The following is a 263,502-nucleotide window of genomic DNA, read 5'->3' as shown; positions in this document are numbered from 1 at the left end:
TTATTCTGGTACACTTAACACGACCTTAGTTGGAATTACTAATAATATTTGACTAAGTCGTATCCACAACAGTTAAGTTAAAGTAGCTTAAAAAATATATGTTGGTTTTACTCGCTTAAATTAAATTCAGTGTACTTAAAAAATATTTCTGGATTCAAACAAATTTATTTCGTGCAACCACTTGTCATAAAAAAAATTGAGTAAATTGAACAAAACATTTTTTTCAGTGCAGGGCTAACTCAGAGAGACATAACCATTCAACTGATATTCACATCTATGGACAATTTACTTAACCCTAAAAACTGTTTGTCTTTGGACTGTGGGAGCAAGCCAAACTACCTGGAGACAGCCCACATTAGAAAGGCCCCAGCCTCGATTTGAACCCAAGACCGTCTTGCTGTGAGGCAATAATGCTAATCACCAGATACACCAGATGCATGGGGCAGATATTTATGAGATGTAATGTGAGCCAAACAGCCAAACATCTCAAAATATTCAACTTTTGTCTTGTCAGTCCACAGAATATTTCCCCAAAAGTCCTAGGGATCATCGTTTTCTGCCAATTTTAAGACAAGTCTGTGTTTTTTATGGCCAGCAGTGGTTTTCACCTTGGAACTCTCCCATGGATGCCATTTTTGCCCAGTCTCTTTACTGTCGTTGAATCATGAACACTGACGTAAACTGAGGCATTAAGGTCTCAGACATTGTTCTGGGTTCTTTTATGACCTCCTGGATGAGTCAACAATGTGCTCTTAGAGCGATTTTGGTAGACTGGCCACTCCTTTCCATTTGTGGATAATGGTTTCTACAAATTGTCATTTATCACAGTTAATTAATGATTTAACAAATTAATGAGTGATGTCTTTATTTAAAAACTCCAATTTGTATTTATTTCTAATATTTGTTTGATGATCTGAAGCATTTAAATGTGACAGGTATAGGTAACTTTGTGAAAGTACTTTATCACAGTACTGTAAAGCACAAATACCATTCTAGTTTCAAACTGCTCAAAGTGGTTATCATAAAGTCTCTTTGCACCATTGTGGATAGACTGACTGATCAATGTAATGTGCACACAACTGCAGTCAGTGGGTGTTGGCTTCATACTCTGAAAACTTGTAATTTGTTGCTGAGAAGAGCTGTGACTCAAAGACTGTGAGCACTCAGCCAGACTGGTCATATTAGAGCATATGTTTCCATCCCTTTTGCATTGTCCAGAGATGTTAGTCCAACTGCATACGTTTGTTTTCTGGAAAGTGGTTCAAGGTCTGAGACAATTACATTTTCTTCCCTATGGAAAAGTTATTCTTTTTTTTGTTGTTGTTGTTTTGAGCCTTGCCAATTTTAGGACACTGGCAAGCAACCAGGAAATATAAAAATATCAAAGAAACTTCACTTTTGGACATCTAACACAGTGAAAGTCCCGTTCTGCTAAAATGTATCTAAACACCAGCAACATATAAAACATATTTCAGCTCCATATTAAGGATTAAATGATTCACGCAGGTGTTCGATTAAGCTTCAGTGCCACATTCAGGTACGCACAACTGCACATTTCTTTCAGCGTTAACTTGAAGCTGTCCATGCATTAAATCACTTCTTACTTCATTCTTGACCTGCAGCTTTAATGTGCATTAATAAAGCGCAGCTGGGTGTGTCTGAAGTTGCTTTTCTGGTGTTGTGACTTCTTCGTCTGGGGTTGTCAAATCATTATTAAACAAAGAAAGCCGCTTTACAGGCTTTATTAGGCCATAGCTCGTTGAAGTCATGTTTTACACTGTGTAAGTCAAACATATGAATTTATAACAAGACAAAACTAGAAAAAATTTTTATCAGTGTTACCGTGTAAATCTTACAGGATCTTGTGACAAAATTAACTCCTAAAGGTTTTTAAAATTTAATAAAGTAAGATAAAATGAGGCACTGCAGACTAATGAACTGCAGTATAAAAAATACAAGCTTTCAGTACGGCTGTGTTTATTAAGATAAAGATTTTCTTAATGACCATTATTTTATAACTCCAGATTTCAACCCAGTCACGAGGAGGCCACAAGCCAGTGTGCTCAAATAAATGAAGAGTGATGAGTAAGGAAGGGCAGCTGGCATAAAATCTTGGCCAAGTATGGGCCGGGGTTAACAACGACTACCTTTGATGGTGCTGGCCAGGAGGATGCTGGTGGAGAGTACTGAGCTCCTGTTTAATTAAGACAAAGGAAGAGGAACGGGAGCGCATGTTAGGAGGCAGTGGTAGTGAAGGAAAGATAGGAGTGTGGAGATGAGAGTAAGGACTTTAAATGTAAGGTCTATGCCTGGTAAAGAGCTGCCAGGAAGAAAGGAAAGTGGAATACCGCAAAGAATAGTCATGTACGTGTTGAAGGAGGACATCCAAAGGGCTGGTATGATCATGCTCTAAGTGTTTACCTAGGTCAAGATCCCAGAGGACCTATATACCAAATTCTAGGCAACTTATTTTTAAAACCACAGATGGCGCCCTCTTATGGCTATTAGAATGAATGCAGACTTAAGAAGTGTCTGCGTTCATTTCACTTTTAATAACTGGAAGCTATGTCTATCTTTTACATACAGCCTATGGTGTCATTAAGTACCAGATAGTCAAAGCACAATGATCTGTTCTGGTAGCACGTGATGACGCAGTGTGTTACTTTTTTGTTAACTTGTATGGATGTGTGGTTTTATTTTTATTTGATTTTATGGACCACCCATTATGAGTCTCATCTCTTGTAAATCTGCTTAAAAGTTCCAAACAGTCATATCAAAAAAGGGTAAGTGTATAAAAGATAAGTGGAGAGCTGAAAATATTTTTTTATTCCATTTGTAGATTATTTGTACATCATAATTGTTCCAATAAAAAGGGAAAAAAGATGGGCTGAAAAAAACCTATGTGATATATAAAAAAAACACCCAGCACGCCCCTGCGGGCGGTTTATCCTTCAAGCTCGGGTCCTCTACCAGAGGCCTGGGAGCTTGAGGGTCCTGCGCAGTATCTTAGCTGTTCCCAGGACTGCGCTCTTCTGGACAGAGATCTCCGATGTTGTTCCTGGGATCTGCTGGAGCCACTCGCCTAGCTTGGGAGTCACCGCACCTAGTGCTCCGATTACCACGGGGACCACCGTTACCTTCACCCTCCACATCCTCTCGAGCTCTTCTCTGAGCCCTTGGTATTTCTCCAGCTTCTCGTGTTCCTTCTTCCTGATATTGCTGTCATTCGGAACCGCTACATCGATCACTACGGCCATCTTCTTCTGTTTGTCTACCACCACTATGTCCGGTTGGTTAGCCACCACCATTTTGTCCGTCTGTATCTGGAAGTCCCACAGGATCTTAGCTCGGTCATTCTCCACCACCCTTGGGGGCATCTCCCATTTTGACCTCGGGACTTCCAGGTTATACTCGGCACAGATGTTCCTGTACACTATGCCGGCCACTTGGTTATGGCGTTGCATGTATGCCTTGCCTGCTAGCATCTTGCACCCTGCTGTTATGTGCTGGATTGTCTCTGGGGCATCTTTACACAGCCTGCACCTGGGGTCTTGCCTGGTGTGATAGACCCCAGCCTCTATGGATCTTGTGCTCAGAGCTTGTTCTTGTGCTGCCATGATTAGTGCCTCTGTGCTGTCTTTCAGTCCAGCTTTGTCCAGCCACTGGTAGGATTTCTGGATATCAGCCACCTCCTCTATCTGCCGGTGGTACATACCGTGCAGGGGCCTGTCCTTCCATGATGGTTCCTCGTCTCCCTCCTCTTTCTTGGGTTTCTGCTGCCTGAGGTATTCACTGAGCACTCGGTCAGTTGGGGCCATCTTCCTAATGTATTCTTGGATGTTCGTTGTCTCATCCTGGACTGTGGTGCTGACACTCACCAGTCCCCGGCCCCCTTCCTTCCGCTTAGCGTACAGCCTCAGGGTGCTGGATTTGGGGTGAAACCCTCCATGCATGGTAAGGAGCTTTCTTGTCTTTATGTCAGTGGCTTCTATCTCCTCCTTTGGCCAGCCTATTACCCCAGCAGGGTACCTGATCACGGGCAGGGCGTACGTGTTGATGGCCCGGATCTTGTTCTTACCATTCAGCTGACTCCTCAGGACTTGCCTGACCCTCTGCAGGTACTTGGTGGTTGCAGCTTTTCTAGCGGCCTCTTCATGGTTCCCATTCGCCTGTGGGATCCCCAAGTACTTGTAACTGTCCTCTATGTCTGCAATGTTGCCTTCTGGTAGTTCAATCCCCTCAGTTCTGACTACCTTCCCTCTCTTTGTTACCATCCGACTACACTTCTCCAGTCCGAACGACATTCCAATGTCATTGCTGTATAGCCTGGTAGTGTGGATCAGTGAATCGATGTCTCGTTCACTCTTGGCATACAGCTTGATGTCATCCATGTACAGGTGGCTGACAACTGCTCCGTTCTGTAGTCGGTATCCGTAGCCAGTCTTGTTAATGATCTCACTGAGGGGGTTCAGGCCTATGCAGAACAGCAGTGGGGACAGAGCATCTCCTTGGTAGATCCCGCACTTGATGGTGACTTGTGCTATGGGCTTGGAGTTGGCCTCTAGTGTTGTACGCCACATCCCCATTGAGTTCCTGATGAAGGCTCTTAGGGTCCCATTGATCTTGTACAATTCTAGGCATTCCAGTATCCAGCTGTGGGGCATTGAGTCATAGGCCTTCTTGTAATCAATCCAGGCAGTGCACAGGTTGGTCAGTCTGGTCTTGCAGTCTCGGCTGATTGTTCTGTCTACCAGTAGCTGGTGTTTTGCGCCTCTGGTATTCTTGCCAATTCCTTTCTGTGTCCCGCTCATGTATTGACCCATGTGCCTGTTCATCTTAGCCGATATGATGCCTGACAGGAGCTTCCATGTAGTACTGAGGCAGGTTATTGGTCGGTAGTTGGAGGGGACCGGTCCCTTCTTGGGGTCCTTGGGGATCAGGACCGTCCGGCCTTCAGTTAGCCATTCCGGGTGTCTCTCGTTAACTAGCAGCTGGTTCATTTGTGCTGCCAGACGCTCGTGGAGTGCAGTCAGCTTCTTCAGCCAGTAGGCGTGAACCATGTCGGGCCCTGGTGCTGTCCAACTCTTCATACTGGAGACCCTTTCTTGGATATCTGCCACTGTGATGGTTACTGGACCCTGTTCAGGGAGGTCGCTGTGGTCAGCCCTCAGATCCTCTAGCCACTGAGCATTGCCGTTATGGGTTGCATCCTTCTCCCATATGCTCTTCCAGTATTGCTCCGTCTCCAGCCTTGGTGGTGCTGTTCTCTTATTGTTCCCTTGCCACTGAGAGTACACCTTTGCTGGTTCTGTGGAGAACAGCTGGTTTATTCTCCTGCCTTCTATCTCTCTGGTGTACCTCCTCAAGCGGCTGGCCAAGGCTGTGAGTCTTTGCTTGGCAGTTTCCAAGGCCTCAGGTATGGACAGCTTGCTGTATTTCTTAGGCACCTTATTTGTCGCACCTTTCTGCAACTCCGTTAGTTGGCTAACCTCCCTCCGTGCTACTTTGATCTTGCCCTCTAGCCTCCTTCTCCATGGAGGGTACTGCCCCTTGTCGCTGTTCAACTTGTAGCCAAGCATCTCACTGATCACTGCTGCCGTATTGTAGATCAGCTTGTTAGTGTCGGTAATCGTGGTTGTAGGTATTGTCCGTAGTGCTGCATTAACATCATCTAGCAGACCTTCTGAGGGAACTTCACGTAATCTTGGTAACCGGCTACGCGGGATCCAGGTTTCAAGCTTGGCCATGATCCTATTTTTCAGGTCAGTTCCTCTCGCACTCAACGATCCTTCTCCTATCGCACTTGGGGCTATGTACCCAATCTCGGGTGGGGGTGATGATATCTCCCCCCTGACCTGGCGTCCTGACTCCTCCTTGCCGTAGCATTTGTGTTGTACCTCGTCAATCTCTAGCTGTGAGAGCAGTCCCTTCTTTCGAATGTTGGAACACTGAGCTACTAGTTGTTTCGCCGTCATTGTGGATGTTGGGTATCGAAGAATCCATAGGTCCCTCATCCTATTCATGTAGCCCCTTCCGCCGGGGTTACTTGCATAGTAGCATTCCAACAATGCCCTGTTTTCGTCTCTTGCCCACCGATGCCTTCTTGTTCCAGTAGCCCACTTTTTGTCAGGGTGCCCTGGTTCCTCAACACCTGACGCGGACCTTGTTGATCCGGGCGACGTCCGAGCCGGCATGCCTTCATATTTATCTGTCTCGCTCATGTCTGCGGTAGGCTTGCTTAGCATAGGGGGTCTAGCCTTAGGACCCTTACTGGATACAGACGCCCCAGGCAGGAATCGAACTTGCGATCCTCTGTTCCAAAGGCGTGTAGTCTAACCACTATATATATATATATATATATATATATATATATAAATAATTATTTCAATTTAATAGGGCAACTTATATCCAACATTGTTTTTAAACAAAGCCGAGCTCTTCTCTCACAGATTTCCCAGTGCTCCCAGGGCTGTGAGTAAATCAGAGCAGCAATCAGGCAATGTGTTTTGACTGATATTAGGTTAATCAAAGCACACAGATGTGCGTTATGCAAAGCGTTTCTGCTAATTTACTTAATTGTTTGCTGAGGAATAAAGCCAGGAGAGGAAACACTTTATGTGATTAATTTGTAATTTCCAGTATGTGTCAGGACTACATGGGTGTTAATTCACAGTTTTGAGAAAGCACCATCTTTCATCACCTCCACGGAAGCCTGTGTGCCATATAAACTGAGTCTTAACATGTCAGCTAAAAGGAAATTTGTAACATCAAGTCACACCCAAAAGAAGTATAATATGTTCTCAATGTGTAAGCTATGCCTTTATATTAACTCCCAGCACACGCTAAAACTTGAACATGGTATTTACTTGTGCTGACTACTCATTCATTTTGTCTTGCCTGCCACTTTGGACAAGACTGAATTCAACCAGCACCATCAGCAAAATTTTACACGATTTGTAGTTTGGTTAAAGCACAGATATAGGCAGCAACTATTAAAGTGTTCATCAGCCTAAACTGTGCATTTCCTTAAGCATGGTAGCTAGTTTTAATCAAACTAAACTAAAATAGTGACCATTGTTGACTATGCCTGCTAAATACTAAATATTTTAGCATTGTTAGCATTCCATATGTTTGCAAATGGGATGAGTGAAGATACATGGCTTTAAATTTGACTGAAAATTCATAGTGCAGAATCCTGTGGGAACCAAGGGACTTTCTGTGCTGTGCATATTTTGTGCAACATTTTTGGGCTAAGACTCCTTGTTGACACAGTATTAGCAAAGATACTGCTGTAATGATTCTCTCACACTTGTACTGACTATGCTAATGTAGTGATAGGCTGCTCTCACACTCTAAAAGTTAGCCACTATCTTGACTACATACTTGAGGAGGTGTGAACACCAACCAATTTACAGCCAGTCAGAAGAAAATAGCAGGTTTAGCAACCCGTACCAGCTAGTTAGCTAAAAGAGGGAGACTTTTCAGTGATGTGTGGTGGTGCTGTTTGATGTTTATGCATGTTTGTTTTTTCATGCAGAAATAGGTTTGAAAAGTAAATGTTCACAAATGTGACAACTAGCACAACAATCAGGATCAACTTCTAGAACTACTGCTTAGTTCCCAGCAGCCAGGAGTACAGCTTTTGTCCTACTGTAACAGAGACCAATTTAGGTTAAAAAGGTTAAATCAGAGGAAGTTTAACTTACAAAAACATGCAGATATAAACCTCTGAAGTGCTGAGGAGGTTCACTGGGTGTTACGGTCAATGTAAAACTCCTTTACAGTTGGTTATACTACTTCTGGCAAGAGCTTTAGGCTTTTAAGATGCGGTTGAGATGTTGCGAAAACAATGAGGTCAAGTAGAGGACCCTGAGATTATATTTAAATCATTTCTCTGTCTCTCTCACACTCTCTCTGCCATTACATCTCAGAAGCTGAATAATTTCCACGTTTATAACAGCCCCATAAATCTATCACAGAGTGAAGTGAAAGTAAGCTACTGAAGAAACTGTGCAACAATAGGCATATTTATAGTGCCTTTTTTCTCTCTGCTCTGTTGGGAAGGGACTCACTGCATCACGCTTCTGATTAAAAGCATTAAGTCAATTCAGTTCAGTTTAATTCAATTCAATATAGTACCAATTTAGTACAGCTGCCTCAAAGTGCTTCAACACAACAGCTCTGCAGGATAATTTTTTATTCTTTAGAGCTTCTGAATGTGAAAACAACTTGTATTTTAAAGATGAAGCTGACACTGATGTATGTGTCGCTTACCGTCTGTTGAACCTAGAGGCATCTCAGTCAAAAGTTTTTTGTTGTAAACATTTAATAAAAACAATGTTTGCATATTTTCAGCTTGTGGGATGGCAATGTGAATATATCTGTTTATATCTGGCCGACACAAAGCAACTATACAAGTTAAACATACTAGATAAGAGTCCGTTTTTACTGTGGAGGGTTAAGCCTAGGAAAAAGCCACTAATAACTTAACCTAACTTACTATTGCTGTTAGGGAACTTGACCATTTGCTTTTAGGTGCCTAAACCTAACCCACAAATGAAAGCAAAAGTGAAAAAACAAGTAAAAAAAACAGATTACGTTAAAATTAATAAAAACGAGTGGACTCTGAAGTAAGACCCAAGAGGGGGCTTTAGTTGCCCAAACAATTCTTTATATGTTCTGATGGTTTGCTATATTCTAAACTTCAAAAAGTGAAAATAACTTCTAACATTCTGTTCATGATGGTGACTCGTTCCTATTATCTTTAAGAGAGTCCATGAATCATCATTGGTTACGTCCAGCAGGAACATCTTTGCCAGGTTCCTCACCTCCGAAAACTCTATTTTCATGGCTCTAAATTTAACTACAGCTACGGCAGGAAACGCACATTAGTGTTTTATAACAGAGTTTGAAATGTCTGAACTCTGACCAACTAAAACTTCTAAATGCTGCAGATGGAAGTGCCTCTTCCACATAATGAAGCACCATATTTGGAGAAACACATCCATGTGCCTAACACCAGGTGCTAAAACATTTTTACTGAATTATTATTTATTTGATGCACAAGAGGGAAAATTAGGCACACCATGCTAGGGGGGTCGGGGGGGGGGGGGGTACATCCTTTTCAAGGATCACTGCCAAGGCACTCAGACCAAACAAAGCCACAGTAATTATTGCATATTTGAGTGTATCAAACATTGTTCCCTTAAACAGCATGGTAGATTTCTTTAAATCACATTTTCGTGATTTCGTCTTCATCATCCTTCTTCTTCCAGCAGAAAACACTAAGTATCACGTCTGTATGGATTATTGTAGGGTCTACCCTGCAACATAAAGCGCCTTGAGGCAACTGTTGTTGTCATGTGGCACTGTATAAATAAAACTGAATTGAAGTGTTGAAATAAACTGTTGAAGTAAAACTAAAACTAGACCAGAAAAACGGATGGCATGGGGATGAAGTGGTTAGCATACTGCAAGAAGGATCTGGTTTCGAACCCCAAAGGAAGCCCTTGTGTGCCATTTGCATTTTCTGTGTGTGTGTGTGTGTGTGTGTGTGTGTGTGTGTGTGTGTGTGTGTGTGTGTGTGTGTGTGTGTGTGTGTGTGTGTGTGTGTTTGTTTCTTCTGGGCAATCCGGTTTCATCTCACAGTTCAAAATCATGTATGTTAGGCTAAAAGTGTCTTCTAAATTGGCTAAAGACTAAAGAACTGTATGAATGTAAATGTGACTTCTAATCTAAAGCACCTTGAATGATCAGTAAGACTAAACAACTATTTTATATGCATTTTAAGTCCAATCCAGTGCAAGGAGTCAAACTAAAATTAAACTTATTTGAAAACAAAAAAATTAAAAATCTATTTTTTTTTTACATTTTTTTTTTTTTTTGGGGGGGGGGGGGGGGGGGTATTTATGTTTTTTTTTTTTATTTAATCTGTCACCCTATCTGCAGTTTCAGCACATTTGACTTTGAGATAAGAAACAGTCACAATACTAAGACTGACGAGTTTTATATATTATCACAATCGTAACTCTGCTGTTTCTGTGGCATTTGCACTCAGGCTGTTTGACTAACACATTCTGTGCATGCCATTTATTATTTTAACTAGGGGAAATTTGGTGACAGCAATCTCCCCCTCTGCAGACATGTGCTTTGCTCCAGTTAGGACTCCACTGTAATGGAAGACTTTGGTTGACTACAAGAAGAGAGTATTTCTTGTTGTGACAGCCTTTCTTTGTATATACTTCAGACCTATTCAGCACATCTATGAGCTTTTTTTCCTCCTCTGTAGTGTGAGACCATTTATTGGGCTTTGAAGAGTGTATTCAGCCCTTCTTGTGGCGACTACGCTCATTTCTTATAGACTGAAAAGGAGCACTGAATGCGGTGGGAGAGTGTTCAAGTGTTTATACCCACACATCCTCCCCTGGGCGTTCTTACAGTCGAAGCAGCAGCTAAATCTATTTCAAAAGCTTATGTAAGGCAAATCGTGGCCACAGAGCCAAGTCCCATCAAACCTGTGGGGGTGCCCAGTGGATGAATAACATTTGAGAGAGGAGATGGTGAATATGTTTGACCTTTTGCGAGGCACACACAGAGGGCCTGCCTTCTGAGCTCTCTGGGGCATTAACCTTATCTTAGAGTCGTATAATAGCCTATTGACTGCTGCACATTATCTATCCTGTGGCTCAAAGTTCAATTTGTTGCTAATGTAGTTTTTTTTTTCTCTGGGAGAACTTTTTGGTACAGCCTGACACTACATGGATTAAAGGTACACGTCCAAAAGCACTCGTAATTTGTTTCAATTTTAAGAAATACCTCTGTATAAAAGTTGGGTAACTGTTGTAATTATTTAAACAATGCAATAGACTTTCAAAGAGCTTTCTCTGAATTTAAATGATGAATTAATAAAAAAGTACATTCTAAGATTTTAGTGCTGTCCTCCAACAACCAACTGAATCCTGATTTAAAAAGAAAATAGGACAAAAAACAGAGAAGTGTATGGCAAAAGTAAACACAGAACTTTAACACTGACACTGGAAGCCCATGCACATGTAATGTTACACTGATGACTGACTTGAGGCTCGCAGTAGTGAGTTATTTTAGCTGTGTGTGCTTCAGTCTAATCTGAGTCATGTTCTCTTGACATTTAATTGGATGTTAGTCTTGTCACGTTATATTATCTGTAACATTAGAAAATACCTGTTATGCATAACCTTTGGATTCATCATTAATTGTGTTTTTATAGAATGTAAATCCCAGAGCTGGGTTGTGCCAGCTGAGTTTCCCTTGAGGATAAAGAACTGTTTCACTTTATAAGCGCTCTATAATTGCCTCATCTTGCCCAAAACCCCTAATCTGTCAGACACGCCACATACTGTAAATACAATGTCTCCCATTATTGGATCAAATATCCAGGTTTGCAGTTCAAATTTAGGAAAATAAAGAGTTCGTCCTACATCCCATTTATTAGAGCATATTTTTCTCATGTTTTGCTTTCCATACAGAAAGTTTTTCAATCCCAAATGAAAAAGTAAGAAAAATACATGAAATATTGAAACTTGAATTCCTTAAATCCAGAACATGCTGTAATATATTTTTAATTCCTTATGCACAAAGCAAAAAATCAAGAAAAATTGAATTTAATAAAGAAAACCTTAAATGTAAAAAAGCATAAACCTAGAGGATGAGACGATGACCAATTTTACATTGACATAATCCATGAGGCGTTTTTATCCCATTAAAGACGTCATACTACTGCATTGCTAATGATCAATAACGCTTTGACATTATTGCCAGAGCTGACTAGTCATCTCATGCATCTGAAGTTGAATCTTAATTGACTGCTTTGTGTTTGCAGAGGAGTCCTCCGGAGACCGAATCTCCAGCTGAGACCCACCAAACCCAGCACTAGTTTCTGTGTGTAAACAGAGGCCTATTAAAATGATGACCTATTATATTTAGTATTTCCAAATTAGATGCATCACCTTTGGCAATTTAACAACTGGTAGCAATTTAAGCATGAGTAAAATATTGGAAGGACAGGTAATACATATAAATATGTATTATATGTATACATACAGGACCAATAAACACGCTCTCTTCTAGAAAAATGGTATTCAGCATTCCCCTGGTTATAAAGCTTCGATGTTTTGAACACTGTGCATTTTTTGTTTGGACTAATTTTGTGCTGGATTACAAATCAATCAGGGAACATAACCATTCCATTCCCTACAATTCAATATCATATGATGAAATAATAAACAACACTCAAAAAATATTCACATTATTTTTTAATTACCTTATTGAATCCTAGTTAAGCAAAAATCTTACCCTCTAAAGGCAAGTGAAAAAACAACTCTGTATGGATTCTTTAAATACTGAATATTGAATGCAGGAGTACTCATAGCATAAATGTTAGCCCAGCTTCAGTCAGTGTTCCTCAAAGGAACACTTTACAGTAAGCAAATCCCTTAAGGAATTAAGAGATTTTGAACCACTTGAATGAACATGAGCCTCATATTAACTTTTTTAACTGCAAAACCGATTTTGGTTCATTTATTGCATAGTTGTTGATTTTCTCCAAAGAAACGCCAAAAAAGCACAAAACTGGAGGAGAAATATACAGTGGGTCAAAAAAGTATTTAGTCAGCCACCGATTGTGCAAGTTCCCCCACCTAAAATGATGACAGAGGTCAGTAAGTTGCACCAGAGGTACACTTCAACTGTGAGAGACAGAATGTGAAAAAAAAATATCCATGAATCCACATGGTAGGATTTGTAAAGAATTTATTCGTAAATTAGGGTGGAAAATAAGTATTTGGTCACCTCAAACAAGGAAAATCTCTGGCTCTCACAGACCTGTAACGTCTTCTGTAAGAAGCTTTTCTGTCCCCCACTCGTTACCTGTATGAATGGCACCTGTTTGAACCCATCATCTGTATAAAAGACACCTGTCCACAGCCTCAAACAGTCAGACTCCAAACTCCGCCATGGCCAAGACCAAAGAGCTTTCGAAGGACACCAGGAAAAGTATTGTAGACCTGCACCAGACTGGGAAGAGTGAATCTACAATAGGCAAGCAGCTTGGTGTGAAAAAATCAACTGTGGGAGCAATCATCAGAAAATGGAAGACATACAAGACCACTGATAATCTCCCTCGATCTGGGGCTCCATGCAAGATCTCATCCCGTGGGGTCAAAATGATCATGAGAACGGTGAGCAAAGATCCCAGAACCACACGGGGGGACCTGGTGAATGACCTGCAGAGAGCTGGGACCAAAGTAACAAAGGTCACTATCAGTAACACACTACAACGGCAGGGAATCAAATCCCGCAGTGCCAGACGTGTTCCGCTGCTGAAGCCAGTGCATGTCCAGGCCCGTCTGAAGTTTGCCAGAGAGCACATGGATGATACAGCAGAGGATTGGGAGAATGTCATGTGGTCAGATGAAACCAAAGTAGAACTTTTTGGTATAAACTCAACTCGTCGTGTTTGGAGGAAGAAGAATACTGAGTTGCATCCCAAGAACACCATACCTACTGTGAAGCATGGGGGTGGAAACATCATGCTATGGGGCTGTTTTTCTGCCAAGGGGACAGGACGACTGATCCGTGTTAAGGACAGAATGAATGGGGCCATGTATCGTGAGATTTTGAGCCAAAACCTCCTTCCATCAGTGAGAACTTTGAAGATGAAACGAGGCTGGGTCTTCCAACATGACAATGATCCAAAACACACCGCCCGGGCAACAAAGGAGTGGCTCTGTAAGAAGCATTTGAAAGTCCTGGAGTGGCCTAGCCAGTCTCCAGACCTCAACCCCATAGAAAATCTGTGGCGGGAGTTGAAAGTCCGTGTTGCTCGGCGACAGCCCCAAAACATCACTGCTCTCGAGAAGATCTGCATGGAGGAATGGGCCAAAATACCAGCTACTGTGTGTGCAAACCTGGTAAAGACCTATAGTAAACGTTTGACCTCTGTTATTGCCAACAAAGGTTATGTTACAAAGTATTGAGTTGTATTTTTGTTATTGACCAAATACTTATTTTCCACCCTGATTTACGAATAAATTCTTTACAAATCCTACCATGTGAATTCATGGATTTTTTTTTCACATTCTGTCTCTCACAGTTGAAGTGTACCTCTGGTGCAAATTACTGACCTCTGTCATCATTTTAGGTGGGGGAACTTGCACAATCGGTGGCTGACTAAATACTTTTTTGCCCCACTGTGTGTGTGTGTGTGTATGTATATATATATATATATATATATATATATATATATATATATATATATATATACAGAGAGAGAGAGGCCAATAATGCCACATTCATTACAAAATCTCCATATTCTTTTTTTTTTTCCATTGTGCTCGAGCTACAACCAGCTGTTTTCCGTTCCTATGCTGGGAGAATAAAAATAGCATTGTACAGCTTTTGAGGTGTAAATGTTGCACACTTGGATTAAAATGAATTGAAACCAGTGTGGCTTTGTGAATTCGCCTTTACTGCATCTGCAAATATATACATTGACATAGCACAACGTTACACACTTTTGCAGTCTCACACAACTCTTATAGGCGCACTGCCTTATGGGTAGTCTTTAAACTCAAATCACTAATATTTCTTACAGTGCAACAATGAAATAAACATAAACAAAAGATAGTGTGATCCACCAGTCTATATCTGCTTGGTTATAGCTCGGTACAGGTATAAATCCACAAAAGCGCCACGAGGTTTCCGCACAAACTAATGAATTAGATCTAGCTGCTAATCGTTAGCATCACGGCTAATTCACATCGCTACCAATAACTTATATACTAATGACACATAGTGGGGATCAACAGCCAACTTTCCCACATTCTCTGCAACCCCGTGGACTCATCTGTAGATACATTTTAAGTTATTTACCATCTTGTATCTGCTTACCTGCAAATATATACATTGACATAGCACAACGTTACACACTTTTGCAGTCTCACACAACTCTTATAGGCGCACTGCCTTATGGGTAGTGGCTGGGCTTATTTACTCCCGCTAGACCTGCTCATTTTAGGGGATACTCCCTCTTGTGGTGTAACGGAGGAATAACTACCCTTCTTGCACTATGTCATTTTTGGAGACTGGGGCACACATTATTTTACCACAATCAAAGAAAATACATATTTGAACAATCAGACCATTTAACTAACTATAATATTGTAACTAAAGATTATGGGGGGTGCCCTGTTTTGTCCACAATGTCTTTCTTGTCCTTACACTCTTACACCCCTCAAAAAGTTAATGGCGTCCCGACATTCTATCAATATCAGTCCTTATGTGGCAACTATACATTGCTTGTAGGAGGCTACATCCCTTTAGGAGTCAGAGTTCAGCATTACTGCTGGCCACAGTGAAACACATGACATGTATCTCCCCTTCATGTCATATGCCGCCGCAGGTGTTATTGTGCACGATAACAGTCCACTGCTTTTCCGTCCATATCACGGGTATCTGCATCTTTACTGAGTAAGGTGCTCTCACCTTTACCTGGACATAACCTCACTACATAACATAGGGTGCCATTCTCATAACGGGTCATTACACTAAAAGACCGAGAACCAGGAGCTTCCTTTCAATGTGTTGAGCATATCCTGTATGCGGGGTATGGGATGGCGGTCAGGGATTGACTTCATATTTAGCTCCCTGTAGTCACAGCACAAGCGGAGGCTGCCATCTTTTTTCCGCACACATACGATGGGGCTGGAGTAGGAGGATTTTGATTTTTTATCCACCCTCTATTCAGCAAGTCTTCCAGATATTCTTTTACTTCTTTATGAAGTGGCTTAGGCACTGATGTATATGTTCGGCGAACAGGTGTGGGGTCGCTGAGGCCAGTGGCGGGATGAGACACCATTCTTCCCAAACACTGACACTTCTTCATTTGAAGTTGTTAATGATAGCTATGCAGAAAAGCTGTCTCACAGATTGCTTCTAAATATCCCACAGGTGTTAAATAACTGTGACAACCCTAGTAAATTATATAAATATTGCAGCGAAGGTGTGGTCCCTGCTCAGCTGCAGGGGAGGAGTGGCGCATTGAGCTCAAGGAGGCGTGCCATGAGGCAGGTGAGGCCACAGGTGGTGGCGATTGGACTGATGACAGTCTCTGTTTCTTTTCATAGTGAAGGGAGAGACGAGCGGAGGAGAAGGAAGCTGAGACCTGGGCTGAGAGGAGACTGTCTTTGTGTGTGCAACTGACAAAAAAGTGGAAACCATTGAGCACAACCATTGTGTGTTGGGTCTTTGTACAAATATAATATGTGAATAACATGAATAGATAAGATAAGATAAGATAAGATAGAACTTTATTAATCCCTCGGGTGGGTTCCTCTGGGAAATTCGACTTCCAAAAAAAGCACAGCAACGACCAAAGTTACAGTTACAGAACTGTTATATATATATATACACACACACACATATATAAATACAGAGACAAATATAAATAAAATATACAAAGGGGATAAATAGAATAAATAGGAATAAAAAATAAAAATACAAGTGAATTGCACATTTCAAGTATTGAGTCTATTGCACTGTTGACTATTTACAAAAAGTATTGCACAAGGTATTGTACAGTGAGGTGAAGAGGCACTACAGCTTAGTTGTTCCCCCTCCTTTGTCCTCCTGTTTCCCCTCCCTCTCCCCTCCAGAGAGGAGTTAAACAGTCTGATGGCGTGTGGGACAAAGGAGTTTTTAAGTCTGTTAGTTCTTGTCTTGGGGAGAAGCAACCTGTCACTGAACAGACTCTTCTGGTTGTTTATGGCCGTGTGCAGAGGATGCCCAGCATTGTCCATAATGTCCATCAGTTTCTTTAATGTCCTTTTCTCTGCCACTGTCACCAGAGTGTCCAGCTTCATGCCGACCACAGAGCTAGCCCTCCTGATCAGTTTCTCCAGCCTGGATGAGTCCCTCTTTGCTGTGCTGCTCCCCCAGCACACCACAGCATAGAAAAGTACTCCAGCAACCACTGACTGGTAAAACATCCTCAGGAGCTTCCTGCAGATGTTAAAAGACCTCAGAATATGTGAATGATATTAATCACCATGGATGGGACTATTGTCTTTGTAGAAGACACAACTTCATTCATAATAGAAATGTTTAGATACAGGTGATACCAGCACCAAATATCTTTGTATTGGCTTTTAGTGACCCGCTTTCTGTAAGAGGACAATGGACCCAATTCAAATGAGATAAAAAAAAGTGCCAAGAATCTGTGCAGCTGAAAAGTTGTTGTTTTTTTCAACAATTCCAACCATTACCACTTCTGTACCTACGCTATGCAGAACCTTTACTCCAACAACAAAGCTGGGAAAGATCTGTGCACTAAAATAGAAAAGATGCTTCCAGGCCAATAATAAAACATGTCATTTTCAACAGTTTTTATGTTTTACAGACATAAAGCTTATGTTGAAATACATTGTTTACCAACACAGAAAACAGGCTAACGCCAGACACCTGATGCATCATCCTTTTCTTTCATCTTTTCTGAGAAGACCTAGGGACCTCAAGTTTCTTCTCACTGATAGACTGCAGTCCTTACTTAGTTTTAGGAGAAATTGGAGCTGATATGAGTTTCCAGATGCTGTATGTACAATATGATAGAAAGCCAATGGGCAAGCTAAGAAGTGTTACTTGTAGGTGTGCGGACTTCTGTTGTGTGACAGGCCTCCTTTTTCCTCTTGCAAGAATCAAAGTCCAGCAGAACGGCAGTCATGTTACCATCTATATGGCACCACCAAGTGAGACCACAATACTTACAGCGAGTGTTTCACAGACAAAGGAAGTGCTACACAATGCACAATAGAACACACACACACACACACACACACACACACACACACACACACACACACACACACATATGTAAATACTGTACTCACCAAACCTTACATATTATTATATTAACTTCCAATACACCCAATAATGTTATATCACCGAACAACAAATCGTTTTAGCTTACAGCTAACAAGCATGAAACATAACAGTTAGCATTAGCAGCATGAACTAGCCACATAGAGAACATGTCAATACGCATTGCACTTCTACATCCACTAAATGCTTGAATGGCATAAAAGACTCCACTAAGCTAATTTCAGCCAACAGTAAATGTTTGGACACACTATTGTGTCTTACGATCAGCATCAGTTCACTACAATGATGATAAGAAAGTAAAATTCATGTATCTGCTATCTTTTTCATTTAATCTATCCTTGGATTTGTTTTTCTGTAACATGACTGAATCTTTAAATGGCTTCTTTTTAGACTCCATCAACGTCCCTCATAACTTAGGGATATGCCTCACTGTTTTCATGTTATCTCTTTACTGGTACAAGGGACAAACTCATTAAACTCATTACATAAAAAAATAAGCTTCAAAGACTGTATACAATTTAGCCCTGTGTGGGGGGAAGTTCCAAGAAATGCCTTTGACAGATTAAAAGAGAAATGTTTGAAGAAAACAACAACTGGAGAACTTAATAGGTAAAAAATCCCCAAACTTGCCTCACACTGCGAATGCATTCACAGTTAGGTAGCTTGAAACCAAATTCCAGATTTCTTTTGATAACCTCTTTTTTGTTGGTCTTTATGACCAAAGGGGGTCACTTGTCAGAAAAACTTACACTGCTATATCTATTTTTTATACTGTATAATGTTCTACTATAATGTAAGCAAATTCCCGACACAGTCTTCAAACCCTAAAGATCCACTAGCATTTTCAGAGTACTGCATTTTGTCTGACCAGCAGCAGCAGATTAAAATAATCTGACAGTAAGTTAGATCAGTGCTACAGGTCACATAGTACTTTCCCACATTTAATGAACTTAAATTTCTGATTTTATATTAAAAATTATGGCAGTAAATCTTTTATTCAATAAATAACTGATTAATTGCTGAGCTTTTCTGTAGTACTGGAAAACACTACTAGAAGCACAACAATTCTCCTTTACCCACTTAAACACACTGACAGTGAGAAAACTGTAGATTAAGTTTGACTATCAAGACATCAAGAGCAGCTTATTATTATTATTATAATTAATATTAATAATATTATTATGTTGCTCAAGGACATTCACATGTAGAGGAGAGGAAGAAAAATCGGTTCTAATTTCCTATCAAAACCCATGAAAGGCTAAAGAATGAGTATTATAAATGATCAATAATGCTAAAAAGTTCTATATTTTATCTTATTTTTATCACATAATTTTGCTTCAAGATTTTTTTTTCTTTTTCAGAACTTAGTAATGTTTTGCTCCTTCTTTGTTCATCTGAGCTGAAGATGCATTAAGGAGTCGTTCATCCAAGCAATGTATATCGATGATTCATCTTAACCTATTTTGCTGTACATTGCAACCACAAGCATGAAAAAGCAAATTCTTCAGTAGAACAGAAGTGATGGGAGGATGCCAAAGTGATTCAGTCAAATAAGTCACACCATAAATAATTCCCTCTACATAGCCCTATTTCCATTCAGTCATTTTCCTAGATGTTTCATCTTATATAATCATTTGTCGCTTGAAAGCGACAAATGCTTTCCATCTTTTGTGCTAATCTATCAATGCACTCAAGAATAAATTAATCTTCAGCAATCTCAACTCTAAGATCAGGTGCACCTTTGAATTGTCTTTTGCTGCTTTTTTCCAGAGGCATAATGAATGAGGCACTGTAATTGCACTTAACATGCTCTCACTCTGAGGGACAATGTGGGGCCCAAAGCTGCCCATGTTTGACCCTATCCCAAGATCCACAACACAAAAACCAAACCTGGAGCCCAGAACCCATAAAGTATGTCAAGTCTTTAAACAAATAAATGTTTCTTTTATTTATTTATTTGACCTGTGGATTCTCAGGAAACTGTTAGCAGTTAAACTCATCTCTGTGCTTTCGTCCTCTGTGGAATCTCTGTGGTTTGGAGGTCCTGTTCATTACTATTATTTTACTCATTGCTGGTAACTTTAGTTATATTGTTTCAATTGCTAAATATCCATCCATCCATCTTCATCCGCTTTATCCGGGGCCGGGTCGCGGGGGCAGCAGCCTAAGCAAAGAGGCCCAGACCTCCCTCTCCCCAACCACCTCCTCCAGCTTATCCGGGGGAATACCAAGGCGTTCCCAGGCCAGCCGAGAGATATAATCTCTCCAGCGTGTCCTGGGTCTGCCCTGGGGCCTCCTCCCGGTGGGACATGCCTGGAACACCTCACCCAGGAGGCGCCCAGGGGGCATCCTTGTCAGATGCCCGAACCACCTCAGCTGGCTCCTTTCGATGTGGAGCAGCAGCTGCTCTACTCTGAGCCCCTCCCGGATGGCCGAACTTCTCACCCTATCTCTAAGGGAGAGGCCAGCCACCCTTCGGAGGAAGCTCATTTCTGCCGCTTGTATCCGCGATCTCGTTCTTTCGGTCACTACCCACAGCTCGTGGCCATAGGTGAGGGTAGGGACGTAGATCGACCGGTAAATTGAGAGCTTCGCTTTTACACTCAGCTCCCTCTTCACCACGACGGACCGGTGCAGTGTCCGCATTACTGCAGCTGCAGCCCCAATCCGTCTGTCGATCTCCGGCTCCCTTCTCCCATCACTCGAGAACAAGACCCCGAGATACTTGAACTCCTCCACTTGGGGCAGGAACTCATCCCCGACCCGGAGTGGGCACTCCACCCTTTTCCGGCTGAGAACCATGGCCTCAGATTTGGAGGTGCTGATCTTCATTCCCGCTGCTTCACACTCGGCTGCGAACCGTTCCAGTGCGAGCTGGAGGCCCCCACCCGATGAAGCCAACAGAACCACATCATCCGCGAAAATCAGAGATGAGATTCTGAGGCCACCAAAGCAAAAGCCTAGAAATCCTGTCCATAAAAATTATGAACAGATCCGGAGACAAAGGGCAGCCCTGGCGGAGCCCATCACCCACCGGGAACGAGTCCGACTTATTGCCGGCAATGCGAACCAAGCTCTTGCAACGGTTATATAGGGATCGAATGGCCCGTAGCAATGGGCCAGACACCCCATATTCCCGCAACACCTCCCACAGGACACCCCGAGGGACACGGTCGAATGCCTTCTCCAAGTCCACAAAACACATGTAGACTGGTTGGGCAAACTCCCATGCACCCTCAAGTATCCTGGAGAGGATAAAGAGCTGGTCCAGTGTTCCGCGACCAGGACGAAAACCGCATTGTTCCTCCTGTATCAGAGGTTCGACTAGCGGACGAACTCTCCTTTCCAGCACCCTGGCATAGACTTTCCCAGGGAGGCTGAGGAGTGTGATCCCCCTGTAGTTGGAACACACCCTCCGGTCCCCCTTCTTAAAGATGGGGACCACCACCCCGGTCTGCCAGTCCACAGGTACTGCCCCTGATCTCCACGCAACATTGCTGAGGCGTGTCAACCAGGACAGCCCTACAACGTCCAGAGCCTTCAGGAACTCGGGGCGGACCTCATCAACACCAGGGGCTCTGCCACCAAGGAGTTGTTTAACTGCCTCAGTGACCTTGCCGGGTCATTCCCCTCATCCCCAGACTCTGCTTCCTCCTCGGAAGACATGTCAGTGGGATTAAGGAGGTCCTCGAAGTATTCCTTCCACCGCCTGACAATTTTCTCAGTCGACATCAGCAGCGCTCCGCCAGCACTATACACAGTGCAGGTAGAGCACCGCTTTCCCCTCCTGAGACGTCTGACGGTTTGCCAGAATCTCTTCGAGGCAGTCCGAAAGTCTTTTTCCATGGCCTCTCCGAACTCCTCCCACACCCGAGTTTTTGCTTCAGCCACTGCCCAAGCCGCATTCCGCTTGGCCTGTCGATACCTGTCGGCTGCCTCCGGAGTCCCACAGGCTAACCAAGCCCGATAGGACTCCTTCTTCAGCCTGGTGGCTCCGTTCACCTCTGGTGTCCACCATTTGGTTTGGGGATTACCGAGGCAGGCATCAACCACCTTGCGGCCGCAGCTCAATGCAGCAGCTTCGGCAATGGAGACGCTGAACATGGTCCATTCGGACTCAATGTCCCCAGTCTCCCTCGGAATGCTGTTGAAGCTCTGCCGGAGGTGTGCGTTGAAGATCTCGCGGACTGGGGCCTCTGCTAGACGTTCCCAGCACACCCTCACTATGCGTTTAGGTGCACCAGGTCTGTCCAGCGTCCTCCCCCTCCACCTGATCCAACTCACCACCAGGTGGTGATCAGTTGACAGCTCAGCCCCTCTCTTTACCCAAGTGTCCAGAACATATGGTCGCAGGTCTGCTGATACGATTACAAAATCGATCATCGACCTATGGCCTAGAGTGTCCTGGTGCCACGTGCACTTATGGACACTCTTATGTTCGAACAGGCTGTTCGTTATGGCCAAACTGTGATTAGCACAGAAGTCCAATAACAAAGCACCGCTCGGGTTCAGATCAGGGAGGCCGTTCCTCCCAATCACGCCCCTCCAGGTCTCGCTGTCGTTACCCACGTGAGCATTGAAGTCTCCCAGCAGGACAACAGAGTCTCCAGGTGGAGCACCCTCCAGCACCCAAACCTTCCGACTGATTCACCTGCATTTTTGCCTGTTGATCTGTAAATATCCCCAAGTCTAACCCGAGGCTATCAGGACAGAGTGGTTTCTGAAAATTTCAGGAGAATAAAAAAAGTCCTAATTTGCATGCATATACTGTTTTTTTCTTAAAAATATTTTTTAATTGAACATTTATGGTTACATTTAATCAGTGTTAAAATACATTTCATCATAGATTTCTGTCTGCACTTTCTTGTATATCTTGTTAATTCAAATAATTCTCCAAAATTCCAAAAATATATATACTATTAATATAAATATTATAATATTTTATTATATTATTGATACAAATCCTATTGGAGTTTCATCAGGAAGGGCATCCTCCATAAAAATCTGCCAGATCAAACATGCAATGCTACCCGCTGTGGCAAACGCTTGTGAATAAGGGAGCAGCCAAAAGTAGCTTCTTCTATACAGTGATTCTTTTTATCAAGTAAAATAAAGCTAGTGATGTCTGCGTTCAAATGGGAACCTGACAGAACAAAGCTTCTAAGTGTGTAAAATGTCTGACTCTAACTGGTGGCTTCACACCAGGCGAGGCTTTCACACATTTAATGAGCTAACAGGATGAGGTTTGTATAGGAGAATTGGCTTTTTCTCCTCAGATTAATGGAAAAATCACTCTATCAATAGACCTCATTTTCATCTCGATAAGATGAGCCCTGAGGCTCCGTCTGAATCATACATTTCAAGAAAGAAACTTTAAAAGAATACAGATTCTGAGGGGGTAATGAGTAAGTTTGTTCTAGCACAATCAGCCTGTGGCCCATGACAGAAAATGGTGAGATCGGTTTAATCATGTGTCTTTGTCGTAAGGGGGAAAAAAGGAATTTTCTGGAATTTACGAGGACAGAAGGGTCATCATTACGGCCGGGGTTTAAGCACAAAATATGTTCACTGAAATGCATCACAAAGTCTGTGTGTTTTCATCAAGTCCAAGGGTAAAAGCACTGTGGTACAGCACATTTATGATAAATAAGTGTCAGCATGACATAACCACAAATGCAGCTAGTTTGTCCTCAGACAGCCAGTCAAATCCACGGCATTGGCTGTGTAGCTCGTGGGCGATTTTGTTGCACAATCAGGAGCCATGAGGCACTCAAGTCTCAGATATGCACTCACAGGAACTCCCCTGTCAATCGTACAGCAAGGCCACAGAGCCCATGAAAAGACAAAGGCAAATAAATATCATGAATTACGCATGGATATTGATGCTGTGGCAGTATGGTAACATATGACCTCCAACACAGTATACAGGGGCTTGCATTACCTTTTCTATATGTACACCTTATCATTACCAGATCACCTGACAATCTATGTAGTTTTCCCATGATTCATTGAGCTAACTATAAAAGATATAAGCTGTTAGGTTTTGTAAAAGCTGAAAGTTGCTGATTAAAGGGACTTTAATATTAAACTGCAATTAAAATGTTTTAAAAACTTGTGCTCGTTCTCTGAATCTCATGTCTTCTTTGTTTTATCTTCCCTGCGGCATCTTAAAATGTTTTATTAAATAAGCTGTTCCTTTTCCTTATGAGCTCAGTGTAATTAGATCAATTTTCAGTCACGTCAGGTCAACTAATAGCTGAAGTCATGAGCTTTAATGCCTAAAGTATTAACGTGGAAAAACACACAGCTAATTGTTTTCCTGGTTTTAATTTTTCCATTAATAAATGTAATTAGGATTAGGATCATTAAGATAGAAATTGTCCAGAAAACCTAATTCAACTTCACATGAGAGCTTTATCATGTGTCTCAGATGAGTCACATGGATTTGTATCATAACAGTGATGCAAGTGTATCACCTTCAAAATCTTTACACATTCTCTGGACATGCTGTTCGGCCCACGGCAGCAAGCAGTGTAGAACCAGAAGTGATTAAATGGTAAATATTTACAACCCAATTTAAGCATTTCTATCCATATCACAAAATATTGTTTATGTGAATTATTTGGGTTATGTAAGGATGTGAAAATCTGATATATATCACATATCATCAAGTCTGTGAAGGTTCTCAGTCATCCAGGTCATCGCAGTCTAAGGAGCTTGGAAAGAAAAGCATCTGGACTTCTTTAGGTTGCTTGAAGACGTTCTTCAGTTCTAGGGTCAAATGGTGGAGAGTCCCAGATTTACACCTTGGCTCATGTGATTAGGTAGAGGATCATCAGGGGCTCCTTTTGTCCCTCTTTGGGAGGATACTCCCACAGGGTGTAAATCTGGGACTCCAAAGGGCGTATTTAGACCAGCGTTAACAGTACATCTGTGGGTATACAGATGCCTGACAGGGTAAAGGATAAAACATCATTAGGTTTGTATGTGAGGTTTTCAGGCTACATGGTAAAGTCCAAAGTTCTCCAAGTCCAAAATAATAAAATGTGGTCAACTGAGATTTTCCTGTCACTGTTTAAATCATATTTCTAATTTCAAGGGAAAATCTCTGAAGTGTCCTTGAGCAAAGCAGGCCAAGGTTCCTGCTATATGTAACTACAGTATGACCTTTGACCTAACTCCATCATGAAGCTGTATTGTATTTTACGGAAAATGCTTCTGATTTGTTTTCAGAAGAAACGCGGTCGATCTAAAAGGTAATATGGAAAGTTCATCAGTGTTGAAGTACAAGCTGCCGTGCTGTTCAATACCACCTCTATCTTGTATACAGCTACCATGCCATTACTGCCACTCTTTGTTTCTCCAAGAGTCGAGTATGAAGTGGATTCATCTTTCCTTTCATATCTTGGTTCCACAGACTGAGTGCCCCATCATAACGCCAGTGCTCTGCCATCTTCCATCACCACTGATGAAAAAGGTACTCAGTACCACCTGTATGGTTTGTTTTCTTTATTTCTGAAATAAATAAGGTTTAGCTTTGTGTGCCTAAAAAAAGCTTACAGCCTGACTGGATATTCATCCCTAAAGTGATCATATGCTTCCATCTAGTGGACTAGAGCAGAAATCCCTTATTTTTACATCTCTACTCCTGTTGCCCATAAGCAGGCTCGACCTCAGCTACAGTTTGCTTTTAGCACAGTGGATGACTAAGTTTTTAATTCTAGTGACAAAATAAAAATTGAAATTGTAAACTATAGTTAATACTCACGATTTTACAGAGTTCTAAAACGTAGTTTTTTTCAATTTTTACACTTTACTTTCAGATGGTCTGTCTAAATGAACAGTCATTTTAGTGGATTTAGAAGCAGTCACATCTTCCTGCAGATGCTGTGTGTGACCCTGTTTGAGCTGCGATGAATGTGATGTCTTAAGTCTCTGTTTCAAAGTTTTAATTTGAGATGCTTCTGCACTTCATTCTGTATTCGCCGGATATGTCTGCGTTGTGTCTCTCAGTGTGTTGCTCTGTAGCCTTTGCTACCTGGATTTGCCAGGACACCTAAAAACTCTACAGTCTAATAATAATAAACGTAGAATTGCTGTTAATCCTTTGATAGACTCTACAGAATCTGTCCTTTGTCATATTGCAGGCCTTTCATCACATTTTTAGTACAAGCTTATATGTGATCATTATCTTATATATCCTCATTATCTGAGCAAACCTGAGATAACTTTCTTATGTATGACTCATAAATTAGATTCTAGCTTCATTCAAGTATTTCTTCCCTCCCTCAGCTTGTGTGCCTGAGCTCTCATGTATATTTATGACACATATGAACTACCTCGAAGTGTAAACCAAACACACTTATGTCAGATATATGAGCCACTTTAACACTCCTGAGATGCAAGGCTGCAGTTTGGTTTGGCCACTACACAGCAGGAGTCGTCTTCCCCCCGTCAGCTTTCATGTGGTGAGGGCATCCATCTCTGTGGAGGCAGCCTCATGAATACTATCTCGATGGCCCAATTTCCATGGCTGCAAAAACTGAGGTTTTCATATCGTGAATAGCTTTTGATTACATTGTTCTTCTACGTATTTCTAACTAAGTGGATGTGACACCCTTGAAAGACTGCACACAGTAAAGCTCTTGTCACTGAGTTATGAGCTAGTGGATTAGAAATTTTAAAGGTTTCTGTAAATGTGCAAAAAAAATCTATGATGTTAATGGGAAGGATGAAGAGTAAGTCATCAGCAGTAGGCAAACTCAATATACCAACATACCTCCTCCTTCTTGCTGGGAGTCTGAGTATGACAGCGCCACTAAAGCCCATGCTTAGGGGTCAAAAACTGCAGTTGTGCTAATGGTTGGTTGTGTCTAATGTTTTGGCTCCAATAACACTAGATTTTCCAAACTTTGGACACAAAGTATATCTACCTATTATCCCAATGGCTCAAAAAGCCAATCAATTTCCATGGATTCATTTTAAAATGCCCAGCTTAACAGTATTGGACACATGTTTCAGCCTGGTACAAAAAATGTTTTTGACCTCTTGGATGGTTTCTCCCTTTGTAGCATTTGACGCTGGGTGACTGGTAACTGTAGGCGTTTACTGTTTGCGAGGCATCACCTCCACTATCTCCAGTCTCTTAACTGGACCTCTCAGCTGTTTTTGTCGTGTTGGGCCCTTTTAGAGTACTTCTAATGGGATTTTCTGGCAAATAATGTGGCCTGCTGTGTAATACAGACAATCCAGTAGGTTTGTTTGTGTTATTTTAGTCTGTCAGCACTCACTAGCAGAAATGTTTATGTATTGCACTCATATAGTTTAAGAATGCAGTTTGCTAACCAGACCTACTAGCCTTGGCCAGTTGCAGAAATCCAGAACCAGAATGCTTCTCTTCATTGGCTCTCTGTTGAATCCAGAATCAAATGTAAAATCCTCCTCCTCACATACATGATCTTGAACAAACAGGCCTCATCTTTACTGACTTGTACTTCCTAGAATCTGTAAAAGAGAATGGGAGGCCCCTCTTCTGTGGAACAGCTGCCAGTTTGGATTCAGGAGACAAAAACCCTCTATGCTTTTAAGAATAGGCTTAAAACTTTCCTTTTTGATAAAGACTAGATCAGGTGACCCTGGAGCCCCCCTTAGTTCTGCTGCAATAGGTCTGGTTGCTGGTGGTTTCTCCTGATGCACTGAGTGCGACTTCTTCTTCTTTCACATTTTTTCTCTGTGAGTTTCTGCACCTCTCTGCATTTAATCATCAGTTATTATTAAGCTCTTGCTCTCTTCCACAGCATGTCTCTGTTCTGTCAGCCCCCTCTCACCCCGACCAGTCACAGCAGATGGCCGGCCCTTCCTGATCCTGGTTCTGCCAGAGATTTCTTCCTGTTAAAAGGGAGTTTTATATTCCAATAGTCACCAAGTGCTTGCTCATAGGGGATTATTTGATTGTTGGAGTTTTCTCTATATTATTGTAGGGTCTTTACCTTACAATGTAAAGCACCTTGGGGTGACTGTTGTTTTGATTTGGCACTAAGCGCCAAATTGCCGAATTGAAATTAACTGCATTAAAATCTACCAAGAGGTGATGTCATGATGCTTACAGCCATCTTTAATTTGGATGAAGGGCCCAAGCACGCCAACAGTTTATAACATCTGAATATTGTGAGTCTTTTAGTCCTTTGAATACTATAAATGAAGGAAAGGGACTTAGCTCCTGGATGGCAGTTTGGTACCCGTTTCCTTAAAGCAGATTTGCCTCATTTGTCCAGCAGACATTCTGGCATTAGATATCATACACTGACATGAAAAAACAGAACAATGAAAAATCAGCAGTTAATAATAGATCGCAAAAATGTCTCCCAGGCAGTGCTGAGTTACCAGAGGGCTTACATTCTACTTATTAAAGAAAGCTGCTGCTTTGCCTAGAGGGGCCCAGAGGACCTTTTGTTAGTTTTGTCTCTATCTTTATTTGACAGATTAGTCTTCAAGACACCCAAGGAACGATATTAACAACGCTTGAGATCCAGCAGATTTTGAATAATTTTTCCTATGTGAATCTTCATCCACATTGTGCAACTCTGGGGCTTAAATGAATGAAAACAAGTGTGATAGAGATTATCCTGTACATGGGGGAAGAGGGTTTATTTGGCGATAGCAAGACAATGATTCAAAGTGAAGAATCTGCACTACAGTTCAGGCTACCTGCACACATAGACTCATTAAGATAACTTTTAAATGTGAGGGTGCAAACCTAAGTTCTTACCTTAAGGATGATAATTTTTCTCTACTTACTTTTAGGTTAAAAGTCATATTTCTATGTATCAGTCTACCAGCAGTTTCTGTCCATGACACAAAAGAAAGTGAGTTTTCAAACTTTGTTAATCAAAAAAGGTTCATCAGTTCTGCCTTTAACTGTAAAACTATTCATACCAAGGTAATTCTAACACTAAAACTTTCAGTTTCCGTTTTTGAGGAGAAAGAAGAAGACAGAGAGTTATTAGGAAAGAAAGTGTCGCACTGAGATAAACTGCTCTGTCAATTAGGATTGATGACAAAATCCCACTTCAGGAGTGCAGACTCAGCTGAGTACACACTGACTATAAATCTACTTCCACTGCAATGGTAGGACCGGGCTGCATCTCTAGGAAGCTAAATGAGGACAGCAGAAGAGCTAAACCTTAAGAGGGATTTCTTTGTCCACTAGTGAAAGGAGAGGAGCAGTCAGGGAAACGATTCAGCCAATTTTTGTGACATTCTTTGTGCCATGTGTGTCAGCAAACACTGGCCAGGTCAACTATCCACAAGTACACAGAATAAAGGCGGTTAAAGCTTATTGCTGCTGACTCTCTGGCGCAGTGGTACACTTTGGACAAGTCACCAGCCCTTTAAAAGGCTTGATACAAGGACACACACTTGACACCCACTCCTACAGCAAATTTAAAATCACCAGTCACCTAAGATGCATGTCAGTAGGTGGTGCAAGAAAGCTGCAGCATTTGGAGAGTACCTAAACAGGCACAGGGGGAACATGCAAATACAATGCTTCAAGGTCCCATCTGATGAGGAGCGTTGAACACCAGTGCAAAGTTACAATTTATGTAAAAATTGTATATATTTTTTAAAAATATAACTGATGTAATGTATGTAGGCCTTCTAGCCACAGCTAATTGACAGACTTCGTCCCTGTTTTGACTTTTAAGACACAATATGTCAATATAAAGAGGAGATCAAATGATAATAATAATATAATAATTTATTTAGAGAAACATTTAAGTAAAATTATTAAGAACACTAGAAGACCTATTTCAGTGATCACAGATTTATTTTAGCCATAATTTTGCTTTTTCATTAAAAAATTTCAGGGCCAATCACACCTTTAAAATTAATGTTAAAAGGGCAAATTGTATAAGAGCATTTATTTAAAAAATATTATTAGCTTCATTTTGCAATAATTCTATTGTATTGCCTTTTTCAAGCTTTTTTGTATGTTGACATTGCAGGTTTTATATCTGATTTGGTTGCCTGGCATAAAAAATCACATTATGAAAGATGTGACAAAATCACAGCATGTAAATATAACTGGAAGCTTTAACAGGTAGACAAGATTGTATTAGAACGGTTAAAAAACAGTTCAAATTAATCTTGATGGGTTTTGGAAATTTTCTTAATCTGTATTTCACATTTTACTTCATCACCCAATATTACTCCCAAATATTTAACTTTATTGATTTGCTGAGTTTCTTTCTGATAAGTAATTATTGAAGAACTATCACATCATTTCCTCCCCTTTGAAAAACTGTGCCACGCTAGAGGCTCAGGATTCAAACAAATCTGTTGGAAATGTGAATTAAGGAACGAAAATAACACAGACTTGAGAGTTGAGTGAATTATAAAATGACAACACCTATTCTTCTGGGCTGCATTTGACCTCCCAGCTTTGTATATCTCGGGTGAGCTGAGTTTCCTCAGGGAGCAGTGGGGTTATGTCTTTTAGCATTCCCAATATATTTAATCATTATCATTATCGAGCCTGGAACCATGAAAAGACTCATTACTTCTTATTACTACCTTTACTAAAATGATGTTACACTGATGACAGCTTAATAATACTCCAGCAAAACTTAGGCTAACGTGAGGAAGAAATAATGAGTGACAGAATCCACTCATGTGAGTCAAACCTCGTGTGCTGCAGGGAGATTACATCAGAGATTAGGTAACTGGCATTTGGATTTTTCATTGGTTATGGTGGACTCCATTTACCAAGGGACCCGGCCTGCAGCTTTCCCACAGCACCACCACTGGCACATGTCCTTTATTTATAAGGGTACAGCTAAAACGTGAATATTTACACTTCATATAAATACATTCAAATGGCTTCCATAGGAACAAACACTTACAAACTCTCTCTCACACACAAATACATACACGTTCCACTTTGACATCTTTGGTAACTGGACACCTGCTTTCTCCTGCTCTGACTGACAGCCAGCAGTAGAAAGTCCAGATCCAGTCCCAACTCTTCCTAAATGGATTTGTGAGGCATCCTGCCGCAGGCCTCCTAATAGCCTCTTGTAAGCCACCTCAGGCCTGCTGTGGACCACTTCCTCCCTGCGCTGAGAATAAGGGACCTCCTGAAAGGCATTTTTGGCCATGCACCCGGATTCCTCTGGGTCATTAAGCTCTTGCAGAGTTGGAGGGGCTTTGACAACAACAGGACATGTGTCAAAAAAAAGAGATAAAGTAAGAGCATTTGTAACACAGCAACACCGCTAAATGATGATGTTTTTGAATTTTTGGAATTGTATTGAATTGATCATATTTTCTCAGCTCCATGAACTGAAGAATGAAGCATTCTGAGCTCAGCTTAGGCAAAAGAAGTATGCCTGCTTTTAAACTCACAAGAGGTTTTATAAAGGAAGGTGTTGCAAAGGAACACAAAAAAGAAAAAGGCCCACCTTGTTCCCTATTATTGACACAAAAAAACACGTAAAAAGAGCCTCAGGTGTTAAAACAGCTTGCCCTGAATAAACATAATATGAAAATGAGTATTACCTGACTGTTAAGCCTAGACACCAACATGGCTTTTGAAACACAATCACCCTCACTTTCATATGGGTGAACATCACCCAGTGTACGTACTGGGGTTAAATGGATTTTAGTGATTTACACAAAAAGATTTTACCAAGGTAAATTCAAGTCATTTTAGTTGCATTGTTTGAGTAATACACTCTGCTTGCATTAAACATGACCACTAGATGGCTTTAAAAGCGAGCAGTACTTCACGAAGTGTACATAGTTTGTTTGCATGTGCCGGAAGTCTTAATGGCATTGGATATTTGACTGGTTTTGATAGATATTTTGCAGAAATACAAAACTTTGAATTAATACTGCAAATTACACACAACATATGTTCATAAGTAACTAAAAGCAGGAAACCGCATTTGAATGCTACAGGCTGCAGTGGAACAAATCGTAATGTTCTCCAAATGCTCTCTTTCTTTTGTTGCACTTACTGCTGTGCTAAGTAGCCAAATCATGAGTCACATGGCTAAATATTAAAATTCAAACTGCACTGAATGTGCAAGGAAGGCCTGGTGCTGTTTCAGTGTATCATTTGTTTTAAACTGTTATATGTTTTATTGTGCAAATCAAAGAAAGCTAAATGTCTACCAGCTAACATAAGTTCATAATTTATGAAATGTGTCTTTGTCAGTCTGACATGAAAATCTTTTATTAAATGACCTCTAAAGAAATGTAGTCTTATATTACATGTAGCGAGGAAGACGGCAAAGGTGAACTGGTCCATCCTTCCAGAGCAGAGGAAGAAGTAAAACATCACTGCTGAGTGATTAGAAAAACAACAGTGGGCAAGACACATGTTCCACAGCAGAGGAACATGTGTGACCGCCAGTGCCATTTTTCAGCCGCCTGCCACCACAGCGTTTGATCTGCCTCTTTTTCTTCGTACCAATGGCCATGTGCGTATGTATGCACACACACATGCGCACACACTGGGGCTTGTACTCCCCCACGTAAGGTTGTGCGGGAAGAAGGGAGGCAGAGGAGGGAAGCTTTTATATTAATGGCTGCGGTTAACCTGGAAGGGTCAAACCCATTGGAGCTGTTGATGGATCTAGACTGCAGGAGCTCTCTTTCTCTCTCTCTCTCTCGCCTACGCACAAAAACACAAACACAGTGTGGACCTGACTGCATGATCAGTCTCCAGGCACATTGTGATGACCATGGAGAGAGATAAAAGATGGCGTGGAGGCCAGGACAGCATGGACATAGTGATGGTTGGAGGGGGGAAAAGAAGATGAATATATATAAAAGAGCAGATCAGAGTGCTGGTTACAGGCATTTTTATCAGAGGCAGACTAGAAAGAAATTATGAGTTTTTAAATTAGGGTTTAAAATAATAATAATTTAAAAAAACTGGAACGAGATAGATTTTCAATTTTTAATTACTCCTTGAGTACAGTATATCACCGAGGGTTATGGCAAGTGGAATCTCATTAAACCATTTGTACGGTGAGAATGTCACACTGCTCACTTTACTTTTCATAGACAGCAGTTTCTATTCTCTTTGCTACAAGATCTCACCACTTAACAACACCACTGGAACAAAGCTTTTGCCTTGGGCAATTTCTAATAGAATCAATGATTTGTAGTGAAGAAAGTTTAGTAAGAAACGTCACTACACTCTAAAAACTATTGTTTAAGCTCAACAAAAAAAATTAACGCAACAGTTTCCATTACTCTTTTTGAGTTATGATAACTTATGTTGAAATTAGATTGAACCAACAAACTATATTGAGTTACGGGAATTAAATTATCCTCCATAATCAAAGGTGATTTTAATTACCATTTACGTAATATTTGGTAGCTTAAAAACATATTTTTAAGTTGTTTACTCATAAAAATTATGTTCCTCCAATTACTTTTTCCACATTATTTGAAATGATTTTTAAGTGTTATGTAATTAATTACAGCAATTACAAAAACAATTTTTTAAAGTTCATTATTTAAAATATTAAGTTGCTGATTTTCATCATTATTGTCATCATTTTAGCTTTCTCTTATTTTTTTTATTGTAATAGCTTTTAAGAAAGGAATTCATTCAACATTTTTTTTATCAAATAACTTTTTTATTTTTTAACAGTAGGCATTTCAACACTTTGTATTTAAAAAGTGAAAATAAACCAGAAATTTAGATTTATACCATCACAGCCAAGTTATAGAATATGCCTTTATGTATTTAACACCACAGAAACAAATGTGTTCAATTGGTAAAAAATCTACTTAGAAAACATTTTGTTACAGTAATACTTCCATGCAAGTGTTCAGTAAATGTTAACTTTCAATGCCTACTAAACTTTACAAGATCTTGCATCTTTCTATTACACAATGCAGCAAACACCTTTAAGATCAATGTTACACATACAGGATTCAAAACAGTTAACAATTTTTGAAACAGAGTCAACATCTTTAACATAATGATGGTTCCATCAAGGTCAAGGAACAGCTTCTGAACAACTTCAAAAGTATATTTCAGATCCTTGCATTAGCTTAGATTGAGAGCATATATTATGCCCATGAGCAAAACACAGCACCTTGGGAAATTCTGGCCCTCCATGATTTTTGTTTCCTCCACCACAATGGTTGCAGTCTTATGGTTAGATCCAGGGGTGTACCGGTTACTGATGATGGCAGTTTTCATCACCTGCCTTAAGTTCTTCGGTGTCCTTGTAAAGCAAATTTTAAAAAATAGGTTAGTGAATTATAGATTAGACTTTTATACTTACTGAATCTTAATGAATTCAGATGATCAATGGAACACACACACACACACACACACACACACACACACACACACACACACACACACACACTGTTGAATTACTTGCACCAAACTCCATGAAAAGGTCCTCTTCCTTCTCTCCAAGGAATGTGATAAGGCAGCAGATGGCTACTTCTCTGCGTGTTTCAATTGTATTGTACTATTTAAGAAAAAATAAAGTATGCGTATAAACTACATGGGTGACTGCCAACAAAGTGCATTTTAAAGCTACCCAAAGTCTAAATAGTTGTCCTACCTCAAGAAGCATGTCCTTGATCTGCCTGATTCTCACTCCTTTAGCTCCTCCCCTTGATAAAATGACATCCATCAGTTTTGGGGTGCAATGGTCAAGTGTAGCCATTCAAGGCTTACAGTGGTTATTCTCTTGAACTCCTCCTTTATCTGTAGACCACACAAACAGAAGAATTAAACCTTGCAGACTATACTGCATTAATGAATGCTGTATTACATTATTTAAAGAGGATAGACATGATCTAAGGCTACCCCAAGTTTTGAGGGAACCAAAACAATCGTGGTGAAGACAAGGGAGACTTCCCCACCATAACCGTGGTGTAATCTCTAATGTTTTAGCAACCCTGTTTCTGCAGAGGTTTCGAATTTACACATTGTTCACTTCCAGCCCATTTTGTAAAAAATTAGATTAGATTAGATTAGATTAGATTAGATTAGATTAGATAGAACTTTATTAATCCCTCGGGTGGGTTCCTCTGGGAAATTCGATATTTTTTTTTTATTTATTTATTTATTTTTGTGTCCCAACTTAACAAAGCACTAATGACCCTAGATTATCACACTATACTAACTGCTTACATAAAGTCTTGATGTTAAGTAGATTCACATAGCCTATGCCAGAATAATGCTATTGGAATGACATTAACAATATTTCACACAACCTGATTTTTCAAAAAGAAACAAAGATAGCTGCAGCTCTTAAGATCAAGAACAATACTTACTTTAAGCTGTATCACAATAGTAACCAAAATCATTTACAATGTAATATTACATATAGGTCATGCAAATTTTATAAAGACATAAAATAGGTGAGCCGGGGGGGAAAAAGAAGCCTCTAGGTCATCCTCTGACAAAACTATTTCCTTATCTGTATGAGCATCACATCATACACAAATCCACTACAGGTGACTAGCACAAATGCTTTGCTTTGGTAGAACTGTTATTTGTAAATGAAATGTTACTTACCTTGAAATGTCTTTTACAAAAGCTTGCACCATGCAACCCAACATGTGTGAATTTGCCCGGGCTAGTTAAGTCGGTAGGGGAGGGAATTTGAAATCAGAAGTTACAGTGGAAAAAGAATAAGTTATCTATTCAATTTCTTTAAGTAATTACAACTTGAATTTTATTTTAAACCCACTAACATTGGGATTTAATTTCAAATTACATATAAAATTAATTTAATGTAATTACCAACATTATTATTTCAACACAACCCAAAAAAATAAAGTTTGCAACTTAGAAGGTCTATCTTAATCAATAAATTAGAATTTTTATGTTGCAGCCATGGATTTAATCAAGTGGTGGTAAAAGGCCTGATGAATTACTTTTTAGAGTGTAGAAACACTACTAGAAAAAGTAGATGTATCTGTAAATACATAGTTCATGGTTATAGTCTACAGATAAGCACCACAAAGCAAAGACAGATTGTCGGTGATGGGATCACACAAGTGGCAATGTAATCAACACGGGGATGTTTTGATTCACAAGTACGAGGTCGTTACTACATAATTACACCAGTCATCATGAGTCACAGACCTTGAATGGGTGCATGAGGCGTGTATCAGAAGCTGCTCTGAGTGCTCGGGTAGAGTAGAGAAGCGCTATATAAGAATCAGTCCATTTAACATTTTCCGAGCTTGACTATGGGGGCGGTGTTCTTTGGGTTATACTCAGTGTTTCACTTTTTCCAAATACAGCAGATCGAATTAATGCCATTAAGCTTGGTTTCAGTTTCATCAGACCACAGCACTTTCTCTCAAGCCTTCTTTAAATGTTCACTGGCAAACTTAAGATGGGCCTGTATCTGTGCCTTCTTAAGCAGGGAGACCTTGCAAGCGCTGCAGGATTTCAATCCAATATGGCATAGTGTGTTACCAATGGTGTTCTTGGTTACTGTGGTTCCACCAGCCTTTAGATCATTAGCAAGATTTTCTCAACTAGTTTTGGGGGATCCACCACCTATCTCATGCTTATCCTCACCTCATGAGTGTGATTTTTGGAGTTCTAGACCTTCCATTTCCATATAATCATATCAACAACTGTCACTTTCTCACCAAGCTTCTTGGTGATGGTCTTGTAGCCATATTGTGCAGGTCTACACTTGTTCCTGACATCTGTTGTCCTCGGAGGTAGAGAGGATGGGATCAAAGAAACAGACTGTGTGACAGATGTGCTTTATACGCATAACGAGTTGAGATCACAAGTATCTGTAATTGATTGACTGACTTATTACTGACTCCTTGTAATTTTAGTGACTTGCAAATCAATTTATAACGTTCATGTAATGTCCTTTTTCTTGATTTTTGATTCATATTCTCTGAGCAAACTAACAAATAAAGCAGAGGTTCAAATAATTTCCCCCACTGGATGGATGGATGGATGGATGGATGGATGGATGGATGGATGGATGGATGGATGGATGGATGGATGGATGGATGGATGGATGGATGACTAACTTTTGAACATTTGACACAATATTATCATTAAGAATTACAACAATCAAACATTAAGTACTTAATAGAAGATATGATTTGGTGACAACAGCCATGATCCACTCAAAAATTGAAAGTGTATGTGCAACATTAAACTGCAGTTTTATTACAAATATCTTATCACAATACACGCAGTTGTGAAAAAGTGAAGACATACGTAAATTATTTGTTCACTATAAGAAGAGTCTCACTGCAACTTTTGGGAGTGTATGCAGCGCTCGTTCCATGAACACTTCAGCATCAAAGCTTGTGTGTTATAACGTGCGCCGATAAGGCACTTGGTGTTCTCAGAATGGCAGCAAGCAGGAAGTACCTCAAAAAAACAAACCTATTTCCAAACCGAGGCATCTGACACAAGTTACGGTCCTAATTGAATCAAGCCCGCTGTTCCTATAGACAGGGTTTCCCTGAAAACACAATTCACCGCTGGCTGGGATTTCAGAGCAAAACAAAGCGATGATGTCAGTAAAAAAAACAGCAGAGAAAGAACATGACATGCTCCTAATTACATGACAGCATGATAGACTACAAGACTTTATTTTTTTTACATACTGTGGTGTTGGTGAATAAATAGATTAACTGCATTTAATGAGCCGACTTGGACTCCACAGGAAAGGTCTGATTTTGGATAAGGTTCCAGATATATTTTCTTGTTGTAAACAAATCCCATGTAAGTACCACATTTTAAATCCAACAATTAATGTATGCTAGTACTCTTACATAAGAGTCATATATCTAATTCGTATATCCCTTATTCATATCTTGTTCCATTACTATAACCATAGAAACTGTAGTTTATCTTGAACCAAATCCCTTCGTCCTACTGCGTGAATACTAAAGCATTGTGTCACTCCACAGCTGAAAATAGGTCCCTTCTCAAGCGCTGTTAACTTCTCTTTGAGTGACTTTTCTAGTGTCCATCTGTTTGACAAATCGCTAACATTTGTGACCATTTTTTAAAAATTACATGTTCAGTAGAAACTGAGCCACAAACAGGCCAGAGAAGTAAGATAAAAAGTATTCAAAGACAATGGATACAGTTTGTTACATACAGCTTGTTTGGTATTTTTCATTATCTTTATATCTCTCAGATAATATTTAAAACTTGCTTAAACTGCAGCGGCTAATGCCAAAATGATTCACTTTACAATCAATTTGTAAAGTGAAAGAATGCTGACAATTTGTTGTGCCATTTATCCAGCATTTTTTTTTTACTTTCTACCAACCACAGTAGGTTTTTTTTAAATCTTTGTTAAATGAAATGCTGAACTTATTAATATAATTCAATATTTCACAAAATTTCACAGACAAAATAACCAAGTCATCAAAAAATATTCAACGGAGAAAATAGGTATTTGTTGCAGCTCTTTGGCATAAACATGATTCCGTGTGAAACAAAGAAATTCCTTGTAAAAGAACATAGTCATATCCTACGGCCAAAAAATGAATGAAGACGTTGATTTTTATCCAAATAGAGGTATTTAGTTAAACAAATCATTTTAAAAATCATGTATTCCAAACAAATACTTGACTTTGATGAACTGAGGTATGCATGACTTTAATTGTCTAATCTATTTTTCCCATAATAAACCAGTTGTGCAACTATGGAACAGCATAATTAAAAACAACTTAATTTCCAAATGTAATTATTTAAAATGTCTAAATCATTTCTTAAGCAATCTCTCAAAGTGGAGTAAAGAGTGAATTTGCTAGAAATAGTCAGCTGCAGATTAATATAGATGTGGGTGTTCTGTGAGATACAGACTAAAGAAACATTTGCAGCACTAATATTAATAATGATGGAAACCATCACCCAGTAAAACTGTTTGACACTCTCATGTTTTTAATATTTCTTAACTTATATTAAAACTCTGCTGCACAAAAGAAGAAATAATAAAAGATCTTGGATGTAAAGGTTCTTCCATGGTTTGTCGACACCTGCCGTACATCTCAGTGTAATCTTTTTTTTAAAAATGCAGCCATACCAGAATCAAGTAAAATCCATTTATTATGATTCCATCAAATAAATTTATAGCACAAACATGATTAAAAAACAACAACACCTGCCTCTTTTGATACAGAACAAAGGCAGAAAACAGAGATTACAGCTTTGCTGCAAAGCACACAGACACGTTAATACGCCAAGTAGGTTTTTCCTCTGCTCTGCTCATCTTCAGTCCTGAGACAGGGAGAAATATGAAAGGTAAAAGAAAGCTATTCACAGTGCTTGGAAATACTGAAGTGGTTTTGGACCCCTCTCTCTGGATCCAAGTGTGCACAAAGTGGTACTAAATCCCACGGTAGCCTTTGGTTTTTGTTATTGTCTCTGTCGAGAGGAAATGGTGATAGGAAAAGAAAAACAACAACGACAAAGCTTATACACATCACAGCTTTCATCTCCACCGATCACAAAGGTTCATTAAATGTCTCTTCTCACCAGAGTGACAATATTTGCTGGGACCATTACCTTGATATGAATGTATTGGTTCCATTTGATGACAACTTTCAATTAGTTCAAACAGGCTTCAGCCAGAAACACAGCTGATTGTCATACACTTTCATTCCTAGTTCAATTTTATGGTCCGAGCTTGAGTGTATTATTTTTTGAATAAGCACAGAACCATAAGTAGTAGGAGAGTGAACTCGAGTCCACCGAGCAAAGAAAGGCTTGTTAGAGCTTCACTGTGAGTGACATAGAGCTTTTTTTTCAGAACAGTTCACTTTTTTGTGTAAAAAGTGATAATTGAAAAAGATAATAAATTCCCACACAGTATCCGGGCTTTCTGGGAACCCTGATCACATGGCCCACGAGATGTTGGCTGTGTGCTCCTTGGCCTTCATGCGCAGCACGGCGATGCTGGATGACCGCCTCTCAAACTCAGGTTTGGTGTCAAAAGCTGGGTTACTTGCCGGCGTGAGAAGCGAGTCTGCGCTGAAGAAGTTATTGAGAGACACGTGGCCAAATTGGTTCTGCTGATTTGGGAAGCCCATGTAGCCATGGTCAGCAGCAGTGGCGGCCGAACGAGGGGAGTGGGAGTAAGAAGTGACACAAGGAGGGGAACCTCGGGGCAGCATGCAAGAGGAGACCACAGAGCTGCCAGGAGCTGGGCTCGGCCACAGATTGTTGGTGATCTGTTGGGTGAAGAGGCTGTTAGATACTACAGGGAATGGCTTCAATTCATCCCAGCATACAGTACAAATTAGTTTATATGGATTAATAACTGGGCTTGTAAAGACACTGTACGCTGACCTGTTATCTGTAACTTACCATTTGAAAAAATTTAAGAGAATTGTAAATACAGGGTTACAGACATGATCTTGTAAAGTAAACTATGATGTATCCTGGGTACAATTATTGCCTTTCGAACTGTCTATATGGAACATAAAATACAGAGAATACAGTGTATGTAGTTAACAAGCATCTAGTTTACAGAAGTATTTTTCACTAAAAAATGTTGTTGTTGTTGTTGTTTTTAAAATGTCCTCTGTTATTTATATATATGTTATCTCATGCAACTGGAAAGTTGCAAGTGATTTTAAACTTTTACTGTAGCACTAAAGTTTTCTAACAATTACCTAAAAAAAGAGAGGAGAATAGCAATGAATATTACATAGTTTTGACACTGACAGCGCTATAATACAAAGTTTGAGTGATGCCCAACTGAGCCCAGGTAAGAATAAAAATTCACAGTGAGTGCTTGGGCATCCCACATGTTGTATGCTTGAAAGGTCAACTTCAGAAAATATCCGGACCTGATTATCCAAAGCGTGTAAAAACTACTTACAGGAATCTTAAATGGTTGCATATTAATAATACAATAAATGTAAATGTGGACAAAAATATTTTTATACAAAGCGTGAAAACTTAAAATTATTGTTTAAAGGGTTGTGTTTGTAATGCATCTTTCCATGAAATTTTAAGTGAACATTTTTCAGTGAACTGCTGATATGATTACGTTTGATGGTGATGTGTATGATTATCAGTCGTAGTGACTCCGGAGTAGTTTAAAATGTCCTAAATTCACTCTAAAAGGTCATGTGGCCAAAATTTAGTCAGGGAGTAGTAGGATAACACAAGAGATACACTCATGTGATAAGCTACAGCAAACACTACATGACCGATTTTTAATAAACTTCACCTTACAGAAGGATGACTGTCTAACTTATAAGCTCAGAGTCTACTGACTGCTTGATCACATCCAAACAATTTGATCCTGACACAGTGCGAAATTTCCAATAAACTGAGAGGACAGGCCAATGTAACTAAGGAGCATGCAAATTTCCTCGGTCAAAAAACAGTGACTGAAATATGTCTGCCTCTTCAAAAGACTCTGCAAATTGCACATCAACAGTAACCAAACTGGTAGAGCTCATTTTGCTGAAGCATGGCTTTCTGAAAATCAAATGACAAAATGCCAAATACGTTTTGACTGACTAAGGTTGTTTTGGGAGTCAGATGAACATCCTTAAGTTAAACTAGCATAAGAATCGACTGGTGCCCTTTTGACCACATGCATCATTGTTAAGCATGACTTCAACTTTTGCACAGAAATCAACGACAACCGAAAACCTCGCTGACAGAAAAAAAAAAAAAGAAAGTTCTCTAAAAGCCACAGCAATGCAACTCATGTCCAGTGTGTTTCAGCAGACCGAAACAGCCAGTGCCAACAGGGTTACAAGTAGGTTTGTCCGTTCATTGATAGTAATGGGGATCAGCTGTATGAACAGGCATGGCTCATATCCAGGAGAATCTATCAGAAACATATGTGAGGAAAAAATGTGAGACAGTCCAACAGAATTCTAACCTGGTGTTCGGCCAGGGTATAGCAGAGCTGTGACTCTGCCTTTTACTACATTTTATTATTTTTGCCTCTTGGAATCAAACACGTCAGCTGTTTTGTTTTTGTTTTTCTCAAACTCAGAGTGTAAATGCGAATCTCTCTACAGAGCTGCTGTGTGCATATTTACATCTCTGAAAACCTAAAAGTCTCCACAACACTTGAAGGCCAGATGTCCGTTTTTAATGTAACACCTAACAAAAGGAGAAAAAGACACAAAAAACACTGACATTCTGCATCTCTTCTCTTCTCACCTCCTCTCATCTTGTAACTGACCTTTGTCCAAACAGCAAGACAAATGCTCAGCCAACATGCAATCTGATATAAGCTCATTCATTCAGACATGACGCCTCACAGCGACTCTAATCAGTGTTCAGGCTCCTATCTGAAGATGGGTTTCATAATTAGTGATTTATCGAGCAATCGTGGCCGAAGCACTAATTTAAGTTTGAAGTGACCTACATAACTGAGATGCTTAGAAAGGAGTGAGAGTAAAGAGTTCATATTCTTTATAAAGCACAGTACTGCCTCCAGCCCATGCAGCTGACAAAGAAACTCATTTTCTTTTGACGCTGAGAATAAAGTCCATGAATGCTTAAAATGAATAAAATAAAATAAAATTCTCAATACTTGCCTGTGTGTAGCTGTCTGTCCTCGGTAGCACGGATAAATCGTAGGCGGCTGCAAAGTGACTTTTGGCTTGCTGGATTTGCCCGTAGCGCTCTCTTTTCCTCCACTTTGCCCTTCTGTTTTGAAACCACACCTTTTAAGTAAAAGAAAAAAGACAGAAATATAAAATATGTTTACATTTATTAATATTATTTTTCCCAAAGGCTCAGAAAGACAGAAAAGTAGCCAATCTATTTAAAAAAAAACAAAAAAAACCAAAAAACGGGACAACAGAAAATAACAAAGTTGCAACATTCAAACAAAAAATTAAAAGAAACATGAAAATGTATTTCAACTATCAAAACCTTTATGCTTATATATTCACGTATACATAGGCTGTATGGGTTTGGATATTAACGCCCGCTGCCGTACTAGGCTACGCCTTTCAGCGCTTAAAGGCTCCTGTTCTCATTATGTTTAAGCAAAAACGAGTCGGTCCGTAAACTCTACCTGCACTCTAGCCTCTGTTAATTCTGTCCTCATTGCCAGCTGTTCCCTCACATAAACATCTGGATAGTGTGTCTTCTGAAACACTTTCTCCAACTCCTCGAGCTGCGCGCTGGTGAAGGTCGTCCGGTGTCTCCTCTTCTTGCTGCTGGACACGTTACTGTCGCACTTGTCTCCCATGTCATCCAAATCGGTTTTCTCCGAGCCGGTGGTCACCGGAGACGCCCGCAGAGTGCAACAACCGTCCATGGGCCTCCCGAGGTCAGAGTGCAAGGTGTCTTCATCTGTTTTTGGCACACTGTAACTGGCTACAATACAAATAAGTGATAAGTTAACAACAACAGTCTCAATTTGCTAGTCACTGCACCAAAATATGTAACCTACTAGCCTGTATTGGAGATTAAATTAAATTATTTTACATATCAGATAATGTTAAAAAAAATAGATTCGATTTAAAAAATTAAAATAAAAATCCAAAAGAAATTGTAATTAATAAGTAGGAGAATAAAACTAAACGTCATTGAAAAGATCGACTTCGGGGAATGTAAGCTTCCCCCCCCCTCTCTCTCTCTCTCTCTCTCTCGCTTAACTCGTTTAACTCGCGCACACATTTGCGGGATAACTTTGACTTTGCAAAAATGAGCGTACTCACGGGTTTGATCCCCGCAGGGAGAGGAGCGGTGCTCGCCGCTCTGCAGCCCGAAGGCCTGCACACATTTTGGGGGAGACTTGGTGAAGTACTGCGCGCTGTCCAGGCTCTCCATGACTTGATCCATGTAGTAATCGCTGGCCTTCATCGCTTGGCTTTTCAAGGCAAACTTATCCTCCATGTATTCCATCATTTTCACCGAAAACCGCTCGCTCTAATCAAATGTCACTAAAAAAAAAAAGAAAAAAGAGAAACTAATCGCTTCGCGCACCGACGAGTAGAGACGACTTGTAAAGCAATAATTCGCCGATGAAGATAATTTGCTCTGTCTTGAAGGCACAACGTCTTTATAGCCCCAAAGAGAACGAGATCCTTAAAGAGCACCCCCTCTCTGAATATGAAAAAGCGCCCTCCTCCCACTCCTCCTACGCCCTGAATCCAAACCAAACAGCAGTTTAAAGTGATTGGAGACCCACAACGAATTCGAGGAAACAATCAAAAGTGACTTTAATTTACAGCATGTTTAGACGTCCAAAATGAGGCAATAATTTTTCTACAGCTAAACCTTTCAGCTGAAAATGGGATTTAATTCGTGTCTTTGGAAATGTTGTAAGAACTCTGCTCGTGATTTATTTATTTGGAGGGATATTTTAACCTGTAGGCAGCAGAAGGAAGTCAACAGTCAGATGTTCTCAAAATGAGGAGATTTCATTGGCGTGAACATATAAATAAGTTTGTTATATTTTGCAGTAAGTCATTTAAGTTCGGAGGATTGATTTATTACCATTTTAAAGAAAAGATCATTTCTGAAACTTCAAACTAGTAAAAACGATATAAAGCAGATTTGACATTTGCGAATCTGTCATGTGACGAAGTAAAATAATCAATCATATTTAATTATTAAAACAGGAAGGTGGAAAATGCGTTCGTCCTTGTCGGGTAAATTGTTATTATTATTATTATTATTATTTTTTAATCTGCTTATTTCAAATCCTTCTGAAAACCCAATGCAAGATTTCTCTTCTTTTTTTCATTTATTTGCACCCAAAAACAGATCTTTATTAACACCGTGGCACATTCCAGACTTTCTCTTTTACGTGATCAAAATATGGATTTTAAGAAGTGGTTTTATTATTATTATTATTCTAACACGATAATAATGTAAATGTCATATCTGGTGGCTTTAGAGTAAGTTTTATTTTTATAGCTAAACTTTAAATTACATTTCGAGCTGCGCGGAGGATCTTGTGCACTTCATTGCTTTGTAATAAGAATCTAATATTACGGCTGCAAACCTGCATGAAGCTGCTGCTTGATGCTTGCAAAACTAACTGAAAACTTTTTAAAAGCATAAGACGAGAAATTCTTTTCAGTTGGACTAAAAGCCTAAAACTATGCACTCTAATTAGAGTAGGATGCCACTGTTGTCTGCTGGGTGAAAAGAGGATTTTATGAACTTTAGCAATAAACTTAAAAAGTTCCATTACTGGAATATTGATCATTCCTGTTTTTCTTAATTGAAACATCCGGGAAAGTTTAGTTTCATTAAGCCCTCACACACACACACACACACACACACACACACACACACACACACACACACACACAGGACCCAGCTGCGAGTTTTTCACCAAAAAAAAAAAAGAACAGGAAGAGTTGTTCTTCTGTATTTTCTTATTGTAAGAATTATATTACCGCTAACCAAAGCCCATCTTCCACCTCCACATCTCCACCCTGAGCTACACCACCTGCGATGCACACCATGCATAGCTTTGGTTCGCTCGAGGGTCAGTGGCAGTTACCTGGGGCTGCATGGTGCCACAGGAGAAAAAATAAAAATAAATAGGTGTGCTCCTAAGTAGCAGGGGGTGTCTTAGCCTTCCTACGATGACCTTGCACACTGGCTCATGCTGTGGAGAAAATGTTAAAAGTTCACTGTGGTTTGGTGGGCTTTCTGCTGGAAATTCCAGCCACAATAGCTCCTGCATGGTTCTGCAAAAGTGGAGAAGCTGGTCATGAGTTGATCAGTCAGGCTAATTCTATAAGTACTGCTGCCAATGTCATGTGAGCAACCTTGAAAGACCTACAACTTGACTTTAAAAAAAGACAATTCTAAAATATATGATTGAATTGAACTAATTCTCAACCTTTTGAGCCTTAATGTGACTGAACATGATCAAACACACAAAAAAGCTGAAACTGAACAGGCCAAAATCTGCCACTTCAGAAGGCATAAACATGACATCATGATGCCCAAAGCTACCCTTGGGTATAATTCAATTTAACGAAATGTCTTCAAACTTTGGCTGCATGAAACACACACAGAAAAAGACCAAAGTTTATTTTCCCCAAAAGCACAAACTGTGAGCTTATTGATGCCACTCGAGTCTGCAGAACATTTGGCTGAATTTCAGAAAGTGAAAGCAGTGCATCAGCGTCACGAAAGTTTGTTTTCATTTTGTTTTCCATTTGCTTTTCCATAGTCAGGCATTCCTGAGCACTAACAAGCTTCAAGTCTCAGTGATTTCACTAAGTCTTCTGAGTTCATGTTAACATGTTGCACAGGCCCCCTATACGACTGAAACCACTGCAAACCGTCCAGTTAAGTAATCGAATGCTATGGTACAGTACAAGGGTAAAGGAAATGTTAAATACATTGTTTATAATAGTGTATGCTTTTTTATATATCAGGGAAATTATAAATGGGAAATTCATTCTTCTTCGTCTTGTCATTGTGAAGGGGTTTTTTTTGTAGACTATAAATTTCGCATATGATTAATCAATTGATACATTAATAAATTAATATATTTTTCCTAATACTTGAAACATATCTAAAAGGTTTAGGCTTAACAAAAAAAATAATCAGTGAACAGCAAAACAGTCTCTATGACCTCTGTGTCATGGGAGATGCTAAAAGACATCAAGTACTTATAAAAGCACAAAACACCACATAAACCATTATTATTGTAGTAAACTGCTGAAACCAGCAGCAAAGGAAAAGGCAGTTTAGGCATTATCAAACCAAATTTAACAAACAAAATCATATCACATCAATTATTATTACAATACAAAAATTGTGTTTCCTATTTACTTCTTCATAAAACACATCTTATATTTCGAGTCATCATAAAAAAACAGACATAAAAAGTGTGTCTAAACGTTCATTTAATGATACATTTGATAATGAAAACATTTCCATTTTCCTTTTTAGAGGGCAGCTTGCACAATATGTTCTTACTCTGACAGAGTTACTAATAAAGTAGAAATAAATAGAATCCAACTCCTCTGTCATTTTTATCAATAAGGGTTTTACATTCTAAAGCATTTTTAAGTAGCGCAATATATCTCTGCAAAATTAAGGTCCCTTTTAAAGAATGTACATACAATTCAAACTCTTTAAGATTTAATATTGACTAAAAAAAATGTAATCACTTCAGAATATATATTATTTTCTTGCAACACAGAAATTTGATGTCAAGGTCACGCCACACCCTTATCCTGCATTACCTCACCACAGCTTTCTTTATTTGCATTAGTTGGACCACCAAAAACCTCCTACAATTTAAAGGCCTGTGTGTTTCTCATGTTTTAACTATTTTAACATCACAGTGAATTATTCTGCAAGTACACCAGTGTTCTTGAGAAATCTTTCCAGATAGCCACTGCTTTCTTTAAATTGAAACCACTGGCCAAAGTTAACATTTCACGTGTCTGTTAATTCATTTTCAAATATTCAGAAATGCATAGGAACCTAAAAGCTGCCAGGAATTGGTTATAACTCCACAGCGTACTTCAAAAATGTTCAGCAAAAATGTGCAAAATTTGCAAATTGTAGTGAAAACATGGAAATGTGGTTTTATGGACTTCAATGCATTTAAAGAGAGCACTTGGAGAGATCTGGATGCAGAGTCCCATTGACATGGCAGACGAGGCTGAGAGGGACATTCTTGGTCTTATCTAAATGTGCAGTGGAGCTCTCATTTTACAAGGCAATGGGTTTTGGATCTCTTAGGTTACATATAATTTACCCATAATCCAAACGTAAACAAATGAAATGAAAAGTGGTAGATTACAGCTTAACAACATCCCTTCAGAATAGGAAGCTGCAGAAAACAGCTCTAATAGCAAATCTGAACTTGTGTCAAGTAATACTAGTGACAAGACATAGGCACAGATAGGCCACGCACACCTGTCTGTAAAGCATATGCAGTATGCAGTACTGGTATGATCACAGTCTACAAAAAAGCAACTAGAAGAATCAGTCTCCCCGCTGCAGGAGAACAGTGCTCTCCAGTTTCACAACAGCCCCCAAGTGGGCAGGACCACCACATCTCTGGCATGCGCCACTCTCCAAGACAAAAATCCCCATCAGATCGTGTACAGTCAAAACACAGCCTCAAGCCATGCTTAAGTGAAAGACAGAAGGAAAATAAACAGGCCGACATGCATTTCCTTCCAGGGAGCCACTCTGCAACTCTGACTATTTGTTTTGACATTCATTAACTTATCATTTTCAGCAAGGAACCTTCAAGCCTGATGTTCACTGCCTTCAGTAGGGCTTGTGTTTGTGGACGGACGCCTTGGCTCTCCAAATTCAAATACACAGAAAAGGCCATTACGATCCACAGCAGAAGATAAAGAAAACAGTGTTGCAAATCTAACACCAACGTTTATGCTGAGAACATAAATGCAGTCATTTCACGTGCACTTTTGGTTAGCAAGTGTTAAACGCAAATACAGGGCAGTCAAACTAAAATTCTGCACTTTCATAAAGTCTGCTCTGAGAAAGCAACAGAAAATTGGAAAAGGGTAAGACTGATCTCATAGCTACAATCTGTATTTAAAATCTGCATGGAGGCAAAATGACAGCATCCTAAGAAACAGGCATTAAAAGTCCTGGTTCTTATTTCCTGCCATCATTTGCATATGAAGCATGTCATCCACTCAACATTTGTGACTTTGTTCCATGTGTTTTGGTGCTAGTTGGATGCAGTGAGGTTTGGGCAATGATACTTGAGAACACAGCATTTGATACTTGAATGAACATAATAGAACCGCCTGCAGATATTTGGGCTGGTCTGAGTCCTGTTGGCCTTAATTAATTTACAGAAAAGGGAGTCTTGAGTTTTCATCTGCTTTTCCATCTTAGTGCAGGCAATAAAACAGCATTAAAAATCAAGCTGACCGGCAAAGGAAAATCACATCGAATTTTAATAGCTAAAAATTTTCTAAAGTATCCACGTGAGCTCTTCCAACGCATATTTTAATAATCTTTTGACGCGAAATGCATCGAAGTACATATAAGAAAGCTGCAACTGCATCTATTAGAGGCTGCAGAGCAAGGGCAGGAAAAGTGGTGACCTCTGGAAGGAGGCTTTGTGTTTTTACTTGCGCACTCTGTCCCTTTTCTTGCCTCCTCCCCAGCCACCGCTCAGCTGAACCGGGTTGTCACGGAAGGAGATACGCTCCTTTTTTGACGGGGCAGACGTGACTCGCGCGGGAGATGGGACTTCTTTTCCTGGAGACAAAATGGAAGAAGACGGCATCAGTATTTAACATTCAAAACAAGCAGAGTGAATTTACTTTGCTGACTCATACTATATGTGTTTTTAAACAACAGTTGACACCGAGAACTCATTTTGTACTTCTGTGTCTGCTCACATATTTTATAGAATTTATTAACATGGGTTATTATTAATTTCATAACATAGTTTTCTAGAGGGAAGGCTATCTTTGCAACACACAACGTCATGTTAGTTTGCCAGGGTCACATTATAGAAATTGTTAAGTAGGGGAGAGCGGGGTAAGTTGTCACACGGGTAAGTTCTCACACTGTTCATAACTCCAACACTAGAGGCTCTATCTCAAAAATGAAATAGCCACTTTGTGTGACTTCTTCTTCTATAGTCAACCTCCTGTTCACATGTGGTCAAGACTGCTCTAATCTGAGGTGAGCACATCTTTTTTATTTTTTTGACCTAAAAGGAAAAATAAATCACTTTAAATTTTCTTCAGTACAACTTTGTTAGGTATAGATGTTACAAATTATTATTTTACACAAAATAGAGGAGACATTAACGTGTCTTTTGATACTTCAGCTGATGTGCTATGTTGAGCTAACCCTGACATTTAGCCAAAATTAGCATAAATGTCAGTTTGGGGCAAGTTGTCTCATTAACTTTGGGGCAAGTCGTCACATGTGACAACTTGCCCCAGTACAAATAAATGCTCCAAAAAATTGTGATATTGTAATTCATTTGTATTTGTAATAACTTGGTAGTCCACTGTCAGTAATTGCAGTGCTGGCAATTACTGACAGTGGACTACCAACTCCAGAGGACATCCAGCCATATCCAAAAGCTGGCCGCCGAAAACCATCCGGCAAAGGAAGAAAACGACGCAAATCAGCAATTCTAACCGACACACCAGTGAAGCAGCAACTAGAAAAAGAAAAGAATAAGGCTGAATCTAGCAAAAAGCTGTTTCAAAAGAGAGGGACGCAAGGGGGGAAAACATCTGGACCTATGAAGAACAACGCAGCTAAAAGAAGAAAAATAATTCAAGAGTCATCATCAGATGATGAAGAGTGCTTCTGCCTTGTCTGTGTGGAGCCATTTTCAAACAGTCGTCCAAAAGAGACCTGGGTAAAATGCAACAAATGGGCCCATGATGCTTGCACCTCAGGCCAGGCAATTTATGTGTGCCAGAATTGTGACTCTGAAGTTGAGTCTGATTAATCAGAAATAGGGCATCTGTTTTGTTCAGAGGATAAACATGTTAAGTAAAGCAAGTTATTTGCAGCATTCCATTCATGGATGATGGATTTATGTGCAAGCCAGAGAACATTTGAGTTTAAAGTTCAAACTAAAGTTTTCTTTCTACTTAATGTTTTGATTAAAATGTGTATTGGATTGAAATAATTGTTTTTTTCCAAATTCTCTTGGCATAATTGTTCAAATTTCCAGTTTTGGTTTGAATTTAACAATTAAAATCAATAATCACAATTAAGTATTTGTGTTCTTATTTTAAGATAATCTAGTGTGACAACTTACCTGCCGATGGGGCAAATTGTCACAAGTGCACATTCTCCATTCAACAGTCTACAACTCCGTAATGAGATAAGATATGAAAATGTAATGAATACATCATATGTGCCCGAGACTTCCTTCTTTCATTTGGTGAAACATTTATTACGTTGTGATGTATGGTGCTCAGTAAAAGTTAGTCAGTGTGAAAAGTGTGACAACTTACCCCGCCCTACTTAAAAATGCATGGCATAAAAGTAAATATAAAAGCTTTAACTAATGATGCAGTGTTAAGTAGGTTAAAATATGAGGATTTGTAATATGTACTTAATATACATGTTTTGAAAATTGAGCGTCAATTTTGTGTGACTCAAAATACTCGAAATGGTGCTGCATTAAATCTCACACTAAAGACTTAAGTGTGAGCAGGCGGGTTGTTCGGTGCCTCTCGGGAGCAGTGTGTGTGCTGTATCACAGGCCGTTCCACTTTCACCTGGGGATCAGTACAAAGCTTTTCAAACATACAGAACAAAGGCAGCGCTTCTACAGGGTATGATGCATTCCACGTGTAGAGCGCAAACCCACAGTCAGCACGGCTGCCTCACACAGGGAGTCCAACAGCATGAAGCGCTCTTTAGGTGGGAGGGCTGGGATGCATCGCACGTTCTATGCTAGCCCCAAATATCCGCACAGCTGGCAAACTGTATAGAATAACCATCCGCTCACAAGTCACACATAATCACACATCTCTAAGTTTTGATTTTGTTCAAGTCTGTTGGCCTAACACTGCGATTTTCCTTTCCTCGTGGTCTCTCTTAATACACAGTGTTTTGGTGTTTATTTCCAGGTCAGCTTTGGTGGCTCAGTATATTAAGGAACTTTGTGCAGTAATGCGTTTGAAATCAGAAGCATTACTGCACTAAAAGTTCAGTGTAATAAACACTGAACTTTTGCTGCATGTTTTCCTAATAGCACTGCTGTTATTAACAGTACAGAGTTTTATTTTTGTTTAAACTGCTCATTTTAACAAACCACTGTGACCAAACAAATTGTTTTCAGTCATCTTACTCCTATTAGGGTTGCAAGAGGAGCTTAACTTAAGTAGTTTCCTCTGCACACGTAATGAAAATATTGTGTGAGCCGAGAAATGCATTTTATGGTACTGTCCCGGCAAGAGGTGAGTATCGCATTGCAACAGGTTATAGACTATTTATGTAGTCTTTACTGCTATACCAAACTAAGTGAACCCTCTAACTTTAAACCCCCACCTTGATGATGTATGCCCCTTTACAGGCGAAGGCGATTGTTAGTCACACTTTTTTGCAGGATCACGTAGGCTCAGTATGAAGATTTACATCAAAGAAGCTGCGTTCCCTGATTTTACTCCATAAGGAATTTCCAAGCCATGACTTTTTGATGACCACTGGGACCATTAGATACCCTTTCCAAGTTTATAAAATATCTAATTGGCTTTTCAAGAAATATTCTTTCCTTACACATACATCCATATTTCAATTTGTCCTTCACAATTTTGATAATGGATGTTTTGATCAGTGCGGACAAAGAGGCTTTCTTTCTCCCGGCCACACTCCCCGTAGAGTCTGCCTGCCTAACAGGGAAATGCTCGTTCCTGCTGCTGCACCTCGTGGATATCATTTTGAAATCATCATCGGAATCCAATTTGGCTTCGTTAACATGGACAGGGCTCTCCTTCACTCAGATTCCTGGGCTTGTTTAATGTGGTCATCTGCTTGTCAGCCTGTCAGTAGCATCTTTGTCACTCAAACTCCTGAGCCCCACTACTCCTGACAGAAGGGCCAGTCATTCTTCACTGAAAGGACTGATTTTTTTTCTCTCCCTCGCTGCCTGTTTCCTGTCAGAGGAAAATTTCACGACACTCTGTCCCCAGCCCGACCTTGTGGCTCCCCTCCCCTCCCGCAGCAGACGACCAGCGGACTCGGTCTAGGCTGAATAAGCAGCGGTCTTTATCCCTGGCTCTGCGCACTCAGATCTGTGTGGCCCAGTAGTCATAGGTGCAACTATGCAAACCTAAAGAGATCACATGTAATAAACACACAGTTATGTGCACCCCTGCCAAAAGATTTTGAAGAGTTTGAATTTGAGCCTGTGCTTTTCTCTCTGTGACTGCTAACAGGAGAATATAGAGATATATGTGACAGTGAGCTCATATGTTTATTGGTCCTTTTCTTAATTGTTATTTTTAAGTCAGAACTTGGTTTCAAGTTAAGGGCAACTTTCTAGAATTGTAATAATTAACACATTTGCATAAAAATACATTTTGCATACATAATGAGTTTTAAATATATATACATCTCTAAATTTGCTATAAATTATATGTGTTAAAAATTATATGTGTTAAAAAAAAAAAAAACTAAGGGAAACACTTCTGTAAGGAGAGTTGGGTTTTTTACTTCACATACATACAGATATTTTTTACACTCTGCTGAAAGACCAGTTCATTATTCCCAGTATCACTGTGATGTTGTGGAGAAAAGCAGTTTACAAGTTTACAAGACTCACTTGCATGACTGGAGGAGGTTCTACGGGTATAACTGTTCACTTTGCAACCCTGGCCAACCAAATTGCTGTTCGTCCACAGTCCACTGGTGTGATTTAGACAATCTGCATATGCTGGGTTAGCCTGCATGCACCACACACAGAAACAGACACACACACACACACAAATGAGGCCCAAAATGAAACATCTCACGCAAGTAGTCGAACATTCTGAAAATCAACAACCCAGCAGCTCTGCAGTCAGAGGATATATCTAAGAAACTGGAGGAAAGGGGCGGCCCCTCTTGCCAGTAAACATAAGTCACACTGCTCCATAATGGCACGAGGAGACCTGTGGTTTGTGACTTCAAAGACTTCACAACCATCAGCATCGTTCTCAGGTCTAAACAAACTGCTCCAATGTGACACTGGGATTTCAACAAGTGAAATTAAGAAATCGCGCCCACTTGATCCAATTGAAAGTGTCACTACAGAGCTAAACCTCAGACTCCCCCCGCCCCTTCCTCCTTTAAATCAAAGTTGATGAGACAGACTCCAAGGAAGAGGACCTACGGTGTGGGATGTGACTCTGACTGGTAAATGTAAATACTACATAGCTTTACATGCATGCAACTGCGCCACAAAAAAGATTCAAATCAAGGGGGGGAAACAGCATGGCTGGGGGGACCGATACTCACTACGAGCTGCACTCTGCCTCCGTTCAGAATGGATGAGTTTATGTCCGGTAAGAAATGATCACTGAGGACAAAACACAAAATGCTTAGATGATTAGTGTTCTGCATGCTTCACACCAATTCAGTGATTAACTCTCTATTGCAGGCTCCATTTCCAAGCAAAAAACTCATATTAAATTTTTAAAAAAGAAACAAATTATATGGATTATGTCTGTTTTTTTTAAATAGGGCAGGGATAGCACAGGCCTACACACTGACTTGTTTCTGTCATCTCCCTGATTCAGCAGAATCAGAATACTTTATTGATCCCTGGGGGAAATTATTTAATAAGTTAATCAATTAAGTTAATATGTCATTCTCAGTGCACTGGAATATTTTATTTTAGAATGATACAGCGCAGGTCTTAAGGTGAATCGATACAGATAGATGCATAAACACCACCTTCATCACCTTATGATCTACATTAAATAGCTCACCTGTCTGAATGCCCATGAGTGGCCTGGGTATGGAGCCACTGCTGAGTTTGATCTTGTTTAACTTGCTCTGTCCTCTCTGCCTGCTGATGGCCCGTCTTAGCCCCACCAGCTGCACTCAACAGAAGAAATGAAATAAAGGGTCACAGGCTGTTATTTTTTCAGTTTGTTGGTTAGGTAACATTTTTGACAACAGTGGCAATAAAGAAATAACTGCCTCATCACCGTGTGCTGTGGAGAAGATAGCATGAGTCTAAATGAAAGAACAAGGCTTGTGTTAACAGATGCTTACAAATGTTCAAGCTGAACAAATAAACAACTGCAGGGCCTGTTCTGTGGCAAAGTTTGACACGTTTTACTGCCATTACAGCGTGCCAGCTTTCCCTCAACGGGACAGATTAGTGGTCAAAGTCATGTTAGGGCAGAAGGTGGTGTAATAATTCATGTAGCACTGCTGAAAGTTGCAACAGGAAAGGCCTCATTTTGTTCCAACAATGGCAGTGACTTGTTTTTTTTTTTGTAAAATTGAATCCAAGCAATGTTTCAAAAGTTTGTGAAAGTGAAAAATCCAAGAGGCCGGTGATTTACGGGTTATGCTGAAATCCCATAATAAGGTCGTAATTCAAAATAAACATTTAGGTTGTACTGACAGTAATGCTGCCTTAGATGGGTGTAAACTGATAATTTATTTTGACAGGCCAGTGCTGGAACTAATGACGCATTTATTTAAGCCATTCACTTGCTTTTGCTGAGCTGTAAAAAGAAGAAAAGAGCTTTACAGTTTTCATGGGTTAATTGAGAAGCCACACTAAAAACGTCAAGTGATAGATGCCTCCCCTGGGCCAGCAAAGGGCAGGATATGGCTACTTGCACTTCCCGAAGTTGAGAGAGAAAGAGGGAGAGATGGTGCATGAGAAGTCCAGATATCAGTTTTCAAACACCAGCCTGCTCGCGTAGAGTAAATACAGTGATTACAAAGGGTAGGTAAACACATGCACAGAAATCTGTACACACTGATGCAAGATAAGAACCACGAAAAAAAATCATTTAGTTTGATGTACTTGAGCAGCATGGAGAGATTTCTTCTCTCCATTTCCCCCTCAGAACCCCCTACTAGAGCTTCCTCCTGACCTCCTTCAACCTCCTCAATCCCCCTTGAGTACTCCTCCAGGACATCATGAGGGGGGCCTGTAAAAGTCATGCCTGTTAAGGGGGGCTTTTAACCACATTAGGGGATCTCGTCAATATCAGAGCGCCGGGGAGGAGGAGTAGCATTCAGGTTTTGGCCTGCAGCAAAGCAGAGATGAAGGAGAGATGATGTTGTCACTAAGTAGTCTCCTCTCCTCGAACCTCACTAAAGGAACAAAAAACACTGAGTCCTGCAAAGAGTCAGTACCAGTACCAATAACAAGTAGAAAAAAAAACAAAAAACTCCTAAACAAATGATAGTGACCTTAAAGGACAGTTGTGTCAAGAGTAAAACTGTGCACGTGCACAAATATAGCAAGTTTAACAACCAAGTCACTTTATAACAGACATATTTTAAAGTCAGAGGATTCTTGATTTGTCCTTCAGGCATAAACCATAGATAAAAGATGCCCATAGTTTGTGGATGACTTGGCAATCTTGGTTTTTTGAAGCCAACTAAAGACACTGTAGTGATTTATCAATCAAGCGGGAGGCCCACACTGAAGAATACGTTGCATTATATTCCTTTTATAAAAATGGACATCAAGTTGTACTCAGTCAGACTCAAACTAGCATTTGAGACCATATGCTCATTAAGAAACCCTTCACTGAGGTCATGAATCAAGTAAGTAGTAGATTTTTTAGAAATCTTTTATCGATTTTTTATAAATTCTGGAGCAGCCAGAAGAGTCCCTCTCCTTTTGGCAATGAGAAAAAAAAATGCATGTTTAAAGCCGTTTTAGGTCGAAAACCTGAATCTTCATCTTTTCTACACATGCTGTGTCACAAAACAAATCTAAATGTAAAAGTGTGAGATGGAATAACAGTGCACATCTGTGGATTAGAACATCTATCCACCAGAGATGTAAAGCTTTTCTAACCCCTAAAACTTGGTTTCATGCATTAGGCGACTTGACTCTAAATGATTCTACAAACATGTCACTGAAGTTAATCTGAATCACAATAAGGTCTGTAAAATGAAGTTGTCTCTTGCAAACATATTGGCTGGTTTTGGTCTGCTAAAACATGAAACAGACCACAGTAGGATGGAGCAATTCATACACGCTAATCATCTTTTGATCTAAAAGCATTCTAAGATCCATTTGTTAACTTTGTAAAAACACTGGAACACTGACAGGAAAATGTTTGTGACGATACTTGAAGAGAACCAGTTCAAATTGCATATTATCCAAACACATTAGAAATTAAAAATGTAAATGTTTAGTTCCCACATTTTCAGGCACTGCTCCTGAAAGGACTTCTAACTTGACAGATTAATGTGTTTCTCGATTACTGGAGACTTGTAAGGGACCTTCTGTAAGTAACATGAATTTAAATTAATAAGACGGCTAAAGTGCATACGTTTTCTGTTTTGTGCAGATGGCTAATGTTGGAAAATGTAGGAAAAAAATGAAAAAGAAATATAGAAAAGTATTTTATAATCCTTTTTTTTTAGGCATTTGCTAAGTGAAATGTGTGACATTTTAGCAACTCGGTGGTTTTAGTTAGATGTCTGACTCTGTGAATGACTGATGGCCCAATGCACATTGGCTCAGCTCGTTTCTGAAGTGTGCCAATGCGCCTCAGTCATGTAGTATGAGGAGAGAGGCTCCACTGCACGAGATAAATAGAAGCTTAGAGATTACGGGGCTGAAATTGGATGCATATGAATGGTGGGGAACAGCCTAAGCTATTTTGACTGATCAATGATAAACAAAATGATTGTGTTTCAGTTTGACTTTGTTGATGACATCAAGTGTGAAATCAAGTTAAATGCTCAGGAGGTAGGGGAACCAGGCTGAAACAAAAATATATATCATTGTGTCCCTGAGACACGAGGACGGATGTTTGGTGGGGTTGGATCTCAGTTTGGATGGAAGAGGATGATTAGAACTCTGTGTGTATATGTATGGATATGTATGTGTGTGTGTGTGTGTGTGTGTGTGTGTGTGTGTGTGTGTGTGTGTGTGTGTGTGTGTGTGTGTGTGTGTGTGTGTGTGTATCTGTGCGTGCATCTGGAGGGGTTGAGTGGTAATTAAGAGTAGAAATTAGGAGAATTCCTTAGAGGCACACCACACTGTCAACATCTGCAGCACCCCAGACACATGCAAAAGATGCAAATAATAAGGAAAAGGTATATTTATATTCTCTTTTAAACTTTTAGAAGAAAATTTGTTGTGGCTCTGCACTATTCTCTCCCTCTCTGTCTCCGTGTCTGGGTATGTAAACTGATACCCATTTCAAGTGGGTTACTCATGTCCAGCACATCCACACAAAGAGCCCGGATAAAATAAACACGCAGCGTCAGATATCTTGGAAAGAATCTGTCATGGGTTTGAGGCTAATCACCTCCAGAAGGAGCTTGACTCGAGGCCTGAAACGTTAGCCCCTGTCGGGGAGCGCTGGCTGGGCCAGTCTGGGGCTGGGCTGGCCAGGCCCCGGGCACTGGTGATGAATCCGGAGGAGGGGGTGTCTTACACAGGTCAGGACCAGGGGGGCGAGGATGTAGTCAAACCTGGACCCTTTTACAGAGACCCAGCTTCACAGCACCACAAGTTAATAACTGACACAGCACCTCACTCGCCAGCCTTATAGCAATGCTGTAAAAAGACAGTAGGAATCGTTTCCCCTAGACTGAAGCTGGATAGAGTTACACATTTCTGTCAGATCAGAAAACTGACTGAGGATACAGAATATAAACTGGAAAGAAAGAGAATGCCCTAACCAGAGATCCTTCCATTACTTTATCAGTTGTATTAGCTCAAAAGCATCAGTCCCGTTTGATAAACTGTCAATAAGAGGGTGGGGAGGAGCGATGAAGCTATGGGAAAAAACAGAGCTGGAAATATTGTTGTAATTTAATATGTTATCGGGATACAGCTATTCCTCGATTGCCAGTTAGCTGACAGTTTATCCACAGCAGTATTATGCTCACACATAATTCCAGTGTCAGCAATCACAATGTTGGAAAGTTGACATAATACACCTGCAATTCAAATAAACAATAGATAACATAATGATGCTGTCACGCAGCTGAGATAGCTCCAGCTCCCCCCATGACCCTGAGCTGGATAAGAGGAAGAAAATGGATGGATGATGCTGTCATAGTCAAGCTCCATTTTTCATGCATTTTATAAATTGTCAATGGAAAATAATTATTGGAAAAGAATGTTGTGCCACCTACTCCAAAAGGGAACATTTGTTAGTCCGTCACTGTCCTGATGAAAATGCCTTGTAATGCTGGCAAAACAGTGTCTGCTGACAGAAGAACTTCAGAATTAATGAAAATAAGAGAACTCATTCACATATAAATCGCCACATTTTTACGCTAAAAAGATCATGGTTGTTCTATTTTTTAAGACTGCAACATAAAATGACAGGCAAATCTGCTCTTCGTCTTCACAGCTAATTCTTTAGTATGTTAGTCTTATAACTGATCGCTTCACTTTCTGCTGGCAAATGCTGCTGTTCCAGCATCCCTCTGACTGCTGGATGACCGTGAGACTATTACTCCATGGATGTGAGGCCTTGACCCTGGTACGTGGTGGTGGGGTCCAAAAGAAAGACGGAGACAGTCCCTCATGATAAAAACAGACTCCCCCCCCCCCCCCCCCCCCCCCCCCCAACTCTCCCTTATGCTCTCCCTCCAGCGCTTCCCTTCCTTTTAAGTCTGTCTGTGTGTGTCACAATGCCAAATCCTCTCTGCACCTCAGGGCAGGGCACCAGGCCACAGCAGAATATGGATGAAGGTGGAGGGAGGCTTTTGACTTTTCTCAACCAATCACACTATCCCACATATAATCAATCCATAGCCTTTTTTTGACACTGTATTTCCATAACACTGAAAACTCTTTGGAAAAAAGTTGTGCCATACAGTCCTGTGAAAAGTACACCCTGACCGTCATGACAGTACAATTAGAAAAAGGTTGGAAAAATATGGCTTTGAGGGGTTGCCAAAAGAAAGCTTCTTCTCTTTTAAAAGAATGTGGACATTTGAGCCATCCAGAAGACATCTTTCACCTTTAGACTGATGAGACCAAAGCGGAGATGTTGGGTCATAAAGCGCAGTGGCCCAACAGGCAAAAACCAAACACAACATATCAGCACAAAAACCTCTCACCAACTGTTAAGCACGGCGGTGGACGGGTGGTGATTTGGGCTTGTTTTGTAGTTGCAGGACCTTTGAAAATTGCAATCACTGAGTTGATCATGAGTGTCTCTATATATCACAGTATTTTAGAGACAAATGTGAGGCCATCTACCCCTTCTGCTTTGCAATAGTCCAGTCTAAGACCAGACCAGACTTAAATAGTTTAAATTTAAATTAAAAATTCTTAAAAATAATCCAAGCATTTGAAATACTACTGGGTTAGAAAATATGCATAGATCTCTTTTCTTACCTTTTGCATAATTTCTGTTGTATCGTGCTGTTGTGTTTTGTGCCTCCGCTGGACCAAGCTGGTAATTACAATTTCTGAACAAGTCAAGTCGGACGGAGGGATCTAACACAGCAAGAAAGAGAAGGTCAAAGCAGGACACACCAGGCTTTAAACCAGAAGCAGAAAACCAGGATCAAACAGTCAGAAAATATTAGTGCATATGTAATACAGCGCTGTGGTTCAGCTGAGGCAGATGCCATTAGGAGTTAAAGCCGACAAAGACCTGTGTGTCGATGGAGCAAGATGACAAGAGCACCACTAATGCAATCATGCATTTGAAAGTCTGATCAAAGACCAACCTCCCATTACATGACCATGACATGATACCCATGGCAGAACTACTGTTTCTTGGAACAGAGCAGAGGTGAGGTCACCTTTCACTACAGTTACACTAAACCACTACAATGAAATGGAATGAAAGTCGCCACAAGACGACTTGTCATGAGCTTTCTTGGCAATAGTTATTTCCTTTGCAGGCTCGTAAATAAGTCCAATGAGAGGTGACAGCCCTGGCTTCTGCTGTCTGTTATGGCTCATTAACATACATGCGGCGGAAAGGTTCACTGCTACTAAAGCACGGCTGAAGAATGAGAATGAAGAGAGATCTTTCTCCTTTTTAGACAACAGATTTATGTCTTAACAGGAGTTATCTCCATTTTGTGAACTATATAAAGACAGAAACATCAGCTGAGGTGTAGAAGGATTAATGAATGAAGGAAGCATTGCATATGAGGTGACTGAAGAAGGAAACCACAACAGTGTTTAATCTCCAATCACAGCATTCAAATTCTATGGGGAATTTTCTAAAAACATACAAAAATAGTTTTTTTAAACCTGAACTACTGCATAAAAAGCACACATGCAAACACAAAGGGTCCAAATCTCAAATTTCCACCTATCCCACTTTAAACACACTAACCCCTTTGCTTCTTTTGCAGTTGTCTCTTTGACTTCATCTTCCGAGCTCTCCTCAGCAGCAGAAGTGCTGTGTGGCTGTCAGTAAAGCCCCTGCAGATGGCAAGGAAAGAAAAGACAAATAGAAAGTGCCGTTCTGCCATTTACTAACAACACACAGTTGCAGCAAGCAGTGAGGAGGAGATGATGATTTACCATTCTTCTAGAATCTTTTCTGATCTTTCAGAGAGACCACTAAGCGCTGAGGTGGAAGTAGGAGATGTGTTTCTGGAATCATAAAGAAATTATTGTCCTTAAAAACATAACTTGAGATGCAGAAATTCACAACAGGACTACACATATTTAAATCTTTCGGGATTGAATTATGGCTGATCTTTAAGTCAAGGTTGTCCTGTATTTTTTCCTGCATGGCTGCTAATATTATTGTGCTCAGTGGACGTGCAATAAAGATGTGCAAAATGGAAACCCATTTCATTTAAGGAAAAAGGGAGCTAAACTGGGCGAGTAGGGCTAGTGGTGATTGAAGATTGTGTTTGTGTGTCCAAACACAATCTTTATTGGGGCCAAAAACACATTTTCAGTGCACTCTGATGGTGGCATGCTCCACAGCTGTGGTCTTTAGTAGCAACTGTTCTCTCAGATGCCTTGGGATCTTACAGTAAAAACATGCATTAAACATTTGATTGTTTAAAAGTCTCAGTCCTCTAAAAGTTCATTTAAAAAAGGAAAAGCACACTCCTGCTCCAGCTCTTGAACTGAAGCTTGATCAAACTCTTAAACTGAAAACTGTTGTCTGGTCTGTAGCAAAAGATGCACCTGTCATCCACATAACTGTAACCAACATAACAAGCATGCTGGAAGTGGAGCAGTGCTGCCTTGTTTTCCTTTCCATTTCATTTTTTTCCTCAATGGAAGCCATTGAATTTTATGATTTGTATGCCACCAAGTAAAAAAGTAAACGAAAACAAATATTACCACTTTATAGATTACCAGTGACATCAGCTGAACATCATAGAGAGGAGAACTGAACAGTCATTCAGTGAACCTGCTTATTTGAGTGTTTTGCTAGCTGAATATGTGGATACATTTTGTGGATCACAACCATAACAAAAATATAAATGTGATTTAGTGTGTGTGTCATCCTCCTTTATATCCAGAAAGTGAAATTTCAACATCTGTATCATCATTTTTTCTATGCTATACTAAAATCTTATGACATTAAAATCTTGCATTATTAGGACCAGTTTGATTATTGTTCCTTGCATTTTTAATATCAGATTTATATTTTGCTATCCATGAAACACTTAAACACATACTTCAGGTTGTCTGTATTTTGTTCCAAGAGCAAACGCCATATCATGAGCTTCATATGTGAAAAAGTAAACCCAGTTAAAATCTCTAACTTCTAAGATACATCCGACTCTTTAATGTGCTTAGCAAAGATTGTATTTTTCTACTTGGAGTTGCATTAACGAAAAATATTAATGTCACAAATCAACACTGTTTGCTATATGTCCTATTATGAAAATTATTTATCTTCTTTTTCCCTATATAACTTTGTACAATAATTATGAAAATCTATATAAAGCTTAAAATAAACAGCTTTTTCAAATGCTGTGGCTGTGGGTTGTTGTACCTGTTAGAACCGTCCACATGTTCCCCAGCCATCCAGGCGTGCTTTGGTAGGGGGAGTATGTCCTGGGAGGGATCAAGACAGGGCCCAGGAGGCTGAAATACATATATCAATTAATGACAGGCCTAAGTTACTTTTCTTTTTTTTTTGTTACCTTGAAATGTTACCAAAACACACTTGTTGTAATTTTCCTAATGAATTACCAGAATACACATAAAACATCTGGGATACCAGTGTGTGTTTTTATTTCTGTTATTCTGCATCACAGACATTAAATCGGAGCGGCTTTGCTTTTTCAGTTTCTAAATGTTTCATTATTATACTGTTCATCAAACTCAAAGCTGGTTGGAGATAAAACCACGCTGAACAAAGGCAGGATTTTAGCTTTAGACTGTGACACTTGGAGTTTATGCAAAATTGATTTGGTTGCAGTTTTTTAAAAAATTGAATGTGTTTTTCAGGCTGGAAAAACTAATGTAGCTTTCTCCTGTATTTATGAACTTGAGCACACTCAAAAATCCTAGGAAAAAAATAGACATAGATTACTAGTGGAAAACTTCAACTGACATCTGTGTACTTAAAGGACCTGTAACAAAGGTAAAATTGTGCATGCTTTCATTATAGTTACAAAAATCTGAGCAGTCTGTTGTGGCATACTAATTAATTTTTCATGGAATAACACTACAGTTATCTGTAACTCTTGGGGGAAGTGATTACATTCTACACTATTATATCCAGTGACACTTAACTCAGGGGCCTATTTTTGTTGTAGGTATGTGGCTGACCGAGTGAACGGTTCACAATCATGGAATTCTCATATTTAAGTCAAAGTAACAGCTTAATTACTCTCCAGATTCTATTTTCTCTTGGTTAAAGTGCTAAATTGTTCATCCCCTGCCTTTGATCTGTGCCTCAGTGTCAACATATTGAGGCTGACCACGCTAGCAGCTGCACCACATCAGCTTGCTTAAACTGGCTACCATGATGTACAGCGCTGAGCACGCTCCAAAGAAAAGATCCAACAAGAGGTAAATGAAGAAAAAAAACAGGACGACAGTCCAGCCAGCATGAAAAATGACATCTGCTGGTGCTGTGCAACTTTCAGCCCTCCAGGAAATAATCCTGTTTTTCCAAGTGAATAAATTTAGAGATCAATAAGGGAGGGTGAGACAATTCCTGGAGGGGAGGTAGACAAGCAAGAAAATAACTCCAACACTGACATAACACAAGATGGTTAATCCCAAAATTCACAATTTGCATAGCAGGTTTCAAAGTATTAGAGAATATCATGTCAGGACTACCAGGTTTTAAGAATATCAAACTTTACCTTCGTAGATAATTGCTGCTCTGACACAAGTTGGTGTCTGGTAGACGAGTCCTGAGAAAGCATCAGTGTGCAGTGTTCCTCCAAAGCTGCCTTTATGAAAATGAAAAATACTTGAATTTCTGGACGGCAATGACAAACAAACCACAAATAAAGTGTCTTTGGAGTGAAGTATACAGTACTATATTTATGTGTTACATTTATGTGTTAGCCTCTGTGCAGGTTTTTTGGTCTGATGGGGTGCGAGATGGGGAACAACTGCCGAATCGTGAAAGTGAAGAACATACAGGCTTGTGCAGATACCTCATCAAAGACAAATTCATCTATGTCCACCTCCTCAAAGGTGTCATCCTCTCCAACACTGGGGCATGTCACAGCAGCAAGAGCAGATGTGAGCCTCCTCCTCAGAGAGTAGCCCCTCCAGAATGCCTGGAGGTACCCAGAAAAAGAAATGGTAGTTGCTCAATGAATCATGGAGCAAACGTAAATATTGCATGTTATCCCATTAGGAAGATAAAACATGTTAACCCCTCTTTTAATTGCTGAGTGTTCTGCTGTCTGAACTCTGTGTGACTCCAGGCTGCTCTGAGACAAATAGAGCTCCAGTGCGCCTCTAAATCCTGCAATTCCCAATGGGCAGAGGGGGGGGGCACACTTCACTTCAAGTTGAGCCGCACAGGAATTTTAGAACTCTTACTACCGCACGTCTTTGGAATCTGATTAATCACTCTATACCCCCCTGACATGCACAAAACACACACTTACACTTACACAGTGCTGTAGTGCACGGTACACGGCAACTCCCAGCCTCTACCTAGCCCTCAAGGAGTCATCAAACACTTTGTGTGTTGAAAAGGGATTTGAGAGGGGTGATGAGTAGCATGTTTTTCAGAAGAGCAGCTTACACCTCTGTGCAGAGGATTAGCCGAATAAGCCTCAAGAACGTATGAGGCCTGAAGTTCAGTTTTTAAGGATGAAAATTGGCATTTTCAGATATCCACAAAGAGGAAGTGACTTCAGGCACACTTTCTACATGCAGAAGTAAGATCCTTAATTACACAATAAAAGGTTAATGTGAGCAGTTTCTTCTCAACGCATAATCTTAAGCTATGACAAACTCTGATGGGGTTTTTTCCTACTCTTTTTTATCAAATTTTTATAAACTCACTAATTAATGAACCCAAAATAGAACAAATCAACTATTTGCTATCTGTGATATTCAGCAGTTTCTGCTATCCTCTAGGAGCAACAGCCGATCTTTCAGGGATTTTAGTGTAGCCAGGCTACGTTCAAAGCAAATGCAAAGCATCAAGCAATGCATCTGGGCTACACACATAAATCTCAGGCCACAAGAAGGAACCTAAAAGCTTTTGCTACCAAAAATCCTCTGCCTTTGAATTCTGCAACTGCGAAATGAAAATAGACGTCATAGCCACAGTGGCCCAGTGGATAGATGGATATAAATCTCAACAACAATACCCTCAAGGTGCTTAATACTGTAAGCTAAAAATCCTAAAATAATAAAGAGAAAATTGCGAACAATAAGACAACCGCCTATGAGCAAGCATTTGGCGACAGTGGGAAAAAAAACTTTAACAGGAAGAAACCTCCAGCAGAACCAAGCGCATGGAGGGGCAGCCATCTGCTGTCACAAGTTGTGGGTGTGGGGAGGAACACAGGACAAAGGACGCAGAGAGAGACAGAGTTTAACAATAACTAATGATTAAATGCAGAGAGGTGTGTAAACACATAGTGAGTGAAAAAAGGTGAATGAAAAAGAAAGTGCACCTTGGGAAGCCCCCAGCAGCCTAGGCCTATTGCAGCATAAAAATGGAGGATTTAGTACTACAACATTTCCAATTCAAAAAAGAAAGATTTAAGCCTAATTTTCAAAGTAGCGAGGGTGTCTATCTCCTACTTCCAAATGGTAGCTGGTTCCACAGAAGGCGGGCCTGGACGCTGAAGGCTCTGCCTCCTGTTTTACTTTAAAACATCCTAGGTAAGCAAGCCAGCAGTCTCAGAGCAAAGTGCTCTGTTGGGGTGATATGGTGCTATGAGGTCTATTACAAGTAAACAGTTTGACTGACTGAATTCATATGAACTCGCCTGGATAACCGTTCTAAGTTGTTACCCAGAAATCTTCAGAGGGAAATTGTTCTAGGACGCTACAAATGCTACAAGCTACAAATGTTTTACCTGGATGACAGTTGCCGCACAGTGTTTGCCAGCAGTGCTCCTATTAATATAGAAAAGTCTTGACTCTGGCTTTCCTCCATCTCCTCCTCTTTCTCCTCCTTTCTCTGTGATGGGGGGAGCATTAATGTTCCCACATATCTGCTTGTATTTCCTCCAACATTGCTGAATCACAACTGCTGCTGTGCTGCTCAAAAAAGAACACACACACACACAGGCATTTAAATACACACAAAGTGAGGGATATATTGCACATGATATCATAGCACCTTCATCTTTCAAAACATGAATTTATATGTGAGCAGACATCTGGAGAGCAGTACTCTGGAGAGTTTAAGCCTGTCTAAAGCCACCCTTCAAATCAAAGATGTATTGTCCTCCCGAAGATAGCACAGTGTTAATGATAAAGCTGCGTGTTAAAATGAATAAAATCTTCAACGTCTTCTGGTGTAAATCAAGTAGAGGAGGCTCCAATGATGACAAATGCTTTGCAGCAGAAACTAATAAAAGGCTGAGCTCTGTTAAAAGAATTACATAAAAACAGAGTGTTTGCTTTAAGTCGGCAGCATCCAGTTGTATACCACGAATGAATTTGGAGGTTTTCATCGCATGCATTTTTATCAGCTGATCTTTCATCGAATACAAAGGTTTTATTAGAGTGAATATACAAACATACACACGAGTGACTCAGATAAAAGCAGAGAGTGAATTACTTTTTGAGGTTTAAGTCTTGATGGCTGGAGACAGATGCTTTTTCATCACTGAAGAAGGTCGCTGGACCCTGTTTTGGGCCAAATGTGTCATAGTGACTCTCTGTAGCTGGAGTCTCATCAAAATTCCAATAGCTGCATCTCATGATGTCTCTATTTGGAAAGACTGGTGGTAATTTGTTAGTGGACTCTATATCTCGGCAATCCATAAGCTCTTCACCAATGACACTATCCAGTGTTTTCTCAGGCGCTGTTTGACTTGCAGCCCAGTGTTCATCAGACACAGTGGTCTCACCATATTCATGGGCAAATCTCTGGTCCTCAGCCAGCTTCAGAGTCATACTGAAGTGCCGGCAGAAGCTTTGCACATCATTAAAGGGAAATGCAAGTCTGCTGTAAACAAACACATACAAAAATATTTCACGTTACATTATTAACTGGCAATACAGACCAGTTTTGACAACAGGGCAATAGTCCTAATCAATGCAAATACCTGACCTGACCTGACCTACATAACTGATTTTATTTTTGCACATATATTTTTATCGCTGCCCATTTCATTTCTGCATTTCAAGTACACCTTACTCTGCATATATCTTATTTATCATGATTACTGTTCGCCTTTCTTTTAGTACCGATGAAGGAAGGAACCCCAGTTTCATTGTACAACACAAAGTATGACTGTGCAATGGCAATAAAGTGAATGACATTAAAGTTAATCTTAGTCCACATGGTTCCCAATCAAATTTATTTAATAGGTTTACTGTAAGCAGTAATTGTAGCATATTGTTCTGAGCTCAGGAGAAGCAGTTATCCACTTTTAGGGTTGTCTGTGAAGGTTCTCAGTCATCCAGGTCATCGTAGTCAAAGGAGCTTGCAAAGAAAAGCTTCTCATCCGAGAAGCTTCTTCAGAAGCAGAACTGAAGAAGCTTCTCGGATGAGAGGTGAAACATCTTCAAGTAACTTAAAGAAGTCCAGACGCTTTTCTTTGCAAGCTCCTTTGACCACTTTTAGGGTTGTTTAATGCAAGAATGAGATTCTTTAAATATGTCTTCTCTATGTCCTGTGAGGTGAACTCCGTGGAGAGGATTGCTCTGATACTGTAAAAGCAGATAAGCTATAACTTTGACTTTTATGCAGGTCAGATTTAATTATACTGGTGATAAGAAGAAAATTGTTCTGTTTCCAGAATAGATTCACATACATTCTAATCACAATGAGGATTATACTACTAGTCTATAACCAAAACTCTCAAAGAAAGATTTATTTAACCCTTGTATGGTGTTCGGGTCTGTGAGACCCGTGTTCAGTTTTTTTCAAAAGAAAAATTAAACAATCAATTATTTTTTCACGTGTAAATGTGTTGTGTCTTTCCACTCACTCCACTTGATTATAACTGATTTATTTATAACATTTTATATAAAAGAAAAACGAGAAGCACATTAATTCATAAATGTGATCTAACAAAGGTAAAGGGAAAAAATTAACCATGTTTGCTGTTCATATGTCTTGCAATTGGGATGAAGTAAACATCTGTTGAGTAATTTAACATAAAATTGTTTGATAGTGTAATTTGGAAAGCCAAAACTCTAGCGGGTCCACCAGACCCATGAACACTGGCTGAGTAACAAAAATACGAACACCACACAAGGGTTAAAAACACACAGTGATTGGTGGTGTTAGAAAATTAAATCATTCAAAAAGGATCAAAGCCATTCCATTTTGAGTTAAATATCACATATATATCCATTTTTAGCTCTTATTCTTGGCCAGCCTGTGATAGGTGTGGTCAGTGTGTCCTTATATTTATGTGAGGGTAGGGGTGGTGAGGGGGCGAGAGAGAAAGAGCTGTCTGCCTGCTCTGTGTGTGCCCTAATACCATATAATGTCTCTTTCATTGAGGGGATAAACTGACAACAAAGCTACCTCAATGGAAACTTAATTAATCTATTAGCTATGCTCCGCTCCTTGTCTTAAACCCCGAGGGGCCAGAGACGCTCGGCCAGTCTGGAAGGCCAGTAGCCACAAGTAGTGCAACTCCTTCTCTACAAAGACCTCGCTCTTCACTCTCAGTGGGATAAGAAAGAGAAGAGTCAGAAGGTCTTAAAGGATTGTGACACCAGTGACCCTCCCTCCCTCTACCTGCTGGTTCACTCCAGGGTCACCATAACACGGGTAAAAGAAAGCTTCAGTATACAATGTTCATGACAGGAAAATGAAAAGTTATTCACTGATTAATACTCGCCTGTGAACATATCCAACCATGTATGTAGATGCTAAAAGCTCTCAGTGGTTATTTGTCTTCTGACTTGCAATACAGGAAATTTAGAGATATTTGGTGTTGCTTTATCACATGGGTGTCCCCAGGAGGCCACTCAACAAAAAACTGAGGTCGAGAGCTGTAAGAAATTCCTGAGCCAGCAGCAAACCCTATACTAGTTATATTATAGAGGCGTTTACTGTCCTTTTGAAAATTCAATTTGTGTCTGTCGCAACTGTCAGACAACTATGAACAGAACATAGAAGACCTCACAGCTCCAGAAATGATATGTATACTTAACACAACAAAAGTCTTGTGTAACTGTTTCACTTCTGTGTTCACCTTTTCTACATTGTGGGTGAAAAATGTGGTTTTGTGATAACAATAAAATTGATAAAAACAGAGAGAAAATCCCAACAATCAGACGACCCCTAAGAGCAAGCACTAGGCAACAGTGGGGATGAAAACCTCCGGCAGGGCCAACTATCTCACATGACTGGCTGGGGTGAGTGGTGGGAGAAAGGATAAAAGATATAATGCTAAAATGTTGATGAAAACAAACACAAAAAAACATATAGGTTGCTGTAGTTGCTTCTGCTGTTCACACTACCCTTTGCAAGATGCTCAGGGCACATTTAGCTAATGCTAAAATGAGGCTTCAGCAATCTGAAATGGACTAATACTGGTGTATTCTTCAAAGCTTTGGCTTTTTGCCTTAGCAGTTTTTCTTTACCATACTGTGTGATGGTACCACAAACAGAAGGCACAATGAGTGGAAAGTACTCATTTCATTTGTTTAACTCAGACTGCTCACACACTAGCTTTAGCAAAACTCTATAACCCATCTTTTTCCACATAACATAGAAACATAATTTTTGATTCACTTCTTTTACATTACAACCACATAAGGAGCAATTCAAACCTAAAAAATACTGAGTGCCATAGAACGCAGTGGAAAAAGTGGGGAGATTGCGGTAGTAGATGGGTTTATTGGTCTTTTTCCCACCACATCCACAAAATGTTTTGATTTAATGGCATACAGGACTGGATTGTAAGGCATGCTCATTTATGGGTGAAACAGAGGCACTTTGGTAGAATCCCTACACCTTGTAAAAGAGAGTAATAGCCCTAATACGCCACAGTACCTCACCTTACAGTCACCAGTTGACTGGCGTGTGGCACTCTTCTCAACTCCCCTAAAAACTCAGTCTGACACAAGGTCAGGCCAGGGGTTAAATGGCTGTGTTGGCTCTTGCAAAGCCCCCAAAATGGCTCATTGTCCAGAGGCCAGAAGGGTAGAGGGCACTCAGTGAGGGGCGAAGCAAGGGGAGGGCCACGCTAACCTCCCCCAAGCCATAGGAGTCCTCGATGTGACCCATACAAGAAGCCGCCACCGCGTTTCATCTTTTGTACTGTGTAATTTGAAAAGGTCAGGAAGATAAGCAGAAAGTTGACCACTGTTTTAAGTGCTGGTGGTCCTCCTTGTATAGGAGTGTCAATATGTGCAGAGGCCAGTGACATTGAAGGACTTGTGAAAATAGATGGACGTTGTCTTTAGGCTCACTACGCCCTATGTATCAGACATAACAAGAGGATAGCTAACATTCCTCGCTGCTTGATGGCGGTATCTCTGACAGGTTCAGCAGCACATGACAAAAAAAGTGTAATATGACCTCTGGTGCATTGGTTTTGGGTTATTTTTGTTGTTTTGCCCTGTTCTTTATTATTCCCTTTTACTATTTGATTCTTCTTTTCTTTTCAACCTGTTCTCGGTTTGACCTCATGCCTTCATCCTATCTCTTTATATCTTAAGTACTCTCAGTCAAACATAACTTGATTTTTATGCATACAGTAGAAGAGACGAGAATTCTGCAGTACAGTATTCGTTTTCTATTACCATAACCAATTTTTTTTTTATTATTTGAAGCTGAACATTTCGCACCTCTTCCCCATGATCTGCTTTCAAGCTTCTTCAGAAATCTGCAGCTTACCTGCAATATTTTAGTTTACAAATACAGATCATATAAGATGAGTGTGAGTATGAAATCTGACAATATGGAAATTGTGTAAACTGAGTTCACAATAAGCACTTGTATCTGCAGATTGTTTTCTCTTCCACAATGTGGATAACTTTAGAAAGTGTAACTTCTGGGGTCAAACACACATCCAACCACTGGCAAAACCTGCAGCTATCCACACTAAACACATAGCACACTGCAAGCACATCCACACAGGCAGCCTGTCTCTTACCTGTGCTCCCTGCTGTGATGCTGCTGTAAATTCTGAGTCTGCTGAAGCTGAGCCTGGCAGAAAGTTAGGAAGCAGTCTGAGGCCGAGCTGACCTGCTGAACAGCTGGAGGCAAGAAAAAGGAATCTGTCTCCTGGCTATCAATGACTCTAAGGCCAGGCACTGATTTCTGTAGTGTGGATCTGAAAAGGAAAGTAAAATCAGCAAAACCTGAGCTGTGCAGAAGTGATTTTACTAATATTTTTAAATGCATCATTTATACCATTTTAACTGCAACTGGTATTATGTATATCTGTATTTTTGTATGAACTCATTACCTCTGCATTAAAGGCAAACAGCTTGGTGATTTTTTAAAGTTTATAATAAACAACACTATTAACAGGTAACAAAGACAATGAGGGCAACTTGAATGGAACTCAGGTTGAGGTTGCACAGAGGTGTCAGGGCTATGAAACAGGACACTTATTTTACTCAACAGATTTTGTAGATCACAAAATAGTTTTGCCAAATAGACGTAGTTTAATTTGAGTTCTATGTTTGTTTCCAGTTATTTACTTACTAATACGACTCATAACTGTCAAATTACAATCACTGCCTGACTAAGAAAATAATATTCACAGCCAACAGAAAGCTTCTCTAAAGCTGGCAGAACCATTCTCTGTTTAGACCGTAGTGTTTTGAGGAAACCGTTTAACTTTCCTCTCACAGTATATGTTGTTTTGTACACAGTACATTTTGTTCTCTGAACTAATTAAAGGACCATATGTACAGTGATTTAGTCATCCCCTGGTATTATTGGTTGTCTGAGTCTACAATCTGAACCTGTTTGAACTCATTACTATCAATCTAGTGCCATTTTCTAAAAGTGTAGTTACACAGCCACTTTGGATAGAAATCCTTTCCAAAGTGCATATGTTAGGTAGTGTGAGCATTCAGCTGGAGGAGCGCCCTGAATGGCTGTGATACAGGGGGAGAGGTAACCACTGCCCGAGGCTAAGGATGTGCAAGCAGAGGAATCTCAAATATCTGCCAGAGAAACAGACTAAGAGCATCTACTAGTGGAGCACTGGCCAAATGTGGTCTCTGTGCAGTGGGAAAATGTGGAGCTGGAAACTCTACAGGGCACTAGGGAACAGCAACAATAAAATTTGCAAAAATAAAAGCCTTTGGGCTGCGAAGTCAGTTTTTAAAACATTAAGAACTGGGTTTTCTAAAACCGATTCCCAGAGTACTGTATGCTCTTAAATCTGTCCCACGACTTCACCAGAGAGAACAAAACATGTGTTGAGGTCATTTACTGCTTCAGATGCATTCATAAATGGTTTATATGAAAATGTCTTTCTTTATAATGTGAAGTACTTTACATGTACTTATATATTCAAAATAGGTTTTCCTTACCAGAGTGAGAGAGAGAGAGAGATAGATAGATAGATAGATAGATAGATAGATAGATAGATAGATAGATAGATAGATAGATAGATAGATAGATAGATAGATAGATAGATAGATAGATAGATAGATAGATAGATAGATAGATAGATAGATAGATAGATAGATAGATAGATAGATAGATAGATAGATAGATAGATGAAGAAGAAGAATGAAGCTCCAAACCCAAATTAGACAAAATTGGATAAATAGCAGCAACTTATTACCTTTTTAATATAAGGACTTCATTATTCACAGCTATATCTACAGTACACTGAAGATACTCAAACTTCAACTTGAGTCTTACTAAACTGTTATAAATTTTATCCTCCTTTTCTTTTAAAACACTTTTTTGGATCCTTCATCCTGATTCTCCAGTTCCTATAAGCATAACTCCGTATTTCATTTAGTGAAGACTTCCTCCAAAACATAGGCTCTTTAAGCGGCTCTGATTAATCAGGGCCAGTATTTTCTTCATCTATTTCTCCTGGATCAGGGGTACCTACAGGGATTGTAATTCTTAGCGCTTGCCTTTTGGAGCTTTTATTTAGCCAGTGTTATCACTGGCTGAGGATGAAAGGGCAAGGGCATGAGTGTGGAAATATTGAGGGTTAATTCTACTGTTGGCACTGGGGGTTAAGTAAAGTTCAGTGAAAAATTAAGGTAATGTTTCAGTTATGGCTTAAGGAAGAAAGTGTTCACAAGTAACTCATAGTTTTACACCTATTCCAGCAAAGAATCCTCTAAAAACTCAATCTAAAGATAAAAAAAAATAGATTTTATGTTCATATTGTCAGCACAATAAAAATCATTAAAAAAATATGGTACAATGTACCATTTTAAAATGAATATAAATTTTTAAAGGCTCTTTTTCCTGTATTTTTTTAATCACACGTTAAATTTTGCCATTTACCATTTATGGAAACCAACATTGGCAGTGGTACTGGCAAAAATTTAACAGAACATTTGTTTTGTTTTGTTTTTTTATTGATGTTTTTATTGAACCTGCTGGGCAGTAACTCCAACATATGAACAATGATAAAAATCTGACTATTAAATAAGCAAAAAGTTTCCAAAACTAGTATAGTTTTTCATATTTTGGTTATTTTGCTGGGTGTAACTGACTCTGAGGAGCCAAATAACTTTGCAAACCTGTAACAGCTGACATCACCGCTCATGACATCCCAGTAGAACCTCAAAGAATATAAGTGCTCATTGCATATTTTTCATATAAACTCATTGCAACTGCCTTAACACTGGTAAAATATTTAAGCAATGTAAGTGAATGAGCAAATTGACAATGAAAAGATAATTGATTTTTCTGCTGTATCAATATTTTGGAAATTATGACCACTTAGTGTGGCATACACACATACAGATGTTGGTAACCTAATAGGCAATGCAGATCAGAGCGGTAATCCTGGAAGTGGACAGGGAGACCAGTGTTCAGCTGGAATGTTTAGACTACCTGAGCCCACAGACTAAATTTTGGATAGGCAAATACTGACTTTTCAGTGGTATTTTCCTTTGATCACCCATCATATCAAGTTATATTTAAGAGCAAAAGAGGCAGAAACTGGAACTTCTATCCAAATAATTTCCAAAAAGAACAGAAATTTCTAATTACTATATCTTGATTTGAAACTGTGGAGCAGGTGAGGAAAATGTCTCAACGAGAGGCAGCCAGAAAATTCAAGATTCCTGAAACTAGCGCAATGCACTATCACTGCATGATGGGTCGTGAAAGCAGATACATACAGATAACAACATATTTAGTTCTAAAAAAACAGTATATCATGTCATTTTCTTACTCTGTCCAGTGCTTACCCTACCTCCAGCCACTCTCCTGCTGAAGAGGATTCCCTGTGAGGTGGATTTCACGCAGGAACTGACATCCCTCAAGATTTTCACACACATTCTGCAGGTCTGAAAGAGAGCATGACACGTTTTTCAATATATTCTTCAGTTTCAATATAACTCCAACTTACAAACTATATCAACCTACATGAAATAAGCAGAGGTGTGTAGTGAACTTATATCAAAGTTACAAAGTTACAAAATTTTACACAAGGCACCGAAATAAGATCAACAAAATATAAAAGCAATAGTTCAAGTACGGTGAGCTGAAAGAAGAAGAAAAACCACAGGTTTTATACTGGCTTAGGTGGTAAAACAGGTTGACCACTAATCACAGGATTAGCAGCTCTATACTCAGGCTGTCCTGAGCAAAACAATGAAGGCCAAGCTGCTCCTAACAGAGCAGGCGATGCTCTATTAGGAGTAGCGCTTGCATAACAGTGAACAAGAGACGTTTGCTGAACCACTAAGGTAAAACAGCGCTAAACAAGCACAGCCCATTCACCATTTTATAAAGAAAACATGTTACCTGACAGGCAGTTGTATCTAAGATCCAGATTTTCAAGGGACACAAAATTAGACATGGAGGGCAGCTGAGTAATTCTAGGAAAATAAGAGACAAATTACATTAGAAGCTAGACCACATCTCAATGCATCGCTCATGTCACCGTTAAACACAGAAGCATTTTGAATTTATGCGACTGTGTGGCTTTGACTCGTCGTGGTTTTACAGAACCTACTGATTGCAATTTTTTATATCAAGTTACATTTTCAAAAGAAAGAAAAGCCAGAAAAAATTGTGGCACGTGTGTTATTTTCTACTTTGAATATATATCACATAACAAAACTTAGGCGAAGACAGATGGCAAGTAGTATTGGATGAATACTGGATACCCGTTTTGAGCTGCAGAGAGGTGCTGCATTAGAGGAAGCCAGCAGGCAGCGAGGCCGTGAAGGGAGGAGACGCTGTTGTCATCCAGATATAGCTCTCTGAGGAGGACCTGGTTGTTCAGACTCGGGGGCTGATGAAGCAACAGGACAAAGTCGTCAGTTAACACCCATCACACTGTGAGGTTAGACTAACTTCACACCGCTGCTCCTGCTGTAGCAACGAAACGACCTCATCCATCAATGTCAGTTGTTTTAGCCCTGCTATGCCTACTGCTATGAGTGCCTGCCACAAGCGAAGCTCGTCAGGTTCATTTTCACACTGCTTGTGAAGCACTGTGATAAAACTTTCAGGCTTGGCAAACACAAGCATAGTTAATCTGTGACTGAAAGATTACTGAGGATAGAGTGGGCCATTATCACATGTGTGCAATAATATACATTTTTAACAGCACATCTGCTGGACTGGAGAAAATTTGAAATTTGGCCAGGTAAAATTTATTTTCACAGCTGAGAAATGCGAATTAGCAAACAACAGCATGTGTTTGACTGAGGTACTTCTTGGATTAGATCTGATGGATCAGCTTCCTTTTTTTTTAAATTGAAATTAAGCACCTTATTTATATTTGTCATACTTGCCTGGTTTTAATTTTATTTTTTGAAGGTTTGACAATCATTTATCACTAAACGTAACTTCTGGAATAAGGGGAACTGTTTCTCAATTAAAAGGGCACGTAGTAGATAAAAGCAAAAGGATTTTAGGCTTAATTCAAGCCCATCACCTGTCTCAAACACCCACACCACTTTCTCTGCAGCTCTCGCAAAATTGCAACAGTGAACAGTGATATTAGATTTAGTGCTTCCAGTCATCTGCCGTGAGTTTTTACCTCAGTAAGGCCGTTTCCTCTTAGATCCAGTGTGTGAAGCAGAGCACTGTTCTCCAGACCCTCCACGTTGGCCAGGTGGTTGTGAGAGCAATCCAGGTGGAGCAGTGTATATACATCTCTCATCCCTTTGGTGTTGATCAGCTGGTTGTGGTTCACTGACAACCTCTGTAGCCTCCTTACAGACTCCAGACCAGCTAGGAAGCAGACAGAATATATGCAGAAAGCAGAGCATGAGTCTTAAAAGTTGACATGATACAGTCTAAAAAAAAAGTACAGTCTGTACATGGAGTCAAAATTGCAGTTTTCACTGCAGAGTGAATGGTGTGAAGTCCTCAGCAGGAAAGAAGAGAGATGCTGCCCTCTTGTGTTACATTACATTACATTGATTTTTTTGACCAGAAGAGGAAGTTTAGTTAAACCTGGAGGGAAACTTGGAATTCCTGATGTCCATCTATGATAGTCCTTTAGCATGTGAGGTAATAAGTAAAATGTTGCATGAAAGATTTTAGATACTGTTTGTTTGTTTTTTTCCATTTTCACGTTTATTTCTCAGGTTTGATAAGCTCTGAATGTAGTCCTTTAGAATTTCAAATGAAATATATGTAAGAAATGTATTGTAACTGCAGCATGTCTTTTACCAGGATTCTGATGTTAAGAGCCATAACTTTCATTCATTTTGTTAAACATAAAGAAGTCCAAATGCATTTGACATACTCCATAGACTCTTTTTATTTTGAAGTTTCACACTCATACTACTTTCTGTGTTTACATGGAACACGATGGCATCGTGCCTGTTCTCAGGTTAAGTGAATGGTGCTCTTTTTTGAGGATTTTAGACTTACCAGGTGTTCGGATCAGTCACGCGTTATCTCAAGCTGCTACACACACATTGTTAGCAAATAAGTATTTAAAACACAAACACTTTCAGACATTATACTGACGAAAAAATTAATCCGTTTTTCTTTTTGGGGGCTTTTTTCAATAGCTGTCAGTGTTTCATGAGTTCTCACCAATACGGGTGATGGAGTTATGCGAGAGATCAAGAATATCCAAATTCTCAGCACCATTTAAACCATGGATGGAAGTCAGCTTGTTGTGGGCAAGTTGAAGAACTCGTAAGCTGCTCATGTTTTCACAATCCACAAATGAGATGTCATTTTCCTAAAACAAAACAAAAGCAAAGCTGTTGTGACTGAAATGACTGAAACAACATGAAAAAAAATCACAGTAATGACTAGTTTTTTGTTATTTTTGTTATTTTTTAACTATATAATCACCTGTAGGTCAATGTACCAGAGCTCTTGTAAGTGGTTGATACTTTCCAATGATTTCAGTCCACAGCGTCTGAGGGTGAGCCACTGAAGTTGAGTACACTGGGCAAGGGTAAAAAGGCTACAGCCAGGTAAGTCCTCCAAGGTCACACTGGTAACCTGAAAGAGAGCCAAACATATTTCAGCGCTTCTGGATCTCAAATGAAAATAATGGGTTCTATGTGTGAATATTCTTTCCGAACACAACAAACATTTAAGTACAAAACATTTTCATCAGTGTTCCTGGATCACAGCCAAGCACACAGTATGTTACCTCCTGCAGGGATCTCCATCCTGTGGACTGAAGCAGAGTGTGTGGGCACAGAGGGGGCAGACTGCTACCCTCTGCCACCCTCCTTGGCCCTGTCCTACTCCGGACTGATCCTTTCTCCTTCCTCCTGTTCTGGCAGGACAGATTAGACCAAGGGATGCATTCCTTCATCCACAACAGCCTCTTCTGCTCTGTGTGCTCTGGAAGGCCTGCAGGCAAAAAGCAAGAAGAAGTGCCAGGCTTTGCAGGATCTTGCCAGTTACTGGTTTTATACACAGGGATCTGACTGATGTTCTTGTTTAGGTTCTGTTGTTTTGCAGTTTCAGAGCTGACGGGGTCAGCTGTAGATTCACTCTGCAGTGGATCAGCACTTGGGTGTGAGATCCTGCCAGTATTCTGAGATTGCATGCTGCTATTTTCTCTTTCCTTGTCTCGTAGCTCATTCTTACTTATGACTCGTTCTTTCAACTCTTCTTCTACTTTCCTTTCTTCTGCTTGTATGTTTTCCTTCACCTCATTTCCATAATCCTTTGCATCTTCCTTGTTTCCCGTCCCATCCTTCTTTTTTCCTATACTAAGCCCCTCTTGGTGTTTCTGCAACTCTTCTTTCTTCTTTTCTTTATCTTTTTTCCTCTCATGTTCCATTTTTGTGTTCTGGTCTTTATTCTCACAAATCTCTGGCTTGAGTTTTATTACTTCATCTGTGTTTCTGTGTTCTTGTTCTTCATTCTGTTTCATTTCTTCCATTCTCATTGTAATCAGCTCTTCTTTGTTTGTTTTAGTCTTTTCCTCCTTCCTCATCATATCTTGATTTTCCAAACTCTCCTCATCGTTCTTTTTCTTTTCCTCACTTTCCGTGAGTTGCATTTTGTCATCTATTCTTTTATTCTCATCTTTTCCCCTGATGTCTTCATTCAACAGCTTTTTCTTCATCTTGGGCTTTTCTCTTTGCTCTACCTCATTTCTTTCCATTTTATGTTCTGTAGTTTTTCTTACAATTTCCTTTCTTGTCGTCTCTTCCTCACCTCCGTTATCTATTCTCTTTTCTTCCTTAATACTTCTTATTTCTTTATTTTTTGTCTTTTGATCTTCAGTCATCTTCCTTCCAGAAACCTCTGTCACATTGTTTTTGACATCCATTATTCTTGTTTCCTCGTCCTCACTTTTCCTGTTTTTCTTTCTCTCCTTCTGCTTTTGCTTTATCTCCTCCACCTCTTGTATCTCTCTTCTCCTCTCCTCATCCTTGATTTCTTCAATTTTTCTCTCTTCCTCTTTCTTTCTAATCTCTTCTTCTTCCATTTTCTTCTTTACCTCCTCCCTTTCCCACAGCTCCTTTTGCTTCTTTTCTTCTTTATGTCTTAATTTTATCATGTTTTTCTTTTCCTCTTCATCCAATCTTTTCCTCTCTTCCAGTTTCTTCCTTTTCTGTTCTTCTTCACTCTTAATTTTCTCTTCTTCCTCCTTCATTTTCCTTCTGTCTTCCTCTTCCTGCTTCTTTTTCGCTTGCATGTCTTCATTTTTCCTTTTCTCTTCTTCATTTTTCCTTTTCTTCTCTTTGTTTTTCTTTCTCTGCTCTTCCTCAATCATCCTCCTCTCTTGCTCCACTTGTTTTTGTAAGTTACCAATCAGTTCCTAATTAGAGATGATATTTATAGAGTTACAAAAAAACTAGTTGCCTCATTTCTTTAATCTATTCTTTGAAATATATTAAGCAAACTACATGGAATTTACAAACATCACAAAAAGTATTCAATCAAAATGGAAAAAAGCATCTATAAGTACTAAATTTAAGGTGTGTTTTTGAGGACCACTGATTTATAAATCCAGTATGTTCAGTAAATTGATTCTACCAAATGCTGCGCTGATAACAAATACCCAAAAGTATATCAAATGTCTAAAAATACAATGGTGAGCCTGTGCTCTACGTCACACTGCACACAAATTTGAAAAAAATAAAAAAATTAATTACCTGCTGAAGCAGCATCTCCTGCTCAAGTTTTTCCTGGGCTCTTTTCGCCATCAATTCCAGTTCCTTTTCATGCAGCTGGAACCAGAATAAATAAAACACAACAGGGTTAATTAATACAGCCATTTTTGCTGCATTCTGTATTTTCTCTGTGACAGTTTGCCCTCCGTACCCTTGTCTAGGGGTATCAAACATCTAATCCTGAGGCATCTGAATGAATACATTTATTTTCCCCACTCCTTAAGAACACAGTAAAACAACAGGTCCCTTGACTTGAGTGATGAATGCTGTACATACCAGCCTGTACCACACCATACCAGCCCATCATATTATCATAATACAAATGTTTGTCCTGAGAATCAGAACAGAACTGAGGGGGAAAAGGCTTTTAAATATGCTGGCCTGGTTTTCTGGAATAATCTACAGAAGGGACAGAAATTGTCAAAAATGGTTACGATGCAGGAGTTTAAGTTCATTTTAAAGGAGCGAGAGAATAACTCAAGCACCAATCTTGCTCCTGCCACAGTTACTGTAGAAGCACAGGACTGCAATCACAATACACTGCACTAATTACCAAAATGCTGCAGTACTCTACAGCTTACACAATAATAATCTGCAATCTATCCTAATTATTATTTTTTCTGTTCTCAAACTGTTCTCCCATTAGGAGCTCACTCTGCGTGGAGTTCGTTTTTCTCCTCCTCTCACCTCATGTTGTGTATTTTCGTTGTTCTTCTTATCAGTTTCTGACCTGTCTTCCCAATGTGATCTTTGTGTAAACTATGTTTGGTTGGAGGGTTCCTTTGTTACTATGCTCAAATCAGTGTTCCTCCATGTGCCAGTGAAAGCGTGACCACTGCTTTAATGCTGTAAATAGACTGTAGAGTCCAGGCTAGACAAGCTATCTCTTATGTGTTGTGCCATTTCTTAAGCTTGAGGTTGTTTAGTTTACCTACATAATTCATCTCAATCTTCTTGGTCCTTAACTGCGTACACAATATTACTCTGTTTAAGGCAGAGGACACAATCCTCGGGGTGGACAAACATTTGAGAGTTTTGTTTGGAATTTGAAAGCCACAGAGACACAATGTTATGAAAACATGTGTCACTGTTGTTCCGACACTCCAGACACATAAGGAATCACCAGTGGTCTTCACTTTAGATGACACTTTAGCACTGCTTAGTTGTCTTCCCAGCGTAGTCAAATACCCAGCTGGATAACCACATTTACTCAGGCTCTTCTTGATATGATGATCTTCTGCTTCTCTGCCCACTGTGTCTTTGGGGATGGTGTTCTCAGTGTGTCAGTGTCCTAAAGACACACAATTTTTGCTCCAGTGGACAATTACAGTCAAACCTTTCATATCCTCTGTGGTGAGCTTGATCGGTCTGTGGACTAAGTCTGTGTACTTACTAAGTAAGGTATCAGCCATAAACATAAACAATGGCTCTGTGGTGCACCAGGCTATCAGAGGCCTCTTTTCCACTTCCTCCATATCCAAGTAAGGCTGGGTTATGTAATTACCCTTAAGACCAGCTTATTGTTTATTCGTAGCAATTATGGGATAGCTGCTCTACCACCTGGATCCAAAAGTACTATGTCGAGGAGAGAAAAAAAAGTCAGAAGTAACTTACTTTCTCTGCCTCCATTATCTTCCTCAGCTCCTCCTGGAAGTTAATTTCTCTTTTTTGCCTTTCCTCGTTTTTATGCATCTCCTCATCACAGTGTTTCTCTGGTGCTATGTCATGTTTGCTAAAGTCCCGGGCCAAATATTTCTCAGTCTCCCAACATCGATCTGTTCCAGCTCCATCTAAGACAAATACAAAAATGTAAGGCTTCAATAGTTCAGTAAGCAAGAAAGGAAAGCCATGCATATGTAGTTCAAATCAGGCTCAAAGTAAGACATGCCTTGCCTCTCCATTGATTGTTATGCACTAATAACAAATAACAACCAAATTTCCTGCATAAAGAATGATCCAAATCTAATCTTTTTTCTAAATTTACATCAGTGACGTGGCAGTGATTTTGAGTCCATCTACATTATATATGATTTAACTAAAATATACCTCCAGGAAGCTTGATCACCATTAGCTTTATGCTTTCAGTTGCAAATTTAAAAGTCTATTCACAAAACAGGATTATCTACCTTTTCATGTTACTGAAGTCGTGAGTGACAGCAAATTCTATGAAAGTAGTGACGTCTTGTGGCAAACTATGTTACCTTTTACCTTTATTTCGAGTGTATTATGGCTGTATTATGCAACATCAGAACTTCAGTAACCTCAAAGTTGTTCACTTTTCTGGCCATTTCTAAAGTTTTGGCTGTCTCTCTGATAGTTTTTTTTTTTCTTCACTTTTTTCACTCACTTCCACTAACATCTCTTTTGGCCTGATATTATAAATAATTGAAATTACAGTATAAAGCTATAAAAACAAAAATTAAACACATTGAATTGAATTGAATTGAATTGAATTGACTTGAATTGAATTGACTTGAGATATTATATCTCCTTCATTTAAAATTTAAAAAAAATGATCAGGCCTCACATGGCCACTGCTTGTCAATCAATTATCCCATTAAATTTGAACCTGGGGGAAATAAGGGACTGAAGCAAAAAAGAAAGTCTGTGTCAGGATCTGGAGGTTTGACTGGAAAGTTCCACCAGGCACCTGAGTCCCTTGGTCTCCACCCCTGGGCGGAGCCATCATCTCTCCTGCAGTCCTGCACACCTGAGGCTGATTCTGGGTAATCAGGCTGAGGATTTAAGCTCCACTCAGACTCTCCTTTGCTGCCAGTTTGTCAATGACCTCACGTTGGTATTGGTGCTAAGGTTTTGCCCCATGCTCTTGCCACTTGTTTTGTTGCCTACTTTGGTTTCCTGTGCTACAGTTTTCCTGGACCTTCTTTGCCATTGCCTTCAACCTCAGCTCTCCTTGGATTATCTTCGCATTCTGGAAAAATACAAAGAACCTCACCTGCCTGCCCTCCAGCCACCACTCACCACCTCGGCACTCAGGTCAGCCAGCCTTTTTCAGTACTCACCTGGATTCTCTTCGCCTCTCCCTCAAAGCCAAGCTCACCCTGACTATCAGTAAGCATTGTCAGTCATTACCACCTCCGCTAAATACCCTGCGTCTGGCGCCTTCTTAACCTTGTTCTCCTTTCTTCCCAGATGCACCCGCTCCATCCCCGTCGCAACCTGCCAATTCCCCCTTCACCCCCACTGACCCACGGCCGCATCATTAGTAACACTTTGCCACAAATTCACCTGTTGACTTCATAATAAAACACTGTAAAAACGTTTGAGTCCAGTTTAGCTATTGGCCTGTGTACTTCAAGCACATGCTGGTTGTTTGATCTACAATCAATTGTGGTGATGTACAGAAGCAAAACTACAACAATGGTGTCTTTGTCCCAAACAATACACATGTACATGTTATCTACCTTCATTATTAGGCCACATGGACATATTGTGAGTCAAAGGATTTTGTGTCACTATTCGTGTTTGAAGAAGGGACCCATCAGCCTTTTTTTCCTCATTTTCTGTTTCACCACCCACCTGTATCAGTAAAAAGAAATCATTTTTAAAAATTAGGCCACGTGACATATTTTAGATGTAATAAAACAACCAAGATTAGACCGTTAAGACCAATTTACCTGTTCATTCACTTTCACCATATCTTTGCTGACTTCATTTGATAGCCTCATCATATTATCAGTGGAATCTGATGGTGTGAAGTCTGACATGGAATTCAAAGACAGTGCAGACAAAATCCAGAATGGTGAGGAGATAATCTCAGCTTTATCACCGTACACATTAGTTAAATGCTGTAAGTTATTACTTACCTTCAAGTTCCTCAAGGATAAGTTTCTCACAAACTGCCGCTCTAGTTTTTGATGTTTCAAAGTAGCTTAGAAGAGCTGGTGGGAAATTATCTGAAGCCTGCGGTCAGAAAATAGGTTAATTATTATTTCTGCTTTCGCCACAAAAGGAAAATGTTAATATAAGCAAGCAATATTAACAATATTAGCAAGCATTGTGGGGACAAAAGTGAAGCAATAACTCTTACTGATACTAAATCCATTGTCTATTCTGCTTATGGGTCAATCGGTTTCCTTATTGATTTCTGATTAATTTTAAAGTAGGCCAGCAGACGTTCAGGGAGAATGCAAAAGTAGAAAAACAAAGTAAGGAAAAAAGGGTCTGCACTGTATGTGACCCACACATACAAAAGCTCAAAGGTTTTGGGGTCACTGTGTTGCAATTATCATTTTGTTTTCTAAGCAGCATTCATAAATGGCATTACTACACTTAAAGAGATATTAGTCCAATGAACTGGACAATTTGGTACCATTTATTTTTATTTGGAAGAATTTCTTAAATCCCATCCATACTCACTATATGAAAAAGCAATAGTTGGGATGTATAAGTCATAAGGCAGTAAGTGGATTTACGGAGGGTCAGCTTATGTTGTGCATAATTTATCTTCTATCCATTATCCGTTTAGCTTCGCTGTCCTGTTCAGTGTCACTCTAAGCTCATGTGTGGCTCTCAAACGAATCATCCTGATGCTTTTGTGGTAGAGATATAAATTAAGGTGTCTACCCTGACAAATAGCTGTTAATTTCCAGCTCTCCGGGTGATAGAATGTATGCAGAATTGGACAAAAAATAGTAAATGAAGAGAATATTTTGGAGAATAGCGGAAACATACATGCATGTGCTGTATTTTTAGAACGAGGCCCACACCCTTACCTCTTCTTCATGACATGAAACATTTTCCTGTTCTTCTTCAGTTTCGTCAGAGGTGAATGGCTCATCCAGCTCCAGCATGACGATTTACTTATCTGTCAGAGCAGTGAAAATGAAGGCATGATTAGACGGTCTGCTAAGTTTCAGTTGCTGAAACCATTTACTGTAACACGTTTATCCAAAGTACTCATATTTACCGTTAAGTTATACGTAATTATTTAAAATGTCCTACCTGGATACAGCACTAGTGCTATACTCGCTTAGAAGCTTAGAAGAACTTGGCTGAAAGATCCTCTTGCGTCTAGACGAAGTTCTGTCTCTATGGAAACAACGCTGTGAACTACGAAGTCTCGAAAGGGACTTACCGAACAAAACGCAAAAGAAAAACTAATTCATATTTTAAATGGAAAAAGGCGGCTTACATTTTGTTTTTAATTTTTTTAGACTGCATTTGTTGTATTGACGTCAGTATTTTTATCTTCATTTTTCATGTAAACACGATTAGAAAAGGAGTCCTTTTCTAATGGTGTTTACATGAAGAATGAAGAGGGCGCTAATTTAGGCATTTTTATGTGTGGCACATACATTGTGTCCTTAAAAAAGGAAGAAGAAAAAAGAAAATCACGTGTTGCTTGCTATAAAAATGAAATGATTTCAAAATGCCTCAAACGTTGGCTGCAATTTAATAATTCTATTCTTGAATTATTTTGATCCTTGGAAACTTCCTAACGCACGAGACAAAGAAAAAAGAGTAAATAAGCAGGCATTTATTTAATTTTTTACATCATCAGTTTAAATTTCCCGTTGATCAACAGGCGACCAGAACAGAGGAAAAAACTACCACAAGATGGCGATCACAGGCAATGGCTTAGTGCACATCACAAAGGTACACAGCTCTAGAAGAAGCCCCTTATAATGCGTGACAATAACTAGAGAGACAATACACCAAAAGTTTCATCTTTTAATATCAAATTCTATCAAATTACAGAAAAATGATCTGAATAAAAATGCTTTAATTTTCAATACACTTATAGCATAACAATTGTAGATCTGTCTGGTGAAGTCCAACTAGAAAACATTGAAACAATAATTCATATTGTTGCACAGTTATTGAAAAAAGTTGCACAGAAGTTACAGAAGCAAAATTATGAATCTGAGGTCAGCAAAGCTATTTGGCTACTTAGTGTGAAGAAAATGTAGTGTCACTGACTTGTGTGGGCATTCTAACAGCCAGCAGGGGGGGGGGTCAGTGAGCCCGAGACCTTGTAGGTGAATCACACGACCAGAGGGACAAAATCTGTTGGGCTGCTAACAATGCGCACTTTTTCCATGGCATTTCTGATCACAAAGACCAGTTCCTCTCTCCCGTGGTGAGGGCTTTGCACTTGTCCTATAGTCTTCTCTTTGAGGAGATTCCAGTGGCCCACACAGGTTTCCCATACACATTCCTGATAGCTTTCTAAAAGGAACCCAGTCTCCTTCCTGATAACTTTCAAACGAAGAACAGCTTGTCCTTCATCCAAAACTGTTTGGTCAGGAGACACAGTGAGGCCTGTTCTCTATTCTAATACATGAAAACAAAACAGTGGAATGGCGCCAGGTCCTTTAAAAAGCAAAGCTGAATTACACAATAACAATGAAACACGGCCCATCTACAGCCCTACTGTGGCACAAGATCAACACCTTCACCGTTTTGTACTTTGATAAAAAGTCATTATGGGTCATAGCCCAACTTCAGTGCTTAGGCTGACGGGGAGCTACAGGACAGTTTGGTGCTACTGCCGTTGTTGGAGTCAAACTGCCTGTCCCTTATGTTGTATTAGGTCCCCTAAGATTCATTGACCAAGTTCAATTGCTTAAAAAGGCTCCATCAGCAAGCCTTGTCTACTCCAATTAGGGCTAGGCCCTTTGTCAGTGGGCAAGGTGTCCGGCGCTTTTGTCCAAGTGCACGGAACCCAGACAGCAGCCAGACAGGGCCAAGCTGTAGATTTATGCAGCAGATTACACCAGTCAATAGCGGCTCCGGCCCAAACGCAGCAGAGGTTTAGATAGCACCCATGTGTTTACACTGTCAAGGGTTTTCTGTTACTCGTCTGTAGCCATTATCTTGGCAGCCATTGAGCAAATCGAGCCTATCATTTCCATCTGAGGGATTTGACGAAAGAGGGATTGGAGGAAAAAAGTTGCCAGTATCCCAACTAACCTTTAACTTAACTTAGTGCACATCACAAAGGTACAATTTGCAATATCCGTGTGTATTTATTAGTGATTAATGCAATTGATCTGAAGAATTAGACGTCATGCCTGAAAACATACATTTTATCTATTTTGCAGACTTGAACATTCAGGTTACTGCTTCAGTGAGATGATAAAGGAACTCGACCTGATGGTAATATACTATGTGCATGTGATGGGGAAAATGTTAAGCAAGCTAATCCTGCACAAATACCTCTGCAAGCTTAACGCCTTGTGTTGCGTTCTTGCAAGTATCTACTGTCATATCACGTCTTGCTTGTGCAATCATTACCTGCGGTACATTTTCAAAGCTGTTTCTACACAAGAGTGGCTCAGATTTGAGAAGTTCAACCAGGTCATCCCAGCATCCTCCTAACCAAGCTTTTCTTCTTCTCAGTAGACTGACAACACAAGTGAACTAGTTAGACTTCAAGGCAGATTTGGATTCTCTTTCAAAGTTAACATTATGCTGCCATTGTGAGTTTTAGTACATCTAAATCAGCTTCAAATGACTGTGGGATTATTGTTGCAATCATAAGTCCACCTAAGAGGGTTTGGTGAGGGTTAATTTGGGATTAGCTTAGTCCATTACAAGTGACTTAAAGTAATAGTTGTGCTTTTTTCATTTAATACTTAAACAACTCATCTCTCTTGTTTGAACTGTAAATTCCAGGCTTTCCAAAAAACTCCAAACATGTTCCCCGCGTAAGTTTAACATTCACACTTCGAAGAACAGCCTGTATCAATGGTCATGCTGACAGCCATGGAGCAAAATGAAATATAGCTCTTTTGTTAATTCCACAAAAGGGTTGAAAATTCTGTATCTACTGAGAATGTCCCGAGCTAAACTATTCTGTATCAGCCTACAGCATGTAGTGTACAAAAATCCACTGTGTAGAGACAGAATGAACAGTGGCAAACTGTAAAGGACACTAACTGCTATAGTTCTTCCAGAAAATAGTACTTTTCTGCATACAAGAAATTCAGAATAGAGGAAGAGGGCATGAGACAAAAAGCTGTGATTATTGGTCACTTACATCTTGTCCAAACAGAAAACTTGTTACAATTTTGAAATGTACAAAAATATAGAAGCAAAGGCATGAGTGCTTTCATTTTCAGTTATATACACTAAAAGTAACTTGCCTACCTTTTTATCGACTACTAGTCTTCATTTTAATCTTCAAGGTATTCATTTATTAAATAAGTTGTAAACATCTACTGTTTGGATAGTTTTTCAATCCACTTTGGAGAATTTGAGTTTTGTATGTCTTGAGATTAAAAGATCTCTACCTACTATTGGAATCATTTTTTATCCTTTGCACCTATTTGAATTACCAAATGGACTAAATTACAGCACGTCACTGACTTTGATATTACAAAATCGGCAACCACATGTGCCTTGGAGGGATTTTTAAAAAAGAAAAAAAAACATGATGAGAGCACTTGGCTCAGGTCTGATATGTTCTGTAAGTCCCATGACTTGTTCTTGGCCTTGAGCACAGGACAGTTCCAAGGAAAGAGAAAAGAGCTGTTAATCCTCACTTTGAAAGAGCATCAAATCCAGCCAACACGCCTCGTGTATCCGTGTGTGTGTGTCTGTGTTTAGTTGTTTCATGTGTAATTCTTAAATGAGCAGGGTTTTTTCAAATGCAGTTTCATCTGCTATAGGAAGTTAGAGCCAAACCTTAAATTCCTAAGACTTGAATGTGGGGTATAAGGCATGATTTATCTGGGCAGCGTATCACATGAAAAATTTGTCGTTTTTATTTAAGTGAATGCCAGTTTTCCATAATAAAAAAATGTAATTAATTCTGCATCCAGAAACCTACATGACCGACATGATTTTAACTATTTTGTTATTTCCCAGTATAAGCTTTGTTGGAAAGTCGAATGGAAAAAATCATCAAATGTTTATGTTATTAAAAATGAAATGAAGAAAGGCTACAAACAAGCTAGCTGTACAAGCTAAATTATACTATGGCTTTCTTGTATTTTTAAAGAAAGCAATACTGGTAAACACACCACACTTTTTTATGCTCAGTTGCAGTATCCAGATTGTTAGGTATTTTAGTACCATGGGAGCATTTACTGGATATTGTTTTATAGTGACATTATGCAGGAAAACTCTGTCATTCAATAAGGCCCCTTTGTTTTAGTTATTTTTCTCTTTGACCCAAGAATTGATGTGTGAGAATCACAGGCTGGTACAAGGTTGAAATACCACAGAGATCACTCCCTCAGCTACATTAGTTTCTTAATCTTTTAGGAGACGCCTGTTGAGGCCAAATGGTTTGTTTCAGATTTCAAATCAAATCACTTTTTATTGTCACATCACATGTGCAGGCACACTGGCACAGCACATGCGAGTGAAATTCTTGTGTGCGAGCCCCACAAGCAACAGAGATGTGCAAACACAACAACACAAACGAGCAAAATACAAGAATGGCCAACCTGAAACTAATAAATATATGTACAATATATAATAGTGTATGCATTTCTGGATGTGTATACTAAATATTTTCCTACGTGTGTGTGTGTGTAAGAACTAATCTAAGAACTCTTTGTTTTGTGCCTTGAAAATATGTCGCTGAGATAATCACAATTGTAGCTGAACTGATACACTACACAAAGGATGCTTCTTCACCCAAGGGCAGGAAGACGCTGCCTTATCTTGGTCTGTACTGGTTTAAACTGATAAATCTGCTGTCTCATGAATTTTACCCTCTATATAAACTGTTGTACTTGTGAATAAAGTTGAGTCAATTTGGGAAGACAACCTGAAGCAGTCTCTGTTTTCTTGTTCTCCCAAGCTGCTCCCGAGCTCGTACTAACACGCTGAATGGCATGCTTGAATATTACTTGAGAATATATTTGACTGTGTTACAGACTAAGGGACATTCTCTGCTGATAGGTGAAGGGACATTCTCTGCTGATAGGTGAAGGTACATTCTCTGCTGATAGACGTCCACGCCTCGAAGGAAGTCGATCCACGGATTAGGCCCTGGAAACAGTTTCCTTCACAGATGAAATACATAATCATGCTACACGATTCTCAACTAACCACAATTAAGTAACTCCTCGAGTTAAAAGTAACTTTTTGAAAAACTCTGTTATATTTAGAGCATCTTTTCAGTGGAATAAGTTGCCTTATGCAATTAGAGAATTGGCTTCTATTCATAATTTTAAAAATCACTTAAAAGCCTATTTGGGCAGTTTTTAATTTATTTGTAAATATTGTAAGAGGGTAATATCACTTGTAATGGAAATTGTGTATTTTGTTTGAGTGTTTTTTATCATTTTTAATATTTACATGCTTATATTTTCAGAATTGTCAAACCTTATTGTGGATGTAAGAACCAAATTATGTGGATATTTTGCATCCAACTCATTGTGTAACATTTTATTCGGTGGTATTTGATGGTTTGGGCCCCAGGAAGACTAGCAACCACTGCTGTGGAAGCTAATGGGGTTCCTTATAAATAAACAAATAAACAAACATAAAGGCAAAAAAGAGTGGCATATGAACAAGTAGTAACACTAGTGGTACCATTTTTCTACAAGCAGGTTCTATTTTTTGTGTTAAATGTGTTAAACCCATAAACAAAGCAGCTAATCGCAATTGATATCCAGGTGAGGTGCAAAAAGAAAGAACAACAAACTGTTGCTCTGCTATATGTAGCCTGGTGTGAAAAACTTTCCCCACCTGCTCCTTAGTTTTTTTATTTTTTGTCACACTCAAATATTTCAGGTCATCAAACAAATTTGAATATGAGACAAAGGTACTGCAACTAAACCCAAAATGCATTTTCATCTGTTAAGGGAAAAGCTATCTAAACCTACATGGATGGCCCAGTGTGAAAAAGTTAAGTGCCCCCTAAACCTCAAAAAAACGGTTGTGCCAAGAACTGCAATAACTGGCAATGAATATTTCACATCACTGTGGAGAGATTTTGGTCAACTCTTCTTTGCCCACTTGTTTTAATTCAGTTATACTGGAGGGTTTTTGTTTGTTTGTTTGTTTTGAATTAACAGCCTGTTTAAGGTTGTGCCAAAGCATTTCAGTTAGATTTAAGTCTGATCTTTGACTAGGACACTCATTTTGGCTGAACATAGGTGGATTATCTGGTGTCTTTCAGATCATCGTCCTGCTGCAAAATTTTCATTTGGGCAAAAAGACAACAACTGTCCCATATAGCTTTGAGCAACTGGTTGTGTGTTTTTTGCAACTTGACAATGTTCCCATGCCTGACACCAGTGAGCTGCCTCAGCAGACATACCTGGCCAGTAGCACCATGAACGTCTAGTCCTTTCCAGACCTTTATGGTCGTGGTCCTGATGAACTTGAGTCAGCACCTCCTAATTAGTACATGAGGCAGCAAAAGTTGGAGCACCACCTCAGCACCTTTGGGGCAATGAACTTAAACAATTAAACAAACAAACCTAAGCTAAAACACCAGGATTTCATTTTATCACAGAATCGGCCTGCTGGAGGGCATAGTGGTGTTGGTGATGTTCTTGTCAGTATAAAAATTACACTTGTAGCCCAACAAGAATTTTTCAGTCACGGTCCACTTATGTGCCAAAAACTCCAACTTCATTGAACTATAATTTAGCCTCAAACCTCGGCTAGCATAGCCTGTTAGTCTCACTTTACCTCCTCCCTACTGGGAAGGCCCAGGCCGAAATTACTTGCATCCACCTCTAAAATAAAAGGCACACAGAAATCTGTAAAAGGAAAGCACTGGTGCTATTGTGAGCTTAGTTTTTAATGGCTTAAAGCTTTGGTGACACTCTTCAGTCCAGTTCCCAATGACACCATGCTCTGCCCCAAGACTGTGCCACCAGTCTATGCAGAGAGACAGCAAACTTCGCAAAGCCAAGAGAGGACCATATTCCTGAAACTGTTTTAGGAGGCTGCCAGTTAGCTACTACCTTAACATTGCTGGGACCTGTGGAGACACCCTGATAAGAAATGGCATGGCCCAAGTAATGAAACTCTGGCTGGAAACAGGCACATTTGGAAAGCTTTGTCTTCAAGCCCTCCTGCTGAAGCCACAGGGGTTTTCACATTGGATGGATGGATGCCATTCTTACCCAGTCACTTTCTCATAATTGAATCATGATCCTTGAAACAAATGAGGCCTGTAGTCTTTAGATGTTGCCCTGGAATCTTATGTGATCTCCTGGATTAGTTGTCAGTGTGGTCTTGGAGTAATATTGGTAGGCTGATCATTCTTGGGAATGTTCACCACTGTTCCAAGCTTTCTCCATAATGGCAGCTAGCATTGTTCACTGGAGTCCCAAACAGTGTTGGTCAAGTTACTTGAAAAAAGTAATCAGTAACTAATTACTGATTACGTCCCCAAAAAGTAATCCCATTACTTTACTGATTACTTATCTTCAAAAGTAATTAATTACTTAGTTACTTTTTAAAAACACGATTTACAACCTGAAGAGGTGATAAAGTGATAGATCTTTCAGCCCAATTCTACTTTTTCTGCATAATCCATCATACAAAATGTAATCAAATGGAAAAGTCTCTTTTTTAACTTGTTTTATCAGTTTTAATCTTTTAACTTTATGCATCAAGTAAAAATTAAATTATATGCAACATTCTCTGACTTGAATAAATTAGTTTAACATTTTAACCTATTTTCTGCACATTCCAGCACATAAAATAAAATATTTTTTGTGTTTACACTCACTCTTTCAAATAGATGCAAGTAAAACACAGCAGAAAATAAATAAAGTCAAAGACTCAGCGGTCCTGTTGCTCTATTTTCACCTGTAAAGCAGGAGTAGGGTAGGCGGAGGTTTACCCTGGTGCAGGTGTGCCGCAGCGGTCAGTTGAAGAATCCGCGAGTTTCTCTGTGAGTTTCCCATTACGTCGTTGCGCACTCGGTGCTTGTTTGGAAGTTTAGGGGTTTTTTTCGCTGTAAAAAGAAGTTTTCTTCCCACGCACAGCGGACGCTAATGTTTTTGTCACTTTTTATGGAATCAAACTCAAAGTAAGGTCAGTACTTCCACGCTTTAAACGCTGCACGCTCACACTCTCTCCCACAATCGATATATTATCTATTGTTGATCTGCACACAGCTGTTGTCATGAACGTCGCACTCGCTTACGTCACTGTCATGAGACATTCTCGCAAAAAAAATCATGGTTTTAGTAACGCAGTAACGCAGCGTTCCTACAGGAAAGTAACAGTAATCTAATTACCGTTTTTGCGATAGTAATTCCTTACTTTACTTGTTACTTTAAAAGTAATCAGATTACAGTAACACATTACAAGTAATGCATTACTGCCCATCTCTGGTCCCAAAGCCTCAAGCGTTTGAAACCCAGACTGATGACAGATGTCAGTGACTTTGTTTCTCATCTGTTCTTGAGTTTCTTTAGATAATTTCATGATGTGTTGATCTTTTAGCTTGCTTCACTTTGTCAGACTGATCTATTTAAGTGATTTGAAACACTGCAGCAAGAGTCCTGACAGGGACTAGAAAGAGAGAGCATAATTCTCCTATATCGGCTTCTCTTCATTGGCTCCCTATTAAATCCAGAATGAAATTTAAAATCCTGCTCCTCACATGAATAATCAGGCCCCATCTTATCTTAATAACCTTATAGTACCATATCACCCCATTAGAGCACTTCACTCAGCCTGCAGGCTCACTTGTGGTTCCCAGAGTATTTACAAGCAGAATCGAAGGCAGACCCTTCAGCTTTCAGGCCCCTCTGCTGTGGACCAAGCTTCCAGTTTGGATTCAGGAGACAGACGCCCTCTCTACTTTTTAAGTTGAGGCTTAAAACTTTACTTTTGCTAAAGCATATACTGGACTTAGGACTAAATTGATTTCTTGATTAATCAGGACTGGATGTGACTAGTGACATGAAACTCAGCTTTCCTGGTTACTCAATGAAATCAGTGAAATCATAATTTAAAAACTGCATTTTGTATTTACTCAAGTTGTCTTTGTCTAAGATTAGAATTTGTTTGATCATCTAGAAACATGTGAGTGTGACAAATATCCAAAAAAGTAAGAAATCAGGAAGGGGTCAAAAACTTTTTATCCACAATGTATCCAAAACTCTTTAGTCCTTTTTTTCCCCCTGGAAAAACAAAAATGGGACATTTTGAAAACAAATCCATGGAGGGTTTTTTTTTATTATTTTTTAATATCCTCGAGTAACCACCTGGAACACTTTGACTCAAGAAGACACAACATAGTGGAAGCAGATTGTATTTATCATCAGTACCTTATTTTTCGTTTCTATTCTCCAATCATCACAACTTCTCATGACCTTGTGACCTCAATGTTCAGGTGGTGGTAGTGGTGGTGGGGAGGGGGAGGGGGCTTACCAAGGCTGATACAGTGAAGTCTCATCACTGGCTGTTTTCTTTTGTTTTATCAAATTAGGATCGAGCTGCCAATCACAGAACACAGGCTTTTCAAAGCAGCTCGCAGAGAGCACATCAAGTACATGTTCTGTTCCTTCCCAAGGCAAAATCAGATCTTTTTGAGACAACAGCACACATTTAAGGTAGAAATAACTATTCTATGTAACAATAAAAATAAAAATATATATCATAGGACTGGATAATGGGTCTAGAATGCTCTTTATTTTATATTAAATTGAAAGCTAGTCCACTTATGAACTTACTTTATTTCACAGTTTTCATTTAAGAAATCATGCTTTACTTGTTCAGTCCTTTGATTGCTCGTTATTAATTAATTACTCATTTAAAGAAAAATCAGGGAATTAAATAACACTATTCAAAATAAAATACATTTAAACATTGTAAAAGTGACCTCACTGTCTGCAAGATTTGTTTCCTCAAACTAAGAAACCTGGAAATTCATGTCCACCATCAAGTCCCCAGTTCATTTATTTATGCCACCTCTGTGTGATTCCCATTGGCTGACAACCTACGTATCTGTGACACAGTGAAAACCAATCCGCCATAACTTTCCATCAGAGGTCCGGGAGGGGAAAACTCATGACAACCAAATGGCATAATGTTACCAAAGTCAGAGGCAGTTCATGAAGTATTCAGCAGGTAACCAGTGTAAGCTGCCATCTGTGACCAGTTCTGTGTTTACCATCACAAAAACAAAACAGCATCACGGGATGGGGTACACCTCGTACTTAACCACATGTTTTATACCTTGTTACAAACAAACAACCGATATCTGGGACACACATAAAAGAACTGCAAATAAATGCAGAGAATTAATTCAAGTCTTATTTAATTTGGCCAATACATAAAGACAAAAAAGACAAAATGGCTAAGTCCCAGTGCAGTACGAGTTTAATAATTAATTGCAACAAATCATAACTGAACATTTAGTATCTTATGAATGTGGGCTTTCCAACACTTTGGTAAAAGCTCATTTTGCTCTTATATTACTTTCTGACTTGGCTTGTCTTTTCTATTTTTGCCCAAATTTCAATCCTACATTTGAATCCCTGCAGCTCATAATGTCTGCATCCTGCAGCATCGTCTCTGTAATTCTGCTGTTCGAGTCTTCTACATAATAACACCTGCTTTCTCGAGACTGGTACTGACGTCACTGACATTTGTTTTGGGGTTCTTTTTCACAGCTTGAAGGATTTGTCTGTCATCAGCTGCAGCTGTTTTCCATGGGAGACCTGCCCTTTGTGTATTTTGTCCACAAGCGTTTTCTTTCCACTCTGCTGTACTTGTTATATCAGTTTCCTGTGTTGTGGTTCTTAATGATTTTGGTTTTTGCATCTTACAGATTAGCTGTTTTTCTGCCACCATTCACTGTTTATGGTCTTCTCTCGCCTCCATTTTCCTTCTACTGGCTCCAGTCAGCTGTCAGTCAGTGGTTAAATTACTGTAGCACAGGGTCTGATCAGCACAGCTAATTGATTGCAGTGAAACGATAAGAGATAAGTGTGAGGACCATTTTATGTAATTTCACCCTCAATTTCTGATTTCATATCCCAAAACACTTTATTAAAGGTTTACACTTTACTGATATCATTTTGCTAGTCGCTTTTTTTGCAAAGAGAGACAAAGTATTTCCCCCTAAAAATATATTATATCCCTCACTGCATAGTTGTTGTTTTTTTGTTAACCACCCTTACTGTTACTACAAAGAGATCTTTATTGCATTACCACATGAGGATCAGCTCATTTTGCAACATGTGGAGTCACACTCACAGCCACAGACGCAGTGTGACGTGTGACTCCACGCTGAGTTACACTCTTCATCAAGCAGGAGCATGCAGGGCCAGACTGGAATTGTTTAAACACTTTTTATGGGTCAACAAAACATTGAACGTTAGCATGCTTTTAACTCTTAAAAACCTTTACATAACCTTAACTACATTTTATTGTCACTATGGAGGTCCTTTAATTTTGACCAAAAAATATTAATAATAACGCAATGTTCATTAAGGTTTATTATTGGAACTAAAGTTTTTTGTTTGTTTGTTTGTTTGTTTTTGTTTGGGGGTTTTTATCTGTAGCATGTTGCTTCCACTTGCTTCCATAGATCATATTGTGGAGGAGGAACCAATGACCAGATTGGCCAGTGACAAAATAAGTGGTCTCACAGTGACTAGTTACTGGTTGTTGGCCTATGTTCATAACTTCTTAAAGACGCAATGATCTTGAATACAAGGAAATTAAAGGAGAAATGAAAAGGATCTGCAGAAGATACACAGCTATGTGATTATCATGAGTCGTAAAGTTGATGGCTGCTGATCATGGCCAGCCTATAGGTAACCAGACCACAAAACTTCCTCCAAACCATCAACGTGTCTTTTAGACCCCATTCTTACAAGTCTGCTCAAAGATGTCCTGCCATTAATAAATGCTTCAATCTTAATATGATAAACCTGTTTCTAACAATCACTTATTTACCATAGGCATTCAAGCTGGCTGTGGTTAAACCTTTACTTAAAAATTCATCACTAGACCCAGCGGTCTTAGTTAATTATAGGCCAATCTCTAACCTTCCTTTCATATCAAAAATCCTTGAAAGAGTAGTTGTCAAACAGCTAACAGATCATCTGCAGAGGAATGGTTTATTTGAAGAGTTTCAGTCAGGTTTCAGAGTTCATCACAGCACAGAAACAGCTTTAGTGAAGGTTACAAATGATCTTCTTATGGCCTCTGACAGTGGACTCATCTCTGTGCTTATCCTGCTAGACCTCAGTGCAGCGTTCGATACTGTTGAGTATAATATCCTTTTAGAGCAATTAGAGCATACTGTAGGTATTACAGATACTGCACTGCAGTGGGCTGTATCACATCTATCTAATAGACTCCAATTTGTTCATGTAAATGGAGAGTCTTCTTCACACACTGAGGTTAATTATGGAGTTCCACAGGGTTCAGTGCTAGGACCAATTTTGTTTACATTATACATGCTTCCCATATCATTAGAAGACATAGTATACATTTTTACTGCTATGCAGATGACACCAGCTCTATCTGTCCATGAAGCCAGGTAACACACACCAATTAATTAAACTTCAGGAATGTCTTAAAGACATAAAGACCTGGATGGCCGCTAACCTTCTGCTTCTAAATTCAGATAAAACTGAGGTTATTTTACTCTGCTCTGAAAATCTTAGAAATATGGTATCTAACCAGATTCTTACTGTGGATGGCATTACCTTGGCTTCCAGTAACACTGTGAAGAACCTTGGAGTCATTTTTGACCATGATATGTCCTTAAATGCACATATTAAACACATATGTGGGACTGCTTTCTTCCATTTGCACAGTATCTCTAAAATTAGAAATATCCTGTCTCAGAGTGATGCTGAAAAACTAGTTCATGCATTTATTACTTCCAGGCTGGACTACTGTAATTCATTATTATCAGGATGTCCAAAAAACTCACTGAAAAGCCTTCAGCTAATCCAAAATGCTGCAGCAAGAGTGCTGACAGGGACTAGAAAGAGAGAGCAGATTTCTCCTGTTTTGGCTTCCCTTCATTGGCTCCCTGTTAAATCCAGAATTGAATTTAAAATCCTGCTCCTCACATACAAGGTCTTAAATAATCAGGCTCCATCTTATCTTAATGACCTTGTAGTACCATATCACCCTACTAGAGCACTTCGCTCTCGCTCTGCAGGCCTACTTGTTGTTCCTAGAGTATTTAAAAGTAGAATGGGAGGCAGAGCCTTCAGTTTTCAGGCCCCTCTTCTGTGGAACCAGCTTCCAGTTTGGATTCAGGAGACAGACACTATCTCTACTTTCAAGATTAGACTTAAAACTTTCCTTTTTGCTAAAGCATATAGTTGGGGCTGGACCAGGTGATCCTGAATCTCACTTCTCACTGTCGCCAAAGTGCTTGCTCATAGGGGATCATTTGATTGTTGGGTTTTTCTCTGTATGTATTATTGTGGGGTCGACCGTACAATATAAAGCGCCTCGAGGCGATTGTTGTTCTGATTTGGCGCTGTATAAATAAAATTGAATTGAATTGAACTGAATTCAATTTAGAGGTCTTCCTTTTACTCAGCACACAAATCATCATCATTATCTTTGGATCTGTAGACTGAGCAGCCAACTGTTTCCACCCCCTGAAGCTACTTTGCTATTCCATTGAATAATGTTTATACAGTAGTCATCAAGAACCAGTGTAATCCTCTGCTGTTGCTGTCATAAAGTCATAAAGTGAAAAGAAGTGCTTCTTTTCACTTTATGACTTACCTAACTAGAAAAAGCTGAATCAGTGACATTTACCATAACACATAACACCACAAATCCACTGCACCCAATCCCCAGAAGGTTAACCCAGACTTATCAGCTCTGTTAATTAGCCTCAGGTGCTAGTTCTTTGTATTCTGTACTTATGTATTTTTTAATGTAGAAATGTAGATCTACATAACCACTCTGAAAAAATCAACCAGTGGAAAAACTTTTTAAAAGATCAATTTCCTCTAGAAAAAAAATCAAAAACAAAATCTCCCAGTCCTTTAATCACCTTTCTATAATCCTCTGATTTGCAGTAGCCTACATCAGCAGATCAACTGGGGTGACAACTACTGAGTTCTGTGATGATGCACCTGAAATACTGTGGGTGGATTTCACACTAGCCACCAGGGCAACACAGGACATAAACGTGGGTGGTGTTTCCAAGTGCATGATTTTCTTCTCAGAGAATAGAACAACTTTATAGAGAAAAAAGAAAGGGAAAAAAACGAAGGCAACGGTAAACCTATCATCTCCGAGATAACGCCCGAATTTCAGGTTATGCAACCTTAAACCACATATTTCCTCTTAGTCGCTCAAACTTCTCCTACATTCTGACAAGTTAATACTTGGTCTGAAATATTCTGCAGACAGTCAAAGTGAAAATCTTTGAGACCACATTTCAGAAAATGACATTTTATGCCACCTCCGTGTAATAGGAAAATAAATGTGAGTATCCAGATGACTGCCTTTATACCTGTTTTTAGTCGTCATGCTTTTAGGTATGAAGCTCAATTCACTTCATGGACGACATACAGTTTAGTTTGATCTCAAGATTCCAATTTAAATATATAATGAATCTCTGATCCATATTACACCTTGGCATACATTTACTGTAGACCTAACTGGACCCATGACGGCAGGTGTTACTCCCTGTAATATAATATTCATTGTTTTCATTCATTTAGTTTGCTGACATAATGGTATTATCTAAATATATCTTAAATAAAAAGCATGACAAAACAATATTTCTGTCTGATTTCTCTCTCGTCGAGGATGTATGTAAATTTCATCGCACCGCTCTGGGAGGTCGAATGGTGGATGTCGCTCAAAACGACGACCTTGAACCAGAAACCTTGCTATCTGCACGCCATGCCCCCTAAATTCAGTCTGTATTTTTTTTAAATAAATTGCAAAAAATAAAAAAATACATGTACGATCCAAATACATATCCAGTCAGAGAAAATCCGCGTTTATAAACAGAGGCACATTGCTTTTTTGTCCTTAAGCCAGCCCCTTTCTGCCGGATTAGTAGTAGTGGAGTGTACCAAGTGGCAAACGGGGGGAGGAAGAGGGTACAAATATGCTTATTTCAACTAAATAGGAACGGTGTAAGCATGCGTGGCGTGTAATGTGACATAGATATGTGATATAAGCTATATAAAGTTAAATATTAAGTAAATAAAGAGTTGCCTACTGACGGTCACGAGTGAGTTGGAGGCGGAGAAACCCCCCCACCCATTCCGCCCCCCTCCTTTCCTTTCTGAGCGGCGCTCTACTGTGTGAGCCAGACAAGTGAAGCGCAGGAGACCGAAGCGCCGCTCTACACACCGGCTGAGATACAAACTGGTGATAATGTCTTCCCCGTGCATGTGCTCTCACAATTTCATTCCTTGAGACGAGTCATTTCAGAAGATTGCTATTCCGCGAAGGTGAGTACCATCCTCGGCATCTCCAGCAGGGATAAACAGGCTGATGGTAAAGGCAAGGCGTGATACATTGAGAGTATAGGGTGGATTGAGGTACCCTGATGTGGATGACCGATGAATGATGAAACACTCCTCAGCGATGACATGACGGCTGTGAGCGGGAGGGAGGAAATGAATTAACGAGGACAACGCCACATGGCACTAGTGACACCGGTTGGGTTGATAATACATTTTCTTCTATTTTTTAATCTATTGCTTCATCCGCTTTGGTGTGTCATGTTAACCCAACAGGCCGAGCCATGTGCATACAAAAAAAGATACCACAGAATGAGTCATTCTCCTTCTAGACGCACTCATATGTTTAATATTTGTAATAAGTGCTCTGCTATTAAACGATTAATATGAACAGAGGCGAGGCTTGCGCAGCATCGTTGCTCGTTTTTGGACGCCGCGTTGTGCTCACTGCATTATGAAACGATGGCCTTTGCCTCATTCAAACCAGGCTAATCTGGAAGCACTGAAAGAAATCTATTAATCTCTTAATCCTCTGTGTGGTGAAAGGCGGGAGACACGCAGTGCTTCGTGGTCGCAACGCCCCTCGTCGTGCTGGGGATATTTTTTGCGCCTCTGACAGTTTAAATGAAAATGTTCGAGGATGGATTTGAGCTTGATGTGAAGCCTCCCTGAAAGGATGCTCACATTTAGGAGTCAAGGATGCTGCGCACCTTAATCAGCCTTTAGGTGGTCGGCACACCCTTGATTCTCTTCCAGTGCTGCCGGTACTAAGCGTCATTAAATGTTAATGCACCGTGATGAAGCTCTTTTATAGGAGAGAAAAGTGTAATTTGGGAAGCTCATATGCTTTTATATTTGAGGGCTTTCCCCATCAGGTAAAAGGAGGGAATGTTTGGGTTTGTATGCAAATCGCTTTGCCTGTTCAATTATTCAGGGGGCTTGAAACGGGATAGCCTCTGTATCCCAGTGTGTCACTGTCCTAGGCAGCGTGCTCAACCAGCTAAATGCTCCAGGCCCATTTTTTTGGTCCAGAACAAGCACTGAGAATAAAATCCCATTCACTGATTTCGGTGCCCTTTCCAGTCATGTGATATCCATGTGAGGAATAAATCAGCATCCCTCAGATGGAGAAGTAATTCTCTCTACAGTGTAAATTCGAGTAAGATGCTGAGGGATAAGGAGTAAGGTTAAAAAAGTAGTTTATTTCATGTGAAATATATAAATGGAGTCAAACTGAAATCAAATCACCCAAAGGTAAACCAAATAAAGGTTTACCTTTGGGTTTAGTTAGTTTAGTAAGTTCATTTCTGGTCATCTCTTGTCAAAGTTATTTTCGCATTTTAGGAAGGAAATAAGTACCTGAAACTATGTAAAAAATAAAGACAGGTTTTCACTTTCATTGGCTGTTTACCCTTTGCTGTGTTCCTATCTCTCCCCCGCAGATATATGGTGATAATGAGGAAATAAACCTCTACAAACTTTGTCAAAGCCCGCTGGCCGTTGAACCCAGAATACTTTCAAACTTGTGCCGTTGCGCAGAGTTCTTTTCACACGCCGGCTCTGTCCCACCAGCCCTCCAGCCAAGAAGACGTTCCACCCTTTCGCCCTTGTTTGCTTTATCAAATGCCCAAAAACAGCAAGGCCGTCAAGAGAGAGCTTGACGACGATGTCACGGAGTCTGTCAGAGATCTGCTTTCCAACGAGGACGCCTGTGATGATTCCTTCAAGAAGAGCTCGCTGATCGTCAACAACCATGAAGGCGAAGGGAAAGAGTGCGATGTGGAGGAAGGAGGGTCAGATGCCGAGGAGGAGGAACGACCGGCCTGGAACAGCAAGCTCCAGTACATCCTGGCCCAGGTTGGCTTCTCTGTAGGCCTGGGCAACGTCTGGAGATTCCCCTACCTGTGTCAGAAGAATGGGGGGGGTGAGTCTCAGCTAGCATCACACACACATAGTAAGAGCGTATAACTGATGGGTAGCACCATGTTAAGCATGATAACAAAAGGAACAAAGGCCAAGACACAAGGGAACAAAAGGAGTTCCGTGTTTTCCGTGGTAATTAAAAGTGTTCGTAGATCCGGGATGTGATATTCTTGGGTAGAAGCCAAGTCTAGCATCTACATGTGCATGTTTTTACAGAGGATAAAAAATAGTTAAAGAAGATGTGTTTGATTTGGTTGTTTTTTTGTTCATCCTTGCTGAGAAACCAGAAGTATCACCTTCCACTTTTGTTTCTTTGCAGACACTCCGAATGGGCTTTAAATGGCGTCATGACTTCATGAAATTACCATTTTACAGTGAACGTGTTGTACTCTGTGTTTACCATGTGGGTGCAGAGTCCCGTGATGTGTCCATCAAAACTAGACTCGGCTGTGAGCTTCACCGCAGACAGAATGTTAATGCGACTGCCTTGTTGCGTCTGTGATTTCATAGAACATACAAGAGCAAATAACCAAACACAGAACCTCTGACACTGCTTTCAACATACAGGAAATAATTCTAAGAAGAGCGTGACGCTTCGGATTATAGTTTATGATAACCACGTTTCCTACAATGCGGTCTGCTCTACTTGATTGACTCCTCGCAGACAATTGTTGTGTCTCTAGTCTAACGTGTGTATGTGTGTGTGTCCTGATAAGGTGTTGCATGGAGATTATGTAAAGCTACTGAGTGTCTCTGGAAAGCTGATTAACTAAACAGGTTGGCCAGACAGGATAGAAACTCCGTCCAGGTTTATTACTACACTGAAGATCTGAATGATCTATGTAGACTCGGGGCAAACAACATTTCCCCAAACTAGGAAAAGTAATCCTCATCATGATCATAAATGGCTATTAATATATAAGTTAATAAAAAATCATGTGTTAGGCAAATTACATTAGTTATTAATGTGCTATTATGTGAAAAACACCTCATAATTGCTTGCTTGTTAGGGACTATGATAACTTGTGAGTGCATGTAGAGTTAAAGAGTAATGACGTCCACTCTCTGAGTAGAAAGAAAGCGTTTTGCACAGGTCAAACCCAGGACTTTAACCTGGGAGACTGGGGTTTGTGCCCAACACTATACACAACTCCAGGTTTAAAAAAGAGGGGGAAATGTAAGTTTTCTGCAGTTTATTAAAAGGAAAATTTGAATATTAATTCCTCAAGTCGCTCCCACTTCTGAGTCACAGGTAGGTGGTTTAGGGGGAGGTCAGTAGATGCAGAATCTTTGAGAAATGTGTGGTTGATGAAGACGTGTCACTACAGAGGAGTCTGAAATACTCCACTGTAGTGACACGTCTTCAGAAAAAGAGGCCCGGCTCTTTATTGGTATAGAATACCACCTTGAATCATGTTCTTAGAAGTGTGTATATAATTGGCATGAGATAGTGTGCATGTGTGCTCAGGGACGTTCAGAAAAATTACCACCTCTCACAGACTGTCATGCTTTCAGGTCTGTTTTAAACGGCTCTGGTCACCCTGCTGTGTTCCACTGTAATTAGATTAAAATGGGGGCTGAAACCGGTGTGTGTGCGTGCGTGTGTGTGTGTGTTATATTGTTATGTCTGTGAGGGCCTGTGAGTGAGTTTTGAACCCACTTGGGAGCAGAAGCTTTAGTAAAGGAAAGGGTCTTTTGCTCATCTTTCTCTTTTAGCTCTGAACATCAAATTTAGAGGACAACATTTTTTCTTTTATGTTCTGCACCAACCAAATGTGTATTATAAAATAGAACAGCTATCACCATCTTGTTTTTTGAGCCAGAACTAATCATAATTTGATTAGTAGGTGGAGTGCTAACTTAGCAGCTAACGCTAGCAAGTTTGGTTAGCAAGGTACATTCAGAGACTATATTTTTATGTATCTGCTAATTAGTGCTAATAAACAAATTACAGATGAAATTCTATCATTTTGTTTAGAAAGGTAAGGTGCCATTTGATTTCTGTGTCTACAGGCTGTTGGTAGAATTAGCTGAGCAGAAATCCAGAGTTGAATTAGCTTAGGTGACGCTAACTGACCATTAGCAAATGAGATGGTACCTACCTGTCACTAAAAACAGACAGCTAACTCATAAAAGCATAAATATAAGCCTCTATTAAATGTAAACAGGTAAGTTCTAAAAACCCTTTGTATAGCAATTCTGTGTGTCTTTATGACTTTTGCAGTCTGTTTTCATTTCTCACCTTCCCTTTGGAGATCATGTACACAATGTTCCAGGAACACTTTCAAGCCCAGTGTTAGGCTTATATATACAAGCAGGGAAAATGCATGTAGTCAGCTTGTGTTTTGCCTTTTAGCTCTAGTAAATCATAAATCAAGTCAAACAGATTTAGTGGTGGATAGATTGTTAGGTATTTCTAGTAGTGTGTAATAATGCAAGTAATCCATATCTCTTGGTACCGAACAGGAAGTGAATTGCTGCGTGCCTGATAACTGGCTAAACCAGATATTTCATTTCACTTACTGCTGGGACTGAGGAGGACTGTGAAACGTTTTTAAAGAAGGAAAAAACAAAAGCTGCACTCTTGTTGGGCTGTTTGCTTTCTCAAAGTGCCATCAAAGTGTCTGAATATCCCAGGGAGACTGTTGAAGTTCTTAAAAGACAATGGAGACCAGAGGGAGGGTTTTGATGTTGTCAAAGCCCAAAATAAACTGCGTATTCTGTAGCAGAATTAGATATTATATTAATAGAAATTACTAAGTATGTTGTACACACACACATGTGTAAAAAGCATAGAAACACACACATATTAATTTCTCGTGTGTGACCACTCCCATTAAGGGAGGACTCAGGAAAGGATGTGAATGAATGTCCTGCCAGATAAAACAATGAGCTCTGTTGCAAAAGAGATGAAACCAGTTTTTAAAATAATAAACCCATTGCGGTGCGGCGCTGTTGTCAATGACTCACAGCAAGCCTCACACTACGCCGACTCACCAGTGTTTACGTTTGATGTGGCTCAGACTTATGATTGGTACCGTGTCACAGAGGGGGCTTTTCTCTTCTTCTTCGTTGCTTTAGTTGCACCCTGGAAATGATGCAATTGATTTTAATATATATCAGTGGTTGAGGGCAGACAGGAAGTTTCATTTCACGTGCGAAAAAGCGAAACAACCCCACAGGAGCACAGTTCCTTTCCGTTTCCTCTCAGGAAAATAAAACGGCTCATTATTTCCAAAATCTAGCTTTGGGTTCTCTTTTTGTCCTGAAGTTGTTGTGCGCTTGGCAGTCTCGGTGCTCACAGGAGATGCGGCATCCTGTATTTTACCGTACCACACTATTACACCAGTTAATGTTGGTTATTCACCCAGAAACCTTAATTCTAGAGAGAAATGCTATATTTGCCACTGTAATTTAGGTAATTTTAGACTTCAGTATCTTTTCTGGTTTCCATAATGATTTGATTGCACTATTGTACGCTCCATAGGGCCCTGTTAGGTAGAAGCCCATCAAGGCAGCACGTGTGTGTAGTCGTTTGGATCTGATTGTGTGTTTAATTTGCTGTTTAGGTGAATGTGTCACCATCAGGGAGATGTTATGTTGTTGTATAGTTAAAGTTTAGAAAACAGCTGTCTGTTGGTGTGATTTTCTAGCCAGAATGGGGCAAAGGGTAAGATTTTAAAAAGCTGATGTTTAAGTGTTGTCACCACATGTTTGTTAACTGCTTTCAGGAACTCAAATGTTAGTGCCTCACTGTTATGTGATTTGACAGTTTACTCTTCTTTTTGCATCCTTCATTTAACCTGCTCTTCATATTGTTTTGATTGGCAGGAGCATATCTGGTGCCCTATCTCATCCTGCTCATATTGATTGGGATTCCGCTGTTCTTCCTGGAGCTTGCGGTGGGACAGCGAATCCGTAGGGGCAGCATCGGTGTGTGGAACTACATCAGCCCTCGGCTGGGGGGGATTGGCTTTGCCAGCTGTGTGGTGAGTGAGACACAGGGGTCCTGTCTGAACATGGTTAAAACATTGTGTATAAACAGTATGGTGGTATATTAGCATACTGTTGGTTATATTGATTCTCACACTGAGCTGTTAAGTCACTGCAGGTAGGGAAAAATATGGAGTGACAATAATTTGAAGAAAAGGAAAATTGTGGGGTGGGGAGTCTTCACTAATTTAGCCTCTATTTTGTGGCTAAATGTTGTGTTTCACACTGTTTATGATTTCAGTTGTGTGTCTGAAGTTGACTTTGTTCTCTCGCCTGTAGGTGTGCTTCTTTGTGGCTCTCTACTACAATGTCATCATCAGCTGGAGTCTCTTCTACTTCTCCCAGTCCTTCCAGCAACCTCTGCCATGGCACGAGTGCCCCCTCGTGAAGAACAAGACCAGTACATGTAAGACGCAATTTAGTAACGGCAGTATTCGGCAGGCTTCTTAAGGTCTTTGTGCCGCTTGGAAATGATCTTCAGTAAATACGTCCATGATGAGCGCTATGTTTTTTGTCCATAGATGTGGTGCCAGAGTGTGAGAAAAGCTCAGCAACCACCTACTACTGGTACCGCGAGGCCCTGGACATCTCTGACAGCATCTCTGAGAGCGGAGGGCTGAATTGGAAGATGACCGTGTGTCTGCTGGTTGCCTGGTCCATGGTTTGCCTTGCCATGATCAAGGGAATCCAGTCTTCTGGGAAGGTACGCATAATTTAAAACAGTTAATTTAAGATAGGGAGAAAAGATACCAGTAGAAAATAAGAGAGAAGAAGAGACAGATGGAACAAAACAGGAAGAAATCAGCACCTGCTAGGACTCTTGCACTGTGGAAAATGGAGAATAGTAAGCGAAACAAAAGGATTGTGCTTGCAGAATGTTTTGGAAAGTCTTTTCACACACAATTAGCTCTCTTCAACAGGCACTGACCGCAGTAATGTGCCTTGACAAATTTTTCTAATGATACAGCCTGAAATATGATTTTCAGAGCCCATGTGATCTTTTGTAGGATTTCTGGCTTAGCTGACTTTAGCTTAGTGTAACAAAGCTGACAGTAGCGTGACCAGCATCCGGAAGGATTAGCCCCTGGATAAAGGTTGTCATTTGCTTGTTCCTCGCTTTCTTTTAACAGGTGATCGTTATCATTCCACACTTTCACTATCATATGACAAGTATTAGCTGGTGTACTCTTGGGGTCAGAGTCAAGCCTCTGCTAACTGTGCTGTACAAATAGTCCCAAAACGAGCTTTGATGTTGTGCGAGTTATAAACTGGGTGTAGGGTCAAAATTAATACGGTAGATGTGAACGATATTTTTTTTATGTAGTGGAGTAAGGCCTTTTAGTGAAGGCCTATTAAGTTGACTCAACCTCAGACTTTCTTATCACGCTCTGCAGTCTTATTGGGCTTTTGAGCCTCTTTTAGGTCATTGTTTTTGGTTTTACAGCACTTTTATTAAGTGCTGCAATCTCACCTTCATTCACCAACATCTGCAGGCAGCAAAAAGACTTTGGCAAACCCAGCGGCTCATTTAGAGTATTCTGATTACAGTCTTACTGTATCTTATTAGACTATAAGTGATGGGATCTAGCAAGCAATTTTTAATTAAAGATGAGTTCATTTAAAATATAATGAAATCAGATAAAGATAAGGACTACAAACAAACTCAGGTATGAAAATATTGGTAAATTGCTGGTTTGTGTGTGAAACGTTCGTGCTTGCAGTTTGCGCTCACATTTGTGCTTACGCACTGTTAGCAAATGAGAGCCATTGTTCTCAGGTCCCCCCAAGCCTTATCCCAGCGAGTAGCAGCAGTCTACTGCATGCTTGGCTTTGCATTCCCCCCAGCAGAGACGCACAAAACAAGATGGATGCCGTGTCCAGCAGAAGTCCTTTAATCTTGGACCGCTGTCGGCGGTGATTTGCAACGCTGGTCTCTTTTCTGCTGTCTGCCACACCCTGCTGCCTGGCAAGAATTCTCACCTATAAATACAATCAGTGTTTCACTAGTGCTGCGTCATCGGAGGGGATTTATGCATTAGCACAAAACAGTCAGACCCTTATACTGTTATCAATGAAATAAAATAAATTACAGAAAGAAACACATAAATACTCATTTTTGGAGGTAATCAGGGCCACCCAAGCTGTCAGTTAGTTGTACAGTTTGAGCCAGATGGCTGTCCTACAACCACCAGCTGGGTCTGAAAGGCCCTTTTTAGTTGTCCAGCAGAGAGACTGTGCACAAACTTTCCCTCCGAGGAGCCAGCTAAGTGTCTTAGAAGTTTAATCAGCGGCACATGATACAAAAGAATATTAATGCCCTCTCTGCTAATGTTCACACAAAAGACTTGTCCGAGGAATATCCCTGCCACAATCTGCGTCTCTGCCCCATTTGTGTGTGTGTGTGTGTGTGTGTGTGTGTGTGTGTGTGTGTGTGTGTGTGTGTGTGTGTGGGTGGGCATGAAAGGGATCTAAACCTTTGGTTACCATGGTTATACACACTCTTTTGGCTTGACTTGATTGTCAAGAGCGTGGTGAAAAAAAGAGATGATAAAAGATAGACTTGAACTGATAAAATAACAGAACTTTGAAAGCTTTTGTTTTCTTATACTTTTATGGCAACTTATGTGTCACGTTTTAAATGTTAAATGTTAAGATTACTGATAAATCTTGTTTAAAAAAATTACTTTATTACTTTACAGTCAGGCTTTCTTGTAATGACGTCAGAGAAATTTATCAGTTCATGTAGAGAACAGTGAAGTTCCCAGAACTTAACCGTTGCAAGAAGAACCTTCTATCTGTAACAATACATGAGCCTTCAGAGAAAAACACCCCTTTTCAAAGACCATAAGACTGAGGTTACAAAGGAGCAGCCTGCTTGGCTTTGTGACGACCAAGGCTGCATTTCAGTTCAGCAAAGTGCTAAAAAGAGTTACAGCTGAAAAAGACGAGAAACCAACTGAAGAAATGAACTCAGCTTATCACATTGACTTTATGTAAGGGTTCTTCACTTGAGAAACATTTAACTCAATAAATGTATAAATATATTTGATTATATATGTTGCTTTAAATTCTATTTGGGTTCTCCTGAAATTTGAAACGTATCATATCACAAAAAAAAAACTTTGTGTCCGTGCTTTAAAAATGAAGGAAGGTAAACATTTGTGGTCTTTACATATTCTACAGGGACGTCCTGTATATATAATAAATATACTACTCAAAAAATAAATAGAGAGTTAAATAAACAAGAAGTTCATATTTTGTGAAATACATTTTCAATCTTAGTTTTAAATCCATCTCTCAGTACATTATCTTAATCTCTTAGAAAACCCAAACATCTTCTGTGGGTAGTTTTCCATTTCTTTTCACTGGTTTTTTTCAGTGGCAGAACACATTCCACCCCCTACCCCACCCACTCCCACCCCCACCTCCAATATATGCATGACATTATCATCAGTGTCACCATGGTGCAATTGACTGAAGTTGACCAAGCAATCGTGGCACGCACTGTTGCTACAGTCCTGCGTGTCCATGAGAGCACCATCTCTGATCTGATCGTTCATGGTAAAAATGTGAGTCGACAGAGACACCGAGATGAGGTCCTCCAACCTGTACTTTTGCACTTCTCGTGGCAGTGTCTGTCCCTCTGGCAGTTTCAGCCTCCACACTGCCAGAGCACCACAGGCCTTTCTGAATCAAGAGCATATCCAGACTTCCTTGACCAGTGTTTTTGTCCCAATATGTCTCCAACTGAGCATGCGTGGGACGTGCTGGGTCGATGTGTTTATTAGTGAAATCCACAACCAATGACCGTTGCGTAGCGGCAGGCTGATCCAGGAATGGTCAGCAATTCTTCAACAACAGATGCGGTCCGTGTGCAGATGGGCAACAGCTTGCATCTGCAGAGGAGGCTATACCTCGTACTAAATGATTGGCTATAAAATCTATTTAAAACACAAAACTTGCTTCTTGTTTGTTTTTTGTTTTTTTACTATTTTAAAATTAAAGCTTGAGGAGAAATTCATTAAATGCCAGAGACCTTGATTAAAGAGGACCTACCATGCTGTTCCATATTTTTATCTTATATATACACCGCTACAGTCATGAAACGTCATGGTAAAAATGGCCAATATTTTAAATAAGGAGATCGGTTTATCTGTAATTCCCGTGAAACCTTCCAGACTTCTCTGGTGCCCATTTCTGGGAAGTTTCTTCTGTCGTCGGCTGTTTATGATGTCAGGCAGAAGACAGCCAATCAGAAGAAAGTTAGCTGGAAGGCAGGCTGGCTATAAAGGGGAAGGACCTAGATAGTAATGTCTCTGAATCACTGACTGTGCTCATGACTCAATCCCAAACTATCTCCCGGTGTCTGCACCCACACCCTACAGGATCTGTAAACTATCTGGCTCAGGGTTTCATCCCGTTTATAGTCTTTAAGCGCCAACTTGTCTATCCGGTTAATGATATGTAGGTTTGAGGGGGAAGGGGCACTTAAGCCCACCCACAAATTAGTGTGATGTGATGCCACGATCACATAAAATAATAAATGTTCAGACTACATCCCTCAGCTGCAAACTGAAATTCTTCACGAGATGTTTGGTCCCTGCTTTGAATGCTTGAATAAATTCGATTTTAAAGAAAGTACAGCAATAGAAGAAAAACATGTTTTTGCTTATTATCAGCTCTCAGCAGATCTTCACTCTCTTTTCTGAACAGTTTGATGTTCCTGTCAAACGACCACGATCAGCACCGCATAGAAAGTCAGGCAGTGAGATCACGCTGCATTTGTTTACTCATTTTAATTTGTTTGACAGTTTTTCCAAAGATACGTGCCCTGTGTGATGTGGAAAACACTTGCGTTTGCTTGCAGGTGATGTACTTCAGCTCCCTCTTCCCGTACGTTGTGCTGGTTTGCTTCCTGGTTCGGTCGCTCCTCCTGAAGGGCTCCATGGATGGGATCCGTCACATGTTCACACCCAAGGTAAAGATCCTCTCAAGTGTAGGATTACCTTTTTGTTATTATGATGTTTGGACTTGATGATGCTGTATAATTAAAGTATCATATATTTAAAAATACATCATTTCGAGCTAATTTTCCCTTTAATACTACACTTCAGAATGAAAGTATTTTACTTTATACTACAAAATCACCTTTTCACACATCACAAATGTTCTTATTGACAACATTAGCTTCTTCACTAACACAATGGTGTTTAAATATTAAATGCTCCTTATTTGTGTTCCTTGACTTCAGTAGTCGTTTGACTTCTGACAGCAAACAGAAAAAGAAGTAGAAAAGAAGTTTGAAACGCAGTGTTTGGAGCAGTATGTAGTACATTTTTTTCACATGAATATGACAGAAAATAAGGAAAAATATAATAGGTCTCCTTTAATGGATCGTATGATAGAACCATATAATACTGAACAGGACTGTAGAGGATTGTTCGCATCATGAGTACTTTCATACTTTAATCCATTTAGATGATAGTACTGGCTTTATACTTAGACATGAGTTGAATAGTGCTCAGGTCAGAATGCCCTTATTTCTGCTTCTGTTTATTCACTGTTGAAATCGCTGTTGAATTAAACTGTGTCTGAACTCAAAAAGAACTCCGCACTGTGATAGGCTGGCTCCTCAGCAGCAACTGGCCAATGGCATGTCAGGCTGCAGATGAATGTCACCATGGAAACAGGAGTTACTGAGTTTTTACGTAACCATCCAAGTGCAGACACTGGCAGCAGTGCATGTCTGTGTTGCATGTCTTCTCGCCTCGTCGCTGACACTTGCGTTCTGCCACCATCTTTCATGTACCTGATACGTGTGCTCATGAATAAATATGTAAAAGGAATATTATGCAATTAATAAAACAAACACTGTTGGCTGTCAGCGAGAAGCTGTTGCGTTTGAATCGGCTGGCTTTCTGTGCAGAGATTGTGTCGTTATGGTTACATAGGTTCTCTCCAGGTGCAAATAGGGCTGAACGATATATCGCATTTGCGATAATATCGCGACATGATCAAGTGCAATTTTCTAACCGCAAAGGCTGCGATTATACTCTGGACATGTCCAAATTCATGGGCTGCATCCTCCTGAGGCCGCATTTGTAGACCGATTACGTCACAGCGACGTGCCGAAGGCTGTCCAAATTACTACCATATCCCAGAATTCATAGCGCGGCCCAGCCAAACTCCAGTTTCCAGCAATGGCGGCCGCTACTAAGTTTTAAAATTACTCATACTAATCTTTCTGGGTCACAAAATAAACTTTTAACATATTTTCAGGCGAGAAAGTAGTTGTGTAAACATCAAATATCTGCTCGGTTTATCAAGATATCCCATATTTGCAAAAGTGCTTCGACGTTTTCAGAGGCGTCTGCTACCCACCAGCTCGACAGCTAGCCGGGACCTCGAGGGTTACTGATGCGGCCGAGAGCGGCACAACTCCCGGCACATCATTTTCAGATCACCGCGGAGTTTCGCTGCTCGGGTTAAACGTAATATATAAGTCACTTAGACAACCTAAAAATGTTATTGTTGGGTTTTTTTCAGTGTTTTGTTTGTTCGTGAGTAAATCGGTTTGGCTGAGATTAAAGTTATTAGATTAGATAAAATAAAACTTTATTAATCCCCTGGGTGGGTTCCTCCTTGGTTTTCACACAGCTGACTAAACGTCAAACAGAAAACTTATTAAACAGAAGTATGAGACAGTCGAGAATTTACACCAGTGTCTGGTTATATTTTAGATAGCAAGAAGCAGACGGCCGAGTTTATTAAACTCCACTGAGACAGCGGTGACGCTAATCAGAAGGCTAGACCGTCCAATTTCACGCCTTTAAATTTTAAAGGCGTGTTTGTGTGTGTGTTTATACAATTGCTATTATGTTTGCACTTTATGTGTAATGTTACTGACTGCAGAGATCAGTAAGATGTGTGTATTTTTTATTTATTAGTTTTATTTATTTAATATTATTTTTTAATTGAATGACTGTCTAGTAGTTCACAGATGTCGAAAAACTGAGTGTGGTAAAGCCACTGATTTTTTTTATGTATATTTCTGCAATCTGCACATTGTACTGACTTTCATTTTAATGTTTACACCAGGGTTCCTTGTCAGCACTTTATGCTCAGATGTTTGTAAGCTAAAAATAAACTATTGTGTATGTTCAAATATACTGTTGTGATTGAAGAAGTTAAATAAAAATGTCAGTCATCAATTCATGCATCACCTCATGTCATCATAACAGAGGTCTGTCTTCCAGGAAAGAACAGTTTAAAATTAATGTAATATAGTATTGGCCATACTATATGATGTATTGCTTGTCTTTGTTTAATAATACAGAAGACAAAGACCTTAAAAAATAATTGCATATCGCATCGCAATCGCAATATTGGGGCAAAAAATCGCAATTAGATTATTTTCCATAATCGTTCAGCCCTAGGTGCAAAGAGGTGCATGTTTGGTTAATTGGTTATTCCAAATTGGCTGCAGCTGTTGATGTGAATGGTTAGCCCTTCAATAGACCGACAACCTCTCCAAGGATTACCTGGTCTCAGCTGAGATGGTCTCCAGCCTATCAGCAGAGTTGAAAACTTTAAAACATAACTTATGGTAGATGACAGTGATGTGGTGTTTTATGACACTCATCAGTCTGTTCTCCTCCCAGAAAAATTGCCAAAATGACTGAACATTTCTTTCACCAATATATATTATTTCCACAAGAAAGCAGTACAATCAGGTTTTTACAGAAATCACAAATATATGACTAAGAACTACATTAATCTTTCATTTACTTTGACAACATGTCAGCTATCATTGCCAGTTATTGCAAATGCTTGATTGAAGCTTCATCATTTGGTATATTTTGTGACGTTACATTGGGGATGTCATTGCACATCCATTTATATTGTAATAGGTGTTTAGAGCTAAGACTTAATTCAAATCTGTTCGTTTTCAGCTGGAGATCATGCTGGAGGCCAAGGTCTGGCGTGAGGCAGCCACGCAGGTCTTTTTCGCGCTGGGTCTCGGGTTCGGTGGCGTCATTGCCTTCTCCAGCTACAACAAGCGCGACAACAACTGCCACTTTGATGCCGTCTTGGTGTCTTTTATCAATTTCTTCACTTCTGTGCTGGCCACCCTGGTGGTGTTTGCCGTGTTGGGCTTCAAAGCCAATATCATGAACAGCAAATGTGTTGCAATGTGAGTATAAGACTCTTAACACCAACAGCAACGAGTCCATTGGTCCACTTGTTTCAGACAATACTTTTTCATACTTCAGTCTTTGAATGTGGTATTTCTGAAGATTGTTCAAGGATGATTGATGTTTAGCTTTTTGACCACCGTTTAAATCTCTTGAGAATTTAACAATCAGCAACTTTTTTCTTTTTTTTTAGGAACACCAACAAGATTTTAACATTGTTGGGGAGCGGCATCCTTGAGCAAAACCTTATTCCCCACCCCATGAACCTTACTCAGGTTAATCAAGTCAGTGGTGAGGACTACCATAAGATGATAGATCACATCAAAGGGGTTAAGCAGGATAAGTTCGAGTCACTGGGACTGGAAGCCTGCAGCATCGAAGACGAGCTGAATAAGGTACATGGGGATAAAAGTTGTAAATGACTCCGTATTCAAGTCATTCCACGTGGCCGTATGTTATTTTAAAAGTCTATAACATTTTATTGAAGATGTTTATTTTCTTTCTTGTCAAGTGTTACCCACTTTGTGAGTGTTCAGAAAGATGGGTTTATTTGAAATTACATAAGTAAATAATTTAAGCTAACGGCTGCAAACAGAGCAAGTGGTATTCTTCCCAAGCCAACCTCAAACTTGCCTTTACCCACACCTTATCAGGTATAGACTATTAGCAGTTAAACCAAGACAACATCCAAAGACTCGAGAATTGACAAGGCAAGGAGGGTAAGGGTTGCAGAAGACAAAGAGTTAGACGTCTTTTACATATGTGGAATATGTGTAAAGACTGGAAAAAGGGATTGAAATAGGGAATGACCGAAGTACTTCTGGTAAGTATACTTGAACTCCAGAATTCATAAAAGTGGCAACACTTTGGGAAAGTTATCTTGCTGAAAACATTGGTATTATTTTTTTCACCATGGACCTTATACCTACAGTATTCCAAAACCTAATGGAAAAGCCCCCTTAGATTTTTGTTGGACCTCGTGGAAACCAGGATTGTGCTAACTTTTGGATCACCTACTGTAAAAGAAAAGCACATATTTCTGGCAACTCTGGTCAGGTTGGCAGTCTGTTTAGTCTTCATTAAAGACAACAAAAAGAACAAATTCAAAGCAACGAGGCCTCTAAAAGTAGCTAGTGCTACACTAGCTAGCTAGGACTTTGGTGCTGTGTTTTAACCTTTCCTTCTTTTCTCCCTGACAGGCAGTACAAGGCACAGGCTTGGCTTTCATTGCCTTTACAGAGGCCATGACCCACTTCCCAGCCTCACCCTTCTGGTCCGTCATGTTCTTCCTAATGCTGGTTAACCTCGGCCTCGGCAGCATGTTTGGCACCATTGAGGGTATCCTCACCCCGCTGATAGACACATTCAAAGTCCGAAAGGAGTTTCTTACAGGTTAGAAAGATCACATGACCTGTGTTTTATCCTAATGACCATATTTAAATCAGTCCAGCTCTGTAAAAGGAAATGTTTAGACATGCTGTGTATGAAGGATAAATGGAGGCAGTAATTCAGTCTTGCAAAAGTGGATGGAAGACGATTGCAGAAGACCCGTGCAGACTTGTTTTACTCAGACGTACATCTTGTAGGAAGCAGACTGTGGCTGACTATAGCTTTGAGTTACAACTGTCCCAAATAAACCATTGCCATTAAAAACACATTGATTTTATAATGCTTTATGTTTTCTTTCTACGAGAGAAGAGCTGCTATTTAAAGCTAAATGAGTTTGACTTTACCCAAAACCAAGCTACACCCTCAAAAATATAGTTTCAGAGAGATAAGTAATAATGTAAAAACACAAATTCGATTAATAACACATGGTGGCAAAGTGGCTGTCACACTCTCAGTGAAAAGATGTAGGTTGCTGAGCCGGTCTTTTTGAGTCAGATAGCTTAGAATGGATCCCGTTCCACTTATATATACTCCACTCCAAACTCTTCTTGTAAACTGGGGAATGATGACAGTATTGCGTTTAAGCTCCATCACACATGTAATATTTATGGAGTTTTCATTTGAGACCTTTAATGTATGTCAGTATGCACAGTGACGAACTACCTGCGATTTCTCCTGCAGTGGGATGTTGCGTGTTGGCCTTCTCCATCGGTCTCCTCTTTGTTCAGCGCTCAGGGAACTACTTTGTGACCATGTTTGATGACTACTCGGCTACTTTGCCTCTGCTCATAGTGGTCATACTGGAAAACGTGGCGATCGCCTGGTTCTATGGGATCGATAAGTAAGTTCACAATATACATCATCTCCATGTTTCCTTAATATTTACTCACTTACTGCTTATGCAGAAAAAAGCTTTTTAATGGCTCTTTAAGCCATTCATTTATAGTTTTTTTCTTAATGTATTTTTTTCTGCCTAAGGCAAATGGCTGTAACAAAGACTACCTACCTACAGGGCTACAGACTGTACTTGTTCCTTACAAAACTTCCACATTGTCTATTTTTGTGACACTTTTTTGTTTTAAACATAATTGTTTGAATGCAACTTTAATGGCAAAAATAAGAACCACATATATAAAGCCATCCGGTGTATAAAGCGAAAACAGGAAACTATTGTGAATTCTTCATCTGATCTCACCTCCTGCTGCTTTGCTCTGTTTTCAGATTCTTTGAAGACTTGAAGGACATGCTGGGCTTTACGCCGTACCGTTTCTACTATTACATGTGGAAGTACATCACACCCATCCTGCTAATGGTCCTCCTGTGCTCCAGCTTCATTCAGCTGATAATGACGCCGCCCAGCTATAGTGCCTGGATCCAGGAAGAGGTGAGTTAATGTCTCCGGCTGGGCTTCTGAAATCAGGGATCAATGTGGGTGGAAGTTTTCCTAAATAGTAAACCTGGAACGAGTAAAAAGCAAATTCAAGAGTTCAAAGAAATGGCAAGAAAGTAGAAAACGAGCCAGGCTTTTTGGCTGATAAACAGAGGTTTAGATATCCTTTAATCTGAGGAAAATCAACAGGATACATGTCTGCCACATAGACCTTCAAGCACCAGTGCTATTAGCTTGAAACCGCTATAAAGTGGAGCACAGGTCATACTAGACAAAGTGCATCCACAAGTATTATTGCTTTAGTTAGAAAAATAGCCTTCTATTAAAAATTATGTTAATAGAGTATTGATTGTCTAAAAAAGTATATATTCTACCAATCTAGTATCACATTACTTACATTACTTCTTCTGCTAACTTCTTTCACTATAACTCGTTGCTTTTCTTGTGTTTGCCCTCCAGGCCATAGAGAAAACCTTGCGCTTCCCTCCGTGGGGCATTGTGGTCTGCATCTCTCTGGTGGTGATGGCCATCCTGCCCGTGCCCGTGGTCTTTGGCCTACGCTACTTCAACATCATCAGTGAGAACACGAGTGGCCTTTCCACTGTTTCTTACAAGAAAGGCCGCATCATCAAGGAGACCGCCCGGCCAGAGGAAGACGACGACGCTAGCCTTATTCATGGAAAGTCTCCCAGCGAGGCTCCCTCGCCGATGCCTGGCAACAGCATCTACCGCAAGCAGAGCGGCAGCGGCGGCACTGATGTGGACACCGCACCTAATGGCCGTTATGGTATCGGTTACCTGATGGCTGACATGCCAGATATGCCTGAGTCAGACTTATAGACTGACAGTGATAGTATGCCCTTCCGCAGCCATAACGGGGGGCCACTTCTCCCCCCTCAACTCTCTGCGTGCGTTTAGTTAGCTGTATTGTTGCTGTACATTTCTCTTGTACCGTATTTTCTTTGTATATATTGTAACTGCTCTCTTATTTGTTGTCTCTGAACCTTATCTGCCAGTTTCAGAGTTTTGAACTAAGTCTAATTCTGTACTAAAAGAACCTAAAAAAATCTCCATGGGGAAAACGTTAGTCTGAGGCCAGGCTCATCTCATGTCTGTGAAACTGCACTAGTACAACTGTATCCCTTAAAAGAAGGTCTAGGAATAAACACCATCCTTGTCGAATCCTTCACCGATTTGCTTGTGTGCTTCCCAAACTCATCTCCATTTCCCTCCAGTCTTTGCTCCCTTTCTTTTTGGAGAGCCAAAGAGGCCTGCTTGAATACGAATCTCCAAGAGTCAGCCAGTTCAGGTGAGAGATGTAAGAGGTGGTCAGAAAGTACCAAGCTTAGCTGCAGTGTCAATGATGAAGTAATGTCGCGAGATTAGTTTTTCTTGGCACGAGTTTGGGTCGAAAGGATGGCCTTTGAAAGCCACTCCCTTGATTGTCTGCAAGAAAAGTGTGCCTAAGTTATTTATATTTGTTTATAGAATACACGATGGCCGTTGTATATTTAAAGTATTCTGTAAATATAATATAAATATTTTAAATATATTTATCTTGTTAGTTTGGATATCAAAACAGTGTTTTTAAGGTTCAGAAGTACTCTAATTCTTTAACCCATCTTTGTTTTTTTACTCTGTAAATATTTTCTTTTCCATCAAAAAGCTTCAATTTTAATGTCTTTTCCCTCTGATTAAAGCTTAAACATAACCACACACTAGAAATCAGTTTGTTGCTTTTATTCTTGCAGTGCAATTTGAGATTATTCCCAGTATGTACAGTATCCCACTACTCAGAAAAACACATTGTTCAATGTACAACATGCGACTGGAAAATGAGAAAAAAGTGCAAATTAACACCAAATCATTCAAATTTTCTCTACATTTCCTTCTTATAAAAAATACATTTTTCTCATCTTCTGTCTTTTTGTGAACATACTCCGTAAAGCGACACAACAAAGAGCCATCACAGTACATAAAACTGTAGTTACTTGTGTTTGGCACAATCACATTCACTTTAAACAACAGGAAATATAAATTTGAGAAAAGCAGGCAGCATTATGAGATGTTCATTTCCTGTTTACTGATGTGGCGTGATGGAGCTCAATGGTAAACATATAAAATAAATAGTCAAATGTACACTTTGAGGGCTTTTTTTCCTTCCTTTGGCTTTCTAGTTATCTATCAGGAGCAGGTTTAGTACATATGCTCTGAAAACACAAATGAAACCTTTTGTGTCCCTTCTGACAAAGTAATTAAAGGTTCTCTTCATCTGATAAAAAGTGGTGCAAATGTGCATCATCAAGAACATCGAGAAACATTTGTTGAATTAGATTCTTTTGACCAGTTCATTACAAAGTCGTCCCCTTATTAGTGCTCTTCCAGGGTCAGTGTGCTGGAAAGTTTGAATGGCTATTAGAAACTGAGGTAACGCGCCCCTTTCAGCGTGCACTGCCGAGATACTCCTGCAGTGGGAAGTTGATCCCTTTTCAACAAACATTCTGCAAAAAAAAAAAAAAAGGATTAACACAATAATCAAAACAGTTCAAAGAAAGTCTTTGAATCTTTTAAAGTGTTTCGTATTTTTGGATGACCTAAAGCATCATTAGAGATTCCAGTTAAGCCATCTGTACATCTGGTTTTTTCTTGCTTATCCAACTCTGACTGAAGGCTGTCCCAGCTGTGACAGGGCGAGAGGCGGGGCTACACCCCGGACATCTCGACAATCTGTCACAGTCTAACAGATGGACAATCATTTACACCTAGAGCCAATTCAGAAGTTTAACCTAGCATGCATGTCGCTGGGCTGTGTGAGAACACACTCAAACACCACACAGGCAAGTGGATCTGGAGCCTACACCTTGTTGCTATGAGGCCATGGTGCTAACCACCATGCTGTCCCCCGATTCTCCTGTGTGTTTGTGGGTTCTCTCTGGCATCCTCCCATAGTCCTTTTTTAATTGAGATTTTCATAAAAGTAAAAATGAAGCAATGACAGTAGCATAAAAACAAATCCATATATGAGCTGAGAAGCAGGATGTAAAAAAGTGAAAACATACAAAGTCAGTGTGCTCATTGGTGGAGCTGCTCTCTCATTTTGGCTGCGATCTGCTCTCTCTTCTCGCAGTGCTTTCTCAGGTCTTTGACCTCCACCGGGAGCATGCTGTTCCACATCGTAAGCACAGACTCTTCATCTGACAGCCGAGACAAACAAACACTTTGAACAGATGAAGAAAAAAAACCCTGCACAGCAGGATCGCCGCTTTCAAGGTCGTGTGAGAAACAATGAACCGTCGGACTCACCATTTTGATTCTTGTGCTGAGTTTGTCTTCGGCCCAACACCAGCACCACATTCTCCCTGTTAAGTGTTTCTATTAAAAAAAACAGAAAAACAGAAAACTGCAACGTTTTCACACCGACTGACACAAACAAAGAATCAATGAACTTGGTCATCAATTTTTAATTTCTTCTTTAATTCAACTCTTATTTTTTGGGGGGGGCAAAATAATGTTGATGTGATATTTTTACTTTAAGCAATCTTCAATATGAACATGAAACGGCAGTGTGTGCAGGAAACACAATTTCAATCACATGTAATGTTTTGAGAGGTACTTCAACTGCCTAGTGTCCTGTTATCTGTTATCTCACAGTAACCATCAGCAGTAAGAAGATATTGGACCGCAGACGCCCTGCACATGAGCACATATCTGTGCACTGATGAGGGAGCTGTTCCACAAAATATTTTTCCACTTTTAATATACAATTTTAGACAACAACATCGAGCGACATCAGCAAGTATATAAGGTGCATAAATGTATGACGCTTCTGTTCCATTAAATGAATGCTGTGGTTGGCTTTATTATTATTACTGTAACAATACATCCACACCAACCAGGAACTGTGCGGATCTGCTAATCTGCCAGGAGAGTGGCATGAAATTAAAGGTCAAACTAAAAACAAAAAGGACCCACGTATGAGTGCAGATGCCATACAGCGGAGAGAATCACAGTGGGGCTCCATGACCTGCAGAATTTGGTGTTTGGGGAGCTCCAGTAGCAGCAGGTGGCCCCTTCTAGTGCCGATCCAGAGCATGGCGGCGCTTGGCAAGAGCAGGGCCTTCACTGTGGCCAAGGAGGGCGACGCCTCAGAGGGCAGCTCAGCTTCTCTGCCGTGCCCGCCTCTGTCACGTCTGCGGGGAACGGATGGCATTAGCATGCAGCTGCTGTTGTGTGGAAAACTATCTGAATTTTGAAAAACAGACTGACAACAGTCACCTGCAGTTTTCCTGCTCAGTTAATGTTCTTGCTAAGTGCTCGGTAATGTTTGGTGTCTTTTCAAAATCGCACGTTAATTTCAAACCGTGGGCTGCTCTGCATCATCTTTTACCTTTTGTTTCTGATCCCTGTGTTCTCATTCTCACTGTTTATTCAGTCAGTGTCTGCAGCTAATAATGCAAGAGATCTGCCTCTGCTGTTCCCTCTGGTTGGAGGGGGCCTGCTGTATGTCTGTATGCACTACATTCATACTCCAAAGACATGGAGTAGAAAAATACAGTTTTATTTAGTGGAAGTTAACAGTCACTGCGACTTTGTAACTGCAGAAAAATTTCCGTATGTCAGTGTGTGTCACGTGCGAGCGTACCTAATAATCTGAGCACAGTCAATACAGTCCACCATCCTCTCGCTCCTCTTGTCCCAAACCTCAACAGTTGTTGTCCTGGCTTTGCTGAGGTACACGTATTTATCCACAACCATACGATACACACACGCCTCGCTCCCCAGTGACCGCTGCTGGCTGAAGGGCGTACGCGCACACACGAACACACAAAGACACAGAATTTTGCTGTTACGCAATCAGTTGTAAAGAAGTCCAGATGAGACATTCACATGACCATTTCCAAGTGTTTTGTGTCTTTTTAAAAGACAACTCCTGAAACATTTTGATCACACTTCATACTTTCTAATCTTCATAGCACCTTGAAAACGACACTCCATTCATATATTATGTAAATGGAGCTGGAATATATCATATATATGCATTTGTTTACAGAACGAGCTGCCTGACATTCCCACACAGACTTACTGAGAAAAGAGGTTCGGTCTTGTGTCGATGGACTTGCAGACATCATAATCAGTGGTGAAGGAAAGGATCTTGGATCCGCAGCCGGCCCACACAGACCTGCTGTCCAGTGAATGCACCGACTGGCCCAAACACATGACCGGAGTGTTGACGTGGCCCACACTGAGCGTTTTAACCGGTTGGCCGTTCTCCTGCTAAAAAACAAGAATTCCAGCTGATAAATGTGCACAATTAGCATGTATCAGAATATCATCCGTTAAACAATCAAAAAAGGGCTTTTTCTTTATCCTTGAATACTTACCTTGAGCACAGAGTCCTCATAAATGCTAAGAATTCCATCTGCTGTCCCAACCAGCAAATAATTCTTTCTTTGACTAAAAACAAACAAATTTTAAAAAAGAGATCAACAGGGAACATATAGAAGTGGTTATAATACGACCTAAACCGGAACTGCAGCAGTTCACAGTGCACTTTTTCACATGCTTACGTGCGTCGAGGGTGTACGTGGAAGTACAGTGATGTGACGGCGTCGGTGACCCTTTGCAGGTGGTGCCAAGTCGACGTGTCTCGACTGTTGATGACCACTAAAGAGCCAGACTGGGTGCCTGCCACCAGCCAATCGCTGTCCTCGTTTGGGATTTGGACAGTCACGAGGCACAGGACGGGACTGGTGTCGACCTCGAATGAACCAGCCTGTGAATGCAAATTATAATTCCATGATAAGAGAATCATTTTTACAGGGATTATAATGTATGAGATCTCAAAGAAGATGTAAAGAAACAAGACGCTAAATGAATTAAATTGCATCAAACGTGTGAAATCAAAAACTTTCAATTCAGTTTCATTTATATAGCACCAAATCACAGTAACAGTTGCTTCAAGGTGTTTTATATTGTTTTTGTTTCTTTTTTTCGCCTGTCCCGTTTGGTTCTTTTGCCATCAGAATTATTGTCTAAAGGCAAAGAAAGATGCCCAACGGAAAGGTGTTTTATATTGTAAAGCAAACACCCTACACTAATACAGAGAAAACCCCAACAATCAGCTGACCCTCCTTCTGAGCAAGCACTTGATAACAGTGGGAAGGAAAAACTTCTTTTTAACAAGAAGAAACCTCCAGCAGAACAAGGTTCAGGGAGGGGCAGCCCTCTGCCACATTAACATTGTGTATCAGTACCTGTGTAGCGACCGTGTTGGTGTTCAGGTCCACAGCTGTGATGGATCCCTTCTTCTGGGTCCTGCTTCCTCCACCAAGCCAGACCCGGTGGCTGGAAGAATTGCTGTCGGCGGTGCGAGAGCTCAGAATGAAGCACTCGGCACTCAAAACCCCGGGAACCACAAGCTCCCTCATAAGACACAGCATTTCACCTGAATTCAACCTGTCAAACACCTCCACCCATAACACACACACACAGACACACACAGACACACACACAAAAGCCTCTTAATTGTGTATCACTCAAGTAGGACTAAAAATCATAATCGAGTTAAATTTAAATCTGCTGCTTGCACTTCTGCATTTCTGTTACATAGTATCCACTTTAATGCCACTAGGGGGCGGTGGCACCACCACCATCACCTTTCTCAGATAGAAAAGGTGAACAAGCTGGTTACACAGTCTGCGGGTCCTAACCTGAGCAGAAGTGGGTCGATCCTGTGGGCTCTCCCTCAGACATTCCTTTATTAGAACCTGAAAGCTGGGCCAAGGTGAGCAACCGTAGTGTTTTACTGGATCTGTAGAAGAAGTAATGCACACTTCAGTGAATTCTCTTTAACTTGTGAAATATATAAAACAACACATATAATGCAAATCCAATTCAAATATACTAGTATAGAAACTGAGTACTACTTTGCCTTCTTTTAAATTAATGTGGCTTTAATGTCAAGCATTTAGTTACTTGTACGTGGTCATTATTAGTACCATGTCTGAGGTGGCTCTCTTTTTCTTAACATTCACTGTCAGTGATTATAGGTGAACTGTCGCATTCCCACCTGGCAGCTTTCCCTGAACTGCAATTTCATCAAACTCGCTGGGAAACTTCATGCCGTCTAAAATGCGCTCGCCACGGGTCATCAGGTCGTAGAGCAGCAGGCCGAACGAGAACACGTCAGCCTGCTGATTATAAATCACATTACCTCGGGCGACCTCTGGAGCTCGGAAACCTGTAATCAGTTGATAACAGTATAACATCATAAAGCAGTCCAATCAAAGTGGACAAAAAAAAAAAAACAACACAAAGACAAATATGTCTTCAAAATCTGATTTTAAAAATAATTTAATATTCTGATCGCATGATCAATGAAATAATAATTGAAAAAACCCCCCAAAAAACAGGCACTTTGGACTCTGACCTGCTGTCCCCTCAGAGCTTCTTACTCCCATGCTGCAGCAGTACTGAGCGATGCCGTAGTCTGTGATCTTGGCGATGATGTCAGAGTCGGTCTTCAGGTTGAACAGGAGGATGTTGTGAGGCTTCAGATCCCGATAGATGATCATGGCTGAGTGAAGGTACCTGATCACACAGGTTTGACAAAGAAACAGCAGGTAAGTCGATTTCTGTACTTTACACGAGCATTTAAATCTGATTTAGAGATATTTAAAGTTATTATGGTGGTTAAAATCTAAAACACAATCTTAAAATTAGTTGATGATTATGTGAAGAATTTCTTGATGCTGGGTTAAGATAACATGTCAACAGCTCTTCGTTCTACCTGAGCCCATCAGCCACCTGCAGGGCAATCCTGTGCTGGAGCTTTTGGTTGAAGCTAACGTTCTTGTTTTCGAAAAGGGAATCCAGAGAGCTGCGCAGAGCCAGCTCCATCACCAGGACCTGAGGAGTCGAGCCGGCTGCCAGCAGGGTCACCAGGCTGGGGTGACGGAGGCGGCCCAAAACGACTAATTCCTGAAAAACAGGGAGAAATGTGAATCGATGAAGGCAAAATGCATCAAAAGTTTAGCTCTGAAATGGCTGGTGACATTTGTCATTTCTTAAAGATACAAAAGACACAGAGGTCAGGTAGATGTGCAACTCTTCCTGCTGAAACAATGTATGATGTCTAATCACTGCTGAGCCACAAGGACAGTGAAAACACAGGTGTCTTTGACACAGAGATGTTAGGAAGAGGAATGTTGGGACTTTGGTAAGCAAAGTTTCAGTGGTACCTGTCTGAGGAGTCTGTAGATGTAAAGCTCAGAAGCATGCTTGTTGAATATCTTCACAGCTACGTCTTCGTTCTTATAGACGCCTCGATAGACAGTTCCAAAGCCACCGTCCCCTGTTAACAAAACCAATATGAAAGAATTAAGAAACAAAAATGAAACTAAAACAAGAAGGTTCAAAATTAAAAATGGTGCTTTTAACAATCTGCTTTTTCATAAAAAACAGAAATTATCGGGACATTACACAGCCGTACCCAGTCTGTTCTCTAAAGACAGATCTACATCCAGTTCTTCACTGTCAAGTGTTGTTCCTGCAGGCTGGTCACTCAATAACAGATCAGGGGCTGTTTGAAAGACGGGAAGAGTGCAGGGCCGATTTTCTGCGCTCGCTCGCAAGAAATCTACAATCAACAAAGTTATCATTTTAGACTTCTTGAATCCATGACAGTAATACAAAACTGACCTGACTAAGGAAACAATACAAGTGCTGATGTTTTAGTGCACACACCTGTTAAAATGTCTTCCAGGGGAATCTTCCTCCACTCCTGCCCATCCTCTGGGCTGTACAGAGCCCACTTCTTCAGCAGAGCTTCTCCACTGCCGTGCATGTCGGTGTTTAGCAGGCCGGGAAACCATTCCTCCAGCAGGGAGTCAATATGATCCACCACCTGACCCAGCAGCAGCCGGCCTGGGGGAATGCAAATGAGGGCTTACAAAGGAGTGAAAACTGTTAAGACAACAATCGCAGACACCTCCACAACTCATAGTAATAATTATCAGTACTGTAATGCATTTTCAGCCCTGGATGTCATAGTGTTGGTAATGCCGATAATGTGTGTTTTTTTAAGCCATTTTTATGAAGGTTCATTGTAACTAACCCACAAATGGAAGTTTCATTTAACTGTAACACCACCATAGAGTTACACCACCCTGAGCTCGTCCGATCTCGCCTCAGCTCTCTGTGGTCATTGTCTTTTTATTGCTTTCAAACACTGGATATTTCAGGATAATTATCATCCTTAAATACTACAGCACCTTTGCATGATGCGGGCACGGTTATTCTGACACAGCTGGAGGGATTTTCCTCCACCAGACAGTACGCCTCCTGGGACCAGTTCAGGTAAATTCCTCTCCTCCAGTAGATCCGGTTGGGTCGGACCATTTTTTCTGGATAGCACAGAGTGTGAAATGCATTCAGTTAACAATTGGCTTCTTTAAATATTGCACTGAAGAAGTCAACTGATGTACTGGTGTATGTTTAATTTACCCCTTCCACAAAGCAAGTAGGAGGATGTTTCTAGCAGGCGGCTGATCTGCCGAGACCAGTAATCCATGGGGAAGTACGGCATCTCATACAGTCGGACGATCACCTCAGAGTTCTCACAGTGAGGCAGTTCTATGACGGGTCTGTGTTTGGACAAGCTGTGGATTATGGGTTGAGTGGTTAGCGTGTGTGAAGCAGTTATTTGTTGCTTGTATTTCCACAAAGACACAGCCTACCTGCTGGGTACCAGCAGCTGGTCCTCGCCAAACGGAAGAGCAATCTGAAACTTCTCCAGCAGCTTCAAGAACTGTGTCAGGTGACTCTTCGGGAAACACTTCGTCTCAGACAGAAACTTTTCCACGACAGAGCGCTGGACCACTCCTTTAGGATGCTCCCAGTAGCCACAGCTCTTTAAGGTCAGTTTCTGCACAGAGGAAAGATAACACAAGCATCTGTGCATTCAACAATTCTCACACGGCCATCCTCCAAGTTCCAAACCTCTCTCTAACTCCTCATCATCATCATCATTGTCGTCATATTATGATGCTAGAAGGACAAATACAGAAAGTCTTTACCACCTTAAGGTTCAAGATTGAATCCCTTTATTGGGTCATATTTAGATTGTAAAGTTCTAATTAAGCCCATTTTAGTGTAATTTTCAACTGTGGTTTGTCTCTGTTCTTGCTGCTTTAACACAGTAATTTCCAACTTTTGGGATGAATAAACTATTTTCTTTTTCTCAAAAACCTAAAAAAAAACCTAAAAAAAAAAAAACACAAAACCAAATGCATGTGATTCATAACAAGAAGGGCTACCTGTGAGATGACACTGCATAGCCACTGTGGGTCAATAAAGTAAAGCTCCTGAAGCTCAAGTGCAGGATCATCGAAGTGCAATAGAACACCTGCAGTGACAAAGATGCAACAAAACTTGTCAGATGGAGACGCAAAGTGAAAACACACTCAAGCTGGATATCCAAGCTACTCTGCAGGATATCACTGTGTGAGTGTGAAAGTGCTGAGGCAAAGCTGCTATTTTATTTTCAAAACTAAAAATTCAGTTGAAAAGTGCTTGCTTTATTAGCCTAATTCAGACTGACCGACTTCGCTGAGGAAGTGGATGGCATGAGGGAGCTCAGCTTCCTCCAGCTGCAGCTGACTGTCTTGGATGAGCTGCAGGAGCTCATGGTGCCTGAGGACAGGGAACTCTGGAGGAACCCTGGCTCTTTCCTGAAGAATCCGGCGCTCCAGCTCCACGTAGCTGTCTGGCACCAGCTGACCCATCACAGGCTGGTCTTGTATCTATGAGGGGAACAGGATATGAATGCCTTCATTACCTCCCTTGGCACAGAATAAACTGGAGTATGTATATGAAATGAGATGAGATAATGTCATCCCACAGTTCGTAGTCAGACCATCCAGTCATTCGTGAAATCCCTTTAACATAATTGACAAAGTGGTGCAGATCATGTAAATGATAATTAGAAGTGTGTTTTTAATTTCATTGCATAACTTACTGTTGCACAGCTAAACTATGACCATTAATCTGCAGTAATAAGATCTGGTTTTTCTCAACTTGTTGCATTATTTAAAGAAATTATTAGAATATACGCTCTCTAAATGAGGATTATGAGCTTTACTGATTGAACGGAGAGTATTTAAGGTTCTGTACAATTAAGTCCATTCATTTTTTGCAGCCTTTAGGAATATTATTTAATTAGTTAGTTCAAGAGATGAATTGAGGGAATTTTACATTTCATATAGATTGTGGGGGAAATTAGTGTGAATTTGCAGGGCAATCTACTCCCTATGTGCCAGTTCACATACAAAGACCCAAGCAGTGTTTTCAATAATGACAAGTAAGAGCAGCGCAAACTTCCAGTTTAAACACTGGGTACAGCTGCTGACTGTGTGGCTTTCAAGAGACTTGAGAGACTCCAGAGGACTCTCCAGAGGAGAGTTACGCAATTACAAACTGCTCCACCATGGAAACGTGTAAAGAGCTGACCAATGGCTTATTCCAGGAAGCAGGTTTAGCTAACAACTCAGTCACCGTGAACTTCACCTGCTCCCCGGCAGGTTTTCTTCAACAAACTCTGAGTGTCTCTCTAACTGGTTCCCTCCTGCACCTGAACCAGCAGACAAACACCTCTGATTCACTTCCTCATGCTTAAAGTCACAGCTCAAAGACCTGACAAATTAATTCATTTGATGAAGCTTATGTATTGTTTTTGTCTTTTCACACACACAGAAATCCCAGTTAGGCATGAGTTTGCTATGCCTAACCTCTGCACCTTTCCCTGACCTAATGATGATTTCCATCGAGGTCAAAGAGAAGCAGTTAGGAAAGGATGATATGAGATCATCTTTTTGAATTATTCCAAAAAGATGATCTCCTTAGTCTCCTTATGTTTCCTTTTACCTTGAAGCTGGTGACCTCCCGGACAATGGCCTTGCGGAGTCTGGCGATGGCATCTGAGTCCTCACAGACTGAGACCATGTAATAATCCCTGATAATAGGGAAGCCTTGGTGGGTCAGGAGCTCCTGTCTGATTTTGCTCAGGCAGTTCTGCAGCTGTGAGTCCTCACTCACATCTGTATGGGTTCCCACTAGAATGACTGGAGACAGTGGTGCTACTGCCTGAAGAAAATAAACAAATGAATAGAAGATACATTAAAATATCCAGATGAACTGTTAACTTACAGTGGGGCAAAAAAGTATTTAGTCAGCCACCGATTGTGCAAGTTCCCCCACCTAAAATGATGACAGAGGTCAGTAATTTGTACCAGAGGTACACTTCAACTGTGAGAGACAGAATGTGAAAAAAAAAATCCATGAATCCACATGGTAGGATTTGTAAAGAATTTATTCGTAAATCAGGGTGGAAAATAAGTATTTGGTCACCTCAAACATGGAAAATCTCTGGCTCTCACAGACCTGTAACGTCTTCTGTAAGAAGCTTTTCTGTCCCCCACTCGTTACCTGTATGAATGGCACCTGTTTGAACTCATCATCTGTATAAAAGACACCTGTCCACAGCCTCAAACAGTCAGACTCCAAACTCCGCCATGGCCAAGACCAAAGAGCGTTCGAAGGACACCAGGAAAAGTATTGTAGACCTGCACCAGACTGGGAAGAGTGAATCTACAATAGGCAAGCAGCTTGGTGTGAAAAAATCAACTGTGGGAGCAATCATCAGAAAATGGAAGACATACAAGACCACTGATAATCTCCCTTGATCTGGGGCTCCACGCAAGATCTCATCCCGTGGGGTCAAAATGATCATGAGAACGGTGAGCAAAGATCCCAGAACCACACGGGGGGACCTGGTGAATGACCTGCAGAGAGCTGGGACCAAAGTAACAAAGGTCACCATCAGTAACACACTACAACGGCAGGGAATCAAATCCCGCAGTGCCAGACGTGTTCCGCTGCTGAAGCCAGTGCATGTCCAGGCCCGTCTGAAGTTTGCCAGAGAGCACATGGATGATACAGCAGAGGATTGGGAGAATGTCATGTGGTCAGATGAAACCAAAGTAGAACTTTTTGGTATAAACTCAACTCGTCATGTTTGGAGGAAGAAGAATACTGAGTTGCATCCCAAGAACACCATACCTACTGTGAAGCATGGGGGTGGAAACATCATGCTATGGGGCTGTTTTTCTGCCAAGGGGACAGGACGACTGATCCGTGTTAAGGACAGAATGAATGGGGCCATGTATCGTGAGATTTTGAGCCAAAACCTCCTTCCATCAGTGAGAACTTTGAAGATGAAACGAGGCTGGGTCTTCCAACATGACAATGATCCAAAACACACCGCCCGGGCAACAAAGGAGTGGCTCCGTAAGAAGCATTTGAAAGTCCTGGAGTGGCCTAGCCAGTCTCCAGACCTCAACCCCATAGAAAATCTGTGGCGGGAGTTGAAAGTCCGTGTTGCTCGGCGACAGCCCCAAAACATCACTGCTCTCGAGAAGATCTGCATGGAGGAATGGGCCAAAATACCAGCTACTGTGTGTGCAAACCTGGTAAAGACCTATAGTAAACGTTTGACCTCTGTTATTGCCAACAAAGGTTATGTTACAAAGTATTGAGTTGTATTTTTGTTATTGACCAAATACTTATTTTCCACCCTGATTTACGAATAAATTCTTTACAAATCCTACCATGTGGATTCATGGATTTTTTTTTCACATTCTGTCTCTCACAGTTGAAGTGTACCTCTGGTGCAAATTACTGACCTCTGTCATCATTTTAGGTGGGGGAACTTGCACAATCGGTGGCTGACTAAATACTTTTTTGCCCCACTGTAAATGCTGCCCTACTGCAGACTCAGCTCAGATCAGGCCAGGAGAATGATTACAAGTTCACAGACTTTTATTTCTTATGACTAGATTTACTTTGATGTTGAAGAGCCAAGGTTTGAGAGCATCCACTTGACTAGTTCCCTTGCTGATGTTGTAAACTACCAGGTAAAGAGCTCTGGACGTCAGGAAGTGAGGGTGAGAACCACTGAACTCCTCTCCACCTGTGGGGTAAACATACGGGTAGGGCCTCAAAATCACAGCTGGTGTAATAAGATATCCAAATGTCAATTTATCTTTTCAGATTTTACAAGAGGGCCAACCTGAAAAGTCCCAGACATTCAACACCATTTTCTTCTTGTCTCTTTCCCTGACAGTCCAGTCGCGGACGTCAATGCCAAAAGACGTCTGTTTTGAGTTCAGCTGAGAGCGTTTTAGCTTCATCAGCTGCTGGATCAGGCTGGTCTTTCCACTTCCTGCGTTCCCCACCACGATGAGCTTCATCCGATAGTATGGCACCGCCTTCTTCAGCCGCTGCTGAAGGAACCTGACAGGAGAGTATATATGGTTCTTTATACAAGATAACATAAAAAACAAACAAACAAACAAACAAAAAAAGCAGCAGAATGTCAACCCCGCCTGACCTGACTATGTCTTTTGTCTTGCTGCCAATGAGTTTGAGATCCAGCTGCAGCTGAAGGCCATCTAGTGGCAGGTCCCACAGTCTGCTCAGTTTTCCCATTTCATCTGGGAATGAGCGCAGGTTAGTGTTATGACTCACATCCAGGGAAGTCAGGCCTTCCAACAAGCCAATCTGGGGGGGGATCTGAATGCAAACAGCACAACCCTCAAAGACAACCCTTTACAACAATGTGTTGTTTACATTCTAGAAAGTGCTGTATACGCTCTCTTTTACCTCAGTGAGCCTATTGGCACTTAGGTGGAGTTTCTCCAGTCTGGTCCATTTGTGGATAGGTCCACTGAGATCCAGAGTCTGTATGCAGTTCTGACTGAACATCAGCTCTCTGATGATGCTGGACACCCAGGACGCCGGGCCAGGCAGGACAACGATGCTGTTGGTTCTCATATCGACTGACCGTAACCTAACAGGACGGATCGTGCAAGTAGAGAATCAGAATCTTTGAGGCTTTTTACAATTTTATTACTGATAGAACTTTTGAATTAAAATATAAGAACAGAAGGTGAGGATCTGGCTTACACTGGAAGTTCAAGCACAGCCTCGGGGATTGATGCAAAGCTATTGTTTGCAAGTTTTAGTGTCATAACCTTAGCTGGCAGACGGGACAGGGAACCTGGAGAACACAAAATAATGTTTCTACTTTAAAAAGTATGATATAAATACAAATCAATCATTCTTGAATAACTCTAAATTAAAAACGTCTGATGAAACCTGTAGCATGAAGCTCTTTTTTCACTGTATGTTTAGATAGTAAAATACTACCCAGACTGAACTGATGGTGAAAGAATTAGTGTGGAATTTATCAGTCAGTTGGTAATACTCACGGAGTTTGTTCATAGAGACATTAAAGGTTTCCAGTTTGGGGCAGCTGCTCAGGAAATCTGCAGAAATATTCTCCACGCTGTTCTTGCTCACATCAAGCAACTTAATCTCAGGCAGACAAAGAGGTGTGCACAGCTCAGTGATACAGTTTCTGAAAAGAAAAGAAAAAATCGTCTTTACAATTCTGCAAATGACGTTTGTGGATCCACGATAAGATTGTTTGATGTAAAACTATCAATTTCCTTAAAAACCCTACCCTTCCATATAAAGCTCCTCCAGCGTATGCAGGTTGCGGCCCAGCTCGAAAGGGAATGTGGTGATTTTGTTGAATGAAAGGTTGAGCTGCTTCAGTGATGGACAGGTAACAGCAGGGTCAAAGGTCAGCTGAGGGCCAACGCAGTTACGAGAGGCGTTCAGCATGCTCAGCGAGGGCAGAGACAGCAGCTCCTGTGGCAGCGACTGGAGCTGATTCCCCTGCAGGTCTAGTCGAGTCAAATTCTTCAAACTCTGAGTCAAAAAACAGAAAGAAAAAAAAATGTAGCCCATATTTTTATCTTTTAGTTCTTTTTATTAGTGCAGATCGAATGCAGACCTTACCAAGCAGAGTTCAGAGGGAAACTTGAGCAGACAATTATAGCTCAGGTCCAGACGGTGGATATGCCACAGCTGCTGCTGGACAAAGCCATCGTTGAGACAGGACAGGGAGTCCAGCTCATTCCCAGATAAGTCCAGCAGGTGGATCCTCTCTTTCTCTTTCGGCAGAGCAGCAGAGTTCTCGGCAGACCCCAGCACTGACAAGGCGATAACAAGAGCAAAAGCAATAGTTTCATTACTTAGATACCTTTTATCCAATTAAAACCAATACACAAGAGCACCAGATCCACTTCAGGTATGATAGAGAGCTGGAAAAACACACTTGAAAAAAGTAGCTAGGTGTGGACCAGGAGTCATGCCTGTTGACCTGTCACAGCGCCACCATTGCACTCAGTAAGTCTTTTACAGTGTGGACAAACAAAAACACAACAGCGTGTGAAAGACAAACTGCTGCAACACAAAACATAGCAGCAGCACGCTGTGGTTTTATAGTTACAGAAATAATCTTTGGTCAGTGATGACGGGGGCAGTCCCTTCACGACATTTCGTGACTAAGACCATAAGCTCGTGGGACTGTTGCTCTTCAAGTGGTGGGTTAGAACTGATGCTATCGTTATTGCGTGTTACTGTGTTTCTCAGAACAGTGTCGAGTTTAGCAAACGTCCACAGTGTCTGAGGCTACTGTGGTAAAGCGGGCACCTAAGGACAGCGTGTATTAAGTTCAAATTAAACGGCATTCCAGGATATGGAGCCAGTTTTTACAATTCAAAGCTGCCACAGTCTTTAAGAATCTCATTTACAAAAACAAGCATTGTTAAATTTTGAATATTCCTTATTTTACGTGATGTCTTTAAGAAGGAGGTGTACATGCTTCCAGCATCCTTTCAAATGTGGATATCTTAGTGTCACAAACGGAAGTGTTATCCAAAAAAATAAGATGAATTCATGGAATAAGTTGCTGTTGTCCATGTATGATTTTATATCATTAAAAACAGGATCAGTTATCGAAGAAAAGAAGAGGCAAAGAAGAAAAACAAAGGAGAGACAAATATCAAAGATCACAGATCAGATTTTTCAGATACCTTTCTGACTCGAGCTATTCCGTCCATATCTTCTGCGAAGAGGCTCAGTGTGCTCAGTCTCAGTCTGACCACTCTGGACATACGAGCACAAGAAAGCTTCATATCAGAGTTATAGCAGAGACTGTTACAAAAGAAGGGACTGCTTAGGGAAGTAAATCTCAGAGTCCAAGAAAAGACATTTTTAGGATCATACTTTAAAAAGCGATTAAAAAAAACAAAAAAAAAAACGGCGATGACAAGTTAAATTTTAGGGCCAAAGCATAAAATACCAAATGTCTTTTAACAGCTCTTACCTCTGCGCTGGCATGTCTGCGGCGGCCCTGCTTCCTCCTTAAGGATTCCCCCCTCAGCTCCTCTGATGAATTGTTGTACGGCTTTGGAGAAAGAGCGCCAGACAGCGAATCGCTTCCTATAAAAAAAGATACACACAGTAAAACATGAGTGCTTATTCAATACACTTGCAGTATATTTGAACCCTAATCGTTTTTACAGGGTACCAATCGTCATGCGATATGAAATTGTTGCCAACTAGAAGCCGTATTCTCTTGCTGCTGTCACCAAGGAGGTTATGTTTTTGGTCGGGTTTGTGTCTCGTTCTGTCTGCAGACACTGTAGCTCAAAAAAGGTTTCTAAGAAACTGTAATTCTTACAAGTGTGGTGTGCATTTTACTGTATTAGTATTGTATAAATATCCAAAATATAATGTCACATTTGACCTCTGACCTCTCCTTCAAGGTCGATAGATTGATCTGAAGGTTAAAGTAACAATAATGCTATACAGAGCTGTTTCTGTGTGCTGCCCCTGAATCACATGAAAGATTGAAATTGTTTGACTGAACCATATTAGCTTGTTGCATCTTAAACTGTCAGGGAACAAAGCAGCACACTCCATGCATTCATTAAACATGCCCATGTGCTCATAGTGTGAGACACTGGTGATCATTTACAGATGTGCTTTTAATGTGTAGTTCTTAATCGAGTCCATGTGAGACCTCCTTTTGAGGCAAAAGGTCACTGCAAACTGAACGAATGGGTCACTGAGACACCGCCACTTCACTACAAATAGGCCGAGTCTAATCGCAAGTAAAAACATACATGTACAATGAATTACTCTGGCAGTGGAAAATGAAGGATTTCCATGTACAGAATGTTCAGCTGTAGTTCTGAGAAAACAACAACGCTGCTGGAGAACAATGCCACTACAGTGCAACCGATTACTGCTACTTAGAGCAATGTTAGAATTATACAGTCTCTCTGAACAGCATGCAAATCTAATAATCAAGTGTCAGTTACGTGTCTTGTTTGTTGCCCGTGCTGGAAGTAATCTAAAAGAGAAGTACAAGTAGTGCTCCAAGTCCGTTTTAGATAATATTAGGATAATATTTTCTACTCTTGGCTCTGTATAATGTTACTGGAATAGATAACCCAGGCACAAAACTCTGGCTGTGAGCACAGCAGCCCACACACAATGTTGTTGACAACTCTGGTTTATGAGGAGCACTAATCAGACAAAACTAGGTTATGGGCAGTGGGAATGGGAGAAGCTACAGTGTTATATAGCTACAGAGTTCAAGAATATGACGCTGAAATGCCCTCTTTAAGAAAGGCAGGTGAAAATCAGCATCCCTTTACCATCACTCTCCATGTCATCGTTGAAAAACAGGCCGTCTTCCAAAGAGGTAAAGCTGAAGCTGGAGTCGTCGCTCTCATCAGAAATGTAGCCAGAGGTCAAACATGGGTCAGTCACTGACCGAGGGGGACAGCTCACACTTTTGGACCTCTGGAGAAACTGGATGTACTTTGCCAGACTCGTGCCCTTAGCTTGAAGACACAAAGATATTCAAATTAGAGCTGCTAATTGAATCGATTTCCTCTGCAGCTTTTTTCCCATCATCCAATAAAATCCTCATCAGAGTTTCCAAGAACAGAGAGCATCCTTAGTGTGTCAGATATGTTGTTATGGTTCTGTTATGGTTCTGTGCGAGTGCTGCTACTTTTCACTTTATACTTATTCCCTTAGGTAGTAATATTTAAAAAAAAAACACGGCAAATATTTCTCTTGCTGTGGATTATGCACAGCTACATGGAATCACATGACATCTGGATAACCTGCGAGCATATCCAGGCTTTTATGTCGTCAAGATAAGTGATCTTATCATAGTGGAATGAAAAAGCATCAAAACCAGTGTCTCTAAGCAGACAGCGCGGGGGTGGTCTTTGTTGGGATTTGGCTCTATATAAATGATTACATTCAAACTCCTTGTTTTATCTAAAAAACAAACAAACATAAAATTGTGATATAAAATTTAAAAACTCAGCAGTTCTTCCTCACTGTTGTTGTAGCGTAGACTGGAAGTTCTGCTTCTTTCGGCCAGCAGGGGGCTCAGACAGGCAGCATCCAGACGGCCTAGCCTGAAGCCGCCCAGGCACAGGGCATTGTTGTTGAGGTCCAGACCCAGACGGCCAAGTAACTGGATGACTGTGGGCCCGTCACCCCTCTTCACGCTCACGGCCAGAGCCCTGCGGAGGTGCTGCTCGTGGCAGCCTCGGCTTAACAAGAGTTCCACCAGTTCCAGAGGTCCACCTCTCTCACAGACCTGAAAAAGACAGGCCATGATCGAGACTGAACTGATTGTCTTATTACAGATTATTCGAGCATGACTGGGAATTGAAAAACACATGAGTGCTAGTATTATTAGTAATGAAGCTTAAGTATCATCAAACACTGTACCAAAAAATTCTTTAGTAACTCCAGTCTTATCCATGTCTCAACCCCTTACTCTAAGAATGATATCACGAATGCAAGTCACCGAAAAAAGTTTCCTCCATAAGATCAGCTCAGCCTTTTAGAAAGGGCGACGAGCCTGGACATCCAGAAGGAGCTCACAGTGGACTTCCTGCTCCTTTGTGTTAAAATGAGCTAATTGAAAAGGTTCAGGCACACAGACAGGATTCCTCCTGGGCACCTCCCTTTGTAGGTTTTGTAGGAATATCCGACTGAAAGGAGAACCTGATGGTTGCCCCACAGATTGCTGGAGAGATTACAGAGATTACATCCTGTCATGCCTGGGAACACCTAGCGTTCCAACATGGGACAAGCACCGCTAAGGAGAAGGACAGAATATCCTGCTACTGTGACGTCTTTGGAGAAACAGAAGAGGATTAATGGATGGATGGATGGATGGATGGATGGATGGATGGATGGATGGATGGATGGATGGATGGATGGATGGATGGATGGATGGATGGATGGATGGACGTACATAATATGTAGTGCTGAACAAAAAAGTAAAGCTGAGGCCTGTCAGAAAAATCAGGGTACTCCTTATGTACGACGTCGATCATGATTGGGACATACACATGTGGGGTTCATCCTCTGGGGAAAATGAATGTCTCCTCTAGGTTCAAATTCACAGTTATTAATCTTTAAAGCAATGGAAGAGCCACTGTCTATTGAGACAAAATTAAATGGGGACCACTGAGGCTCAGGCAGAGCGGGTCACTACCAATGAGACGGTCTGTGCATCAATCCCTCGGCTCTTATGGTCCATGTGTCGAAGTATCCTTGGACAAAATGCATCCATAGGAGAGTAAGTGTGCATGTGTGAATGTCAGATAAAAGTGCTTAGTCATGGGTAAAAGCACTGTATGCCTGTGTGTGACTGAGTGAACGAGTCAAATCACTCTGAAACCATCGTGACCTCTGACCTGGTAAATGAGAGACTCATTTTTGGTCTTCTTGTTGATGTCAGCTCCCAGCTCAATCAGACACTCAGTCATTGTTGTATCTCCATCCATGCAGGCCTTTTCCAGCATGCTGTAGTGCAGCTCTGAGTCGCACCACATTTTAGACAGAGCCAGGCACACCGACTTCCGCAGCTGATCGCAGACAGACAGAGAGACTAGGAGTCAGAAAGGGCAGCAAGTCTGCTTTCTAGGAAAGCATGTCACAGGAAATATTAAACCAGCAGACAATGGCTTAAACGATTAACGTAATGCGTGGTCATTTGTGTTCACAGAGTAGCCTGTGTTTCAACACAACTGCTTCCTGATATTGGGATAGAGACTATTACCCTTGATCTTGCAACACAGGAAATAATAATCATGAGTAAGGAAGTAATTTTTTTCAAATTACTGGTCAAGTTTAAGTGTCTAAATAAAAAAGGTCAGATATTTGGAATCAATATCTGTATCTGATGATGCCTAGTAGAAAACATTTATGATCAAACTGATCACAAGGATGTGAACATGTGTGTTGAATTTTAAAGAAATTCATTCAGTTGTTGTTGCTGCGGTGGTCTAACTTACTGGGCTGATGCTCTGGTCAGTCTCTTCTCTAAGGCACTGGAAGATGTGCCTGTCAAAGTCTTCTTTCTGCAGTTCAGCAGCTGCTCCTGAACAGGCGTCCAGCATCCTCAATGCCACCTGTAAACACTGCAAACCAGACAGGAGGAGAAAGTTTACGAGGGCAACACTGTCAGTACTGCCTTTAACAAGACACACAGGGTAGAAATTAGCCTCAAAGGGCACAGCATCCTGCCTTTGAAGGCTTGATTTAAGATCAGATCTACAATTCTGTGACTGTATCACTGTATCCAGACGGCTAGCAACCAATTACATCATAGCATGTGTAATGGCTATTAGCTGAGCTGTCATCCAAATGTGAAAAGTAGGGATTTAAATATACATAAAAATTGGTTATTAGCGTTTTTTTTTTAAATTGGTTATGTCTTTAATCGTATAGGATAGGATGAGATAACATTATGAAAAGAAGAACTCCGTAATTTACATTCTGTTCAAATGGGAGCTCTAAGATTTTTTTCTTCAACCCAATAATGTAATTTTTTTATTTTTAATGAAACTACAGGGCGGGTTTATTACGTCATGGCGTTATATCAGAGTAGTAACACTTGGGTCACCTTTAGCAGCATCTCAGAGTCTTCTCTGTACTGAATGAGAGCGGTAACCACAACGGAGGCCAGTACAGGTACGATCATCCTCGAGAGCTTCTTCTTGGACACAACGTAGGTAAGCAGGGTCAGCCCCCAGTAGTGTATCTCTGGAGAGGCAGTAAACACAGATTTAATGAAGTGAACAAAGGGATTAGTTCAGCTATTCCTAAGTGAAAAACTACACCCCGGATCTCCCTGCAAATCATGTTAAGAGAAAGTTTGGCATTTTTTACAGTGACAAATGTGTACCTCGTTCCTGCGGGAACATTTGTAGTGTATGCAGCACTGTGTCTATCGCCCCCTGCTGGCACAGAAGATCCACCGCACCAGAGCAGTCAGCCAGAGCAGACAGCACCTTCAAACCACATGTTTGAATGGCTGAGCTGCTGATGAACTGTACGCACGTGCATGCATAGAAAGGGAAGAGAGACCAAAATGAATTACAGATAATGCTGCATTAAGTGTTTCTCAAGTGTTGCACACATCTGCATCAGCAGAACGTTAGTAACAAATATAAATGTGGTTATGTACTACTGGCATGGATGAAACATTAATTAGAATAAAAGTTAATGGATATATATCATTTTAGCACACCGTGTAATATATAATGACATAAAACAACTTTCATTAATCTGAGCTTTACTCTTATTCTCTTTTGTCCTTTAGAGTACACTGAAATGCTCAACAGCAGACAGGTTCATGATCTGGGACTCAGTCTACTAAGACTAAGAGAAGTTTCTTGGGTTGTAAAACAAATAAAAATCACATTATCCTTAACATATTTGTCTCAAACGTGAAAGAGCCCCAGTTTGTGAAGAGGAATAGACACAAATCCAGCCTAAGCCATAATCTAGTGTACTTTCTGCGCATCCTAAACACAGACAAATAGGAGGCTTGTGTCAGGAAGCACATCCAGCATAAAAACCGTCATAAATCCAATATACGGATAAAGCCACTGTGGTGACCCCTTGGAAATAAAACAACAGCCAAAAGTGCCCTGTTTGAATGCTCATTTTGAATGATTATGCCTTCTTTAGCACTCTGGGTTTCAAATGCACAAATTATTAAGTTAAATAAACTGCTATTCAGACATTATTCTGCCACAGATGTCACGGCCTTTGGCAACAGAGTTTTTGCTGTTTGTGTTCTTTTAAAACATAATGAAGCACAAAAAACGTATTCAGTTATTAGTCATTGTGTGAAGTCGCGACTTCTTTATCATAAAACACTAAATATGAGACAAATGACTGTTTAGACTTGACAGACGTTCACTTCCTCGATGACATGTGGTGTCTTTTTTCTGGTTTTTACTCTTTTCCGAGGCTGATTCAGTCAGTGTTTATCATCCACACTCAAGCATAAAGACGGACATTTTCAACGTCCATACCAATATGAAAACTGAGAACAGTGTGTGAATGTGAGAGTGAGTGAATAGTGGCATTGTAAAGCGCTTTGGGTGCCTTGAAAAGTGCTATATAAATCCAATCTATTATTGTTATTAAATCTTTTCAGAAATGCAATCACAATCCTTCTGATCTTCTAGTTGCAGAACAGGCTACGATGCAGTTTATAAAACGAATGGGTGAACTGTCGTTTCATTCAGGCGCTCTGCAGCCTGAATAATTTTCTCTTTATTGAAAAAAAATCTCTTAAAAATAAAACCCGATTAGAATCTCCAATTGGGCATTTCAAAACAAAACCAAAATGCTCAAAATGTTGAAAAAGTGTGTGTTGCCCATACCCTGTTGAGAGCTTCCAGGTAGAGGATGTGAGCTCCTTCCACCACACACTGGTTTTTCAGGACCTTCAGAGACACGTCGGCCATGTCGGGATCTGCGACTGAGTTGCCGTGCTCCCTTAAACTCCTGTCTGAGAAGGAAACGAGTGAGGACAAGGACATGAGTAAACACGGACCCTCAGACACAACCGAAAGAGTTTGTTTTTTTTAAATATCACAGGGCATAAGGATTACAAAGAATCTGTCTATTGTTTTTTCTCGTATTCATACAAACTGAGCCAGGCTACTTGCCAAAAAGGACTTACAATAGATACACACTTGTTTGCCAAGCAATCAAATACAATGAACCATGCACGTTCGTCATATAAAGGTCTTACCGCCTTTGCATAACTGCAATGTGAAACCAAAATGAACTGGATCAGATATACACAAGAGAACAAAAACAGGAACCGTGGTTTAGACTCTCAGATGTGAAAAGTCCCTTAAATTAAAGAGCACATGTAGCAAAATTCCATAACAAAAATAGCTGATATGCTCTGAGGGCTGCAAAATTAGCGAAGAGATGCGATTTCCTCATTATGAGCAGCTCATTTCACATTACACTGTGACTTAGTACTAGTCAAAATAATACTCATAAATTATATTCTCCATCTTCCTCTGGGACGAAGCTTAGTGCGGTAAATAAGCTGCCCTGTTGGAGAAGATGGGAAAAAAAACTTTACTTGTGCGACCATTAACTTTTGTTTGGCAGGTCACCTCTGCGCACAAACACCACACAAAGAACACGTAGCTGCTGGGAACGGAAGTGAGAAAAGAAAACAAGAGCGTACCCGGGCAAAGGAAGACCAAGCTGGCTTGCAGAGCCTCCAGCTGAACCTCGGGATTAAAGTTATGAAACTTCATGGTGCTGAGGATCTGGTTCATGGCCATGGTCAACTCATCCAGACTGGCGGCCCTACAAATACAGGGAGACTAGTTTCAAAGCTTGTGAGAAACACTAAATGCTCTCCTCAGTGTGTCTGAATTTTTTCATCGTAGAATGTGAACCGTCTTCGTTCGCACCTTCCCTGGAACAGCAGGTTTAACAGTTTGCAGGCACTGATGGAAACCTCGGCTGAGCCTGAATGTCTCTTCATCATCTCCACCAAATTCACATGAAGGCCACTTGACAGCAGCAAAGAGCGCATCTTACCTGCAAACAAAGCAAACCGGTTACCGTGGCAACAGCCAAAACAGCAGTGTTTTTATATTATATAGAGATATATACATAGCATCTGTAGCATAAGCTTTTATTACAGGCTGCAGGCGGCAGTTTCAGCACAGACAAACAAACAGATGTTGATCATAACTGCATCTCTGCACACCGTGTGGAAACGTGAGACTCACTGTTGTTTGCGATGAGTGTGGCGATGGCGCTGGTAGCAGCGTTAAACACATTGGGAGACGCAAAGTGAAGCAGCATGGCCGCCATCAGCTGTCTATAAACAGGAGTCCTGTGGAGCAAATACCCAAACGCCATCATTACATTCAGTTCTCGCACAGATTCAACGGCTATGAACGCACGTGTGGAGATGTCACTGTGTCACCTTTCATCCTGCTCTTCTTCTAGATGGTTCAGTGCAGCTCCGTGCAGAAACAGACTGTGAATGGCCCAGCACGCAGCTTCCTGAGACGGTACAAGTGATTTTTAAATAAGTTCAAGTCTTCAGGAGTACCATGTAAAACTCGAAAGCCAAACGTTAGACAGACCTGAACATCTGGCTCATCTGCGTGGAGCTCCAGTGCAGTAAAGCATTCCCTCATCCAGCTCAGCTCCATGTCCTCCACCTGCCCGTTACCCCTGTTCTCCTCCTCCTCTCCTTCCTCCAGACCCTGCTCGGCCACCGCCTTGTTCTGCACGATGGTTGCAGCTAACAAAAAGGACAAAGTCTGTGTCAATCACTGTGTCATTTTTGCAGAATGGAGAAAGGTCAAGAGACAGTTGCATTTTAGTATCATCTGGTTTTTACCACAAAGCTTGGCAACTGCTTTGGGTTATTCGTCTGCGTCTACATCTGCTTAAAAACAGATGCAGGGCTTGAAGACTTTAGTGAAATAACTAAGCAAACATCACGGTTATATGGAAAATGTGCTGCTTCTGAACTCCAATATTTCAAAAAATGTGCAACATCACTATATATTGATGTTGAGTTTAAGACCATCACACGTCCATTAAATATAGTTTGTGAATGTGGGTCCTCACTGAGGTTAGCCAGGCAGGACAGAGCAGCGGCTTGCAGCTTGGGGTTGTTAGGGAAAGTCTGACAGGCTCTGACTGCGACTCTGTGGACACCATTCCTCACCAGGATGTCGTTGTAACTCTCTGCAAGACACCATAAGCCGAGCACCCAGAATTAATACTCTGATTACTTTGATAACTCTCCTCAATCTTCATCTGTCATCTGAAAAAACACGTTAGTTTATCCGAACGAATGAAATCCAAACACTGCTGTGTTGACAGTGAGGATTCAACAAACAGTGTTATCATTACTAGTGTTATTCATGAGTTATTTATTAACTGTACATCTGAGAGCTGGACCCATTTAACACTGTTTTTTTAATTTTATTTAGTTTGTATAGTTAACAACAATGATACTTAATAATGTTCACTGTTGGCTCAGAAATTGAGATAGATAGATAGATAGATAGATAGATAGATAGATAGATAGATAGATAGATAGATAGATAGATAGATAGATAGATAGATAGATAGATAGATAGATAGATAGATAGATAGATAGATAGATAGATAGATAGATAGATAGATAGATAGATAGATAGATAGATAGATAGATAGATAGATAGATAGATAGATAGATAGATAGATAGATAGATAGATAGATAGATAGATAGATAGATAGATAGATAGATAGATAGATAGATAGATAGATAGATAGATAGATAGATAGATAGATAGATAGATAGATAGATAGATAGATAGATAGATAGATAGATAGATAGATAGATAGATAGATAGATAATGTTTCTACAGTCGGCAGGTGGGACAGTGGAAGTTCCAGATGCTTGAGTTACCACTCTGTTTAGTTCTGCTCTCACTCTTCATTTACTTTTACTTTCACTTTCATCAGCTGTGCCATTTAATTGAGGCACAAAAACTGCTGATAAAACAACAGCAAACAAAACAGTGAGTGGGAGAATGAGCTCAGCGATCACTGAGAAATGTTACTGAAAGACTAATTTACCTAATTAACCAGTATATAATATAGTATGTAAAATGTCTACGTGGATGTAATTCAAAAGTCTTATGAGTCTAATTCAATAGCTCTTATCAGCTATGATAATACACAAATTAATATTCTGCATTTGAAGTGAAACACAAAAGTGCACAAAACAAATCTGCATCCACAAAAACAATGTCAGTACTAAATTACATTAGAGGAAGAAGAAGGCCATAAAAATATGATTAAAATATGATTCTTCTCCTTTTCCACTCGCTCTGACCTGAAGTAAACCTTTTGAACAGGCAGCAGGCCTTCTCCTGCAGCTCCTCCACCTCAGGGAAAGCATCCATGGCAGCGATGATGGTGCTGTAGCACCGAGTGCCCCCTGACATCAACACCTCCACGTTACTGCCTGCAAAAGACAAGTACGCAACTCCACCTGAGTCTTTGAGTACTGCTGAATTACAAATAGCACAAAACTGTAATGAGTAGTATAAGACACTTACATACTAGCTATAAATAAGATTTACATACTCGACCAACAACAAAATTATTTACATTTTTTTTACATATTCCATACAGAAATCATTCAGATCTGAATCAGCTCAAAATTAGATTATGCATAAAAGTAACGCACCATCTTCTGTACAGTCCTGCGTATTTCAGAGAACATCTCTGAAGTGCGATCGGTTCATTTCTCTCTCAAAAATATTAACTGCAGCTTCTCAATACAAGCCAAGAATAACTGAAATGGCTGAGATGGGAGCATAGCTGATCCATCTTCCACTTCACTCTAAGAGTAGTAGATGGAGTAGCTTAAAGTACATCTACTTATAAGTCATATTTATAAAAGGTACTGAATGAGTTACGGCCCTTCCAGGCTCATTTGTGATGTTGCCTAATCTCCCCTGCCTTACAGCAGGTACGACAATTTGCAGCTGACTCCACTTAATCAGGTTAAGGATTATTTAAGTTTAATCATTAATATATATTTTGTTCCTATTTTCAGCTCTCTGTCCTTTTTTTTGACTCACTCGGACTGTTACTGGTACTTTCCACCATTCTCCTGGACTTCCTGGCAGCATAACAAAAGTCTCTTTTAAACAGTGTTATCTTTGCAGAACTTGCTCTCCAGGCAGCAGTGAGTGCCTGCTTTTAAAGAGTGCAACCTCTGGGTTTATTGCAATGACCAAAATAAAAGGAATCCCAATTAGAAGCTACTGTTAATGTTAAGTGCTTTTTAAGTTGAAGATAAAGTAAAATATCTCATCAATATCAGAGAAAATACCAAAATAGTGATCAACTTTAAAATCCTTTGGTAAATTGTCATTGATGATCGTTTTCATTTTAAATTAAATATATCGACTTCCCGTATAAGACACAATACATGATCGTTAATTCTTGGTGTTACAGATTAAACAGATAAGGGGCCGTAATAAAGTTGGACAGCAAATGCCCTCGATCTGTTCTGGCCTCCTAACTCACACCATTTTAAATTATGGATAACTCTTTGGAAGATGCCATAAGAAATAACAATAATAATAATAATGCAATCTTTGTAATCCTAAAAACAGGATTCGGACTTCCCACATCCTGATAATTAAAATAAATTTCATGGAACTGTAGGAAGTCTCCAATTCAATTATCTGCTGCATTCGTAACATGTTTGACTGGGAAATATACTTCAGAGAGTCTTCACTGAATGAGCTGCTATGTTTTCTCACAATGACAATTTGATGTTTTTCTTTCCAAACATGCACGGCTATCCTGTCCCACAAGTTCTCAGAAGGACACTTATTTTACTCCTATTTAATGGCATTAGAGGGATAACGGAAATTAAATCAAGAGTCCCTAAAAAGCATTGCAGTGACATCACGGTCTGATGGTCCATCTACAAATGGACCATGCGAGGTTTTATGAGCTTGTTTCATAACCTGTGTTTGTTACCACTGTGACTTCAGCAAAGCAAAAAGAAGATGACATTAGCCGAGGGAAACCACACAGCCACACACAAAGGACAACTACACCAAATCTCTCTATTCAAACTAAGACTCAGCTACACAGATCAGGCATAACGTTTTATAAGAACCAACACACAGCACTTTTTTTGGATTGTGCAGTAAGAATAACACGGGTTTCTTTTCTTTACTCTATGGCCATCATAAAGATCACTGTGATGTCATCAGGACTTACCAGGGTGAGTCAGAGGAAGCAGCACTTTTAAAGCCTGCAGCTGCATCTCCCAGTAGTCCGGAAACCTCTGGAGAGCTGCCAGAACCACAGCGTGATCCTGGTTCTCCACAAACTCCACAAGGTGCTCATCGCTGACTGCAAACACAGACGCAGTAAAGATATACGGCTGCTGTTCACCAACACACAGAAGAAAATGTTAATGTGAAGCTAACAAAAAGCTCAATTAGACATGCTGCATCGATGACTATATGCCAAAAGTTGTGTTCCAAATGTACACAAGCTAATCTTCAGTAACATTCGACATTAAAATAGAAGTACATAGATGTATCTGTATGTTCTTTTTCTTTTTTTGTTAACTTTATTCAAGGTTTTATTCTTCTGTGCACCATGTTTCTCTTTTGTCATGTCTCCATTAATATGTATAAACAAGCTAACATGTCAACATCCTCACATTAGCACATTAGTAATTGAATACGGTGACATTATGTGATTGAAACTGCAGGATGTGTGCTCTTCTGCATTGATTATTAGATTAATAAGTAGCTGAACAGGTGTACCTTAAGAAGTGTAGACTGACTAAAAGTAAACAAATTCTGGTAAGAATTCAGAAAAAGTCATTACAGACTGGAAACACTGCAAGAAATACACACAAATGCAAAATCACAGTGAGATTTATGAAAGGTGTGTCCCAAAAAGCAGTGACGATGATGATGTAAGAGAGAAGCCTGCATCACTAAGGCAAATAAGAACGAGAAAGTCCAACTGAAGAAACGTAAGCAGGAAGACAGGAAAGGCACAACTTTACAAAGTGTTTCCTCGAGAATTTAACGGGTTAAAATAGCAAATGTTAAATACCATTCCCCCCAGGACTCTCGCTGCGGCTCTTTATTTCACTTTTCTTTAGGCATTCACATTCCGACTTGGAACCACCCTCAGGTCACAAAGACAATGACTGCACGCTGTATTTAACAAGCATTACACTCGCATGACGTAGAGCATAGTTGTTAAATTAGTTTAATCTCTTTTCTAAAATAAAAGTCAGGCAGTGTCACTGATCAGTGTAAGACACATACCAAGCTAGAAACACAAAGACAGTGTAGACTACACATTTAAGTTCATAATAAATCCACACGCTACGAGGTTGGAGTGTGTATCTACCCACCTTCCTCCAGAAGCAGCTGCAGAGCTGTGCAGCCTTGGAGTTGCACTTCTTCGCTTGTAGGAAACGCCTTCATGGCGTACACCACAAGGCCAAACACGTCCTCCTCCTCATCCAGTAGCAGCAGAGGAATCTTGGCTATGTATGAGAGATAAAATGTCAAGTACAATGAATATCTGTTTGCAGCCAGTCACCAAACTGAGATTATTTTCTGCTTCGATTATCTTATCCGAGCCTCTCGTTAAACTCCCCGTCTTGTTTTATACCCAACCAGCTCAAACAAAAAGCAAAAACCCTAAACCTGCAGATTAAAAACATTTCAGAATTTTTACTCTATTGACCGCTCCTCTTATTACAATGTATGGGTTAGCTATGTTATCAGAAAATGTTTTTTTTCATGAATGCATGTTGGATAAGTGGTGAAATTCTTCTGACAAGCACAGATATTATTATTAGATTATACAAACATTTTTAGAAGCAGGAAATATTTGTTCCATTGTTGCTGGGTATGCAAATGCTTGAATTAGCTGAAACTCTGCATTTCTAAGAAGCCTCAAATCACTCAGCTACACATCAGAGTAGAAAGGAGTGTGACCGTGCAGGCAAACAAATCACTGAAAGAAAAACAAGGTGGTTAACTTGCTCACATTAAAGAGTCTTAAATGACAAATAAGGCTTTTGCAGTGCCATCTGTAGCAGGAAGGATCTTCGGTGTATTCATACCTGATCTGAGCAGCAGGGCCAAGGCTCTGAGTGCAACCATGGCCACTCGACAATCTGCGCTGTACTGAGATAGCACCTTAAGGATCTGCCTGAAAAACATACAACAAGCAAAAACTTCACCAAAGCTGTCGCCAAATAGATTTGGTCATTTTTTTCATCTCCATTGAAAGACCAAACCTTTGCAAAAATTAACTGAATTAAAACTTATTTTATGATATATATTGTTTTAACTACTTCACCTTAAATACTAACTTGATCATTTGATTATTAAATGAAAAATGGCTGTCTGTTGTGTTATTCTAAAATTGTGTAAGCATTGCCGCTAACACAAATGCCTGACATGGAGAATTAATTAATTAATAGAAATTGGCACGTGTAAATAGGGTCATAGCAGCTAAAGCTGGTGTCAAATAATCTGAATCAAATTCTATAAACTTGATTCTATAAACCTAAAAGGAAATGTGCCTCAGATTCAAAGAAATTCAATTCAGTATGGTCCACATTCATTTTTCTAAAATCAGAATTGAGAATTTTACTAAAGTGGAGTAAAAATTGAAGGGGTTAGTCTCCTTTTTGCCTCGAGATTTACCATGACTCGAATCTCCTATTCGACCACATCCCAGAGGAGCCCTACCAGACTGAGAACTGGTGACTGTGGAGGTCATTTAAAGGTCAGCATAGGCATTGTCATGTTCAAGAAACCAGATTGGGATGATGATCTTATACATGGTGCACAGTTGTGTTAAAAATGATGGATACACTGGTCATAAAGGGATGAACATGATCAGCAACTATACTCTGTTACGCTGTGGCTTTTTAATGACGTTTAAGTGGTTCTGTTGGTACCATTTCGTCACTATCAGCCTGAACACTTGCTACAAGGCAGGATGGATCCATGCATTCATGCAGTTTATCCCAAACTCTGACCCTCACATTTGAACATCACAACAGAAATCAAGCCACATGAGAGCAGGTAACGTTTTTCCAGTTTTTCTGTCGTCCAATTTTGACGAGACTGTTTGAACCGTAGCATTCGTTTCCTGTTCTTGGTTGACAGGAGTGACACCCAGTGTGGTCTGCTGCCCCTGTAGCTGTTTCAATGATCAACATGTTGTGCATCTCTGCTGTGCATCTCAGAGGAACATTCAGAGATGTTCTACTGCAAAACTTGATAGTGACAAGTGGTTATTGGAGTTACTGTTGCCTTACTATAAAGTCTGACTATTGTCCTCTGACCTCTGGTATCAACAAGGGGTTTTTGCCCACAGAACTGCCGTTCACTGGACATTTTCTCTTTGAACCACTCTCTGTAAACCCTAGAGATTGTTCTGAGGGGAAAAACCCAGCAGTTTATGAATTACTCAGCCCAGCCCATCTGGAACCAACAGCAACAACATGCAACGTTCAAAGTCACTCCAATCACCTTTCCTCCCAAAATTAATGCTTGGTTTGAACTTGAGCAGGTTGTCTTGACCACGCCTATATATTTCATGTACCTTCGTGTGGCATGAGCCATCATGATAGTCATTCATTTAAATGAGTGGTGCTGCATAAAGCCCACAGCTGCCAGAGAGTCTTCACTTACTGGTGCACTCCCTCTACCTCCCACTCTTGGGCTTCATCCAAAGGTCTGGTTAGCTGGTCCAGTGTAGTGGGGCATATTTCAATCAGCTGACACAGCAATGACCAGCCAACCTGTGAAAAGGAAGAACAAACAATTTATTAAAATGACGGGAATGAGTCATTACAATAAACCAATGAAAAGTAATGATTCTGATCTCAAGCATACACATTACAGTACTGAGAAAATATGAATCTTACAATCTCACTTTCAGTTTGCTTCAATATGTAGTCTTACCTCTGATAATTAGCATTACACAGCAGTCACAAGACATGCTAGATTTTGTGTAGGCGCGTCAGTCCACAGATGATTTTGTCAACAACAAAGAGCGAGTGATGCTGCTGAACACACCTCACCTTACCTCACACAGATAGCACCACCTGCCATTATAATGGCTAATTTTCGTTGTGTCATTCATTACCTGCTGGACTCCTCTGCTGCTGATGTGGGTAGACAGAACCAGCACGAGGGGCACGTGGACATCTTTGTCTTCAAACAGTTCAGCTGCTGCAGCATGGAACAAGAGATAAGAAGACACGATGAGTCCCATTAGTTTTGAATAAAGTGACTGGGTCTTTTACCCTCATTCCTGTTTTTAAATGTGCATAACAAGGCAGCATTACAGCAGGACTTTACTGTGCAGGTACAAGTCTGTGCTTAAAATCTACTAATCTAAGTAAATCTCATTTTAAATTTGATTTCAGGTAACTTGAATGTGTTTTCACGCCTAGTCTTAAGTAAACTATAATGGCCTTAGTATGACCCCAAAGACATTATGTTTTGTATTTAAGATAAGATATGCTTTATTTATCGCCAAAACTGGGAAATTACTCTGTAAAAACAGCTAAATCATTAACCTGCTCTATAACAAACCTTAAAGTAGGACACATGAACAAAGAAATACAGCATCAATAGACTAGAAGATGGAAGGATGGAAGGGAAAAAATGCACAAAAGGAGCAGAGTTTGTTTGTTTTTGTTTTTTTTAAAGAGCTCAGTGAATTACATTGTGGTCTGAAATAAATAAAACCATAAAAACGATCATGCAAAATTATTGAATGCCATATCACATTTCACACTGGGCAAATACTACTTGATTTTTTTTAATCTGACCTAATTCTCATAAGGCAATGCAAAAATGCCAAAAGGAAATGATGGCTGTTTATGAGCAGCGTGATGATGCACACGCTGAAACAATGTGCTTCCTACCATAGTCGGTGTGCGCCAGGAAAAGCAGATCCTGGATGATTTGAATCAGCGTGCACAGTTGCCTGTCTTCCTGGGGAGTTTTCAGCCTCACCAAAAGTTTTTTCAGCCTTTCTTCCAGCTCCTCTTTGTTAACCATGGTCTTTAAAGCGCCCTGTTCCAGCTGACGACGACTTGACGTGCATTGAAATCAATCACTGCGCTCTCTCTGAACCGACAACGGCCTTCGAGCGGCCACACTGAGCGCAGCGTTAGCGTATAAATAACTCACTGAAAATCCACTGTAGTTACTCATGTCTTTACAAATCATTACTGAATTGCTGTGTTGCATAATAATACAGTAGCTACAGAAAGCTATAAGTGGCTGTTGCTACAAGGGAAGCGGTCAGTGTCGCGGAGTTTCGGTTCCGACATCACAGTCCTCGGCTAACTTTCCTGTGGCAGAGAATAAGTTCCTCTTTGCGGAGTCGGTGACTTTATGTTGCTTGGATGTGAAAACGAAGCGAGTCCTCTCTGAAAGGCGTGTTCCTGCTTTCCTACGATCGCATCATATGACTGCAGGCAGTAAAAACTCCCCGCTTACAGAAGAGGAAGCTGAAAATAGAGTCAGAGAGAATCCGACTTTCTCTCTGACAGGGGAAGCGAGTCAGACAGAGAGCCAAGTCAACGGCACTTACGTTACCCCCCAACGGGTTTTTTGTTGTTTTGTTGTTTACTTCAAGCTACACTTTTACAAGCTAACGAGTGGCTTGAGTTAGCCCTCCCACTCTGCGTCTAATGCCAGTTGCTGATTTACAGATTTACAACAATGCAGCTTGACCTGGTACTGACATTTGCTGTGTATGATGGAGGAAAATTCCCACACTAAAGCAAACTCTAAAATAGTTTTTAAATTATTTCAGTTAATCTCTAAATTAGGTGTCCTCCCAAAGTAATCACCCCTGTATACTAGAAGTGGCGGATCGATACCAAAGCTTGTATTGGTATTGAATCGATGATAGGTAATATGATCGATATTTTGTTTTTCTAATGCTGTGTTCCTGAATAAGTCGGAAGTTCCGAGCTCCCGGTCAGAAATATTTTGTGGAATGCCCCCCCTCAACTCAAAAATCCCACCACAGCAGCAGCCTCACATAGAATTAACAATACTAGATGGCATCACTGAACGTAAACAACAGTAAAACTGTGTACTTTTAATCTGTACTGCCACTGTTGTCTAGTTGTGACTCAATAAAGTCATAGTAGAGAAATTCCTACAGGCATTGCTGTTTGCAGTGTTTTCATTTACAGCTATAAATATCTGGACACCAGGTGCACCTAAGTCATGTGACTCCACAGCAACAAACCACAGGGAGGAGGAGGTGAGGGTGGAGCAAAGGGTGGCTGAAAGGACCGGTGTTTGCACAGACGTGGCTGCTTTTTCATGAAACAGGAGCAATATCAATGCTGGGATCAGTACTTTCAATATTTGTATCAATGCACGCATCCCCACTTGTTAGAGTTACACTGTATTGCTGTTTTTTTTGCAATATGATTTGGCTTCCAAAGTAAAAACTTTCTCAGTGTTGCTTTGTACCTAATGTGCAAAATTGGAAACAGTTTGGTCAGAATATTTTAGCATCCGCTTGGCTTGCTGCCTATAAGTTGGAGTTTTTCCTGGGTTTGTTCCCTGCACCTTTGAATTGGAGAATGGGTCCTGGCTGTCGTCTGCGCCCGTGCACCAAACGATGGTTCAGAGTACCTGGCCTTCTTGGAGCCTCTAGGTGGTGTGCCTGAGGATGCTGTCGTCTTACTGGGAGACTTCAACGCTCATGTGAGCAACAACAGTGAGACCCGCAGGCGCGTGATTGGGAGGAACAGCCTGCCAGATGTGAACCAAAGCAATGTTCTATTACTAGACTTCTGTGCAAACCACAAATTGTCCATAACAAACACCATGTTCAAACAAAAGGGCGTCTATAATTGCACATGGCAATAAGAGACCCTAGGCTGCAGGTCGATGATCAATTTTGTATCATCAGATCTGCGGCCATATGTTCTGGATACTTGTGTGAAGAGAGGTGCTGAGCTCTCAACTGATCACCTGATCCAAGTCATGTGGCGGGGGTGGATGCTGGACAGACTTGGGGCGCCTAAAGGTATAGTAAGGCGGCGACCTCCAGCTCGCACTGTAGCAGTTCGCAGCTGAGTGTAAAGTGGCAGGAATGAGAATCGGCTCCAAGTCTGAGGCCATGGTCCTCAGCTGGAAAAGGATGTTGTGCCCACTCCGGGTCAGGGATGAGTTACGGTCCCAAGTGGAGGAGTTTAAGCAGCTCAGAGTCTTGTTGATGACTGCTGGGTGTGGAAGATAAACAGACAGATTTATGCTGTGGCTACAATGATGCGGTTGCTGCTGAGTGTAAAAGCAAAGTTCTTGATTTAGCTGGTTGAGCTACGTCCTTACTCTCACCTATGGTCCTGAGCTTTGGGTAGTGACCAAAAGATTGAGATCACAGATACAAGAGGCAGAAATTAGCTTTCTCTGAAGGGTGGCTGGCCTGCGAATGCCTTGGTGTTCCTTGGGATAAGCTGGAGGAGAAGGCTGGTGAGAGGGAAGTCAAGGCTTCTCTCCTTAGGCTGCTGCCCCTGCAACCTGGCCCCAAATAAGGAGAAGAAGATGGATGGATGGGTAGACTGATGGATGGATATGGGATCATTTCAACAGGTTGCTCTCCAGTGAATTCTATTGAAAATGTAGCTGCATGGAACAGACTGCAGCATTGTAAATAATAATTTCTTTATGCAGTTTAACTTACCAATGCAAATGATATTGTGGGATTAGTTTCTGATCATGATAATATAATAATAAAAGCAGCTATGAAAAATATATAGATATATAGTGTTAGGGAAAATATTCTAAAACACTTCTTCAGTAAAGACTCAGAGAAGAGAAACACACAGAACTTCTTGCTAGCAAGGGCAGCCTCCAGACTGAGACTCGCACTAAGAAACTGCCCCGGTCTTTATTTATACTTCAGTGTGTGTGTGTGTGTGTGTGTGTGTGTGTGTGTGTGTGTGTGTGTGTGTGTGTGTGTGTGTGTGTGTGTGTGTGTGTGTGTCCTGCTGATCAAAGGGTCATAAAACATGAAAAGGTACATCCTTGGTCATAAAGAGGGTAGTCTCCCCCACCCTAGATGGCACGGTGAGGAAGTCCAGCAGTTAAGGCACTTAGACTAAAACAGACATAGCTACGTTAAAACAATAAAACAAGGTACGACCTCTCCCATGCTCCCAGGATGTGGGGGTGAACCAAGCCTGCTAAAAATCACACATCCTGTCACTACCAAATAACTACAAACAGCATCCTACCATAAGCAAACTTATATCACTAAAAGATTATACTGACTACTAAATACAATTTTCCATTGACATATAGAATAAAATATATATTGTTTACCATACTATGCTGTCTACCTTTGCACTTTTTTTGAGATATTGGGTGGACCCTTTTCTCCCACAGAGAGGAAAGTAAATGAGTGTGAGGCTTAAAACAAGAAATCATTGAAAACTATGTTGTTTAAGTTGTATAGCATAAGTACAAAGTATGTTATAGTGTATACTTCCAGTGTCCCTAGAAGCTGTGGTTCAGGTCCAGCTGTTCCCTGGCAAGGAGAGCACCATCTGATTTGAGGATTGGATGACAGTCGGTGAGCACAGAATATCAGCTTGACATAGTGGTCATATCTTATTTTTCCTGTATTCAGCATTGGGTACAACCCCCCAACCACCAGTGATATGCCTAAATATCTTCACTTTTCAGCCGTTTTTTTTTTTTTAAATCATTCAGAACTATTCCTGAAGACTACTTAAATAAATAAAGAAAAAAAAAACCCTCCGGTTTACTTGTTGTTTAAAGATTGTAGTCATGAAATTTTATTTTAGGACACAAGAATGCTTTGTGCGTTTTAAAGTATACATTAGACCACGGTTTAGATGGGTTTTGCTTTTTGGCCTGTATTTGTATAGCGCTTTACTAGTCCCTAAGGACACCGGGCACACTGGCGCCACCGGGCCCTCTGACCACCACCAGTAGGGAACAGGTGAAGTGTCTTGCCCAAGGACACAATGACCGAGACTGTCCGAGCCGGGGCTCGAACCGGCAACCTTCCGATTACAAGGCGAACTCCCAACTCTTGAGCCACGAGCACCCAACTTTGCACAATTTATATGTAGGAAAGCCCAGTGGAAAACGTGTCTTTATCTGTCAAGTGTCTGTTTGATTAAAAAAAGAATGTTAATCATATTTTGGGGGGTAAAAATACATAAGAAAACAAAAACGAAAGTAGCTAAGCAACAGTTAATATTTACCTTCGCGAAACGTATCCATCTAAATCTGCCCAAACTTACTGATAGCGCATAAAAAAGTGCTCACAGTTGAAATCTTTGCCATGTTTTGTGGCCAGTGCAAATTCCTGCTGTGTTGGCTCATTAATCACGACTACCATAAAAAGAACCAGTTGGGTTACATTTTACAGTTCAAATGGGCGTGTTTACTTTTTTTTTTCAGGGATAATATCATATGATCCACATAACAGACTTCCTGTTTGTTGAAGAACACATCCACAGCAGCACTGTGCGCTGGAGGAAAGCAGCTTTTTTAGAGGTATGGTTTTTTTTTTCACAGATAGTTAAGGTGACCTAGGCTAAAGTCCAGTAATGCGACTTATTTGACTTTATTGCAAACAGATGACTTATGGGGACGAGGGGCATAAGGGTCACTTACCATTCCGTACTTTTAGCATTATAAGAATAAATGAAGTAGAAGTTACATTCGGAAATACTCATGAAAGTAATGAAAAATAGATGGGGAAAAGTGATCTGAATGAAAATTGTTCACTCACATCTCTGCCGAATTTTCGAGTAGACAATACATGTGCTGTCAACTCTGGTTTTACGTGCACAAAAGTCTCCGCTGAGCACAAATTCGTTAAAAATGACATTTTGGATGGAGTTTGGCACGGTGCTGTAGGAAGATCGTAAACTCTCTGTTTGAAAAAAAAGAAACAACATTGTTTTTGTAGCCGGGTGGGCACGTGACCTCATGCACAAACATGGCTGCACGCAGAGCAAAGCAGTAGCGCTGTCAGTGGTGAACAAAACATCTAAAGTCAGCTTAAAGTCATCAACCTACACTGTTTAGGCAGCTTTCCCACGACGCGACTCCGAAATATGCGACACAGCAGAATCTGGCGCTCGGTTAACCACAGGAATTAGTCACGACATGTCGTCATCAAAGTTAGCTAGTATAGCTGCTAAAATCACGACGTGGTGCTTTCTTTCCTGTTGCTTTTTCGAGCTGGACACCTAAAAACACACCCAAGGTTTGGAATTTAACTTAGAGGTTAGCTGAACGTCTTGCACTGAAAATATTGCTATTATTTTGTTGAGGGGAAAACGACAACAACAAAAAATGATTATGATTTGTAATCTGCTTTAATGGGACATGACTGCATCCATGTACACGTCACCGCCACTTCCTCACAGAAGTATCTCACCTGGCTGATTTAATAAAGTGGTGACCTGCAACCCCTGGTTAGCTTAACCTCTGGTTTCTCCTATGTCCAGCAGCTATGATGAGTACAGCTTGGAGCACATGAGCAACCTCATGGCCAGCAGGAGACAGAAAGCCGGGGACGATGGAGAGCGGAGTCTCATAGGACCTCCATCTAGGCATGTGGATGAGAATCTCCCAGACCGGGATGCCCCCAAGCCGCTTTTTGTCTATTTGTTGGCGTTTTTCTCTGCCTTGGGGGGATTCCTCTTTGGGTATGACACTGGAGTGGTTTCTGGAGCCATGATTCTCCTCAAGAAGGAGATGAACCTGAATGCTCTGTGGCAGGAGCTGCTGGTTTCCAGTACTGTGGGAGCTGCGGCGCTCTCTGCCCTGAGTGGAGGCTACCTGAACGGGTGGCTGGGCCGCAGGATCTGTATCCTTGTGGCCAGCTTTATCTTCACTGTCGGTGGCATCATCTTGAGTCTTGCCCCAGACAAGGTGGTCCTCCTTGTTGGCAGAATTACAGTTGGTTTGGGCATAGGTAAGTTATTTTTATTTAACACTACAGCTTGTATCAAGGTAAAGTCACCATTATGATTTTGCTCCTTATAAGGAACCCTTTGTTTGACTCTCATTATTCAATATTTGCCTTATTCAAACACAGAGCTCTGAATTATACGGCAGAGTTAGGATGTAATATGAATTGTCTGTGGGAATGCATCTGTTGTGCATTAGCATGAAACTGTTCCTCTCCTTGCCTTTAGGCATTGCTTCCATGACTGTTCCTGTGTACATCGCAGAAGTTTCCCCTCCTCACCTGCGAGGTCAGCTGGTCACTATCAATTCCCTTTTTATCACTGGTGGCCAGTTCATTGCCAGTGTGATTGATGGGGCTTTCAGCTACGTGAGACAAGACGGCTGGAGGTACGCAGCTTTGATGCTCTCTCACCTGTGCTAAGGGCTTTAGTTTAGTTTGGTTAAATTTGATTTATCCCTTTTTTACCATTATTTGGATCTTTGCCGTGAATGCCAATAAGGGCACCAGAGTTTTCAGATTCCAAGAAGCTGCATCTTCTCCATGCTTTAGGTACATGTTGGGCCTTTCCTGCCTTCCTTCTGTGCTGCAGTTCTTCGGCTTTATTTTTCTGCCCGAGAGCCCCCGTTGGCTCCTCCAAAAAGGCCGAAGCCTAGAGGCTCATCAGGTTCTCAGCCAGATCAGAGGAGGCCAGAACATTGATGAGGAGTATGACACCATCAGAGCCAGCATTGAGGAAGAAGAGAAAGATTTAAATGGAGGTAAACGATGTCTAGGAAAAGGGAAACATAGCAGGTGTTATGTGCGCGTGCTTAATCACACTGTGTGTTTTCTTTTTTTTTCCCTGGTTATTTTTAGGTGGGCCTGTTATTTTCCGTATCCTCAGGCACTCGCCGACTCGTAGGGCTCTCATCGTTGGTTGTGGGCTCCAGATGTTTCAGCAGTTGTCTGGGATAAACACCGTCATGTAGGCCGACTTTTTGTTTTGTTCAGTTTCAGACCGCATGACAATGCTAACCATTGCTGTAAAACCTCAAGCGCTACATCAGAGCAAGTGTGTTTTCTGTAAATCTGTCCTGTGCTGTATCCTAGGTACTACAGTGCAACCATTGTGCAGATGGCTGGGGTGCGTGATGATAAACAGGCAATATGGTTGGCCGCAGCAACTTCAGCTACCAACTTCGTGTTCACCTTGTTGGGAGTCTGGCTTGTTGAGAAAGTGGGTCGCAGGAAGCTGACCCTGGGCAGTCTTTTAGGTTTGTAATTATAGAGATTACTTGATTGATAGATGCATTTTTTTTTTAAGTTTGGGGGGGTGTTTGTGTTAAGTTAATTTAACACAATTTGTCACAAATCAAAAATAAAAATATAGAAATGTGTTCTTACTGTAGCTAAGGCCAAAAGTGTTTACAGTGGGCAGGACTGGGGTCATTTTCATGTAAACATCTCTGGGACTTTTGCAACCAGACTGACTTCTAAAGTAAAACTAATGTGTTTTTATGGTAATAGTATTATATTTGGTCAATGATATTATTCAGGTATATGAAAATGAACTGCTTGTTTCTGCAGACACCCCTGCCGTCTTTCTCAGTGTGTTTGTCTCATTATGTTTCCGATGCAGGAACTGGTCTGAGTCTGGCTCTGTTGGCAGTTGGGTTCTTGTTATCTGCCCAGAACTCTCCTCCTATAACCCTCCACCCATTAGACCCCCAAAACTCAACCTGCAGGACATATGGGTAAGAAGAAAAAAAAAATCACACTGCACTAATTTTTATTTGTTTTTGTATTGCAACATAGCATGCAGGCAGTTCGACTTCCTGTCAGTTTACACTATGTTGTCGTTCAACATTTGGTTGTATTATGTATTTTGTGGCTCAGTGGTGATGCTTATCTTGGTATTTCTTCACTGTTGTGACAATGATTTCGCTAACTTTCATTCTTGGAGTGCGTGTATGCATCCTCTGGTGATTTTTAACCCCTCACTCTTCCTCCTACCTCCAACAATAGCTGTATTTGCTTAATCTTTAAAGGCCTGATCTCTGCCGCTCAGTAGATTTGGTGGTGTCTTTTGTGAAAGCTTTTGCATTCATCTCTGTCCTGCAGGTCTTGTGAAGGCTGCATGCTGGATCCAGATTGTGGATTTTGTTTCCTTGAAAATGGCACCAACGTGTACGACTCTTCCTGTGTTCCTGTCAATCAGTCATCCACGGATCATGCAGCCTGGGGAAGGTCAGATATTTGGGGTCTTTTGTTTTTGTATAAAGGGAAGGTGTATGCATTAGCTCACAAAAAATGTAAAGGTCCGAAAAGATGTTCCAGTGATTTCTTTCTTGGATATGACTGCTAAGTGGATGGATGGAAATATGGATGATATCAAAAGTGCATAAAGAAGTAGTGAAATAATAGTGCTAACAAACTCATGGAAAACCTGCATAATATCATCTCAACTTATTCACTAATGCAATCATTTTCAAGGTAAAAAACCAAAAAAACCACAGGGATGTCTTGCAATGCCATCAACAGACATCTTTTACATATATAATGTTAACAAAACACAGAACAGATGCAGATAAAACTCTCCATTATTAACTTGAATGATCCTCTTTGTTGTAAGACAATTGTTAGAAGGAACAGAAGGGTGGAGTTTTATAGCTTCCTGTCTGTGTCACATTAACAGGATCCAGTGTTACGTCATAGGTGTGGTGATGTGTTGTGTGTTTTAAGCTTGAGTTGCGTATCTGAGAGTGTGAGAGCACGTCTCTTCCTGACCTTCCGTTCATGTGTCTGTGAACATTATTTGAAGGTCCAGTTTTAAAATACTACTAAAAGTAGTGCTTGAAATATTACAATGCTGTCTATGACCTGCACTGTAATAGATTGTTTTTCAAATACTTTTAAGCTAATCTGTGTTATTTACCCCCAAAGTTGAGATGATTAGCTCAATAAAAGGAAAATGAAACAAGTATTCAATCCCAAAATTTAGTAAATCAAAGAAGCAAAATAAGTAAAAATCTAAATGCAATGAAAATAAAGTAAGTAAAACATTTGATAACATTATGTTTAATTAAATAAAGTCTAAATGTAAAACAGTAGGGTGGCTTTATGAAGTACAATATGGTTTCTGTTTTTTATTATTATTATTCTTGTTTTTAATCCAGGTGTTCCAGTGGAACAGAAGCAAGCGACAATCCAATTTGGGCGTACAACTACTGTCCTTCGTCTTACTCCTGGATTGTTCTTTTTGGCCTCATCCTCTACCTTGCGTTTTTTGCTCCAGGTTTAAAATTAATTTCTTCTTGTTTTTTTTTGTATTTGTTTTTATTTTGTTGTTTAAATTATTATTTCTCAGTTCATAGCCATCCCCATCTTATTGCAGCTGAACCTAAACGTGCTGAGTCTATTCCCCTAATTTAGTTTGACTGTGAGGTAACTTGGACAGTATAAATGATGGATATGGCTACTGTGTGACAGTCAGTGAAGTGGCATTATAAAGCTGAGGAGTGAGCACTAGGCCTGACTGTTGCATTGCTGTCTTATTGGCTGAAAACTTGTGATGAACAGCCTGTCGTTCGAATAATAAACCATCTACCGATGAGTCGCCCGATCTGAAAATGACTTTTCTGAAAACACATGATCTCATTTAAAAGTTGCCTTATAAATTCCTTCCTTATAAAAGGCGCTTCCACCTTAGCATCACTTTTCAAACAGTCTGGGTCCATCTTTTATACCAAATCATGTCTATTCAAACATTTGCAAATTCGAAAACAAAATCATCACTTTTTAATGCGTTGTAATGTGACACTAAGAAACGAGTTATGGAAATAGAACAAATTTTCAAGATGTAGGAAAATGCTTCTTCATACTCAACCTCTTTGAATGTTATCAGTGTTATCCTAATCATGAAGGCTAACCAACAGCTAATATGTCGTTGACACATGTCTAATGTGATAAAATAATGCATACAATACACGTTACAGGTATGGGCCCCATGCCTTGGACAGTGAACTCTGAGATCTACCCACTTTGGGCGCGCAGTACTGGCAACGCCTGTTCAGCTGGAGTGAACTGGATCTTCAATGTCTTGGTGTCTCTGACGTTTCTCCATGTTGCAGAGTTTCTTACTTATTATGGTAAGACTGCATTAAGATAGCAGCTAAAGTGTTTTAGGGTATTAAGTAACTGGAAACGCTAAAAGTATAAAACTTGGCAAAAAAAAGAAAGGGACAGACATTTTTATTGCTGGTTGAGTTGTGGTTAATTGGGTTAAATACTTCTTTAAAAAAAACTTAAAGGATCAGACCTCCAAGGAAAAAATGATATGGACTGGGTAATGTGTTTGGAACGTAAGCATCCCGAGTTGTTTGATGGAAATGAAAATTATTCAAAGACACCTCCTGAAAAAGTGAAAAAAATGATGCGGCAGCCTGGTCCATTTTCCCGATCTTCATTCCAGCTATTTCGCCTGCAGTGTGAAAGTAGCCTTAGACTCCATGGTACCAGACAGTGAGCACAGCGCCCACTAGAGGACATTGGGCCTTCAGGCCACCCTCATAAGGTCTGTTTCTGGTTGTTTGGTCAGACATTTACACCAGTGATTGGCTGGTGGTCATTTTGTAGCTCTGGCAGTTTCCATCCCGCCAGGAACAAATAGTGGTCCTGCTGATGGGTCCTACTGAAGGACCTTCTCAGCCTTGTCCAGCTCTTTTAGAGTAACTGCCTGACTCCTGGAATCTCCTCTGTGCTCTCGAGACTGCTGTGAGACACAGCAAACCTTCCGCATTAGCACGTATTGATTTGCCATCCTAGAGGAGCTAGACTACCTCTTGCAACCTCTATAGGGTCCAGATATGATCTCATGCTGCCAGTAGTGATGCTGACCCTGGCCAAATGCAAAACAAGTGAAAAAACAGTCAGAAAAGATGAGGAGGGAAAATGTCAGTGGTCTCTACTTGTAAAACCATTCCTGTTTTGGGGGTAGTCTCATTGTTGCCCCTCTAGTGCACCTGATGTTAATTTTATTAACCCCAAAGAAGCTGAAACTGATGAATAACCCCCTCTGCTACTTAACTGACCACATCAATATCCTGCAAGCTTAACTTGATGCTGTGTTTAAGTTTTCTGAGCAGTGTGCATAGCTTTTTAAGGTTATTTTAAGGTTATTTAGAGGAATTGAATTTGTTTATTAGGTGTTTTTTCCTATTTAAATAAACAATTCACACAACTTTATCAAGTTTAATTTACAGCCAAGAACTTCATAGTTTTGAGCCTAATTTCCAAAATCCCTGTATTCCAGGTGCGTTCTTCTTGTACACGGGCCTGGCCATGCTGGGTCTCATCTTTGTACTGGGCTGCCTCCCAGAGACAAAGGGCCTACAGCTGGAAGAGATTGAGAACCTGTTCGCAGGTCAGCTCTGCTCCTGTGGAGAGCCTTCACCCAACAGCAATCGTCATGTCCAATACATCCGGGTAAAAGGCAGCAACTACCTCCCCTCTGACAACGACGCCTCAGATGTAGAGTAGACTGGGATGATTTCGCTTTCCACTCTGTCCTTTGGTTTTCCTGGGATGGCTGCTCTTGCGGGGAGGAAAAGGTATTCACGGTTCCCTCTGGTGGGTGTGATCGAATGGGACCAAACGCAGGCTAGAGCTCCCCTGGGGTTGACTTTAACTGGTGCTTTCTTTCATTTAAGCAACTTTTTCAAATTTCTTTTTAGTTCTGCCTTTATCTCACCTGGAAATCGTGTTGCTTTGCATTTCTTACTTTTGAATATCCTCCTTATTTCTCAACGTCATTTATGCACTAATAAAAAGGGAATACTGACTGGTGTCTACGCAGTATTGCTGTGGGCACAGTTAATCTGTGACAGTGTTGCTGGGATCAGAAAATCCTTGTTGAGTGAAATATTTCCATTTTCTTGTTGAGAAACCTTTTAGAAACAAGCCTTTTGTTGTTGTTGTTTTAACCACACAGTTGGTTGCTGACTCATCGTTTACCCTCACATATTTAATTCCATTAAGTTGCGTGATTTCCGTCTGACCATCCATCTTTTATAAACTACAAAAACGAGATACGGGCAGAAATCTGATTGTGGTGAAATGATAAGGATTTGAGAATTTGAAGATCTGTGAAACTGCTTTCACTGATTTCTGCCATACTTGGACGTTTGCACATCTTTTCGAAATCATTAACATGGGGTTAGTCCTCCAATCAAAGCTGGTGTCAAAAATACTAATCACGTGTTTCTGTTGTCAACTAGAAAGTGGGTGAGTTTGCACTTTAAAGTCTTTTATTTTTTCAATAAATAATAAAATTAAGTGATAAATAAAATGTTTCCTACGTGCCAGATTGCTATAGCAAGTTGTTGTTTTTTTAGCATGATTTGGAATTCAGCCAAGCAAACTATGGAGCCGTGGAGTCAGACAGTGCCATAGCCTATATAACTGTAAGTAATGCATCGAGGTATTAAAGTGCTACAAACTTTGATGTTATGTTACTGTACAAAGAAAAATGCCTTTTTGATGTTCAAAATGTTCAATTTCATATCTTTGTTGTTGCAGCTGAGATAATGGTGACCAAGAACAACGTCCCACAGAGGGCTTTTGTACAGAATGTCCTTTTTACACTGGGATACTTTGATAAGTACCAGTTTGCTTTATTGGCACTGCTGGCATTTACAAATATTGATTTTTCATTAAATATTTTTCATGTGGCCTTATTTTTATTTTTTTTTTGTACATCAAGCACAGGCTAAGATGTATTTGGAAATTGTACAAAACCTCCACATGGAAACATGAAAGTGCTTGATACCTAAAACTACGTGATCTGTAGTTACAGGTCCATTCTGCTTTTGTTTGAAATGAATGGATTTCCCTCTTGTGCTGGGGGAAAAGAATAGACTCATGACACTACCACCTTTATATGAGACAGAGTTTTTCCTCAGGTGAACAGAGCTGATTGTCTTGACAGCTTCGAGGGGAAAGCATTTCAGGTTAAAAGGCCATAAATGAATTTTATGGATAAATGGATCAGCATTTTGTATATGAAAAGTTAACTGTTTGCAAAGTTACAATATATGTGTGTTTTGTTTTCTTTTCACCAATGTCATATTTGATAAATAAACTTGTCAAAAGAGCCTGATCTGTGAAGTCAGTCAGTTTTTGTGTGAAAAGGTCATTTGAGTGTTGCTCAAATGTAATTGAAGATGGTAACATGACATCATTTCTAAGAGTCTAAGACGGCATGAAAAATTGTTGAAGTGCTCACAACACTGAAACAAAGAATAACAGAGACTTTCCCAAAGATCCTGAGGAAGAACATCTCCCAGAGGCTGTTGGTGTCCTACTGCTGCTCCAGAGTATTTTAATATATTACTTCTGTGTGTGGTTTTCCTCTTGTACAGTGGCACAAAACAAGGCGCTCCCGAGGGTGGCCCAGAAAACCATGGGATGCCCCCTACCTACTCTAGAGGACCTACATAGTTAAAGCTAATAATATAAAAGATCCTTCTGACTGTCCATGTCCACATGAATGTGCTCTGTGTAATTTGGGAGAGTGGGGAAAGGCAGCTTTGGTCTTTTTGTGTGTTTCTTGTACGGTTTTATATAGTTTATAGTTTTTATTACTGTTGTGAGTGATCTTTGAACTGTTCAGAGTCCATTTGACATTAGTGTACACGTTGCATTATGTCATATGGTCCCCTGCTCATCCCAGTGAACTAAACCGGCACCCACAGTCTTAAAGTGTGTGTGCACTCCTGCTTTAAATCTCAGGCCACTTTAATGTTGGCAAAGGAGAATCACATATGATTTTTAACATAATAACAGTGGTTGATTTCTAGCCCATTTTTAGGTGAAATACTTAATGCAAAGTTGGGATGGTGTTTTGGTGTTTTGGTCACAAGGAGACCCTGATCTTGAAACTGCTGGTAAATGTTGAGTTGATGGAAAAAATCAGTAGTCACTGGGTCATTTCTGTTTTGTGGCAAACCAGGTGATGAACATTCAGGATGTTTTGTATTTAATTGGTTGTGTTAAAAGTCTTCACTTATCCCAGGTAAACTAAAACATTTGGAACAATCCAGATTTTGGTCGGGTAAAGACAATTTTTCGTTATGGCATGAGAAAGGGATAAAAACTAGAACATGTTGTAGATAAGATGGGAAGTTTATTTCAATTAAAGAACTTGTAAATATATAAATATAAAATATGTAATAGAGTAACTATATAATACTTTTACAGGTGTTTGTGGGGTGGGAAGGTGGCATTAAATTCATTAGGATGAGTTTTTGTAAACAATCTGACACTGTAGAAAAAATAAAAATGTATGAAAAAAAAGACTTGCATATGATCCAAAATCTAACAATGCAGCCACGGGATATCGAATCCTGACCTGGTCTTAAGGTTTGCTGAGTCACAGTTTTGGCTCTGTAGACGTCAGGTTATGTTTATATTAGAGAAGGGGTGCAAATTACACATCAGGTCAGTTATTTCTGTGCAGTTGTAGGATTTGATTTCCATTGTGACCAGATGTGTTCCACTCTTTCTAAGAAACATAAATGCAGTGTTGGCCCCTACAGTTCCTTCGTGTGGCACTGTGATTATCCAATCCACAAGATGGCAGTAAAAAACAACTAAAGAGAATAAATAGTCGCGATGAACGTTAGCAGGGAGCAAAAGAAAAACACAACAAAAAACCCTTTATTTTATATGTGAGCTTAAAAAATAGATTATCTGCCAGTGCAATTTTAGTGACTTTTTTATATTTATTGCTACTGGGAACATGGATTCATATATTTGTTATCTGTAAACTAAATGATTGCTTTTTTTTTTAATGGGATGATTACAGAGTATATTAAATAATAAACAATAGAATATTGCCATTTATTTATTTGGTAATTTAAATGATATTGTAAAATTGCTTAAAACAAACGTTTTGATATGGTATTAAATTGAATTCGAAATATGTACTGATGTCATTTAGGATTTCTTATAGAGACTCGTGTTTGCCCATCTTTTGTAGTCACATGAAAGTCCAACTATCTACCTGCTAAGCTATCGAAACTTTCATTTGTGTAAAAGAAGCTTGTGGTAGTCCAAGGTTACTGCTATCAGAAGGCTGCTGGTAGATTCTCTGCCGTTGCTGACATGACTTCATGCCTGAAAGCCAAATGGCTGATGCTGTAAAGCGGTTCATGGTGCTGTGATTTCTCTAAGACGCACAGAAAAAAAATGTTTTAAAATTAAATTAATATTGTCCCAACATTTTCTATCATAAAACGATGATAACTGTCTGGAAAATGTACATTTTGGGCTACAGATTCATTCTGGACTGTGTCACGAGCGCTTTTTATTAATGTGGAAATGCAGATTTTGGTACTCCTCCAATATACTGGGGGGAAAAATAATACAGTGATTCTTACTATCGCCTCACTCCCCGGAGAGGGCGTGGCTTGCTGACGCACTGCGGATCCCTCCCAGTGTCTAAACGGAGCGGAGAGAGGAACGGCGAGGCACCGAGGGGCGCGCGCACATGTGCGAGTGTGTTTGAACCAATGAACGCGTACGCGCGCGCCATTGGCTCACCAACAGCCGGAGTGGCAGTGTGCAGACGGGCTCGAGTCGGAGCATCAGGGCCAAGTTGCGCAGAGATGCAGCGTACGTAGACGCAGCACGCGGGCACACCACCGCGGCTCTTCCCCGATATCATGGTTTAAACACCGTTAAGATAGGTTGTTGTGGGTTTTATTTTTTAATGGCGGCGCTGAAGTCGAGGTGATCCGCTCGCCAGCGGGAGTATAGTGCGCACTCCTTTTTTTTGCCGGGGCTAGTAGCCAACGCAGATAAATCCGCACTATTATTATTATTTTTTCTTCTACCTGCTGTTGCATAAGGAATCATGACAACGGGACAGGATGAAAGCTCTGTCCGTGTGGCATTGAGGTAAGGCGCTAAAGACTATTTAAATGTTTCCATTAACTCCCAAATGCGTAGCAACATTAATTGCCCGGTGCCACCTGTCAGTCAGTGCAGCGGGCCTCGCAAACACCTGCAGGTCATCAGCATCATCTTGTGTTCGCCAAACACTCTTTGACCTGGAAAATATTCCGCGTCGTGACGTTGCTGTTACCGGCTTTCAGGACATGTTTGCGGCGCAATTGTTTCTCACCTCAGTTTGAATGAGCAGGTTTTGTGTTGGGGGCTCACAAACATAGAGCATCACGCCCATTGCACAGGTACGCGCACGCGCGCACACATTCACGGGCCATCCTCTGTAGCGTGCATGCTGGGAGGAGTGACGATATCTTTTTGCAGCGGCTCTCTCTATCATAGAAAAGGAAACAGATGGAGAAGGTGGGAGAGAGCCAGTCGGCCTGTCTTCGTCCAACGGTCTGGCGTCTCATCAAAGCCTCCTGCAGAGACAGTGGATCGATGAAAGAAGAGCTTCACTGACAGTCAGGTTCCAAGGAAAAGGGCAGTGGGCCTATAACGCTGTCAAGCCTGCTCTTTGTTTGTAGACATTCAGTGGACAGCTCAGTCACGGCTCTCAGCGATTCAGTACTGTTCCAATCAATTCACCAAACGGACAGGCTGCTTCACCTCTAATTTCATGCACTTGATGTGGGCGGCTGTATTCATGCTGAAGAAGGCCGCTCACACCCAGATGGTGAAGTGGCACTGACAGTGACATAATGGGGAAACCAATCTCTTTCTCTCCCCTCCAGTCTGTCCGTATCCATAGTAATTATAAAAATGACTCATAATGGCAGTATAGTTTCTCATATCTGTTTTTTCTTTTTTTTTTTTGGTATCCTCATATTCAGCTGCTCGCCTGTGTTCCTTGTTCAACCTTAAAGACACACAAGTGCCTCGTCATTATTTGTGATGATTGTTTGTGCTGAGCTTCCGGATACCATCCCCCAGTATCCCATTTATGAGGGGAATAATTTATTTTATGCTGTTGCTACTCCATGTAAAACAGGGGTTGAATTGGTCTCAAGTGTTGGTTTCGAACACAGTTTTTATGGTAGGACATTTTCCAACAGAAACTAGTGATTCTGGAGATGTTCTGTTTTGTACCGCCTGTTATTTGTTGCCAAATAACTCCTGAAAAATTTGCCTTTGCAAAGATAGACATTTAGTGGTTTTAATGGAAGGATGAAAGCAAAACAGGCAACTGCCTGGACCTGCCCAGTTAATTACAAAACAGTTCCCAGAACAAGCAGCATGTTGCCGTCCCAGTCTAAGTGGATCGAGTGCCACTTCTCCCCTGTGGAGCCTGTAATGCGGTCAGTTGTCTCTCCCCACCTGGAGTCTACTCTGCTGGGGCTTTCCTGTTTGTCCCTCTGGGGCTGCACAGTTGGTTGCACTAAGTAATATAACGGCCCTGCGCTGCCTTACTGTAAAGTTTTGCTGTTTGTCTCGATTCTGTGGTGTGATTTGTAGTGTTGTTTTGCTGCAGGCACTTTGGGTTTTTGTTAAGAGTTTTAGAAATGTTTTGATTACCTTTGATGTTTGCAGGGATGTAAGGTTAGGAATGGAGCAGCTCCTATAATGCTACCACTATAATGACAGTATGGTTATACAGTGATACGTTGTGAGACTGTGTGATGCAATAGCCAAACAGTCCTGAAGAAATCAAAAGTCCGGAAATATGCATCTAGGAATGAACGAACTGTGGTGTCAGTTGTGTGCGCGTCAGTTAGGTCAAAGGTCAGTGGAGGTAATGGTCATCATTAATCAATTTTAATAATGCATTTCTTTTAAATCTGATTAGCTTTTTTCCGCTGAACACTATTTTACCTCTTAAGAGTGTTTAATATTCTTCTCTGCAAGTTGGTTAACTTCTGTTCACCCTACACTCTTTCAGTTAATTATCACCATCACAAATCATAAAGTAGCGACTGTTTTTTTTGCCAAATTGTTATCCGAACCATAATCTACTTTGATGATGACAATAAATTACCCCACAAGATGAAATGGAGGGGGTCTACATAGAATAGAAAACCCTTTCTCCTATTAGCGTACACATGAAGTCAACGTATCTGATTACAAAAAATCACCTGTCTAATGTAATAATTCATATTGATTCACACCTCATACATGAGTGTAAGGTAGCAGAATTATGATATGCCAGTTTCATATGAAAGTAAAACGCACGCCTGTCCAAATTGGATGCAAGTGTATTTTTAAAATGATTTGCATTGTCAGAGAGAGTCGCTATAGGAGCATGCAAATTGCAGTGAAAGTGTAGACAACCATTCACTTAGGAAGAGGTGAATGTTTTGTGTTGTGGTTCCACCAGCTAAAATTACAGCTCTGATCTTAGTAAACTGTACTTCAGTTTGCCATATGTGAGACTGGTTATTTGGTAAATGTACCCTGAAAAGCATAATTGAGCTTTCTCATAATGATGCCTCTAAATGTAATTCTGTTACCACAGAGTTTTACTGAAGATCAGTTTTCATCTGTAATGGGTTTTCTAGTGACAAATGCATGTGCATAGATGCTTCAAATTGGGCATGACGGTTTCGTTTTTGTTTTTTCTCTCTGCTAAACCCAACAAGCCTATGGATATTTGGTTAGGTGTGTGTCAACAAAAACGCCTCATATGTAGACATCATGGAAAAATAGCTGAACTCATCTTGCAGACCAACAGTTTTCATGGTTCTGTTTTATACAGGGTTGGTTTTAAGGACTAAAAGGACTTCTTAAGGTAATTTAACAGTTTAAGGCCAAAACTTTATGTTTATATAAAAAAGGCCATCTTGCTCTGTCAGACTTCTACAAAGGAACTCAAAGCCGAGAACATTTGCTTGTCAGTGTTTACTCGTGCAGAAAAATGGTGGCAGTAGAGGGTGTATTGTGAAACAGTTGCACAGTCGTATCCCTCCCTGACTACATTATATTAATTGTACTGTACCTGGTTTATTTGAACAGCCCATTATGTCATAACAGTCTGTTTTAAATGGTAGGTGTGCATTGATGGGAGGGGCCGAAAGGCTTGCAGTGAGGACTTGCTGAACCTGCCTGCTGTGGTTGTTATTAGTGTATGTAGCAGAATCATTGTTTTTAATGTGCTGACAGCTTAGCACTGGGGATCAAAGTGAGAGAGAAGTATCTTTGACTTTGTTTATATCTGCTGTAAGAGCTTAGCTTGTGCATTAACCACTTAATAACATAAAGTGGAGGAGCTTGCAAAATCAAAAGCCATGCCACATCTCACCTTGAAATTTACCTCCTCATTTCCCCTGTAAAGACTTGTTGTCTCTGATGCTCAGCTGAAGGCCATAACAATGACGATAATGAAATTAAATGGGTCCCTAAACCTCTTAAGACTTAAGTTACAGCCATGCTTTAATGTAATCAAGTGTAGGCATGCAGAAACTGGTATAAGTGGGTAAGGCTAAGCCTCAGGTTGTGGCTCACAAGCCAGCTGTAGAGACAGGACTAACTGTGGTGGAACAATCTTGTTAAAATGAGCTGCATGATTAGAGCAGATATCTTATATTATTGACCAGAATGGGCTTCAGCTCAGCTGACAAAAGCTGTGTGAGCCGAGGTTTACAATGCAAATAGAGATTAGTGTCTTTCATCGGAGAGGGGGGGAAAAGGGCTCAGTCGAAAAATTGTAAAAAAAAACAACAAAGGGGGAAAAGCATGTAGCTACATGTAAAATATCAATTTGTGTCTGTTGTTAAACAGTTAGCTGAAGCATTAGTTGGCTAACCTTAACATACCTATTTTCTGTGTTTAAAAGCAACTCATGTTTTTGTATGCTACATAAAAGCTAAAGGTTTATCTGTCCAAAAGTTTATAGTTGAAGTGCAAAGACATGAATTTTTTGAGTGAAGTTTTAACAGGTTTTTGGACACTGTAACAAGGGCAGGGCCAGTAGGTTACTGGCAGAGGACCAGTTGGCGCTCAGGACATTTAGATTCGTGTTCGTCGCCCATGGCAGCACCAACTAAACACAGCCCCTCAGTTTAAAGCCTCTGCAGACCTCGCGCTTTGTTCACATCCACTGAACTGTGAGAGTCTGTCAGGATGTAGCTGTTGACCCACAGTCGTTTAGATGTGTCTGTGTGTGGGTTTAAGAGTGTGTTGGTCTTTACCTGCGTTCTTTTTTTCTCCCATTCTAGTAAATTGTCCAGTGTAACTTTTTTTTTTTTTTTAACCCATCACTGCTGGTTAAGTTTCAAATGTTAACCCTGGGACTGGGTGATCAGTACAGATCTTAAGTCCAATGGAAGTTTTATAGCTTTTGAGCTACAATCTCAAAAGCACAATTTCCCTCCGTCTCTAACCTGGACTGAGGTTCTATGAACAGCATTAATCAGTTCACCTCAGAGACACTGTAATTACGTACAGATTTAAAAGTAAAAAAAAATAGGAAACCATCTGACCATGATGAGCTCTGAAAGCTATTACCTAAAACTTTAAATTGAACTTTAAAATTTATGAGGGAGCCTGTACAAACATTTTAATTTCATCTTTAAATTAAATTTATGTATTTTATTCTGCAGATGATTAAAAACCAGTTTGAGAATGTGTTTATTAAAATTTTAAACCAAAAGTATCACCTACATTTCTCCCATTTGTAAGATCATAAAAGGGTATGAACTGTGATACATATAAAACTAGAATTGATCCTCTGCTATAACTATAATAGTAGCTTAACTTTAAGTTAAAGTGGCAGTATATTTGTCTTGTGCATTAATAGACTGACTCAGAAAGAGAAAGCAATTCGAAGCCACTGCCTCAGGCTTCAGGGAAGTGTGAGGGAAATATTTATTCATGGCCATTCTTTTTGTCTTGTTGTTGTTGTTGTTGTTTTTTTCATTTTCAAAAATGTTAAAAATGACTTTACTAAACAACTTATTCAGTAGACTGTGAAACTGAGAATGGTGGCAAAATGAAAGTTTGCCTCAATATTTTACTGTTGCTGAATAACCATTGCAAGCCGAATATTGAGCTGTATCACTGAATGAAGCAGTCCTGATGCACACTTCTTGCTGCACTCCGTTTACATCAGAAGTTGGATGTCGGAGATACAAGTGACATCACTCCTGAAGTGACCATGTTGCAGTAACAGTATTAATACCCCCAAAACAGGTTTTCTACCTTGCTAGGGAGAAATTCATCAATCACCTTTTTCCCTTCACTTAAACACAGTTGCAGCACATCCACAGGTCAGTGCTCTGTGTATAGGTTAGTAATTAGTAAATGCACAATAGTGGTGTTACATCTTACAAGATTTAAAGCTTTACTATTGTTTATGTGCACTGCTACCGTGTTGGAATGTGAAGTTGGGGTCTGGTGGGTAATCTGAGTTGAGGAGGCATTCCAGTGGAAGATTCCGACTCAGAACTCGGGATTTCTGACTTTCAACTGAAAACGGAATACAGCAAGAACCTTTTCATATTACTTGATTTAACAAAACACAAAATGTCAGTAACATTTACAACAGGCACATGTCATAGAAAACAGTATTTCTTGGTACAGTGATGTGATTCAATTTGTTATTTACACAGTATTCCACAAACAAGGGAAGAATAGTGTTTATTGCTGAGATTAACAACTGTAGGAGATTAATATCCGTCTGGAGGACCTGGTTTACTTTTTTGGCTCTGTCTAGATCAAAGAGTTCTTCTTTTGCCTTGTGTGGATTCCGCACACTTTTTCATTGTCATTCTATTTAAATGCTTTTATTAAAGAAAGGGCTTGATGGAGGCTTTCATAGGACTGTATTACATCTCTGCACATGCCTCTTGTCTTTTTAAGCAGTAGCCAAAATGTGTAAATACTGGCCAAGTTACGCTATGAATAACACCTACTTGGCCTGCAGCATTAGATGGGAAGAGGTATGTGATCCCAACAAGAGACAGAGGCAAGCTTTGGATAGACTCAATTCATTATCATGTAACATAAGTGACCTTCATCATTTGTACTTCATGATCTTATTGTATAAAAATTACTCGAGCTGACAGCCTGCATGACTTTATAGTGGTGCCATTTAGGTTATCACAAAGCACTTAATCCTGTGTGATAAAGTGCTGTGATAACAGACTGTTAAAAGTGCTGCACTTCACTAAGATTATAGTCCTTGGTTAGTATCTACAATGTCAAAAAATAATGACAAAATGCCTTCTGCAAGTTCCAAACTAGAAGTGATATATTTGGTATGCTGTGTCAAAAAATTATTTGAGTATTTTAGCTTCACAAATGTCAGTAAATGTTTTGTATTGTAAGTTTGTAAATTGAATATCTTAGGATTTTGGTTGGAGAAACGAGCAGTTTGAAGACATAGAATTAGATTTTAAGGCACATTTTACTTAAAATACATAGCTCTATGTATTTGTTAGGAAAAGTTCCACAGCAGGCCTTACATGCTCACTGCAGCAGGACCACAATATCAGGAAGTCAAATTATCTTTAGTAACTGACTTTGTCGTGGTGACGGACTGCCCTGTATCACACTAATTTGAGTGTAGCCCAGATAACACTTCCAGTGTTTGGCCATCATGACCTCCTTCTAGACAGAAGGCTCTTCCATTCCAAGGCTATGCTAAGCATAGCCTACACTTAAGCTCAACTTGCCTCAAAATAGATTCCTGACTGGCCGCAGCACTCCTGGAAGACCTCAGTTATCTATATCACAACCTCAGGAGTCAGCACATTTCTGCCAGATGCATCTGCACCGATGCAAAGAGCCTTGTGCTGTGCAGTCTGCATGCACCACATGTCAACATGTTTTTTTTTTGTTTTTTTTTTTTTTAAACAAGAACCGGATTTCCCAAATTCTCCTTCTCCTCCTCCATTATACAGCATAAAAATTAGATGGTTACACAGAATAAATTGGATGTAATCATAGAGTAGCTTACATGCAAACCACACCCTTAGAAAAATGTTATTGGCTCAGTTGTTGGCACTGTCTTGCTCTGGCGCACTTTGCATTGCTCCTTTTTTTCCCCCCTAGGTAGTTTTCTTTCCCAGTCCTTTAATTTTACCAGCAGTGTACCACTGCTTGATATGTATGCCTTTTCCTGTTCACTGTACAGATCTGTCCAGTTAAGGACTCAGCCAAAAATGAATGAAGTCTAAATGTAGAACAGAAGCCACAAATAGGATGTGGATGTAACTTAACTTCTATCATCCAACTGCCTGCATAATCACAAATAGGACTCAGACAGTCACAAATAGCTCTGTTTGCATAGCAAGCTGCCACCTTATTTATGTCAAGAGACTCTCTATAGTTAATGGGGACAGATGTTTTTTCTATGAAGTGATCTGTTTTTATTTGTGAATCAGATTTTGTTTTAAGGTTATGTTGAAATGTATAGATGTTGCTGTGCTGATATGGAAGATGCATGTTTAGCTTGCAGTCACCACGTTAGGGACCCATGACTATGTTAGCACTGGAATCCATTCATCTGGCACTTCATGTTTGTTTGTTTTTTCTCTAATCTAAAAAGTGTGACGCATGTTTTAATATTATAGTTAGAGAGACATTAAGGATGGTGATTTTCAGTTTTACTTCACTTTACATGTCAGCTTAGCAGGGGTGTTTTTTTTTGTTTTTTTTTTTTACCTAAACCAAAGTGAGGTTTGTGTATTCCACCACAGTAATGTGATGGCATTGAATTTGGGTCGCAGTGTTATCTTTGGTTACAACACTGCAACTGAAGATAGGGTTATTTGCCCTTAACGTACAATACCACATTTGGTGAAAGCCAAACATGACACATATTAGCTTATCAAAGACCTCATACCGTCTGTGGTGAAGGAGTGGTAATTTGGTCTCGTTTTGGAGCCACTAGACATGGACACTTAGTCTCTGAACTCTGCTTTATACCTATAACTACTGACAGTTATTGATGAGAATTGGCTCATGCAACAGGACAGTGATCCTACACACAGCAAATCTATAACAGAATCGCTGAAAAAGAAAGGAATGAGGGTGTTGCAATGGTCCAAAGGTACATTATCAATCGTTGTTCAGCTTTGGATTGGATAGTCTTTATTTTCGCTGGAAGCAATTTTGATAACATACTGTCATCAGCTATGCCAGTACATACCACAAATAGTTGCCTTTGAAGCAAAATACATGATACTCGAATGAGTATTTGTTGAAAAATAACCGTTAGCTTTATACATTTTCATTAAATCCTTTGAGGATGTCATTATGTACCCTTACCCTATCCTATCTGATTAATCGCAAAAAAATGCATCAGCAGATGAAAATGCAAAACAAAAAACTGAAAAACTGAAATTCTAGCTGTTATGATATCTAATTGCTGGAGGAGTAGTGGCTCACCTCTGCATCACATCTTCAATTTGGATGAGGAGTAGCAGGCAGTTACTTGAACAATAAAACAGCTTCTTTGCTTGTCAAACACCCCTCCTGTGTTTAGATGTCTTGCACCTAAAGTGCAGCCTTGGATTAAATCCTGCTGAAGGCACCAAAGTGCAAATGAAGTTCCACCACCTGCTGGCATCATATGGCAGCTGTTTGACTCAATCTGCATATTCATGAGGTGTTAGTCTTTCACTTTTTTTTTGCTGCAGATTTAAACACTAAACGTGGACAATGCCTTTGTTAAATCTTTCTGTGTTGATTGGTCACCCACTGTGAAATAAAGTCTTGTATTTGAGAGCTGTAAATAGTTAAGTGCAGAGTCAAAGTGCCTTCCACTCTGTATTGAATGGTGTGTTTACCTAACCTGTTATCTTCTATCTGGCCTGAAAACTGCAGATGGTGGCTGGCTGTAACACACACAGTTTTTAGGGCTAGCCTTTGTGTCGCTGACCCATGTTTGACACAGAAATGAGATTCCTATGTCAACAACACATGGTTCAGTGACACTGCAGTCTAGGCCTAACTCTGCCTCTATCACAGAGGAGTGTGCTATCTCAGGGTACATTTTCTCCTTATTTTGTTGGTTAATTGGACGAAATCATATCTTTTGTTTTTCTTCTATGCACTGCAAAAAAGACAAAGCAGTTTTCATAAAGGCTTTTAACAATGTCTGCAATATTTATTTGTTGTTGTTTGGGAAGTTGCATATAGGAAAACAAAGAAATAGACCTGCAGCCACATTAATAAAAAAAGGGGGCAAACACTGGGCAGAAAACACATGCATTAAAAAACAAGAAGCACTTTGTGAGCACAAACGTTCACCAAGTTAGCTTACTCTCTGGGCAGTTTTTACTTTTGAGTGAATTATATTGTATTTTTTAAATATTCATTTTGTTTTTATTTATTTTTGAAGATATTTAAAATGTTTGTAGTGAAGTAAAAACAAGTGTAAAGTACATGCTTTTGTTATTTTCCTGTTGAAACACATTTAATATATTTGACATAATTATGAGTGCAGTGATAATTGTTTTGTTTTTTTAAATTTATGTGGCTCTAATTCATGTGTAGCATTCATTTCAACGTTTGAGTTTAAAATTTTTAGATTTTTTTTTTTTTTGGGGGGGGGGGTAAAACATTTTTAATCACAAGTTTTTGTTTAACAAAAAATACAAAAAAATTATTGTGTGTTTAAACCTGTTTTAACAGACTCGTATTAAAATAATGTGATGTGTAGAATCCTTGTCTGCTTTCCCTGTATGCTGATATGTTGTCAGTACAAACAATGGCAACAATAACATGGGCCTGGATTCTGGAGCATGGACCTTAGATTCCATATTTAATATTTAATTAGCGTAATTTCGTCTTCTGATTGTAAGTTATCTTTTTTAGAATCTGTTATGAGATGTTTGCGGTCATTACTTAACCAGACCCACATTAATGATGTCAGAGTTTATTTGCTGTGTGTGATGATCCACATTGAATTAGACACCTCGTATTAGATTCAGCATGTCTGTTGTGTCAGTGTTTCCAGTCCTGAAAAGGATGACTCATTCAAAGCAACACCGGAATATCTACAAATAAAGCCTGACAACCAGATTAGAAGAAGAGGCTTTAAAATTACTCCTGTGCCATCATTTCTTTTTTTAAATTAAAGCAGTAATTAAAAGGGAACATTTCTCTGGCTATGCTCTCACCACATATAGTTTGACACATTTTGCACTTCAGTAAGATCTGTCGTGGTAGGTGTGAATGGAGCAATTCAAAAGTATCAGCAGAGAGGAGAGGTGACTGAAGATTTTGTGCCTTGGCCCTTGGACCAGTGATTAGTTTTTGGAAAATCTGTGTTATGCTAGATGCCGGTGATGTGTATAACATAATTCTCCATAATCTTTGGCTAACTTTGGCTAAAATTTGCTGGAAATTCACTGAAATTAGTCTAAAGGTTGTTAGATGGAACTGAGAGTTACATTACTTTACAATATATTTAACCATTGCAATTCCCTAGCTGAGGCCTTCTGTTTCCTAACCTTTCCCTCTGGTTACGATGGGGCAGTCTGCTGTCTGACCCTTGACCTGCAGGAAGCAGCAAAGTTGTTATCAGCATGCCACAGGGATTTGGCATGCCCTCATTTGTTTTCATAAGCACGGTTTCTGAAATGAGTGGGATATCAACACATATCCAAAACCTTATTAGAGGAATCATGATAATAAAGGAAAATTGGGAGCAGGGCAAGGTCAGATTTCACACGTCACGCAGACTGTAAACCAGTCAATGTGCCCCGACAGAGGCATGGGCGTGTGCCTTGTTTTTGCAAGTGCTGACCTTGTGCAAAGTATGTGGTGAATTTGTTTTTTCTTGCTTTACAGCAAAAGTGTATCAACACAAGCCAGCAGCTTCATTATAAATATCGTAAACATTTCAAAATTAGATCAGTTGTATGTTTTGTGAATCACTATGGCAAAGAGCTTTATATTTTTTATTCCTCATAGTCCTAAGATGGCATTTGCAGCAGTTGGTATCAAAAGCATTGTTTGTGTATGTTTGTGCATTTATCTATAATTTCAGTCCAGAATCAATCCAATTCTATCTTTTTATTAAAGTTTTTAGCATTTGTGCAAAAGATTTGTGAAGCTGGAAGCTGGGGTGTGATCATTCTCATGCCCAGTCTCTTTTACCTGTTCCAGGATTAAGTTGCACCATGAGGTGAGAAGTCTGTTGCCAAAATAAGCTTTGTTTATGTTGAAGTGATTAGGAAAAAATTAAGGGCTTTTCCACGGGTTGTGAGAACCTTGCCCTTCCTTTAGGGTTTGTGCAGCCCTACCTCTAAATAAACAATGTGAAAAAAGTTGGATGTGCACTTACTCTTTATTGGAATTCATATGATCATTTCAGTATCAAACAAATATTGAGATGTGCGCATATTAGCATCTCTTTCTTCTCTTTGAATAGATCTGTGATCCTAAATAACCAAATATTGAAATGAAGAAACTAATTTGTTTTCATTAGAAGAGATCAAAAGCTCAGATACTAAGCGTTTGGTGTTTGTTAAAATTGTCTTACATTGTGATTTAATCTTTCTTCTGTAAGTGTTTCTTATGCCTGATTTTATTGTGATGGCAAGTTTCATTTATCTGTAAAAATTCCTTCCTTTCCTAAATTGAGAAATGTGTTTTACTGATTACCAAAGCTATTAGTACTTAAACTGAATCTAGAAAAGATGTACGTAGAGGTGTGAAAAACTTGTTTCAAATTGTTATATTGAAAGTTCATTTGCTCTGACTGATATGTAACGGGTCTGTATAAGAATACATTTATGTAGAGTTTGTAAATATTTTTTTATGTGTGCAAGTATCAGTGAAGCACATGGTACTAAGATAAACCTGGTAGTACTTTACCTGTTTGAACTACATCACAGTGGATTGTATTGGAAATAGTTGGGCCTTTTTTATAGTATGTCTGTTATAGTGTGTGTGGGTATGACTTTGGAAACATGGTGGAGGACAAGGGAGTCCTCCACCATGGGACTCTTCAAAAAACGTTACAATTATCGTACTACTGTAGTACGATAATTGTAACGCTTTTTGAAAAATGAAAATTCCTTATTTTATTATTTTCTGTTTTTATCCTCATAAACATATTTAGATAAAATGTAGGAGTCAGGCCAGTAAATTTAAACAGAAGCCAGCCTTTTGTCTCAGCTTAGCTTTGGGCTAATTCATGCATCACACCATAATAAAATACACTTAATTTCCCATCAGCAACTCCTTGTGGAATTAATGCTTTCTTACTTTGGGCTTGGCTGAGTTTTAAAAGTTGAAATAGGGAAAATGATCCCAGTGGTCGGTAGACTGGTATTTCTCATGCTTGGGCTACAGTGGTGAGGATGAATAGGACTTAACTAATGTGTCACAAAATCAAGAAAACTCAAATGTACCAATTTGTAATTTCTTAATATCTTTCTAAAAATAATTTTTTGCTTTTCTAGTTTTACCCCTTTCAGTGTAACAGTACATTTTAAATGTATTTGGTAGCATTAAAGATAAAAATGTATATTTTAGTATGAAAAATATAATTCCATTTAAAGAGCTTGCATATACTGGTGGATTAACAATTACAGGTATGTATGTATGTATGTATGTATAATTTTTTTTTTTTTTTAAATTAACAGTACTGTTAAATTAGGGCAGTTGTGTCATAAACCTTATATTTGGTGGTGGCCTAATAAATTTCTTGAGCACTGTAGACGGAGAAAATATTCTTGCCTAATTTCTTGGGCCGGTAGCAATTTAACCTCATCCTCAAGTCTTTGATGACTGCCACGAGATGCTGAGTCTCTTTCTGTTGCCCCTCCTCCTGGCATCTTTCGGTCGACCAGACCAGCATTATATCCTGCTGTGATCGGATTATGACTTTAATTCTTTGCCTCTATTACTGGTCACCATGGCAACCCCCACCACCCACCAGCGCGTAGTCCAGAATGTATATGTGTGTGTGAGTGTGTATATGTGTGTATATATATATATGTATATATATGTGTGTATATATATATATATATATATATATATATATATATATATATATATATATATATATATATATATATATATAAAATTTTTAATTTTTTCCCCCTCCTCTCTGGCCTAGTATTATGTCTAAAGTAGATGCTGCTCTCAGCTCTTTGTCTGGTGCTGTAGGTGGTCCCGTCAGGCTGAATGGGCAGAGCATGAAAGCACTTCTGGAGTTTTTTGATGGTAAAAATGCACTTTCTCATTGTACTGTGGGACTCTTTAAAACGATTCTCCAAATAGAAGCTGCCCAGGACCTTTTTCAAGCATTTATCGTGCATTGTTACGGTAGTTTTCTTTAAATGCTTTGTTTGGTTACCACCTCCTTCATTTGAGGTGGTAAGCCAACAGGCCTACAGTAGGCATAAAGTGAAAAAGATGGAATGTAACATCCACTGCTGCCTACCAATGTCTCATTTCTGCAGTGAAGTCTCTCTCGCAGGTTTTTAATTTTGGTGAAGGCCAGATATAATTGCTGCTCCAGCTGCGTTAAAAATATCTTTAAATATGTAGTCAGCCTCTCAATTTCCCTGCACAAACCAGCAGAGCTTTAGCTTTAATCCCTGTACTGCAGAGTTGATTACTTGCATGTAAGTGTAATAATATGCAACCTCTGCCAGCATGCAGCATGTTTACACGGAGAAAATGCTTGTAGCTAACTCAAATGGTAAGATTTAATTGATAACAACGTCATTGTGGATTGGTTCATTTGTTTAGCTGTCCATGTGCAAAAAGTTAGGCCTACACAGGTTTTCAGCATCATCATCTTTTAGTTTACACACAATATAGAAACGGTTAACTGATGAACTTTACAATTGCTGGTAGGCTTTTTGAATTGTACAAAATATCTTGTTTGGTAAGAGCTTCACCATGAAACCCTTTTCTATAAAGTAGAAGGAAAGTAACATAAATCTGCACAAGCACGAAACAAAGAGCTTTACACACATCTCCACCTAAAGCAAGACAATGCATGAAAGGTAGTGTATTTGCAGATTTTGAGAATTACCTGGTTTGCTTTAAATCTTTGGGTTCAGGTGATTTTTGCTATTGTCATAGAAAGGCCTACACACATACAAGTGTATTTCTAAATGACAGCAAAGAGCTTCAAAGGAATTCAATTTGTGTTCCTGTTATTTTCAACTTGCCTGGCTAGTTCTGAGCTTGCTTAGAGAAGGTGAACCCCACCCTGGTGGTGCAGGAGTGATATTTCAGAGCTGATAAAGGAAGCTAATGAAAACTGTCTCAAAGCAATTCAATGTTAAACTAACCAGTGCTTCATTACTCTGTTTACAACCATAAGAAGGCATGTAGCCACCAGCCTGCAGCGGCTTGAAGCAATCAAAGTGTGTGACAAAGACAGTCTCCCCCCCCCCCCGCTACCACTTTTGTCCTCTGCACGTCCTGCTTTTCCCAGCCATTCACACAGGCATAATTGTCTCCTCTGTGAAGGACATGGAAGCTTTGACGAGCCCAGTTGCAGGTGACATCATCTGAAGCAGCTACGCTGCTGTCCTCAGCAAATCTCCATATAAAATTCTGGCCTGTTCACTCACCCATCTACAACAACCATTGTGAGGGTGTTTTAGTTTTATCTTAGCTTTGACCTTTGTCTGTGTTTGAATTACTAAGGATTACTGTGTTTTTCCTCAAAAACTAAGATGGAGTGTGCATTTGAGAAATAAGATTACTAAAAGGAAATGGGACCATTAAAAAATGACCACTAATCCTTGCATAAAGTTGTGCAGGAATTGCATGAATTTAATACCATTTATCTCATTTAAACTTTTTTTTTCAGACAGCCAAAATTAAAACTTAAGGTTTTGGTGAAAGTGAAATGACTTTGTGGAGTCCTACACAGGCAGACAATTACACATTTATGCACTCCATCCCTCCTTTTAAAGAAAGGTGATATGCAGCACCTTTAATGATTTATTAAGTAGCAGTGAAAATGTGATTTGGTGGCAGTTCCAGGGATTCGGGGTGTGGTAGCAGGTTTGGGCGTGATCCAGTATTCATAGCTGAATGCTGGCAGCGTGTGAATGTGTGGAAGTATAAATGTAATCATTCAGTCATACAGTTCAGTATACGTTAGTGAAGCTGTCTTTCAGGTGGATCCAACTGTCATATTGAAGTCTAATACTTGCCAAATAAACTCATATGATCTAAGAATTTAATCAAACTGTTTGCCAGAGAGAGTGTGATTTGTATGTGATCCTTGAATTAGAATAACTTATAAGGCATACTTTTATGTTTGTGGCTGATCTCAAGCCACATACATAAAACACGTTTAGGTAAAATGACAGTCCCCATCCTGGCCACTGTATTCAAGACAGTGGTCTAGGTGAGTGACATGGCAGCTTCCACAAACCAGTGCCCGCTCCTGTATATTTTTAAAGGATGAATGTGTAATCAGTGCTTAGTGTATATTTATTAGTCCAACATTTTTTTTCTATTAAATATCCTCAGAAATTAATGCAGAAGCATGGTGTGAAAAACTAAATACAGACTGTGATTCAGTAGCTTGCGGGACCTTTAGCAGCAATAATATGATGTAAATTGCTGTAAGACTATCAGTCTGTTATCTGTGGAGGCCTTTTGGGCCACTCATCTTTATATCTTCAGATCTCAGCTGCAGGCATTCTTTTATGCTCAGCTCTCAAGGTCTATAGTAGTTTAGTTGGGTTTTTAAGTGGACCTTTGAAAAACCTTGGTGGTCACCGCAACGATTGGGGGACATGTGACTAAAAAATAAGTTCAAATCATCACCCTTCTACCACTGTGCTTGATATGTTGGTGGGTATGAGGTGTTTGTGCTGATGTGCTGTGTTTGGTTTTCTCTAAATGTCCCGCTGTGCATCATGGTCAAACATCTCCACTTTGGTGTCTTTTATCCGAAGGACAAATTTCCAAAAGTCTTGGGGTTTAAGGTGCAACTTTGCAAACTGCAGCTGACTTTTCTCCAAGCAATATTTCCAAAAAAGCAATACTTGTTCAGTCTTTTGTAAATTGTACTCTCTCCAACTTTAACATTTTAAATGTTAACTGAAGTCTGAAGAATCTGATCTGGAGCTCTTGGGTTTTTGGTCATTCTGTGAGCACTGAGCTTATGATGATTTTCCTGGGACACCTCTCCTGAATATTTACCGCTTTTAAATCCTCTTTCTTGCTGCAGAATAATAGACTTCAGATTGGTGGAAATGGCTTTAATAACTATTCCCAGATTTATGGGCAGCAACAGAAGCATCTTTAAGATCATTGCTGGTGTCTTGTGATTAGGGTTGCAAAGGGGCGTAAAATTTCCGGTAAATTTCCGAAAAGTTTCTGGTAAATTTCCATGGTAAGTTAAGCTTGGGAATTTTGGAAATATTCCATATTGGAAACTGTCCATGGAAATAATGGGAATTATGGAAATTAATGGGAATTTAGGAGAACTAACTGGGAATATATTATTTCCAAGCATAAATATAAACAGAAATCATAAGAAAACCTCCATGCAAAATGTTTTCAACAGATATTTCAACAGATTTATTTGTAAGTACAGTAGAATAGAACACGTTTCAATAACTTGTTTCATGGATGAATAAAAACAGAAATGTTGAGTTCAATATTACCATCCCCTAACCCCGCTCATTCAAAAATGGCCCCTGTCCAAAAATCCCCACAAAGTCCCATTCAAAAGGTTAAATGAAAAATGTCACTTATCCTCCAAAACGTCCCATTAAACATGCAAATCTTCCTTCAAGCAATCCTCTTTTCTCATTTTTGCTCAGTCAATAGACTCTTCCTGGACCTCATCATCATCCAACAACATGTCCACTTCCTCAGCATCCAACTCTGAGTCTTCCTCTTCAGTGTCACTTTCCAGCCTTGTTGAGGATGGCTCTGTGTCAGGCTCAAAGAGCCGTAGGTTTGCCCGAATGCCGACCAGCTTTTCCACTCTCACATTTGTGAGCCTGTTGCGAACCTTTGTGTGGGTGTTGCCAAACAGTGACCAGTTGCGCTCGGAGGCAGCTGATGATGGTGGGATTTGGAAGAGGATGGAGGCTTCCACCAGGTGGCTGCAGATATGTGCTGGCATGACTGCCATATTCCATCCCCTTTCCAAAGGCCTTGCTTTGTTCGATACTTTGCCAAACTGCCTAGAACTTTGCCTTTATCGAGACCCAGGTGGTCAGACATGGCTGTAATGACCGCATAGGCACCGTTGATCTCTTCCCCAGAAAGTATGCCCTTGTCATATTTGGGGTCCAGCATGTATGCTGCTGCATGCACTGGCTGCATGAAGCCAGTGCATGCTCCCTCCGCTGTTCCAATGACTTGACCACAGCCGTTTCCTCTGCTTTCAGTAGTAGGGAAGTGGGCAGAATTGTCTGGATTTCCTCTGAGTTCTGCAAAAAGGCACTGGACATCTGACAAGATGGCACCATCCCCATCTATCTTTGCTATTGCTGCTGCAATAGGTTTGAGGATTTTCCGACTGCTAGATACTCATTCCCAGAACACATCATCCAAGATGACCTTCTTGATGTCACTGTCGATGCCTACAGACTGGGATATGGCCATCTCTTGCAGAGACTCCTTTCCCTCCAGAAGGCTGTCAAACATGATAACAACACCACCCCATCGCGTTATGCTGGGAAGCTTCAGTGTAGTACTCTTGTTCTTTTCCTTTTGCTTTGACAGAAATGTAGCGGAAGTTACTTGTTTGCCTTTAACATATTTCAGAACTTGCTTCACTCTCTTATTCAGAGTGTCCATTGTTTTTAGTGCCATTATGTCTTTTAGGAGAAGGTTTAGTGTATGGGCAGCACAGCCAATAGTAGTTATATGAGGGTAGGTCTCCTCCACATGTGCCCAGGCAACCTTCATGTTGGCTGCGTTGTCAGTGACCAGTGCAAAAACCTTATCTGGTCCAAGGTCATTGATGATCACTTTTAGCTCATCTGCAATGTATTGGCTTGTGTGTCTGTTTTCCTTTGTGTCTACACTCTTGTAGAACACAGGCTGAGGAGTGGTGATTATGTAGTTAATAATTCCTTGTCCCCTGATATTGGACCATCCATCAGAGATGACTGAAATACAGTCAGCTTGGTCAATGGTCTGTTTCACCTTTGCTTGAGCTCGACTGAACTCTTCCTCCAGTAGATGAGTAGACAATGCATGTCTGGTTGGGGGAATGTATGCTGGTCGGAGAACATTCAAAAATCTCTTCCAGTACACATTGGATGTCAGCATCAGGGGTGAGCCAGTTGCATAGATTGCACGAGCGAAACACTCATCTGCGTTTTTCTGGCTAGTGTCATCCATAAAATCAAAGAATCCTCCGATGCCAGAGGGACCAGGAGCTGATGAGTGGGTATCTGACTCTGATACAGCTGAAACAGATTCATTTTCCCCTTGAGTGGAACTCCTGGCTGCTGCATGTGTTGGGCCTTGAGGAATTTTTTTGCACTTTGCAATGTGCTGCTGCATTTTTGTGGCATTCTTCACGTACGTCTTATCACAATACTTACACATATATACAGATTTCCCTTGTACATTAGCTGGTGTAAAATGTCTCCACACATCAGATAGCGCACATGGCATTTTTCTGTAAAATAAAACAAGAGCTTGTAAAAATGCTAATGCAATGCAAGAGATCGTAATAATACAATTGCAATATGATAATAAACAGATATAAATAGTAAGGCTAGCTAAACAACTGGAATGATCTTCAAAACAAAACAACCAAATGAGGAAGCTAGCATCTTCTTTATGTTATACTAGCTATGGCTTATTTAGCATCTAACAGATGCTAGCATTTTATTTAGCATCTTATCAGATTGCTATCTACCAGATTAATACATTTTATGTGATATTCACAATTTAAACATTTAATGAATATATTTTCCCATAATATCATCAAAACTTACCTCACTTGTTAAGTCCACAGGCTCAAATGTGTGCCTTCAATACTCTTTGTCCTTCAGGCTCAAAAGTGTGGTCCATGTGTACATGTGATGGAGGCATGCACAGTGCCAGTAGGTGGTCTCAATAGCCATGCAGCAAGCTTGTGCTCTGTACATGTGATTAAGGAATGGCATGGATATTCAAGTGTATTTGAATTGCATTTGTTTGTTTTTGTCAATATTATGCTAAAATATACTTTGCTCAACTATATTTAAGTTCCCTAAGAAGAGCCATCCTTCAATTTTGAAAATTCCCAGTTTATTCCCATAAATTCCCGTTAATTCCCGTTTATTCCCATGGAAAATTTCCATCTTTGAAAATTCCGGGAATTTTGCAACCCTACTTGTGATAACATGCAACCGAGTGCTCCACACGAGCAAACTGCCAAAACATCTGCTTTCACAGAAGAGGTCACACTTGCTGATCTCTTGATTAAGTGCGTTTAATGAGAAACAATCTAGAGCTACCCTCTTAACTCCTATTGAAGCAGTAAGGTTAATAAGTTCTTAATGTCAAATTCACCTACACAAAAATAGCACAATCACAGTAATATACTGTATATCTGGGACTATAAGCAGTAAAACAACAAAAAAAGTTCTTTTTTTGTTTTAATTACCTGTTATTGCTAAGATGGTGGCTAGTTATTTGTTCTAATACACAAGTTTGAATATAATTCTGAAAAAAAAATTGAACATAACTGTGTATAATATTAATGCTGAAATCCTGATGGCGCAGATGAAATGCAGAGTTAATTTAGGAAATGTCATCAGATTCCCAGGGTATTCAGAGAGACAGGATTACACACCCAATTAGTGAGTTAAATTATCTGCAACAAAGATACCCCCCACCCACCCCGTGTGGCCTTGGAAACATGTAATTGGTTAAATACGGTAAATTTGACACGGAATTTAATCGATTTTCTGACTAGGATTACATATTGTGCATTAAGACAGCAACATGACATGAATACAATAGAGCACGAGCTTTAACTCTGAAAGGTAGCATGGGCTGGTGCACTCTTGCTTACACAGGGTTTGTATTTTGAGCATGGATGACATGCAGCAACACCAGCTTCTGTATCTCAGTTGCTCTTCTGAGGCAGATTTTTAAAAACATATTTATACTTAGGCTAACTGGGACAATTACATATCTGTAGAGTAAATAGGATTTGCAACTTTCAGGCTACATTTCAGTTACTTTCTACGTACTGTGCAGACAAACTGTGCAGTTAAAGCAGAACCTCATAATCTCCTGAAGCCACACACTGCTCCGGCTGCTCCTGCTATGTGGATCCATGACAGTTCTGTTTTAACCGCTTGGGTTTGTGACGTACAATGGATCCTCCTCTACTGCGTCAAATGGTGACCAGAGGAGAAGACAAAGTGCAGCCAAAACTGTCTGCTGAGGCTTTTTTGGTGTTCCCAAAATACCTCTGCACGTCAGTGCACTCTCAGCAGACACACAATGGCACGTGTCACAAAACGGTGAATGTGACACTGATCTGAGGCACCACACTCAGGCTTGACTGTTGTGGACTCTTCCACAAAAACGCTGTTTGGTCTGTGGGTTGTAGAAGGAGCATTTTTCATGCAGCTTATTGAAATTCAGAGTACTCACAGATTTTTTTTAAAAGTCTTTTTTCATGTATTTCAGTGCTATGCACTAGGATCTCAAAAAAATTCTGTGGCTACAAACAAAATCAGTCGCCTGAAAACTGATGCAGTAAGAAATCTGAGAACCTGAGAAGCTTTAATCAAAACAGTCAAATGAAAAAGCGTCCCAGCAAGCGAAGCATCTTTTGCCTGTGTACACATCTGTGACCATTTTGTTCATTATTCACCAACATTGCATGACCTTCTTACAGGACATTACCTCTCCTCCCTCGCCTCCATCTGGCCGTGTAATCCTGCAGCCGTGGCGTTGGTGTCAGTGCTGGGATCCACTGTCACACAGGCGGACACAATGGTTGCACTGTAGTCCCTTCACAGTATTGTTTTCCCCCGAACTCAGAGGCACAATAAGGCCCTTATCCACTCAGGACTGGCAAGCCTGCTGTCAGGTGCTTTTCTCCCAAGCTTGTTCGTGAGCTGAACCCATGAAGAGAATTTGTCTAAAGAACCGCTTGGAAAAAGTGTCTCTTTTGGTCCATATTGAACATGCGCAGAACATAGACTGAAATTACTCGGGTTTTTTTATGTTGTAGAAGCTGAAACCTTACATAAGAACATCAGATTCTGACTGATAAGCCCAGAAATTATTTAGTGAAAAATATGAGCATGTTAAAAGGAGACGTCTGGTAGAGCCTTACTCATATAATGTGAAACGTGTATATATATGAAACATAAACAGGTTTGCCAAACATTTCAACTTTCATTTCTCATGTATTTATTTACTCTTGCAGTTGAAGAGCATTTCCCTTAAACCTTCTTCTTTTCTTTTTACATTTTTATTATCAGCCATTAAAAAGTTGTCTGAAATGGAAAAATGGCAAACATATCAGATTTAGGGATCACATTTGGAGGGTTGTCTTTAATCCTATTTTCATCTATCTATCATTTATCCAGCCATTTTCAGCAGCTGGATAGTGTAGTGGTAAGACTGCACACCTTTGGGGTGGGACCCCCCCCCCCCAAGTATCCAGTAAGGGTCCTGGCTAGACCCCCATGTTAAAAACCAAACCCTGGAATGGCGTGGCCACGTCTGCAGCCTGTCCACAGCTCGGACACAAAACATTTCACTGCATGTTGTATGTGTGTGTAATCATTGTGTATGTGACGAATAAAGCTTGGTTGTTGTTGTTTTTAATTCATAATTATAGTTATTTTTTTCAGTAAAATAGCCCTATTTCTTAGAATTGTCTCAAAACCAATGGAAGAAAGTTTCTCCAAGATTAGATGGTCAAGATCAGTACTTATTCTATGTTGGGCTGTAAGTAACAGTTTCCCACTACGATGGTTTAAAAGAGAAATTCCTCTCTCGCCCTGCGAGGCGGTTTTTATCCTTCAAGCTCGGGTCCTCTACCCAGAGGCCTCGGAGCTTGAGGGTCCTGTGCAGTATCTTTGCGATTCCTAGAACTGCCACTTGCCCTGCTCAGGTCCTCCACTGCACTGAGGGCTCCGAATACCGCTTGGACCACGGTTGCCTTCACCTTCCACATCTTGAGTTCTTCTCTCAGCCCTTGACATTTCTTGAGCTTCTCCTGTTCGTTCTTCTTGATGTTGCTGTCATTCGGTATAGCTTCTTTGCTTAGCATTTTAACAGCGCCCTGTTATCAATCAACCGACCTGCCTGCCTACATACCAAACTGACTGACTGACCAACCATTAAATAAGTGCTGCCGTTTGTGTTTGTCCTTGAATTCACGCCCTCTGTGGATATGTGGTGTGTGTGCTGTACTGTTCTTTCAACAAAGAAAGAAATGCTCATTTTAAATGCACAATGAGCACACACAGTGCTACTGTCTACCTTGTCTTACTCCTCCACACTCGCATTACTCTAGTTGATCCCTGCCAGATTTCAGTTGGCCAAAACCACAGCAGTTCTGTCATGCGCTCACACAGACACACTAAAGCACAGATTCACCCAGCTGGCATATTTTACAGATCAAAATACTGGGTCACAATAGGATCCAGAGTGTTGACCCTGTCCCTGCAGATCCACACATCTATCGCTGATGTGATTATGTTTAATCCACTATGTCCCTGTGATCTACCTATTGAAAAAGAACAACGTGTGGCTTGTGCACAGATTTAAGATGAATTTTGGTTAAGATGAACAGTTTGAACCACAGCTTTTGCATGCCTTTTTTTAATGTCATGCAGATGTGTGTTGTTAATGAGAAGGTGCCATAATATCCCTGTACAGCACTTTGATCTTCTGTTTACTTTCTTGTGTAGCATGATTGTGCTAACCTATACAGAAGTGCAGAACTAATTACTCTCTTCAACCTCAAGTGGTCTTGGCAGATGGCTGCCCTGAGGCTGGTTCTGCATAAAGGAGAGATGGTTTTCTGGAGACATCTCTCCTTCTGGAGATTTGTGATGAATGTTTTTCTAATTGGTCATATTACAGTGACCTGCAACCCAGGTGAGACATGGTGCTGAAAGAATCCTGGCCTAGAAGGGTCAGAATTTGTGTGACGATGTAATGCATCCCTTTCACATTTCTGATGGCTTTTTTTTTCTCTTTGTATTAACCGAAAGGAGCATTTTGCCCGAGTCATATAGAACTTTTAGCACTATTGTACACAGAAACAAGGAAACCTGGCAGAGCCTAATCACTGTTTCTGGATTTTCTGCAGGATTCGTCCTCAGCTGGCCAGGGAGAAGATTGAGGGATGTCACATCTGTACGTATGTGATGCCTGGAGAGCCTCAGGTGATCCTGGGGAAAGACAAGGCCTTCACCTATGACTTTGTGTTTGACATGGACTCGCAGCAGGAGACCATCTACGGTACCTGCACAGAGAAGCTGATCGAAGGCTGTTTCGAGGGCTACAATGCCACTGTGTTTGCATATGGACAGGCAAGTCTTTGTCCTTGGTGTCAAAACTGCAGCACTGCTGGTGTTCCTGGTCCCTGGTCTTTTATGCACAATACTCTCTTGTTAACTAATATATTTGGCTGTTAAAATCTGCATTTGAAATCATGTGAGCTCCTCTGACCCTCTTTATCTGACTTATAATCTTGCAAGTTGATACTCAGGAAAAAAAAAGGCCTGTTTCCACTGCTCAAAAACTGATTTGTGCTCATTTGTGCATCTGCATCATAACTGGAAAAAGTGCAGTAAAATAGACATTTTTCTATGATTTGCAGTTAAAAAAAAAAATCTTATTCATCTTATACTGGTTCTTTACGCTGGTCTTTTTATTTAAAGATTTGGCCATGTTTACTGTTTACATTCATCACAAATGACAAACTAAGAAAAAGAAAAGCAGAATATTTCCATTGCATTGAGTATTTGCCACTGATGTTTACATAATCACTGCCAGCGATACTGCCATTATAAAGCTTTGTAAGGTATTGATAACTTTGTTTTATTCCTTAGCCATAAAAGGCTGATGGGGGTATTGTTGTCACCCCGCTGGCAGGCGGGTGGCGGGGACACCCAAATTTGCAAAGTGCAATAACTGGAGAATCTGCGAATATGGGATTTTGAAATTGATACCATAGGAGCATCTGCTAAAAGTGTTGGACAAGATTAAATCCCAGTGGCCTTGACAACAAGGTCAAATATCAAGTTTTCTGAAAATCTTGTGAATGCAATAAAACGAGAACATGGTGACGAAGGATTTTGAAATTGATGCCATGGGTATATGTGCTAGGAGGCTGAGTGGTAGCACCGACGGCAACCAGTTGCATCGTCAGCTGTAAAATCAAACACTGAAAAAAAATTAGTGGTGATGGCTATGTATTCTTGTCGTTAAATCTATCCACAAAGTACCAAGAAATCTAACCCGAAAAGTCACAATTTGGCTAGTTACTTTTTAACAAAGGAAGCTTTACGCACAATAAATTGAAATTTTGTAGACAAAGCTTGATGTTTTGATGTTGTTTTTTTCCTTGTCTTTTTAAACGGTTACATAAAGCACAATCATTTTTAACTTTGTGCCAAATATTTGTTGTCTACCTCAAAACCTTTCAGATATTAGATTGTTGTTGGACTTTTTATTTTAACATGCTGGGGTTGGTGAAATTGTTTTTGTAAATTTTTACTGTTTTAAAAATTTTTAAAATTTTACCTGAAGTAAGTAGTTCTCACTTTCACTCATTTTCAATATCATGTTTAATTAATACTAAAAACGAGTTCCAGCCTTTTAAAAATGTTTTTCTTTTTCAGCATTTCCATTACATGGAAATAACCTGTAGTTTCTGGTCCCCCTTCATCCCCCCTACAACTCGGGTTTCTTTAGCAGCAGAGCTCCTGCTGCATACGATTCAGTAGAGAAGTGAAGCGCACACACCTTGTAGACAGATATACATCTTTAATGTGTGTCCATATTAACCTGGATCTCCCTAGTAACAGCTTCTCTCAATGTTGGCCTACTTCTCAAAGCACATCCACACATTAAGCGCACACAGCGGTTGGTTTGTCCCAGATCAGATCTGCTTGCCTCTTAGGCTTTAGAGGCACTAATCTAGATTTAGACCGACCCACTCGGCTGCATCACAAGAACTCAGCTAGACTGGGTTACAGAAATAAACAGACGGCATTGATGTTGAGGAAAGAGAATAAATCAGTGATATTTAAAGCACTTTTGAATCTTCAGTGCCCTGGCTTAGTTTTAAGAAACTGTGTGAAATACAGCAGAATGTTTTATGTTTTTGTCAGTAGGATTGTAAAACTCACTGAGCAAATGCAGCCACAAGATGGCACTTTTCAGAGTTGCAAAGTTTACCTGGACTAGAACCTGCTTCATTTATAGCTCCAATGTAAATACACTGCTCATTTTGTAGTGTAAAACGTAATGGATTTTTTCCAGTGCTTTCAGAATTAGTTAACAGACACTGTGCAAACTGAGCTCTGCTAACACTGAATCTTTGCAAGCATCTACAGAGGCACCATGCTAATGCAAAGCCAAAAAGGTTTCTATTGTTAACTGATAATTATGCTGCAGTGCAATTCAGGTCATTTTACAGAGTGACAGGTTACTTTAAATAAAGAACTGAGTAATGTGTAATACATTAGTTTTTGAGGGCCATCCTTACCATGGTTACCACTTATGATGATTTGGTCCTCAGAGGTTTAAAAATATGAGCAGAGCAAGATTTCTTTTCTTATTTGTTTTTGTTTTTTCGAGTTTCTTTTTTTTTCTTTTTTTTCATTGGGCTCATCCATTATCGATGCTCACACTTGAATATTTAATGTTAATTTCAGCATTCTGGTAAATGTCCAGAAAGAGGAAACACCAGTGGAAAACATGACATGTGCACAAAAAAGCTCCCTACTGTTTAAAGAAATCAGCCAAAGTGCTCTGTGAGCTCAAAGTAAAAACTGCTAAACAGATATGTGAAGTTAACAGTTATTGGAGATGCTTTACTTCTGCTTTACTAAGTAGCAAGTAGTAACAGCTCTTTATCACACAACATAATACGTTACTACTAGCAGTACAGAAGGAAAATGAAACTGATCGCAGCTGACAGCTTTACAAGTTTAAAACAGGACACACTGTAATAAAATAAAAGCGATAAATCAGTCTAGTAAAAATGTTTCTCAGAACTAAAAGTTCTGCAAATTTTGACGTTTGAAAGCTTTCCGTGGTCATCAGGAAGGCCAGTCTGAATGCCATGTGTGCGGTTATTATATTTATTCTTCCCTTTCCATCCAGACTGGTTCAGGGAAGACGTACACCATGGGGACTGGCTTCGATGTCAACATAGCAGACGAAGAGCTGGGTATCATCCCCCGTGCTGTCCACCACCTCTTCAAGGGCATTGAAGAGCGCCGGCGGACCGCCCAGGAGCAGGGACGTCCTGTACCAGAGTTTAAAATCAACGCACAGTTCCTCGAGGTACACACCCACTTTCCAGCTTTTTTTTTTTTTTTTTTTTTAACCTGTTTTTTGTTGTTGTCAAAATTTAACCCAGTAAATGAAAACACACATTTCTTAAACTTTCCAGTGTCATGGGTCAGGCTAATATTGTTGACACCGCTGGTTTAACAGGCTTTGACATGGTGCTCAGTCATTTGAAAATATCCACACTGCCACTGCAGCAGCTGTCGTCGGTGGGATTAGGAGGTGTTATGGGGCAGGTTGGGGGTGATAGAAGGTCTGTCTCTGGATAGAGAGAGTTAATAGGGATGATGTGACTTGACAGTTGTGCTAGGCCATCAGGCTCATCTTGAGCTGGGGAGGCAGTATAATGGTGATGGTCACGCATGGCAAATAAGATGTCGTTTTAGATCTAAGGCTTCAAAAGTTACTAGATGGTGCAGATTACCTTAAAACTACTGGTAGCTGCTTTAAGTTTAACAAAAAAGAGAGAGAATGAAAGCTCCAAGCTGTTTGGCAGTGGATGAGATGTCTATATATCATTTAGACCCAATATTGTGAAACGTATACTGCTTTTTTTCTCAGTCGTTTAGTGGTTCAAGAGATATTTTCTAAAAACGTTTTAATATGTAGCTAATGAAACGCTCTGTTTTACTGCCATAATCAAAATGAGAGCAGAGTTGATTTAAAATAGCTGATTCTGTTATTTGACTCACCTTCAGTGATCACAGTGTGCTAAAAGCAGTGACCTTAATGAGCAGTGAGTCTTTCACTGTACACTCATTGCTTTCACCTCTCAGGGCTGTTTACTGTACGGGCTGCTGTAACTTATTGTTTGGCCTGTACACAGTATGAAAGACATAACACCCACTGGCATTTTTGCAATTTGTAAGTTATTCAACTTTTCCGTTCTGATTTTTACATAATGAGACGCTTGATCTCAGAATCTCTTCAAGAGATCTGAGAACAGCAAACATTGATAATAATATAGGGTAGTAGACAGAAACGACACAGCAATCACAGAATAATCTTTTGTTCCTACTAGTTTGAAATATTTTCTTGCGTCTTCCTGCAGCTTTACAACGAGGAAGTTCTGGACCTCTTTGACTCAACTCGAGACATGAAGCAGAAATCTCACATTAAGATCCATGAAGATGCCAACGGTGGAATCTACACAGTGGGAGTGACCACACGGACGGTGTCCTCCGAGGCTGAGGTAACACAGATTATGTGTTGCACTGTTATGCAGGTGTTCAGCGCGACATCATTGATTTCGCTTTAAGCATCAGTTTATTCTAAAACAAAACATCCCCAAGACAAAATGTGTGTAGGTTGGTATCAAAGATTTACTCAGTACTCTTGGGTATAAACCTTTGCACTGCTACAAGCGTTACTGGAGTAAAGCTTCATATATTCAGTATAAATATATTTTTAGCACTGCACTTTGTTTTGTGACTTTGCTGTTGTTTTTTTCACCAAATGTTTCAAAGTGGGTTCAACCATTGTATTAATATTTAATGCTCTGCCTGACTCTGTAGATGATGCAGTGCCTGAAACTGGGGGCTCTGTCTCGCACCACAGCCAGCACTCAGATGAACGTCCAAAGCTCCCGATCTCATGCCATCTTCACCATCCACCTGTGCCAAGTCCGCGTCTGTGCCTCTGACAATGTACGTCAATAAATCACTGCAAATCATTTCTGTTAGATCTTATCAATAATATCATTTCTTTCCTTTTTTTTTCTCCTTTTTATTATCAATGATTGTTGGGGGTAAAAAAATCTGTGTGTACATGCTGCTGTCACTGAGTGTATTTACATGCATGATTTTTACACAGCAAGAAAATGACACTGATAATCGAGTCACCAACGGTAACTCTGAGATGGACGAGTATGAGACACTGACGGCCAAGTTTCACTTTGTGGACTTGGCCGGTTCGGAGCGGCTGAAAAGAACCGGAGCGACGGGTGATCGAGCCAAAGAGGGCATCTCCATTAACTGTGGACTGGTGAGTCTGCCTGTTCTTGCACCAGGATTTGTGAGGCAGCAAAGACTTCAAAGTCTAATGATATACTGCCATCTGGTGGCAGACTTTACAAATATACTTAAATTCAAAAATGAATGAATTATGAAGTATTTCCAGCTGAACAAAGTCAGCACAGTTAGAGTGACCAGGGATCCCACGTTGTTCCACACAAACATGCTGTTTCTGGGATGTGGCCACTCAAATCGCAACTAAAAAAAAAGTAGTGCTAAAAGTGTTAACTGTAACTCTACAAATGGACTGATAGCAAATTGTTGCCTCTCTATGACATCCTGTCTCCCTTTGTCTCCTGTCTTTTTGACCAGCTCGCCCTGGGGAATGTAATCAGTGCTCTGGGTGACCGGAGCAAGCGGGCCTCACATGTGCCTTACAGAGACTCCAAACTCACCCGACTCCTGCAGGACTCATTAGGAGGAAACAGGTCAGAGGACCACAGATTTGAGCTTTTTCCTCATAAAAACATTTTGTCTTGATTTGTTTCTGATACGGCAACGATTTCAACCGAATATCATCAAACAACAGTATAAGATGATGAGAACCAGTGCTGTTACAGTATATTTAATTAAAACTGAACTAAAAGTAGATGTGGGGGAAAAGCAATTAAAATAAAAGCTAGACTTGTTTAAAAGAATTGAAACTACCTGGAACAATTTTGAGAACTTGGAAATAAAAATAAAGATATAGAGAAAATATCATTAGTTTTAGTGTTTGTTAGTTTGGAAAAAAAATTCTTAGAGCTTGCCTGAGTCAGTGATGAATGTGTGCATGCAATAATGATTAAAGCCACTAAAAACTAACACTGAAACAAATAAAAACTAAACTAAAACAAGATCATCCACCATGGAAACTAACTAAAACTAAATTGAAGATGAAAAGTCAAAATGGAAAAAAACCCACCCCAGCTAATTAGATGGATACAAAACTGTTAACTGTGGGAGATGCCTGGGTGTGGATACCCACACACTAGATTTTTCTGCATAATTTCCTTCTCTGACCTCACCAAACAATTTCCATTAGTGAGAACATCTCAAACATTTTATCTCTTATGTTAATGTAAGAAATAACTACTAGGTGCAGTGTCCCACAGTGTCATAATTCCAATACTGTGTGGAGATCATGTGTGAAAATAAATTATGAAATGTCACTTTCTTCTTTCTCAGCCAAACAGTGATGATTGCATGCATCAGTCCATCTGACCGTGACTTCATGGAAACTTTGAACACATTAAAGTACGCGAACAGAGCGCGGAACATCAAGAACAAGGTGATGGTGAACCAGGACAAGGCCAGCCAGCAGATCAGCGCTCTGAGGACGGAAATAGCTCGACTGCAGATGGAGCTCATGGAGTACAAGACGGTGAGAAGACGGGAGGAATTTAAAGGACAGGGATGAGCCTTATGTAAAATGGAAGGAGAAAAAACCCACGTGGCATGTCAAAAAAATTAAACTTTTTACAACAAACTATATTGTTTTTGCCCCTCCTGCAGGGTAAACGTTTGGTGGGTGAGGACGGTGTGGAAAGCTTGAGTGACATGTTCCACGAAAACTCCATGCTGCAGACAGAGAACAGCAACCTGAGGGTGAGGGTGAAGGCCATGCAGGAGACCATCGATGCCCAGCGGGCACGACTCACCCAGCTGCTCAGTGACCAGGCCAACCAGACCCTCGCCCGTGCAGGTATGCATCAAACTTATGAATTAGTTTAAGCAGAGAGTTGTTGGGTTTTTGTTTTTATATTGTGCCGCTCTAGTCAGAGTTAATGCATGATGTGCCTTTTTTCCCTTCATTACTCTTATCATGTTTCTCTTACAGGTGAAGGAGGCACAGAGGAAATTGGAAACATGATTCAGAGTTACATTAAAGAGATTGAAGACCTTCGGTAAACGAATTCCGATTTATTCCCTTGTTCACTTTTGACCTTTTCCTGTATGTTTTCGCCTCCTGTACTCATAAACATTAAGACTACCTCATTCTTTTAACAGTCACTACCCTGAAATGTTTGATGACATGTGAGATCACAGTTCAAGTGTTTTGGTCTGGACTTTTGATCCCAGTCAATATAACACCTGTGAAACCTTCCCAGGATCTCAGTGCGGACCAAACTCCAGAGCTTTTTCTGATCTCAGTCTGGATGAAACTAAACCGTCATTTCTTTTTCTGCAACAAAAACAGACTTGGGATGGTTCAAACATTTAGACTAAATACTAAAATACAGTAGACACGGATAAAATGAAAAGGTAGAGATGAAATTGGCACGGGAGAAGAGAACTTTTTATTGAAATATTTTGTAACGATGTTATAAATAGTAGGCTGGAAAAAATAGAATTAGCCACACTGGTGACACGGTATCTTCAGAGGGGAAAGCAATGTTGTCTGAAACTGCAGCAGTGCACAAACGGTGCACACAGTTGTAATAAAATCATTCTGTTCATTGATTTAAATGGCGATAAAAATACTTCTTTAAACAACCTGTTTAAAAAGATTCAACCTGATTATATGAAATATGAAGTGTTTTAGTGGACTTTCATAATTGGCAATGAGACTGAACATTGTTATTTCGGCTGCTCTCTTTAGGGGGCACCACAGTGGGGTTGAATATCTACAGTGTTAAACACAAGCCTTGTTTTAAGCCTTTAAACACATTTATATTACAGATGAAATTCATTTGTGAGGGACCAAATCTAGAGACACAGTGAAGGCTCTGTATTACAATCTGTCGGTGTCTTGATGCTATCCTCAGGGCAAAACTCCTGGAGAGCGAGGCTGTCAGTGAGAATTTGAGGAAGAATCTGTCCCGTGCCTCCAACCGTCAGTCGTTCTTTGGAGGGTCCAGCTCCTTTTCCTCCACTCTTCTGGCCCCCGAGAAGGAGACTGCTGACATTATCGAACTCGCTAAGAAAGATCTGGAGAAACTGAAGAAACGAGAAAAGAAGAAGAAGAAAAGGTAACTGTGACAGTGAACAGAGCGAAGTTCTTGTTGTTTTTAAATGGTTTTGAGGATTGGCTCTGTTGAATGTTTTACTACAGTCGTGCATATATTTGAGTGAGTTTCATACTGGAATGGCATTTTTATTTATCCTAAACCATTCATAATTTTCCAAAGGCATGATTGCTTTACCCAGAGGTCAGTTTGACTTGTTTCAAAGGTTCGTCTTTGTATATTGGAACGAGGACACTTAAAAGCCACAAATAACTTATTGAATAATTTATAAACATTTGACTTCATTTATACACATAAACACATCAGCTTTATGTTTTCAGTCGTTAGTTCTCTGGTAGTGCTGTACTGTCGCTGCACTGTAAATTTCAGTGCAAGCAAACACAGCAGATTGATCGCAGGCTCAGGTTTTATTTTATTTTTTTAACTCAGAGCTGCCCCGGGGGCACTTTGGGGGCTGAAAGGTGGATTAAAGGTGTGGTTTTCAGTGCAGAGCTTCCTCTGACCAGTCTTCCCTCCATTCTTCCTTTGTTCATCTCTTGCTTCCTTCTCTCGTTTGACCCTTTGACCCTCCCTGAAGACTCCAGCTGCTGTTGGAGGAGAGAGAGAGGGAGGAAAGGGAGGAGGTGGTGGTGGAAGAGGTTGAGGATGCCAGGTTTGTCAGAGCTTCCACCCTCCTGTTGCCATTCCCATGCTTCCCCATAATTCAGCACTTTATTTTAATTTTATTGTTTATGTTTGGGCAGGTATTTCCCTGCTCTGACGTGAAACATACTACTGTCAAAGCACATCACCTCCCTGAAACACAGTTTTGCCACTTAATAAGCTTTAATCTCCTATTTTCAAACAATCTAAGGCTGGATGACAAAAAATCTGTATTAATCTTTTATTTTCTTTTTGATCACTTTACCCGGGTGTTTTTTGTGTGAAATGCTACCTTAGCATTGCTAACCCCCCGAGTTTGGATAAAATATTTATCCAACAGATCTGCTTCATGAATTTGGTTAAAACATTTATTTTTCGTACTGCATTTTCCTTCCATGCTTCTTTACTTTGCCAGTTTTGACCAGCCTGATGAGATGCCTCCCTTCTTTTGTTTAAAAATACTGTCTTTTGCACAATCAAGCTTATAAAATTGGAGCAATCCCAACTTATATTTTGTGGTCTTATCTAAGTCTCACTGTGTAAGACTTGTTTATGTTTTCTCACAGAGACGAGTGTCTGCAGCAATCGAGTCATTGGAAACTAAACCTTGCATTGTGGTGAAACCAGTCAAAAAGCTTCTTTGCCAAAAAGACAGTGTTTTCCCTGATGTTAAAGATGCCATGCACAGATATGTTACTTACTACTGCGTTTATCCAGAAAATGAACGTTTCTTTATTGCCAGCAGATTAACGTGCAATCCACTTCCTGCAGAAAAAGCTTCCAAGTTCTCTTCTTACATTACAAATGGAAAACTGATTACAACGTCTTTTAAATCTTTCAGCGTCAACAAAGAAGAAGTTCCTGACAATGAGCAAGAAAAGGGTACAGAGAAGGAAATGACAGAGAGGGCCAGTGAGGACACGGAAATGGTATGACGGACTTCATTATGTTCCTCCATTATTTATATAATCAACCTCGTATATACAGTGTACTAACTAGTACTTTGAAATAAAAAGGTATTTGTTTTATGCTGTAGGAGGTCCAGGATGGCAGTGACCATGAGGAGGGAGAGGAAGAGGAAGAAGAGGAGGAGGAAGAGATGGATGTAGAGGAGAGCTCTGATGACTCTGACTCAGAGTCAGATGAAAAAGGTATCCTGCATGAATTTTTCTTTTTATTGATTTAATGAAACTGTCTTTAAAGTGTCACTTGTAAGCTTCGACCCCCTTTTTCCCCCCATTCAGATGGAAGATTTTGAGCCAGCTGGTTACACGAGATCTCGTTTAAATTCAGTACATTAGCAACTGAAAACAGACATGTTATGAACCCTGTTTAAATGTGTTTGAAGTTCTCTTTATACTTGTGACCCTCACTCATAGGCCGGCCATCTAAATCATTAAACCTTTGAGAACCCACTGTTCATGTGATAGTTTTCTTCTGAGTGACCTGAGAATTTTCTCTCATTCTGTTCATTCTCATTGAGGTGCTTATTACCTTTACCAAGAAAGTGACGTTTTTGGTGGCATTTGCACGTGCCTATACACACAGTAGCTCAAGGTTTTGAATGAATTTTGATCAAACTTTGTTGGGATAGAGTAGGGTCATGTTAACTATCCACTGAAACTTGCCTTACATCCACCAAGGTCTTTAAAGTCAGCTTAGGGCTGTGCGATATGACCAAAATCTTATATCCCAATATAAGAATTCTATCATCCCGATAACGATACAAATCACAAAAATGTAAAATTTTCTGTAAATTCTGTGAATCTCCGGCAGCTCGTCTTGCAGGAAGTGTTTCCAGCTGCGCGTCATGTAGCTGGACTCCAGTGTTTTAACAGATGCATGAAACTATACATTTTTAGACATAAGTTGTAAAGGCCGCCGTTTTCTTTGTGAGTATTTATTACACGGCGTGCTGCGGGGAAAAGCCTGTTCTAATGTTTGAGTCTAAGGTTTATTTTTTACCACCTGGCGGCTCTTTTTTAATTCTCATCCGTAAATAATCTGCTCTTTCACGTGATTCCGTTTATTTTGAAAAGTCTCAACAGGATCTTGAGCTTTATTGTGAAAGGTTTATGTGAAACATAAACAAGCAGACACGCGATGCTGTTACCATCGCTGTTGCTAACCACAACGCATAAAAACAGGTGCTTGTCCGTCGGTAGTGTGGTTATATTAAATATAAGAGAAAGGGAGAACTTTAAGAAATTAATAAAGCCACTACAGTGACCATCACAACGATGAAAAAATATTGCCGTGAACAGTTTATTTTGCGACACCACGAAACAAACGATAGCGTAAAATGAAACGATAGACGTTTTTATATCGTCATCCGATATATATCGTTATATCGAACAGCCCTAAGTCAGCTTAATGATTTGTTGGCCTTACAAAGTGTGTTTTTACAGGCGTGATCTGTATTGTGAACATACAAAATGTACTGTATAAAGATTTAAAATATCATGCCACATTTGACCTCTGACCTCTCTTTCAAGGTCAATCATTTATTTTAAAATCATAGTGATAATAATGCTACATAGAGCTGTGTAAAACTCTTTCATACTGTCATTGTTTGTATTGACAACATAAAGGAATATTGGGAAGAACATATGGGAATTCTAAATCTCGCGTTATAGTTTGTATCCAAATATCATGTCACATTTGACCTCTGACCTCACTTTTACATTACACATCTGCTTTTCTTTCAAGTTGAAGAAAGTATTTCCAAGTCAATGAATCCATGTAAATGAAAAATTGTACTGAGAATTATGTCAGGTTTATTAAAGTGAGCTTCAACAGGACAAATACCATTTTAAAAAGGCTGCACTTTGTAGTGCAGTAAAAACAGCTGCAAACTTTTTAATCTATGTTTAAAAAGAACAAACCAAATTGAATATAAAGAAAATACAATGCTATTCCCTTAAAAGTAAACATTGTGCAGACAATGAACTGCCTTGGTGGGGGTTTGTGCTCACAGTGCTTCTTGTAAGGAGCATTTTTTGTTTTTAGGCTTCCAAACAGATACAAATTGTAATATTAGACAGTGTAAAAATTCAAGTACAAACTCCTGGTTACGTCCTGTTTTTCTGGGTTTTACATGGCTCATTATAGAATATACTGCCCTTCATGCATATACTCACTCCCAGACTTTGAGGGGTATATGCATGAAGGGCAGTGAGCAAAACAAAAATGTCTGCTTACATAAATTAAGACCCAATTACTCAATTAACAAAACTGGTTTACAAAAACATAATTTGATGTAATTGCTTGTGATGGTCTTTAGGCTCTGCCTAAAACTTTTTTAGGTTTAGCATTTCATGTTTTCAGGTGGGCAAAAACACCTTTTCTAAGATAAAATATGAAGTAGTACAAATTAATTTTCTTTCACTTCTTTTCAGTTTTCAAGTTGAACTTGGGACTAAACAAATGAAACCTGACTATGTGTAATCCAAGATTATTTAAATGGATCTTCTAACAACAATATACAAGAACTGCTTGAGATTTATGCCTGTACCTGTGGATGTCGATACTTAATCAGCTCGTCGGTGTCTCACAGAGAATTACCAGGCAGATCTGGCCAACATCACCTGTGAGATTGCCATCAAGCAGAAGCTGATTGATGAACTGGAGAACAGCCAGCGGCGTCTACACACACTGAAACAGCAGTACGAACAGAAGCTGATGATGCTGCAGTGCAAGATCCGAGACACCCAGCTGGAGAGAGACCGCGTCCTCCAAAACATGAGTAAGACGGCGAGGGAAGTGGGAGGTCACATATCAGTCAGAGGGGAGAGCACTGCAGTGTGTGACATAATTTATTTACATGTGCTCTGACAGTTTGGATAAAATCATCCACCAGGAGGCACTTGTGGGTTTGGTTCATCATATCTCTGCCTCTGATCATCTTATTTCAATCTCAAACAGAAAGTATATACTTATTTGATCTGAGCCTTTGTTTTTCTTTAGTAATGAAAAACCTGTTTATGAACGTGTGCTGGCAGATGGGGACAGTTAATACATCAACGTTTGTCTGAGACGGATTTTAAAAGTATGGATTTTAAAGCCAGACTTATTAGTTTTGTTAAAAAGCACGCGCACACGCGCGCACACACACACACACACACACACACACACACACACACACACACACACTAGTTGACCAACTGTGTGTAAAACATGTTGTCTGCAAAGTTAAAGTGTGATTCTGTTCACGAACACTTTCTCCAGGTAGGTTTCCACGAAACAAAATCTGTTTTGTATTTTTAATTAATTAATTTTTATTTTTAGTAGCCTAATGTTGAGATTTCAGTTAGTCCACCTGCAGATAGCCAGGCACACACAGCTGGGGGAGCATGTCCCACAGCAGTGTTGGATTTAAAAAATGTTATAGTATTATATTTTTTCTGAATATTTTCAGGTTCAGTAGAAACTGGTACAGAGGATAAGGCTCGCAAAATCAAGGCTGAATATGAGAAGAAGCTGAGCATCATGAACAAGGAGCTTCAAAAGCTCCAGTCGGCCCAGAAGGAGCATGCCCGCCTACTCAAGAACCAATCACAGTACGAGAAACAGCTGAAGAAGCTTCAGATGGATGTGGCAGAAATGAAGAGGACTAAGGTATGGACTAAGGAGATATTTCAGTCTTTTAAATCACGGCTTAAAACATATCTGTTTGAACTTGCTTTTTCTACCAGTTAAATCCTGGCCTTGTTTGCAGTGAGTTATTCTATTAATTTTTCTGTTTGTCTTGCGTTGTCTATGTTCTCTATCACTGTGTTGATGGTACAGCTTTACTTTGCTATAGCTATGTGCTATAGTTTACTCTTATTAGTGGTTTTTACCTGTGAACATAATTCCACACTTATATGACTCTGATGTTATAGTGTTAATTGTTTTATTGTTTTATTCTTTTATGTAAAGCACTTTGGCATGCCCTTGGCTTTTAAATGTGCTCTATAAATAAAGATTGTTGTTGTTGTATATAACTGTACCAGATATGACACTCATGTAAACTGGAGATGCGGGCTCTCTAGTTTACATGTGTGCTGTTACTAAGCCCAATATTGTTTAATATGATCTATCCAGGTCCGTCTTATGAAGCAGATGAAGGAGCAACAGGAGAAGAACAGGATGAACGAGTCTCGCAGAAACCGAGAAATAGCTTCTTTGAAGAAGGACCAGCGCAAGCAGGAGGTTAGTAACAGTCAGTTTATAAACTTCTGCAGTTATATCACGGTCTGTGCCACGAGTTTCATTACTTTCTTTGATGATACTATATTCATGTTTCCTCCTCAGCATCAGCTGAAGTTATTGGAAGCTCAGAAAAGACAGCAGGAACTTATTCTGAGGAGGAAGACTGAGGAGGTGAGAGGCATCAAAAAATATTTCTGACAGAGGAAGCAGATTGAACTTTTTTAATTGTACTTGTGAGACTGTAGATGCAAGCATATGTCCGGTATATGTTGTGTTTACACATTTTTTGGTGTGACAAGTAAGCTCTGTGTGTCAGGTGACAGCTCTGAGGAGGCAGGTCAGGCCTACCTCGGGTAAGGTGATCCGAAAGGTCAATCTTCCAGAACCAGTCCAGGACTCCTCACACAGACCCCCCTCTGGACGCATGTACTCCTCCAGCAACAGTGCTCCCAATGGCACTTGGTGAGTCTGTGCGCACGCAAATGTTTGCTTGAGTGCATAATTTTTTACTTTTTTAAAGAGGCCGGCTGGAAGGAAGGTTCTGAGATGTACACATTGCAGAAATTTTCAGGAAACAGTGAACACCCTACCTGCCTCATTTCATAAAATGAAACCTAAATCTCTTCTTCAGTTATTTGCATCTGTGATTAGTACCCCAGGAGATTGCTGCAGGGAAAGATCATCTAATCTAAACAAGACTTTAAACTTCAAAAATGTCCCTGGATGGCACGACCGTGCTGCCCAAAGATCTAGGCAAAACTGTGGCTAGCAGTTGAAATTCTTATTAACAGTATAGCTTTAGAGTTGAATTGGTGGATAAAAGTATGGATAAACGGTTACAAGTATAAGCTGACCGCATGAAATGAAAGATAAACAGATGAATGTTATTAGGTAAAACATACGGTTAGTAGTTTAAAGTATTAACACACGGATGGCTATTATGTAAAACTTTTAGCTGTCAGAATGAATAAAAAAATCTATATATTTGATAAATTCTTAAAATGTGTACTAATTAAATATCCTAAAAGGATAAATAGTTGAAACACTTCACTAATCCTAAATTATGTTAAGCTAAAAGTCCAAATCCACTTTAAAATGCACACAATGTGAACATTTGAGTTGTTGTCGATGGAGGGTTTCTTAATCACTTTCTACATTCTCCCTGGATTTGTACATTTAGGTGTTAAATAAGTGGCTGTATTAATCGGACAGTTTACTGATGAGTGATGCTGCATGTACAGGTCTTCTTACAGGCGCACAGGAAGTGTTTACAGCACCAGAATGGCTCGCAACAAATGGCAGTCCCTGGAGCGGCGTATCTCTGATGTCATCATGCAGAGGATGACCATCTCTAACATGGAAACCGACATGAACCGCCTTCTCAAGGTAAAAACCTAAAGCAGGACAGTTGTATAGATTTTGAATGTTAGCAGATCAGGAGAAAGACCTAAAAGATATCTTGCTAGACGCCTGGAAGACATTAAATTGTTCTTTTATCTTCAGTAGGGAAATTTTAAAATCTATGACCTTGTGGCTGTTGTTAAGCGTAATGCAGCAAAAACAGTTGTTTCATTTAATATTGCTCTGCATCCTTGTGTGTTTCCTTATCAATGAGCTTCAAAGAACATGTCATTGCTTTAGGTTAATTTAATCATCGTCTGTGACTTTTCCCATATTCAGAAATGACTCAGTGATTGAAAATATATAAGAATTTGTTTCATTTTTAACACACAGCAAAGGGAGGAGCTCACCAAGCGCAAGGAGAAGGTCCTCAGGAAGAGGGACCGGCTGCTCAGAGAGGGGCCAGAGGCAGAGAAGACTGTTCTTCCCATCAATGAGGAAGTGGAAGCATTGACAGCCAACATTGATTATATTAATGACAGTATTGCAGATTGTCAGGCCAACATCATGCAGATGGAGGAAACCAAGGTGAGAGAGCCTGCTGATTCTGGAAATTGGCAGCCAGATATTGAAAACCTCAGACGGGTTGTTTAGCTTGTTTTAAGCCTTTTTTTCCTGAACTGAGATGTTTTCAGGCCTGCTTCCAGAATAAAACGACCGGGTGTGAATCAGCAGTTAGTGATGGTGATCTCTGCCTATACAGATTAATAGGACGACCCTCGGGAAAAACCTGGAAACTGTTCAAACTGGTCGTCAAATTGCATCTTTGTTGATTATATAGTGAGGTGTCAAAACTTGGGCAGAGGGGAGGTCGCCAGATACCATCTATATAAAAGAAATGGATAGACTGTGGAACGTGAATGACCTTCATTATGTCACAATCAGCTGAAATTCAGCGTTCTTAGCACTTGCTGACTGAAGAGTAAATTTGAAAGAATATATCTTTGATTTAAAATAGTTTCTTCTTTTGTATTTCTTCTTTTTTAAGCTGTATAAAGGGTGTTTCACTCTAACTCAGGAGAGCCCATACACATTTTTACTGTCAGGAAAACTATGAGAGAGTCAATACTGAAACTGTAACAACAACTTCATAGCACAAACACAGTGCCTGAAGTACCGTGGACTCCAGTTCCAAGAGAAAAAGTTGGCTTTCTCTGATTATTTTGCTAAAAATATGCGTTGTAGCACATGATAAACAACATATGGGCATGTTAACAAGGTTGGAAATTAAATTTCATTTCTGTTAACTATGGTCTTCAAATGTTACTTTTTCTTTCTCCCAGGAGGAGGGTGATTCTGTGGACGTCTCTGCTGTGATTGGTTCTTGTACACTGACAGAGGCTCGTTTTCTCCTTGATCACTTCATGTCAATGGCAATTAACAAGGTACCCTCCTTCAGAAAGAGAAATCACACCTGTTCAGTGAAAACATCACCATTTCCTCTCCTTATGAATAACATACAACAAACATGATTATACATAGATGTTATTTAGCTTACGTGTCTTTTATGTGCAAAATAGTAGAAACCTCTGTATGTAGAAAGAAATGCAGTTGTATAGTAACAGAAACTGTAGGACACCAGTTGACTGTAGGTGGGTTGTAAGCGACCAGGGGGAGAAGATGATTATAATAATAATAATTATACATTTTATTTGAAATGCGCCTTTCAAAACACTCAAGGTCGCTGTACACAGTAGAATAAAAGCAACATAAAAGCAAGAAGTTTACAGAATCATAAAAGCATAAGACATAAACAAATAAAAATAGGAGAGTGGAAAGGTTATGTGGGATAAGCTATTTTGTACAAGTGGGTTTTGAGTTTGGACTTAAAGAGAGAGAAGGAAGAGATGTTTCTTAAATCAGGAGGTAGGGAATTCCAGAGTCATGGAGCAGAGCAGCTGAAAGCCCTGCTCCCCATGGTTGCAAGACGGGGGGAAGGGACGGAGAGTGAAAGGGAAGAAGATCTGAGACAACATCTCATGTTGTTGTTGTTTGTTGTTCCTTCACTGTTGATCTTTTATTTAACCAGAATTCAACTTGGATAATTTTTTTTATTAATAACTGATAAAAATTGCCACTGCTGTACAGTAGTCATACAGCCCAAGTATCACCAATATGACATGCAAGCTCATTTGCATATGTGCACGATATTAAGTTGTAGCATCTGTTCCATGCATTAACTCAGAAACTTCCAACTCTAACCAAAAAATGAAATGAAATGCAGATGAAATGGCCTGACACTGTGGTCTGACCTCTTCAGGGCCTGCAGGCAGCTCAGAGGGAGTCTCAGGTGAAGGTGATGGAGGGCAGATTGAAGCAGACTGAAATTACCAGCGCCACACAGAACCAGCTGCTCTTTCACATGCTGAAGGAGAAGGCAGAGTTTAACCCAGAGCTGGACGCGCTGCTGGGGAATGCTTTGCAAGGTAGAATAAAAAAAATGAAAAGATACAATAAAATAAAAACGTATCCAGTTTGGACCAGGCCCTGCCCACCCACTGAAAGTGTCACTGATATCATGCTAGGCAAAGCTGAGATTAGAATTTAATTCTGGGATGTTTTAGATCTATTTCTCTCCCTGAGTGTACGTGTTTAAATTTAGCAGCATAAATGTTGCTTTCATACTCTTGTTAGAAATGATTTTGCTGTCAGGAGGTGCACTGGGTAACTGGTCAGTTGCATGATTGGGCCTTTTGAGGTGATATTGCTTGTTGCCTTCTGCCGAATAGAAGCTGGCGTCCCTGTTGTACAACCGACAGTTAATTCCATGGTTACATTTTGGTGCTGTGTACACAAGTATATACGATCACATTAGTATAATACTGTTTCTATTTACATGCTTGTAATTAAAGCTGATTACTTCTTTTTGTTTTGATATTGAATTTGCCAGCCTCTGTTCGGTAGGATGCTCTGACAGTTGGTGCATTTTATTTTATTTTTATATCTTTTTTTTATCGATTTATTCATTTATTTATTTATTTATTTCGAATTTTGGGGGATGGTTTTTGATTTGTGCGTTGCCTTTTTCTGTTCCCCCATCTTTTCTTTTCCCTTTTTTTGTTTTCTTATGTGTTTACAGAGCTAGGTAACATCCCGCCTGGTAAGTGAAACCCTATTGGACTCTAATCGGTTATGAATGCATGGTTCCTTCCCTTTGCACTTTGAGAACTAACTGAACATAACATAAACAGGTGCATGAGGTGCAGTGCAACCAGGCTCCCCTCCATGTGTTGGCTGAAGCTTTCCCCTCTCCTTATCTGGATACACTCCTCCTACCCTCTGTCCTCCCCCTCCTCCTTGCAGCTCACATGTGCTACAGCCTCCATGTTTTAGCACCTGCTAACCCCAGACTCTTCTACAGGAACCATATAACGTGGATATTTTGCTCTGTTAGACCTTGTAGGTCAGCTGACCCATCAGGACCAGCAGACTAATGATTTCTTGCACTCGTCCACCCTGTTATCTCATGTTGGTTCTTTTACATTCATATCAGCTCCCTTACATGTCTCTTTAAAATCTTCCCAATATGACCTCTCTCTGACTTTGAACCTCATCTGTTTTTGAGCCATCTGGTATTAATGAGCTCGGCGAGGGCCAGGTTTATCAATTAAACAGCATGGCGCTGTGCTGACATCACCCCTCATCTGCTTCATCTGTTCATTTTTCTACATGTTATACAAAAGAAATCAAAATTGCAAAGGTTAAAATAAAGAAGTTAAATTATTTAAGTCTCTAGCAAAGTATACTTACTAAGAACCATTTTAGCTGACCAGTCATCTCAGCTAAATCACTCCATCTAATATTCTCTGTTCACGGATCTCATCTGACAGAAAACGGGGACGATAGCAGCAGTGACGAATCTGCCCAGAGCCCCTCTGCAGAGGGAAAGTAAGTCTGTTATAGTGCTTAAAAAGTACTATAACAATGTATTTGTAGATTTAAAATATTATCTTGTGGCATATTTTGTCACATTTATGTTAAGTTGCTTCAGTAGTTCATGAATTGTTATATTATTGCATTATATACATATGATGTTTTATTGTATCTTTTAATGAAATTGCATTTTGTCTTTTATGTTCACATTAATGTTTATACTATTCTCATAATTAACTTGTTAATTATGAGAAGTATTGTTTAATTATACTGCAAAGCAGTAAAGCAGAGAGGAGCAGTGTAGTCCAAGCACATTCTATAATGAGTGTTTGCATTAAAAAACTTGTCTGTATTTCCTCCAGCACTCTGGCTACAGATTTCATGAAACTTTGTGGAGAGACCAAAACAAGAAATAAGGTATTGTAGAGTTTGTTGCACATGTTTGATGCCTTATCCTAAAACCATTTCTGTATTTTTAATTGTTCACTTATCTGTGCTGTACAGGCTCGCAGGAGGACGACCACTCAGATGGAGTTGCTCTACGCTAACAGTGACTCTGCCCCTGATGCACCTACTGTCGACTTTTCTAGTCCGATGTTGCCGTTAGCTGAAACACCCGATGCGGGCGGAGACATGGACTTGTCAGGCTCAGTCAGGGACTACGCAGCTCTCTCCCCTGGCTTTTCCTCTAAAATGGGCAGCATGTAAGTTCAGGCCCTGCACTCTTACTAACAGATTCATTCCTCCTTCTCTTTTTCCTGCATGTTATTGCTGCGCTTCTTTGCTTTATTTGGTTATATATTGTTTACAAGCACCTTCACATTTTGCTATACCTTACAGCAATTGATGAATCTATTTGAGAAAAGCATGTAGAGACGAGCAAATATTTTGTATTGCTTGATTATTACTGTGCCCTGCAAAAGTCTCCCTTGCCGTTCCTCATTCCAGGTCAGTTGCACACTAATAAAAGAAATACTAACCAGGCTGCATTAAATGTCTCGTGACAAGCAGTGCTTTAAAATGGAGCCAGTTGCTTTATGTAAGAATAAACCTTAGCTGATAATAATCCATCAAAAATGATACAGTTAGAATTATATTTGTGGATGTGCAGCACACACTGCACTCATTGTTAAACATGAGCTTGACGAAGAACCATCACTGTTTTGGAACTGTAACATCAGGTAACTGTATTTCTGTGTGTACTGCATGCTCATCTCGTCATTGTTGCCATTATTTTGTATTGGTTTCATTTCCATTTGTTTTAAAAATCTTTTTTTTGTTATATTATCTGTGTTGTTTGTGGATAAATCGGTAAAACTGAACATTCAGTTCTGGCTCCAGAAATCTGCCAGGCGTGGAAAAGCGAGCTCCTGAGCCTTCCCCGCTCTCGCGCAGGAAGACCTATGACAAGGCACAAGCAGCGGCTGAAAGGGCAAAGGTCAAGGACATTAAACAGTAAGAGCTTGATGCCATCATCCTGGCTACAGAGCTTAAAGACAAAACTACTTCACTTTGACCCTACTAATACTCCTCCTTCTGGTTTCCTGGTTTGGAAAAGCATGTGGTGTCACCTACATAATGCTCTGCATCTTGTTTGATGACCGTCACATGCCAAGCTCTATGCTTCATTTGAAGTAATTTTTTCCCAACTTAAATAACACGTATCTTCTCTGAGCTCTAATGTTGAAAGCTGGTGATTACTGTATTTTTGATAGTTTGGGATCAAATTCATTGTTTGTTTGCTAATTGATTCGCTTGCTCCTGATGTCCTGTTCAGAAATCGCTCTCTTTACTTTTCTTTATCTCACCAGTAAGTTTTCCAGCATAAGATTCAAATAGAAAGATTGAACAGTGAGCAAACAGTTATTATAAAACTGGCTGTGCATCAACTGAAAAATACTGACAGCAGTTTTTGATTATATCTTAAGAATTCTTCTTCATTGCCTGTCGTCCTGTTTTAGAATATGAGCAACTTCAAAAATATTAGTGCTGTGAAAGTGGTCAAGATGTATTTGTAGTACAGACTTGCAGATTAAATCTAAGTGGTTTGTCAAAGTAATGAAAAATAACAATTGCATTAACTATTTAGGAATCATAATTATTACATGTGAGCATTATGTCAGTATCTGTAATTATACCCAAGAGTCTTGATTGCAGTGGTTTTGAGGGTTACTGTTTAAAGGTAGTGTATAAAAGCTCATGACTAGATGTCAGTAGATTGCAGTCAACTGAATTCTATTCTTACCCTTCCCAATTTTAAGCACCTAATCCTAGATACAGTGGTCGGTTAAGGACAAACAATGCTGGCCGTCGAGTGTAGACTGCCAATCTGCCGTTTACCTCATCAGTATGCTGCTTGTTTACATCCATTTAATCTGGAGGAGGCTGTAAACCTTCTGAGTCTGATACGAGTTTATGAATCAGTGAAGCTCACTGATGTCTAATGACAATACTGAGGTTAGTTGTTGAGTTTTAGTGGATTTTGTTGCACTTAGCTACTCTTAGCTGGTGTCACTGAAACTTTCTTTGCAGTCGCTGTAACGTTGTTGGACTCGGACACTTGGTGAATAAACTCAGAGGGAAAGTGAGATTTTTATTTTTTTATTTTATTTTTTAAAAACATTTGAGTCCAACATTAGTTGGAATAATGTTAGCTTATAACCAGCAAGGCTCTGGTTTAGTTTTATTGTCTAATCTGCTGACAATAAGTAATTGTGACAATATTCAAAATAATTAAACATGTTTATGCGCATTTTTGTTTATTAGAGCCCTGATATCATTTCAGGAGGTGACGCTTGAGGTGAGGAGGATAAGGTGGAAATGAAGAAGAGAGAGATAAAAATATACATGTACAAATATTAAATTGTTTGTGGTCTTTTACAAGTTTATGGATGCGTTTTTATGACATGGCAGGAAAATGCCAGCAACAAGCCGCCTTGTATGGGAAGCATCCTGGGTTGCTGCATTTAAATTGTTTGTGTTTTGACCATTAGGCAAGGACACCCAACAGGATAAACTCTCTAGGCTACAGCATGGCATTTACTCTGCCACCACCCTCAGGCTAAACATGACATTTTTGTTAAAACGAGTCTCTTCATTTTTCTCTTCTTCTTTTTTTCATCCACCATCCACCAATTTCTTTCTGGTGTGCAGTGTAGTCACACACATGCTCAGCTATTGTTAGATTTAAGCAGTCATTAAAAGCTGTTTTGACACAAGATGAATCATTTTTCTTTAAATATATTCCAAAAATTACAGTGTTCAGATTTTTCTCCCAGAGCTCTAATTTGACCTCATTAAAGATGGATTTGGGGGGAAAAGTGTTGCGTATGCTGGGAAGATGGTAAAACCTGTTGAACTGGGGGATTTAGGACTGCATATAAATAAGGTTTTCAGTGAAACAAGGATAATAAATGCCTGAGGTCTGCCAGGCTTTTTGTGTAAAAAGAGAATAAATTGTTGCTCTAAAACAGGAACTTTAATGGCATGATGATTTGTTGACAGAATGATAGTTGCTTACACTGTCAACCAACTGGTAATCTTAAGACACCAGACTGAGCAGCAAACATTTCAGTAATCCTTATTAGCTTCAGATGAGTGTGAACAAGTGACAACGCCTTACTGCCAAAACCATCCTGCTGGTGGCTTCGATGACATAAATGCAGCATGTGCATCTGCTCTCTTCATGCAGTCCTGCCACACTCCTGCCAGCAGTGTTTTAACAGCTTAGTCCACAGTTTAATTATGCAGTAGCTTAATTGGAAGTGATTCTGCCTACCTTCAGAAACCTGAAGAGCTGCCTGCCATTTCCTGTCTCTCCCCTACTGCTTTTCTCAATAGCCACTTAAGCCGTATGACAGGTTACCTAAGGCATACTGCAAATGTTGTGCAGGATCAGATGGGCTTTCTGAAATGTTATTTTGTTAAATGCTGGCCAAATGTTTACTCTGTCCCAAGTAACTGCAATGATGTTTTGGTTAATACATGTGGATTTTGTACATAAATATAATAAAAGACAATGTCAGACATTCAAAGTTTATAAAAGCATATTGTACCATTGTAAAGTGGAGCCTGTATGCGTGCAGAAACATTTAAGACCATATTGTTTTTGATTCTTTGGCTAAAAGACTGCAGAAGAGATAGGTAGCCACTGTGACATCTATTTAGTTTCAGATTTTGTATTTTAAAGGCTCAAACTTTTAGTCCAGCAATGTTTGTAGCCCAGAGACCTTGACATCTCTCAATTAGTGCGAACGCTTAAAATACATGGTATAAAACATAGTCGTGGCTTCTGTAATGGAAAAAAGAAGCCAGTGTGAAAATACCTTAAATCTATACGCTGAAAGCTGTGAGGTGTTGTTTACAAAATATGTCTGGTGCTACTGAAGTCTCTGGGAAAATGGCTTTGATTTGACCTCTGTAAACACTGTCCTGTTGAGTTTATAGGCTCAGTCACTCATTAAAAAAAAAGTCTGTTTCCAAAGAGATTTATCTGTGGTATTAAAACCACATGCTCATTGGATAGCTTGTCACTCACTAATTATTGGCAAGTTTTAGAGTCAGAACTGCACCACCTCATCACATCAAGCTTTTTTCAACCAAGATGGCTGTGATGGAAACACTCAGGTCGAGGACTCAAAATGCACAAGCTCCTTAGACCATATCGATAGCAAACAGAAAATGTTTGTCATCTGATTCCTCTGAACTGGAGAGATCCACTTCAGTGACTTCAGTTAGCTGAGATGAGGCAGAGAAGAGGCCTTTCAGCCACAGTTGTCACACTTATTAATCAAAGTTGCAGCTCCTCTAACAAACTAATAAAGCGCCTACAAATTCTAAAAGGCACTCCTACTTCTCCATCCACAATCCATAGTCATGTTATATTAGCTGCTACACTCTGCTTAATGGAAAGTACATTCTCAGTGTGTGTGCAACGTCATTATGTATGTGAAGACATAATTTATCAGATTTGGAAGTAAAAGCTTTGGAAAACTATTACTAAATCGCTTTGGTAAAAATCTGTATAATTCCAATCGCTTTATGGAAGGTAGAAGTAATTGATGGGTATGGAAAATATAGATGCTCAGTATATTACACTAAAATGTATTCCTCCCATGTGTTATGTTTTTAAAATGCCTTTTTATTCATGGGTACACGCTCACACTACAATTAGCTCTTCTCGAGGTTGCACTGCAGATAACAACTCAGGAACTCAGGAATAGGAAGCAGTTAGTTTTATAATCAGTAGCTAATCAGCCCCCAGGAATATCAGAATATCATCCCCTCAGGGATGCCTGCACCTGTCCTTCAGCTTCCTCCTACAGTAGCTTTGCTCCACTCTCTGATTTCAAACAAGTATGAATACTTTATTTTTGGGCTGTTGCTGATTTGCCATACCTATCCATCTGTTTTCTTCCCCTTAGCCAGTTCATGGTGAGAGTCTGGCTGGAGCTTGTTCCTGGAGCATGCCAGTCTGTTGCAGGCTGCAGGGCTGTTCTTTGGTTTTGTTCTCTCTGGGGTTTCTTCCCCCACTGCTTTGGCAACTTTGTGCGAGAGTTACCCAGGAAAAAAACAAACATGTTAAAACATGATTAAAATCAATGAATGGATGTCTTCTCCAAGACCATAAGATAATTGGAACAAAGCCAAACAGCGTCACTGTGTTTAGTGCATTGTTGGTATTGAACCTGAACCCTCTGCAGTCCTCTCCTGTGACTTCTGTGGAAGACTACAAAGCTCTCCAGAAATATGAAAAAGAGAAAACAGAAAAACAGATGTTTTTTCTCACATCTGTGAAGTTTTTCAGGCTTCAAGCCTGAAGAACAAAAACCTACTAATGATAAGTGTCATCGTTTGGATAGCTCATGCTGCAGATTCGCTGGTTATGAAATTTTACAATTACACTATCACAGCCAGCCAATTAGTGATCAACCAGGCTTACTGAGATGCTGCAGAATTCTCAGTCCCCGATAAGAAGACTCCATGGGTTTCCAGTGATCACCTGTCTTCGGCTCTTTGGGTGTTTCAATCAATTATAGGCTGCAAAAGAAATCATCTCGATTATTTATAGGTTCTTGGCTTGTCTTTCCTTTCTTTCAACACAAGGGTGACTCCTTTCACAGCTGTCTCATCATTTTTCTCTTATTTTCATCTCTTTCTATTTTTGGTTTGCATCACTGAGAGAGCTGCATGAGTCTGTTGTGTGAATTTGTTGGAGTTTTTTTTCTTCTTTTTTTACTTTGCCATGTGTGATGCTGCCCTTTATGATGGTGGTTTGTTTGTTTTCCAGGGGCGTCATTAACCCGGTCCCACCCACCAAGAGCAGCCGGTCGTCGACATTACAGTGTGTTCATGTGGCGGAGGGACACAGTAAAGCTGTTTTATGTGTTGACTGCACTGACGACCTGCTGTTCACAGGATCCAAAGGTTAATGCTCACAATCCTCCCTCCTTCCTTCCTTCTTTCACCTCCTGACTCTAATCTTACACCTCTAATCAGTATTCTTCAGATGCCTTCTTGTTACAGCTATGGTAATTTATTACACTTGGACATGGTGTTGTGTTATTATATAACAGCATAACACCACATATAAAAGCCAATAAGGATTAATTAGGATTGTCATATGGTGGATAAATGAGGTGATGGAACATAAATGACATTGTCCAAGCCACAACATTGTTATGGTGATGGAGCTTTTAAGCATAACAAATGGATTTTAATGTGCAGGAAATCGGCTAGAGTGCCAATTTATCCCAGCAGGATTAATTGTGCATTCCAAGTGCAAGAAGGTGCTGTCCAGCTCTGTTTAGTTTTGCTGTCAGTTAAAATGGATTTTGTTTTGTATCCCTTGCACCGTGATAAATTTTATCCAATCAGTTTTGTTGTGGCGCTCTTCAGTTTTGACATCCCGTTCTCAGAAATGTTCTCTGTATTTTAATATTGTCATAAATCACAGTGAAAATGACAAGATGGTGTTTTAATTTGCAGACCGGACCTGTAAGGTGTGGAATCTGGTGACGGGTCAGGAGATAATGTCTCTAGCGGGTCACCCCAACAATGTTGTGTCAGTCCGTTATAGCTCTAGTTTGGTCTTTACCGTCTCTACCTCCTACATCAAAGTCTGGGACATTCGGGACTCGGCCAAATGCATCCGCACACTAACGTGAGTAAGACTATTTATTATGGACTGATGAACATTATGTTCACTTTCCTGGCACACACTTTCTGTATAGTTTCTATATAGCAAACTTACAACCCCGTCAGTTGGTATAGTTAAGCTTTATGTACTTAATATGGATAAAATAATAAGCACTTTAGTTTTCACACTTTTCTCTTGTTTTCCAAATATTTTTCTTTCCAAATCATTGAAAATGTTAAGTTGTACAGTCTATGGATTTGTTATTGTTTTAGCAGTATTTCTTTAGCTTTAAAGAAAATGAACATCAATTTGAGTTATACCCTTTAAAGCAGGAGTCCTGCAGGTTTTAGATATCACCCTGGCTCAGCACACCTGAATCAAATGATTAGTTCATTACCAGGCCTCCGGAGAACTTCAAGACATCTTGAGGTGGTAGCTGCCATTTAAATCAGCTCTGTCTGTGAATCGCTACCTTATCGTGGTGGAGGGGTTTGTGTATCCCTTCGGATATGTTGTCTGGGGGCTTTTGCCCCCAGGAAGGAGCCTGAGTTAGTGCGTGAGGTTGAGAGGTACCAGCTAGATATTGTCGGGCTCACCTCTACGCATAGCTTGGGCTCTGGAACCAGTCTCCTGGAGAGGGGCTGGACTCTGTCTCAGTCTGGAGTTGCCCCTGGTGAGAGGCGGCGGGCTGGGGTGGGTATTCTAATATCCCCTCGGCTTGCTGGCGGTACGTTGGGGTTTTTCCCGGTGGATGAGAGGGTTTGTTCCCTGCGCCTTAGGGTCGGGGAACGGGTCCTGACTGTCATCTGCGCTTATGCGCCGAGTGGCAGATCAGAGTACCCAGCCTTCTTAGAGTCCCTGGGTGGGGTGCTGGAAAGTGCTCCACCTGGAGACTCTGTTGTCCTGCTGGGAGACTTCAGTGCTCACGTGGGTAACGACAGTGAGACCCGGAGGGGCGTGATTGGGAGGAACGGCCTCCCTGATCTGAACCTGAGCGGTGTTTTGTTATTGGACTTCTGTGCAAATCACAGTTTAGCCATAACGAACACCTTGTTCGAACATAAGAGTGTCCATAAGTGCACGTGGCACCAGGACGCTCTAGGCCACAGGTCGATGATCGATTTTGTAATCGTATCACCAGACCTGTGACCATATGTTCTAGACACTCAGGTAAAGAGAGGGGCTGAGCTGTCAACTGATCACCACCTGGTGGTGAGTTGGATCAGGCGGCGGGAGAGGATGCTGGACAGACCCGGTGCACCTAAACACGTAGTGAGGGTGTGCTGGGGACGTCTAGCAGAGGCCCCAGTCGGCAAGATCTTCAACGCACACCTCCGGCAGAGCTTCAACAGCATTCCGAGGGAGACTGGGGACATTGAGTCCGAATGGACCATGTTCAGCGTCTCCATTGCCGAAGCTGCTGCATTGAGCTGCGTCCGCAAGGTGGTTGGTGCCTGCTGTGGTGGTAAGCTCCGAACCAAATGGTGGACACCAGAGGTGAAAGGAGCCACCAGGCTGAAGGAGTCCTATCGGGCTTGGTTATCCTGTGGGACTCCGGAGGCAGCTGACAGGTATCGACAGGCCAAGCGAAATGTGGCTTGGGCAGTGGCTGAAGCAAAAACTCGGGTGTGGGAGGAGTTTGGAGAGGCCATGGAAAAAGACTTTCGGACTGCCTCGAAGAGCTTCTGGCAAACCGTCAGACGTCTCAGGAGGGGAAAGCGGTGCTCTACCTGCACTGTGTATAGTGCTGGCGGAGCGCTGCTGACGTCGACTGAGAAAATTGTCAGGCGGTGGAAGGAATACTTCGAGGACCTCCTTAATCCCACTGACACGTCTTCCAAGGAGGAAGCAGAGTCTGGGGATGAGGGGAATGACCCGCCAATTTCCGGAGGCGCGGTCACTGAGGCAGTTAAACAACTCCTTGGTGGCAGAGCCCCTGGTGTTGATGAGGTCCGCCCCGAGTTCCTGAAGGCTCTGGACGTTGTAGGGCTGTCCTGGTTGACACGCCTCTGCAATGTTGCATGGAGATCAGGGGCAGTACCCCTGGACTGGCAGACCGGAGTGGTGGGCCTCATCTTTAAGAAGGGGGACCGCAGGGTGTGTTCCAACTACAGGGGGATCACACTCCTAAGCCTCCCTGGGAAAGTCTATGCCAGGGTGCTGGAAAGGAGAGTTCGTCCGCTAGTCGAACCTCGGATACAGGAGGAACAATGCGGTTTTCGTCCTGGTCGCGGAACACTGGACCAGCTCTTTATCCTCTCCAGGATACTTGAGGGTGCATGGGAGTTTGCCCAACCAGTCTACATGTGTTTTGTGGACTTGGAGAAGGCATTCGACCGTGTCCCTCGGGGTGTCCTGTGGGAGGTGCTGCGGGAGTATGGGGTGTCTGGCCCATTGCTACGGGCCATTCGATCCCTATACAACCGTTGCAAGAGCTTGGTTCGCATTGCCGGCAATAAGTCGGACTCGTTCCCGGTGGGTGATGGGCTCCGCTAGGGCTGCCCTTTGTCACCAATTCTGTTCATAATTTTCATGGACAGGATTTCTAGGCGCAGCCAAGTGGCGGAGGGCTTTCGCTTTGGTGGCCTCAGAATCTCATCTCTGCTTTTCGCGGATGATGTGGTTCTGTTGGCTTCATCGGGTGGGGGCCTCCAGCTCGCACTGGAACGGTTCGCAGCCAGTGTGAAGCAGCGGGAATAAAGATCAGCACCTCCAAATCTGAGGCCATGGTTCTCAGCCAGAAAAGGGTGGAGTGCCCACTCCGGGTCGGGGATGAGTTCCTGCCCCAAGTGGAGGAGTTCAAGTATCTCGGGGTCTTGTTCGCGAGTGATGGGAGAAGGGAGCCGGAGATCGACAGACGGATTGGTGCTGCAGCTGCAGTAATGCAGACGCTGCACCGGTCCGTCGTGGTGAAGAGGGAGCTGAGTGTAAAAGCGAAGCTCTCAATTTACCGGTCGATCTACGTCCCTACCCTCACCTATGGCCACGAGCTGTGGGTAGTGACCGAAAGAACAAGATCGCGGATACAAGCGGCGGAAATTAGCTTCCTCCAAGGGTGGCTGGCCTCTCCCTTAGGGTGAGAAGTTTGGCCATCTGGGAGGCGCTCAGAGTAGAGCCGCTGCTCCTCCACATTGAAAGGAGCCAGCTGAGGTGGTTCAGGAATCTGACAAGGATGCCTCCTGGGTGCCTCCTGGGTGAGGTGTTCCAGGCATGTCCCACCGGGAGGAGGCCATGGGGCAGACACAGGACACGCTGGAGAGATTATATCTCTTGGCTGGCCTGGGAACGCCTCGGTGTTCCCCCGGATAAGCTGGAGGAGGTGGCTGGGGAGAGGGAGGTCTGGGCTTCTCTGCTTAGGCTGCTTCCCCCGCGACCCGGCCCTGGATAAAGCGGATGAAGATGGATGGATGGTGTTGGATCAAGGACACGTCTAAAACCTGCAGGACACCGGCCCTTGAGGCCTGGAGTTGGACACTCCTGTTTTTAAAGTTACACCTCCTGTAATGCTAATTATGCCTAATTGTTGCATATTTGTACATATTTTATTCATATATCTTCAGGTCTTCTGGTCAAGTTAATGTTGGGGATGTCTGTGCGTCCAACACCAGCCGGACAGTCACCATCCCTGCAGGAGAGAATCAGATCAACCAGATTGCGCTCAACCCCAATGGCACAGTCCTGTACGCTGCTGCTGGAAACTCTGTCAGGGTCTGGGACCTGAGAAGGTAAGCAGAGATACTCAAAATGAATGCAAAAGTAATATCCAGACAGTGGGTTAGCAGGGTGGCAGTCAGTCTGATTTAACAATCTGAGGGATTTTTCTTAAGTGAAATATCGTACTTTTTGTGTGGATTGTTTGGAGTTTGGTACAGATTATCGTGACACTTAGTTTTTATTTCCCTCTGCCAGCACAGTTGTTTTTGTTAACCTTATTTTGCTTGTCATTCTGTCTGTAAATATAACGTCACACAACAGCTTGAAAAGTTTTAAATGAATACTGATAAAAGTTAAAACCCCATTCTACACCACTACAATCTCTAAAATATGTCTTACATCCACCAATGTCTTCAAAATTGACTTAATGAATTATTATAAACTATGTGCATTACAGTAAGAAGTTATAACTCTCATAATTATAACTCATAACAAAAAACATTTCAGTAGATGCAGGAAGTTCCTCAATATGCTTTTTATTTTGTTAAAAAAAAACAACCTTCGATCAAAAATGGGCACTGCCTTAATTTGTTTTTATATTTTAACTAACCAAGATTCAAACATTTTTGGATGTATCTGGTCTTGATTTCAAAATGCAAAACGGCATGGTGGAAGTGGGTCAACAGACCAATTTTCAGATAAATGGTCTTTAAAGTATTTCCTTAAAAAGGTAACATCAGTAACAGCAGTTTGTATGCATGTAAGGTTTTTAGGCAAAGTGAAGATTGTTGAGGAGAAAATGTTTTGAGAGGGAGATGTGACCCAGCTGAGAAATGGTCAGACCCTTGTGTAACAGGAGCATTTGAAGAAGTCTAGAGTTTTAAAAGGAGGACGCCAAATTCACGTCTGGGATTTACTTTTTATAGGCGTAGATGAAAGTTTGATCAAAACCTTTTTCCTTTATTTTTTTTTTCTAAAACGTGTTGTATGGAGGTATTGATAAACACATGCACATCAATAACACTGACCGTGTGTTTATGATTTCCCCTGACATTTTCAGATGCATGACATGCACACTTCATTAGATAGTACAAACTCCAATTTCATTGTGTTGCCTTGGAACTTAATTGTGTATGAAAACCTGACAAGCATCCATTTCAAAGCTGTCACGCCTTTTTGACAGCTGCCTGATATTAGCTGTGATGAATTGCCTCTTTGTTCATCTTACGAACGTAACAGTCAGTAAGTGGTACTTTGGATGATTAAACTAACTGTGAATCAATATTCTGTATAAGAACGGTCCCATTTTCTCTGAGACAGAACTCAGCAAACCTCATTTTTACATATTTTCATGAGTGATATATTAAGTATATCATTACTTTAGTAATATCTTCTCTTTGTACTTTGATTTGATACATGTATTTAAATTTTATTTTGGCATTTCCCCTGTGGTATTGGCTTGACAGTTTAACAAAAGACTCATTAACATTTCCTTTCCTGCATTAGGTTTGCCTCTACTGGAAAGCTTACTGGTCACCTTGGTCCAGTTATGTGCTTGACTGTGGATCAGTCTGGAAACAGCCAAGACCTGGTTATCACTGGCTCCAAGGACCATTACATTAAGGTGTGTTTCAGGCTTTCAAACTGCTGCTCTTCACATCTCTGTTGTTCACTTGTTTCTTGAGGCAGATGATAAAGTGAGATTCTTTGTGCAGCTGAGTCATCCAGTAATGCAATATAAGGACAGCTTAGGTTAGACATGCTACATAACCCATGTTTAACTGATTTTATTTCTTTTGTTATAATAATCCTTATGTTCAGATGCATATCATCCCTTTTAACATGTATTGTTTTTGCTGTTGCAGCTGTTTGACGTGACTGAAGGCTCTCTGGGAAGCATCAGCCCTACACACAACTTTGAACCACCACATTACGACGGTATCGAGTCTCTGGTAATCCAAGGGGACATTTTCTTCAGCGGCTCCCGAGACAATGGCATCAAAAAGTGGGACCTAGACCGTAAAGACCTACTGCAGGTACTGGATGATCAATGCAAAAAGAAATATGGATAGGAGACATTCAGATGTTTGTTCCATTTGATGCAATATAGATTTTTTTTTTTTTCATTTTGATTTTATAACTGTCAAAAGTAGCCTAAAATATTTTTATTTCCTCTTTTTTTTATCACCATTATTGTCTTTCCAGAGATTTTTCTCCTGGAAAACCTGCTGTAAATCAATGTGCAGAAAACTGCCCTTTCTGTCACATTCTTTGTCACATAATGGCCGATAGTAAAGTAAAAGTACAGTTTTCACATGACTGTACATTAAGAAAAAGATGTCTTTCCATATGATACCCTCAAGTTACTGTAGCGATTGCATCATTATGATCATAATCTTTCAGTAAGTTACAAAAACATCAACCATTCATGACATTCTCACTATTAACCATACTGCTATACATCTCTGTGCTCAGCAAGTCCCAAATGCTCACCGTGACTGGGTTTGTGCACTTGGTGTCGTCCCCGGATCACCAGCCTTGCTGAGTGGATGCAGAGGCGGGGTGCTCAAGCTGTGGCACACAGACACTCTAGGGACACTGGGGGAGCTCAAGGGTCACGAGAGCCCCATCAACAGCATCTCTGCCAACAGCAGCCACCTGTTCACCGCCTCAGAGTGAGTTTTCCACACACACTGACACACATGCTTAGGCTCTCTGTTTGTCTCCAGAGAGGGAGACAAACAACTGTTTGTTTGTGTCTCTCTGGATATGAGGGAAAACAACTTCACCTGAGGCTCATATACACATGGGTAACAAATTAAAGTAAAAACATGAGCATTGACCCTGTGGTGAGTGGGTTCCATTGGGTCTGTTACGCTGCGAGCGACATTCTGCCAGCAGAGTTTAGATCCACTTGTCCTTATAAAGCAGGGTTTCCCAGAGTTTTGATGACTGAGTGACACTTTAGGGAGTGAGATGGATTCAGAGTTGTACAAGGAAAAATGAATACAAATGTCATGTACCATTATTGTTTCGAGGGAGGGAGATGAGGCTTTATGTTGATGATAACCCTTATTTTGCTCCCCCCCCCCCCTTAAACTATCAGTGAATTGGCTGTTAAATTTTTTCTTCTTGGCTGTATTAGTTTATATTAGGTTTGGTCTGGTCTGCTAAGACAACCAAGAACAGAAGTCAAACTGGAGAGAAATGCTTCATTGGTCTTTGTTCTGTTAAATCATAGTATGACAAAACTGTAGTGCAATCTTTAGGTAAATGGTAATGGTAAATGGCCTGTATTTGTATAGCGCTTTTACTAGTCCCGCCTAGGGACCCCAAAGTGCTTTACACATCCAGTCGTCCACCCATTCACACACACATTCACACACTGGTGGAGGCAAGCTACAGTTGTAGCCACAGCCACCCTGGGGCGCACTGACAGAAGCGAGGCTGCCATATCGCGCCATCGGCCCTTCTGGCCAACACAATTAGGCGGTAGGTGAAGTGTCTTTCCCAACGACACAACGACCGAGACTGTCCGAGCCGGGGCTCGAACTTTCCGATTACAAGGCGAACTCTCAACTCTTGAGCCACGATCGCCCTAGGTAACACACAAATGTTAAAAACACCTCCAGCTCATGTTTCATGCTGTGAGAGAGCTGGCCTTAGGAAAGGGTTGCTGCAAATTCACACACATTTTCTCTTCTGGGTGATCTTTTGTCCTCTGATGAAACATTTCTTTCTGATCGGAGTGTTCTTTTCCTAGATGACAGATTTCCATCCAACCAGTAGTTTCAGTGAGCCTTTCTAGTGGCTCATAATGGATCAGGAGTTCACTGAAATACCTTATATTGGCTTTCCCCTTTAATTTGGCACCCCTCTACACGTATTTATGTATGTGATCAGCAAATTACATATACATATTGGTAATTTTATACGTAAATTCCAAGTAAAAAGTCTTCAAATCAGTGAAAATGTAAAGACATTAAGAGGATATGGAATATATTATAACTTTTGTGTCTTTGTGTCTTGCAGTGATCGGACTGTGAAGATCTGGCGTGCACGTGGTGGACTGGATGGCACCTTGGAAGTGGTTGACAGTGTAGACGAGGTTGCAAGTAACTGAACACGGTACCACTTGCCTGGTTTGACTCTAGAAGGACGTAAAGGCACTCCTGCCCTGCACTTTGACCCCTTAACTATCAAGCCTAAACGACGCACCTTCCATATCATGTGACGTTCATGACTGAGCCAACAGGAAACGGTAATCTCATCACAGTGGAAGCTAACGCATTAGTTCTTTTCTTTGACTCTGTATGCTTAGAGGATTTTGCTAATCAGGATTTAGTTAACTGTATTGTTAATGACTTCTATTTCTCTCTTCTTGCGCTTTAGACGGTTTGTCATTATTGTCATTGTTATAAGAACTTATATTCACAAGATACTATAGGATGTGGTGAACACACAGTAGACACTATCAGTGCAGCTCGGCTTACACGCAGCACAGTGCAACGATACAACACAGGCAACCCTGCCAAAAAAGGAAGTGGTGTTTTGTTGTCAGAGTACAGAAATACATACGTGCAGCAGAGCTAATGGGTTGGTAGCTGGTCTTCACAACCCACTTCTCTACTTTGTTGAGATTGTTTCTCTGCACTTGAAACAGAAGTGTTATTCCATCAGTCCTGTTTCCAAGAGCAAGAAAAGTGGCTGTGTGAGAAAGAAATCATTCTACCCCTTAACATCCTGCTCTAGCTTCTGTGCTCCCTTCAGTTTCTGCAGCAGCTTTAGATCAGTGACCAAAAATGTGTAACGTGTTCTTATTGCTGTCCTCAGCTGGACTTGTAAACAGAACACACTTTAGAGTAGCTAAAGTTTGACATTTAGGGAAATAAGCTCACTTGCTTTATACACTGCATGTCTTTTGACTGTGGGAGGAATCCAGAGTACCTGGGTTTTCAGGTACAACCCAGAGCTTGAACGGCAGTTTAGTGAAGGAGTCTTCAGTGTCAAGTTAAGAAGCATGATCATCATTACCCTTCAGTCATAAAAGGCGGATGGGGTACTGTTGTCACCCTGTCAGAGGGGCACCATGGACAGCCATTATAACTTCAGAACAAGATGACATAGGATTTCAAATTGATACCATACGTGTAGCTACTAAAAATCTCAGATGAGTTGAAATCTAGTTGACAAGGATTTTGAAATTTATACAATAGGTGCATCTACTGGATGTCTGTAGGGTAGTTTTATTCTGCATTCACTGGGCTGTGCGCGCCAAGAATTCATCTTCTGGGGGTCAGGCTGTACATCCTGAAGGGTCTGAGGACCAAGATTGAGTAGAAATGAACCAAACTTAAAGAATCTTTGCTCAACAACTCAACGACTCCCATACTCACAAGGTTTAAAGCTTATAATGCTAAGATTTTGACATAGTGGAGGCAGTGCACCACAGGTGTGCAAGTGGTCAGGAAAGGTTTTATAATAATGACAGCCATTTGAAGACCTATGAGGGACAATTGAGCAAATACAGTAAAAATCTTGAATTTATCTGGTAAGTGGTACAGTGGTTAACGCAGGCCCCTCACAGGAATCTGGAAGCTGACCGAGGCCTCTGTGTCCCTGTTCCTGTGTGGATTGTTTCTGGGTTTCTGCACCCTCCCACAGCTTAAAGACATGCACGATGAATGAAATTGGGGAATCTAAATTTTCCAAAGGCATAAATGTGAGAAAATTAATTGATGAAGAATTTGCCTGGTGCAGTTTTTGTTTTTTAATTGGTGGAACTTTATCATAGGATCTCATATACCTTTAACCGCTGAGCACATGTAAAAAAACCAAACAAAAATCAACACAATTAGTCTCTGAGATTCACTTAATCCTTAAATGTGAGCGGGTTGAGCACTGATATAAGTCTGCACTTGTTGTCCATGTTTCATTGTGTGCACAAATATATCTTCACTCTTCACACATGCTGGTAACACTCACTAAACCTACACTGCTAAGTTGTGGTCTAATTCCCATGCTGCTAAGACACGTTCACCTTCCCAACCCTATAAGAGGGCTTCTTGTCGTGGGCTCCAGGTGAGGTCCACTCAGTACCGTAGTTGTGTATGTGTGTATATAAGTGTAACGCTATCTCTTTGTTGTTGAGAGGAGAGGCCTTCTGACGCAACCAGTGTTATTTTCCTGACTATTGACTCAACATCTGTCTCTGTTCTGATCTTCGTGGGGCCTTCCTGGAGGCACTCGTGGTCTCTGCAGTTTAACTGACCTGCCTGTCATGATTGTGCTGTCATTTATGAATGTTTGGTGAAACAGCAGCTGTAGGAATTATTCAACTACATATGAAATGTATGTAAACAATGTCTGTTCAAAACGAAAAACTAATCTGACTGAATGTTAGTTTTGTGGGACCACCGATCTGAACGTAGTCTCACACTAGAGCCCAGAGGACCGTGAATGGCACAAAGACTGACGAGTGCATCAGTAATGCTTTGGACTGAGCTTATCCTTCATACAGGTGGCAGGTCACGTTTAGTGGCTTTTGGTTAGTTTCTTTTCTTTGTTTTGTTTGTTATGCCCTTCTTCTTCCCTGTACCCATGACGCACCCCCTCCTGTTTTAGGAGCCATTCCCCAATGGCGGACTCTGTAGCGATTCTAATGTCAGATGCCTGGTCAGAATAAATGCCATCTGTCAAAAACAACCATCTGTGTGTGATTTTCTTGGTTCTGTATTCTTACATACTATATATTATTTTTTACTATTAATATATCTGTAGGCTGATTTATTCAAGCAAACAAACTACCTCTAAATGTGTCTTTGGTTTTTACAAATAAGTTTGATAACTCAATATTTTATTTTTTATTTTTTTCCTGGACATCCTTAATTTTTCATCTTCTTAAAAAGTGGAATGCTAACCTGCTTCATTGCTGTGTTCAAGCTATCAGCTGGCCTGTGGGAACCAGGCTACGATATGACATTTGGCTACAAGAGGGCAATAGTTCATAGCCAGTGATAAACTGGGGAGAAGAATCAAGGTTAGGATGCTTCATCCTCTGAGTAATAAATGACAAACCAGAAGGAATTGATCTGAGGTGGAAGACTATCTGAGATCTCTGCAGAGGTGTACACTGGTGTGCCCACGGTAGCCCAACAAACCCTCCTTACCTGAAGACTCCTCCAGGAGGAAACAGTTCTTCATTTTATTGATTTGGCAGCACTTCACCTTAAGGGTCCCTTTATTTACTATTTATAGTCATTTCTTCCTCAACTCCCTCAGACTGGACCTCCTCCTCTCCTTTTCCTTCACATAACACTCTTATTATTTACACTTTTACTTAGTGGTTAAGTGGTTTTAACAGAAACTAACCCCATGTTGTGGACTTTCAAGCCAACTTTAACAATATTATGTGCAATACTATCATTTTCGTTTTTTGTGCATTTATTGCTATTTTGGAGCTCTTAGAAATGTTAAACTTTCCCCAAATCTTCAAGTTGGAGAGATTTAAGGTTCCTCCTAAGATGATCTTTCCAAACTTTCTATAGATGTTTTGTTTTTTTTCCTTTCTGCACACTGTAAAGCTACACTCTACAGAGCAGATGGCCATCTGACTGCTTTCAGAAATTAAACTGGTGAAAACTGGGCACAAGATGGCAGTAGTGGGTAACACATGCAAAACTGAACAGTGACAGTCAATGTAAGGACTACAATGATCCTCTGCCTCCACAGATGCAGTTTACAAAACTCCAAGGCAGTTGTCTAATATTCCACATTGTCCTACTTGAAGATGCCAGTTCAAACCAGGTCTCTGGAAATCCCTGTGTGGTTTCAATTAAAACTGATCTTTTACACCCTGTAGATGTAATTGTCCTCTTTAGTTTCAGTACACCTTCATCTTGTTTTACTGTATTTGAGCATTGTAAATCCTTCATATTTTAGAGTTTTCATTTAATCCAGTTTCACTCCTGAGATCATGAGAAAAACGTGAGACGGACGTCAGACAGCAGATCAGACGACCATAAATCGAAGCAAATGGATGGAAAATTTTGTTTAAAGCCAGCCTCTGTAAAACTGACGGCGTTTTTATAGGAGACTTCTTTACAATACATTTATTAGTAACTGTTTCCTCTGAGCTGAGTCCTACATTTTCAGTGCACTATGTACTAATAAAGGACTGTGTACTAATAATTAACAATTTTCTCCTGCATATGCATTTTTATTATTACTACTACAACGGTAATTACTTGATTATCACTTGGAGCATTATTAATTTGATTATCTTTGTGTAGCAAGTAAGCTGCTCCTTCCTCGGGCAGATTTCAGTTTCTACCTGCAAATGTTTTACAGCAAACAGCTGTTTGCTGTGTTTACGCTTGTGTTGTTGAATAAAGATTCAGAGGAAAAACCTGAGCCTTTAGTAACAAGCAAGTACTGCTAATTAGTTTCTGCTCATTGTTGATGATAAAAAAAAAATAAAAAAAAAGACAGTTTGTACAGATGAGTCTAATTTTAGAAAGTGATAACAGTGGACTTATTACGTAAGTCTTATTTTTTAACTAATGACTCAAAATTGAAATTGATTATTTTAATAAGTGTTGATGTTAAATTAAAAAAAACAAAAAAAACTAAAAGAGCCTGGGCAGTTTTGGGGGAAACAGAAAAAAGTCTCTGGTCAGATGAAAGAAATATTAACTTGTACCAAAATGCTGGGAAGAGAAAAGTATGGGGGAAAATGTGCGGACAATCCCCGTCAGTATAGCACAGTACTTGAGTGAGCTGGAGAAGACTTCTAGATGCTGACCGCAATGATCCCATTAGTGTGACACATCATTAATTGTGTATTCTGGGTTTATAGGTTGTTTCATCCATTTGTCACAAGACGCTCTGCCGATCACAGAATGATTCTGTGAGCTGAGGTAAGCTCACCGCAGAATGATCAGAGTGTGTGTCGCATGGTGCACAGGTTACTTGGAAGCCCGCACGTTCTCCTTCCACTACAACCACTGACTGCTTCTTTCAGCTACAATGGTGAGCTGTGTGATTACATCGGTTACACTGGTTGTATCCTTTTGTAAGATAGGTGGTTGGTAGGAATCGTATCATCTAAAGCAAATGACAACAAATTTGTTTAGAAGATGTTTAATTATAGGCTTTGCTATTGTCTAATGAACACTCAAATGTTTGCACATGACTGTGGAGGGGCCCGACGGTGGGAAGCACTGAGATACCCGGGGAAATAACACTGAATAAAAATGACAAGAATTACTCACCTCCCAACAGCATTTTACTCCTGTAACTGTAACATGATGAATAAATAATAGCTTCTGCTTCCACCACTATAGAAGTACAAATACACTCTGATACTACATAGATAAGGCTGTAGGACACTGTATAACATAACTGGAAAACCCTACATTTGGACTGCTTAAATAAAGGTGACTTGACTGACATCAATCTGAACCAGCGCCTAACATATCAAATCATAACACATCTGCAGCACTGTCTGACAGGCAGCACCAATCAGCAAACACCTGATGTGAATGTCAGAGCTGTGTGTGTGTGGCTGTTGCTGGGGTTAGGTGTCAAAGACTTAATCCTGTTTGAGAATGAAAGAGTTTCCTAAGCATCCAAACAGAGCCATGTGGCATTACAAAGAGTGGGATGAGTAATTTTGATATCTGCCGTGTGGACAGCCATCAGTCTATCAGCACATAAGATGACATTTACCAATGCTATTGGCTGATTTGTATCTGTTACATCACATCAAATGTTCAAGGATGGTGATTTATCTAAATAATAATGAATTATTTTTTTCCCTTGCAAAAAAAAAAAAAAAAATGGGGAAAGGAGAACCTTTTAGTTGAACCATTAACCATGAGTTCTAAAGTTATCCCTACTCATAACTTCATTTTATGCAGTGTTTGATTTTTAGGCTGTTTGAGAGTTTGGGCTGTGTGCTTGAGTTTAAAATAAAGTTCTGCAGGGTGAACAGAGGTGTGAGGAGGCTCGTGCAGCCACCGCAGCAAGACTCTGGCGAATTAAGAGAAAGGGAGAATGAGGAGACAGTAATTAGGGAGCAGCCAAGGCTTCTTCACACTCTGGTAATTTCAGCTCTATTTGTGGCACAAGGCACGAGTATATTGCAATTCTGTAGAACCAGATCCACTGACAACTTCAAGCAAAAAAAAACTATCACAAAAAAAAACACTTGCAGCTTTAAGGATTAAAAGCAAAATTGTGTAATAGAAGTATTTTGATTAAGGTTAACAAGGAATCTCAGAACACAACTTTTTGCATTCCCGAAAGCTTCTCTGAAGCATTTAGACTTCAAATTCAGTTCAGATTTTATGACCAATTTTAATTTCCAAAGACTTAATATTAAAAGAAATGGAGAATAAGATCTAAAATTAATTCAGAGGAGGTTCAAGGGATAATAAAAAAGTTCCCCGATAATAAAGCTCATTTGTCATGCAGGTACGGCGAGGAGTTTGAAATAACACTCTCTAAATCACCATCCTCTTTTTTTAATACAAACTTCATGGATCACACCCTTGGCGACTGTATAAAGCTGATATTGCACTCGAACTGAACAATGGCTGATGATGAATTAGACCCTTCATTCTGCATGACCCTACATCATGGCTCCTGGAAACTGCCTAAAACAAGACTTGAGTCTTCAGCTAAGTTAGCACCACTGCAGTTCTTCAAAAGCTAAATTCTGCTTTGTCACATGCTCACAACTAAGCACTGTCAGCCTATTGGCCACAACATTAAAAGCCCCCATGAAGTGTACAACATTCAAGAAAACTCTGACCCTTGTCTGCGTGTTATTTAACACAAACTACACCTGGGTGCACCACAATGGCAACAACATACTGCAGTGGCAGCTACCTCGTGATAATAATGATAATAATGGATTGCATTTATATAGCGCTTTTATGAGACCCTCAAAGCACTTTACAATTCCACTATTCAGTCACTCTCACATTCACACACTGGTGGAGGCAGCTACAGTTGTAGCCACAGCTGCCCAGGGGCAGACTGACAGAAGCAAGGCTGCCATATCGCACCATCGGCCCCTCTGGCCAACACCAGTAGGTGAAGTGTCTTGCCCAAGGACACAACGACCGAGACAGAAAGAGCTGGGGATCGAACCGGTAACCTTCCGGTTACAAGATGAGCTTCTCAACCCCCTGAGCCACGGTCGCCCCCATAGTGCTTTCCACCACACTGTGAAAACTGCATAAGAACAGCTGTTCGAACTTGACGGAGCACGAGGTGTTGACCAAGTATGCAGATTCTCCAGATCACAATCAGCAGAAGTAGGAACTGTATTCAATTCAGTTTTATTCATATGCCGCCAAATCATTTTATATTGTAAGGTAAAGACTGTACAAAAGTAAAGAGAAAACCTCAACAATCAGATAACGCCCTATAAGCAAGGACAGTGGGAAGGAAAAACTCTCTTAACAGGAAGAAACATTCAGTAGAACTAGGCTCAGGAAGTGGTGGCAATCTGTCACGACCAGTCGGACTCTATGAGGTATACGGACATAGTCCCAAGGGTTGGAAAGGGAAATTTCCTGATTTTAAAATAGAAAATAGCATAAATGATGAATAGGGGAGATCACTGTTTACAAATGGATGTGTGACTGTGTAAAAATCCCGGAGAAAATGAACTGCAATGAGCTGACTCTACTGACTCACTTGATTTACGACCTCAATTAACACTTTTGCAATGAATTGATGGTCTTTATCACACGTCTTATTTAATGCAGCATGATGTTTGTTTTTATGTTGCTCCAGTTTAGAGGAAAGTGGATGACAGGGCAGGGTGTGTGTTAGGGCGTGGCTTCGTTTGACTGACAGGTCACTACAACTACCATTACTTTGTAGTGTCCTCAGTTTCATAGTCAGACTCAACGCTGACTCATAACATTTGATTTCAAAACCACAATATGGCAAAGAGCTGGTTTCAAGAGGGGCTCGTCCATCCGTTAACAATGTTGGCTCTTTCTCTAGGTTGCCACTTTGTACAGAGCCAAAGCAGCTGTGCTTAAATGTTTAGAAATATTACAAACAAAAGGTATACACTGATCATTGCAAGACCTCATCCAGAACTCAGTGTACCTGTCAGCAAGTGCAATCTGCAAAAACAGTCATTAAATGTGCGAAGCTGAGACTTCGCACTTGATTAGGATTTTTGAATGTTGTTCTATTCCTGGCTGGAAGCAGAATCAGCAGGTGCATTAATTGTTTGAGGCAAGGTGCTTCCAACACTCTCGATGCTTTACCTGGATAGAGTCTGGATAAGGCCGTCTGTGATGTAACCACAGGACAACAGTCTAAGTATGACTAGCTCACCATTAAAAAAAGGCCATTTCTCACTCAGTTATTTTTTAATGTCATGGACAATGGCTGTAAGATCATCTTTTGGTCATGCATATGTTCTACAAATGTCAGGTGCTGACTGCAGATGGAGATGAGCAGGCTGTAGAGCAACAAACTCAGGCCAGATAATTAGAGAGAATTTGGAAGCCACATTGAAAACTAACATGCAGAGAGATTGGGGTTTAGCTGATACTGAAAACATTAAAGGCAGAAAACAGCCTGTTATATTTGATCTAGGAGAGGTAATGGATGATTCCCATTGTGCAATTACAGCGACTTTAGTTTATTCTGTCTCACCTAGACCTATCAGTTCATCTCATGGACCTCGGGAAATGATTAGGTGAAAACTTCTGTTAAGTTTATCTGATGTTGAAAGCTTGTGGGGTTTTTTTTTTTTTCATTTTTAGGTATTGATTTTAGAAGTTTAGTCCTCATAACTAAATTTCAGGACTTTTACGGTTCCTTTTTTTCACCAGATTTACTTGAAAAGTATGTTAAAAATCCAAGAAACTCTTAGGATCATTTGCCATTGTCATTCAACCCATGTCTGGGGTTGTTCAATCTAGAAAAAAGTCATTAAGTTTAAAATGATCGCTCGGGGTTTATGGGATATTTTGTACAAACAAACAAAAGCAAAAAGCGAGCCCTTTATTGAGCTGATGAACAAACTAGCAATAGGCAAAGTACAAAACTTACTGAACATGACAAACCCTTGACAAACACTTGAGAACAACGACAGGGGAACTGAGCAGTACACTCAAGGGGCGACATCATGAATAATGAGACAAGGGAATTTAGACTCGACACAACGGACACTCGACCAGGGACTAAGGCAATAAAACAGGAAACACAACATAAGACTGTGACTAGGACTTGCCGACTTGACACAGGGATCAAAGTTAGGCACGGAGACAAAACACAGGTCAGAGATCCGTGGTCTGACTGTGGGAAACAAAGGAATTGCAAAACTAAATATTACAAAACCCAGAAGAAAAAACAGAATGTAAATGGGGCTACAAGGGACATAATAAATATGTATACAAGACAGAGGTAGCCACTCTGACATCACCATTGTTGAAGACCAGCTGTGTAAGTGTGAGCACTCATTGTAGCCTAAAAGCAATGAGGCTGTGTTCCCTATTTGGTGTAAATGCGTTATAAAGGGACATCACAATATTTTGACTTCAGGCAAATTAAATGAATGTGCAGTAACTAAAGCTGTGCACACTTATTTTTGATATTAGATTAGATTAGATTAGATTAGATAGAACTTTATTAATCCCTCTGGGAAATTCGATTTCCAAAAAAGCACAGCACCAACAGAAGTTACAGAGTTACAGAATATTATATATATATATATATATATATATATATATATATATATATATATATACACACACACACACACACACATATATAAATACAGAGACAATATAAATAAAATATACGAAGGGGATAAATAGAATAAATAGGAATAAAAATAAAAATACAAGTGAATTGCACATTTCAAGTATTGAAAGTATTATCATAAGTATTATCATAAATGCATCATGGACAGAATACTGACACTTGACAATTTTTAAATATCAGGGTTTTTGTGAACACACAATTATCATGATACTCTTACACTTAGACAAATGAAAGTAGTTTGAGGAATATTGCAGTGTTAATTATTTCCCTTTTGGATTTTGTTACAGTACAACATATTTTATTGTTTGCAAAAAAATGTCTAAATGTCTAATGAGACCATATACAATATGAGGGCTTATGAGTCTCGGCCTCATTATCAGTGACCTGAATTATTAGCCTAGAGCACATTTACGTACACCTAACTGCACTAGTCTTGGAATATTAGTATAAGGAATAAAAGTATTTTACTGTATAAGACCTACTTAGGGGAGCTGTAACATCCGTGTTAGAGAGATGCCGACCCAATCCAAACTCCCGGCTCTTTATTTGGGAAATTAAAAGGTGTTTAAACGGCTGCATGAACTTTCTGTCTGCTTCTTCAGACTAATTGGAGCTGACATATATGCCCATTTTTAGCTCCAAGGTTCATGCTGGGCTGGTTAATTGAGTTTGTTGTGCTCAGGTGGTTTTAGTCATCTGGCTTTCAGTGTGCCACCTTTTAACACTGCCCAATCACAATCTACTAAGCTTTTCTTTAATTTGACTGTTGTTGAAGGTAGCAGCTCACTCCACGTGGCCATAGATTAGAGGATGTTGTACAACTTAAAGTTAAAAAGAAAAATAACCCAGGCATGGCCTGATTATTCCATAATTACTTGTTTCTTTATGTCTGGCTGATGCCTGCTGTGAGCATTTAAAAGTTTGAATAAGTTATTGCAGTATTTAAGTCACATTTCTTTCCACTACTTTTTAATCCAACTCAAACCCTGACATTTTCTCCCACCCATGGGGATAAGTCACTTTTGTAGTCTTATGAATAATCCTTAATAATTCAGTGTGAATGCTGCCAATTTAAATGTTTTCTTTTCTTTTTTGCCATTTTTTTTTTTTAGAATTCATTACTCCCTAAATGTGGAAAACTGGATTTTTGCAAGATTTTGTATTGGTCAAATGATTACTTGAGTATCTAAATCTCACTCATATAGGCATTACCAAACAAAGTACTGTCAGGCTACTGCTGAGATAAGAGATGTTTAACTGGTGAAGCTCACCGTCCACTCGTACAGACACATTCTCATAAATCAATATGTATTTCAAACCCAAAGGCCATGCTCTTCTGCAAGGCTGAACATAGCTTCCATTAAACTCCTATATGCCTCAAAGTAAATTAGGCTTACCATGGACCAAAAACTGAACAGGTCTGGCCCTCTGAGAGCTGGATTTCTTTCCCTGTGCTGTCCACACACAAACACAAACAAGCCTCCACCTATAACCCAAATTTGCCATAACCAGCCAGCCTGAACTAACTTGACATCACTGATTGGTTATCTTTTATAGAATCTGATGGCTGCCTCTCTGTGACCCATTTTTTGTTATTCTGAGCAGGATGCACACATTGAGGCTTTGCTGTGCTGAAGTCCTGACTGTCTTGGGTGTAACTGATTTTATTTAACATGTTTTATCGATTCCAGACCTTTAAAGATGATAGTTTCCCGAGTACTGCAATTTCAAACCAAAACAGAGCTTTACACATAACCCTGCACTCACCTCTAAATAGAAACGATCCTTCTTTTTGGTCCTCACAAATAGCTGTGGACTCCCACTTTGTGTGTGTGTGGTGTGTTTGTATATGTGTGTCTTCCCGCCCCTTCACACTGTCCTCTCTCCTCCGGAGCACAGAGCCGCACAGAGACCCGACTGTGGCACGCTGCAGGTCTGCGTCCGTGTGCTTTTCTCTCTCTCGCTCTCTGGTGTTTGGTTCTTCCAGGAAGCAAACGGCTCACTGAGCATCCATTGCGAGGTTTCCCCCCCCCTTCTATTTCTTTTACACCGCTTTTTCACATGCCGCCGTTACAGCGCTGGGGGTAGGGGACGCACTGTGACCGACCAAGCAGCGATGAATATGGCGTTTATTGGGGACGCGGACCCCTTCACCGCTTCGATACCTGCCACCAAAGTTGAACTGACGGTCTCGTGCAGGTGAGTGCTGACCACTTTTGCTTCACTGCGTTGAGATGTACAAAACAATAAATATTCCTTTCACTGTGATATCTGCCCGGGAGTTCCGTGCAGGCTGCATAGTAGGGAATAAACCCAGCACAAACTCGCTTTGCGCTCGTTGTTTCAATTTGATTTGTTTGTACAGTGCGGTGTGGAGTCACGCCACTTTTCTCTTTATACGAGAGCAGTGGCAGGTGAATGATTATATATTGGATTTGTGCAGGAAGGCACGTTTTCTTGCGCGTCTGTTGCCAGTAGTTTTCCTGTGGATGAGCGCCGGATGGAGGTCAGAGTTGACATGTCTTTACACTGCTGTCACGTTTCCGAGCTTCGGTGAAGCTGCCACACGCAGAGCTGCAGAAATTTATGTTTGCGCCGAAGCAAAGTGACCACCTCACCACGTCATCATCCTTACGAAATATTTATTTCATGTGGGAATTTCCTGCAGGGAGGACGGGTGGAGGATGCTGGAGCAGGCTGTTTGATTCGCGCTGTGGCAGTTTTACTACAGTGGACACGTCCAGTCAGCTTTTAAAAACACACCGACCATTTTCAGGCTGCTGCTTCTTACGTGGAAGGATTTGCTGTTTGTAATGATATGAAATATGCTATATCTGTCACTCTATCCATCCAATCATTTCTCCTCTCCGTGTATCATCTGGGGTCTCTCAGCAGGACTGTCAGGATTGTTGAGAATATTAGGATTAAATTTAGATTCAATGAAATTTTAAAGTTGAGAAAGTAAGGTGTCATCATGGGTTTTGAGCTCTTGGATTTTTTTTAAAAGCCAAGAAGACACATTTTAAATCCCATGACGCAATGAAAAGCAGCATGTGCTCTTCAATGACAAAAGTTTTTTTTAAATTGAAATATAGATCAGCGAGTAATTTTATGTTGATAGAATTGAATGTTTAGTGAACTACAAAGATCTACAGTACAGTGTGCTAATGCAGTGGATGGTAAAGCCCACTGTGTAAAGTGTCCAATCAAAGCAAAGCTTATGATTCACACATCACAGAATCTTTAAAATGGAGCAGAATGTGACTGAAGATTTACATAATAAAACAATCTGCATAAGCGCTAAATCGTTTAAGCCTCCTTTGAAGCATGAATTAAAAAGAATCAATCAATCAATTCAACACGATCAGTGCTGAATTGAAGCTGAATTTTTAATTTCTTTTTATTATGATCAAAGGTTCATTTGGTAACTTTTCAGGTGTGTGTGTGTGTGTGTGTGTGGGGGGGGGGTGCATCCATTTTCTCTTCTTCAGTTTGTCGTCTGAATGTGTAAAATCAGTAACGTGTTTTGACACAATCTGGGGATTTTTAGTTATCCTGGTTTGTTTGCCCCTAAACTGAAGAGGCAGTCACGCCCCAAACAACTTTTCAATATCATAATGCTGTATAAGAGTAAGATAAGTGACAAGGAATTCAGGGCATGTCATAAAACATTTTATTTGATTTAGTCGGTCGTTCAGGTCTATGTTCAGGCTGAGATCATGTAGTCTTTAAATCTTTATTTCACTGCAAAACTTTAATTCTTGTAAACCTTATTTGAGACTTTTAATGAACAGAAGAACAAAGACTTTGGACTCATTTAAATTCCCGCTGACCTAAAATCTGCCAGCTGTTTATGCAGATGGAGCTTCTGTTGCTGTTTTAGTTCTAAGATAAAAGCTTTGCACAGCAAGTCAGCTTGGTAATGAACTTCATGATTTTGAGATCTGAACTTGTGAAGATATTTTGTGTTTGATTATGTATGTGTTTGTTTGTTTGTTTGTTTGTTTTAAGGGGAAAAAATGGCATCATAAAAGAAAAGCTCCCGCAAATTATGACTCATCTCCGCATTCTTATAAAAAGCTCTTTTTATTCATGCAAACATAATTTATGTGCTTTTCCTTATGCATATTCCTGACCGTGAAAAGGAGCGAGCAGTTATAGAAAATGGCATGGATGGAAAATGGACAAACTGCAGTGACATTTCTTTAATGCTTGCAAAGGCACTTTGAGTGACAGAGGCATTAGGTAATGCATTGTTTCTGTCACCACAAGCTTTCAAGCTTGTGGAGCCAAATGATAGACAAAATACACAAGTCACCTTTGACAAAATGAGTAAAGCTTCCAGGGAGCCAGTCGTGTATAGTGTTGGGATGTACAAGCTTTGCAGTTCACAACCAGCACAAAAATTATCCTAAAAAAGCTGTGCAATGGTGACGCATTAAACTGCACCACCTTTGGTTCGGGGCACTAACAACACTTGCAGTTTCATGTAGGCATTTGCTGTTATGTTTTTTCCTAATTGCAAAATTTCACCACTGTCTCATTGGAGCGTTAAACGAATTTTTAGGACTGACGACCAAAATCAAAAATAGATTCAGTTTTAGTGTCGTGTGTGTCAAAGAAAAAAGCCAAGTCCTGCATTGTAGGATTACTGCACTGCTTCATTGTTGTACACCAAACTGGCAGTCCTGGCATTTTCTTTTACCAAAGTTTGATATACTACATCATTTTGACACCGTTTTAGCTTGGTTTTCTTCTATGTTGATTTTAAAACAGGGGGAAAAAAACCTACAGAGACAGATTCCTTGGATGAACGCATGCATTTTGTCTGGTTCTCTGAGCAGCTGCCTTATATTGGACTGTGGCAGAAATCAAGAACAGAACACCTATCTGAATCAGGTTATAGCTTAATATTGTTTTACTGTTTTTGTTTGTTTTTTGGTTAAGTGGATATTGGCTGTTAAATGCATCTTTCGTGTGAAAATCTAGTCCAATAATTCACTGTACTAGTTCATTTTTTTTTGACAGAACAAACATGCTTTAGCTTTTTGATCTGCCTGAGGTGAAACCATTAATAGCCACACCAAAACAAAATTTACCAGTCCTCAGCTTGTGGAGAGTGTGATTTTCCCACTTTTGTGTTGACGAAGCTACTGAAGCATTCAGCCCAGATAGAGTCCGTCGCTGAGTGAAAGCTCCCTCACTCAATAAATCCAAACCGTCTCCGGACCCGTCACATGTGCAGTGAAGCAGCAGAAGTGACAGATTGATTAACTCAAGACAAATATGGTGTGTTAGTGAGAAGAAAACCCCCGCACAGCCATTTGCCTGAGTTTCCTCACTCATGATCACGAGGCCTTGATGACACAAACACAAGTCAGTGGAGTTTAATTCTGTGCGTGGACAGTAGACAGTGAGCGTGGCGAGTCTGTAGAGCTGCACAGGCAAATGAACCTTGCAGACAGTTGGGCGTTTTGGGAAGTGTTTGTAGGGAATGATGTTGGTGTTCGCGTCAGCTCGGCTGTCTTGTGATCTGAGTGGTCCACAGCGGAGAGATAGTCATGACCTTTGGGCACAAAAGCTACGAAGTGTATCCCTTTGAAGAATTGACGTGCTCTGTGTAGCTGTATTGAAGCCAGACGCCGACCTGCTGAGAGGCTGGTCGATGTGTCACAGCTGATGTTGCACTTTCCACGAGGAAGGTGAAGAAAGAGACAGAAAGAGTTAGTGGAGCAGGGAAGGAAACTATAGCGTGCAGGTTTCTTAGATTTCTTTTGTTTTAGTTCTAAATACAAATGGCTTAAAACAAAAATAACTAGGTTTCTCTGGCTTTTATGAGAAGTGAAATAGCGTTGTTGTTTTTTCTCCAGTAAATTTAATGTCATTGGGAAGCACAGTTCAAGATTACTCAGCACCTGATGAAAGTGCAATCATCTGATTGGCTGCCTCTCGCAAACAGGTTTGAAATAGCAGGAGGGTGGAGCTTCTCTGCTTACAGCAGGAGCTCTGTGTCTGAAATGACCATATTAGGAATTTCCAGTGTCACCAACATCATAAAGAGGCAACAATAGAACAAAATGTGTGAAACAGTTTGAAACTTAAACTTTTGGCTGACAGGGATTTCTTTTATGCTGAATCCATTATTTTAAATGTTGTATTTAATATCAAATCAAATCAAATCACTTTTTATTGTCACATCACATGTGCAGGCACACTGGCACAGCACATGCGAGTGAAATTCTTGTGTGCGAGCCCCACAAGCAACAGAGATGTGCAAACACAACAACACAAACGAGCAAAATACAAGAATGGCCAACCTGAAACTAATAAATATATGTACAATATATAATAGTGTATGCATTTCTGGATGTGTATACTAAATATTTTCCTACGTGTGTGTGTGTGTGTGTGTGTGTGTGTGTGTGTGTGTGTGTGTGTGTGTATACACATTTTTACAAATTAAATAGTAAAAAAATAAAATAAAATAATAATAATAATAATAATAATAATAATAATAATAATAAAAAAATATATAAAATATACAGAGTTGAATATGTGCAAAACAAGTGGCATTTATATACAGTGTGGAGTGCATAATGTTGAAGTTCCAGTAGTGAAGCTGAGGTGTCTATGACGTGTTCAGCAGTCTGATGGCCTGATGGAAAAAGCTGTCTCTCAGTCTGCTGGTACGGGACCGGATGCTGCAGAACCTCCTTCCTGATGGAAGCAGTCTGAACAGTTTATGGCTGGGGTGACTGGAGTCCTTGATGATCCTCCCCGCTTTCCTCAGGCACCGCTTCCTGTAGATGTCTTGGAGGGAGGGAAGCTCACCTCCAATTATCCGTTCAGAGCACCGCACTACTCGCTGGAGAGCTTTGCAGTTGTAGGCGGTGCTGTTGCCATACCAGGTGGTGATGCATCCAGTGAGGATGCTCTCAATGGCACAGCGATAGAAGGTCCTGAGGATGCGGGGGCTCATGCCGAATCTTTTCAGTCTCCTGAGAAAGAAGAGGCGCTGCTGCGCCTTCTTCACTGTTTTGTTTGTGTGTACTGACCACGTAAGATCCTCAGCCAGGTGTACGCCAAGGAACCGGAAGCTGCTCACTCTCTCCACAGCAGGGCCGTTGATGGTGATAGGGGTGTGTACTTCTCTGCACCTCCGGAAGTCCACTATCAACTCCTTTGTCTTTGCGACGTTGAGGGTGAGATGGTTGTCTTGACACCAGTGGGTCAGGGTGCTGACCTCCTCCCTGTAAGCCGTCTCATCACTGTTGGTGATAAGACCCACCACTGTAGTGTCGTCCGCAAACTTCACAATGATGTTGGAGCTGTTAGTGGCTGTGCAGTCGTAGGTGTAGAGTGAGTACAGGAGAGGGCTCAGTACACACCCCTGTGGAGCACCAGTGTTCAGTGTGATGGGGGATGAGGTGATGCTGCCCAGTCTGACCACCTGGCGTCTGTCAGACAGGAAGCTAAGGATCCAGCTGCAGAGGGAGCTGCTCAGTCCTAGATCCTGCAGTTTCCTGTCCAGCTTCGAGGGAACGATGGTATTGAATGCTGAGCTGTAATCTACAAACAGCATCCTCACATACGTGTCTCTCTTCTCCAGGTGTGACAGGGCAGTGTGTAGTGTCAGGGCTATGGCATCATCAGTGGACCTGTTGTGGCGGTATGCAAACTGTAGAGGGTCCAGTGAGTCGGGTAGCGCAGAGCAGATGAAGTCCCTGACCAGCTTCTCGAAGCATTTGCTTACGATGGGGGTCAGGGCTACAGGTCGCCAGTCGTTCAATGAGGAGATGGTGGAGGATTTGGGTACAGGGACGATGGTGGCCATTTTGAAGCAGGCTGGGACTACAGACAGAGAGAGGGAAAGGTTGAAGATGTGCGTGAACACTCCAGCCAGCTGAGCCGCGCATGACCTCCACCATCCACCATAGTAACAGTAGCTGTATGACAGAAAACAGAGAAAAGTACAGCAGGTCCCCTTTAAAGCCTCTGTGTATGCTTTAAAAAGAAGCAATTTCTGGTACTGGTACTCAAATAACAGTAGCTTTCACTACCACTCTCACCCCAGGAGCCTGAGAAGAATGATGTGAAAGCAAAGAACACGCTGCGCTATTTTTCTTCAGTACGACTGTCTCATTTTCCACATACATAAACATGTAATCACACCAGCATTTTACACATTGAGGCTTTAAAGCTAGATAATGACTCCTTCACCGGAAGGCTCAGAATGGTACAGTCTCTGAAGATAAATTGTGGTTGGTGCTCTCGCTGTGGAGTCTGCAGAGATCTCCAACTGGTGCTGTGTTCTGCCAACAATTTAAACTCCTCTGTAATTACAAGAAAGAAAGCATGGCTGTGGTGAGGCTCATTTAGCAAACTAAAAGATGACACGTTTATTTGTCTGGTAACAGTGGAGCTTGATCTTTGTGTAGCACAGCTGATTGGGGCTGGTTAAAGAAATTAGACGAGGATAAATTAAAATCATTTGGTCCGGTAGAAATGAAGCTGACTGGTTTGACTGTGAATTACCTGTTAACCAGTTGGGGCTAATGATTAGAGCTAACATACAAAATGCTTTACGTCGTTGAAATATTATTTAGACATTTTGAGATTGCAGCAAAGCACCTAAGAAACAAGTTAAAAATATTAAAACATTTCAATTACATAAGATAAAAAATGTATAATTTGACCTTGACATATACAAAATGAAAAAGGCCAATTTATTTTGTATCAATATACCATCTTTCAACTTTGATAGTAAAATAAAACAGGACCAAAAAGGTACACAGTAGCCACAAAGTACAAGATAGCAGCGACATTGCTGCTGAAGATCAATCCAGTCGTTAAGTCTGACGTCACTAGCCGTGTCTGGGCCTAAACTCTGCTGCTGGTCCATATATCAAACGATCACTATGGCATTACTGAGCGTTGAAAAACTGTCTAAAGTCTTTCATCTTTAATAAAATGATCAGCGTTCTGCTCTACCAGGTGTAACAATTGAGTATAACATCCAGGCATCCATGAAAACTAAATTTATGACATTTAACAGAGTTAGAAGTTAGCAGGAAGTTAGCTCGCTAGCTTCTATCTAAATACAATATAGCATGCCCTGACTGCGGGGTTTTGGAAACAAATTAAAACGTACAGCTCTGTTATCACTTCCAACATAAATGAAGACAGAAAACTAAACAGCAGTGACGTTTGTAGGGTTACTGAAGTTTGGCTAGCTGGTATATAATGATGTGCTACATGACCGCTAGCGACACAGCTATGTTAGCATAATATAAACAAGCTAACTTTTTTTCCACTCAATAAAAGTTAACGTGAGTGTTCTCGTGGTCAGGAACAAATGTAATCGCATGGCAGGATGCTGTAAAAGGACCAAACTTCAGCCAGGAGAACAACTGAGATAATCCATCCACAATACGAGGTTAGTCATTCATATACTGCTGCATGGGCTGGGCTGTAGTTGCATCCTAAGGTTTTAAAAACTGAGCTTAAATAAATGATCAGCGGTAATAAAAGCCGAGGAAGGTCAACAGTGATCACTGACTGTTTTAGGAGCCTTTTGAGATTAAATAGAAGAAAATACATAGCATTAAACATGTTAACAACACAAAAGCCATATTAAACGCAGACTACTTTAGGCCCGGAAATAGGATTCGCCACGTCATCACTTAAGGACCGGATAGGGGCTTCAGCTGCCTGCTAGGATATGAATGTTCTGTGGTTTTCACAAACTGGGAAAAGCTACCAGAGAAAACAGAAGCGCTGGTCTTCATTGTTTAGTTATGCATTATAATGTTCATTTACCCAGGAAATATCATAGATATCTAAATGTCAGTGGTGTGACTACACTGTATTCTACTTTGTATAATCACCATTTAGTTTACTTAACAATGAAAAGTTGCGTAAAATTATAGCTTGCCCACTTCAAATAACATCAGATCAAATGGAATGTGTTTACTATACAGTAATTACAATTTTCAAAGTCCAAAAAATGTCTGAAAAAAACTGATTCAAATACAGACTAAAAGCCCAGGACTTAGTAAGCAATAAGCAAATAGTATCACATGAAGAAATAGAAAGATCAATATGGGTTTTTTTTGTAGCTTTTTTGTATAACCAATAAAGCTTTTTCCATTATAAAAGAACTGCACACAGTAGCAGGATCTCCAACTCTCACAGGTTATTTGCACATTGTTTCACAATCTAATCACAGGGCTAAAATGATTAAAAACAACAAAGAAAGTGTTGTCATGAGGGGGAGTATTTTCAAAGCAGCAAAGCTCTTTGTGGCTGTGCACACTCTTACTGTATAATGAGGTGCTAAAATTCCTTCGTTACAGTTTATGTAATTGATCATGTTTTGTACTTTTTGTTTCAGTACCCGTTATTGCATACATTTCCACTACTGTTGTTTCCTCTTAATTGCTGCTTAGATCCACTGATTGCTAGTTAGCTCTAAAGAATTACTATTAAATCTTTAGTTCAAATAAAACTCTAATGAAGCTAAATGAAATGAAATCCGGCTAAGCTAATGTCATGTTTCCCCTCTGCTTCACTTCATCCTGCTTTACCTTGTTTCTTTGCTCCGTTCCACCTAAATTGTGAAGGATTTAGGGAGCAAAGAGCACAAAGCCAACAGATCAAGTTGGTCTCAGGTGGCGAGTCCTAAACGCAGGAAGGGTCGTGCTGGGTGGCTGCATTAATCAGTTTTCTGAAGCAGTCATTTGGTCTAATGAAGGCACCAGACAGCTGTCGGCTCTCAGAGGTAACCAGCTTTACCTGGTTACCTCTGAGAGCCGACATGCCTCCATCACATTACTAACCATCCCCCTCCCTCCCCCCACCTTTGTTCCTCTGCTTTCATCTTTTCCACAGCCACTTTCCTGCATCTGCGTGATTGCTGTGGACAGATTTGAAGACATCATGTTGATTAGTGTCCAGTATTTGATGCCTTTCTACTGAGCGCAATAGAGGATTTTTATGCAGATTTATGCAGTATTCTAAGTTCTAAGAAGCATTACTTCCAGGCTGTAAATATTAAATACATTATATGGTATTTATTGCTAAAATCCATTAAAAGTCCTCTTCAGATAATATACAGATATGCACCTGTATCTATGGACTGCGTTGTTAAAGTGCGTGTATGACTGTCTCTTTGTTCTTAGATGATAAAAAGATTATGGCAGCGATGAAGAGGATGACCAGATCGGTGATCACAGACCAAATAAGACAGTTTCTAGTTTCTCGGAAGAAAATTGGTGTTGGCAGGTCACACTTAGGAAAAAAATAAAGAATCGGATAAAAAAAACAAAACTGCAATCAATGTAGCTGCATATATCAATAATTTATCAATTATTGTATTTATTTTATTTTTTGTCAAAAAGTCTATTCAAAAACCTGAAAAGGTTTCAGTTTACTTTGAAACAGGAAAACAGAAAATCAGTCCTCACAGTGGCATCCTCAGCTGGGTCTGAATATTTTGGTATTTTTGCTTAAAAATGACCTATAATCCTTAAAATGATTGCACATTAATATTCCGTTGATTGTCTCAATGGTTATTCAACAAATCGGCGGAGCTCTTCACAAAAACGGATACTCTTTCTCGACCAGTCTTAGAAACAAGTGTTGCTAAGTGCACCGAATGACCCGATTCAGTCGCTTGAATACAGATTCTTTGGCAGATTCATCATAAGCTATTATCAAAAATATATGGGCTAAAAATAGAATATGATGTAGCATGTGTGTAATGTAATTATGCAAATGACATTTAGAGGTTCTGGTGCAGCCTATAAAAAATGTCAGTACAATTAACATATAACCTCAGATTAATGTTTAGCTCCTGATTAAACTGCTGGAATCTTTGGGCTTTAAAAAACACAAAAACAAAAGTACAAATCGTACCTGAGAGGACATAAAACTTGACATTTCACAGCAGATTCACAAGAACTTGAAGGCATAAATCTTTGTAGTACCTGCCACATAGGTTCTGACCTTCACTCGAAGGAAATTTACCAGGACTTTGATCAAAAATGTAACCATCTTTTTTAAGTAGGGTGCTGTCATGGCAGCAGCTATTCTATTATATCTTGTCATAAATGACAAGGGAACCAGTTGAAATGCATAGTTCAGCTTACAAAAGTCCACAGCAGGAATGCACGCATATTGGATTGTGGTAGCAACATTCCTGCATTATTACTGGACTGAAGCTGGTTTGAAGCCGCCTCATTGGAGATATAAATGCCACCTTCTAATTGCATTAAAAAGACTGTTATCTTTGACCCCCCAAAAATCAGTTTCTCACCATTAGAGAAACTGTACTTTCACTAAAAGACATTAATAAGAGCATTGACCATGTTCTTCAGACTCATAAGTCATAGGTTAATTGTATCTTCCATCTATCATCTATAACACTCTTGTTTAATACTGGATCAATTTGTCATCTGAATTTAGGTTCCACCTTTGAACAGAGAGAGAAAATAGTTTGTTTGAAAAGTCTGGGTCCATATTAAACTGTTTTTCTTACCCACCTGTCTGGCCTGACATCCTGCCTACACCGAAGCTCTATAAAAATCTCACCTTTTATTTTGCTCCTTCTATGATCCACCGCACTCAAGTGTAGCTATGGCCCATAGGTTGTGCAAACAAACTCTGGGATCCTTAAGGATGGTCATTATAGAGGATTTATCATTCGTAGCAAGCAAAATATGCTTTTCTTGCTTTATAATAGCCATTAAAAATCTCCTTCTGTAACAATAGGAGCTTAAAGTGAAAGTGTTGTGAGACTTACTAATCTTTAGTTTGTAAAAAGCGTTCTCTTTAGTGGTAGCTCAACATTTAAAATATTAATAATGAAGCACACAACAAGGGAATTTTGTACCAGAAGAGCTTTTTTTAAAGGCATTAATTTCATTTATAACCCTATTACTATATAATAACTAATAATCGTTTGACTTTTGAACATAACAAGAAATCGGACTTTTGTCCCCAGTTGCCTGCACTGAAAACATATGAAGAAGAAATCGTTTCATAGCAAAGATAAGAGGAATGTCATTGTTCCAAAGCATTGTATGTTCACCTGAGGGGAATTTTCCTCTTATATGATTTAACATCAGAAGAAGAAGAGGATGGATGGAACTTTGTAGTTCACATAAATATTTAAACTATGACAGTGCAACACCATAGTTACAGTTTCAAATTTTACATAATTTCTTTAACACCTATTATTGTAATTATGTCATACAACTAACACAGACTACTCAAATTGTGGCTTCTTTTCGTAAAGCAGGACTCTCGTGGTTCATTATTGGGTGAACATCAGTTTCCCTTGAAGATACAAACCCCCCTCCCACTCAGAATCTGAGAAAATCGTTCATAGTTAAGAGAGTTTCTCAGGTGTTTCAAGGCTAAACTGATCAAACCAGCCGAGTAATCTCTGTAGCTTCGATTGACTGTATTGATCTGGAGTTATCCTCCTAGCAGCTTGTGCTGTTGGTTACAGCATCTTTCGTGGGAACTTCTTCATTAACTGATGTTACGGCTCTGCAGACGACTGCTGCTGCTCCGAACAACACTCCACACTCTTGGAAGGCAGATGTCAAGCTCGTGTGCTTGCGTGAGGTTACGCTGTAAAAGTAACCACCCACTCCGCAGTTGCATGGTATCTGACTTTAAGACAGGGGTCGGCAACCCTAGGCATGCGTGCCACAGCTGGCACGCGAAGGGTTAACTGATGGCACGACCATAGCTGGACTGGCCATCCGGCATTTGCTCGGTGGGCCGATGGTGATTTTTCGTTTTTATGGGCCGATGATTTTTTTATTTTTTTTGTAACGGTATAAACAATGAAAGGTGGTGGATTGGCCAGATGCTGGCTGATGTGTAAAAATAACTCAGTTATTTGGTAGTGGCTGTGGCGGAGCTTCCACAGATTCAGTAACATTAGCAAGTGGTGGAGGCCAGCAGGTGGATGAGAGAAAGGGGAGGCAGGAGGAGAGCCCCGAGGCAGCTGCCGAGTGTCAGGTGAACTGAACTTCAGGTAAGAAGTTATGACCTGCAGTCTGTCTGGGTCAGATATAAACCAAGTTTAGGTGGAGTTTATTTTCGTTGTGCTGACTTTTTACCGTCAGTTACAATAACTCATACTGCCTACTAGCTAGCATGACGGAGTTTCTATACAGCTGGGTGGGTGCTTTGATGTTATTGATAGTGAACTTTATTGTATTCATAAGGCTAATTATTAGAGTTGCCGACTGTCCTGTAAAAAACGGAATCGTCTGGTATTCAGAGAAAATATTACGTGTTTCATATTGAGCCGAAAAGGAACACAGTTTGTCCCGGACTTCAGCTACAATGAAAACGACACAAAGCTGGAGTTTTTCTGCATCTTTAAGCCGCACAGCTGCCTCTTCTTCTCTCATTCTCTCATCCTCCCTCTCCTGTTGCTACTTCAATCATGAAACTGATCAATGATCAGCTGATCGGCTTTTCTCTCTTGTTTGTTTATCGTCCACTTTGTGCCAGAAAGAGGAAACCAGCAGATGTCGCGCTAAACAACAGCAGCACGTTTAAGCTTGATCAGCTGTTGTTAGAATTTATTTAATAATACTTTCTAGTATCAGCTGATGTTTGCTGGAGCCACAGCTGTAAAAGCTGCTGGTCATGATGTTGGTTTGGATATGTGATGAGAGGGAAACATGAAGATGAAACCAGGAGATGTCCTTACTGAATCATCAGAGCTGAACAGGTGATGGAGAAACAGGTTTACCTTTTAGGTGACATGAATGAGTTGAAGGGAAGTTGTGAACTGTTTCTGAGAGACAAATAACACCAGGATCCTTTTCTAAGTAGCTGACAGCTGGTAACTGTGCAGGGGTGGGTCTAGCAAGATGTTGCCAGGGGTCCATGTAGGGCATTAACAGGGAAGGGGGGCACAAAGAAATACTTTCTTATTCTCATTTAAAATGTTTGGTTTTTATTAAATAATTATCTGAAGCTTACAATCAAAGTTTTTATCTGACGTAAAATGTATAAAAATCATACATATACCGACAAGACTGTACATCACTGTCACAACAGCGTTTGTTTTCATTCAAAGGCTTTATGGCTTTAATACCTGGTGGGCCGGTCTCTAGTCAAAATGCCCGGGCCGATTTTTTGTCCCAGTTCAGCCCTGGGCACGACAATCTGAGAAGGTGCATTAAAAAATACATGGCCGCAAATGAGCAAATTCGCTCGCATACACATTAGTTGTGCCGCGACTTAATGACGGTATCTTAGCTAACAACCCCAACTGCCAGATTCAACTTGTAATTGGCTAAAAATCACTTCGCCTATCGGTGAGAAGGACGTTGTTAGCTTTCTACATTCCAACACTTCAGAAGCTTTCCGCTCAGCACAGCATCAGCACCACAGAAATACACGGATACATTCGTAGACTCGAGACAGAATTCACAATGCATTTTCAGGACTTTCAGGTGTATGGACCAATGTTTCTTTTCTGATCAAACCAGAAAGCTTTAATGAGCAGCTAGATTTGTTTCGCATTAACTGGCTGAGTTAATGCCAGTTAATGCAACATTGAAGCAGCTGGAATCCACAGCTGTGCGTGTTCATGGAGCTGCATTTTCACCTGCTGGACATCACTACCTGACAAGTTTAACTGTCTTCAGAACATTGCAGAGGCCTTATTGACAGTATCTCATGTTGTGACAGCCCTGTGGTCTCTCAAACTCTACGTGTACTTTTCTACTGAATTTGAGCAAGTTTTTATTTTGTTACTGTATCTGTTTATCATCTGTATCCTTAATATTAACCCCAAGAATCTTGTCGAAACTAAGGAACCATCATTTGAAGGTGAATAATAAGCAGATAAACTATCAGACTTTGTGGGAACGTGCTCTTCCTGAGGAGAGGAAGGTTTTCCACATTGCCCTGTGAACACTTTCACCATTTTATACGCTTTAAATATGGTAGAAATTGTTTACTTTGCTTTTAAAAAAAACCCCAACATCATTTGTGGTTAGAAATGCACGTGTGTCATTAGAAAAAGAATACTGGCTGATTTCCCCAGGCTAGCACTCTCACTGCTGAAGGAAAATTTAATCTCAGATGCTCTCAAAAGATGGAAGTCCCCCATCCCACCCGCACATGCAGGTATTTAAAGCTCCAGCTGCCATGTTTAGGTGCCTGTTACATAACTGGCGGGATTTCAAATGTAATTCTGGTGTTGAAGAGGGACTGCTAGCGTAAATGTTTGATGAACAACGAGGCACTCTGTTTTGACCACCCAGACGTTTGCAAGGCTGCCTGTGCAGGAAAGGGCTTTTTAAAGAGTCCCCCCTCTCTCTGAGGGGCAGGTGGAAGCCCTCGGGTGTGTATGACTCATAGGGAGGTTACCGTATCCATAGAAGTGTGTGTATGTCTGCCTACACACACACACACACACACACACACACACACACACACACACACACACACACACACACACACACACACACACACACACACACACACACACACACACCACTTGGTGCTGTCTTTAGACTCTTGAGACACTCTGTTTTTTTCTGCTGCTTTTTTTTCTTCACTGCATCTTGTTTCCTGCCTCCACGCGTACTCCTCTGGGAGACAATCGGGTATACTATCCTCTTTATTGGACATTTATCTCATTTGGCAGGTGAAGTTGCCCACTTCTCACTCCTACGCAATCTTCCAGACTATCTGCCAGTCATAAAATACATCCCCGATATGACTAGGCTCAGTTCCATCGCTTATTGTCATTTATTTAACATCTCAAAGCTCTCAAAGGGCCAGTGGGCATGCCCTGACAGAGAAGCAGCAGAGCGTAGCGTTTTACCATCTGGGTAGCAGTGGGATTAGCACAACACGAGTGCCTGATCTAGATACATCACTAGCCATCAATGGCTTCAAGTCACTCGCTGCTTGTCACACAGGACAGGATGGGCGACTGAGTGCTTACCCTGCAGCTAGCCCTTCAACTTTTGTTCCCTGTGAGCCGTGCACAATATGGACAAAGTCGTGCTGCTGTGATTATCACAGTTTAAATTCATACACCACACAGCCTTCTTTTAAAGAGTCTAAATCTGATTTTTGTTTCTTACGCACACGTTACAGTTGACCTCAACAATCATGCTATGACTCAGTTCAGCTTTAGTTCTTGTCAGTAATAATAGATTTCAGTGATGACCATTTCATAGTGGATCATGACCTCAAAAGCCTGTTAAAAACTTCTTTTTTTTTCTTTTCACAGCCTGAGACAGCACAAACGCTTGAGCTGTCTCTTTGTTACACTGACTCTTGGTTTTAGATTGTACATTTGTGGGTTTTTTTCTTCTGATCATGCGAGTATTGAGCCCACATTATGCAAAAAATTGTCCAGTTTGAGAATAGAGTCGAAATTTTGAGATCAAACTCAAAAGGTTTTTCTGCAAATAAATTCAATATACCAAAAAGTCGAAATGTGGGGATCAAGTTGTTGTTCCCACGGCTGTTATACTCTCTGTGAAATGCTACAAAATACTTCAAATTTGGTTTTAGTAATAAGGAAATATTTCTCTTTTGTGCAAAGTCAGAAATGCTTTGATGCGACGATTACAGCCTCATGCCGTAAAGATGCAGTATGTTGTATCACAACACGCAGTAAGAGAGCTCTACACAAAGACTTTTGCATAATAACTTGGCTTTATTCTGAAAATATTGTTCATAAAAAGCCAAGTAAACTTACGCATTACCAAGAATCTGAGTTACATTTAGTGTAAGACACTGGAAACTGGGTGGTGCTGTAAAATACTGTTGACCAGGCTACTCGTACTATTTAGCCTTTCTGGTTTGCTCAATGAAAGCTTTATGAAGTTCTAATGTAACATTTGGCAGGAGTACAAGCTGAGGGAATAAGCGAAGGGTTTGTTTTAGCCCCTTGGGTTGTTGTTGGACTTCTGACTACCTCCTCCTGAGACCTCAGGGCACTGTGAAGCAACTGACACACAGTTAAAACCACAAATGCTCCACCTCTGCTGACGTAACACGCCAGGTCTCCCTATCCTTATTCTGAGCTCGAGCTGCTTCTTGATTTCCTCATACACAGGTCTTAGGCATCTGCAACTTGTCATCTTCATTTGAATATTTAATTCCTTCAGAGCTGTCTTACTGTGGGATATCTCAGAAGCGCCGAGCATCTGCTTCGTGATGGAGCTCTTCGGTGCATTTATCCGTGCCCGTGCAGTGCTGGGAATGTCATGTAAATTTGATGGCAGCTTCCACAGTTGCTTCTGGCACTCCGGGAGAGTGCAAAAAAGTGAAAAATGCATCTTCTTTTCTGCTGCTTTTCCTGTATGTTTAAAATATAAATGGGCTGCACTTCAAGCTTGATTTGTACCGCTGCAGTGTGACTGGGTGAAATGGCTTTTGTTAATCAAGTCGTCGGAGGATTCTGAGAAAACCAGTTGTCGGGGTCAGAATGGGAGCTAATTAAGGAAAATTTAATGATGTAATACATTTGTAGTTGCTCTTTATTTGTTGAAGTAGGACAGCTGAGTAATTAATTTTTTACGTTAATGGAAGTCTTTGTTTTCTTTCTCTCTCTGTCTTTCTCTTTTCTTTAGGAACCTGCTGGATAGAGACACGTTCTCCAAGTCAGATCCAAGTAAGCTTGTCTCTTATCACTCTCTCTGTGACACACATGTGCACACAAACAGATCAGTGCAACAGCTCCCAGTAGACCTAACACAAATCCACAGACACATATATATGCGCACTCTCTCATGCACGTGTACAGGTGGATTTTAAATTCTACAGGCAAACAGACACAACCGCAGACAAACATCCACCACATGCAGGCAGATTTGGTACTGTGCAAACACAGCTTGCATGCACTACACATGGACACACACACTCTGCCTCGCCTGTGTGAATCAGTAGACATTTGCATATGTCAGGGGTCGTATTCGTCACTGTTCTCTGCTCCCAGTGTGAGTGAGGGGAACCAGATCATCTTCACACACAAACCAGCCGCTTCCCTCCTACAGATTAAACGGCACACATACACACTCCTCACTCACTTGATAGCAGGGGTTCAATTTGGCAACTGGTCCAGTGGTTTTTAAAGGCCCAGTGTGCAATCCAACAGCAATTTGCCTCAGTAGACGGACATTAAGAGCAGGATGAGAAGTCCATTTATTAAAAAAAATTTTTAATAAATGGACTTCTCATTTCAAAGAAGGGTTTTATGTTTAGGCAAACTGTTAACACACAGGCTCTCTATCAGAACTTCATTCTTTTCTGTTACTGATTGAAATGAATTGTCACATCAACACCAGTGAAAACAAGATAACCAAACAGACACGCTGCTTCAAAAATGGAAATTAATGTTGGTGGTATTTGTTCTTCATATCTCATACACTGTCACATTTGAACCCAGAGTCCTTCTATGGTGCATTTATAATATTAACGAATAGCAGGAATACAGGCATCATCTTCAGATGTACCTATAGAATTTTTAATTGGGGGAAAAACAGGCTTGGTTTTCTTAAATAAGTACTGCAGTGCATTTTTGTTATTTAGAGAAGACGAGCAATGTTGGTACAATTGCATCTTCCTATTTTGAAGTTTGGTGGGGGGGCTAAAACTATTGTTATATCAAGAAAATCAAAGCAATTCCTGTAAAATTTGGGGAAAACAAACAAAAGGAAGATATGAGCAAATGCTGGTTTGACCCTTCAATAAGCTTGTCTACATAGGGTTAGAGACCACAGGGTTAGATACCAGTCGGCAACCCCCAGCACAACCCAGTATCGTGGCCCACCGGCATGCAGAATCTGCATCAAACTGCAGTACCAGCAGCGGTGAATGTTTTATGTTAAGTCAATATGAAAATAATGGCAGGAAAACATAAGAGACGATTAAGCCAGGTGGTTAAAATGTAAATATTAACCACAAGCATAATCGTTTGTGGCACAGAAGGACCCTGGAACCTACTTCATACTTTCCTTAGTCACGGCTGCTTGGCTATTGTTCCAAACTTGCTCTAAAAAATTTAAAAAAAAAAGATTTCTCTTACTTTTTTATTTTTTCTATCAATTGATATCAGTATCAATTTTCCTCTGTATCAACTGGCACTGGTATCAAGTTTGAAATTCTTGTATTGTGACATCCTTGATAGGGGACGAATGGGGTTGTTGCTGTGAAAAGTGAATCCAAAGAGGAAGCACCTTAAATTTGGATTCTTTGTAACGGCTAGCTAGAGGTGACACCTCTGTTTTCAAAAAGAAGTCAGATTGCACAGAAGTCCAAGGAACAGACCAGTTTGGTTCCCTTGATCTCAGTCGAAGCTTGATGGTCTCATTCACTAGTTCCAAGTCTCCTTAAATATAACGTTTGTTTTTTAAATGATGTCTAATTTTAAAATCAAATACACAAGCAGAGTATGATTTAAGGCATTTCTGCTTTGACTGACAGTTGGATTAACAAATATGCATTTAATGACATTTACAAATCATCAAATGCAGATGGCAATGACTTGTTGATGATTGTTGTGATGGCCCATAATGGAAAGAATTGACAATATGTGATTCTAAACAATATCTGAGAAACTCAATAGCTTTGTTTGTCCTAAACACTGTGTACAGATCCTCTCATAGACAGACACGTGCTCAGACAGGCTTAGGGATTGTAATGCATTTCCTTGTTGTTTTCATCTGTCATTCCTACTTTGTTTTCACCAGCAAACTGTGACACTCATGCCTGTTAACAGCCCGCTAAAAATAACCACGATTGAAAAAAAAAAAAACCCCTCCACATTTACATGACATCTTAAAAGTTAAAATCATTTTTTAACTTCTGATCATCCGTGGTTTGTTTATCCTTCGTTTCTTTAGCTGAATTTCCTAAATATTAGCACTTTAGCACCTGAGCACTGCACAGCAAGCACTAGCATTTCTCCTTGGTTGGTGGTGTGTGAACCCATAATTGATGAGCTTCCAGAATTGCGGATTGGACCTTTAAATGTCAGATAGTGAGAAAGGAGGATGAGCATCCCTGCGTTTATGCAAGGAGGCACTTGTGCTGCGTCCATGTCTCTGCTCTGCTGACAGCACTGGCCCCAGTCACACAGCATTAGACCGCATCGGCAGAGCCACGCTCACACTCACATGCACACACAAAAGCGCACACATCCAGGGCCTCGGGCGAGCTCACGTACCATATTCATATTAGCTCATAAAACTGAACAACGGTCCAGTGTTTCTCTTTGGTGCATGCTTGTGTGCTTTTATGTGTGTTTGTGTTTTAGCAATTGTTCCCGCGGTGGGTGGATGTGCTTTGATCACACTGTTTCGACAATTGGGAAAAGCCCATTAAGAAGACGGGAACATTATCAAACTGTTTACGTTAAAAAAAGTCGCATTTGTGGTGCCTTTGTCAATCTCTTCCCCCCCTTAATTAAGGAAGAGTTAAAAACACTGATGGTGAGGACGTATTGTGTACGGGTGTATGATCAATGGCTTTTTTTTCTCTGCACATTCACATGGAGACCATGTGTCATCCGGTCCTTCATAGCAAGATTAAAGGATGACAGTATATTCAACCAGCTGAGCCCTAGCGCACTGCACTCTGTACACTATGCAACTTATACAGACTCCAGACTGACAGACTGCCAAAACACAGCAAGTTTGAACACTTCTGCAGCCACACAGGAGGCGGGAATAAATTAGGACATGTTTTTTTTAAGTTTGTACTCAAATTCAGTGTGAAATTTGTGAGGTGGGGAAAATAAACCCATAAAATGTACAAAACATTATTAATAGCTTATCTTGATCTTGACTCGACTCCAGGTCTATTCTAAAGGATTAAATGTCAGTTTTGTGGTGGGTGGGACTTTATCAGCAAATCAACCTAACCTGATGTTGCAGGAAGATTTCTAAATCTTCATTTGAAGCTAACAAAACAAAGATTTTCACTAACGGCCACGAATGCTAATGAATACATGATTGCACTAGTCATGTGATATCATCAGTTGATGACAGCTAATGCATTCACTTAGGCATAAATTTACAATTAATTAATGCTATAGTTAATTATAACGCAAGCCGTCTCAGTGGAAGGTGTTCCTTTAATAATCAGATGTCACAAAAATAAGTCTCTGGTCTGTCTGATTGCGGTTTTTTTCTGTTATTTTTTTCCTGAGAGGACCTTTCTGTTTTTAAGCTTTTATAAATAGCAGCCTCAGACGTATTTATTTCCATCTTCACCCTTAATGCTTGATGATATCAAGAAAGTATCAGAAACTGCAAATTAATAAATATGTATACCTTCATTATATACAAATAACTGTTTATTTTACTGTATTTCATCTTATCTGTATTATGAACCTTTGAATTTAAGAGCTGTTGGTGCAAGTGAACCTCTTACAGAGTTTATATAGCTGATATATGCTTTACTTAGGTAGGTAAACTCACTGAGACCAAGTTCTCATTTGCAAGAGAGACCTGACTCAGCACATGAAATGAGAAGAGGAAATGTAGCTGTAAGCAGTGATCAGAGGGCCGACTGCATACTCCCTATCATTTTCCATGTGGGGAAAAAAGATGAAAGAAAGAAAGAGGCATATTTAAAAAAAAATGAGGATTACAATAATACTGGTCTATGCGAATCCTGTTTGTTTCCTGAGCTTCTGGTGACTTGACTCATTTTCATTCTTGATAACATAGAGCCGTTAATGTAGAGTGCCACTGTTTCTATCTAGTTGTTGGTTGACTTTTGTCAGAGTCAAGAAAAACTTTTTTAGACACAAATAATCATGTTATCTTGTTAAATAGAGACTTCATGTTAATATTGCAGTTGGGCTGAACTCCATCTTTCTCTAGCATTAATGTTTTTGTTTAATTATTAGCCGTTAGCCAGTATATAATATTGCTAATAGTTAAACCACTAACAGTAAAACGGGAGCTGTAGTGGCCCTCAACGAATTTCTTATAAAAACTGGGGCATCAGTCCTTAACATGCTTTGCCGAGTTTGTTGCGCTGCTGTTTATGTGTTCAGCTGCTAGTGAGGGGAGGGGCTGTGTCCCCGCCTGTCTGCAGCAGTACTGTGTGGAGTTGTGTGTCAGCTGAAGGCATATCAAATAAAATAAAATAGATTAAATAAAATATTCTGTGTTGGTGTTGGTTTTGTGACATACCAATTGGAGACTTGTCAGGAGCTAGGCCTACCTTAATGCATAAACTGTTTCGTTGTTCTCTTTGAACCTAATGGAGAAAATACATTATATTTTCAAAGTGATGTTTTTAAGAGTTTTAAGTAGCGATTGAGCTTTCATCATTAGAAAAGCATTAACTGACGTCAAAAAGCAACTGAGGGTGGTTTAACGACTTCTGTGCAACCAACCAAACAGTGAAGCTTCCCCCTGCTGGCCGTTAGCAGGAATGCCAGTTAACGGCACTTTCACATCGGCTTCATTTTTCAGACCCGGACACAACATCCAACTTTTTATATACAGTCTGCATTTTTAAAATTCTGTGGTAATGCTCCTTTACTTGGTCAACCTCATCACCATGTCAGTACACAAAGCAGTTGCTGAGGTATGACCTCATTTTCAGTTTCATAGCTTTGCTGTTGGAATTGAAAACGTATCCATAACTTAAGTGCTTTGTCAGCATTAGTATTCCACCATTCAACTATTCACTCTTCAAACAAATTTACAAGTGTGTGAGCTCAGAGTTTTTATGCGCTGGTAGATGACAGGTGGGTGTAAGTACAGTATTGGCTGCTCGAATCCAAATGATATGTCATGTTATTGCTACACGATTGCCTCGCTCTCTTCCCACAAGTGGTCACTCATCAAAACACACTCAAGACTCCTTTGGATGAAGATCCTCAAATGTCAAAAGGAGGACTTTCCTGCATTCAAACACTCACCACTCCCAGCACCATCATCCTCCTCTTCCCTCCTTCCTCTTCTCCTCTCTGAAATATCACCATGCTACAAGGCAAAAGTTCGAGTGACATTTAATTAGGGAGTTTTCCTCTCATGCTGTGGTCCAGAGGGGCGGACTAGCTCTCAGCTGACATCTTAGCATTGTTTTGTTCAGTGTTAAATACCCTTCAGTCAATCTGACTGTCTCCTGTCTCTTTTCCCCTCCCTGCTTCTAATTCAACAGTTTGTGTCCTGTACACTCAAGGAATAGCCAACAAGGAATGGAGAGAGGTGAGTACAGCGGTGGGATTGTGAAGGCATTGTGTATAAATGGCAGCAGTGCAGCTTTTCAGTGAGTCACGCTAAAGCCGTTTAAATCCTTTTTTTTTCAAGTTTGCCTGTGGGCCATTTGTTGAATGATGAAACAATTGCTAGTAATGGTGTTTTTGGGACATTTGTGTTAGTTTGAATTGACCAAATTTAACCAAGCTCACTCTGTTCTTGTGCTTTCTTGTGTTAATGATAGAATCTTAACAGTTATGTGCAGACATTTCTTTTTGGAAAGCATGAAAATGTTTAATTATGTTGCTGTCATTTGGTGCGCATCCATATTTATCCATTTGTGTAATTAAACTAGCTTAGCGAGTGCTATGTGGGCTAGAGATCTTTACAGGCCATCTTTCAGGTGTCAGTGAGACCATGGCCTGATTTGGACTAATGCAATAAATCTATGCTGTAACTTTCCACATAACTTGAGATGCACTTCTCGAGAAATGTAACTACATGTCGGGTCGACGTTCAGTCTGCGACGACTGAATTACTTGTGCATGGGTCATAAAATTGTCTTTGCTACTATAAGATGAGACTATAAATATGAGTAAGGTTATGTTGCTGTGCTCCATCATTGCATGGAGATATTCCCGTGACAGTTAAGGAGAAAGACACAGTTTCGGGAAACACTAATATGATTCCATTCACAAAACGTCTTCTTATCCCAAGTCAAATAGCACACACAATATCTCATGTGACCAAGTTAGAGTTCCTGGTGAATAAATGAATGAACAAGAAAGCAGTTTTTAAAGGAGTGGCACATGTTGTGTATGTGCTGAAGGGGAAATTTAAATATTACTATAATTAGCCTAGTTTCATGAAAAAGTGTCTGACATGAAGCTGGTGTGCTTATATGCTGTATGATTCAGATTGTCAGTTGTCAATGTCAGTGTGTCCCGCCCCCTTATTGCTCCCAGTAATAAAATATCACCTCTGTCATTTCCCTTCTAGTTTGGTAGGACAGAAGTCATCGACAACACCCTCAACCCCGACTTTGTCCGCAAGTTCATCCTTGACTATTTCTTCGAGGAGAGACAGAATCTACGCTTTGACCTGTAAGTTAACAGCTGACTTATCCGTGCTAATGTGTGCGCGCGTGTGTTTGTTATTGTGTACTAGCGTGTGTTGCGCAGACACGGGTGCTGCTCTGTGTGAGGCGAAGTTGAGTTAGGACTGAAATATTCATGGCTTGCGCTGAGGGAGATGTACGTCTTCTCTCTTCTAAATAAAAGACAAGTTTTCGTGCCACTTTTTCACCAGCGTTTTCATTTTGAACTCATCCCATTTGTTCATTGCTTTGTGACAAAATAGGGCCAGATGGCCACGGTGAATCACACATTTTTTGATGTCTATGATTCGCTTGTTGTTGGTTATTTCATCTTGGGTTCTACTAAAAAGACAAGTTTGTCATAGAGATATTTTAAGAGCGTCAACATACCACATCTGCCTTCTTTTTTTTTAAGCCCCAGCCTTATTTTTCTAAATGTGAAGTTCTGTGTGGTGTGCATAAAAGCCCTTATGAGAGTAACAAATGACCTCCTTTTAACAGCAGATGCAGAAGATTGCTCGGTCCTAATCCTTTTAGACCTAAGTGCATCGTTTGACACAGTTGATCATACAATTTTAATTGACTGCCTTAAGCACTGGGCGGGTATCTCTGGGTCAGTGCAGAGTTTCTTGCCGCTCACATAGAAGTTGTTATGCTAAAGGAGCTGATTTTTCCATCTGCCACATCAGAAAACAACCGACACCTTCCCTCAAGACCCCCTCCTGTTCTTTCCCCCTCCCACCTTTCCTGCATGTAATTTTGCACTCTTTGCAGACATAATTTGTACGCTCATTAAAATTCAGAATATTTCCTGGTGTGTGAGTTTGTGTCACAACAGGCAACACACAAATTTGACGAATACATTAATATTTTTTTAGTCCAGAGTTTTGATCTAAAAACATCGGCTCACTTTATGGCAACACTTTGAGGCCATGCTGTAGTTTTGACTCGCTGACTTTAGAGATCACACTAAACCTTCTACAAATCTTTTATAAATACATACTCCTGGGTTGGCTGTAGCTCAGGAGGTAGAGCAGGTCACCTACCGGTACTGATCGGGAGGTTGGAGGTTTGAGCCCAAGCTCCTCCAGTCTGCATGCCAAGTATCCTTGGGCAAGATACTAACCCCAAGTTGCTCTCCGTATGAATGTGTGTGAGTGTAGTTAGAAAGCACTCAGTATAGAGGTAGTGCTTGTGATAATGGGTGTGACTGGGTGAATGTGGTGTGTTGTATAGAGCGCTTTGAGTAGTCCGTTTTGAGAGTAGAAAAGCGCTATATAAGAATCAGTCCATTTACCATTTACAATATGTAATAATAAATTACCAGTGGGAAAAAGCTGACCTCAGAGGAGTGAGTTGTGGTGGTGGTGGACTGATCTGCATTGGCACACTGCATTGGTGCGGGTGGACCACAATAAACCATTTAATAAGTTTAATCCAAAGGCTGTGCTTGTGCGCATGTGACTGACTATGAGTAGGCATTGCTAGTCTGTTGGTAGAAAAGAAGCTGATGAATAACTGTGATTGCGAAGCATGAATCACATGGCTAAAGCAGATCATCTCTTTAAAGATTAAAAATTGTGAAACTAAATATAAAAAACCCCAAACATTTAAATCATCGCATTTATCCCTGCTGAGGCTGTGTTTTCACTGAGAGCCTTGTGTCAGGTTTGTTTCTTTGTACCAGGCTGAGTTTCATCAAACTACTACGGCCACAGAAAGAAGCCGATACGATGTGGCTCTGGATCATTTTTCTTTAACGTTGTGCTGGCTGGGTATTGGCTCTAGTGGAGATCTGCACTTTCAGAGTGCCCCTCTTTCATCTGACTCCCTGTCAGCAAGATTAGAGAAAACCACCAAGCTAAATTTAACAAAACTTGACGGAGAGGTCGAGTGTAGGCAGAGGACAAAGCCATTAAATCAGGGTGTCGAATCATTTCATTTTGTCAACCGCACACAGCTCGATTGGCTCTCTAGTGGGCTGACCAGTAAAACCGCTGCAGAATGACCGATTGAAAACACCTCTGAAGTTTTGCCTTTGTTTTAGTGCAAAGAATTAAAAGTACATGTTGAAACATTTGCATTTAATGAAGTTTAAAAAAAGTACCCAGATGAACAGCCTAAGATGTTTCTAGAAAAAAGAGAGCTCAGTCCTTTTTTTCTCAGTCAGTCTTTTCACTTCTCCATTTCTATTGCTGTAAGTCAAAAACAGACATTTACACATCTCGGCTTAGCCACTTTACTTAAATGCGGTTTTATCTTTGTCAGTACGAGGCTGTAAAACTGATGGTTCGGACTCAGACTACCACTCTCCGAATACGAGGAGGGCCAGATTTGATCTGGTTCTGGTCCCTTTTTCTTTCACTTAATTGTGCTCTCTTTATATTTATGCATTTTTAAATGCACGTGGCTTTTTAAAAATGGTGTGGTACCACAGTATCTGGTAGAAAATACACAAAACAACACAAGGAAAATATAAAATATAGCTAGTACGTATGTCCCTCAAACAAATTTAATCAGTAGCTCAATGAACAAAAGAACAGTTTCCAAAATTTTCACAAGGCTGAGTTTTATTGAACACTTGTTTTACGTAAAGTTATTTCAGCTTAGTAAAATAGCTGGTGGACAATTGGCAGTTAGGCTTATTTGCATTATTGGCTATGAAGCCTGTGCAACAGTGTGAAAGTTGTCCTAGTTGGTTCATGAGGCATATTGACACTGACAGATTTTCTTATGAATTAGGAATCTGACAAAATCAAGCTGCTTATTATAGCTAATGGTATAACATGTACATGCTCTGTTATCCACACACATAGTGTACATACATGCTGTATGCATCTCCAGCCGTGGTGTATGAAAATGAACAGAGAAATGGCATTAATAGACAAACTATCAAAGCAAGACTGCAGTGCATTTTTTTCCTATTGTGTTCAAGCCTCACACATCATCATTGTATTTTCCTGTGGTAGCTCATGAAATATGGAATGGCTCTTTTGTTTGTTCACTTGTTGGCCTGTCAGCATGGCCGCATGCTGCTCACAAGCTGTGGGAGGTTATAGTTAAGGTCAAGGAGGGATTCTGGGTGTGAGTTTGTGTGTAGATGCAAAGTGCTTGTGCAGGTAGTGTATTGTACTTTAAGTTGGTTAATGGTTTGTGTCAGACACTCTGGATTGTTTGAATACATTTAGTCATGTAGATATGCACTGTGTGTTCCACTTTGTTTGAGGTGTAAGTATTTATATGTGTGCGTTAGTGTTTTTTTTAAAGGGTACATGTTAAGAATATATGATGGGGCTGGGAGATGTATAGCTCTTTTATTCTTGTTAAAAATGTTTACTGCTAAACAAAATTAAAGTAACACTTTGTAAAGACATCAGATCACAAAGGAAAGAAATATTATGCTGGATAGCTATACTGACATAGAGTGGGTAACAGTTTGGTAGAAATGAAAATGATCAGCCTACCGGCGGCTAAATTCAAAAACACCAAAAAATAAAAATGAAAAATGATGGACTAAAGCATAATGTCTCAGATATGTTCTATTGGATTTAAGTCAGGCAAGTGTGGGGGACAGTCAATGGTATCAGTTCCTTCATCCTCCAGGAACTGCCTGCATACTCTAGACCATAGGTGTCAAACTCTGGCTAATTACATTTGGCCCGCGAAGCCATACCAAATTTGCAAAACTTGTTTGAGTCCATAAGAAAAGATTCATTCTTATATCTGGAGGAATTTTTTTTTTTTCAATAAATATTAATGTAAGCCCGCGACTTTGTTCCAGTTTTGAATTTTGGCCCACTGTGTATTTGAGTTTGACACCCCTGCTCTAGACACATGAGGCCAGGCCTTGTTGTGCACCAGGAGGAACCCAGGACCCACTGTACTAGCGTAGGATTTCATCCATGGCAGGCAGTCAGGGTGCCGCTGCCTTGCCTGTAGTATAATGCTCTCCATGGCTTCTCCAGACCCTTTCACGGCTGTCACGTGTGTTCAGGGTAATATATATATATATATATATATATATATATATATATATATATATATATACTCGTATCGATATTGAACCGTTCGATACAGTGCTTTCGGTGCTTTCGGTTCGGTACGCATATGTATCGAACAATACAAAATTTGTAATTTAT

The 263,502-nt window shown here is 40.3% G+C and overlaps 7 protein-coding genes across 26 annotated transcripts in view; 4 read left to right on the top strand and 3 right to left on the bottom strand.

The window, feature by feature from the left end:
• Positions 1-38,992: 38,992 nt before the first annotated feature.
• alx1 (ALX homeobox 1) lies at positions 38,993-44,707 on the bottom strand. Of its 2 annotated transcripts, none has more exons than XM_076886126.1 (4): positions 43,609-44,707; positions 43,011-43,264; positions 42,475-42,603; positions 38,993-40,134 (listed from the first exon to the last, which is right to left on the bottom strand). In XM_076886126.1, the coding sequence occupies exons 1-4, from the start codon at positions 43,796-43,798 to the stop codon at positions 39,799-39,801; spliced, it is 909 nt and encodes a 302-aa protein (XP_076742241.1). In that variant the 5' UTR covers positions 43,799-44,707; the 3' UTR covers positions 38,993-39,798. The 2 variants fall into 2 exon arrangements, with proteins under 2 accessions (XP_076742241.1, XP_004564508.1); XM_004564451.3 differs by having other exon boundaries at positions 42,960-43,264; positions 43,609-44,702.
• A 1,765-nt stretch (positions 44,708-46,472) lies between these two features.
• On the bottom strand, positions 46,473-84,945 carry lrriq1 (leucine-rich repeats and IQ motif containing 1). 4 transcript variants are annotated; one of them, XM_076886123.1, is made up of 28 exons: positions 84,819-84,945; positions 84,590-84,681; positions 83,681-83,777; positions 83,492-83,574; positions 83,279-83,393; positions 81,468-81,643; positions 79,836-79,910; positions 77,870-79,498; positions 77,563-77,715; positions 77,296-77,446; positions 76,286-76,479; positions 75,405-75,532; positions 75,040-75,113; positions 74,486-74,579; positions 71,228-71,407; positions 67,013-67,110; positions 66,721-66,883; positions 66,011-66,194; positions 64,118-64,243; positions 63,818-63,907; positions 62,494-62,585; positions 61,053-61,124; positions 60,862-60,950; positions 59,904-60,005; positions 54,319-54,427; positions 53,846-53,906; positions 53,172-53,292; positions 46,474-49,123 (listed from the first exon to the last, which is right to left on the bottom strand). In XM_076886123.1, exons 2-28 carry the CDS (start codon positions 84,665-84,667, stop codon positions 48,990-48,992), a joined length of 4,668 nt encoding a protein of 1,555 aa, XP_076742238.1. In that variant the 5' UTR covers positions 84,668-84,681; positions 84,819-84,945; the 3' UTR covers positions 46,474-48,989. The 4 variants fall into 4 exon arrangements, with proteins under 4 accessions (XP_076742237.1, XP_076742238.1, XP_076742236.1 ...); XM_076886122.1 differs by having other exon boundaries at positions 46,473-49,123; positions 66,721-67,107; XM_076886121.1 differs by having other exon boundaries at positions 66,721-67,110.
• A 15,109-nt stretch (positions 84,946-100,054) lies between these two features.
• Positions 100,055-118,302, top strand: slc6a15 (solute carrier family 6 member 15). The gene is made up of 12 exons (XM_004564453.5): positions 100,055-100,213; positions 101,668-102,149; positions 105,980-106,137; positions 106,421-106,547; positions 106,663-106,844; positions 111,009-111,119; positions 114,094-114,335; positions 114,530-114,731; positions 115,536-115,728; positions 116,407-116,566; positions 116,947-117,109; positions 117,575-118,302. Exons 2-12 carry the CDS (start codon positions 101,849-101,851, stop codon positions 117,953-117,955), a joined length of 2,220 nt encoding a protein of 739 aa, XP_004564510.1. The 5' UTR covers positions 100,055-100,213; positions 101,668-101,848; the 3' UTR covers positions 117,956-118,302.
• Positions 118,303-118,840: 538 nt separating this feature from the next.
• Positions 118,841-151,667, bottom strand: lrrk2 (leucine-rich repeat kinase 2). Of its 2 annotated transcripts, none has more exons than XM_012922826.5 (52): positions 150,931-151,667; positions 150,144-150,229; positions 149,687-149,796; positions 148,102-148,190; positions 147,382-147,516; positions 146,220-146,354; positions 144,307-144,438; positions 143,048-143,167; positions 142,555-142,715; positions 142,392-142,471; positions 142,192-142,298; positions 141,868-141,997; positions 141,636-141,760; positions 140,809-140,936; positions 139,317-139,461; positions 139,035-139,174; positions 138,424-138,549; positions 137,824-137,994; positions 136,448-136,712; positions 135,748-135,936; positions 134,409-134,524; positions 134,116-134,188; positions 133,037-133,230; positions 132,696-132,946; positions 132,442-132,590; positions 132,137-132,230; positions 131,834-132,020; positions 131,562-131,743; positions 131,241-131,464; positions 131,014-131,141; positions 129,038-129,256; positions 127,716-127,917; positions 127,432-127,520; positions 126,853-127,040; positions 126,620-126,774; positions 126,388-126,519; positions 125,861-126,040; positions 125,607-125,753; positions 125,356-125,468; positions 124,905-125,095; positions 124,545-124,705; positions 124,185-124,355; positions 123,826-123,926; positions 123,370-123,582; positions 122,683-122,888; positions 122,497-122,569; positions 122,199-122,389; positions 121,758-121,910; positions 121,088-121,305; positions 120,419-120,487; positions 120,175-120,309; positions 118,841-119,616 (listed from the first exon to the last, which is right to left on the bottom strand). In XM_012922826.5, the coding sequence occupies exons 1-51, from the start codon at positions 151,064-151,066 to the stop codon at positions 120,188-120,190; spliced, it is 7,602 nt and encodes a 2,533-aa protein (XP_012778280.3). In that variant the 5' UTR covers positions 151,067-151,667; the 3' UTR covers positions 118,841-119,616; positions 120,175-120,187. The 2 variants fall into 2 exon arrangements, with proteins under 2 accessions (XP_012778280.3, XP_012778281.3); XM_012922827.5 differs by having other exon boundaries at positions 150,144-150,226.
• Positions 151,668-155,487: 3,820 nt separating this feature from the next.
• LOC101469223 (proton myo-inositol cotransporter) lies at positions 155,488-164,128 on the top strand. 8 transcript variants are annotated; one of them, XM_012922845.3, is made up of 13 exons: positions 155,488-155,569; positions 156,532-157,001; positions 157,225-157,384; positions 157,548-157,756; positions 157,854-157,962; positions 158,088-158,251; positions 158,617-158,731; positions 159,099-159,224; positions 160,154-160,272; positions 160,973-161,125; positions 162,289-162,461; positions 163,370-163,438; positions 163,554-164,128. In XM_012922845.3, exons 2-13 carry the CDS (start codon positions 156,560-156,562, stop codon positions 163,560-163,562), a joined length of 1,848 nt encoding a protein of 615 aa, XP_012778299.2. In that variant the 5' UTR covers positions 155,488-155,569; positions 156,532-156,559; the 3' UTR covers positions 163,563-164,128. The 8 variants fall into 8 exon arrangements, 7 of the variants coding, with proteins under 7 accessions (XP_012778299.2, XP_004564515.2, XP_004564514.2 ...); XM_004564458.3 differs by having other exon boundaries at positions 163,370-164,128; XM_004564457.3 differs by having other exon boundaries at positions 155,499-155,569; positions 156,535-157,001; positions 163,370-164,128.
• Positions 164,129-166,517: 2,389 nt separating this feature from the next.
• On the top strand, positions 166,518-226,945 carry kif21a (kinesin family member 21A). Of its 7 annotated transcripts, none has more exons than XM_014409100.3 (35): positions 166,518-166,934; positions 190,165-190,387; positions 193,191-193,373; positions 194,431-194,571; positions 194,894-195,025; positions 195,192-195,362; positions 195,704-195,819; positions 196,559-196,754; positions 196,886-197,075; positions 197,211-197,277; positions 198,139-198,342; positions 198,917-198,991; positions 199,823-199,910; positions 200,018-200,132; positions 202,538-202,726; positions 203,399-203,598; positions 204,067-204,174; positions 204,277-204,345; positions 204,491-204,636; positions 205,416-205,560; positions 205,909-206,103; positions 206,859-206,960; positions 207,836-208,001; positions 208,655-208,675; positions 209,406-209,463; positions 209,811-209,865; positions 209,953-210,152; positions 210,790-210,903; positions 215,738-215,874; positions 216,436-216,610; positions 220,147-220,311; positions 221,747-221,864; positions 222,106-222,276; positions 222,716-222,915; positions 224,273-226,945. In XM_014409100.3, the coding sequence occupies exons 1-35, from the start codon at positions 166,891-166,893 to the stop codon at positions 224,361-224,363; spliced, it is 4,770 nt and encodes a 1,589-aa protein (XP_014264586.1). In that variant the 5' UTR covers positions 166,518-166,890; the 3' UTR covers positions 224,364-226,945. The 7 variants fall into 7 exon arrangements, with proteins under 7 accessions (XP_014264586.1, XP_014264585.1, XP_014264588.1 ...); XM_014409099.3 differs by having other exon boundaries at positions 210,778-210,903; XM_014409102.3 differs by lacking the exon at positions 198,917-198,991 and having other exon boundaries at positions 210,778-210,903.
• An 8,900-nt stretch (positions 226,946-235,845) lies between these two features.
• LOC101470854 (copine-8) overlaps positions 235,846-263,502 on the top strand; it is a 94,681-nt gene continuing 67,024 nt past the window's right edge. Inside the window, exons 1-4 of one of the 2 annotated variants that reach the window (XM_012922809.2) lie at positions 235,846-236,242; positions 252,679-252,719; positions 258,230-258,276; positions 259,267-259,370. In XM_012922809.2, coding sequence (XP_012778263.2) covers positions 235,893-236,242; positions 252,679-252,719; positions 258,230-258,276; positions 259,267-259,370 — 542 coding nt within the window. In that variant the 5' untranslated portion in view covers positions 235,846-235,892. The remainder of the gene's footprint in view (positions 236,243-252,678; positions 252,720-258,229; positions 258,277-259,266; positions 259,371-263,502) is intronic. The other variant, XM_004564462.3, reaches the window with a different exon arrangement.

This window comes from Maylandia zebra, linkage group LG7 (genome assembly GCF_041146795.1).
Source record: "Maylandia zebra isolate NMK-2024a linkage group LG7, Mzebra_GT3a, whole genome shotgun sequence".
NCBI lineage: Eukaryota > Metazoa > Chordata > Actinopteri > Cichliformes > Cichlidae > Maylandia > Maylandia zebra.
This window is presented reverse-complemented; position numbering and strand designations above follow the sequence as displayed.

Bases quoted from the DNA above. Each gene is read 5' to 3' on its own strand.
- kif21a (XM_014409099.3), top strand. From the start codon at position 166,891: ATGACAACGGGACAGGATGAAAGCTCTGTCCGTGTGGCATTGAG. The intron at 195,026-195,191 runs GTACGTCAATAA...ATTTTTACACAG, and splicing joins GCGTCTGTGCCTCTGACAAT to CAAGAAAATGACACTGATAA. The intron at 221,865-222,105 runs GTGTGTTTCAGG...TTGCTGTTGCAG, and splicing joins CCAAGGACCATTACATTAAG to CTGTTTGACGTGACTGAAGG.
- lrrk2 (XM_012922826.5), bottom strand. From the start codon at position 151,066: ATGGTTAACAAAGAGGAGCTGGAAGAAAGGCTGAAAAAACTTTTGGTG. The intron at 144,439-146,219 runs GTAAGTCCTGAT...TGTCTTTTGCAG, and splicing joins GCTTCCTCTGACTCACCCTG to GCAGTAACGTGGAGGTGTTG. The intron at 123,583-123,825 runs GTTAGGACCCGC...TTATGGGTGGAG, and splicing joins ATCGACCCACTTCTGCTCAG to GTGTTTGACAGGTTGAATTC.
- LOC101469223 (XM_004564458.3), top strand. From the start codon at position 156,560: ATGAGCAACCTCATGGCCAGCAGGAGACAGAAAGCCGGGGACGATGGA. The intron at 157,385-157,547 runs GTACGCAGCTTT...TCCATGCTTTAG, and splicing joins GTGAGACAAGACGGCTGGAG to GTACATGTTGGGCCTTTCCT. The intron at 157,963-158,087 runs GTAGGCCGACTT...GCTGTATCCTAG, and splicing joins TCTGGGATAAACACCGTCAT to GTACTACAGTGCAACCATTG.
- alx1 (XM_004564451.3), bottom strand. From the start codon at position 43,798: ATGATGGAATACATGGAGGATAAGTTTGCCTTGAAAAGCCAAGCGATG. The intron at 42,604-42,959 runs GTAGAGTTTACG...TTTACTTAAAAG, and splicing joins TAACAGAGGCTAGAGTGCAG to GTGTGGTTTCAAAACAGAAG. The intron at 40,135-42,474 runs GCAAGTATTGAG...TTCACCCAACAG, and splicing joins GGACAGACAGCTACACACAG to ATCACCAACAATCTGTGGCC.
- lrriq1 (XM_076886121.1), bottom strand. From the start codon at position 84,667: ATGCTGGAGCTGGATGAGCCATTCACCTCTGACGAAACTGAAGAAGAA. The intron at 77,716-77,869 runs GTAACATACTGT...GCTCTCTTTCAG, and splicing joins GATGGAGATCCCTGCAGGAG to GTTACCAGTGTGACCTTGGA. The intron at 67,111-71,227 runs GTAAGAGACAGG...GTTTGTTTACAG, and splicing joins CATCACAGCAGGGAGCACAG to CAGACTTGCATTTCCCTTTA.
- slc6a15 (XM_004564453.5), top strand. From the start codon at position 101,849: ATGCCCAAAAACAGCAAGGCCGTCAAGAGAGAGCTTGACGACGATGTC. The intron at 106,138-106,420 runs GTGAGTGAGACA...TCTCGCCTGTAG, and splicing joins TTGGCTTTGCCAGCTGTGTG to GTGTGCTTCTTTGTGGCTCT. The intron at 106,548-106,662 runs GTAAGACGCAAT...TTTTGTCCATAG, and splicing joins GAAGAACAAGACCAGTACAT to ATGTGGTGCCAGAGTGTGAG.